Genomic DNA, 288358 nt, shown 5'->3' on the forward strand with positions numbered 1-288358 from the left:
TAGGTTAGCAATACACTGGTAAGCCAAGGCACATGAGACCCTCGGTATGGCTACCCAGCTAGCACAAAAAACCCAATGGGAACATCAAGACCCAAATACATATGGTATAGTACACAGAGGCGACACAAAATACCTCCTTAGCTAAAAAGCTCCTTAAGGAATTACAGAAGTGGTCAACCGACAGAAAAACCACAATGGCATGACATGGCGACTCAAAGATCTAAAATGGACATCTTGTGACTACAGGAATTAGTGCTAAAAACAATATATAAACAAGAATAAGAACATAAGTGCCATGAAAGATACTAGAGCAAATCTCATTGGACACTTAAGGAGAGGGGCAAAACTGGAATAACATAAAAAGCTCACGTGCCCAGGACTGCAATAAAAGAAAGACCCGTGGGTGCAGACTGTTACGAGCACAAATAATACACATCCTCTTCTCCAAGAAATTCCAGGGAAGACAGCAACCCAAGCCTGCGCTGGAAATAAGTGCCTAGTCAATGTCTCTAAGGAACAACTACTGTGACATCCAGATTAGACAGTGAAGGGATGGATTCAAAAATTAACGCCAAGAATTAAATAAAATGCCCAGAGAAGCAGAAGCCTCATGGTTCTGGAGGGTATATTGGAATGCACATAATGCTTTCTGAGATGTGACTTGTCTGATGTTCAGTCCTGTATATTGAAATACAGAGGATCAGATAGTTTACGTTGTATCTCTCATGACTTTGTCACACCCCCCATCAGCTGTTGAGAGACTAAAATGGAACAGACCTCATCAACACCCAAATCCAACTGCAAAACTGGCCAGAAAAAGGCTGATGAACCCTCCTCTCTTTCACAACCACTCATCCAACTTAAAACTTTAGAAACTCCTTCTTTATTCCTGAATTGCCAGGGAAGGAACCCCACTCCTTCCTGAGAGCTCCTGCCCCATGTTTGCACCCTGAACCCCCTGCATCACCTACTCTGTAGGAGATGCTCTTCCAAGCCCTGCACTGCATCCTGTCTTACCCCAGACTCCAGGCTCTACTACAGAGCCACAAAATAAGTTATCCAGGCTAACAAAGCTCCAGTGCCCCTGGATGGAGTTGATTAGTCAGATCTGATGATTACTTATAAGAGAGCTCTGTCCAGACTTGTGAAGGAAAAGGAAATGAGTATTAAAGTTTGTTTCAGAAATGATTAGCTAGCTTTCCTTTGAATGGTGGAAATAGCTCTGAGAAAGTTTGGCAGCATGAAGGTAAGAAGGGGGAATGTTTGGGTTTATTGTTTGTGTATTTTGCCAAGTGAGTTGTAAGACCCTATTTATCCCAGACTGAGAGCTACTCTATAGGAATGTCACAGACGGAGTTTCATGGTTTCAGGTGCCTTTAGTTTTATTCAAACTTTGTAAGGGAACAGGGTGCTGTACCTGGGTTGGGCACAACAGCCTTCCTGTGAGGCAGAGGTTCCTTCAAGTAGTGTTTACAACTACTGTTCTAGCTGTGAGAGTTTGGACCAAAGCCTGGGATTCAGCTTTTATGTCAGATCCATGATTTGGTGGGGACTGTGAAGGGGTTTGTGTCAATATTCTGTGCCAGCTCTCAGGGCTGGGGTTTTACTTGCCAACCCTGGCATAAAAATAAAATGTTAATTGATTATGATGCTTGACAAAATGCTTTTCTGCTGGTGTGTGAAAATCCTTTGATGATGAAGTTGATCAATTCTTGTTTCTCTGCTCTTCCTATTTGTGTGTATGCATGTGCACATCTCTTGTCTTATGCCTAGACTGAAAGCTATGTCAGAAATCATTTGGGGTGGGGGATTGCCTGATTGCTTGCCCAAGGGGAGGCTTTTGGTCTGTGCTGAGCACTCGAAGTGACTAAGATAACATCAGGAATAATACTACTAGTAAGCAGACCTGATTTCCTTGGCTGATTAATCTGAAATCTCCTTAGAGACATCCAGGAAGACAACACACAGCTTTCTCTTGCAGTTGCTGACTGTTGTTTTTTTTTTTTGTCTGCAGGTTTCCAATAAAATGTTTGTCACATTGCCAAGCTGCTCTGTTCCTTTGATATGCAAAGTGCTTTGAAGAGTCAGTCCCTCAATTACTAGTATTCCCAAAGCATGACAACGTAGTAAGGAGGGAAAGGGGATTTTTGTCTTCAGACATCACTCAGTATAAAAAGGAAACACTTGTGTTTGCAGGGTCAGTCTTCTGGTACAAGGTTTTTGAAGTGTTCATGTGAGATTTACTCTTTTGTAGCTATACTAATATCATCACTTTTCACTCCGTTTTGAGAATAATTATAGATAATAATGTGGGTTTTGAGATACTCTGAGAATAGAAAGAACACTGGTAATGATATTCTCAAAGGACTGAGGGAAGGCAATGCAGAACAAGAAGTACTCAATATACATGATGAAATATTTGCCATTCTCTATACATCTCTGCTGCTGATTTAATATCCAACACGCACCAAGATATATATGATAAAGCATCTCTTATAAAATCAGCAGTCTTCAGTTTCATCAAAGACCCTGGGTGTAATTTGGATGAGAAGTTCTCTCCATTGTTAACATTGGGAGAAAGCCAGCATTGTGCTAATGTCTAAATCAATAAATAAATCCTGTCCCACTGGTGATCCAGGGGCAGAACACTGCCTATTGCGCTTCCATCCAGACCAAATCCCCGTCTGGGTCTCGAAGGGAAAGGCTGCTTCCCTCACCGGGTGTGTTCTGGGGAACTTGAGGTGCCAGGGGGGCGAGGTTGGAGACCCCTGGGCAGGGAGGTCCTACGGGGCGGGTGGTGGATGGGGTGAGGCAGGAGAGGACAGGAGGGCCTCTCTGGCCCCAGGCTTGCCCTGCCACTGCCCCTCTTCAGGGACCCCAGCCCACCCAAACCCAACTCGTCCTCGGCTACGCCACGATGGCAGATACAGCCGTGCCTGTGAGATGTGGCGCTTTGAGGGGGGGCTGGTGGGATGCCCTCAGGGGAGAGGTGAGGAGGACACCCCCACATCTCCCTTCCCTCTCACCCGGCCGGGCCACCCCCGTCGCAGCCGCTCCCTGCCCCGCACCAGGACGGGGCAGTGCCGGGGCGGGCCGCCCCCCCCGCGGAACGCGAGGCGCCGCCGCCCGTGTTCCCGGGGCGGGGGCGGAACGGACGGACCGACCCGGAGCGCTGAGCGCGGCGCACACGGCGGCCCGGAACGAGCGTGATGGCGCGCGGCGGCAAGGTGAGGGAGCACCCCGACACCTTTGGGGCACCCCTGTACCCCTCCCGGTGTGGCGGGGACGTGCCACGGGCGGGGAGGGCCGTGACATCGGGTCCCTCAGCCGCCGTTGCCCGCCCGCGGCGCGAGCGCTGCTTCCGCTTTGGCCCTGCGCGGCCGTGGGTGTTTGCGCGACCCCGTGCTCGCTGTGGGGGCGTGGGGGGCTCTGTGTGTGGCCGGAGGGGGGGGGGGAGGTTCGCCCCGGCCCAGCGCGGGGCTTTTGGCTTTCCTGCGTGGGGCGGAGCCGGCCCGGCGCGACTTCGGAATTCGGAGCAAACGGCCCTACAGCCGCAGCTGCGAAACCCATCTCTGAAGCCGAGTAACTCCTCCTGTGCCCGCCTCCGAGTTGCTGCTGGTATAAAGCTGTCTAATTCAAAGGGATTTCAGTATTCCTGGCTCGGGGCAGCCGTGGTTTTGAGCACGGTGCAGGTACCGCAGTAGTAATTGCTACTGCTGTTGCTAAATTAATAGTAGAAATGGTTTTGCCCTGTTAAAAGTGCAGTTTGTCTGGTATGTTTAAGGAATCTTGTTGGTGAAAACAGTGTTAAGGTCTTTTCTGATACAGAGTGGTGTAGTATCTTTTAAACACAGGTTAGTCTGTGCTGCAGGCTGAAGTGCTGCTGTAGCCTTATCTCTCTTAGCTTTATTATCTAGCTTCAGCACTGAGAAGTTAGGGATAAAAGCAGGCTCATTCAGTTTTCACCCTTATCAGTACTTGAGCAAAGCGGATTGGTGTTAGCTCAGGTGTGACAACATTGTCCTATAATCATAGATGCTGAGCATCTTAAAAGTGTTGCTTAGTGTACTGCACCTGAAAGTGGTACTACTGGGTGCTCAGAGGTGAGATGCATAGAGGTTAATAACAGATGAAGAGACATACAGGAGGGTTACCAAAAGAGAGACCTGCCTTCTTCCTGAAGGAGGATTCCACATACCTGAATAGGCATCAGGTTCGGAGTTTGCTGCCTTCTAGGAGAGCATGTTAGCACTTGACACTTGATTTTTTTTCTTAAGTAAAAAGCAGCTCTTCACTCCTGCACTTATTTGGTTTCGTTGTTGTCATCTTGCCAGCTGTGAAGAGCATTTTACCTGTTTTGGACAACAGGATTAATTCAGTTGCCAGCCATTTTGTATCCTGAGGCAGGACAGCAACAAGCTGAGGGTCTGTAGTTGGTGATGCTGGTAGAGTAATTCCTCAGGCTGGCAGGTAAGCAAAAACAAGGTTCTTGTGAGAGCCTAATGCAGCCTCAGTTACAAGCCTCTATTCCACTCTAAGCTTCTGCAGACCCAGCTGACTCAGAGGCATTAATTCCTGGCTCCCAAGCAAGCCACCAGTAAAGGCGGAGTGAAGAACATAGTGCTGAGACTGAATATAACCTGCTGGACATCTTATAGCACCCTGTTGCTCAGCCTTCTTTCTTTCTTCCTTCCTTCCTCTTGTTCTGTCCTGGGAGCATGCAGGGATTTAAACCAGTGCTTGTTAAAATGACAGGGGAGGTACACAATATATTCTGGGAAAATAAGTTTAAGAAAATAGTTTGTGAGCTGCTAATACAGAGCATTAGTCAGCTAATCTAGGCAAGTTCTTATTGATAATAAGAATTATCTATTTGGGTGACAAAAAGAATCATGTTATTTTGGTTGATGTTGGAAAAGGTGCTTGGGATTATTTGCACAGCCATGTGCAAAAGAGTTTAGACCAACACCTTTTCTTTCTGTTCATCCCTTTTGCTTTGCACACGCAGACTTTACACCTCGTGTCACTCGAGAGTTTTCTGGTTTATTGCTCATGTCCTTTTGGCAGCTTCATTTCTTAGAGAAATGGATATATTTTGTATTTTAAAACAAGGTGACTGGCTCCAACCTAGGTAGTACCTAACTTTCCTGTGTTCTGGCAAACAATATTTTTTTTGCAGGCAGTGTAATTAAAGATACTGTCAGACCACCAGGCAAGATTTTGATGTATTTTTAAAGAATCTTGGTTTAATCAGTGACAATAAATTTGAGCTGGCCTTTCGTCACTGTCCTTGGAGATGCAGGGCATAATTTTGATGACTTCCTCTTGTAGCTTCATTCAGCTGGATGGTAAAATTACTCAGGCTAATCAAGGTAAGTATACTCTGTGGAAGAACTTTAGAGGAACTTTGCTAGAGTTGCACAAGAGAAATTACTAGAAGCAATTTTATTCGTATACTAGTTTATAAATCAATTAAAGGGAAGACTCAGACAGTGTTAAATATAGATCAGTTAAAGTGATGATCAGAAATGCAAACACATATGAAAGCTTGTGGGATTTAAGCCCCTGAATTGAAATCAAAATTAATCCTTCTAAGGCATTAAGAGCATAGCTGTGCACTGCAGAGACCTCCAGTAGCATAAACGTTCTGTCTCTCCCTGGAAGCTACAGGAGAACTGTCATTCTTACCATTCTTGCATTAGACCAAAATGTGCTCTCTACAGCTATTCTGAGCAACTCCGAGGGGTGGATGTAGCTGTAGAGTTTGGGGAAAATGTAAATCTCCACCTTGTGTTGTGCAGATACACTGTATTGTGTTGTATTCGTAATTGTCAACCAAAATATCTCTGATTTATTTCCTGCTGTGGGAGACCCCTTAGATCCCTGATATGTTCACAGGATTGTATAGAAATTGCCCCTCTGGACAGATTATTGTGAAACAACATTTTTTGTATTTTCCACTGAGGTGCCTGGAACATGGTAGAAGATGAAATGATTCTCAGTTCAGTGCAGTTGTAATGGTTCTGTCACCCACCATTGTCTTATATTAACAATTACTGTGAAAGAAACGAGTGGTGATATAGTTTGATTTTTAGGATTTGTATGTAACTTTTTGAGTAATAATGCTTATATTGACCCTTTTGCATTCTTATTCATAGAACAGAATCATAGAATGGTTTGGGTTGGAAGGGACCTTCAAGATCATCTAATTTCAACCCCTCTGCCATAGACAAGGACACCTTTCACTAGACCAGGTTGCTCAAAGCCCTGTCCAGCCTGGCCTTGAACACTGCCAGGGAGGGGGCAGCCACAGCTTCTCTGAGCAACCTGTGCCAGTGTCTCACCACCCTCACAGGAAAGAGTTTCTTCTTTATATCTAGCCTAAATCTACCCTTTTTCAGTTTAAAACCATTACCCCTTGTCCTATCACTACACTCCCTAATAAAGAGTCCCTCCCCATCTTTCCTGTAGCTCCCTTTAAGTATTGGAAGGTCTCTGGAAGATCTCCCTGATACCTTCTGTTCTCCAGGCTGAACAACCCCAAATCTCTCGGCCTGTCCTCATACGGGAGGTGCTCCTGATTATCTTTGTAGCCTCCTCTGGACCCGCTCAAGTGGGTCCATGCCCTTCTTATATTGGGGGCCCCAGAGCTGGACACAGCTCTGCGGGTGAGGTCTCACAAGGATGGAGCAGAGTGGGAGAATCCCCTTCCTGGACCTGCTGGCCACACTTCTCTTGATGCAGCCCAGGACACAGTTGGCTTTCTGGGCTGCGAGCGTACATTGCTGGCTCAGCCAATTTTCCATCCACCAAGTCCTTCTCTGCAGGGCTGCTCTCAATCCACTCCTTGCCCAGCCTGTATTTGTGCTTGGGATTGCCCTGACCCACGTGCAGGACCTTGCACTTGGCCTTGTTGAATTTCATGAGGTTTGCACAGGCCCACCTCTCAAGCCTGTCCAGGTCCCTCTGAATGACATCCCTTCCCTCCAGTGTGTTGACCACACCACACAGCTTGGTGTCACTGTCAAGCTTGCTGAGGGTGCACTCAAGCCCCCTGTCCACGTCACCAACAAAGATGTTAAACGGTGCTGGTTGTATGCCAGCCCCTGAGGAACACCACTCGTCACTGTTCTCCACTTGAATATCAAGCCATTGACCGCAACTCTTTGAGTGTGACCATCCAGCCAATTCCTTATCTACTGAGTGGTTCATCCATTGAGTCCATGTCTCTCCATTTTGGAGACAAAGATGTCATGTGGGATGATGTCAAATGCTTTGCACAAGGCCAGGTAGATGATGTCAGTTGCTTTTCCTTTATCTACCAGTGCTGTAACCCTGTCGTAGCAGGCCACCAAATTAGGCATGATTTGCCCAGTGAAGCCATGTTGGCTGTCTGTCACCAATCACCTTATTTTCCATGTGCCCTAGCATAGTTTCCAGGAGGATTCGCTCCATGATCTTGCTGGACACAGAAGTGATACTGACTGGTCTGTAGTTCCCTGGGTGTTCTTTTTTTAAGAATGGGAGTTAAGTTTCCCCTTTTCCAGTCAGCGGGAACTTCCCCAGACTGCCATGGCTTCTCAGATATGATGGATAGTAGCTTAGTCACTTCATCTGCCAGTTCCCTCAGGATCCACAGATCAGGTCCCATGGACTTGTACACCTTCAGGTTCCTTAGATGGTCTCGAACCTGATTTTCTCCTACACTGGTTGGTTCTTCATTCTCCCAGTCCCTGCCTTTGCCTTCTACGACTTGAGCAGTGTGGCTGGAGTACTTGCCGGTGAAGACTGAGGCAAAAAAGTCATTGAGTACCTCAGCCTTTTCCATATGCTGGATAGCCATGTATCCTGTTTCCTTCAAGAGAGTGCCCACATTTTCCCTAGTCTTTGTTTTATCACTGAGGTACTTACAGAAGCTTTTGTTGTTGCTTTTGACGTCCCTGGCCGTCAGTATTCAGTATTGTCTTTCCTTGCTAGGTGGCCATAGTGCTGTGCCTGGATGTAGGCTTTACAATGAGCAGTTCTGCCCCTGGCGAGGAGTCTTCACTTGAACAAGCCAAGAAGATCATGACAAAGTTTGTGCAGCGACAGGTATGTATGACTTTACACAGGATAAAAAACTGTTAGAAAGGGAGAGGAAGCAATAACATTTGTGAAATATATTCCTCATTTACTAATAATTGAAATAAATGAGAAATGAGTAAGAATTAGTCTGGTTTTATGCAGAATTAACAGTGTTCTTCATTTCAGCTGTATTTTTGTGGATGAGATGTGTCATCTGAATTGGTCACTCTTTTTTCAGGGCAGTAGAAACATTTAGGGAAAACGAGTAATTTTCTCTTTCTTGAAAATGTTTCAACATTCTTAAGATTTACCACATCTAAGACTCATTTCAAGGACTGAGTCAGCCAATTTTACTTGTTTCATGCCAGATATCCTCATGTCAATTTGTTAGTTTAATTATTTCTAAATTAGTGAACTCCGTAAGATTACATTTTGGTAAGATAGCACTGAAAAACTAAGAAGAAGTAAATCCGTTGTACTTGACATTGTTTCAAAATTAGTTCATCTTGCTGGAGTCTGCCTAGTATAGTTGTGTATGAATCTACCCGTGTGTTTATTATACCTGTTTTGTCTTTTCTCTATTTCCAGATTTTTGCTGAGAGTAAAGATGAGGTTGCTGTAGTTTTGTTTGGCACTGATGGTACTCAGAATGCCCTCGCCAGTGGGGATCAATACCAAAACATTAGTGTACATAGGTCACTAATGCTACCAGATTTTGATCTGCTGGAAGACATTCAAGATGTGATCAAACCAGGCTCTGAACAAGCAGACTGTATCCTTTCATTGTAGAGCACTTCTTGAACTGATTCAGTTACGCATGAGACAGGAAGTTAGTGTTGTGAAATGGGCTCAGATTTGCCTCTGAAGTTTTAACTATCAGAGTTCAGCTAATTTGTGGTTGTAAATTTGTTCAAAAGCAGATTATCTGCTTTTTGACATTCTTTTAGGCTAGCAGATGGAGTCTTGGCCTTAGGGAATCATTGCTTTTATGAAGTGTTCTGTTAATTAGAGAGAACAAAGATAGCAATAATAAAATTTTTGGCCTCGAATAAGGCATGTGTTTTTAAAAATAGTGTTGCAGGACTTGGTTTATGCTTTTTCATCAACTAAAAAAATATTATTTACAAAGTATGTCAGCAGAAGTACCAGTAGCCAGACAAAGCAGAATAGAGGTTTATTAGATTGATTTCTACAGAAAATATTTCTAACATTGCAAAATGTCACTTGCTGGTTTGAATGTTGTTCGTGTTTGAACGTATACTGCTGTTAGGTGCATAAGGTGAAAAGTTTTAAAAGAAGGTGATCTATATAGTGTCCCTTCCTGTGTTCCATTTACATGCTGTTCAACTTCTGCATTGTGTTCTCTCTTTTTGGCCATAAAATGATTGTTGTGAGCTCTATTCAGACTGTCAGAGCTGTTTGAGGGAAGTGCGCAGCCAGTCAGCTGTATCTTATCAGAAGCAGTCACGTTCCTTCTTTGATGGGTGGGCAGGTTCGTATGCAGTGATAAAAATATGTTCCCAATGAAAATTGTGATGAAGAAGGAACTGTCAAGAGATTGCTAGATGCAGATATTTTGAAGGAAAACGTGCATGAGAAAATGGTATCATGTATTGAAAGTACATGTAAATTTTGTTTGTGGATTCAAAGTAACGTTGTAAATATTATATTGCTCTTTCATTGAACTTGAGCCTCCTCATTGACAGTTAAAAGATTGGGCCCTGAAGCAGTCTTTTTACTGTTTGATCAGATAAATGGGGAAGAGATAAGATCACAGAACACATATATACTTGCATAGTAGTTATTTGAAGAATACTTTTCTCAAAAAATTGTTGGTTTGTTAACTAAAATGCATGCTTGTCAGTGTTTGGGAAGGGGTGAAAACAGAAGATTTTTTCATAGAAAAAACACTTTTGTGACATGATTCATGTTTTAAATGAGTTTTTTCTTAACTTTGCTTAGTTCTGGATGCAGTTATTGTGTGTATGGACTTGCTTCAGAAGGAAACAATGTGAGTATGTAACTCAAAGCCTCTTACAGAATTCTGACCTTGCACTTTGGAGCTGATCTGATTTCTTATCAGTATTACATTTTCAGTATTGTGTAAATATGGAAAATGCTTTTTAAAAAACAAAAAAACAACCAGACAAATAAACAAAAAACCAAACCAAACCAAAAAAAAAACAAACCAAACCAAACCAAAACCCCAAACTGAACAACAGTACAGGAGTCTGTCCTTGAAGAATCTCCAGGAGACATCTAGCTTCTATAGACAATCTAAGAGCTTTCTGGTGCAACTCAGAACTTTGCAGTAAATTGATGAAAATACTAATGCTGTTATACAAGGCACAAAGACTTCACTTAGTGTCATGTGTCTTGTGATCATTTTTAAAAAACATTAATTGAGATGTTAAAATGCATAGAAAAGGGCTGCCAAATTTATGAGGGTGATGGCATGTCTTACAAAGAAAAAAAGAAAACAAAACTAGAGAGGTGAGTTTGTCCAGCCTAGCAAATTAAAGGCTGTTGGAGATAAGATGGTTGTTTGTAAATATGTAGGCTGTGGTAGATAAATGTGCAGAAGAAAAAACACTGTTTAAGCTGAAAGAAAATGTTGGCACAAGTATTACAAAGTTGTCAGTGAATGTACTTTGTCTGGAAAAGTGACTGTTTAACACTCAGTGAACTGATGGTTGAGGAAAAGGAAGATAACCTTACTTCCTCTCAAAACAGCGATTGAGCATCTTGTTAAAAAGATTATATGATCTAACAGTGAATGTAGAAGATGACTTAGTAATACATTTTGTATTTTTATTAATAAAATCTAATTGACTTGGAAAGCTGTGTCAGTTTATCAGTTAAAACTGAGTTATGAGTTAAAATCAGTGTATGTATGCTGGTATAACCTTGAATAACTATGTAGCAACTGCTTTTGTTATCTTGTAAGTTGCTTGTATGCACCAAACCCTTTGAGATGGAGTTTACCTTCAGCTGAGAAAATATTACTGGGCAAAAATACAAGAAAAACACCCTTATGCTTGAATATCCAGATAAAAACTGTATCAGTTTAACTGAATTTTGTTCTGTAGCTGCCAGAACTTTCTGATGTTTATTGTTACTACTTCTTAGCACATTAAGTAGGCTTTAAACTTATCCAATGAATCTACTGAATTAGCTTACTAAAATGGAACCCCCACCAGGCACAGTAATTTAAAATACATTTTCCATTTTCACAAGAACAGACTTAGAGCTGTAAAGGAAGTATCCAGCATAATCAATAAACAACATAACATCTTTCATCTACATTGGTGAAAACTGGCAGAATTTCATTCATTTAGATGTAGTTAGTGATTTATACAGTCACAGGGCTAGTGCCCTCAATTTTAGGGGGTAGGAGTGAGTAGAGGGAATCATATAAAGTTAAAAACTTACCATAAATAATATCACCGATGAGAGAACAACTTCTACCAAGTAGATTTGTTTGCCTTTTTTTTTTTTTTTAAACAAGTATATTACTTTGATAAAGCTTCAATTTTCTAAGGAAAGTATTAGAAAAAGACCTTATAGATAATATTTCTGATATATGTGAATGTTCTTTTTGTATTTTAAGAGGAAAGAAATATGAGAAGAGACACATTGAACTGTTTACAGACCTTAGTAGTCCTGTCAGTGAGGATCAGCTGGAAATTATCATTGCTAACTTGAAGAAAACAGGAATTTCACTTCAGTTTTTGTAAGTATTGAAGTGGCTGTTGTACACTGTGCTATTTTTTTAAAGGGAAATTATTGTTCTTTATAATGATTTTGAAGGAGTTGGTCATCTGTTGGTATATTGTTTCTATAGAGATATACCAGCAGGTAATATGATGGTTATGAGTACTTCTATCAATTACACATGCCATGAAATCCAGTTATGAATCAAGTGTAAATCCTTTTAGGTAAGGGATTCACTGGGAGGAAATAATAAGGTAGCATTGCAGATGTTTATAGCCTGATTCTGATGCCAGTAGAAAAGCAAGTCTGAAGAGAAGAGTTATATTCACAGTGATGTGCTTGGAAGATGGAAGTAGAAAATGGAAGCAGTGTCTTAAGTGTTATGACAGGAATCCCTTGGCTGTCTTGGTATAGGTAGACATTGATCTGAAGAATCAGTGGTGGTGCTGCGATCTGTATTAGTTGTTGCATGTGACGGTAACATAGGAAGCTATAGGCCTTCTAGTAGGAGTTTATTTAAAAGCAAAACTTTGTGTGAATGTTAATGCTTGCTGTTTATAACAGATAATTCCATAGGAGACAGTTAAAGCTGCAGTATTACTTCTGACCATTTTAATATTTACTTTCACTTAGATCCAGCATTCTGTAAGGAGCAATGTTGTGAATTTGATGAATTCATTAAAGCTGTTTGCAGACCCACCTGCAAAATAACAGAGGGGTTAGGTAGGAAGCCTGTGCTTGGGAGAGGCTGAATATAAAAATGTCAGGCTACTCTCTGGTTCTATCTACACAGCAAAAGAAGGTATGCTTGCAACATGCCTTGACACGCCCCTTCTAGCTTACTTGGCTATTGTTGGCACTGGCGGCGGTGGAGACACACCAGCATGGACATGGTACATGCTACCAGCCTGAGTACATCTCTCAGAGACCTGGTGTTTAGCCCCTGGCACCTTATCTCCAAACCTGTAGTTTGCAGTGCAGACTAGCACAGATACTACCACCACATGTTAATGTTGCAGTTTTGTTCTGTGAGATTTCTGATACATCTTTACATTTTCTTTGTGTGTACCGTAGCAAAGGAAAAGCCCCATGGCTAACAGAAGCATTAGGGGAAACGTTGCTGTTACAGCATTAGCTGCAGATTTACACCCTCTCTCCCAGCCACATGAGCAAGTGATGCTTTGAGAAATACATGTACAAATGCAAAGTACTCAGGATAGTGGTTTAAAAGTAATTTCTTGCTAAACCTTGTCCTTTTGTTACGGTTCCATCTGCTTCCATCTCTTACACCCTATTTATTGATTAGGTTGTAACTTGTGGCAGATAACAGGGATTAAAACCAACTGTCAAGTGCCAGACACATGCTGAGCACTGTGTAGCTTTGGGTATTACACAGTTCTCATCCCAGGAGTCTCTAAGCATTGTATAATGAAAGTAATCTAACTTCTATTTATCAGAGGTTTGAAGCTTTTGGGTTTTGTAACAGCTTTAAAATACTGTTTCTCTTTTTGTCAGTGGATGCTGCTTCCTAAAAAGGTAGCAAACACTTTGCTGAAGTTTGATCTTTAATTCTGCTGTATGTGACATTGTTGTGCATATTGTTAACTCTGCTTGTTATATGTTGCTCCACAGATAAGTTTAATGAGGACTAATGAGGTGAAAGTGAGGTAGAGATCTGTAGGCTACTTTTTTTTAAAACATAATACAATGCTAAAATTCTTTGTGGAAATATGGTAAAAGGTATCATGTGGTTCGTTCAAAATTGGATCAGATGAAAGATTTGAAAAATCTGCAGGCGTTGTCTGGGGCACAGAGTAGAGGATCTTACACATCTCTCTTTTCTCTGGTTATTAGACTTAGTTAACTCTGTTGTATTTCGAAGAGCAGCAAAATCATTTTATCTATAACCTCTGGCTAAATTTTAAAATCTGAATCCTGAAGTGCAGGAAAATGTATTATCTTCAGTCAGAAATTCACCTAGTGTTGTAAGCTATTAAAATCTCAAAGAATAACATTTATTCCAGATACACCTAATAGCCCTACTGCAGAGAAAGTCCCGTTTGCTGGCATTTGCAACCAATACAGAATCACAGGCCTGGAATGGCCTTTAACAAGTCATCTAGAGCAATCCTCTACTTCAGACTGGGTCAGCTGTATGTATGTCATTGCTGAGTGGTGTTTGTCTAATCTTTTTATAAAGATTCCCAGTGATGAAGACTCTTCTATCTCCTCAGGCAGTTGGTTTTACAGGTTATGGTTTGAAATGCCTTTATCAGGTTTTTGAATATCTGACCTGACTCCGTGATGTGATTTGAGTGCTGGCTGAATATGAAGAACTGGTTGTTCCCTTCCTCTCTGCCTTTTATATTTAAGACTGTCTTGCCCTCTGACTCCCTTCTCTACAGGGTTTATTGTGTTCAGTCTGTTTTCATAGATCTTGTTCTCTAATCAGCATTGTCTTTATTCCCCAATCCCTTCCTGTATGTGGGCATCCTTATTGACATATGATGTCCAGAACTAGTGCAGCACTCTGGCCAAGAAGTTACCAATGCCAAATAGAACTGAAATACTACTTAATGTGTTTCGCAAGCCGTGTGGCTCTTTATACATCTGACTGCAGCTAGATAGAAATTGTTGATTCTGATACAAATTTTGTTTTATTTTTTATCGGTTATTTTAGTTAAGAAGAAAGTCAAACTAACTGCTTGTGTTCTTAGTCTTCCGTTTCCAGTGGATGTTGATGATGAAGGTGGAGATTCAGGTGCCGGTATACATTCCCATGTGCACAGAAACTCTTTTCCAAGAAAGTGTTTAACTGAGCGACAGAAGGAAGGCATCGATGTGGTGAGGAAACTGATGCATACTTTGGATGAAGATGGAGGGCTGGAAGAAATTTATACTTTCAGGTAAACTTGGCTAAGCCTCTTTATCATACTGTAAATTTACTTTCCGATTTCTTCCCCTTAAGGTGAAATGAATTAATTAATCAGTCACTTGGCTTCCAGTTTCACTGAAGTCACTGGATTTTATAACTTATTATACGCTCAGTCCCTTTCAAACAGCTTCTTTGGGGACATTAGAATAGGTAGAAAAGTTTACAGATTTTGGTGGAAAATGAATTTTCTGTATGTCTATTTAAAGAAAAAAAGTCACGCTTCTTCTATCCTTAGTGTTGGTGGATTTTGGAGGGAATGTTTCTGTAAATGAGATTTCAGAAGCATGTTTTAGAACGAGTTGGAATTTGTGACATGATGCAGGTAGAACATTTGCATTTAACAGTAGCCTTTGTTCCTTGGTCACAGACTACTCACTAGTTTATCAAACTCCCACAAATGTTTTGAGTAATGTTTGTTGAATCCTGCTCTTCAATCACAGACTGCAGTGCCATTGTGCCAAACAATATACTTTTTTTAGCAGCATTCCTAGTGCAAGAATTGAAAGATGGTTTTTCACTTCTTGTTTCCCCAATGAAAGAATGAAAATACGAGTCTCTGAAAAACTGTGGCTAATGATATATCCAAGACTTTTCCATATGGGTGTTATGTCAGTTGGGAAACAAGCGAAATGCAGATATGCGCCTTATGAAAGTCTGATGTTATTGTCTTAGTAGTTCTATTCTACAACTATGAAGTGTGATCTTTTAGACAATGCATTTTTCAGGAAGCTTAGCAGACTATAGCTGTAATGTGATGATGAAGTGTAATTTTTAGATGAGGGTGGTACCTGTAGGATTGCGTGCTGTTACTCATCATTTTATTTGTGGGGTTTCCTTCCCTCACCCTGCCCAACTGATCTGCTTTGCACCTCAGCAGCCAGATAAACTGTTATTTTAACTGCATTAGTGTGGATTAGAGAAGAAACGTATATCCCTGTGTATTTGTTCCATACTAGTCAACAGAGCAGTCTGAGTCTCTAGAAAAAGGCAGGCTTTGTCATTGCATCAAAAGACTGCACAGAAAAGCAGTATCTTTCTGTGCCCGTTTATCCTTTGGGATAATCCATATTCATGAAGCTGCTATGTGGTTTGGCCCCTTCCTTATAGTTTTTTTTTTTTTTTTATTGCAGTCTCTTGCTACTCTATAAGCTGTATTTGTGCCACGCTTTCAGGAGAAATTTAAAAATCATTGGCTAAACAGGCATTTGGCTAATAGATTAAAGCTTTAGTTGTTTAAGTTGTTTAAGAATGTGTGAGGTTTTAGATGCAGTTAAATTGCTTATCATGCTTTAAGAAGTCAGCCTTGCAAATCTGTCATGATAATTTACCAACTCAGATATATTCTCTGCTTTACTGTATTCATTATTCCTGCTGGTAAAAATATTTCAACTCTTGTGAAAACAAATCAGTTGTGCCAGGAAAGTAAGTGAGAAAATTTTGTTTTGGTTTTTTTTTAGGGTTTGATATACTGACTGTCGGACAGGAGGTAATTCTGCTGCCTCTGGGTTTTTCAGGAAGGGTTTAGAGAGCAGAGGAGGAGAGACTTTTTTAAAATACATTGTTGTATTTTGAAAATGTTTAACAAAATTGAAATGTACATTTACTAGGGTTTTATTGGTTGAGTTTTCTTTGAGAACAGGGAACATTTTTCATCTATAAATGTAACAAATTAAAGGATAGAATTAATAAATTGATCTTAAACGTCATTTAACAGTTATTTGATTTTCACATTCGTCCTTGAATGTTTATCTCATTATCATAATTCCAGTGCATGTTCTTCTTTCATTGTGCTTCTGTTAGAATTTAAAAAAACACCCTGCTCATCCTAAGAAACTTGAAAACTAGAATACCAAGTTAAATTATGTACTAATGTTTTTAGGAGTTGATCTTTATTTCTGCCAGACAAGTGCTTTAGTCGAGAGAGAGGTAGATTTTGGGTTTTATCATCATGTGAAAAAGGTGAGGTCAGCTCTATTTTGTCTTTGCTTCATCAGGCAATAAAAAAATTTTCTACGTGCTTTCCCTGCATTGGAATTTTAGAGTAAAATAGCTGATACAGTTTGTATTGGCTGAAAGATGTTCTGGGGTACAAGCCTATTTAATTTCACAGTAATATATTATAAATTACTTTTACTGAAAATTTTTACTTTTTGGACTCTATTGCTTAAAGTTGTGCAATTAAGTTAACACTTTTTAGTATAATATCATTACAGTTCCTTTTTGTGTGTGTGTTATGAACGTGCATATATGCTGTTTAGGTTAGAAATATTCAAAGTAACTTGTTTAACAGAATGCCCTGAAAATAATGAGTTCATTAGTAGTGTATATATAAAAAAAAAAGGTGTCAAAAGTTAATTACCACACAAACAAAATCCTGCTAATTGAAACTGGATTCTTTATTTCTTCACCTCCACTGCAGAAAACATTTTACCACTTAGAGAGCCTTTTCTAATTTGTGTTGTTCAGCTGAATACATGCCCTAATTGGGTGAAATGTAAAATGCTTAATAAGCAATTGTGTAGTTTCCTCACAAGACCTAACATACTGTCTTTAAGCCCTAATGTCACACCGTCACAAAGGCTTGAGATGGGAATAATCTAGTGTACCACCTTTTCTTCTTTTTTCTGACAGTCGTTAATGACAAGATTATTCATACAGTTTATTTTCTGATGCTATATGCAGTTGAAGCTGAAACAATTGGAGTCCTGCAAGTCCTTGAAGAGAGTGTATTGTCTGTAACATTTTATTACAGTTCACCAGAGTTCACTTCTGTTTTCCTCATTCCTTCATTTAGAGAGAGCCTGGAGCGTCTTTCAATGTTTAAGAAAATAGAAAGAAGACCTATGGCTTGGCCCTGCCAGCTCACTATTGGTTCTAATTTGTCTATAAGGATTGTGGCCTACAAATCAGTAAGTTCATGTTTTAGTGTATTTTGTCAGCCAGTTAGGTGCAGCTGCATGTTTCTTCCTTAAAGCTAAGAAAATAAAGGATAAAACAACATCCAAAATAATTATGGTAGAGATTTTATGTGCGTAAAAGCCAGTACATCTAAAACTGTGGTTTCCACAGCAACTCTAACTTCACCATATTGTACACATATGTTACAGAACTGAAATTCACGATGTACAGAAATAGAAGTAATTGCTATCTACTTTGTGACACTTAATGATATTGAAGTTGACGAACCTGATTAAGAATGCTGTGACTGTGTGAATCGTCCCATTTGGCATCAGTGATATGTCTGCAGCTCAATGAGACTTAATATATATTTCTTAAGCCCTAGGCACAAGAGAAATTATCCACATGTGTATGTAAAATGGTGGGTGTAAATGTTTTCCCAGCTATTGTTTCAAATTGCATCTATTGTTATTTCAGACTTGGGGAAAAAAGGTGTATTTTTTCAGCTTGTTTGCTTTATACTGTTTGGCAGAGCTTGTGCACAGTCCATTTCCCTTACAGTTTATATGGATCCTTCACACAGTACTAGGAAGAAGGAAGTGTATTTAAACACAGAAAATGTGCAAAATTCAAGTTATTGAATAATCAATAGGTAACTATATAGTGTGGCAGCATTGGTGGATCTGGTGAGATGGAGATGAGTGGTTTATTTGAACCCAAGACTAAGTCTGGACAATATTGCAAGATTTCAGGAAGGTGTATTATGAAGTTGAAGTATATCTGATTTCTGAGATATAGGCATACTAGCCTTGAAAGAGGTGTCTGCTGCCAGCTCTTTTTTTGCACTTATTAATATTTTTTTTTTAAACTAGGATATTGTACCACACCTGTACAAATATACAGTAAGAGTCCCCTCCCAAAAGTGTTTACACACAAAATAAATTACGCCTGGGAGAGTAAGCAGCATGAACTGAGTGACGAGCCTGAGGTCATACAGCAGTTGGATCAGATGTAGGAGTAGACTTATGGTATCTACCAACATAATCTATTCTGTCTTTTCTATTTTCTGCCCAGTTCTCCATTTTTCTTCTAATTCACTAAGTACAAGAAATAGAAAAGAAGGGATTGTTTGGATTGTTTTTTCTCTGTAGTTGGGAACCATTCACTCCTTGCAGTTATTTATTCCTTCTTTCCTCTCCCAGTCCCATAATGCAGCTGGGATCTTTTTATGCCTTTTGGGGAAGTTGCAGTAATTTTTATCCTGTAGTGTAGTAAGTCTGATGCAAAACGTGGACAAACAAGCTGAATGAGCGTTGAGACTTCTTCTTTCTTTAACATATAACTTAATGCTTTGTAAAAAGCGTTTATGTAGGTGGAGGAAGTAAAATCCATAGCAAGCAACTTACATGTTATCCTGTGACTAAAAGACTTCCACAAATGGCAACCCATGACTTGTATGAATAACCAAGACAAGTATGCAGTCAATATGATACAGTTCAGGTGTTAGGTCTCATACAGATGAAACAGTGTGCTGAGAACACTGGGATAGCAGTCAGAGATGCATATTTGGGGCTGTCATTATTAGTTCCTTATTGGCAAAATAATGCAGCACTTTGTCTAAGAATTTTTTGCATGTTATGGTAAGCATTCTGGATCCCACTGAAATGTTAAATGTTCCTTTGCTTTGAATTCTGATATAAAGGTCACAGAAGAGAAGGTGAAAAAGATTTGGACAATTGTGGATGCTAAAACCCACAGAAAAGATGATGTGCAAAAAGAAACTGTTTACTGCTTGAATGATGATGACGAGACAGAGGTTCAGAAAGATGATACTATTCAAGGTATGACTTCTTTATGTGCACCCTGAAGACAAACTGAAGATAATGGCTTGTACTCTTAAATCACCTAAGTGCCTTTTAGTTTTATAATTTGAAGCCTAGCTGTGATCTTAGAATGTAAGCTCTGTAAACTGATGGAACACAGAGACTGTTATGTGAGGCTATTTGTCTTCACATATTTTAAAAATTCTTACTTTTGCCAGTAATAGGAATAATAATAATACCACCAGGTGGATCTTGGAAGGCACTACAACTTCCTAAACTGTATTATGTGGAGGACCATACCTCAGTTCTGTAATGAGTAGTGCTGCTACCTCTTTTCTGTTTTTAGATCATCAGTTGTACTGATAACATGAACACTTTCATAACACTGCTTTTTTCTAGATAAGCAACTGCTATAGATATTCTACAGTTGGGAAGATGAAACCACTAAAGGAAGGTTAAGTGTTTAAGAGTCTATTAGCTTTACTGTTTAAATTCCATAACAGGTTCAGTCTAATGTAGTGCTATGCAGAATACTTCTTTTATAACCGTCAGCTTCTTTCTGAGTGAATTAAATTCCTTAGAAGACTAAAGACCCCAGAAACAGTATGAAATAGTCTACTTTTAAAAAATGGAGTTAAGCAGATTTGTTTAATTTTTTGCTATTGTGTAGATATATTTTGTTACTAATTTTTTTCTTCTCTTTGTTGTTTCAGTCCCACACAAGTAGGGTAATTGTATTAACTATAAAGAGCAGAACTATTCAGATAACAGTATAGAAAGTGCTGTCAGATGAATAAAATTGAAAAATTAAGATATATACTGTTCTTTTTATTTAATCTCTTTCAATTGTAGTAATGATAAGTGTTTTGTAGCAGTAGCAGATAAAAATGTCCCAACAACAGTGTGAGTTTCTTTAAGTAGGAATGGTAGTTAAAAGCTAGTAGTCTGCTTATGTTTTATAACTTCAAAACTTGTAGTAAAATTTAAAAAAAAAATCCACTTTTTATAGTGAATATATTATGAAGCATTTATGACCATTTCCTGCTGATGTCCTGATTGCCTAAGTTGGTGAGTGGTTGTGGGATACTAGTAAAAAGAAGTGATGAAAAGTTCAATGTGAACAAGAGACACCAAAAATTTCTGTATCAATGATGTGATATTTCTTACACTTAAAAAGCTGCTGATGGCTCATGGACTTTTGTGGACCTTTTGAGGAATGTCATAATTAGACAATACTTTGCATTTGAAGCACCCATACTGAAACTTCTTTCATTCTGCCTGCGTGTTTGCTTTTCAGTTTCCAGGAAAATATCTGCATGTAGATTTTTCATCCAGGGATTCACCTCTTTTCCTTCTGCTTGCTTCAGACCTGAGGATGTCATCCTTAGTCTGTGACAGTATAATAAAGTGATGATGTTACAAGGAGGATATTGGAGCTTGAGGTGGGGGAATAAGCAGTAGGAACAGATAATACCTCTGAAAAACTAACAGCTTCCTATTTTGTCGAGATATCCCTGTAATGTAAGGCATGGGAAGTAAACCACAGAAATACATAGAAAGACCACTTCTGCAATCAAGAGTGGTTTGGTTTTCCATTGTGTGTGAGGGTGTATCTCGCTTCCACTGTTAACACATTATGTTCTCAGAATCACTTCTAGTGTCATTTCCTGTCCGTGATTTGTGGTGTGTGTGTTTTTTGTATTACATTTGCAGGGAGTATTGCAGTCTCTTCAATGAAATCTATTTTGATTTGCTTAAATCTATTCTGTGAGCATAATTTTGTTGGACAAAATGATTGGTTCCCTTATTTTCTTTCCTGCTTTCTACGAGGGTAGCTGTATTATTTAAAACAACGTACAAGGAGTGCAACTGATGTTTGTGAAGTACAAAATGTGTCTATGTGTGTGTGTTTTTTTTGTTAATGGGGAAAGTGATTTGATAAGGATGTGTGGAGTGTAGCTGTGGGGCATGCATGCATTGTTAAAATATTCAGAGAGCTGATTTTGGTGTTAGAATTGTAGGCCCATATGCCTACCAGATGCTCTTCTCTTGTTCTTCAGGGTTTCGCTATGGGAGTGATATAGTTCCTTTTTCCAAGGAAGATGAAGAGCAAATGAAATACAAAACAGAAGCAAAATGTTTCTCTGTTTTGGGATTCAGCAGATCCTCTCAGGTACAGTACTAAACTTCTTCCCACTCAACTTCCTGGGTTGTTCAAGACAATTGATTTAAGTTTGAATTCACTAAAGTTGTGGTGTTGTACTGGGTTCTAGTATTGGGAATGGGGCATCTGCAGTCAGAAGTACAGGGATGACTTATTTGCTGATTCTAGTACACGTAAACAGTATGTAGTCTTGTGAAGGAGAGAAGCCCATAAATGTAGCCCTTAAGTGAAGTCAGAGCCACTGAACTTGGATCTCTGCAAAGTGGAGACAGAGGTAGTGTAGTCTCATTTATTCTCATGAACTTAGTGATGCCAGATCTGCAACAGAAGATGATCTCTCTTCTGTTCAGGTCATGCAGAGGCCTTTCTGGGCTTTGTCCAGCCACAAGTATGTTCTTATTAACAGAAGAAATCTCTCCCTCAATATTAAAGAAAGCCTGAGAACTGCCTGCATTCATTCTCATTTCCATAAGGATTAGTTTGCGAACTGTGACTTTCTTGTTTCTACTATAACAAAAACTAAATGTAGCAAAGACTTCACAGAACTTAGATGAAGATAACATCATTCAGAAACTCTCCATATTTCAATGAGATGCTTGGTGTTTGTTTGCACTTACCTGTACTTGTGATATTAACTTTGCCATTTGTCTTACCTGGAAGTTGTAAGAAACTTACACTGAGCAAGTACCTTAATAAAAGCTATTCAGCACAAGGTGATTTCCTGCAGAAAATCCAAGACTTAAGCATTAGGAAGGCCTTAGGCAAAAGCTTAACAAAACCCTCTTGAAACAGGACACATGAGGATAAAGTACAGAGATGTGAGCATCAGTAATAGCTAGAAATGTTAAGCTGCTTCCACTCTTTCTTCAAGGTATTGCACAGGGTGATTGAAACTTTAGTGCTCTTGGAGTTCACTGCACCCAGTCCTCCCTGACCACTCAAAACTGAAGGGAAATCTTAGGGCAGGGCAGCTCTGCACCTTCTGTTCCAAAGCTCCAAGCCCTCCTGCTCTTTGAAATGTCTCACTGTCTGAATAAAATAGAACCCTTGACGATGGCTGAGGAATCATTACCTTTACCAGGAAGGAAAGATGCTAATGAAATAGGAAGTATCTGCAGGAGCTTACTCCCAAATGAATGTAACTAAACATTTTTACTTTGCAGTACAGGTGGCACAGAGACCCCTGCATATTGCTGGATATGCCCATAGACTACTGCAGCGTGATGGTTCATATTATTAAGTGAGGAGCCAGGAAATTCTGTTGATTTATTGAAATGAGAGGATATCCTAAATGGGAACTGTAACCCAGTTGCTCCCTGAAGACATTCAGAACGTAAAGTTGTTAAATAACACAGGAGTGTGTGGACTGAAAGTGGTTGATCGAGGAGAAGGAGACATATCATGGTTGAGCTTACATGCTGTAAATTGGCCAGGATGGAGAGATATTAGGGACTGCTAAATTCTGTACTAGAAACTGGATCTAACAAGTGAAATGTGTCTGAATGCAGTGTTTCAATAAGACAGTTTCTTGCATCTTTTCATGTATTAGCCTACAGCTGTGTCTTATTGTCTTCGTTTACTTCTGTAAGATGTATTTCACCATGTGTACTGTTTTCTTATGCTGGAGGCTGGCCTCCTATTTTGTCTTGAAGTTTGACTTTTATTGAAAATAGAAACTAAGAGGAAAACAGGTGAGAAGAGTCATGCTCCTTTAAGTGAGCTGTTATTTCACATGGATTTTTTTTTTTTCCACCATTGGGCTCAGATAGTGTGGTAATACCTTCAAATACATAGTTAATAATTAATTGTAGAATATAATTAATTGTAGGAATATTTTGGATTCACATAAATATACTTCAAATAATTAACAAATTGGTTTTATATTTTTTCAGTGCACAAAGTACTTATTGCTTTTGATGATTTTTAGGGTGTGCTTCTCTTGTCTGTGGACTTCATAACAAATAGAAATTACATCTTAAATAAAGTAGTTGCATAGACCTTGGTGGAATAAAATTATTCAGGTCTGATTGCAGGATTAAAATGATACTATGTAGATAATGATAGCACAGTTTTCAACTACAACTGGAATTTTCAAGACCCATGCTTTCCTTATGTTTTGGCTACTGAATTTTATTGTTTGGAATCATAATACTGACCCTATACAAATGTATGTTTTGTATTAAATTGTTTCTTTTAGAAACTTTGGAGAGAAGATAATTTATTAATAACTAGAGAAACGGGAACAGTTCCAAATACATAATTAAAGAAGGAATAGAACTACCTTATATTCTTTTTCTGAGTTATTCACATCCCTCAGGAAAGAAGATCAAAGGCTGCTTAAACTTTGATTTTTAATTTATAAGCAATGCCATGTAAATCAAGAAATAATACTTGAAAATATTACAGAAGGACCTTTTCTTTTTCCTTCAAACAAAAAAAAAAGGTGTAATGATACATACATCTAGTTATTTATACTATACTGAACATAAAATTTCCTGAGCTTTTAAAGACAGAACAGCAAAGAAGAATAGTAGGTAGAATAATCTGAGTTGAAGATTCATGCTGTAATACATTGAACAGATCTGCTCTGGTGCAAGTTGTCACTGACTTCAACATTATGGTAATTTGCTAAATAATGAAATTCCAGGTTAGTTTGGAGACGATGTAATTTTAAGAGATTTTTCTTTAACATGGAAAGGTAATCTTAAACAGTATTCATAGTAGCGTGCAGTCTTTGTGACAGGTTTTCCACTACTGCAGTGTTTCTCTGGGTGTGTCTCACAGCCTCAGTAGCTTCAGTTATTCCAGCAATGCCCCCTGATGAAACTCTTTTTTTGGGGGGGTCAGCCATGCTCATGAATGGCATAAACTCTGCTAACAGAAGTGCTTCTTTGCCAGCACAGCTGTATATACTCCAGGATGCTGTTGAAGTAGCTTTATTAATTAAGGGCGAGACTTTTTTCAGCTCCTTTTTGACATATCTTTGCTAGGCAAATTTAATAGCATAGATGTAGTGTCAGCTAGGTTTAAGTCTTTTGTTAACTACTGTGGCTTTCCACACTGACTTTTGAATTACTGCAGTATTATTCAGGCTGGTAACAGCTGCAAGTACATAGTCTTTCATTCCTGCTCATCAGTAGGTAGGTATGAGAATATCCTGCTGAATATGACTGAATATTCATATTGAATGATAAATGGAGATGTGAAACATATACAGGCCTTTAACTTCTATGCACAGTAATTGAATTTTGTGGTTTCTCACTTGAGTAATATGTTAGTTGTTTCATAATTTAATTGGTCCAGTTGCATTAATGACATTTTCTTTAGATCAGGCTAACTGTTGACCATTTGAATCTGTAGATCCAGAGGCATTACTACATGGGCAACCAGGTTTTGAAGGTCTTTGCAGCAAAAGATGATGAGGTAAGGTGAACTGAAGTTTAATGGTGAACGTGTTTTGCTGTGGAACAGAAAAGAATAGTAGTGGCGCTTGAGATTGTCCTGTCTTTCCATGTTAATAAAACAAATATTCTTAATGCAGCTTACAGAAGTTTTCTATTGTCCATTAAGATGAAAGGAAACTGGATTAGACCCCAAATGAATACTATATCTCATGAAGAATGAAAAACTGGTAAATACTATGTTTGTGCAAGGGCATAGGAAGCATGGAATTGGTGCTTAAGTCTATTCTCATGCAGAGCAACAGTGTGCCTTGTGACTGTTATTTAGAACAGTCATCCAAATGATTTTAAATATTAGAGGTTAAAACCTCACTGTAGTGCTCCTATATGTTCCTTTGAGGGTCTGACTTCCCTCCCTTTCTCTCTCTCGTATTCTCTCTCTCGTAATCCTTCTGAGACCTCTTCATACCAAGTGGAAAAGGTGGGATGTGCTGGATCTAAAGTTCGATGGGCTTTGAATGGATCCACTATCATGATGAGATTTGACCTTTCTGCTTCTTAATTTTATGAGCATAAAAAGTGCTTGTGTTGAAGTTATAGCTGAAATGGGAACTAGTCTTGACTCAATCAGTGCCTTTGAATTCACCATGAAAGATGTATTTCAGCAGACTAATGAGAACTTCCATGACTCTAGACCTTTTTTTTTTTCTTTTTTTTTTTCCCAGAATGCAGCTGTTGCTTTTTCTGCCCTTGTTCATGCATTGGATGAGTTGAAAGTGGTAGCTATAGTGCGTTATGCTTATGATAGAAGATGCAACCCGCAAGTTGGAGTAGCTTTTCCATATATTAAGGATGCATATGAGGTAATTTTTCACTCTTACCTTTCCACAGAGAGTCTCCATATTGATGCTTTACAAATACCAATTAATAAATTATCATATTTGAATTGTATGAATTTACAGTGTTGTGTAATACCAGAAGAAACCAATGTGACTTTCCAGAGTGATTTTAGAAAATAGTACCAAGTCTAAGGACAAGGAGGTAATAAATAATTTTAAGAAAATTCCCTAGAAAAAGTATGTGGAAGATAATGCCATATGTTTTTATGAGTATCCTCTGTATTACAAATTTAAGGAATACTGATTTTTATTTCAGTAACATAGTAATAATCTCATTTTTTTTATCCTGGAAATACCAAAAAAAATGAGGTTTAGAAACAGCATAATCACATAGTTATATAATAAGTTACCACTGCTTGCTTTCTGTGTTACTACCTACTTCTCGGTGTACAATCCAAAGTTGCACTAGATTCACTGATTTTCTTAAGCTGTGGGTTTATCTCCAGGTTGCTTGGTAGTGGACAGTTTGAATTTGATAGTTGACATGTCATTTCAAGCATATCCAACTACACTGTTGTCATTAGGTTTCCAAGTCAACTGGAACTGAGAGGAGGAGCTCACAGCATTTAAAGCTGTTCTTTGAATTCATATGGAGAGTTAGGAAGACAGTAGTATGTTTATTTATCTGAAATGGTTATTTTAAAAAGCAGGAGTAACAAAATGAAGTCTGTTTCTTAGGAAAAAAAAAAAAGTTCTGTACACAGCAGAGTCATATTTGAAATATTTTTTTAAAAATTCTGAGACACCCAGAAGCAACACAGTATGTCAGAATTTTTTCAGCATATGTTTCCACTGATCTTACAAGAAACTATTGAAAGAGCTAAATATGTATGGCATGGCTAAGCAGCAATGAAGGTGAGGGCGGGCACAACAGTCTTCAGCCTCTTGAAGGGTATAAACATAAAGGATGGAAAGGAATTACTTAGATTGGTATGAACTGGAGGAGGTATGTGAATAAAGAAAAGATTAAGCTGAGAATGTTGAAAAAACAAAACCAACTTTTGACTTTGAAATGCAATAAGCTCTGATAAAAGCTCCCAAAACATGGGTTATTTAAAGCTCGTCTAGTTGGAACTCTGCACAAGAAAAAGGGATCGGATGACCTGGGAGGTCTTTATTCTACCAGTAGAAAAATGAGGAGTGTAGCCATTGCTATATTATAAAATAATTCTGTGTTTTATTCTTCTTAAAACTGTGTTGCTCTGTAAATACTTTATTTAAGTATTTTGATACACAGATATTAGATCTTTGGATTGTTCTTATGTTTATATTGCCCTGATCACTTTGAGATGTGTTCACTTTTTTTTCTTCAGGCTCAGTTGTTTCCTTCTTATTTTGTCTTGCTCAGTGTCTCATCTATGTGCAACTACCATACATGGAAGACCTAAGACAGTACATATTTTCATCCCTGAAAAAACATAAAAAATGCATTCCTACAGGTAATATAGTCCTTCTCTGGGTGACTGAACAAAGTAACCTACTTGTCTTCTTTTAAGATACTTTAAAAGAGTTAGAGTATTTGGCTTTCCAACGAAAACATAAACTTTGTAATTATTTTGGCTTAAGAAAAGACCCCCAGCCCTTTGGGAAGACATTATCATGATGTCATCTTGAAGTGAAAAGCTTGTATCAAAACTTTGCCAGTTTAGTTGCAGGCTGAGCAGACTGGAGGTTTGCAGGTAGTCTTTTAAAACTGTCCTGTTAAATCACTTCTGGCTCAAGTTATGGGATTATTTGTCTCACAGGATTTCTGTGATAGAGATCTGAGATTTAGTCCTCCGTATCCTTTGATCTTTGAACTCATTTGTGAGACTACATGGCCAAACCTTGTGGGAGCTAGCATGTGTGATTGGCTAGCTAGAGTTAGAAGAGGACATTGGTTCCGTTTGTACAAAGCTAATCCTGTAGCCAGTTGCAGTTAATATAAGGTACCTGTTAATATAATGTACAAAGGCAAAGTCTCTATTTTCTGTGGTGTGGTGTTTTTTAAAGCATGCACTAGTATGCTTTAAAGCATGCTAGTGTTCAGATTCAGATGGAGGGTATCTTTGGAGAGCCATAGAACATGCAGCCATACATAGCTTGACTCACTGTTCTGAGAATTTTGCACAGCAATGAGCATAGATGAATGTAGTTTAAAATCCACTTCCACTTCTTTAATTTGTTATGAGATCCACTGAATGGGCATCTGCACGTCAGGGTACATAAACCATGCTGAGTTGTTTCTGAAACAATTTCTATTTTCTTGCCTGGAACCAGCAGTTTGAGAACAAATATAAAACCTGTCTTACCAAACCAATAGTTGACTATTGTGAACTGTGTTAATTTGCAATCATAACTTTTAAAATTTATAGTACGCTGCTTAGTTTCTCAAGCCAACTGTTCTCCTTATTTTCTAAGTGGCCTATAAACCTTCTGTTGCAAATGGAAACATCTTGAAAAAGAAGAAAAATGGAAGCAGAAAGGCAGCAATAATTGAGGTCTTGCGGAAAAAAAAAAAAAAGGCTTTATGACTTTACATTGTAGTCCTTAAATAAAGCAGGGGGTTTATTACTGTGTCCATTATCCATATTCTTCATATTCTTTATTGGCACATCTATGTCTGCAGTGTATTCTGTGGCATGTAACGACTTGGTCAAAATCTCACATTGTGAAGTGAATCTTCATTTATAAATTGTTTTGAGAAATGCATCCATCTGCAAGTGTATTTAATTTTTCTTTGTATATAATTGCTGCCTTAGCGGATCAGTTATCTGCTGTTGACTCTCTGATTGATTCTATGAATTTGGTTTGTGAAGATGATGATGGAGGAACTTTTAAGGACCTGTTTAATCCCAGCAAAATCCCAAACCCTCATATTCAGAGGTTATATCAGGTGAGATGAACTGTATGGCATTTTTAAAAAAGCTTCTTTTCTTTTAAGACTTTCTACCTTTCTGCCTTTCTCTGATTCACATTGTGAAAATGGAAATATAAATTATTTTGCATTTAAGTATGGGATAGCCGGTGATTTCTGTGTTATCTCTGGCATAGATTTTATTCTTAAAATTTCCAGTTTTAGGGAAGCAAGGGAAATTGTACCTGTGCTGAAGTGTCTGCAACAGCATCAGTGATAGTCACAGGCACCTAGACTAGAAAAGTTAAAACTTGCTTGGGTATCTCAGCACTGTATTGCAGCAATCATGGTGTGGATGTGGACTCAGTCTTCAGCTTCTGGCTGACTGAAAATCATGAATATCTTTAACTTTTCATTCTGTGTCCCATCAAATCTTGAGCAGAGTCATTTTTCTGTTCATTGTTGCAACTAGCAGTCATTCCAAACCAGATCACTCTGAGGTGAACTTGATCGGTGGCAAATGGTTAACATTGTTGACATTTAAAATATTCCATTTGCATGTCTGAGCTGATGCATTTTATGGGTGAGCAGAACAGTTCACACTTCTTGCAGTTATTGTATCAAGCTGCCTACATTTTGATTTACATTTCTTTCATATCATGAAGATTTTCATTGCAACTGTGAGGATGAGAGACTTAATTATACATTGGAAGTCAAGTGTTCAGAAAAATGACACAGCAAATTCAAAAATAAGGAAAATTACATTGCAGTTTATGCAGCTGCAGAATTGCGTTGTGTACAGAACCATGGAGATATACTGAGTGCGTGACTCCACTGTGAAAACTGATCAAAAATGGTATTATAGCAACCATGTTCATCATATCTCAACAATTCCAAATGATTTTTTTTTCGGTTTAGAAGTAGGAAGAAGATGCTTTTTTAAATTAAGAAAACTTGCCTTAGCTTCCAAAAGCCATGCTACCTCAGTATTGTCAAAAGAACCAAAGGATCTGAAGGTCATGTGTATGTTTCAGGAACGCATGTAAGCCCACTGTCTTCAAATCCTGCTCTGATTGACACCTGAAAAATTCAGTGTTCCCTTCAGATTCTGCCAGTCATATTACAAGACAGTGTGTAACTGAATGCAGGATATATTCAGAAGGCCGTTATTGCTGAGAAAGGGCTTCAAATGGATTGACCTCTGCATGACTCGTATTTTAGGAAGGATTGTAAAGCTTGCGTGTTACAAAACAAACATGGCTTTGCTTGTGAACAAAACACATGGGGGTAGAATTTCCTCTGTTATATTTCTAGATACAATTTTGCATTCTTTTGGTTCAGTGGATGTTGCCTATCAATGCGAGATATTTCTTTAGGTGTGCTATTTGTCTTCTGAAACAGTATGGTGGTGTTGTCCCAGCAGTTGGGTCAGGTGCTGCTAGAAGAGAGTAACTGCATAACTCACCAGTTTCCTTAGAGGGTAATAGGATTTCGTAAGCGTGAGTGCTACTGGTGGAAAAAGTATTTACTGACTGTTACAATGTACTAGATGATATACAGTTCCTGTCCGCAGTGCTTGCTGTTTATAAAGCCCTAAATTACCAGTACTTAAAGTGCTTTCTTTTGGCTATGCACAGCCCCATTTCTTTGTCTTGGTTACAACACTGCTATTAATCTGTATAAGCTGCAGAAAGATTGTTCTCTCCTTTGCTGCAAACATGTTCCAGATTTTCCTCTTAGACCAAGTGGCACTGCTGGTACTTCATGAAATATGAAGAAAAATTATACATCCTCTTTTGAGTGTAGTCAGTAAATTGGTTGGGCCGAACAGGACCTATAAATGGTTTGGAAAAATAACTCTGAAGAAAGGATGAACTCCTTCATTTCCTTGCTCTGTTGTCTCATGAAGTTATTTGGAATGATGAGTGGCAAGAGCCCGAATTTAAACAGAAACATCAAGCTAAATTATATCTCTGGAAGTAGTGGTAGGCATCAGGAAATGACAGAGTGGGTGGAAAGGAGCTGCTAATGCTTGCTGGAGTGGAAGATGAGGAATATCCTATATCCAGAGTTTCAACTTTTAATCCTTGCTTCCAGAAAAGCCTAAGTGAACTTCCATAGCTGTTGTGGTGGCAGACTTTGAGCATCATTTGTTAAGCTGTTCCTCTTAAATATAGGGAATTGAAGCACATAAGACAGTTGGAGAATGCAGTGCATTTTATTTGATAGCCAAATAAACCAATTGCTCAACAGTGATTGTTCTGTACTGGACACAGTGACCTGCAGTATCGCATAGTTCATGGGATCCAGCTGCAGAGTCTGTGTCTAAATACGCTGTAATGGCTCTTGTGAGGCCACGTGTAAGTGACCTTAGAGGACTGAGCTCTTTCATAACTGGTCAGAATGTATGATTATGTACTTTCAAAAAGCAGAGCAGCAGGGGACTGGAGGTTGTTCACAGAAGTCTGTAAGTGCTTTCAGCAACAAGTAATCTTATCTTTGGTTGAATGTAGTGGATCTGTTGGTTAGTCATTTTGAAATCATCTCAAACTAGGTGTAAAGTAAACTCTAAGACACACTGGGATTCAGTTCACACAGGTTTAACCACCCAAAAGCTAGCTAACTAGTGTAAGTTATCTGAGTCTATTCCATGATCTATGTAAAAAGAACCTTGGGAAAGTAACTGATCCTTGTTTCAGTGATCATAAGTACATGATAATTGTGGTTGTGTAGAGTGACTAGGTGACTGTTACAGACTTGATGCTTTTCTTTTAGATAGCTGAATCTGTCTCCCATGTTCTAAAGCTTTAAATACTGTCAAGTTTCTGTAGGATTTTTAGATTTGCTAAAATATGTTCTTACAAAACTGTAAGTATAAGTAGATACTGTGTGGAAGGGAACAAGGCGGAATGCTTTCTTGCAGTAAATTCCTGCCTATTTATGCATTTATGCCATTGTTTATCATGGAATTGATTATGAGAGAAGTCCACTTCATTACCATTTACCAGTATCTTAGTGTGACCCCTGTTCCTGAGATCTGGCTACATTTCTAGTCTGGAAATGTAAGGAATTAGGAAGAGAAAGGAGGAGCTAGTATGTTGCTGACAACATAAATGCATAGAATGGCGAGTCTGGAAGCCAGTGGCAGCGTGGGTTGCCTTCTAGCCAGTGAAGGTAGGAGTGATTCTTGCTGGGCACAGAAGGAAGAGGCAAGAAGGTTAAAAGGGACTGTCTGGGATTAGAAACTTCAGGTTAAGTCTGTTCAACTTCATCTCCATTTAGCATCTGATTTTTGATGCTACCTGCCATCTCAGGTGTCAGGGGTCATCACCCACTCTAAAAACAAGAACAAGTGGAGGCTGTGGCTGCTCAGTCTGCTCAGCTCTTGCAGCTGCACACATAGAGATTTCAGATGCAAAAGCCTGAAAGACATTCACAACAGAGGACTTTGTTTTGGTTTGGTTTTTTGTTGTGTTTTTTTTTTTTTTCTTTGAGAGTTTAATTCAGTTCCCTAATGTTGTTTTAATACTGGGGGTTTTGTATCACAGGAGCCATTACTGCAGCTTCCAGCAACATTTTTATTCTCTTTCAAAATAATTATGCCTTAAATCATTGCAAGTGTTTCCAAATCAGTAGCCTTGTATGACTGCCTCTTTTTGAAAGTATGCTCTAATATGGGTTGGAATCTTAATGGCAGCATGAAAGCACATCAGTATTGATGTGTAGCATATGGTCTATATTTTCTTTATTGGCAACTTTTCAGCACAAATAGAGGATTTTGTTTGCTTTGGTTCTGTTTTTTAAATTAATGTCATGTCTGACAGCCAACAGGGCAGCAAATCCCTGCTGTATTCCTAATTTACTGAGTAGTTACCTTCACACTTGTGTCTAATTCACTTAGTACAATGTGCTTGGAAAAATTATTCTCCTATGTACATCACATGTTTTTATGTATGTGTGTGCATGCACTGGTATCTGTGTATATATATGCATATTTCTACTGCTATTCCACACTTCACAGTATTTGAGATATCTGTTTTGTTTTTAAAATTCTCAATGGAATTTCTGTAGCCTGCCTCATTACCCTCATCTCTCTCACTCTGCTTGTCTCCCTGACTGTGTTCACTGTCTTTTCACTTTGGTGAAAAAGCCTTCTCCTGTGTAGCTTCTACCATCTGTTCCAACTTTGATGTACATCTGTCAGGCCTCTTCATTCCCTCACTCTTTTCAGAGCTAATTTGCAAACATACCTATATTCTGGGCCTCACCTGTGCTCGTTTAACCTCTCTCTTTCTATTTGTTAAACTGGTGAAAATTTCTCTTGTATGCATACTGAGTTTTATTAGCCAAGAAGAAGAAATATTTTCTTTGAGGGACAATAAATTGTGACAATAACTGGAATACGTGGTTGGGGTATATATCTTGTTGCCTGATTTTGGAATGTATAGAAATCTCTCCCATGTGACTGTTTTATAATACAACTGCATCTTAAAGGTAAAATGGAGTTAAAATGCTGAATAGATGCAGATGATTCTTTCATTCCTGGGATTTTCCTAATAATTTTCATAGAACTCATTCCAGTGAGTGTGGGAACACTCATCTGCATAAGTATTCTTGTTTAATATCATTATTAATCTCCTTAAACAGCTGATCATCTAACTTCTAATCCACTTGTGAGCTGGAATATTTGTCAGCAATATGAAGGTAGTTTCTTTAATATGGAAGATATTTTGCATGTACCATATGATGTCAGGCATATAGGCTTCATATTAAAAGCACAGAAACTAAAAGTTTCTCCGCTCAAATTATTTCTTTCAGTGTTTGCAGCATAAGGCTTTTCACCCCAATGAGCCATTGCCACCAATTGAACAGCACCTTTTAGAGATGCTGGAGATGCCCTGTGTGGTGAAAGAAAGGTGTCGGGCTCCTCTTGAAAAAGTAAAAGCACTTTTCCCCCTAAAGGAAGTTGTCAAGAAAAAAGAAGAGAAGACTGCTCAAGACATCTTCAAAGACAAGTAAGTTGGAGATGTATTATGATTTTTTTTGAAACTTTTTTTTACACTTCAAATAGTTTTTGCTGAATGAATCAGGCTCAGAGTCTTTGGAACACAAGGTAATGAGTTACATACTGGAAAAATACTGATGGGTGGAGAATATTGTGGTACCACAGTATGTGTGGGGTATTTTGTGAATAGTGGTGGTCTTACTATTATGGGGCACCAGGAACTAGTCTGTAGCTTCTTAATGTCTGCATTTGTTGTCACAGAACCACAGAATCCATCGGGTTGGAAGGGACCTCAGGAGGTTTCTTGTTCAACCTGCTTCTCAAGGCAGGATCACCTATGAGATCTGAACCAGTAACTCAGGGCTTCATCCAGTCTGGTCTTGAAAACATCCAGGGATGGAGACTGCACATCCTCTCTGGGCAACCTGTTGCATTGCTTACTGTCTCCTGGTCAAACAGTTTGTCCTACTGGTAGTTATAAAATAGTTCAAATAAGAATAAGGGGGGGCAATTTAATTTAGAATAAATGTTGCAGAGCTTTAAATTATCTGTAAAGATGGGTCTTCCTCAGCATGCTCAATCTATGTTGTTCTGTACCTTTCATTTTGAATACCAAATCAAAAGAAAAGCAGCTTCTTTATCTGCTGAGCAATAAATGTGGATGTCTTGAATAATCAAACTGTTATTACATATACTGTGCTTACTTTATTTGTGCTGCATACATAAAAAATAAATGCTTATTTCCTGCTGCATTGGTACTGTCACCCCAGCCAAATCAATTTGCTCAAACAAAATCTGCTTCTTGGAGCTTAATTTATTGAATACCTATAATATAATTAGTGGGTCCCCTGGCATGTTGGAGAGTTCTCAGCTCCTTCTCCCTCCCTCTTATCATTTTTAGCTCAGTCCTTGCAGTACTAGGAATAACATCTTTGAGCCATTTTGAGGCCTTGCATAGCTGAGCTGTCATACATCCTTTACCTTGGGTTGGCTAGAGCCTGCTCAGCATATTATCTTTGGGGAGATATGACATAGGAATTCTCATGTTACTGCTCTGGAATAATGACCATGTTTCTGTATAAAGATGGGGAAACACCTTGCTTTTTATTTTGTTTATTGCTGTGTGTGCCTGTCTTGCCTTGTTGCGTCTGTGAATTCATATTGATTAAATTCTCTTGTCCTTGCTTTGTGCCCCAATTTATGTGTGTGTGTGTATACATACATATATACATACATACATTTATATATGTATTTTAAAAAGTGATAGAACCAGTTTAAACCAAAAAAAAAAAAAAGGGAAAACTTGGGTTCAAAGAAGCTAGTGAGAGAATTTAAGCAAAGTGACCCATTACTGGCAGTTGCTTAAAAACATTGCCCCGAAGGCATCAATTTGACAATCAAGAAGGAAAGCTGTTTTGTTTAAAAGCTGGTTTCCTTTACAGGGACAAAGAAAGCAGCTATAAGATAATTGAGATAGAAATTGAAGTAGGGCTTTAAAATTATTAAAAAAAAATAATCTGTAAGACAGGTAAAAGGATACAGACTCAACTATGCGAAGAAGAATGAATGGTAATAGGATTTAAAAATTTGCAAAAAAAGCTATTGCTGTACTAATGAATGGGAGCAGTAGTATTGTCATTACTACAACAGAAACGTTAACTGTATGGCTTTGTTCTGTTTGGGGATAAGCTGAGCAATACAATTAAATCACTTGATAAAGAGAAGTACATCGCTGCGACAATGACTAAGGAAAGTGTTAAACAACAGATAACATTCAACTTAATAAAAGTATCAGATCTAGACAATTTGCACTAAGGTATTTTGACAAAGTTTGCTAGAAGATCTCTTGACAATTATTTTTGTTTTCTAAAACTCATTTGTGTCTCATATCATCATATTGACCAGATTCATCTCTACTTAATTTTTAAGACGTAATGGGATTAAGGCAGTGTAAGTGTAGGCATGATACCTTAATACCGATTTTAATATTCAGCATTCATTTGCTTCACTTTTGCAAAGCTCTGTATAGTTTAAAAAATCCAGGAAAATAGAAAGCATTTTACTTTTTCCCCCTTAGGTTAGCTTTGGAGAGACTGTTACCTCATCCAGCTCTGCAGTATGTGAGAGGCTTCTATAGAAATGTAGAAGTGGGTGTTTTAAACTAGTCTTGTGTTTTATTAATTTTTCTCAAATTGTAGTTGCACATTTTACAGTTTAAAAATACTTCTAATCAGTGCACTACCAGTAACAGATTCTAAATGTCAGATCCTTGGCTGGTATAAATGGGTATGGATTAATTAGTTTCTGCTGTAGTACACTGGTTAATGACAGCTATAGATTTGGTCCTAGACAGTTAAATGCAGCATCGTCATTTATGTTCCCCTCCTTCCTCCAAACCCAAAGCATTTTGAATCGGTAAAAATAATGCAGGATGAAAAAGATTTGAAGATGTTGTAATTGTTGCAGACACCTTCTAAAAGAGAATTTTCATTGTTCTTTTCACCTTTCATCAAACCGTGTCAATATACAAGAATTTTGATTGAAGTAGAAGTCGTAAACTCACTGGTGTTAGAGAGGTATCGGTTTCTCCATTTTACAGGCAGGCATATTGGCTGTCCAGAGCAATCAAGCAACTTGTTCAAGGTCAGCCAGGAAGTGAGCAGGGTTGAGAATGAAGCAAGGTATCCTATCCTTGTCCTGAAGCATTATCAAAGTCATAATTTCTCCTAGAGTGATAAGTAAGGTTATGTTGGATGACAGGAGTTGCTGAAGAGAAGGGATTTCATTTCAATAGTGACAAAATTAAGTAGAGGACAGATGACACTACTGAAACAAAGTGGGATAGACACCGATTGTAAAGCAGGGGAGGAGTGTGCTATTGAAAGTAAAAAGGAAGACTGTACAAGTTCTTTATAATAATTGATTGCTTCTGTAATGTGCAATTCAGTTTTTAAAATCAGTTCAAACCTTGTGGAATGTGAAGTGGCACCTAGTCCAGGATCTCTGGCTTTGTCCCTACTTCATCAAGTGGTTTCTCCTTTTCACTGCACTAATAGAATTTTTGAAAAAACTTCTTACTTTGTTTTGGAATTCCTTGAGCATAAATATTGCTGTTTAGACTGCTGAGTAACTCAGTCATTCTTAAACTGAAATAGATTCTTCTGTGTCAGTAACCTGTCACATTAAGTGACACAGAACACAGTGTCTGATTTTTTTCCCCTTTTCTGATTACCTGGATTTTCTTCTGTTGCCAAGATGTGGTCTAAGGTTTGACATGTTAGATGTTACAATCAAGTTTCTAGTTTGAATGTACGCCTTGGTGTATGTTACCTGTAAGGACAAAGTGTTACAGTAACCTAAAAACACAATTAGCTTTTTAAAAATAACAAATAGTCTTTTGAAAGTTCTTATGTACTTAATTGGTGTTTGTCTGGCAGGTTTTGACTGCTGTAAGTGGAATTTTATAAAGCTTTCGTGTACTGATGGAGATTAAGAGTCATTAGACTAAAAAGCCACTGTGTAAACAGGTTTGTAGTAGCTATCAAGTCTAAGACAGGAACTAGCAGGTAATTTTTGAAGAGTAAATTAATTTCTTACTTAAATATTAAGTTTTCATTGCCATTTCATATTTAGAATGAATCTGGTGAGAATACCAAATGTCATGTAATATACTGTAAATCAGTAAATCATATACTGTAACTCAATATACAGGTTCCAAATACAGTGGCTGGAGTTATTCTATATCTAGAAAGGTGAAGAAGATTTGTATCAGTAAGTTCACCCCTGAAATAAGTATGAACAGTCTTGCACCTTCAACAAGCAGTGCCTTTGCTTTATGCCAAGATAAAGTTTGATCTCTGTTTCTACTGTCTGTTTTATGCAGCCCACAGGGAAAACTGAGGCATGGTTTAGTGTTAATTTTGGAACAGTTATATAATGAATTTTTGTCCAGTGTTCAGTGTATATTTTATTAATTTACTGACTTCCTAACCAGTAAGCAAGACAGTTTACTTCAAGAGTTTGTACTAATTTTTGTCCTTCTCATTTGCAGCAGTGAAGATGGACCCAGCCCTAAGAAACCAAAAATTGAAGATGAGGAAGGTAGCTTTAGCATCATAAAACTTGCTGAAGGCAATGTCACCTCTGTAAGCATATTTTTACTAATCTGATTATTAAAGGAGGATTAATTTCTCTACGTGTATTATAGTGAATGTACAGAATTCCTAATAAAGGGAGGGTTTCTAGCTGAAACGTGACTGAAATACTGTCTACTTGTAGATTTGAGACTCTCTGCTAGAGATTGTAAAGACAACTTTCTCTGCCCGTAGGCATAAGTTAGCACAAGTTACCATCAGTCTTGGGTATTTTAGGACAAAATTGTCCCCCGGTGTTTACAGCTCTAAAGGACAAACCTGAGGATCTGAAGAAAACAGAATCTTAGAATTAGGGTTCAGTGGTTGAATTTTGTTCCTGCTGTCTTTCATATTGTCAGCGACATAGAAGTTGCCTCTGTATACTTAATCGAATATTTCTAAAATGATATATCTACATTGTGCATTGGTTGGGGTTCTAAATCAAAAATTTGGCTTAATTTTGCTGCTAGGTCTAACTGAATTCCAGATGTGTACATGGGTAGATGAAGCCTGTATCATAACTGTGCACCTTCCTTTATTTGTTTTTTTTTTTTTTTTTTGTATTACAGGGAAAAAAAAGTGATTTAACATTGACATAACATCATTGTTTGCAAATGTAATATCTTTTAAGGTTGTTTTTTAAAATGCATGATTGAGACTTTTAAAAAGATTTAAAATCTAAAAAGATTTAAATATTCTATACTCCTAGCATAAATTTCTGATATTTCCTGAAAAGTGGCATTGCCAGATTTAAAAGAAACACAGAGAGACCAAGCAAGTTTATTGAAAGATCTACAAATTATTTTGACAGCAAAACATAAAAATTTCAAATAAACTTAGGGGAATTTTGATTCCTGAAAGGAAATTTTAAACAATGTAATTTTTTTTCCTAAAGTAACTGTTTCCATTTTTCAGTATTTATTTATATTTGACCTGGTTTTAGCTCCTTTGTAAGGCTTCTGCACTTCTATGCCTGTTTAGAGCTTCAGCTTTAAGATGTCAGACTGGTCCAGAAAGGGTAGATTAATTGAGTGCAAGCTTTTAATTTTGAGCTTCCTGTTGGAGTGGCAAGACAATGATTCCATACCCACGTGCCTGGGAGCTCCCACTCCTCATTAAGCGTCTGTCAAGATTAGTGAGAGGTCTGTGCTACAGAAAGTCTCAAAGCTGAACTAGCAGATAACCTGAATTACTGTGCTTCTGACCTCTAAACCCCAGAGAACATGGTTGACTTATTACAGTGCAGCATAGTATAGTAAGTGTAAGTTCATCTTGCTCGTGCCATAACTAACCATTGCTAGGAGTGCTGCACGTTCACACACATTTTAAGACTTGCATTTTGAGACTGCATGCAGAGAAGCATAGAGCTTCTGTTTTCATACTAAAATAAATAGAAATTTAAAGATTTTTCTTGCCTCGCAGGAGGAGAGGGATGAATATTAGCAGACAATTTTATCATTTTTGGATCTTTTGTAGGTTGGCAGTGTTAACCCAGCAGAAGATTTCCGAATTCTGGTGAGGCAGAAAAATGCTGACTTCAAAAATGGTAAATTACTTTTATCTATCTTAATTATACTTAGTAGCATTTTCAGGGTTCAGTAAATGCAACCCATTTGTCTAAACATAAGTTTCTAGTGCTATGTGAGATGCTTTGGAGTTTACTGCTTAGCATCTAGTGCCACTCAGCAAAGAAAGGTGTTACTTGTAAAACCCACGTCAGAACTTGCCTTCCCCATCTGAACATCTCGAAGACCTGTGGTTAAGAGGGCACTGGGCAGCTACATTGAGGCATCTGAGCAATTCCTCAGGTGTTGCTACCAGATGATCCCTTGGTACTGCCTGCCTGCCTGTCTCATTCAAACTGAGTATCAGCTTCTCATCTGGCTCCATGGGACCTTTCTGGCTTGAAGTGGAGGGCTGTTGCTGTTAATGGTGTGAGAAACCTGTCTTCTGCAGTCTACTTGGTTCTACGAAGAAGTAAGGATATGATGCCTGGTGTTCACATGATCTTCACATGCAAAGATCATCTCTGTTTGCTGAGAGCAAAAGAAAGCACAGGTGAATTTAGGGTGTAAGGAGCGGGTAGTATGTGACTCTCAAAGATGAGAGGAGACTGTGTGCACTGAATATGTTTTCAGCATACAGCAAGACAGGGTTCTGTTCCAGAGGCGTGGAAGAATACAATTCACAGGTTAGCCAGTATCTTTTGTATAACTCTGAAAATGCAATGGAATTGTAATTTGTTTGTATGGTATTTCCCTACTGGAATAGCTATATGGAGATACATGTAAACTAAAGGTATCTTAACACTAATGCACAAGAGGGATGGTGTCCTTTTTACTTTTAAAGGGTGATTTACAGATTGTGGCAAGATAAACCTTATCTGCCAGATAGCCACAAATGTAGCATTTCTTTTCAAAGAAAAAGATTTGCAGAGGTGCTCGGTCTTTCAACAAGGCCTTTTGGACAGTTTGAGGAGGGTGCTGCGTAGTATACTGATTTGTGATACAGTCTGTTAAAGCCTACATAGCTATTTTTCTCCAGAATTTCCAGACCTATAAGCCAGATAGCCAGCTTTTTACATGGATTTTGCACTAGATCCAGAAGAAATTGTTTATTGAAAAAATATTTGGAATTGTATTCTCAAATCTCATGTATATCGAGATGCAATAAAAAAGCATTGTGCAATATATTAGAATACAGAAACTGTGAAACGGTTGACTACTTTGCTACAGTAATTAATTTTATCATGTAGGAAAGCTTTAAGGCAGAAATAAGTATAGTGGTTACTCTTGAAGATGGTTTAACGAAAGAGTGCTTAAATATGTCCACTTGGTAGCTGTGCTGGGGATAACTGCAGTACATGTTTGGATGACTTCTGCAATTTTAAGCAATCTGCTTTTATTTTATGTGTGATCTGCTCTGTAATTATAAGGTGTAGTTAGACAGAATGTAGTGCAATCACCCGTTTAAAGGAGAGGTAGAAGCCACTATAAATAAAAACATGCTCTGCATATTACTTTTTTCTTCTGCATAATCCTTTCTCTGCTTTAGAGCATTTTAGGTAGCTTAATACATAAAACATTACAGACATGTTTTTAATAGCTTGCTGTATTGCATTCTGGTTATGTAAATACTAAATTCTGCCTTAAAACTATTCAGTGGTTTTAAGGGTTTTTTCTTTAGTATAATTTTATGATATTTAAGGATGACACTTTTTTTCCCCCTCTGCTAGAACATGTGAAATGTAAAATGTCTTTGCAAGAAAGGATAATCTGTGGCATTCAGGTAATTTATTGGGAAAAAAAAATACATTTTATGTGTCAGGATGCAGACAGGAGAACTACTAGGTTGCATCCTGTTTTTCTTCTTTCTTGTATAAAAAGAGCATCCAGTGTAGTCTTCCAAACTGTGAATAAAGCCTACATTCTCATTTTAAAACAAAATAGCAATAGAGTCCCTCCAAAGGGAAAAGAAAGACCTTTCAACTGCTTAATTGGGGGTTGGTTTATTTGGTGGGGTTTTTATCATCAAAAATGAGTACCAATGCATCTCATGTAGTGGCTTCACTGGGATTTGGTGAGCAGGGTTTGTGCCGTTCACAGGGAAGCCTTAGTGCAAGTTGGACAGCCCATGTCTGATGCTGTGTCCCACCACAGACCAGAGCGGGAGAAACGATGCATTTGCTGATACTGAGAACTAGGTCACCAACATGCAGATATATCATTTTAGAAAATCTAAGAGTTTCAAATCGGTAAGGTTCTTAGAGATAGGTTTTCTGAGACTGGCAGCTCAATTTCTGAGACAGTAATCAACTTTGATTTTAACTGACATCTGTGTAGTTTATTACAGTAGGCTTACAGCTTATGTGATGAGTTGTGTGTGGTGGTGTCAACTTACTGGTTGATGTTGATTGCTCATGTAACTAGTATTGTGTTTCCCTTCCCGATATCTTTACTTTCTTATTTGCATTCATGGCCAGAGAGATGTCATTTTATGCGTGTCTTTTTTTAGCAGGTTACAGGTGCACAGTCATCACAAAAGAGCAGTCTTCTGATAACAGCTTCTGACATTTTTGTCAATGAATGCAAATAAAATTATTAGTTTACCCGAGTAGAATCCAGTCGCTACTCCCTAGGGTGTACAATGAGTTTCTTCATTGGTGTGGCTGCAAAGAAGTTTCTCAAGTGCAGTGAGTACTTGCTGTATTTTTAATGCCAAAGCAGTAGCCACATGACTACCAGTGCATCCTGTTGGACTATTTACAGGTTTCTATCCATGTTTGCATTTCTGGAGAGCAGAAGGTGTCTGATATGGTGATACAGAAGTTTCTACAGGCTTCTGTAGATGTCTTAGAGGATAGTCCTAATGGGGAGGAAAAAAAGATAATCACACATGCATAGTATTTTCTTTGATTTGTAAGTTTTCTGTGTGAGCATAAAGGCCAGATTTCACTGCATCTTACAGGACTCCTATCTGAGAACATGATGTCTGAAGTCATGGAGTTGAAAGAACTTTTTTTATTTTACTGATTGTCAGCAAAGAGAGAAATCTGCAATGACAGCTGTAAAGTTTATGGACAGAAAAAATGTCCAGAGATAAATTGTACCAAACTCTCATTTTTATATTTATAGCAAGTTTGTTAATATTTTTATTGCTAGGCATTTCTAGAAAAAATAAAGTTAAAAGAATCAGTAATTGCATGTGTAGATTGCAGCAAATATTCTGTTGTGCCTGAGGTGTTACACTTTTGCCATGGCATGTAGATAGCTTCTTAAGTAAAATGTAAAACACAGGTTTTGCACTGGATACTTTGTATGCATAAAAGAACTATGTCATAAGAGTTGTGTATGAGAGATTTGCAGTGGGGATTTATTAGATGGTTGCAACAAGGATGATATTTTGTTGCAAGATTTTCTGTAGAAATGTGTATAGTTAACTACCTTTCTAGACCTAAGATTGTTTGTTTAAAAGTAGTATTTACGTTCGTTTTTTGTTGGCATGTGTCTTTGCAGTTCATCTGCATTCTTATTTTACTGGAATGTTTTTGTGTATGTCGGAGACTATTCATGCTTTACTGATAGGTAGGCCAAATGCAATGACTGGTTTGATGAAAATGATTCAGTCATTAGAAGAGTATTTGCAAACCAAATACTTGAGTATATAAAATCACTTTGAAGTTTTCTGTACGTCTGCTTCACAGAGAAGATGAATCCAGGTTCATCTTTGAAGGGCATAGCGTTCAGGTGAGACACAAAGCTCTGAGTTGCAACAAACAGAATTTAAATTAGATGTATGGGGGAAAAAAATAATAAAAATCACAGTGGTGATTTTTAGTCAAACACAGAAAGAGTGGCCCAGAGACCATGGAGACTCCATCTTTGGAGCTACTTGGAACTCAAGTCTGTGGAGCACTGCACTGCCTGATCCACAGCAACCCTGGTTTGTGTGGAGATTTGGGCCATGTGTCCTTCAGACACCCAGCCTAAGTCATTGTGATCCATAACCACAGGTGATTTAGAGAGACCATTTCAAAATTGAACAGCATCTCATAGGACACTGGAGTAGTTCAACAGCTCTTGATCTTAAAATTCTTATTTCTTGGCTTGAAGGTGAAGGAAGTCCTTAAAAATTAGGACAGTTTTCATTTTAGAATCTCTTTATTCTTTTAAGTTACAAAAAGATGATACTTACAGAGTAGTAGTTTAAAATTAATTATCAGGTGGTTTAACTGATTTGTCAGTGACTCTTACTTTAAGCACTGTCCATGAATACAAATCCCTTCTACCACCACCAGTGGATAAATCAAAAGATTGACAACAGGAGTCTTTTGTCTACAGGAAGAACTATTTTTTAATCTCATTATTTTTTTTAGGGGTGGTGGGGTGGAAATCCCCGAGGAGTTGAACTTGGACTATAATACAGTTTTATCTATTATTATTCTATAATCTGGTTGGCATACGAATCAAGACCAAAGACTGAACTGAACATAAAAATGTAACTACACTTCTGTACTGTAACTATTCAGAGATAAGTGAATATAATTGTTTATGGCATATTTCACAAGAAATAACAGCACTGGTGTAGAGTAGGGAATGTATCTGAATGCCAGTGGAGAAGGGATTAAATTCTGTTAGAACTAAAAGATCTTCTATTCAAGGATTTATTTATTTATTTTGCCTATAGTTCCCCAGTCTCTAATAACAAATCTGGTGATCTAACGTATCAGGGTACAGTAGAATGAAGAAAATTTCTTGGGATGTTCTGCAGAACATGGTGGTTATTAGGAGTGCTGGAATTCCAGTTAATGCGAAATGTGGAAGTTTGTTAGTTCACTTCCTTGAATGTGTGTCTGGGATGAGGGAAGCTGGGATAGAAGAAAAAGAAGTTATTACACAGTAGTGGCCTGAATAGGCTGTCAGTTTGTAACTCTAGGACCTGCTTTTCAAAACCCCAATGCCTGAGATTTGTCTGGAACACATCAGAGTTAATGCTAATATTCCCAGCTTAGTTAAAAAGATATCTTTATGCAGAGCATGTCTTTCTCCAAAACCAGAGAGATCTGTTCTTTTCAGCACCCAGAAACAGACTCACGCTAATGTAAAGGCAGATGACAGGCAGCCAGAAACCAACAAAGCTCTCAGACCTAGAAGTGTAAAGGAACAGAGTCCACTTCAGAGAACTTCCAGTTATAATCCTTATCTACTGTGTCTGGTATTGTCTTTGGCCCCCTGAAGTAATTTGGTAGTCTAATCAGAACACAGGAATTTTATCTATTTTAGATTCATCAATCATTGGCCTGCCATTTAAGGGAGACCCAATGAACAGACCCAACTTCAGCAAGGTGTTTCAAAATATTAGAAGAATCTGACTTAAAATATTGTTGCCATGTAACCTGTTTCCTGCCTATATTACAGTCTTTCAGTGCCTAGTAAAACATTGTAGGGTTTTTTTTGGTTCCTTACAACAAATTTCAAAAGGAGGCAGCTCACAGTCAATAGCAAAAAAAAAGTCTTTTTCTTCTGATGCCTGCCAGTGCAATCAAATGCAAAGGGATTTTAAAAAAATAAAATGCAAAAGAAGTAGAGTGTCTGATAATTTCAGACAGTATGCTGGAATCATTCTGACAATAAAGACTTTTATTGCACCCTCGTAGTGCCTGGGGTTTTAATTTAACACATCAATGAAAAGGCAGCATTTAAAAAAACACAACCACCGCTGAAAACACCAGCAGGACTTGCTTTTATTAGTGCAATTCGTAAGAAATTAGAACATTTAATGAGAAAATCGTTAACCATGAAAAAAAATGGACTGTCTTAACTTGGGGAGCTTAAGTAGTGAGACTTCTATTTAGTTTGTCAGCTACTGGTAAAATAAATAAAAAGAGTGAGCTGATCACCTCTGGAGCAGTAGGCACTTTAGCACACTTTCTTGTGTGATATCTGCTGTTGGACAGAACCATTATCCAGCTCCTTTTCTAGAAACTCTGTAGAGTCAAAAGCTAGTGGAAGAATCTCAAAACGTGTCTTGTTTCCCTCTTTTCAGAGATGCTGTCGTTCGGATTCAGTTCAATTAGGCATTTTATAGAACATAAAAATAATAGCTAGCTCTGTGTATGCTTACAGTGAGCAGCGTGGAATACAGGATCTAAGTGATGTCTGCCTCTTGGTGTGTTTATTTATCCTTGTCTCTTCCATCACTTTGGCAGGTGATTTTCTGTTTCCAGGGCTGCAATACTTGCAGTGACCTCTATGTCCATAACAGCTGAACGTCAGAAGGGCTATAGGTCAGACTAAAGGTTCTGCTAATCCCGTAACCTGTCTTAAACAATACAAGAATAAGACAGGCAGATGCTGTGACTTTTCCAGAATGCTGTCCTTCATTTTCTTTCTCAATGCCAACATCATCTTTAATCTCCCTTGATAGAGTTCCTCTTTAAATAATTATAAGAATTTGTTCAAGCATTTTTTTTTAAGCTGTTAAAACTTCTAGCGTCCCACAGCAGCCTGTGGTAAAGAGGTTAACTGGTTTTGTTCAAAGAGGTACTTTTTTTCGTTTATTCTTAACCAAATTCCTTGCTCTTGTTTTGAGAGAGGCAGTGGACTATACACCCTGTTCATCTTTTTCACAGTGCTTCTGAGTTTGCAGATCACTGTTGTATCCTCCTCACACTTGTTTTTTCCCAGGTTGAGGTTTCTGCCAGAAGGTAAAATCGGACAATTCCTCACCTGGAATTAAACCTGAAGAAAATAAAGTACTAAAATCCATAAAAATTTAGTTGAGTTTGCAGAGCTCTTGGTAACATTTTCACTTGTCACATTTGCAGTGGTTTACAGCTGCCTAAATTTTAGGAGCTCAGCAGTGAGGATGAAACTGGTGTTCCCTTTCTTGTTGGTACAAGTCCCACTGTTTGCTTCTCCTCCTCTCTGTCTGGCATGCACAGTTTATAATACTTATCTCCATAATCATAAACAGCATTGCCCCAATGAAAAAATCATCAAGCTACCAGTACAGAGACAAGATATACTCTAATGCCAAAAACAAGGTAGTCTTTTAACTGCAATCACCCTACAGATGTTGTTTTGACATTATTACACCTTCATTGTAAGTTTAACACTTTTATTGAAATATGCATGCATTTCAAAGGATGTTAAGGAGATACACTTGCGTTGTAGAACATAGCCTCCCTCAGCTTTAGGATCCCAAATGTCCTGGGTTTACTTTCTATCAAACAAGCTAGGCCAGTGCTTTTTTTCTTGGCTTTCAGGGAAACACTTGCCTTGGCCATGCTTGGATTTATTCCTGTATATCTAGCTTTTCCAGAGAGGCTGAAGTAATTGTTAGTAGCTTAGATAACAATTATCAACTTGAATAGCTTGACATGGTATGGATGTGATTAACTCTTTAGATACTTTGGAACAGAAGAAGAGAGATGTAAAGGAAAAATATTGTTTTTGCCTTGAAAGTGTGCATTCTTTGATTTATTTATTTCGCCTTGTCTTTCAGTGAGTCAGCAGTTGATAAACTGCATTGATCAGTTCCTGGAAAATAAAGGTTCACAGTACTACATGAAAGGGATGAATTGTATCAGAGTTTTCAGAGAGGAAGCCATTAAGGTAATGTTAATATGTGAAAACTCTTTCAAATTAAAGACACGATGGGAAACTTGATAATTTATTGCTATAGCAAAAATAATTGATTCGTAGATTAAAATCTGTGTGCTGTTTGAAAGTTTAGAAATACATTTGCATTTTATGTTTCTTTATTTTTTCTGGAATGGGGACTAGCTTCTTTGGTATTAATTGCTGTTGTTTGTTTTCTTTTAAACATAAAACCAGCAGGCCTATGGCCTGATGCTTGTGAAGGAAAAATAAGCAAACCTACAAATTTCTTCTTCAATAAAGCTAGTTGCAAGAAAGTCTTTCTAGCTTTTTGAAAGGCAGTTTTGTGGCTCACCTTTCCTTAGAACTCTTGGTTTTAGTAGAGATAAGAACCAAAATCTGTAGTAACCTTTGTGTTCACCATGTTAGATAACTTCATGAAGAATTAAGTTTGCGGTGCTCTTTAATATTTTTAATATTTCTTGTTTATCACTGTTGTTATTTTTTTCAGCTGTCCAAGGTGCAGTGCTTTAATGATTTTCTACAGGTCCTGAAATCAAAGGTGGAAGATAAAGCCTTAGCTGATTTCTGGGAGATCATGATACAAGGTTGGATGGCATTTAAAAAAAAAAAAAAAAAAAAAAAAAGTATTTCTAGTCATATTACCCATTATGTAAGAGAAAACTCTGGGACACGTAAACTAATCCCAGAGCAGGGTTTTGATATGGTTCACTCCTGCAGCCTGTTTAAAAAAAAAAAAAATCTTTCATGTTGCAACTGTCTTTTTTGCACTAATAGTTTCATATCAGCAATATTCATAATGCCTTGCCAAGTCTTGTTGAAATGGTAAATTGTGGAAGAAGAGAGACAAATTAAATGTTACAGGGTAAGGAGAAGAAGATATGATCTCAGCTGAAATTCAAAATAAGTGGAAAAAACTCTTGCAGCAGAGATATAAAAAGATTCTTCCAAATTAAGCTTCAGAAAAGGCATAGATAGCATTGAAATATGTCACTGATCATTTTGTCTTTAAGCAACCTGAAAGACAGAATATGTGGTAATATGACACCTAGCTATGATTAAACTGGGAGATACAAGGCAGTGCAATTCTAAAAGACATTCAGAGACTACGCAAGTGATAAATAAAGGAACATTTTCACAAATACGAAACATGGTGGACTAAAAAAAACTTTTACGTCATACTCTTGTTTTTAATTGGAACCAGTGCTAAGAAAATCTGTTAAATGCCCAGCTGTATCTCTTAAGGGTGCATGCTATAAAATGCAATTATATGCTTTTCTGTAGCACCTCTCAAAGTGACAAACTCCAGACATTCTGTAATGTCTACTTCATCCAACTTGTTCAAAATACAAGATGAGAATTTGTTTAGCAACCCAAAACAACAGCACAAGACTGAAAGAATATTATATTCAGTAGTATTGTAGGGGACCTTCTCTGAACAAATTTGACCAACCAACTCTGAAAATAGGAAACCTGCATCTTCCAAAGCCATGCTAGAATAATTTTAGTTGGTACAAACCAGAGTTTTTGACAAGCCTGAGTGTATTTTTGAGAAAAAAAAAATTACAGAGATGATACTTTCATACAAAGTAGATTATCTTCTTGTGAGAAGATGATAAAAGCATGGTGCATCATCTATCTAACTGCTCTCACTAGGTAGCTAAAATTGCTTTTCACTTGCTATCAAAAGAAGTAGTCCTGTTTTCCCTGCTTTTTGCCACATGACCCATCCCCTCTTCTCTACCAAATGTGTTATGCACTGGGCCTTGTCATCAGGAATTGCAGTCACCAAAAGAGGATGAATGTGAGTTAATGTGTTAGTGGCTCAGGATCAAGGCAGATCTGTTTGATGGGCTCATTTGTCTCATGAAACTCTGCCATGTAGTTCTACGGGCACATTAAGGTGTCATTACACTTGTGCTGCTGCTGAAACCTTCATGAATTTAGTGTTCTTTGCTCTCACACCTGCAGCTTCTTTATTCAGGCACAAGAATTCATATAGCCAAGTGATGAGGTAGACTTGAAAACTGTTACGGTAAAAAGTAGTTGAGATTTTTTTTTTTTTTTTGGGTGTGCCTGCACAACAAAGGAGCAAAGTGAGGGCAGGATTAGCACTTTGGTAGTCAGACTGTAGGTAATCATAGCATAAGTGTTTGTATGTTAGGAGTTAATTTTTCTAAGGACCTAAGAGCATGCTGTGAATGACTAAAAGTGTAATTTCTGATAGGTTTTCAGCATTTCATCTGTGATCTATGATTTCAGTGTCTCATTAGTTTGATTGTCATAATATTAGCAGTTTCCTAAATGGATACTTCCACAAGCTTATGAATATGCTCATTAATTTATTTTTATATCATGGTTTATATCATAGTTGACTCATTTATGCAAGTCACATTTTCCTTTGAGCAATATTTTTTTATTTTTTGCTGGTGTTGATGACACATTCATAAGCTGAAATTTGGAAGACTTTTTAAATTTCTAATATTAAGTGCATTTTTGGGGAGCCTTCTAATGATATTTTTATATGTGTTATTTTTTTTAGACAGAATTTCTTTGATCACAAAAGATGAAGCAGAGGAAAGTTTGGTGACTAGTGAAGAGGCTGAAGAGGTATCATTTTTTTTTAATGAGCATCTATTTGTACAGAGCCCTTGCTGTGGAACAGAAGATTCTTTCTTATGTGGATAAATCTTTAGGTGAATGAAATAGGATCCACGTGAAGGAAGAAGAGTGTCCTTTTGCCACACAATTGAAATTGCCCCAGTTGAGAGCAAAAATAATTCTCTAGTGTGTACCATGGCATTTTGCTTTAATTGGTCTTTAGAAAGCAGCATGTATTGACATAATTATCTGAAAATACCCTCTACAAACAATAGGAACTTCAGGAACTCAGTCTAGTGGAACAGCAACAGACTATTTATATATGCAAGATCACTGTTTGAAGTCCGCAGAAAGAACTGATCTCATTGTTAGCACAGAAGTTCAGACATCAGCATACTTACTTGTCTAAAGGCACTGTGAGCACTAGCAATATAAAGTTGTTATGGCTGGCTTTCACCATATATGCAATGATACCAGCATTTTCTACTTTCTGCAGCTCTTGCGGATTGATGGACATCATAGATGATGCTGCTATTAATATTGATAATATTTGCAGATATTATTTCTACCAAAATATAACACTTCAGTAACTGCAGTCATGAATGAAGGATGTCACATTTACAAAGGGATGAATTCGAACAAGCAGAATTGTGCTTTGTTTGAAAGAAAGCAGAATTCTGAGAGTTGCTGTCAAAACTTGTATTTGTGTGGAGAGGGTAAGATGGGCATTCTTGTATCAAGCTGCTAGCCATGGTTTTAAATAGTTTAGGAGAAAGAAGGTCCTTGTATTTCAGACCCCTGAAGGTAAACCTGGAGCTAAAAATCACTAAGTACTTTGCAGAGAAGCAGCTTTTCTAAAAGATGTCACATTGATTTTCGCAACTTCCAAGCCTTACGTTAGCAATAACCGGAAGGGGGTAGAAGTAGGTTCTCCATGAGTGAATTAATGAGTGGGTAAAAGGTTGTATTTTAGAAACTGCCTTTTTCATCTGTAACAATTTACGTCAAGGTGAAGAAGGCACAGAAATGTCCTGAAAATGAAAAGCTAACAAACTAAGAGTCCAGAAAGCTAAGCATATGTGCAGAGTACAAATGACCGAATATGCTGCTTTTTCTAGACATGAAGGACCTATTGGCTGTTTTTCATCACACATAATTGTATGGAGCAACTTTTTTCCCTAGTGGTGGTTTTAAAAAGTGCCAGGTTTTTGTTATATATTCCAAATGCTATGAATTTACTTGGAAACTTCCTAAGACAGTATTTTCTTTGATAACTTTACTTTTTAATCTGAAACTACCACTGATGCTCAAAGTGTGCTAATATTGTATGAAATAGCCACTGTCTTGTAATGAAATATCTACTAGCCATGAAGACCTGAGCTCCTGGTGGTTAAAAAGTACTGTGCCTGCATAGGAATGCAGCACAAATTGTAGAGTACCAAGGACTAGATTTACAGCTACCAGGCTAAGCTGGAGCAAAGAATTTCTAGACTGACTTAAAAATTACTTTTCTGTTTAACATCATCCTGAAGTCATCCAGGTGTTGCAATACAGGAAATTGTTTTGTGACTGATGGAAGGTCCTACAACACCCATAACTTTCCTTCAAAACATGGTAATAAGAGAGATTGCATGAAATCAGCTCTGCACCAGAGTTCTCTAACATGGCAATTAACTTTCAGAATAAAAGGGTTGCATGTCTTTGCTAAGTAGGCAATTGGCGATCTTATTCATTAGATGACTACCTCCCCACACACTCTCCAGATCCAGAACCAGAACCCTGATTTACCATTGTCTGTTGAGGGTTCATATGACTTCTCACTTAAGAAACTGGAAGACTGCATCTTCTTGGAGTAAGATTTGCGGAGATAGGAAGTTTTATCTTGAGGTTAGGGAGTTGATCTAAAATGTAGCCCTCCTTGGTCCAGTTAAATCCTGCCACAGGTTTCATGTGTGATACAAAGCCAGCATTTTCCTAGGTCTACAGTAGATTGCAAAAATGGTTCATTTGTTTTCTATACCAAAGGTGATACCCTTCACTGAAGGGTTATATTGGAGCTGTTAAAATATCACACTAGAGTAAGTTGCAAGTTTTTTTCACCTCTGTAATAAATAGGTCACGTGCAAGCATGTAGGTCAAGGAATTGGCTGTCAGTGTGGTCCTGTGTGACACAAAAGCCTTTTCTCTTATGTGCAGATCACTAGCTGATAACAGTTTCAGGACTGTTTTGGATATAAGTTTTCAGGTTTATAGGGTTACTGTTTGAAGGAGAAAGGAAGACTTACAAGGCCACTTATGAGAGAGGTAACATAAACATTTTCTTTTTCTTTTTGGCTGAGCTACCTTATCCATGCATATTTTCCTGGGAAAAACAGTTTTAGGTAGGGTTTTTTCCTGTAATAGTGGAGAGACTCTTTTTAGAATATGAGGATGATAGGTTAAAAGAACAGAAATGTCAAGTACTTTTTCTGGTTGCTTTGGGGAAGATAATGGATTTCAGCACAACTATAATATGTAATTTGCTTTTTCATAAATGTAAAACAGGTCTGGGAAAAAAAAAAACAACTTTGGTTTTTCAGCATTTGATGGAAACTTCAGGTTTCAATTTCTTGCAAACCTTCATCATACATTTATTTAGCTTTTAGCTTTCTTTACCTAATTTAGTGTGGGAAAGCTAATTTTGAAATCTTTGAAAATGTGCTACTTTCAGAAATACCATTTGACTCTTAATTAACTGTGTAAAATGAAATTTGATCTGGCACAAAAAGCCTCTCAGAGCCTACAATATCATTAGCTTTTAGTTTCATAATATGTGCTTTATATTGCTACTAGATTGAGAACTTTTCCAGCAAAAAAGATATACAGACATACAGCATCTTGAAAATCTAATTCCTTCTGGCTCTGTCACCTTCTCGTTTGGTTGTTTGGGTTTTTTTTCAGCTACAAAATCTATGTAAGTTGAGCTCAGCATGTTAAAATATGAGTGTTGTCTGTGGAGTGAGCTTTCTACATTCCTCTTGGATGCTGCTGTATAGGATGTAGGAAAGGTCTGACCTTTGGATAGTGAGATGACTAGGCAGAGGTTGTCTACATCCTCTGTCTTTGAAGTTAACCAAAACCAATGTATTTGCTTTTCATCCTAGTGGATAAGATAACTGGTACGTTCCCAGAAATGGGATGCAGCAGGTAACTTCTTATTGTTTTACCCCTTGTCTAAAGCTGTCATTATTTCTCTAGAGAAGGATTGGAACATTTTCTTTATGTAAAATAATATTTAAGCTTCTTACAGTTCAAGTGTGTTGTCTCAGGGTTTGGTATTGCCCTGATAGGGATCCCATGGCCTTTTACACAACTTCTGTGCCTGTTACAGTTGAAGTCCTCAGATAAACAGTGCCTTGCTTTCAGAAGCTGGATGTTTACACAAAAGAGTTACATAAACTCTAAGCAGGTATTTGTAGCCTGTTTAATGTGGCTTTTTTTCTAGCTAGCTGTTCTCTTGCATCATCTAGAGTTTGTTTCAGAATTAAGGGTGATGGAACTCAAAGTCATGGAATGTAGCTTTTCTTCGTCCTCAGCTTTTGCAGCCATCTTTTTACCCATGGAAGGATTGTTCCCAGTTCTGTATACTTATTCTGGTGCATTTTAAAAAGAAAAAGACAATTTATGATTTAATAGTAAAGATACTGGTAAAGAGACAGTACCTGAAGCTTGTAGATAGCTGGGTACTTTTTAAGTAAGAGTCAAGTATTTGTATTTTTTTTCTTCCATTCTAGCTAGGGTTTTTTTCCACTGTGTTAGGCTAAGAGAAAATATTTTAGAGGTGGTTGTACTCCAGATACTGTCTGTATGTTTGATTGTGATTGTTATAGTAAAAGGAAGTCTTATGAAATTTCCTGTAGTTTAAAATTATTTTGGAGGGTGGAAACCAGAACAGACTTCCTTCATAATTTTTAATTACAGGTGGATTTGTTTTGATATACAAAGGAGACATTCTGTTAATTTAACATTAAGGGTCTGAGTTTTGTCAGTATCATATATTTGTATTTTCAGTTCTTGGCTCCAAAAGAAAAGAAAAATGAAACTCTGCCTCCCACAGATGAAGGTGGTGATGTTGATGATTTGGTGAGTACCGTAAAGACATGATATGGCTTTAGAATTAAACTGTAAATGAAAGGTGCAGTGAGAGAGAGTGACTGCTTCTGAAAGCAGTAGATTAGAGTGCATGACTTAGAAAACACCTAAGGAATCGCGTCAGAAAAGAGCCGCATGGAATAACTTACTTGTTATTGTAGAACATATCCAGGTGTGTCATTTCATGATGGTAAATACTATGTTATGTAGTAACACGGGTGTTTACATAGGTTACATGTGTCCTCTAGTGTGTTTCAAAAGAGCTGGTGATGCTGCATGTTTGATAGCAGATTGTTATAATTTACTATAATAGCATTTAAGAGAGCTTGTAGATCTAGAACAGCTATTCACGTGGGTTGAAAACTGAAAATAATTTTAAAAAATATGTTTGAGTCATCTCAATTAACCTTATCTATATAAGCCTGATGAAATTAAAGGATTTCAAGAGGTTTTTTAATAAATATTTTAGCCATTTTTTTACAGGCTGTCATTACAAATCTGTCTCCAAGGCTTAAGCTGATGATGTAGACGTTTTTAAAGAAGCTTCAAAAGCAGGCAGATTTCTACTTCTGGACTGTACTTTTTAAATCTATAAACAGCACACATGATTATATGGAGATGGGGTTTTAAAGTTTGGTTTTGTACTTTATAGCAGCTTAATATTAAATGCTGTGCAGTGCATTTATGTTACGTGACAAGGATTTCCAAATTTGCTTTGTTTTCTAAGCACTAAACACACATAAGAAATAACTTGAATTCAGTGCTCCTTCTTCTAAATCTGTTTCTTCTTTCTGCAGTTGGACATGATGTGACTGGGCGATGTATGGTGACTATACAAGCAAGTTTTGGAAGACACCTCCCTCTGAGATGGGGCACAAAACAGGATGCTAGTGAGAAGGCAGTATATCCATCTTTATTTTCTCGAATGAGAGCATAAGTCCCAAAGACATTTCCAGTTGGCAAAAATGTCAACTGAGTTTTCAAAACTAGAACAGAAGATTGAAACAATCTGAAGTATTTGTGAAGTAATGCTACCTTTAAGACATCTCTTCTTTTTTTTTTTCTTTAACACACTGAATCTAGCTTATCCTTGATCCTGTTTTCAGCTAAACATTACTAAATTTAATGAGAAACTGCGCTAGCACCTGAAATTCTTGTTATGTTACCTGGAAAGGAAGACAAAAATGTCACAGTGAGGTTACCAGGTAATGCTGAATCTTTAGTGGAGTTAACTCTGTAGCATTATTGTTACAGAAGGGAAAAAGTCTCTATTTTCATGGTTTTTTCCTATTAAAAAATCAGAGGAAAAAACAACCACAAAGGCTTATTGGGAAAAAAATTCTAGTCCAGGGAGTTGCCAAGTAATAGTTTGAAATACACAACAGAATATAAAGCACACAGCAAAGCCAAATGTGCTGATTTTGTCACAATGTACCTAGATCAGTAATTATGGTTGCCTCTGTACTACAGGTTCTCTATCCTGTCAGCTCAGCAGTAGCTCAACAGTCTCTGTCCCTTTCTGTTCTATATTTCCCTGTTTCATATGCTGGGATTTGTGTTTTTCTTAGACTTCTAACCAGTACAGTTACTGTAGATACTCCTGGTGCTAAAGGGATGAACGAATCAGTTATATCCCCATTTCATACACTGCAGATAAGTGCTAATGCAGAGCAGAAGAATCCATGAAAGTTGTACACTGACACCTGTGGTAGAATACTGATAATAGTTAACATTGGTAAGCAAAATGGAGTAGTGTCTACACAGAGCAACCCAAAGTAGTCAAGTACTACTTAGAAATAAATACTCAAATTTGATTACAGATCTAGAGAGACACTAAGGACACCTTCACAGATGCTTGTTTGTTGCAACCAGATTAATTCCTTTAAAAGCTGTTCTTTCATTATTGCAAATGTATAAACATACTGTGCAAAATGTTATTAAGATCAAAAAGAAAAAAGTAATGAGCTGTAGTTAAAAAATGTTTTGGAATATCTGCACTTTATACTGAACAACAGCTCTTGTGTGGGAAACAGCAATTACTTTTTGCCCCTACCTCCTTACACAGCAACCTGCTCTCTCCTCTCTTACATACTGTCTTGACTGAGTTTGTGCAGACTTTGAAAGGGTTTTGCAGATATGGATGGCAGGGAGTAAGTGATCTTTCCAGACCTTTAGAGCATTTGTGTCACCAGAAGATAATTTTCTGAACTGTAAATAAGAAATACTTGATTAGCCCATTATTTCGAATGTCTTTAAAAACCAGTTTATAGATTATAACACTCACTATTTTTGGGGGGTTTTATTTACATTTTATTAATTTGTTTAATTAATAAAATATTTTTAAATTTGCTTTTGTCTTCTTCAGAACCATGTTTGCTAAAATTAGATGATTAATTACCTATGCAGTACCAAAGAGTGACTATGAAAAGCCCCTTTTCTGGGCACACAGTGCAAACATTGAATATCAAAATCCCTTTACAGGAGCCAAATACAATTACTTGTTCTATTCTTTACAAACACTAAACTTCACAACACCCCAATAAAATAATTTTTACAATTTTGCAGAGATGATAAGTCTTTGTCAAGACTAGAGAGGATACAGAATTTCTTTGCAAATCAAAATATGGATTAGGGCTTTCTGTTTCTTTTGAACCAGATAACTATGTTTTTGGAGTATTGCTTCTGTCAAGTAATAAACATTTCATAGATCTTCTTGTTACCTGTACAGCACAATTAGGCTCAATATGAGAATTGAGTTGCTAGTACTGAAGAGGGAAATGGGATTTTATGACTCGTAGTTAAACTGAGTGAAAGTAAATTCTTAGAAGGCAGGCAAAGTCTTTCATTCTGCCCAGCCTTCTGGGTATCAGTCATCAAAAGATTGTGATATGTCTTAGTGAGAGTCTGTCAGATAGCAACCTGATTTTACACTTGTTCTTTGGCAAAGGGCCATCTTTCAGTTTCTTATTAAATGACTGGAAGAGATCTTTCACTTAGTCTAAGCTCACATTTTCAGTTACAAAGTCTGACCTAATTACTGACTATTTACATGGCGGATACTCATTCTGAATTGCGATACTGGCCAGACTTCAGAAGCAATAGAGCAGTTAGCTGTCCACTTCAAAAGCAGACATGTGGGAAACACCATGCAAATTTGTTTTCTTGCAAGCAGCAGAACATTCCTTGTCCTGTACTTCATAGCCAGAGAGATTATTGAAAAAAGAAAATATAATGGCTGTGATTTTGTTACATGCTACTGCTTTATTTTCTTTTTTCCCCTGGAAGAAATGCCTCTCTGGAAAGCTCTTTGGGTGCTAATAATATGGGACAGTAACCTTGGTTAGCCTTGTTTGCCAAAAGATCAAAGCATGTGATTGCCTGTCTGTCTACTGTTCTGATATCTCTTTAACTCATTGGGCAGTATCAGTCAGCTCTGGTGGAGAGACAGTGAATTCAGCTTTATGTTTTAAAAGATTTTTATGAAAGTTGATGCTGGGAAGAGGTAAAAGGAAATGAAGAGTTCAGCCTTTTTCCCTCCTTTGGCTGGCCTGACAGCTGAGAGTACCAGCCAGGAGGCAAATCACCATGTTGCATCAGCAATATCATGTGTTGCCTAGTCTGCAGGTCTTCTTCTATTCCTCAACTAGAAGAGGAGTGTGGACTAGAAAAGATATTTTGCAGCATGGACTTTGGGAGGTGGGAAGTATCTGGAGGTATTATACCAGGAAGTGTAATTAATATGGGAAGGAGCTGGGACCATAGCGTGAAACTGTCCATACTCCACAGAAAGCACAAAATACTGTATTTGGGAGCCACAGAGGAAGAAGAAGGCTCTTCCAGTAGCAATCTACCAGGAATGTGTAAGTAACTATGCTATATTGTTCTGGTAATTAAGTTGGTTGCTCTTTCGCTGAGTAGTGGGATCTGCTGACTCTGTAATACAGTTCTCACGTCTTGCCTCATTCATTTTTGTACTCAGATACCTGATTTGTGCTCTCGGACAGTTGTGAAAATGTCACAGTAGTAGTGGAAGATAACTTCCAAAATGTTGCATAGTTGAAGACTTGTGACTTGTGTGATACTATATTGGCTTGGAATGAATTGTCAGGTCAGCAGTATGGTGTCAGTATGTTTGGAGAGTTCTGGAAGCAAGGCCTCATCTCTGTCCTTACAATGTGGCATAGAAGCATGACACATATCATCAAAGCACTCCTAATGTGAGGAGATCTATTCTGCTGTGCTGCAGTCTCTTTAGCTGACAGGGTAGATTTTCTTCTTGCTAAGTTTCATGATTGTTTTTGGCAGAATTGTCTGTTTGGTGTTGGGGCAGAATCTTTGGAAATAGAAAATGAGGAAGGAAATTCACAGTCATCTGTGTAAGACTGAAGAAGTTATTTAGTCTGTGAATTCTGCAGACAGGTCCCATCTTTATATTCTGCATTTGCACGTTGCTTACCATAGCAGATCCTGCTCTTAGGATGAGGTTGCTGGCCACTACCACAAGTCAGATGATGTAAAGGGAGAAGTTCCATTGTGTTGTCATTTGGGTTGGGGGTAATCTGGAAAGAGGAGTGGTTTGGGCTAGTATTTTATTAAGCTGACAAATACACGGGTAGATATTCCTGTTGTGCTTGTAAGCAATAGGGTTGTTTTAGTTTTGTTCCATCCTCCCAGTGAAATAAGTTAATTTCAGCTGTTGGTTTGTGACACGGGAAAACTCCTTTCCACCAAACTTTCAGCTTTGCTTCTTTTTTCCTTCTGTCTTAATTCTTCTTCTCTTGGTACTAGTACAGCATTGGATGCGTAATGGAGCGCAGTGTGTGGCAGCATTAACAAGAGTAAGTATCGAATGTAGAAAATCTCTTAAGTTCTCATCTCTCTTTTGAGGTGCAGTACAGCAATTATTTAAAAAAGAAAAAAGTTCTTAGCACTAGCAGGGGACTGGAGGCCCACCCAGGCCTGTGTTTCTAAATTCTTTGAGGAACTACTGCATAGAAAAGAACAGCTTTTCTTTGCAAGCCCCACCACTGGAAAGGTGCTAGTAAGTGAAGACAGCATTGACTTCTGCAAGAGGTTACCTGTCTTTCTAAGTGTTGGAGTTTTTGTGTATAGCATTCCTGTGCGCTGTTTTGAAGGCAGCTTTGGGAGAAGCTCTGCACCAGTTTGGATTCTTCTTGTAATTATTGAACCTGAAAATTTCAGAGGAGTAGATTGACACATACTAAGGAAAATAAAGGATACAACAGTAGGTGAAGTTTTCTTCTGTAACAGTGTCATAAACTGATATGAAGAACCGAAATATTAAAAAAGTCAAGGCTGTGATTTTTAACCTCCCTTACCTTGCCCAAAGGATGAAAAACCACACTGAACTTTGAAATTGAAATTTGGCATAGAGATAGAGGTATTCTTTACAAGAAAATTACTTGGAAAACATCAGAACATAGTCCATCTTAGATTCAAGTTTGACCATATTCTTCCATGCATCATGTTTTGATAAGTGCAAAGATTGATGTCCCCCTCTGTCTCTCACCCTCTCCACCTTTACTATTTTGGAACAGTACTTGCATTTATGAAAATAAAAGAACTAAACAAGAACTAGAAAACCTGTCCCTTCCTGTAGTTTTACAGACCAGAAATAATTTTAGTGCATCTGTGAGCTAAGGGACCCTTAAAATAGGCCCTTCACTCATCTGACTTTCTGTCTGCACATACTTACTGTACTTCAGTGATTTAAGTTGGGCAGAAATTAATCTGCTGCCTCTTCCCAATAACTTTGTGAAGCCAGTGTGACTATGATGCAGTGAAATGAATCCTGTTCCTTCTGATGCCTCTTGGTGACCATCAAAGGCACCTCTTTTACCAGCATCCTAATACTCACAGTACTTTTTGCTGTTACAAAATCATGAATTACTTCACAGCACAAAAAATACTTAAATTTGGTCATACATATATTTACTGGTGTACTAATTCTTAGGACCCCTTTGTATGCACCAAATCAGCTGTATGGACTGCTATGAGAGTTTGGGAAGTCTATGATGGAATTGATAGGTTGATTGTAGAAATATATTTAATATTGCTTTCAATGTATCAAACTGAAGGATTGTTTTTCTTCCTTATTTTTACTGAGTTCCAACCCTGCCTCATCCATTCTTCCTAGTTTGATGCACAATAATAGGCAGTAATAACTATCATTTCCTTTTCCTCCAGAAGAGAGTGAATCTTGCAGCTTTCAAGATATTAACAGAAAACAGAAATACCTCCAATGTGGGGTGTAACTAGAAACATTTTCTTTCTGCTGTCTGAGACAACACATAAAGGGAGCACAAGCCCCCGAGGAGACAAACTGTGGTGCATGTGGATCAGACATCATGCTAGGTAAAGTAAGGTAAAATAGCTGTAGTGCCTGACTGCTGGAGTTTTATATGACTTGTATGTATGAGAATTCCTTCTCCAGCCTGCTAATGAGGGTAGTCAAATGACAGATACTCTCTCCCCATGGAGTGAGGTTCATCCACAATGTGAAGAAATGATATATAGCCCCCTGTGCCTTGTTGGCTTTCACAAGAGTTATAGCAGCTGTATCAGAATACTTAGGGACCTTTTGCTCACTAAAAAAGAGGAGGGGGAGAAGCATTTTTTAGTTTGGTCCCAAGCAAGTCAGCATGAAAAGCCCTGATCTGAATGGGTAAGAGAGTCAGCCAACAGCTTTTCTCTGTCCCTTGACTCTGCACAAGGATATAATGTGAATTTCATCTTCTAGCCCTCAGCCTTCCTAAATATCCAGAGTGTCACTTCTCTGCCTACAAAGGATAAAAAAATGGCTCAGCAAAGGTGAGATGAGAACTAATACGACTTTTGTTTAGTGACTTGTGTTGTAGGTTCACCCTTACTCCTTGTGAGCTTTCAGCAGTTACCAGCCATATCAATTCCATGGTTCAATTTGGCCCCAAGGTTGTAGAAGGCTGTATGCTTTCCAGGAAGAGCATAACATAAGCAATATTGATCCACCTTTCACAAACCTGTTCTGGGTAGTGCACAAATTTGTATATCATCTGAATTCCCACCTTTGACTAACATTCTGATCATCTACAATCCAAATTCGCCAATTCACTTCATTTTCTTGTGGAGGAATTTATCAAAGATAATATGAACCAACAGGTACATCCTTTTTTCTCCCTGAGGAAAAGGATTAAAGGAAATAAAGGGGTTTGGGGAGGAAAGTATTTTTGGTGACACGGAAATTGCATATGTTTAATGAACTTGCTTCTGTCTTATGTTCTACCACCTAAAGTACCAGAACTGTCAGTGTGTTCTGTAGCTTATTTAGCCATTGTTTATTTGCTATGGGTTGTGCTTTGCAGACAGTAACATTACCTTTAGAGGCATGCACTTGCTGCAGAAATGTTTTGAAGGGACAGAGATAGGGAAGATTTCCATCTTTAGTATTTGCTAGCAAACAAGGAAAAGTTGAGGACACCTGCACGTACAAGGACCATACGTATCACTGAACTAGTTGGGTTTGCTGCACATTGGTGTAAGGGATCTGTGGCTCTATCCAGAGGGATGATTCAAAACTTTGAGATTTGGTGGTCAGGATTCTTGGGAGATAAAGAAGGTACTCTAGATGAGGTATGTTCTATAACAGGTAGAAGTTCAGTGATGTACTAATACTAAATCAACCTGTAAGTTAAAGAATCAGAGAGGCTTTGTTGCCTATGGCTTCATTAAATTTTTTTCATTGTCTTATTTCATAAGAAAGTAAGAGGTCTAATCATCAGGTTTACTAGTGGAGGACAGCAACTATAGGGTTTTATTCCTAGCTCTGCTGTGGACTTATTTGGGGCCACTTATTCAGTCCCTGCCTCTTGATTATCCTCCCTTTGCAACTGGGGAAAGTTGTTTACTCATGGTGTCTCACAGAGAAGGCAGTTGAAAGACTTTTGAGGAGCTTTGGTTGGATGAGACTTCATAGAGAGAGGGTATGTAAGTGCAAGAGTTTTATGGCAGAAGATTTGGGTGGGGGGAGTAAATGAAGACAGAAAGCAAGTTATCGTGATGCTCCCTGGGACATGAAGAGAACATGATCATTAGTCTTGAGGAGAAGTGAAGCAGGGGGGAATTCCATTAAGTGTCTCACAGCAGCAGGAATACGTGAGAGGCAGACATTAAACAGACAAAGACCTAGGTATTCTGGAGAAATGGACAATCAGTTATTCCACTTAATGACTTTGAAAAGCAAGGAGAGGAAACAGATGAGGTTTCAAAGCTTATTATTGGAAAGAACAGCCTTTATATATCTCTTTCACAATCCAGAAAGAACAAGCTTGTTTACAGAATGAACATTTACTTACTCTTCTCCTGGACACACACACACTGACCTATTTAAAAATGCAAATGGTCACAAACTTCCCTTCAGGCAGCAGTGACAAAATCAATGTAGAAGGAATAGGGCTAGTCCAGCAAGACAATATGTAATTGGGTTGTAACTTGTCCGGGGGAGATTTCTCTGCAGTCCTCAGAAGATGGGAGCAATAGAGGCTTTAGCATTTGAATGATTCACAGCTCAAGGTTTACGCATGAGATTGTGTATAATCCCCATTAACCCAAAGATGATGATGATTCAGATGTAAGAACTGCACTGAGACAGAGGACGTGTGAAAAAGAACAAGCATGAAGAGAGAAAAACATGCAGGAATGACCTTTTCCTACAACAGGTCACTGTAACTTGAAACACAACAAAAGCAATGCATGCCCAAGGGACCACTGGAAATCAAGGGAACCGAGTTGTTGCATATGTGTTACAGAGTGAGTGCATGCTGGAAAGCAGGACCAGCCACAATTTCTCTAATACACCAGACTTTTCATAAGCGGTTGTGCTTTCTGGACTAGACAGCTCCATTCTCTCACATTTATCCAGTTGGTTAATGGTTGTCACTTCTGCTAGCATTGCTGTAGAAGCCTTAAAAGGTGCATCTGACCTGTGTATGGAGTGCAGGTGCAGAGACCCAGGGTGGGGTATCAGGGCTGAGTAATCCTGTAGCTTTGTGCCATGGTGCTGATGACCTGCAGCCGCTAGCATGGTTGTCCTTCCTGCCTGCCTGCGCAGCCATCCACGGGAAGCTGCATTTAGAGCAAGACAACACTAATGTAAAGAAAAAGATTTATCAGTATGATGATGCAAACAGCCTTTGTTCCCTGTGCAGTTGTTTTTTCTGAGTTCAGTAGGATTGAAACTTTTTGGCGACCCAGAGTCAGGATCTCAGTCTCTTCTTCATTTCCTTTGGGAGAGGTTGCCTCTATGGTGGTGATGTCTGTGGACTTATCAATACACGGGTGCACATGACAGATGTTCCCATACAAGCACACTGCTCCATAGCAGCACAGAACAGAAACACTGACATTCCCAAAATTAATTTTTAAAATGTGAAATAGATGGGTTATACCCTTCTCCCTGTCTTTGCATGATGTTGTAATCTGGGGTAAGAAGCAGCGAGTGGTTTATGAGGTGCTGTAGGCTGAGTATATGATTTTTATTTTTCTACTGGTGCCCTGAGATCATTAACAGGCTCATTTTCTGACCAGCTGACTGTTAATACCCTGGGAGGAAATGCATATTTTATATTTACTAACAGAACTTGGAGGTACAGTCTCACCTCAAACTCAACAGGCCGTTGGACACAAAATGTGCTCACGTACTTTGCCTCTTGTGCATGGAACACACAACAAAGCAACCCCTTCAACTGGGTGATACTTCTCTTTGAGATTTTTAAAGGAGAAGCAACGTGTTGAGTGACAATGGCTTTGCTAGTTGGTGTTTGAGCAGCTCCAGGCTTTAGTGTTTTAATGTGAAGAGACAGGGAAATGCAATCACTCTGAACTAGCAGGGGTGGGTTGGGGAGGGAGCTGGCCTGGCTCTGTGTGCTGAGTCTCTAATATTAGTCTTCTCTTTCCACCCTTACCTTCGCCAGGGGTCTGCTGTGTATCTGTTATGGTCAGCACATTAGGTCCCTTGTACAACTGCTGTCACAAAAGCATATGCATTTGCAAATGCAGCCATCCACCAATTGTAATTTGGGATAAGAAGCAATGACTGGTTTATGAACTGCCATAAGCTGAGTGTATGGAGGCTCACGCTGTTACCATCTCCGTTTTGTTGGTCAGCAGGAAGCAAAGCCATGATGGTTTCTGCAGAGGGGACCCCACATAGAAGTACTCTAACTTTCTCTATCTCATTGATAGATCTCACTGTGCCTTCTCAGTGAGTTCTGCTGCCTTTTTCATGTTCAGTGTGCACTGCCTACAAAGCACTTCTGAACGTGGCTACAGGTTTCTGGGTGTCCATCCAGCTTTGCTTACTTACTCTTACTTTTGCCTTTTTGGCTGTTTCCAGCTCCAGTCATATGACTCCTCCCTCCAGCCTGTTTTGCTGCTGTGGTTTGTCTCAGATCTTACCTCCAGCTGAAATCATTGCTGTCTGTTACACTTCCAGATTTGGGAGGCAAAAACATTGCTTGCAGGAACTTGCCATCTAATCCTGACTCCTGGGGGCTGGACTGAGACACCTCAAATCCTCCTGACTTAATGGCTTTTCAAAATTCACCTCTCCAGAAAGGTACTAAGAGGCTTCAAACTACCATCCTTAGGAGTCATATTTGTTTCTCCAGTGCTGTGTGATAGACCTCTTGCCAATTTGTCTTCTTTAATGCTATGATGCTCCATTATAGTTTTTCTTCTTTTTCCTGCTGTACAACTAATCTCTTCTTTCTGGTGCCAGTGTCAACCTGGTGACCTATAATTATCTCTCTCTAAATTTTCTTGTGATCAGTAGTTCCAGAATATCATTCTGGCTGCTAAAATGAGAAGAACCTGCATTATGGTGCTGCTATATGAGCACTTCTGATGTTAAGCATATGTGTTTAATTCATTTCCAGAAATTTCTATGAATGATGAATGAAGGATTCAAGTTTTCCTGTGCTGCTGAATTTCTAGCATGTACAGGTGGGTTTTTTTATCAGTGAGAATCTGATAAAAAGATTCCAGGACTTCATGTGTTTATTAATAACTTAGTGGCACAGAGAGTGCTGTAATAGCTTACTTTCATCCTGAGGTTTTCAAAAGAGCATTAAGCGTTGCTCCTATTTTTCAGCTGAGTGATTTATAATGTAGAGAGGCAATATCCACACAGATGGGTCAGTATTGGTAGAAATATAGATGTTGGCAAGCCAGGATAATTTCTGTGGAGGATTTTGAAGATGTCCCTTTTGGACTGGGACATAGCAGCAAAGGCTGTGCTCTGTCTGCATATTCTGTATGCTTGCTTGAATGTCCCAGGGCTGCATTGCTTTCCTTGCAGAATTAACAAAGAAAGTGTTCTTCACCCGCAGGCCTGAGGGTAGGTGTCCTTAGATGATGTCTGTGAAAATAGGTTAGACCTGAAAAAAATGTAGTGGAGACAGGCTGGTTGTGCTGTTTCCTTACACCCTTCTTATTGTCTGTCCTAGTCAAAAGGCTAAAGCATTCTCTAGCAATATTGGAGTCCAAAATTCAAACCCTTCCTCTACCTGATTCCTCTCGGCTGTTAATCTCGAATCTTAGTCTTTGCTGCTGAAGATGTGCTCTTTTGTATAATGTAATATTCACCAGATGACCAGATGGAAGCTACATCTGTCAGGTGACTATTAAGTACCAACCTAGATCTGCATTTGCTGGGATGTTCTCAGCCTCCTTTGCAGACAACATCTCTAGGCCACCAGCTATTTAAAAAAGACCTGCTTTTCTCTGAGGACAGTCTCTGTCTGACTGCACTGTAAATAAACAAACCCTGCATTTTGCGTTTCAGGAGGGATAGGTAGTAGGAAGGTGGAGAGGGTGGACTGAGAAAAAAAGGACATCATTTTACAGTACAGGAGAGCTAGACTCTCTTCTGGGTTCTGCCACGGATACTCTGCACCTTACATTCCATGCACTCCTGATTTCAAGCATTTTCCTCCCATACCTGATTGTAGAGTGCCCATTTATCTATGCAGTGGATGAGTCCTGTTGAGCAAAGATGGATGTCCTTCCTGGCGGCAGCAGAGGTGGCTGAAGACTGCTGCTGCTGCTTTGTTACAGGACTGCTGCTTTGCTGGAGGCTTGTCCTTCCCACCAGCAGCTCCGTGGTAGAAAGGATGTGGGAGGTGCAACCTAGCTCATTGCTTTGCAAAGCCAGCCAGGCTAGCTCAGTCGCCTCTGCTGGCTGGTTTTGAGGGATGCGTACATTCCCGTCCCATCAACTCAAGCATAAGGCGGGCAGCAGTGTCTTAAACAATAGCTTAACTAGTTCCAAGATACTGGCTGAGTTGGAGCCTTAAGTAGAGAGCTATCTGGGGCTTGGAGTGTGGTGCCTCTAGCTCCATCTGAATCACGGTGGAAGGGTTGCATTTACTTGGTGACAGCTCCTCTTCCAGCTGCTCTTTGGAGCTGAACTCTGCTCCCTGGGCTAAAGCAAGTCATCCAGCTTTGCTGCACTTTTCACTGTACAGTTTGTATGACAAAGGAGTGATTTTTATAGCTCAAATAAGATCAAACATAGATGATCTTTTAATGAAGTGATCTTTGTGCCTGATTGTATTAACATCACAGGGAGGCAAATGTACTTGAGCTGCGAAGAGCCCCCTGCAGCTATAATTAGATGAATAAAGAGGTTCATATTGATCTGTAGATCAGCAAGAGGAAGGAAAGAGCATCACCCATGTAAGCTTTCAAGACCAAAAGCTAGTGCAGGTAGCAGAGAAGCCAGCGTGGGATCTTGATCCTAAAGCAAAAGCTCCAGCCAGCTCAGCTGATGTTGGCTCCACCTACTCTTCAAAAGAGATGGCACTGGTTGGGGTCACTGTGTTGCCTGGAAGCAGCTGTGTCTGTGTAGTGCAGCTAAAACAGCACCTGCACTTGGTCGATGAGGTGAGCACTGAGTGAGGTGGTGGTCTGGTATCCTAAGAAAACTTTATGTGGGACTCTATATTTTGACTCTAAGTTGGCTTGTGCACAACTCAATGGTACAAGCGGACAGCTGGGGATTTGTAAAATCCAGGTGTAGGCACAACCACAGCACTGTCATCCTGGGCAACTGTTACTCCAGCTGTGCCTATCAGGGGAAGGAAGGTGCAGCCTTCAGGTAGGGCTCTAGGCTGCCAAAGATAAGTCATGTCCCTGCTGCAGACTTTTGTGGACTGGATCTGCACACCTGAGCCGGGCAAGTCAAAGCCAGTGGGGAGGTAACGTTGGTGACATGTCTTCCCGTGTGCCATTGGTGTAGGGTCATACGTGGCCCAACAACAAATGTGGTGACAAAAGCCCCAAGGGGTTTTTTAAGGTCCATTTGGATTGTAAAAGACAAGCAATTGGCCCATCTCTGGAAACCTTTCTCTGGGGCCATGGTGTTTAGCAGTGGGCTTTACCAGAAAATGCTTTTCAGTGGTCATTTCTCAGTGGAAAGCTGCAGAAAGGGGCAACTGGAAAACCTTGTTCCCTCGGGGGTGGGAATGATGCAAAAATCCAGAGTTTACCTGCACTGCAGGGTGAGAGAAAAGGTAGAAGAAGCGTGGGAGGCTGAAGAGGAGCTTGACAAGACATGCTACAAGGCAGATTCTGAATGACTCCAAAAATACCCTTACTGTTCCTGGTAGCAGAATATGTCCCTGTGGGTTCAAAATGTGCCTGTGTTGAGACTAGCATTGTCCTGTCATCTCCTGTCAAAATCCAGCCTTCGATAACTCTCCAATCTAATCTTACCAAGCCTAATATGAGCCAAATTTTTCTACCAACTCATCTAGTTGCTGCTATCTAAGCACCTATAGCAGGGATGGCATACCAAATTTTTGTGAAATGCACTCTGAAAGTAAGCATGGCTTGCTGCCTCCCTTGTTAAATATAGGTTCTAACCATGAGAGACAGTTGACATAGCCAGAGAAATTTTTATTTTAAGCACATGCGTTTGTCTGTAGTAACACCTTTAAGTTTTGATTTGCTTTGCAGACACTGCTTGAACTCTAGGCAATCTGGTTTTAATTGGCACCATGTTTCTTGTGACGATCTCACTGCACTTTGGTGGACTGGTAGTAACCTTTTTGCCCTGGTTTTGAGGTTTGTAATGTGTAGTGAAGTGATTTGCTCCAGGTCACATAATTAAAAGCAACACCAGCAGCAGACCTGGTTCCCTGCTCTGACAGTTTAGATCAAAATACTGAGGAAATGGATGGACTTTCCCATGTCCCAAAGCCTTTGAATCAGTGCTGTGGGTAGCTTTCTGGGAAAGTCATGATTAGCCAAAGGACCTAAGAGATGTAAGAGAAGTCAGAACAATCCAGCTGTTGCCTCTGAGGTTAGAAATCCATGACTCTGCACAAACTTTTGCTTGTATGATAGAGAGTGGGAGGAGGGTGAGCAGTTTCCTTTGCCTCAGATCTCTTGTGTAAGATAGAGCAATACTTTCTTCCCCTTCACTGGCCAAGATTGACTGACACTAATGCAAACTCTTAAACTTGTGGAAAGGGCAACTTTTCCTCCACTCTATCAATAGAGAAAGCAAAAGCATCTCACTTTTTTTCAAGGTAGGTTCACTGATCCTTTTTAAAGCATCTTAAGCGGATTGCTGTGTTAGCAGGGGCCAACAAGTGTGTAACGGCCCTTTTCTGTCAGGAAAGATGCAGCAGTTAAAAAGCAAGAGGTACAGAAAGCCCCTATTGCTTTCTGCCCAGGGCATTTCACGGTGCAGCAGCTCCCTGGTGAGCGCTGTAGCCCAGTGTGTAGGGGTTTGCTGTCTCATGCAGCTGCCTGTGATCCTTGCTCCAAAGAGAACAAACATACTCCATTTCAACGAGGCCTGCGCTCCCTTGATTGCTTTTTAAAATGTCTAAAAGAACATTTCCAAAACTGTCAAAGGAACCTAATCATGTATTTACGCTTAATTCTGTAGGAGCTTGCAAGAGGGCTCTAGACACAAGTACTTCAGTGCAAGAGGTTGGTTGTGTGCCTTTTGCTGTCTGCTGCAGCTTGGCTGACAGAGAAGACAATGCGGGAATGTGTCATCAGATTTGGTGTTGTTTCTGCCTGGTGAATTAAAGCATATGAAAACAGATCAGAGATCGTATGTGCTAGCAGGCATGTTTTCTGTGCTGGTATTTAATTGGTGATATTTGTGATTAGGGCTTCTGGGTTCTACTTTTAGTTTTGCTGTGAGTTTTCCCTCTACCTGCAGGGGCAAGTGGTTCAGGTCAATTGAGCAGAGCTTTAAGCAGGACTTTAACTGCAGTTTTGTCCTGGTTTTGGCTGGGACAGAGTTAATTTTTCTTCTTAGTAGCTAGAATAGTGCTGTGGTTTCAATTCAGTATGGGCTTTGGTATGAGAAGAATGTTGATAATACACTGATGTTTTCAGTTATTGCTGAGAGATCTCCAACTCCTCACGTCCGGCCCGTGCGCAGGTGCACAAGAAGCTGGGAGGGAGCACAGCCAGAGTACCAGACCCAAACTGGACAATGAAATTTTCTGTATCATGTAACACCATGCTCAGTATGTAGAGGCAGGTCAGCGGGAAGGGGGGTGGTTCTCTCTTGCTTCTGGGATTGTGGCTTTTCGAAGATCGCCGGCCAGCAACGGGCTGGGTATCAGTCAGTGGGTGGTGAGCAATCGCAGAGTGCATTACCCACTTGTACTTTCTATTATTGTTATTATTGTTTTATTTTATTTCAGTTATTAAACTGTTTTTTATCTCAACCCATGAGTGTCCCTACCTCTACTCCTCCAACTCCCTCCCCCGTGCCCCAGGCAGGGGCGGGTGAGTGAGCAGCCGCCTGGTGTTTGGCTGCCAGCCGGGTTTGAACTGCAACAAGTTTTCAGTGCTGCTCAGCACATGAGCTTGTCTGTCCTTGCTGATACACACTTCACTTTTTTCAGTTTTTGTGCAAGAGGGATGTTGACTCTAGTCCTAGATTTTTCCTCCTTTCAGTGCTCTCTTGCTTGAGAGTAGCTTACTGGTCAGTTCTTGATCCCTTTGGTAGATTCAGTGTATCTTTTACACTTTCTTGGACAGCCACCCTCCCCCTTTCTGTGCTTCAGTAGGGATATTTGGCTCAGAGACCACCTGTGGAAGAGCTGTGGAAATGCAGTGTTAAGTACATGAGATAGAGAGGCATAAGAAAAGTGTAATAATTTTGTTGGAGAAGAAGATATTAAAAGGTGTACCATATACATGGGTGAGAAGAAAATCAGTTCAAGTCAGAGTTGAGCCCGAATCAAAAATATTAGCTTCTAATTCCTTAAAACCTAGATGGTGTTTTTGTCTCTTGAACTGAGTTCTTACCAGCTGAACTGCAGCAAACTCTATGCTCAACTCCAGATGTGTATGAATCCTTTGAAACATCATCTGTGAATGCATATCTCAGACCAAGATCAAAATGCTAGGAGTGATGTGTTGCATTTTGATTTTACTTTTGCTGGGTTACATACCAATACAGTTTCAGTGACTCCAGCAGAGAGATGCTTATTTTGTATATTCATGTGGATAAAATCAGTCCACCTGCATATCCAGATGCCTACATTGATCTGTGTCAGAATAAGGCAGCTACACTGCAATATCTGGTTAGCCAACTCAAGAACTACACAGCATCAGAGATTTTTTTTTTGTCTCCCCCTCTTCCTCCTCTCACAGCTTCTAAAGGTACGAACAAGAGTCTCTCCTGACATGAAGAACTGAGAATGTAATTAACAAGTGTCTAATGTGCCAGTCTAATTAGTACATCTCTTGACTGTGTATGACAATAATGCTGTGTAAGTGAAGGTATTAGCTGGTTTATAAAATAGGAGTTAGAAAAGGCTATGGGGTTTTTTGATTATACTTCTACTACATGCCTGTTTGTGGAGGAACAGAACAGAAGCGTAGTAGATAATTGCTAATTCAGTATGACACTTGTTTTGCAGTGTGGCAGGTTACACCAAGTACTTCTGTAGCACCTGGTCTATACAGTGGATAAAAATAACATTGGGGCTTACCTTGAACCGATAATGGTAAGAAAGAAATTCAAAGCTGAAGTTATACCCACATCCCTGTCTTGCAATGGCCAAATACTGCAGGGAGCTGGAAACCATGGATCTTCTTGCAGTATGCTGTAAGGTTTTAGTGTTGTTTAAAAAAGTTGTTTCTTCTAACCTGATTTTTTGGAGGGAGCTATGGTTTTAACATTATATAAGTCAGTATGTGAAATGGGCTTAAACCTGAAACTGGGACAAAAAAAAATCCCTGGTCTCCAAGAGTGGTTTCTCAGTCCCTTTCCTGAATGTGCAGTCCTTTGGGGCTGGGCAACAGGGAAAGGACTTTTGGAGGGTAAGGTGAGTTAAATGTGTGATGCTTGGAAGGAATAGAAAGCAAAAATACATTAAAAACCCCCAACCCCCCACCCTGTCCTTGTCCCTCTTTTTTTTTGAGTGGTCTTTAGTTGAGTTGCAGGTAGAGTCAGAAATTCTGACCCAAATCTTAGGTTGAATGATGGATTCACTCCACAGTGGATGTGCATGTCTGTACATATCTGTCACACCAACTGATCTGCAGAGATGTGCCGCATTATCTGCTTTCTGAAGATGGCTTAAAAGGCACTGGCAGAACATTAGCCTCCTCTTGCCCTTTGGGCTCGGGGGAGTGCAGTGCTCTGAAGAGATACTTGCATGACTCTGACCTAGCTGGCTTTTTTGAGATGCCTAGGGCACATGTGCATGCTCCTGTACCGCATGATATAGACATACCTTGTGGCAGCTGGAGCTCACCTGAGCAATAACAGCTCCTTGTGTGTTTCAGTTACTCTTCAAAAATTTTAATTCTTGAACATCTGGTCTTTCCTAATTTCTCTTCCATTCTTCTCCTGGGAAATCTAGGTATGTATGTGGCATCTGTCTCTTGCCCTCCTTTGTTGAGAGGGAGACAAAGAGTTATTAGTAACTACAAATGGTCACTTCATCTGCTGGAAAGTGCCTTCCTACCATCGCCCTTTCAGCTCCATTTCTTTCCTCGACTAGTTTCCTCCTCTTCTGTGACTGGAAAAGGGGCCTGTTTACTATACTTGCATGTTAACAGTTCCTTTCCATAGTGAACCCTTTTGCAACACTTGAAGAACCAGCTTTTGTAATTTGAAACAGGAACCCTGTAAGTAAACCCTTTTTGTTGTCCTCTGCTTACATACCCCTGTTTTACCCTTTCATACGTGGTTCTTTTTCAATTACTGAACTAAAGACCCAGCAATAAGCAAGTGCCTTGTACCCAGGATATAATTACCCTCTAACATGATTATAGAGCAATGATCTCTGTATTGACTTCAACATGGCTAAACTCACCGTTTCCTACCCCATTCCATCACAGGAATTTGCAGCCTGCATCACACTCAGCTGAGCCTGCTGCTGCAGAGGATTCTCCTCTTGTCCTCGGGAGCAAGGCAGTGTTCAATGAGAAGAGCTGTCATGCTTCAATGTGCTGATGCCTGCAACTGACTGACAGGCAGTGGGATTGTTGTATTATGGTCATATTAACTAATCACTGCTGATAATTGTTATTAATCATTGTCTTGGATCTGTAGTATGAAGAAGCTTTAGTTCATAAATCGTAACTCTTCGAGGTGAAATGCAAGAGCTGCTTAACAATGTGTAAGTAGGATAAAAATGGAAGAAAAGGCTTTTTTTCCCCATCTCTCTGAAAAAGCAGCATCTTGTAGGTCAAGGTCTCCAAACTACATGTTTGAGCTGCACTGGCTTTGAAGATGGCCTGGTGTCCTCTAGCCATGTTTGCTGCAAAAGAAGGTGGTCTTTTGTGGTGTTCCCTCAAAATCCCATTGTGTCCCAGCTGGGCTTAGTTTGCAAGACTGATGTTCAGTGTAGACAGAGGGCGAAAACTGAAAAGCACTAATTCCTCCCGTCTCTGCTGGATGTGGCCATTTTTCCCTGCAGTACATTGAAAACATTTTTTGCTCTTGAATGGTCATGCACTAGGGCTTTCCCCTTTTGCCTACCTTGGAAAGCGGTTCTGGAGTCTAGGGTTTCTCACAGTAGAAAGCCCTTTGTTCAGCTTCATCTTCTGTTCCTCACACCCTGCCTTTGCTCCTGAACCCCATGGTCTATGTCTGGTTTCTTGGAGCCTTTCCTTGACCTGCCCATAGGGTGATTTGATTTGCCATCACTTGCTGGGCAACTGCTGTTGCTTTTTGTCATTCTTTGAATGATGAACAGGGAAAGCTTTGGAGAAGGCTGGCTCCCCATTGCATTTTCAGAATCCTGCTTTGTCAGGACTGGTTATAAATGGTCCAAGGAGAACAGACATTTTAGAGCAAAAATTTAACCTGTTCATTACAGCTTGGCGAGTCTGGACAAATGACAAAATGGGCCAATGTCTCCTTAGCAATCTCCTCAGCAGTTCATGTCCTTTACTGAGACTGCCTCTTCCTCTGGTCTTGAGAGGAAAGAAAGGCGAGAAAGAAGGAGATTAAACAAGAAGTTAAAATTACTAGGACCCAGCTCCCAGTGTTACATCAAAAGATTAACGCATCATGTTGGGGATGCTTCAGACTCCTTAATCTTCTTTGCTGCCTCTGTTCTGGGGCTGTTTGAAGTGGTGTCTTCTGCCAGTTCAGTCAGTGATGCTGTTGGATTTATTGAGGACTTTGGCAATTAATTGCTTTCAGACCTGAGAAGGGCCTCATTGTTGTCCATCAGGGTTTTAATTAATCAAAGCGGCAGATGGGTAGTATCAGTCTGAAATGCTGGTGTAATTAACTCATTCATTAGCATGTTCTCTTGCTCTGTGACGGTTTATAAAGGACATCTTTAATCTAGCTGCCATCATGCTGTCCCCATAGCAGGAGTTAAATGATTTTCATCAGTCTTTTCCATAACTACCCTGTATCCAGGATACCATTAGGGAAAATGCTAATTTTTTCCAATAAATATGTAGACCCTCCTTGGCTTCAGGCAGGTGAGTAGAGTTTGACCTGCAAAGATGAGTGGGGCTGGTGAGATTAAAGTTGCCTTTGAAAGACTCTGGAATTTCTTTGCAACTCACCCAGTGCCTCCAGAAACATTCTGTCCTTAACTATCTTGTCTCCTGCCAATTCTGTGGCATCTCTCTGTGTCAAGATAGAAATGTGACCAACTGTCACATGTTTCACAGACCAAAACAGCCTTCTTACCTTGGGAAAATAAAAAGAATGCACCTTCTTAGGCTCCCAAAACTGGATGTGGAAATTGCTGCAGGAGGGTTTTGCTTGCAGCTGACCAAGTCCTTGCTGGGGAATAGTGCCACTTTTGGGGGGCATTTCTTGTGTCTTTCTGAATATGCCCTACCAAAGCAGTTTGAGACATGTCTTCCATCATGAGTTAATGCCCAGGAAACACTTCCAGACACTGGAGATGTCTTGGTAATTTGCTAGCATAGCTTTTGATGTGCTTTTGGCCCAGGATGGCTCCATGAGAGTAACCAGCATGGTTCAGAAGTTAACACAGGTCAGGAGCAATAGACAGTTTGGATGTGACCACCCTTTGGCCTTTTTTGCCATGAGGAGTAAACATTTGGACTTGGCTGAGTCTGTACCAACTGGAAACAGCACCAGAGAAAGGTCCTGAGCACACAGCATACTGGGATGGATGTTGCCATAGATACTTATCAAGCATGAAATGAGGAGTTTGAAGTAGAACCAGAAACAAAAGAACAAAGAACTTAAATCTCATATCTCTGAAATATACCTAATATTCCTCCTAAATCTTGATGTGGTGCCTGGGAGGACTCATGACTGCCTCATGACAACAGCTGCCTCATGAACTTTGGAGTGACCTGTACAACTGTTCATATCCGAATGGCTGCTTGCAACCTAGTATTGGTGCTGGCAAGCTGCTTTTGCTTCCAAATGATGTTTCCAGGATAGCCTGAAAGGGATATGAAAGAAGGAACTTTGATCTTTTATGGAAACCTTTTGTCCTGGATGCTCTTCCTTAGACGAAGGGGAGGGAGTGTCCCAGTCTTATCTCAACTGTAGCCCTTTTACATGAGAACAGGGGCAAACTCTCTGTAGCACTGTCCATCCAAGCAGTGAAGCCAGTGCTTCTCCCCAGCACTGAGGCCATCCTAAATAATGAGATCATTCACTTTTAATGTGGTCTTAAGAAGGCAAAGAGTTTACATCTCTGCTGCTTAAACACTCTACTGCTGCCTGCATGGTTGCTTTCAAAACATTTGGTAGGAACACAAACCCCATTAAAATATAGACCAAAATCCTCAGCCAAACCAATACTGTAGCTTTATTAATCAAAAGGTTTAGGAAAAGAACACCTTGGCTTTTCTTAATTAAGATTGTCTTTCTCTGACAGATTAATTACCCAGAATTCATTGCAAATTTCTGGCTCCATGGATGTTATTGATCCAGTCAGGCTGCTAGTTTGTGCTTGCAGGAATCTGTCTGTGATCCTTCTTCTATGGGATTTTGGGGAGGGAGGGAAGGAGAGAGCTGGATGCCAGTTATTAATAGAATTTGGAACAGTTTTTTTTTTCCCCTAGCTGATTAAATCAAAATGCTAGACAGTTGCATAATCTCATGCATCTCAGTAACAGCAGCAAATACCACCACCATGACAAGCCCAGAGAAAACTGTGGAAGAAGTATGGAGACAGATGCCAAAAGCAGCAGTGGATTTTTTATGAAGAGGCAAAGTAATGGGATTCTTTTACACATGTTCAGAGACAGTGTGCTTAGAAATGTACTGTGACTGTTTCACATGCCTCCTGGGCTGTAGTTTTAGTGTAACATGATAGGTTCAAATCAAGCTCGAGACAAGGAACAGAATTGCTGGTCCCATTTGATGATATCCATATGAAGTATAGGGATGATCCCACCATAGCTGCCAGTGATTGTGAGCTCAGGCCCCGTGGCCCACTTGCTAGTGGGGATGGAGTTCTGATGGGAACCCAGTGACATCTGCCCCTGCTCTGCAGAAGAATCGCAAGTCTTGGCTTTCCAGAAGGGGTTACCAAGACAGGCTGCAGGTCAAGTGATGGGAGAGGAGCACTGCTGTTTGGGTAGCTGAGAAAGGCAGTCCAAGGAATGGGTCCTGGGTGTGGAGCTCTCCCTGTAAAACATGTGTGGGATCATGAGTGATTCCCTTTCATAGATCTGTTACTTTGGAAAATATAATGGGCACCAACAGCTTTGGCTTGTTGGGCCCCTGATCTCCTTCAGCCTTCCAAATAGACTCAACACACCCCTGTATGCTGCTGCTTCTTTGCTTTGACTGTCAAGCAAATGCCTTAGTTAAACATTTTCAGGGACAATTTCTAATCCAGGGGCTGTCCTTTAGCATGAAGATATACTTTCCATCAGGCCAGCTTGTTGGCTATGGTAGCTGTACTTGTTCCATTCTGCTTGGGTACTCAGTCTCTCTCTATCTTCCCTTTCCATTTTCTCAGGATTATTTCCCTCTCCTACTGCAGTCTTTAAACAAGAAAACAAACAATTCCCCAAAGCTCTGAAAGATGCTTCTGATACAAGATGTGCTGTAATGATGAGAGCTCTCTGCAGTATCACGAGTCACAAAGGGTGACAGTCGTAGGACTAGCTGCCTTGCTGTTTAGAGAACAGAATTTTTTCCAGGCTTCAATCACAGTCTCGCGGAGTTTGCTGTTTAAAAAATGCTGGTTTTCCCCTTAGAGTTTAGAAATTCAGGCCTGAATTTTCAGGAGGCAACAGTTATCTGAGGGCCCTAAATTTGCCTAAAATGTACTTTTTTAATTTTAGGAAAAGTTGAACAGTATTCTTTTGGGATTCTGCTTTAAAAAAATCCCCTGAATTACTTCATCCTTTTTGCAAACTCAGAACAAAAGTTGAGAACAGGAGACAGGTTGCAAGCAACAGATATAACAAGCTCTAAACCATAAGCACAATAAACTGCAGGGCTAAGATGTTTGGTGGCTGGAGTCTCATACTGACTGTGGATGGTAGGAGAACCTCACAAATCCCTCAGCTTCTTTATCCCTTTTTTAGTAAGATGAGTGAAGAAACCACTGCTTTGGGGACCACATCTTGTATTCAGCCTGGGCAGCCTAACTTACTTTCTCTGATTAATAAAATCAGGGGAAAGATGACTGATTTGACTGCTGGCTACATGCAAAAGTGGGGTGGGTGCTTTTTTCCTAACTTTAGAGATGGGCGTGAATTTAAAAATGAGACATCGGAGCATCTCAAATCATACTAGACAACTGTGTAGGCAGTTTGGTGCTGAATACAATTGGGATGAATAATTCCTAGGAGGTACCTAATTTTCTCTGATGATTACTAAGGCAGCTTGGAATTTGACAAGTGGCCTTTAGATGTATAAAGTTGGGTGAGCTGTAGCTGTAGATGTCTACATTAAATATATACATAGGCAGGTGGAAAAATATGGTCTTAATCAACTCATAGAGGTGGTTACTGGAGATTGAGGACAGATGTAGCTTCCAGGGTCACTCCATGTGCTCTGAACAGAAACAACTCCAGATCTGTCATCTTTTACCACCATGAAACCTTATCTGAATGCAAAGGACAAACACATGGATTGTATGTGGAAGTGGGAACCTAGTGAAATGATTTAGCCTCCCTTTACTCTGCTTATAGCCTTAAAAATGATCATAGTGACTCTGACCTGAGACTGCTCCAAAGTTCAATAAGGCTTTAGTAATGCAATAAAGTTCACAGCACTCACAGACTAGAGACGGCTGTGGGAATTTAAAAAGTGTGTAAAATAAGTGAGTTTATAGATGTCCGTTGTTACCGTTGTTATTTAGTGCACTAAATGACAAGGGCACTCTTTACATTAAGTAATACTTTACATTAAGTAATCAGCCAGCTAAATTCAAAATGAGAGGGAGGCAAATACTATTATTCTTTGGAAGATGTGCAACTCTGTGACTGTGTCTTGTCCAGATGCATGGGGCTACTGTTGGTTATGTTTGGGTATGTTAGGTCTTGTTTACAGGTGTATGAGTAACTGATCTTGGTAATGAACTCACAGTGTTTCAGCTAATCTACCACAACTGCCTGTGAACAGGCTCTTTTCTCCTGCAGATGCAAGGTAAATAACTACTTTTCCACTTTGGCTGATGCCAGTTTATCAGGCAGTAAGACCATGCATATAGTCAGCAGTCATCACAGCATATCTGGTGCACATCCCTGGGCTTGCCTTGCACTAACTTTGTGTGTGCCCGTAGGAATTTGAGTGCCTTCTCACACAGGTTTATATTGATACCTGTAAGCATGAGTAGACATAGGTGTGCAGATTCACTCAAAGTTTGTTGCAGAGATGATGCTTTAAGGTTAATGGCTATTAATTCACTGAGAGATGAGTTTGTTTTGGTGGTGGATGATAGAAATAGTGACTTCTGCAAATCCTGCAGTAAGACTGACTCAGTTGGCTTCGCAGAGATGAACCACTCACTTTCTGATCCTGTGCTTTTGCTTCTGGATTGTAAAACCAGAAGATGTGAGTACGGAGGAGCTGGAAGCATGAAATGCCCCAAGGGCACAGTCCTGATCCTATGTGCCCACTCAAGCCTGAGGAAAAATCCTGCTGATTTCAGTCAAGTTTATGTCAGGCCCTTAGGTGATCTTGTTCAAAATTCATCATGTAGTTGTCTGATAGACATATATTACATTGGGAATTTTATCACTGGGATTGCAGACAGTTATTAACCATCTTCTTCAGGGATTGGCATCCTCTGGCTATTGACTGGACGGCAGTTGTATCACCTCTGGATGGGAGACACTTGTTCACTGTTAGAAATTCTCAAACTGAATAATTATCTCTTTAAGATTCAGGTAATTATATTCCCCATGAAGATACACCTGCATACATTGTAGGTTAGGTTTTGAAATTTTCACCTGTTTCTATACCAAAACAGTTTCATGTTCCCAGTGGTTAAAACCTCTTCCTGCCACCACCTTGCCTGACATGCTTTTTACTCTTAAGCCTGTGATTTTTGCACTTCTGCTGTGAATTTTGCAGCTTGAGCTCAGATCCCAATGTTTTGGCAACACTCCTGCCGTGTGTGAGAGAATCCAGGCTGCAATATCACTCAAACCTCCTTGTTTTACAGACAACCTTCTATCTCTCTAGAGCAACCCAGTGTTTCAGCATCCCCATTCTCCTGAAATCCACTGAGCTGGCAAAGACCACAGTGTGTTATAGCTGCTACAATTCAGCAGAGCCCTGGCTGGCTGGTATAGGAAATTACTGTTGGTCTGAGCAGGTGCAGTGCACATTATGGTTTTAAGAAATGTAGCTGTGTGCACAGAATAAAACAAGCCCTGGGAGGCCTCCTTGAATTAGGAATAATGTGTTTTGGTAAGAATAACTGAGTTACAGGTAAGATGATGTGTGCAGTGATTTGTGTTTGCCTAGCCTGAGTGATGAAGATTTTTGATTATTGGGGATGTATAATCTAACAAGAGGGTTGTTTGTCAGGCTGCAGTCTGTGAAAGACCCAGTTTTGGTCCTGGACTCATAGAGAGACTGGTTGGAGAGGACTCTCTCCAGTCTGCCCAGTGTTTCATGGCTCCTTCCTCATTTCCCTGAGGATCCTCTAGGGCCTGTCTTGTCCTCTTTTCTCCAAGCCATCAGTGTTTTTGCTGCAGTAATCAGTAGTTGCCACCAGCCTCGTCACACCACATCTTCCTTCTCTCTTCCAGTCCTATACCTGATCCCTATCTTCTGCCCCCCAGCCCCTGCTCCCACTGTCATATCCCCTCACCTTGTTTTTTGTCCTCCATTTCTGATTAGCACAGCTGTTTCTTTCCAAGCAGCTCCTTGTCCTGCCTGTTTCCTTTTTTCTATTTGTTCCCTTCCCCTTCTCTGTCTCTCTGTGTATTTCAATAGACTTATTGGAATAGACCTATATTTAATAAAAAAAATTAAAAAGAGAGAGGGAGAAGAAAAGGACTTACCTGGTTTCCAGGGGAAGGATGAGGAACAGACTCTGATTGTCTCTCCAGGGCAGGATCCTCACATGTGCAAGCATGAGAAAGTTCTGTGACCCTTCAGCAGAAGAAGTTTTCAGAGCTTCTTGTGACCTTCTTTCGTGAACTCTGTTTGACTGGTGAAACACTGCCCTTGCTTTCCTTCTGAGACAGGAAGGCTGTGCTGCACTGGGCTTCCAGGCATATCACCTTGGAAAGCGGTGCTCTAGGCATTCAGTGGGCACTACAGAAACAAGGGGCAGCCTCAAATGATGTCCTGGGGTACGGCTTGCTGTTGTGTGTCCAGCGCTCGGGAGAGGAGCTGCGAATCTAGCCTAGCTCTTTAGTAGCCCCTTCCTACCATGGCACTGGTGACTGTTTCCATTGTCCTCACTTTCTCTGTGCATGCTTGCTCTGAGTGTTCCCTGTGTCTTGAAGTTCACACAGAAATTTGTAGAAGATAAATCCCTGAATTAAGGGCTGACTTCAGTATTGCTTAGATGGGAGATGTTCACTGTATTGTCCTTGGTAAGGACCTAGCAGGCCAGAGTGGGTACTCTGAAAATAGCAGCATTTTTCAGTGCTTGCCTGTACTTACCATGGTTGCCGCAAGCTTCTCTCTTGCAGGTAGGCAAGGCGCTATACATGAACCTTACTGATGTCTAGTAAAAGATTTTTACTGTTTAATGCCATATATAAAAGATAAGTCAAAGTGCTAACACATTGTGCTATGTATGCTAAGCCATGGCATTTTGTTCAAATCTTTTACGTGAAGTCTTGACCTCTGATGTGAAGGCAGAAGATGAAAGCTTACTGTATAAGGCCCTGTGTAGATCATGACTAGAAAGAAAGAGATTTTATTGACCAGGAATGGCAGTAAACAAATAAGGAAGGAGGTAAGTTTCACAGTGTGTGTTACAGGTTAACAGAGGAGATGAAAAGATTAGCAGGAGTCATTCATTTGCTTTTTTTATTATGTATTTTTTCATTAGAAAACAACCTTGAACACCCAGGAATAGTTTTCTAATAAATGTAAGCTCATGAAGAGCACTTGGAAGTTTCCATTCTGGGTTCAGGAGAATGACGGGACAGTAACACAGTTGACATGGTCATTCCTCTTAGTCAACCCCTCCCTTGTAGCTGATTGTTTCTGACATTGCAGCCTTCCCTTCCTCATGCTTCCTGCCCTGAACAAAACCAACACCCCCCCTCCCAACCCCACAGACATCTCTGTAGAAGTCTCAAAGACAGTATTTCTGCATGGACACACAATTGACTCATCTCATTCTTCAGTGAACATAGTGATTTCTTCCAGGCCTGACTAAGGACTGTACCAACAGACCTTGGAGATCCATGCAGAGACACCGCTTCCTCTCCTGGGCAGACCCTGTAGTAGTGAAGGATCAGACCGTAGTCCTTGGGAGTGATTTCAAAGGGTTCTCATGTGAGGAGATGCAGAATTAGCTTACTGGGGACTCTGCCTGCTGGAGATAAAGATCCAGGGAAATGTTCTTGACATCCCCTCTAGTCACCTCTCTTCTTACTCTCAGCCTCTCTGGGGCAAAAGTCCTGAAGGGGTTGATGCATAGCTATGGGCTGGTTGTGCTGATAGAATGAGGAAGATTTTCTTCCCAAGCCTGGCCTTCATTGCCTACAGAGGGTTTGTTTATAATGGAGAGCTGATGTGTATGAGCTAAAAACATCAGGGACAAGGCCATTTGGCTTTGCTATTGTATAAACCTGACGAAGATTCTTGCTCCGCTGCCATCAGGGCAGACCCCGCCCAGTTTTACCACCATTGAAAATACAAATGCTTTGTCCTCACCATGTTTTTGGCTTAGGTACATTATCCACTCTAGTTACCCTGAGGCTAAGAAACAAAAGATTCCCCATGCCATTATCCCACAGCTTGATAGCAGTGAAGAAGTTGCTTAAAAGCATTTGCTCTTCTGGATCAAGAAGCTAAACTCCATGTAAAAGAGTTCTGCTGGCCACACCAGTCTAGAGGGATGGGAGGAAGGTTTGTGTGCCTGTTAGCAAGGAGTAGAAGGGCTGTCCACAATCCCATCTCAGAGAGATGGTCTACCATTTAGTAGCAATGAATCACCTCTTTCCAAATGAAAGTGAAGATTATGGAGTAGTGAGTGAAGGGGAAGAGGAATATAATCTCATAAGAACATAGGTACTCAGATCAGCTGTTCAGAGAACATCAATTTTTGTCTCTCTAACTGGGAAAGAAGATCAGGTGGGTTAGGCAGAGGTCTGTTCATCCTTCTTGGAAAAAGGACTAAGCTGAACCTCTGATGTGCAGTAGAAAGACCCTTGGAGAAGTGTGGCAGTCTGGATTTTAAAAGAAAGCTGTCTTGTAATGAAGAGCAAAGAACAGAGTAGCTCTGTCACCAACTTGAACTGTGAAAGGATGAAATAGGTCACTTGCATGGGACACACTGGGCATATGCAATTCTTGTGATTTTTGATATCGACACTTATATATGCTGATAGAGGCTCCCATTGCCCAGCTGTTACTTGCTAACAACCTGGTGACAACAGGTTGTCATCCTGCCATAGAGGAGTGCAACTGGAGGCAAAATGTCTCTGCCTGAGGCTGATTATCCCATCCAGAGGGAAGCTGTGGCCCCCTGTAGAAGGCTACATTTAAGGAAGGCTCCTTGATTATGAGCAGACTCAGTCACTCAGACTTTCTTTGAGCAAGCAGGGAACTGAATGTGATGTCCTAACTCTGGTAAAGCACATCTTGATGCATAATACAACATATAAAGAAGCATCTTCCCTCAGTACCTCTTCTCTAATGTTATTTAATTCCCCAAGTCCTGGGTATCAGAATCCTTTGTTTCTTTTTTTTTTTTTTTTTTTTTCCCCCCCTATGATGCTTGAAAAAAAAAAAGGGGGGGTGTGTTAATAATAGGAAGTAAACAAACTGGGAAAAATACTGTTAATGTGGCTTGGAAAAGAATTGCTTTCTGAGTCCTTGTCCCTGTTCAGAAATCCATCTCATCTCAAACAGTTGTGATGGTAGGTGTTTGTGCTTTTGCATCATTGTGCTTGTCTGAATATGGCTCAGATAAGTTTGAGGGGTCTTCAGTCCATTTCCCACTGCTGGAACTGAGCTTCTGTTTTCCACATACTTCTTCATTAATTAAATGCTATACAATAATAAGCATGAACCAGAGACAGGCCAGAGGTCACATAAAAACTTTTTCCTCTTCTCTTTGTCTTCTCTTTGCTTGAAGTCAAATCATATGTCGTACTTTCCACACAGCAACTCTCTAGATCCTGTCAAGACCTATTCAATACAGTTAAGTATTCTTTTAGGTCTTTTCTTTTTCTTTTCTTTTCTTTTCTTTTATCTTTTTTTTCTCTTTTCTTTTCTTTTCTTTTCTTTTCTTTTCTTTTCTTTTCTTTTCTTTTCTTTTCTTTTCTTTTCTTTTCTTTTCTTTTCTTTTCTTTTCTTTTCTTTTCTTTTCTTTTCTTTTCTTTTCTTTTCTTTTCTTTTCTTTTCTTTTCTTTTCTTTTCTTTTTTCTTTTCTTTTCTTTTCTTTTCTTTTCTTTTCTTTTCTTTTCTTTTCTTTTCTTTTCTTTTCTTTTCTTTTCTTTTCTTTTCTTTTCTTTTCTTTTCTTTTCTTTTCTTTTCTTTTCTTTTCTTTTCTTTTCTTTTCTTTTCTCTTTTCTTTTCTTTTCTTTTCTTTTCTTTTCTTTTCTTTTCTTTTCTTTTCTTTTCTTTTCTTTTCTTTTCTTTTCTTTTCTTTTCTTTTCTTTTCTTTTCTTTTCCTTTTCTTCTTTTCTATTCCTTTTCTTTTCTCCTTTTCTTTTCCTTTTCTTTTCCTTTTCTTTTCCTTTTCTTTTCCTTTTCTTTTCACAGTTAAAAATATACATGTATACATGTACATATATTTTATCTTCCAATTCCAGTTCTGGAAGAGAAAACATTATTCTTTCATCAAAGGAGAAGTTCACCCACTGACCTGGAGGTAATTTGAATAATGAACTAAGATAGTTTTTGATGTTTGTGTAAACAGCACAAAAGTGTCAGATTCTGTTCTCCTTGTATCCAACATGATAGATGTGAGATCAAAGACTGCCTTCAGTAACTGCAGTGTGTCAGACTTGCATTATTGAGGGAAATATTCCTAGAGCCATCAGCTCATTGCTGTCATATGGAAACCAACTGATGCTTTTGTTATATCTCCTTCAACATGGAAGAAGAGATAAAGGTCAATCTAAAAAAGCTCCTACACCTGTTTCTCCTCTTAGGATTCAAATATGTCATTGCCTATCAATGACATTAATTTTCCTGTCTGGATACATGAAGGATGTAGAAGACTGTAAAACTAGTCTGTGAGGAATCCTGTGTCTGTCTGCTCAGGAGATCTTCAGGGCTGGAGTCTAGGGAGGGCAGAGGGGGATGAGGCATCTGTTGGCTCAGGAATGAGAAGTAGCCATCACAGGTGAGGTGATAGTGGAGGGAAGGTTAGGATACTCAGCCAGTAGTCACTAAGGCAATTGCACCACTGATTATTTCCCTCCAAGTGCTTGACTGACATATAGTATCAAGAGGAAGGAATAGGTCTTCTGGCCATGTGTTCTCACAAGGATCTCCTTGTGCAGGAGTCCTGGTTAATGAACTACAGGTTGGAAGTGCTAATGGTGTATCCTCCTCCTACACTGAAGAGTAGCTGTATTTTGCTTAGTCAAAATAATATTTTTTCTCTTAAGGAAAACATAGAGAAGATGCTTGAATGACTGACCACCACACATGGGCAGGGGATGGTCTTCAGAACTGGAAAGTCTTCAGAACTGTCCTCCATCTACAGGCTTTGGCTTTGACATTTTACCACTGTCAAACACAAGAGCTTTGAGAAAGGACCTCACATGCATGAGTAGTATTTTCCTGTCTCCCCAAGTAAAAATATAGTGGACAGCCAACGCCTCTCTTGACTCAAATCCGTGTTGCTGACTTGGTCTTTCCTGGGGATGCCCAACATGGTAGGGTAGACATGGACCTCTTCTGCACTTTGCTTGGGAAACCACAACAAGGAACACACCTGATTTACTTGAAAATCTGTCCATCACTTCTGACATTTGAAATCGGAAACCAAGTGTACATAGGTTCTGCTAACATTATGATTTCTTTTGTGACAACCAATTAACAGCAGGCACTGAGATTGGCAAAGTGAATATATATCAAAGAGGACTGTCTGATGGTTAAGGAGTGTGATTCTTGATACAAACTCTTAATGGTCCCTGTGTTCTCTGATGACCCTTGAGTTAGTGCATGTGCTTGAGCCATTGCAGGCACAGAGTAAGAGGGTCTGAACTTGGCAGTGGGTATTTACCAAGAGACTGGATGGCAAGAATAGAAGAGCTGTGGCAACTGACACAGAGCAAAACATCTCTGAAGAGCATTACCAGAAAGACCTGTCAAAACTGATGGAAAATCAGGGCACTAGCAGAAATCACAAGAATGAGCAGGACCACACACACACAGGACTTCTGATGATGACTGAACACAGTCCTCGACACTGACCACCCCTAAATGGTGTTGGAGGACCACAAAGCCCAGGAACTGAGGGGTCTCCACAGTGATGGGACCTGGAATTTTCTCCACTGGGAGAAACAGCTGCCAAACTTTGCAAGCTTTGTTCGTCAGTGGAAGCTGATCTGACTGCTTTGTAACAAAATACAGAGAACTTCTCTTCAGGAACCCAGCAGACAAGACTAGGGAAAAGATGTGGGGAAGAAGAGATACCTTCTGTAGCCCCATCTCTTCTGTCTGCTAGAGTCCCCCAATACACAATGTATTTTGCATGTCTCAGGAGTGTACTGTCTCCATTTGCACCTTTTAAAGTCCTGCATAGTAGCACAAAAGGGATGGCACAAGGAGATTGTGGGAGACGAGAGAACTGCGCTATGGAAGCAAGAGACCCTCATCAGTATTTCTACCATCAATACTTTGGGGAGGAAAGAAAAAAGGAAATCCAAAACCCCAAACCCCACACTAAATTTGCACTTGTTCTCTCAGGCTGGCAGCCTAGAAGTTCATAAACTCAGAAGTACCTTGTCCTGGAGTAAACTGTTCTGAAAACAGTTTCCAGTGGCTTACCCGAGTTTGCTTTGCTGGTGGCAGCCCTTTGGCTCCATGCTGGCACATGTATGAAGCTTTTTGAACAAGTTTTGACCTTCCTTTAGCCCCTCTGCCCATCAAGCCAGCTAATGACATGCTTCGTATTGCACAGAACACATACAATTGACAAGTTCATAGTGTTGTTTAAATATTAAACAGTCTAGACAGGCTTTTGAGTCTTATGCCGCTATGAAAAGGCTCAGACCATACCCATCTCTGAAATTGGGCTGCAGGATCGTTTGCACAGTAAGACAGACAATAAGACTTGTATACATTGCCATGCAACAGAAGAGACCCCGAACCGCCAGCCCTAAGTGGAAAGTTTATTTCTAAGCACAATATATGGAAAAACCAAACCAACAAACCCCACAGATATAGAAAACGTTGTAGCAAATCCCTGGTCAAGTAGGACTTCATGTCTGTCACTACCCTGCACCTCACAGCCGCTTAAAATGTCATGCAATGGAGGAGAGGGCACTCGGACGACACCCTCCGCTTCGGATCAAGGAGGATCTCCAAGCAGGGGAGGGCCGATGGGACTCCCGCTGAGTGATTCGGACTGTAACCAGCAAAAGGGCAGCGCTGCTCACCCCCACCACACGCCTCGTGACTACCGATGGTAGACTTAGCACTTCAACAGGCTTTACCAACGTGGATTCTCACAACACCCCTGTGAGGTAGGTACGTATTGTTATTCCCCCTTTGCGTGGAGGGGGGGACTGAGCCAAACAGCCCAAGGCTACAGAGTCGGTGGCAGAGCTGGAGTGAGAGTATGCAGAGTCCTGTGTGCTCAGAGTACTAGATCACACCACTCTTTCACGGCAAGTTGTGCTTCTGACCTCATAAACTTTTAGCAACTAGCCAAATTAAATGAATTTGACTTCTCCATATTAAATGAGCGGAGGGCAGGGAGGGAAACAACATCATGTCTGACAGCTGTCCCTTTGTTTATGCTTCCCCCTTCCCAAAACCACCATAATTACTCATCTCTTGGCATGAGGACAGCTTCCAGGACAGGCATGGGGGAAAGAGGCTGCTGTGTTTGCATGTTTTGGCCAGATTTCTTTCTACTTTGGATCAGAAGTGGTTCTATCAGAGACCGTTCATTGCAACACCTTCATTCTGGGGGTAGCTGCTTTTAGAGATGATCAGAATTGACCCTTTCCTCTCCCTCCACCTACCAACATCCCTTCCCTCCCCTTTGCCAAAAGCACTCTTTGGTAGATAGTAAGATTGGTCAGATAAAGGTACAGTGGCCTCAGAAACCATGCTGTTTCACATGAGTCCTCAGTAAGTCAGCTGGGCTGGTGTTTCACCTCCCACATTCTCTGCCAGAGAAGTACTTGTTCTGTTGCATTCTGATATTCAAAGGGACACTGTCAAGTAATCGGGGTGAAAAGTATGACCTTCCTTAAGCTGTTAACCTCCATCTTCAACGTTGCAGAATGGCTGGTGTGTTTGAAGCCGGAGGCTGCAGTTTGACACCTTCTCCAGTCCAGAAACACCTGACCCATGATGGCCTACCTGCCAAAGGAGCTCGTGGCCCACATTTGCCCTGGCTCCAACAGAAGCTGCAGGAGGTGCTGGTGCAACGATGGAGGGCAGCTGGACACCACCATTGTGCAACATTGCTCAGCACTGCTGCTAAACAGATGCAGTTTGGCTGAAGTCTTTAGCTTAATTTTGGGGGGAGCTGGGTTCAGACTTGATTGCTATGGGTTCACTGGTTTGGGAATGCTGAGCTGTTGCTCCTCAATTAGTTAATCTCCATATTCTTAGGGTTCCTGCTCTTACGCTTCTGTTGTAGCTGTTGCACTAGGGAAAACAGCTCAGTCCTGCAGAGCTGGGACATACCTGCCATAGAGTGAGGACAGTCAGCAGGAAATCAGTAACATGGATTTCCTCCTATTGCAGAAGAAAGGTGGGGAGAAGAAGGACCAGGATGGTGAAAGGAATGAGGTGAATGGAGAGAACGATACGTGCCCAAATGGAAAAGGACAAAATCAGTAGGGAAAGAAATTTTATTTTCAAGCTTGTAAGATAATATTACAAACAATGGAGAGTAAAAAAACCCCAAACCCTAAAAACTATTTAAAAAGTACTTGACAGTGTCCCTTTAATATCCACAAATGATTCAGCCATTGTGCATTGAAAGAGAATGTTCCTGAAGAGCAACCAGTACCTTCGAGGATATATCCCAGAGAAGGAGACTTATTAAAAGTGTTATATATTCGATCAGCAACTGTGCTCCCTCTTCAGACTAACTCTCTCTTGAGTGATTGAATGGAATAGACTCTGTAATAAACTAACAGACTGGATGTGAAAGGCTCAGCCTACAAGACTGAGACAGACTGTTGCAAATCGAGCAGCAGGGATACAGACACTGAAAAAAAAGATGTACATCTCTAACGCATGAGTGTCTGAATCAACAAGGAAGCAGAAACCCACTGAGATGGGTCAGCTTCTTGTGATTGGAGTAAAATGGAAGGAAATTAACCTGGAATGTCTGCATGGAAAATGATGTGTGTGAGTGGCAAGATTTGGATGCTGGATTTGGGGTTATGAAGTCATAAATCACACCAGTACTTGTGCTTGAAACACCTGCAGAGCGTTTGTACAAAATTTGCCTTTCATGAATAAAGGTCATGAACTGCCCTCCCCCCTCCCAATTCCACCCTCACAAACCCCTTGTCAGGAACTTTATGGAAAAAACAGGATTTTTGGTGAAATTTGGATAGGCCTGGGTTTTGTTAGATTTTCTTGGTGGGATGATTCAATCTCTCTGTAAATCACTTCAGGTATCCTATGGTAAATTGAACAAGGCTCCAGAGTGACTCATGAAACAAAACAACTCATAGCCCTGGTTAATCACAGTCTGGAAAATAAAACTACTCCAAATATTTCGTTCCCTTCCTTGTTTTTATAAATCTCACACTGTGTGTGTGTGTGTGTGTGTGTGTGTGTGTGTGCGCGCATGCGTGCATGTGTATGCGTGTGTACAGGGGGTGTGTACAGAGCGTTACCTATTCCAGGTAATAAGATTTGTAAGACATGCTAAACCGTCTGTTCCTCTGCTTCCCCAGAACTCTGCCTACTCAGTTTGTAGTCTGTATTGCACTTGTTTTGTTGTTTTTTTTTTCTTTGTGATTTGTGTTGTTGTTGTTTTTTTTTTCTTTTTTTTTCTTTTTTTTTTTTTTTTTTTAAACTGGCTGGAAAACATTAACCTCTTTAGCATGAGTGTGCAGCTCTCCCTCCACCTGCTTTTTTCCTCAGCTGGCCAGGTGCCGCCTCTTATATCTTGTGCAGTTACCGAAAAAGAAAAGGAGAGGAGATAAAAAAAAAAAAAAAAAAAAAAAAAAAAAAAGAGAAACAGAAAAAATAAAAGGAAGGAGAAAGAAAAAGGCACACCATGCTCCTCTGCTTTATGAGTTCTTTGTCTCCTCCGCTTCATGTTAAGGCCTCCTGAATTCCTCGGCTCAGACCGTCGTGACCCTCATGACGAGCTCTCTGTTACTACTAGACTGACTCCTCTGTTCGTGAGGCCTCAGGTGGCTGAGTATATGCAGGATGGTATAAGCACAGTGGTGGTCAGAGAGGGTGCCTGTGGCATGGCCGGCAGCCCGTGCCCCGCTGTCGGCTGGAGCGGAGTTAGTGGCTGTACCACCAGTGGAGGACGAGTGGGTGGTTTGGGAGGAGGGGCGCTGATTTGTCCTGGTCCCTGTTTTTTGTTCCTCCATGTCCTTTGTTTTGTCATAGTTCAGCACTTTCCACTGCTGATTGACCGCCTGCCACCGTTTAAAAATCCGGTAAACCGAGGGCCCTTCGTGTATTATTAGACCTGGAGGGAAGGGGGAAAGAAATAAACATAAAAGAGAAACAAAACTTTAGAAAGAACCATAAACCTACCCCAGCATCCTGCCCCCAGCTAGCTGGTTAACTCAGCTTTCCCTCAGCCAGTGTTTATTCAACGATAAATCATGTATTTTAATTACCGACTGGCAGAGCACTGGTGCTCCTGCTCTGCTGGATCCCTTTCCCCCTGAATTAAAAGGATTACAGCTTTACCTCAGCAATCAATAAACAGATTGTAAATGCAGCAGAGTGAGTGATGCTCTTACAACAAAACGGTATCTGTTTACCAATAAACGCCCGAGGTTTATCTATCACTGGACTAGTTTTGCATGCTGCATAGGCATGATTCACCGAGCTAACGGCTGTGTTTGGAGGGGGTGTAGCTGGGTCTGACGTGCCGGTGACGTCTGCTGCACCAGCGTCATGTGTGTGCACAGCCCGAGTCTCCCCCCACACACACAGCAGCAGAGCAGACACGCACATGGAGGCCAGAGGCAGCAACTGAGCAAAAAAAAGGATCCGTCTATACCTGTAAGTGGTTTGTCATCCTAGGCAAAGTTTTGCTCATCTGCAGAGCAGGTACTTCATCATACATCATCGCTCCCTTCCGAGGGGGAAAACAACATGCTTGAAAGAAAGGGCAGATGAACTCACACTGTGTGTGCACTGAGTACGCATGTAATGCATATGTCCTGCTACTCATCTTTATGTACCAGAGCTCATGTCCAGGGGATGGCACTGGATTGTAGGGTACCTGACTTCTAATGGTCTCCGCATTTGAAAGAGAGTGAACAGCTCAGGCCCTTCCACCCAGTGGTTAGGTCACCTCCCAGCAGTCTCTGTCATCCTCCCCACCCTTGCAAGAGGATTGAAAGATTAAATAATGTTAGAAGTTGTTTAGACAATTACAGTACTTGAGTATTAAGCTCTGTTATTATTAACGCTGCCAGGCTTTGGCTAGACCTTTTGAAATCCCTAGGTCCAGCAGTGACTGCAACACTGTGCTGTTCTCCACTGAGGCTGGAGGAAGCTGCAGCATCTCATGTAGACTGACTTAGCTGACACACTGTAATATCATTAACAAGCTTTGCTAGAGAATGGGATTTATGCAGAATGAGGGGGATCTGAGTCTCCTTGTTTTGCAGCAATCTGGCTGTTAGGATGTCCCGTGTAACTGAAGCCAGCTCAGCAGGTAGGACTGAGTGAGTTACCACGTGGATAGCTTCATCATTCTTAATAATGATGGCTTCACTGTTCTTGGTCAAGATCAAGACTATCAAAAACACTTCCAGGAGGAGCAGCTCTCTTGCCTGCCTGTTACAAGCATATAAATACAAGAACAAAGAATAAAAGACCCACAAGAAATAAGAAGCAAAATCATGCCTAAACAAGGAAGTTGCCTCGATCAGCAGTGTGTGGAGAGATGATTGTCATCACACAATAAAGTGGTTTGTGGCTATCCCTGATGAATCAAATGCTACAGCTCTACCCTCCACCCACCTTTTCCAGACTGTTCTTGTTTCTGATGGCAGATGATTACTGGAGTAAACCTGTGCTATACCAAAACCCAAAATATCTGAAGGTCATCCTACCCTTAGGGCTGATCTCTCCATTATTCACTGATGGGATACAGCTACCTAGTTTCTTAGAGTCCGCATCTGATTTTACAGAGTTTAAACCCTAGCTTCAGTAGAGACTGAATTTATAGCCTCTCTGGTTTGAAGTATAAATAGAAGCCCTGCTGACTTGATCACAGATTAGCTTCAGGGGGACTCTCACACTCATTGTAATGGGGTGCTGAGTCTGCTTACTTAGAAGTAATTACACTGGGTAGTTTAAGTATGCAGATCTGGCTATTTTGGGACAGGGAATGGCGTTGGGCACTACAGTATGAGAGAGATCTTCCCTCTGGTTCCTGTAGACCACTGAGATCGCACAGCTGTAATCCTGTAGTGATTCCAGTCTTTCATAACTGAACACCATGATGTCATAATAGAAAAAATGTGGGGTTTCCTCCCTACTTGAAACATGGTTGAGAATTCTCACATCTTCTGATCAAAGCATCAACCGTAAAAAGCAGGACTTACGGAAAACCTGCAGATCCAGCCAAGGAGAAAGAGCTTAGAAGCAGGCCTGAAGTGGACCAGCCCATGACAAGGGACATTAGACATATATTTAAACGAGCTGCCTGATTTTTAATGAATGAAATTCCACTCTGATCAATTACAGAGCCAATGTTTCTCTGAGATCACTTTAAACCTTGGATAAAAGAGCCAAAATCGAATGTTTTCTCCTTGGCTGTAGAACATTCTCCACAGAATCAAATCCATTCTCCAAAGTATTAAACACTGAGCCAGGATTGTAAATCTATTCTTAATTACCTTATCACAAATATTTAATGTGCAGCCTGATTCAAGAGGGCTGTTTATAAAATTCTTGTTTGTTTGCCTTCTAATTATAAATGTTTATGATCTTATGCAATTAACTGTGTGATGCTGATGGATGGGTTGCTGAGTCAACTGAGCACCTGTTTTCTTAGATAATTTTGGTTTCCAAATATTTATAAAAGTACAAAATAACTTGTTTCCATCTGTATTTACTGGGCTCTAAATTACTTATCGATTTCCCAGTGTCAAGCTCAGGAAGCTGTAAAATTAAAAAGGAACCAAATGGAGGGGTGGGCAGGGAGGCGGAAGTAACAATGATTCATTTTCAAGAGTAAATGCCAAGAGTAAGCAAGAGTCCATGAGTTTATATCAAGCTGCAGGACGCTTAATGCTCCTATCAAAACAGATTTTGTCTGTCTGAGATAAACTAGGATTGAAACTCCTATGTTCAGCTGTGTGCATCCCTTTCCAGAAGCGCCCCTCCCTCAAGGATCATTCTTGTTTACAGAGGTGAAACTTTCCAATTAAAGGCCAGACTTAAGTGGGAAATCCTTCAGGAAGAATTGTATTCAACTAGAAGTGTCCATCTAGAAGCAATTATTCCATAAGCCAAATCCTGTGTATGTGGGGAAGATAGCAGGTTGGTGTGAACTTCTCTCTTTGTGTACTTCTCTCTTTTCAATGCAGAAACGTCTATATGAGAATTTGAGATGGATTCTGGTAGTGGCCTGATCCTTTTCCACTCCTCCCAAGTTTATCTTGCCCTCTTCTGCTTCAAAAAATCTGTTCTCAGTGGACCCTATGTGAAAACCAACCTCTTCAGAAGGAAAATCTCTGTGAGTTTCACGCATAACGTGTTGGTACAGATTGTTGCCTGGCCCATGAAATCCCTTGTTTGTGGTGTCAGTAAATGAAACTCCTATGGAATGTGGGCACTGAAGATGTGCTGTTGTCACTCCCATCTTCTCATGTAGAGACCTAGATGGACCAGCAGCAGAAGAAATTGCTTCAGCTGAAAATTGTTGAATGCTGGAAGTAGTATTCAGCACAGCTATAACATACGCTTGTCTTGTTCTTATTTCACTCATATCTGTTTGTGGCCATTGATGGAAACAGGGGAGCTGGATAGATGGAGCCTTCGCCATTCTTATATTCTATGACATTTCTACTTGCACTGGCTTGTGCCATGAAAAGATTTGCCACATGGCTCTGGAGATGGAGACAGCCCATATTATGTGATGGGCTTGTTAACCCGGCAGCAAAGTCTACCAAAAAGATTTCTAATGCTTCTGCTTGTATTGCCACTTCGATGTGGCTGTGCTGTTCCCAGGACAAGACATAGTATCTCTGAGCTAGCACGGTAGGCCTAACTTGGTGCAGTGCTCCAAATAACTACATGCCGAATCTGGAACAATGTGTACAGGAAACCATATTGATCTCCTTTCACTGTGTTCACTCTCTCCATATATTAGCCTTTTTTGCTCTTTCTCTTTTGGCTTTATTATTATTGAGTCCATGCAGAAGGTCAGATCATGGTCAGGCCCGTGGAGCTCTGCAGAGTCCAAGCAGGAGGGACTAGTGATTGTCCAGGGTGCAGGGATTACTTCCCAGAGCTGACAAGCTACTTTGTACTTCACAACACAGGCAAACCTTGGCAATAGGTTATGCCAAAACTGTACACATTGCTTATACTGGTATCTTATGCTTCCTTTCATTTATTACGCAGGGGGGAGTACTCAGCACCTAACCACTGCTCTTATGTAAAAGTAAGTGACTCAGCCCCAAAGAGCACAGAGCCTGGCTCCAGGCTGCATTTAAAGCAACAGGTAAGCAACATCAGGTTGGCTAGGCAAGGGTGGTGTCAGTGCAGTTGCATACCCAATCAGTGCATGCCCACAGCATCTGGGAGAGCAAGCTGACAACTGCTAACTCTGAAGAAAGACTTACCTCTTCCATATACCACCCACCCTCACTCTCATCTTCATCCCAGCGAAAGAATAACTGGACTATTTCTTTTCCAGATGATCGAGATGCAGTCTGAAACAGAGCTAGCACTGATGAAAGCAGTTTGATTTCCATGTTCTACTGATTGCCACATCTGACCCTGAGCTTCTGGAGTCTTAAAATGCAAGCATTAGAAAGGGGACCATGACCAAGGGTGAGGATCATGGCCCAGAGCTAAGGTTCATGTCACTGTAGGATTTCTCTGAGCCTTGCAATACCTGCCCACACCACATCATGATCCACATGGGCAGTCTCTGTGCAAGGACATGCTCTTGGTGCTAGGAGTGGACACATATGGGCTGTGTGCAGGTGGCCCTTCATCTCTTGGGATTAATAGGGACAGAGGTGCATTGCCGTTAGTGGGCCTGTGGCAGGACTGGTCCAGAGAGAGGTTCTCAGCCCAATGGCGAGAGAACATGGGCAAAACCCAGATGCAACAAGGACAACTGTGCAATGGGAAAGGGGGGGATCAGTTGGTGTACTACCATCCTGTGAAATTAATCTGAGTGGTTGTGAGTCTCCAATTTAAGGCAACTTTGGAGCAGCAGTTTCCCAGAAATAACAAGCAGTCACCTTCTGCACACTGTCAGCCTCTGCCACCAAGTGATCTTTTCACCAGGACTTTCAGCCTCTAATTAACCTTCCACTTATTCCAACACTTGCCGTGCATTTTCTCTAAAGAGACAGGAAAATTCTTGGGGCAGGAACTGTTTCTCCTGTTTGCCAGTAAAGAAAACACCAAAACAAGGCTTCTACTGACAGTAAGTGGTACATCACCCCTGCACTGACACTCATATTATCTATAGGAGGAAAAGTCACAATTCATTCTAGCCAGTTACTCTGTCCTGCTTCTCATAAAGCCCCTGTCCTGCCACCTGAGCTGTCACCTCTTGTTTCCACCCTCAGCAGCGATTTCACCCTTTGCTTTCCTTTCCAAATGCAGTTTCACCTCAGCCAGACAGCTGCCATGCCTTAGCCTGATTCTGTTGCTTTCATTCGTGGGTGTCAGGAGAAGATTACAGCATCTGTGATCAAAGCTTAATGTTTGCATCCACAGCAGTGGTGGTTCAGGCCAAGGTAAACCAATCCTGCTGGGAGATGATAACACTTTCATTGCTGGGCTTTCTCTCTATTGACATCACTGCATACACAAACCCTTCCTTCCCTTTATGTGAATTCTTTAATCTTTAGTGGCAATCTCAGATTCCCCCACTTTTGTTTCCAAAGCTCCAGCAGTTCCAAAGCCCTCATTTATCTCTTTGCCTTAATCTCATCCTATAAACTCCATCCTTAGCTGCCTTTTGTCTTAACCTAAGAGCAGAAAAGTGGCTGCATTGGCTCAGACAAGGGGTCTGTCTCTTATAGCATCCTGCCTCCAATAGCACAAGGAAGGGTGTAAAAACATAGCCAGGAGAGTGATGTTTTCCTAATGGGGTCTGTACACTACAGGGACCATGCATAGCCACAGATGGGCTCTTTTGTCTCATTTATGTTCCTGAACCATAAGATTCCAATGTAATACAGTAAAGTGTACTGACTTTTGCTCTGCACTATGTATTTACTCATTAGGCTGCCCTGCCCCTTCCCAAATTCTCATAGTCCCCATGAGATTACTCCACTCCAAAAAATACTTTAGAAATAACCATAAATCTCTGCCTCACCCCAGCTTCTCAAGTATTTCACAGTATGTGGGAGATGAGTCACCGAGCTCCCACTGGATCCTTCCAATCCATACTGCTTTTCAGTGCAATCCTCAGTACTTTATTCATCATTCATGATGCAAGATAGTCTTTGGTGATAAACCAGAAAAAGAGAGCCAGAGGGACCTTTTCTGGGAAATACAGGCTGGGAAAGGGGCACCTAGTATCTGGCATCCCTCAACATTGTGGTAGGGTATCAGCTAAATATGACAAATTCTTTGAACAACCTAGCATCTTAAAATCCCCCAGTGGCTGGGACTCAAGGCTGCCGAGCTGTGCTCTGCAGGCAATGGGGAAGAGGGTGAACCAAGGAGTGGGGAGAGGTAGATTCATAATTGGAAGTAACGTCATGGCACCAGTGGGACTCTGCACTTGGGCTGATTTAGGAGGAGAGATGTGAACATCGGAGTTGACCAGGTGGGGAACCAGGTAATGCCCTCCCTCTCCTCACTACTGTTCATCGTCTCCAGAACCTCTTCATTTTGTTCCCCTTTCTACAAGTGAACTCCCCAGGAGGGTGCAGTCCCCAGAGCAGAGAGGTGCACTTTCAGCACTTTACACCCCACCTTCCTTTTGATACCCTGATGAAATAAATTGATATGTCACAGAATCACTGTCTTCAGCACTGTGACTGCCTGGTCCAGCTTGTGTTTGGGATTCTGATTTTTCCTTCCTGAGGGTAGCATTTTGCACTTCTCTTTATTCAATTCCATCTTGTTGATTTCTCCAATTTGCCAAGATAATTTCAAATGCTGATCTGATCCTCCAGAGTGTTTGCAGCCTTTCCAAGCTTGGTGTCATCTGTGGATTTTATAACAGCACTTCCTATTCCATTATCTAAGCCATTAATAAAAATATTGAAGAGAGCAGAGTCCAAAACAGTCCTACATGAAACATATTTCCAGTTTACAGTACACTACTGACAACTACTGAGAAAGCAGCTTTTTGATTGGCTGTACACCTGCATTATTGTTATTTAATCTAGACCATATTTCTTTGGTTTGGTTAGGAGAATCTTAAGGCAAAGCACCTCAGGCATTGCCCAAATCATGCCATATCAAACCGACTGCTTCCTCCTAAACCTCTAGGACAATTACCATCCCAAATTAGGTATGGTTATACTCTCATGCTCATCAGTTGGTTAGTTAAAAAATTATTCTAATATCTTTCTATGAAGCAGCTAAGCTGATTTGCCCTTCGTTTCCTTGATCCTCAGTTCCTACCTTCTTTAGTGATAGAGATTATATTTATAGCTAGGTACTCTGCTTGCATTTCCCCATCTGCCTGGCAGCTCCTGCATACTGCCCAAGTTCTTGATGAAATGTTTATGGGTTAGAGACTGCTCCTGCAGCTTCCTCTGAAGTTCATTAGGACATGATGACAAGGACAGAGCTAACTCATCTGAATATTTTTGAGTTTGTTCTGATTCTGCCCTGGGCTCCTTTCTCCTCATTAAAATTATTTTAGTTAAGTTTTGAAGACTGAAACAAAGGCAACATTTAACTCTTTGGTCTTTTTTTCTATGAAATATTATTTGAGCTCTTAGACTTGCCTTGTTCTTCTTACTTCACATATGCTTATGGACCCATTTCTTGTTGCCTTTTTTATCTGTGGATGGTCATCCTGGGTTTCAGCTCTGATGGCTCCCCATCCCTGTGTGATTTCTACAGACTTTTCATTATTTGCAAGGCTCTTCTTTCTGCCTTTTGTGTGATTGCAGCTTCTGATTTTGGGTCCTCAAAGAGCTCCTGATGTATCCTCAGAGCTCTCTTCCCACGCTTCTGAGCTTTCCCCTGCACAAGCACAGTTTGCTGTTGTGCCTTTAGTATCATCCCTTTTGGCAGCCACGAGCTGTTCGTGGCTCTTTTATCCTTCAGATTCCCTTCCCAAGAGACTCCCTGCTCTGGTCCCCTGAGGCTGCTGCCACTGCTTTTCTGGAGTCCATTATCCTCACAGCATACTTCAGCTCAGGAATGCTTTCATCACACAGTCACTTTTCATACAAACTACTGCTACACACAGAGTTTCAGGGATTCTTTACTTTTCGGATGAAATCAAATAGGGAGTATAGACTCCTTCATAACTGTTACCTCTGCTTTTCAAAATATAAATTTTGTCCCCAAAATCTTTCAAGATCTTAGTGGACAGTCTATCTTGCATACAGGAGAAGTCCAGGTAATGGATAGCATGGGACATCTGGTGCTGTCCTTTAGACATTTCTGATATCTGCAAGACACTGGACCAGTGAGCAGGATGTCTCCAGCCCACAAGACATCTAGCAAAGGTCTCTGAATAATGCTGGAACTGTACAAGGAGGGTGTGCAAGATGAGAAATGTCCAGCACTGAATGATATATTGCATAAACTGAAAATATATTCCTGATGATTAGAGCTTGAGTGAATGCTTAGCATATAGAAAAAATAATTAGCTGATTATAATCAGGCATTTTCTTATCAATCATTCTCCATGCACATTTTTTAATATCTAAAGAACTGATTAAATATGTTCAAAGCTGGGCTGTGTTTTGGCTTGGCAGAACTGAGGCAGCTTCATGGCTGGACCCTAACATTGTGGAGCCTATGGGTCTGGGGAAGACAAACCACTCCTTCTCCTGCCCATCACCCTTTAAGTGCATTTGCTGTAATGGGGCTCCATTGGCAGGTGGCTTTCCCACCAATGTGTATGCCATGCTTGGCTTTCCTTTGGCCACAAGGGACACGACTCCAGCAAAACTGAAACTGAGCCTCTCAGGGGTGAGACCTCCACGGCCTGGGCAGAGCCCCCACCAGAGCACACAGAAAAGGTGCTCCTGGCTGTCTTGGGGAGGTATTTTATGGAGGTATGGACTCTTCCATTTTGGGTCATTAACACCACAAACAGGCTGGCCCCCAAACCTTCAACTGCTGACTAACAGGCAAACCTTGTGCTTATTACAGCTTATCTCCTCTCATGCAAGCTGAGGTTCAAGGACAGCTCTGCCTCAAAGCTTCCTCAGCCCCAGGTAGGCCAGGACCCCCCACAAAGGCAGCAAGAGCCCTTCTCCTTCTCTGCCTCCTCCGCTCCATCTGACAGAGCAAAGAGAGCGGCAGGTCCCATCTGGGTGGGTGGTTACTCTACACCCCAAGCTCTCTGCAGCCATTAGCACCCGCCCCCAGACTCAGCAGGAATCCAGCCGAGTGGGAGATGGATCCAGCGTGTCGCCATCCCAGAGGGTCCCCACAGTTGTTGTTCCATCAGGTGAGCGATCGTGGCAGACCTTGCCCCCTGCCATGCTGGGGCTGAGCATGGGGAGCTGGGGAAAGGAGGCAGCTCTTTTATTACTGATGGGAGTGCTTGGTGTGACAGCCAGCATCATCCCTCCTCCAGGCAGCACTGTGATTTTGCAGGATGCTGCTGATCTATACAGCAAGAGACAATAACCAGGTCGTGACACTGCAGCACGTCATGAGTTTGTGTAATACAAGCATGTGTCTGTGATCCCTGTGTGCACAGGGTGCTGTGGGTTCCTCTGAGAAGCAGGAGCAGTCCATCCCACATGCATGGCATTTGTAGTTGGGGAAGGAGGACCGCTTTATGCAGTGGGATAAATTGAGAGGACAGGTAGGACTGCCTGTCATTGGGTTTGGGGAGCTGGTGGGAGCTGGGGGCAGTATGTTGTAGGAGCTCTGGGAGAGCTTTTATGGCTTCCAGGTAGATGCCAGTTTCTCTGCAAGGTGCTGATTTCATCCCAGGGCAGCCATCCTCATTCATGTCCTCTGCCCACCCTCATGAAGGCCCTAAATGAGGAAAGACTGGCAAAATTAAGGAGCTGATAGGTGTCCAAGGGACAGGAAATTCCTTCTCATTCAGCACTCCCAGATGGTTTGTTTACAATGGGAAAACAGCATCAGCTGTCTGCAGGGTGCCATCTGTGGCAGAGGAGCTGGGCTGGCCCCGGGAACTGCACACAGCAACATCATCACTCTGGAAATTCCACAGTATTTTCAGCTGTAAGCATAGGAGCTATCAACCACCACAACTTTCTCATACCCTGCCCAGACTGGCATTTTTACACCCTGCCTCAAAACAGGGACAACAAAAAAAAACAAACAAACAAAAAAAAAACAAAACAAAACAAAACAAAAAAAAAAAAACCAAAACAAAAACCCCCACAAGAAATAATATCAAAAATAGGTAAAATAAACCCCAGAATAATACTCGCTCAGGCAATAGATAAACCACAAACAAAAGCACTCCTGTAAACTCAGTTGGCTGTGGACAGCTACAGCAAAATGGATGTTGTACCCTTAAGGGCTCTTGTAGTCCTGTGGTATTTAATTCACAGTGCACGATAAAGTAGAGGATTAAAGGGCAGTCTCTAGCTATGCAGGCAGCAATAAATGAGACTCTTCATGGAAAAAGCAAATAAATAAAGACTGGAGCTCCACTGGCAGAACAGCCTTCCTTCTGAATCATACACCTCCAGCATCATTCCCCACTTGTGAGTCTACCCTTAACTGTACCAGTATAGGAGGGATAGGGCTTGGAGGCATTGCCCATATACTCCCTTGCTCTCTTAAAGTTTCCCCTCCTTACTTTGTAGCTAGGTTTATATAGACCCTCTTGGTGCCTTTTTTCCCCCAAATTTAAAATGGAGATGAGAACAACACCCCAACTGACTGGGAGGACTTTGTGCATGGGAGGTGAAAGTCACTGGTTGTGTGCATGACAGTTACTCTTAGCTCTTTAAAAGAAGGGATTAGAAAAACATTTAAAAGTGGATTGAACAGATCACTGGCATACCCTGGTCTCTGGGTCTCTGTTTCCAGACATTCCTTGACAAATGTCCATGGAGGTGGATACTTCTCCATGGACTCCGGGAGGAGAGAAAAATCACATGGCTTCCATTTCATTACGTTTGCACCACAGCAGTCAGTCTTCCAGGTCTGGGTCCTGAACCTTTCTATCCTATAGTTAATGGTACTTTGACCAAAGAGCTGCCTGTGCAGTCATGATGCACCCTCAGCCATTCCTGAGACATTTCTTTAAAGGCAAAGCTGGGCAATAGTACTGTTTGTGTAGGGCTTGGAAATATGGCTTCACACTTGCTTGGAGTGAGACTAGAAAAAGTCATGCTGTCCACCAGGATGGAAGAATACATGTATATTTTCAGACAGGTGAGAATGTTTCATTTGGACTTGAATTTTTTTTCAATGTTTTATTCCAGTTCTGACACTGAATTTAAAATACTCAGCATGAGCAGTCATCTCTAAATGCTAAATCAAAATGCTTTGTTCAATAATGATCAAAACATGACATTTGCTTCTTGAAGGTAGAACTAGTGGCACCCTCTCTGCTTTTATTAGCAAATGAAATTCTGTAAGAAAAAATGGATATAGTTTCAGTTTTTAATTTTCTAAGGTATGTGGGTTCTGTCTGAGCCCAATCCCTCCAGACTGCTCCAGCCACCCAAGCGCTCTTTCACTAACAGGAATAGGGACCAGTTAGGAGAGACAGAAAGGCCAGTACAGATCACCCTTAACAGAGCATCTCTCGGGGTAATGTAGGGCATACAGACTAAACTAATGGACCTGGAAGTGCCTCTGAAGTTACAGGTCTGTGTGTATGTTGCAATTGCTTCTACCCTCTTGTTGGAGTGAGATGTGGGCATCTTTCCTCTCCACCCTGCAGGAAAGGCAGCCCAAGGACATGAGGCAGAAAGTGCTCATGGTGCTCTTTGGCCAGCCTTTTCTTGGGATAAATGTATCCCTAGGACACACCACAGTGCAGACTGTGTTTGGCTGCTGTGTCCTCCACAGCCATGACAAAATCCTTCATTGCAGACTCCAGGATTTCTGTGAGATTTCCTGGAGCCATCCACCTTGGGTGCTGCAGTCTTCCCTCTCCACTCCCCCACAGTGTCCCTGCAGGTGACACCCCACCTTCTCCCCTGCCTGTCTTCACCTCTCACACAGGGGCACTATTCAAAACTAAGGAAGGCAGTAGGAGCCAAGAGGACAAGGATCTATCATTTCTGATCCGTCAGTAGCTAGGATCCCTGGCAGGGCAAAAATTTTGCCTTCCTGCTCTGTGTATACGAGGTTCTTCCACCAGAGCTGAAGACCTTTAGAGGCTGCTATACCCAGCTAAGTGAATGCTGATGCAGGCTGAAAGGGGCAGGTAAGAGTTCATATGCACTTACGGGATCCATCGATGCTGAGCTGACAAGAATGAAAGTACTGAAATGAACTAAGAGTGGCTAAGTCTGCAGCAAAGTTCTGGGTAAGAGCTGAGCCTTGTAGGACAGAGAGAGGTCTGTGGTGGGGCCATGGCTGAGCAGAGTGAATTGTCCCACCTGGCATAGTAAATGCCCGTGTCTTTGGCTCTTCAGGCTTCTCTGCATTCAGAAGGTAGTGATGACTGCCCACTGCACACTGTCCCTTCCTGAGTGTCACTGCTGTGGGTTTGTATGCTGGCTGGACCTCTTCCAAGAAGGTAAAGTGCTGGCCGGACTACTGGGCACAGAATCTTTGGCATTATTTAATCTTACTGAACAACTTCTGCTGAACACTGCATGGTTGTATGGATATTGTGGGCCAAGGTCTGCCATAGGGCAGAGGGACTCAGGCTGTGGCTGCCATTGGTGAGTCCTGGTTCAGGAAGAAAAAAACCTTCCTGTTTCAGGAAGTAACTTCCAGGTAGAATGAGTTAGCAAAGCCAAGACCCGTTCCCATCACTGAGGGAAACCTGCACTGCTTAACCTGAGATCACCCATGAGTCTGTTTGCAGTGTTCTTGCTTATAGACTGTTGTATCTGAGTCTGAAAGATGGCTCTGTTGGTAGGTAGCCATCCCTCTAGGAGAACCAATCAGTCACTACTTTAAGAAGCAATCCCAGAACTGGATTAATGTGGCTTCATGTTAATCTCTTTTTACCTCTGCCTCTGTCTCCCTACAGAGGACGCACCAAAAGCAAACTCGTCCACCCTGCACGGGGGATGACTCCCTTGTGGTCTCATCTTTGACTGTGGAGTTGGCTTCTCTTGCCTCTGCCACAACAGCATGCCATGGACCACAGCCTCCCACCTCCAGGAGTAACATGTCTTTGGGTATGAAGGCTGTAGCAGGAGGAGTGACAGGACAGAAGGCAGTTGGAAAAACACAGACTAGCACAGAACTGAGGACTTTTTCCAGCCTTTACTAGACAGTACAATTTATGCAGCTGGTGCGGGAGGTCCTACAACTGCCTCTGAGGGAATTCCCTGCTGTGGTATAGAAGCTGTGACAGGCAGGCGAGTGCTTCTGCCTCTTCCCATGGATGGGAATTTAACCCAGGGACACCAAGCACTTGATTCCAACATGGGGATTAGTGACAGAGAAGCATCATTCTGATTACAACATATCACCCTTGAAATCAGAAGATGCAGTTCACAAGGTAAAAGGATTTCTTTTCCCCCTCAGAAAATGTTAATTATGTTGCCCTCGTTAAATGCTAAACACATCGATCCACTGGAGCAGAGAGCACCATATGGTTATTCACGACAAAATACCTCTCCAGAGCCCTGTTGCAACAGTGGGAAACTGCGTGGAGATGGATATGGTGAAGGATTGTGGAGTTGAAAGGACATGTGTGGAAGGCCAGGTGCTGCTTTGTCTGTGCTGGAAGCCAAGCTCCTTCCTTGCAAAGAGAGAGGGGGTTCAGAGCCAGGTCCAAACCCCGTGGCTCTTTGCTCAGCAGCGACGTGCTCGTTCTGCAGAGAGCTGCTGGAACTGCACTGGAGTTCAGTAGGCGCATTGAGCCTCTGCAGAAATGCCCGCTGGTGAAAGCAGCACACGTGCACGCACGCCGGCTGGCCCACTCTGCTCTTTTATTGAATAATCAATGCAGCATTAGATAAAAATAGGTCCCATCTTTCAGGAACGGAGGGGTGGCATGTCTCAGCTTTGCCAGGCATCCACGGTTCCTGGATAGGGGCCAAGCAGTCAGTCGGCAGATCAGCTGTGCAATGTCGCTTCTCCTGCTGCTGGAGCAGGTACAGGGCCCTCAATGACTGCTGTCGAGGGGTGGTCCCTGCCCAGCTGGATCAAGAGCCCACAGTGCATCTTGTGGGGACTGTTCCTGTCTCCACACCCCTCTTTACAGCTGATAGTGACTTGCTCAGTGATTTTTTTTGAGCATACACATTGTGGCTGAATGTTTGTAAAACAGGATTCACATTGCAAAAAACTCAAATTGGCTGCCTGACTGTATCCCAGCTGCCTGCTCTGATGATAGGGCCTGGGTCTGGTCACTCCAGTTAGCTCCTGGTAGCTCCAGTTTGCAGGCAAACTTGGCAAGAAGTGCATGAACAGCATGGCAAGCAATGGATTAAGCTGAAAGGCATGGAAGACTTCTCCACTCTCATGGGTCTCTTCCAGGTATGTGAAAGACATACACATTTGCTGTCTGGGTTGGTCTTGGGTTTCCCCTCCAAAGACATTGGCTGAACTTCTCTGCCTTGTGCTCTGCCTCTAGGGTGTTATCAAGCCAATGCCTGGGCTTGGTACTTCACAGAAACTAATTCCCTACTGCTGTAGCAATTCTTCCTGCTTTGTAACTTGGGGGTGGGGACTATGCAGACCTGAATGAAAACACCTCTTTTGCTTTTAAGAGTTGGATCAATACAGATGAAGACCAAGACCCTGAAGACAGCTTACTTTCTCAGTTTCTCTCTATTTTATTGGGACTTTGACTCCTAAATACTTTGAATGCTGAGAGCCCAAGTGACCTGGCTAGAAAACACCCTGAGGCTATCTCAGCCTGGCATTTCCTCTAGGAAGGAAAGTTCTTTTAAAATGAAACCACATTAGTCTTGGCAGGAAGCTTGAATTGTGACTGTCTCAAGGAAGATCCATTAATTACTGTTCCCATTGCACTATGAAAGATCAAATGCTGTGGATCAGTTTTAATTGGTTATTGATTTCTTATGTTATTACCTACGGTTGTGCTGAGATGCCGTCAGATGTACTGGATGCTTTTGATTATTCTTGCTGGCAGCTGGGATTAAAAACAGCGGGCACACACTTCCTGATCTGTAATGGATTGCCATGGTGTGCCAACAAAAATCGTTGGCAGGATGAATGGTCCTGCTTTGCCTGTCTCTTGTGCTATTGAGCTGCAGTGCAGTTACTGTTGTGAAGGCAAATTCCCTCAGGGACTGGCTGCCAAGGAAAGCGAGGAAAAGACTTCAAAGAGCATGAGGATTTAGTGCTTGCGAAAGTGCACTGCTGTCAGCACGGAGGCAGGGTGAGTCAGGGAGCAAGGACTGGGTGGGCATGGACAAAGCAACAGTCCCCACTAGAGAGTGATCCAAGGAGAGGCAGATCAGATTGCTTTTTCATTGCTGCCACACTACAGGGATACTCCTGTGTTAGCACTAGCAGGACCGCACATGCAAACCGTAACAGTGGCAGCCCTGTGCATACTGGCTGATAATGGCCTTCCTAGACATGCTTCCCCCTTGGAGCCGATCGGGTGATGTCGGAGCCTGGACTGACATGCTCTCATTAGCTGGCAGAGCTCCTCATTGTTTAACAGGAAATGGTTTCCTGTCCTCCTGACCCCAAATGATACCTTAATCTACAAAAGCTGACTTTCCCTAATTGCACCTTGACAGAGAGAGAGGCAAACCCCTCCTTCTTCCTCCAAGGACTGTCATTTAATTAACAGGCAGGTATCTCTCAGGATTTACAGCCCAGCTCTAAGCTGCTACTCTCTCTACTCAGTAACTCAGGCCTATGAAGGCTCATTCCATTTATCTCAGCATTTCGATAACTACATTTCTGCTAATCCCTCTCTACACCTCCTTTCTGAATTTAACTCTGATGGAGCCATGGAGAGAGCAGTTAATCAAATGAGCAGGCCTCACCTCACTTTTCATTCACTGCCTGGTTGCTGATCTCAAATGTCTGTGTTGTAGATGGCTTCATAGCAGAGTGATACCTATGCTGGCACCATTACAAGTTTCTAGTTTAATCCAACTCTCATATCTATCCTACAGACATGACCAGAGATAACACACATGAAAGAAAAAGAGATCAGAATCAAAGACGTTGGGGCTGGCTGGATATCAAGAAGCATTTAGTCTGTTCCTCTTTCACAATCTGGGATCATCTCTCCACAACCTGTTCCTGACATATGTTTTCTAACAGGTTCTTAAAAAAAATCCAGTATTGGAGACTCCCACAAATCCCAAGCAATCCTTTCCAGTGCTTCCTACCCTCCTGTTAGATGTCTGAGAGCAAGGGGAAGAACAATGTTGAAAATCCATCTTGCACACTTTGCCCAGATGGACATAGCTTCTGGTACTTGGGGCCATACCATCTGTCCTGCTGGTCATGAGAAGCAGATTCATTTTACTTTGGTTGTGATTTCGTTTCCATCGTGGGTGAAAGGGTAGAAAACAGTGTCTGTCCCTTACAACTGTTTTTGTGGAGCATGCTAGGATCTAGCAAAGTCCAAAGAAAACTAGTGTATTCCTGAATGTCAGTGGCTAAGGGTCAAACCCGAGACCCCCGGATTTTGATGCATGGATCAATAGTCTCCGAGTTAACAGCTGTATTTTGAGAGCTCAGCTTGGAGATGATCTGACTATTTCAGATCAAGTACAGCTCAGGTGGAGATAACCAACAGCTAAATGATCTGTGCTTAGGGAGCTATACATGCAAGTGAGCACTTGTGCCCACACCTTTGACTCCACATTGGAAGGACCACTGCTGCCACGGGATTACCCATGCAAATTCCCACAGATATCTCTGTCTTAGCAAATTTCTACCTAAATCCCTTAATGACTTGGTAGGGAGGAGATCACACAAAACAGCTGGGCAGTTGCTGACTAGGTGGGTATTTCACATCTGACAATAATCAGGATCTCTGCAGATGTGGCATCTTCTCCAGCTTTGAGACTCTACAGTGCCAGAGGAAGTGTCCTGCTGATCACTTCCAGTGACAGGGTGTGTAAACTGGCCTCCTGGACAAATGTCACTGGCTACTCAATGGATGTGAGACATCCAAGGACAACTGAAGTGGGAACTGGCTTCAGTACATCTGCTCTTTAGTAAATACCTTGTCTTTCAAACCTCTGCTCCTCTCCAGTGAAAGCAAAACTTGGGGTCAAACTGGGGGAACGAACAATTGGAATTCATACAATTAGTGTAGGACCTAGAATATAACATTCTGCTAGCTAAGGCTGACAAGCCTGTTACCAAACAATGCCCAGACAATGTGTGAGTTACATTAGCTGAAGAAAACAGGTGTGGTAGAACCGAATGCACTTAATGTCCTGCTCTTTCACCATCGTCAAGCATTTTTTAGTTCCTAAATCTTTCCTACCCACTCACAGGCTATAAAGCAAAAGGGGAAAGGGGCTGGACTGCAGAGGAGGAGACACTGAAATGCAGAGACAGCACCCTGGTATTTCAAGAACTTTTGTCACTGCAATTATCCATGAGAGGTTTTATCCTGAACTTGCAGAAATGAAACTAAAGCCCAGAGAGGAGTAACAAGAGGCTTTAGGCCATGTTGGCAGTCAGGAGCAGACTTCTGAATCTCCAGAGCCAGCTTTGTCTGGCTGTGATCAAAGACCCTGTGCAAGGCTGCAAGGTTTGGGAGAAGGATAGAGGGAGAATAGCTGTTCCACAGTGAGGAACTCATTGTGAGTCTTCTAGGGAGCTGGCATCGCTGCATCCATCACAGTCAAGCAAAGCTATAATGAATGAGGAATTAAATTCAGTTAGGGAGTTCATTTTGATTAGCCCTTTCTGCTGGCCTGAGCTGGCCTGGCCTCTCCATGGGACAGATCAGCCTTTTGGCTAGTGCTAGTGCAGCCTCCTGAAATCAGCAGGGCTGGAGAGAAGTCACTCAGAGAGACCTGACCACATCGACAGCCAGGGAGTCACAGCTCCCCATGAAGACTTCATTTATCACTGGGTTCAACATGGGCAGAGAAAGAAGAGGAGGAGGAGGGGAGGAGAGTGAACACCAGATCTCAGCTAGCACTGCTCAGTTCCCTTCCCCTCCACTGCAGACCCAGGAGCAGCAGCAGCAAATTTCAAAGGGTACTGATGCACAATACAAGCAAGTTTTGCACTAGAGCGTGGCAGGGGCAGAGGGCTGGCTGCATGCACATATGAGCTTTCCTAGGGCAATGTATACAAAAGCTCACATGGTACAGAACATCATCTCTCCTGGTTGAGCAAGGGTGGGCTGCCTGGCAGCACAGGCTGACATTCTGCAGACAGAACAAGTAGAGCCATCTCTGGGTAGTCTCTGAGGTGCCGGGCAAGAGAAGCCACATACAGACATGTTAACTCACTGCATCTGTAATGCTTCACACTTGATTTTGAATTTGTGGGAAAGCCAGCATGCCTGACCCACCAGAACTGCCAGCTGTGCAGGGAGGACTGTGAGACAAGGGGCTGCCCCAAACCATGACTCTGAAATGTTCCTGGGAATGGGATAGCTGCTTGCTGTTTGGCTGGAAAAAATCAAAGTTCCTACCTTAGGACATTAAGCTTAATGGTGACATCAGTGGAGATGCAAAGGGCCTTTTTTTCCCCTCAGAGAAGGTGGAAAAGAGGAATAGAGCTTTAAAAAAATTAATAAGAAATAAACAAAGAACCTCGAATCTGAATCTGTATGCCCAGTTCCTCTTTAGATTATGGCTGCTGTGGTTTGTTCTCCACTGTGTGGGAGGATTTAGCTCCCTATTGACAGATGAGCTAATCAGTTCTCCTCAGCTCTTGAAGCTTTATCAAAGCCAGTTAATCATGTTACTGACGTCTGCCCAGGCCAGGGCTCTCCACTTCTGTTCTCTGACAACGAGGTGACACAAACACACATAGGGATGATTTTTTTCCACTCTCAACTCTACCAGCAAGAAGATGTCACCAGTGGCTATTGTACCAACATGTGGGTGCTTTTCCAATTCTTTTTCACACCCTTTGCCACCCTTTGCTCCTGAAGAGATGTTGGAGTTCCATCAGCATCTCATGAAGGAGCAGGATGATGTCTACAGGCCAAGCTCACAGTTAATTGTCAGCACAGTGGTGGCAACAATGAGAGGAATTGGCCTGGGTTTTGTCAGGCCCAAGTCCTGTGCTGGAAGGATGCTGAAGCCAAGAGCCATTTGAACCTGGATACCAAGGTGATACCTGGGTACCAGGCCCAGACCTCTGTCCCTGCTGCTGGGTTTTACTTTTGTATCCCAATTTCACAGACTGCTACTCTGTGATATAGTCTGTCCTGCTCCTCCTGAGGGCTGAACTGGGAGCTGTGCTCCTTCCCTCTGGAGACACTCTACCCACACAAATACATACCCACCAAGCCAAGAGGACTGCCTTGTCCCACCGAGTTTCTGGGAGGCTCCTTCCGCCTTTATAGGAATGAGGGAAGGACCCAGATGTGAAGAGCTCTCTTGAACCCTCATTGTTTCCTGGCAGTATCACTTGAACTGATGTTATATGGTGGTCTGTGCTTGGGTGGACACTGCTCAGGAGTGCGTTTGGAACTGGCTGGTGTTCACTGGACTGTTTCGGTAACCACTGCTCTTTCAGCAGCCTGGCTGGTGAGTGCCTCTGCCCGTAGGTATTGCCAGCTACGTCCCCCCATCCTGCAGACCTGCACTGGGACTACAGCTCAAGCTCTCAGGGAGTCCCTTCTGCAGTCAGGCTTCCAGAATCTGCTTTGCTGTCTGGGCTTGCTCAGTGTGGGACAGCTTCGTCCTCAGAGCTGCTCTGTACCAGCATTCTGATAAGGACCCCAGGCCAGGCCATGACCTGGGCTGGTTGGGACCTGCAGCTCCAGGGTGGGCCAGAGAAGGGTCAACCACCCCTGCCTGGCAGAGAGACTAGGCTGGAGAGACAAGGAGTTACATATGGAGAGATCCTGATGTACCCAACCATGGGGCAGTCCCTAAATGAGCTGTTCCAGAAAGGAAGGAGTTTCTCAAAAGCCTTACACTCCCCAGGCTTACACTCCTCTTCTTGCTCTGAAGAGAAATTTGTTTCTCTCTGGGGTTGCTGCAGGTTCCTCTGCCAGCCCAGCCAAGGAGACACCCTAGGGCTGCCCAGATGACTGTAAAAAAGGTGCCATGAAATCAAACAGGAGGAAAAGCCAAGGAGGCTCAATCCGAGCCGAGCTGTACCAGTCAGCTCTCCATGCCACCTCCCACTCCTTTCTGTGGGTAAGTGGGTGGGCAACCTCGGCCGTGCTGTGAGATATGATCACCCACCTATACAGACAATGTCCATGAAGCCATACATTCCATAGCAGATCTGGAAGAGCAGGTCCTGGCGCTGCCATTTGGCTGAAGGACTGAAGGTCGACCAGATGAGCCACGAGATACTGGCGATGAGGAAGAGGGAACCCAGGATGGCCGCTGCTATCTGAACCTTCTCAATGACTGTCAGAGAGATGGCCTGCCACTGCAAGGGGAGGCAATGGGGAGAGGAGAGGGTACAAGGGGGAAGGAGGAAGGAAAAAGAGAAGAGATTAGTTACTTGGGGCACACTGCTGTTTTACATCATTGTGGCAGTTTTGGAGATCTCAAAGAGCACCTATGAGCATATCCATTTTTATCTGGTCCCCATCTGGGGGTGGAGCATGGTGGTTGTTCAGCAGTGCATGGCCCCATATTTTCTGACAGCACTGTTGTAGAGGCAATGGGGAGGAATCCTGCATGTCACCAGGAAAGCACAGAAACCCAAGGGAGGCAGGATTGACTGGGGGCAAGACACCAAAACTAACATCCCCAGGACAGTAGGTCTATGATGACCATCACAAACCAGGACATTCAGTTGCTACCTCAAATAGAGGTCAGGCAGCATCCTTGGCCAGGGCATCCTATTACCATGAGAAGAAATGTCTCAGAGAGCCAAGCTTTCCTTCAAAGGCCTCCTATGAGCTGGCTCTGCGCCACTTTGTGAGATCTGACAAGATCATAGCACTAGGTAGGATCTCACAGCAGCAATGCACATCCCACAAAACTTGTTACAAACAACACAAGTTGTTGTGGTCAGGACACCCTGCCTTTAGGTGATGACACATTCAGGCTGTGTTCCAAGGTAAACGTCAATGCTTCTTCCTCAGAAGAAGAAAAAAATAGATATAACTCCCCCAAATCCATTCACTATGTCAAATAGCTTTGTATAAGCTATAGTATAAATATCCTAAGCCTGGACTCCTTCCTGTCATCCAGCATAAACCCCCCCCACTCAGATTTACACTGCTGAGAGAACAGCCCCGTAAAAACCAAGAACAGAAATTGCTTTCTTTAACAAGCCTTGGGACATGATTCGTAGCCCCTCCTGCAAATCAGAAATCAAATGTGTAAACAGGCTGGGGACAGACAGTCTCTCCTGGCATCAAAGTATATAGGCCACCTTTAGCTGTGAGATACATGACCTTGAAATCTCAGTGGGACTGGCAAAAGGATAAATAAAGGTGGACTTCAACCTCCTGCAGGTATAGAGGATTCAGAGGAACTGAAAATCTTTAGTCTGAATTCAGCCCAAATTCAGTGTTCCTGGGAAGTGGCATCTCTGGTAAGCCCTCAGCACCCTGTGTGTTTGTCAAACATATCCTAGGACAGCAGGGTCGCTCATCAAGCCTTGTACCGTCCTTTTGCAGGACAAGAAAGGAGTTCAGTTGTTGGGTCCCTCTTTAATCCCCAGGCCAGCCAGGAGTTAGCAGTCTTTTGGGGGAGGTAGAGAGGACTTTGAATCCTGATCAAAGGGCAAGACGGACAACAGGTGTCTTGTGCTGGTATATGGCTGTGTGGCATTTCTACCAATCCAATGACCAAATCCATGAAGCAAATGCACTCCCCTGCTAAGGGCTGCCTTTGGAGAGGAACAAATGAGAGCTTCAGCCTGAGGCTGAGGCCTGTGGGTTGCAACTGGAAGGAGATTGCCTGGCTTGGCTCAGTGGTGAGCTGAAGTGTTTGCCTCTGCCAGACTTGCTCCTCGGCTTACATCCTGAACGGTCAGACAGTCCTCAAATCGTATGTCAGGGATGCACAGTGTCAGTGAGGTGGGTGGTGCCAGCTTATTTCATTAGAGTAGATGGCCATAAAGGTGCTGAGCAGAGAGACAGCTTGTTCCCTGCTGAAGCAAGAGTGGGCTCAGCTAACCCCAGTCCCCTTCCTGCCATCCTCTCCAGCCACTGGCCCAGCCAAAGGCAAACACCAAGCACTGAGGACAGTCAGTGAGCCCGTTCCCCACCCTGCCATAGCCCAGCCTGCTCCACACCTCCACCAAATCTAGCTACACAAGTGCCCCGTGTGTGTCATGAAGAAGTTGAGATAGTGAACAGCCCTTCTCCTAGTTTTGGAAGCTTGGTGGTGCCAGCTGCAATGGGTCAAGAGTAGCTCCAGGGGTGTGGGAGTCCACAGGAGATGCTCAGTTGTGCAACTCCTCTCTTGACACATGACAGAGCAAAGGCCACCCAGCACTCATTGCCTCCAAATTTGGGTTCTGAGGGCGCAATCAACAGATATGCTGTCTTCCCATCAGCTCTTCAGCTTACTTCTCAACAGTGCCATAAGTGGATGCTGGACAAATCTGCAACTGGTGCCATCAGCTCAGAGCTCCAGGACTGGAGGCATGTGACGGGGAGGGGGTTTGGGTACATGCATGGGCTTGCATTTCCACCCCTGCAGCTTTCACCAGCCCTCATCTCCTCTTCCACTAACTCTGGCAAATGCCAAGGGGATGGGAGTGCAGGGAGCCTGGTGCTGTGTGTGAAGGTTTTACTGCAGGTCCCTCACGCTGACCCGTGTGCGCCTCTGCCAGCCAAATCATTCTGCATCATTTCTCTCTCTCGAGGAGGTAATGGACTGGCTCCTCACCATCTGTCTGGCACACTGCAAGGCCTGTGGTGGCAACAGGTCCTTCCAAGGTAGCAATTAAATACAGAAAAAAGAAGGAGCTGTTTTCTACTGCTAGCAGCCGCATACAACTAGAACTACTGCTTTGCAGAGACAGGGAGGCTTGGGTGTAGTACTAAATATAATGTCAAAGGGGATGGGGCTCAGAGCACAGAGAAGTTACACCTGAGTGCAAACTTCAAACCCTGCTCCCTTCAGTTGGGAACAGAGAGGCTGAAACACAGGCAGGGACGCTGCCTGACGCAGCTCAGCCGGCAGCAGCTGCCGGGAAGTTCACTGTGGCGATAATGAAGAGGCTGGAGTCCGTCAGCTGTGCCAGGGGGTAGGAGACTCTCCCCCAGCATGTGGCACTAAGTGACAGTGACACACGCAGCAGCAGTCCTGACTCTGTTCAGGAGGTGGCACTGGGGTGTGATTACCCTCTAGCAAGGAGGTAAATGGGTCAGAGCTGAACACTGGGGAAAATAACCAGCTTGCAGAAGAATTTAATATTTTCCAGAAGAAAAAAAAAAAAAAAAAGTAAGTAATAAGTGTTGTATTTCCTCTCTGGCAACCCTGAGAACTGCAATTTAGCATCCCACATCTAGCCTGAGCCACAATAACTGGAGTCATTATTTTTCATCTTTTAATTCCATTTTGCTACACATCTTAGGATATGGGGTTTACACAGAGAGAAGAAAAGGGGTGAGACAGGGGATAAAGCATGTTTCTCAGTGAGAGCACAGACAGAAGGGCCCAAGAGCTGTTCAGAAGTGGAACGTGCTGGTGAACTTTAGCTGCAGGACCTGGGCCTGATGTGTTCCTGCACTGGTGGCCTCAGGAGCCCACCTCAATCACAGCACTGGGCCTTTCAGAATTCATAACAGCCCGTAGAAAATAACCCGTTTTCCTAACCCCTCTCTACCATCATTATGGCCAGAAGACCAATAATTTGGTAGGTGACCGTGCTGTCCTTGGGTCACTGCTAGAGCTGCAAAGAAAGGTCTCAGCAATGCTGCAGAGTGCCTTTACCAGCACATTTGAAACCCGCAAAGCTCTTTGTCTGAATGCCTGGCTGCAGACACAGCCCCCTCCCTCTAAATCTGCAACTCAAACTTTCAAGCTCTAGCAAGGTCACAGTGTCAAGAAATCCCACCTTGTGGGGAGAGACCTAAAACCGAGCCCTTCTTTCCTCAGTTGATAATGACTGTTGAGTCCCAGGTAGCTGTGGAGCTGTACTGAAGTGCACCTTTAACAACCGGCAGCTCACCCAGGTTGTCAATCAGGAATGTGACCTTTAGGCAGGTAGAAAGCTCTACAGATGCTCTGCTAGCGCTGAACAGGGCAGAACTAAGGACTTGGTGGTACCAGAAAGCTTTAAAGGCTCCTGCAGGATAACAGAAGGAGCTTTGTGAGCTCTGGGCTTACAATGGCTTCAGAGCATGCCCAAGCACCTCTCTGCATGGCTTGCCACCCACACTAGAAAAAGGGCTCTGTCCCTCCAGACCATTCCGAAGAAATGTCCTCATTCACTCAAGAGCTGTCTGTCTGTCCTCTGCAACCATCCCCTTTGGCTGAGTGCTTTGGCACATCACCCAGATCTGCGTGTGCAAAACACCACCCTCTCTTGGACTGATTTTCCCCATTTTCCCCAAATTTCAAAGCTCTGTGACCCAGATGCCTCAGAAAGGGTTTCTTAGAGCCCAGGTCTGACATTTGCAATGACCTTATCCAGGGGCCAAGCTGGGACCAGTGCCTGCCAGTCACGTTACTGTTGTTCACTTGCACTGTTTCACAATTGACATGTTGTACTTGGGACAAACCTATTTCCCTGTTTGCTCCAGCGCTTCTGCTCAGAAGTTTGTGAGTGAAAACTCCCTCTGCTAATGTACCACAGATTAATAATGTCATTACTATAGTATTTAAGGCCTGATCCATATCTCCCTTTCTTTGGCACCAGCAGTCTCAAAAGGTTCCCGAGCATCAGCATGAGCAGATCCAAAGCAGATATTTGCTTGCAGAAGATATCTATGTCTTACTGCAGCAGCTTGCAAAGAAGACTTGCTTGCTGGAAAAGCCTTCCTACACTCCTCTGAGAGCTCCCCCATGCCTGCCTCAGGCAGTTCACTTTATTTTTATTGCTATATCTGACACGTCCCCTTAGTACATATCATTAACATCCTGAGCTATGCTAGTCAGCAATTTAATTTTCAAACCCAGGATCACACACAAGTGGAGGTTTTTCCTAGAAGGTTGGAGTGGACCATTCCCAGCATTGCTTAGGTTTGTCTCTCCTCTCACTGCTGTCAATTATCTTTTGGAGGATGGATTTTCTTTTTACAAATTCATTAAGCGAAGTTATGCCACTGCTGTGATACTGTGATACACTGCTGTACATCTGCAGATGTTGTGGATTATTCAGATACTGAGAAGGCAGCCGGGAGGAAGGAGGACCCACTAGGGCCGTGCAGTGGAAACGTGCAGTGATGAAACTCTCTCTCCTCCATGTGCCAGAGCATCTGGTAAGACTCAGGCTACAGTACTGGTATCCTAGAAAGCCCCTGTTATAAGGCACAGGCCACAAAAACTCTTGCTGTGATTGCACACGTTGCTTGCAGGCTGCAGGCTTCAGCTGGAGCTCAGCAGGGGCCAGCCAAAGCTCATACTCAACACAAGTGATTCAGCAAGTCAGGACAATCAGGAGACACCAGTGAACTTTCCTCAAGCTTTTTAGCTCAGGAGCTCAGGCTGAAGTTCAAACACCCTGGGACCTTGGCCACTTCTTTTGCAGATGTGGAGGTCCTGATGAAGAGGCCATATAAACACTCATCAGATCTTAACAAAGAATCACCACAGTCAGAATAGAGCCAGAGGTGAACTAGAACTGGATTCCAACCCCGGCACTGGATAACTGAGGATCTTTGAAGCTGAAACAACCCACAATACAGGAAGAGTCAGAGATAGCAACTGTAAAGCAGAGTTGAACTCCCTGAAACTGCAGTTGTAGGTATGGGAAGGTTGGTTCAAACAGATTTTGTGTTTTCTAAAATCAGAGCATCAGAGTGGATGTGGCTTGGGAGCAGCTACAAAGGAGCTGTATAGATGAAACACACTGCAAAGTCCCATCACAGCAGATAGCTACTACACTGTGTATCAGTACCAGGGTGCTTTCAGTACTATCATGTGATTCTAAACCCCTGTGTCTTCAGCACCTTTTTAAAATCATGGGCTTTGCCCAAATATTGCAATGGAGTGGAGCATTTAAAGCCTCCATGCCCATGACTCCTGTCTTGGTGACTGGCAGATTGGAGATCAGGAGAATGGGTGGACAGATGGAAGGATGGATGGACAGACAAAAGCTCTGGATCTTCTGGTTGCTCACAGCTGGTGGATATTTTTGCTTATTTGTTGCCTGACTGCTGCTTGGCAGGACACCTGCCATGTTGTCCAACAACTTTAATCCCCCAGTCTCAGCGGGTTTGCAGTGTTGCTGCTTTAAGACTTTTGCTCTTAAACGCTTGCAAACCAGGGATGGGGGGGTGGTTAATTTATAGAGATTCATTCTGCCAAAATACCAGACTAAAGGCCTCTCTCTGGTATGAGACATCATAACAGCCTGGAGGCTGGAAGGAGTCTGTGTTAATTATGCATGAACCATGTTCCCCCGGCTGTAACTTCTCTGCCCACGCCACAAGTCTCCACACACATCTGTCCCACGCCATGCTCCTAGGCACTCCAAAAAATGTGCAGCAGATGTCAAAATGGGCAGAGAAACATGCAGATCCCAGGGAACATGTGGGTGTCTGGTGTGCTGCTCTGCTCAGACCAACTGGACACGCTTCAAGGAGCCCCAGGCCTGCTGACTGCCTGGTTTTGGCTTTCGAGAGGACTGTCACATGAGACGACACAGGGGATAAGTAGGCGATGTTGCTGGTTAAAATCTAGCCAGGCCTAAAGCATCACCCAAATAGTTTTCATTTGACAAGGAGGTGAGGTTTGTATGGTCCTTGTCTGTATTACGGTTGGTCTGAAATAAACAGACAACCATGACTTCCTACAGAATTTGCCCTCCAAAACCTGTGCTTGAGAAATTCAGAGCTTTCTAGTCAGAATAAAGCTGAGCAGTAGTTCCAGCAGACCCTGAGAAGAAAGGCCATGGACTATTGCTTTACTTAAAGACCTGCTTGTATGTCCAAGTAGCCTCTGTTACTGACATGTGGGTTGAAGACCGAGCAGAAAGGATGCTCTTCCCACCTGCGCATGCTGTGATACGTTGTTATGGCACATAGTGTCAGGGCATCATAGCCCCTGGGTCCTCTCTGCCTCCTTTTCCCAGCATCAGAGGATGGTGAAAGCCACTGAGGAACAAAATATGAGTGGTGATGGGTTACAGGGGCTCAAGTCCTTGTGAGAAGTCCAGGCCTCGTGCATCAGCCACTTCCCATGGGATTGGGATTTCATATACTACTGCTAGTGTAGCATCTGCTTCCCAGAAGTGCCTTCGTTCTGGCACCAGACAGGACGCCTGGGCATGCAGCTGTAACTCCATACACGCTGCATTTATTTCAGACCAAGTGGCTTTTCACTCCAGTTGCTTCTTCCCACCCTCCAAATCTCCCAGTGCTTCTGCAAGAAGTGCTGTGAAGTCTAAGCCAGCAATGTGAAGCCTCGGAGCCCAGGGTCTGCACGGTCCTCTGGGACCCTCGCTCCCAGAGCTGAGCTCTCTAACTCAGTTGCTCCTGCCACTCAGTTTCTGTGTTCATGGCAAAGGGAAGCAGGTCAGGCCGCTTTCTAACAGGGAAGCCCAGAAAGAGCAATGCTTTGTACAGGCTTTTGAAATGTGTGTGTGGGAGGGGAGCTTGCCTGTGACTAGCTCCAACAAATTTTAGCCAAGTGAGGAGCAGGAGGAAAGTCACTGACCCATTGTCCTGAGCCACATGAAGGTGTAGAGCATTTGAAGGTCATTCACTAAAGACAGTGCTGGCTACACACATGCTTGCAAATCTGCACCCACAAACCTCCGATGCTGCTCAACATCGCATCCCCAATCTGAGACACAGGAAGTGCTAGGGCACTCATGGACCAGCTTTCCAGAAATAAACAAATGCTGCTTTGTCCACATCTCCCCTCCTGTGTGTCAATCTGTTCTGAGTTAAGAGAGCCAAGAAATTAAAACACCCTGGGTCTGGAGCTTGGGATGAAACTACTGATCTCTCTAGCCCATGGCACATGGAAAATTGAATCAGAAGCTGTAGGGACTTGCAGAGAGCAGGCAGTCTTTTTCTATTCCCCCCCCAAAAATTTTACCACGATGCTACACTAATTTCATTACTTCATTTAAGCCAGGAGTCCTAAAGGGCTGTCCCTGTTTCCTCACTGTGATTAGTGACCTCAGGCCTGGAAAAAGACAGGCAGAAACTGCAGTTTGGAGGAGAGAGCAGGAGTTTGCATTCCTCCCTACCCCTGTACAACTGGGCACCATCACTAGCAAAGTCCTTGACTCCTGTCAGAGAGCAGAGCGACCAGCAGAGAGCCGAAGTCCTCCACTGGGTGCTGGACAGATCAACAGCATTACAGACATTGCCCCAGACTCTAAACCACTGCATGCTGCTGTAATGTCTCTTCAGTCCAGATGATGCTAATTAAGCAGTAGTGCCTGGATGTAATGTGCTTCCTTATGTCCGAGGCACTAATGGTGCTCAGCAAAGTCATGCAGCAATTAATCCATCTTCAGGTGTTGCCCCCCGCAATAAATCAATAGCTATTAAGGATAATTTATCCCATTGTTAACAGTCACAATTTTGTCCATTCTGAATCTTGATTTTAAATTACCAGTCTGTAGTGGGGCTTATGAAACCACAGTGCTTTTGAACTTGGAAGAGAAAGAAGGTGGGCCCTCTGATGCCTTTCACAGCCACTTACGTCAAGATATGCTTTATCTGTAGTGTGCACATCTGCAAATATCCACAGGATCAGGCTTGGAGAGACCAGTGCATCAGAGCTAACACCCTGTGTGCCACACCAGGATGTATTTGATCATGGGGGAGAAGTGAAAAGGGTGGCAGGATCAGATAGAAGAGCTGTAAGAGCTCTCCATCTGCCGCCTCCATCCTTCATGCCAACTCAGAGGAGGCTCAGCAGGAGGAGATTAGGGTTAATGGCACAGCTATGCACACGTGAAGCCTCGAGATACTGCTCTACCACAGACTGTGTGCTCTGTGTAGCAAATCCCATAACTGCTCTGCCCTCATCTGCCCCTGGGGACAGCGCCATACCTGCGGTCTCATATGAACATGTTTGAAAGGCTGTGAGGTGTTACAGCACTATTGTGGTCACACTGGCATTTTCACAGGAGGCCAAGTTAATGTGGGAATTGTCAAAGGACAGAAAGAGCAGACTCCTGAGGGATGTTCCCAGTAACGCTGAGCAGAACATGGGGGCCTCTTTGGACCAGCCCCTGACAGCCCTTTCTAAGCATCTCAGACATATGATTTACTGTGCACAGGGAAGGAAAACCCACACGGGTAAAATCCACTTGCTCCCAGAAACTAAAATAGAAAAGAGAATAGACTTTGAAATGTCTCTAGTACCTTTACCTGCAGAGGGTTCTTTGTGCTTATGGCAATGACGTGATACTTGTAGTAACACAGCTCACAGCTCCAGCATCCTCTCTCACTAATCCATTTGATCAGACATGGCTGGTGTGTGCACTTCACCGATCCGTCGCATCGACACGGGCTCAGCAACTCACCCTGAAAAAGAGAAGCAGCGTCAGCCAGGTTCCCCTCCCCTCTTCCCACAGGCATGGCACAAGATGGTAAGGCATGGCAGAAGCTCCATCATCCACCCATTTGCTCTTTGTTCATTTTTACCTGGTTTGGCTTTTGTAATCATGCTGCCTCCATCTGTTTTCCCTCTAATAATCCTTGTCTGATGTGAACAGAGATGCAACAGTCTCAGATACTTGGGTCCTACTTTTTTTTTTTTTTTTTTTTTTTTTTTGGTGGAAAGAGACAGCTGGGTAGATAAGAGATGCCTAATATCACCACTGAAGGGAAAACTAGATGAGCACTAGATGACCAGATGCCACTGTTTCACAGCTCAGGTTTCTGCCTCTCTGCTACTCATTTTAGAAGGTGAGGTTGGCAGTGGGGACAGCTGTGACCTCTGCTGCAGGCTGGTGTCCCGCTCAGCCCCGGGTGGCTTCCTCGAGCCCAGCCGGGCAGGAGGGGGAGCACAGACATGGCAGACCTTGGCTTTTCTGCGCGGGCTAGCTGGTGCCAGCCGTGGAGGTGCCGCTCCTCCCCAGGAGCTGGACGGAGCCCAGCGCCACGTGGTGCCTCCCAGGCCTTGCCAGGCAGTGGGCGTCTGCAGCGCCAGACACGGGACTCTCCTTCCCAGTGCTCCTGGACTGGGAGGGACAAACCTGACTATGGGTGGCAGGTGTGTGCTTTGGGCCCAGGTCTTTGTGCACCCACAGCCCAGCAGGGAAAAGGCCTTCAAATTACACCCCCGCCTCTACTTCCCCCAGTCTGTCCTGAAAGTGGGTCGTATCGAGGCATAGCTTGTAGGGCTGGCTATTTCCATCCTAGAAGCAAGCATGATGGAGAGCAAGCTGTGTCCTGGCTTGTGACACACAGACATTCATGAGTGGTGGCTGAAACACTGCACCTCCTTGCTCGCTCCCTTGTTTCTGGTGTAGCTTTAAACAGGGTATCCAGGAAAACCCAATATTATTGTGATCTGTCTACTATCATCCTGTTCACAATGAGACTAAATTCCTCTCTGCACGCACAAGCCCAGGAGCTCGTTTTACAATCATTTGCCATCACTTATTTAGGGAAGAACAGAACCATTATATTTTACTCCCCACCTCTTAGCGTTTAAAAGCCACGGTATAGACCCCAATAGTGTATTTAGCTGTGCTCCAAGACTTAAAAGCTTTTAAAAGCAGAATAAGAATATCTATGGGATGGGGAAGGCTGGCATCATACTTTCAGTGTTGGGGAGAGGATATTTCCTCTTACACCCCTAGATCAGCCCCATTATTGACAGTGACAGAGCACCAGGATAACAGACCATGGCACCTGAGGATGCTGGACACAATAAAAGACACCCATCCCAGCTGCCTTGGGTTAGAAAACTAGATCCTGTTCTTGCTAACCCTGATGGGAAACTGTCTTAGCTTTCGGGTTACCACATCAGGTCTCAGAACCTGAGGAACTGAGCACCACTCTGAGCAAGAGTAGTACTTTTTTTTATGAAGCCTAATGTAAGCTTGTTAATCTTTTCATTTGGTTCAGCTAGGTGACCTAAAAATGTCATCTTCCATGAAATTTTAGCAAAACTCTAAATAACTGTTTACATTACAAAACCAGGCTCAGGTCTGCCTGTCACTGGTTTTCACTGCACACTGGAGGGGATGCAAAGGGAGGGGGAACAAGGAGGGTTGTAGGATTCCTGAACCTTTTTCACCTGGAAAAGTGCGACAGGACAAGCCAGAAGAAGGGAAGTAGGGAATGATTAAATGGGAGGAAGGTGTGTAGGGGAAGGAGCACTGACATCTGGCATTAGAACTCCCTGTGTGAGGTGCAGTCTGAGGAGCTCAGGTTTGGCTGTGCGTGTTTGTGCCCCTCACTGGGACTGGGGTGGGAAAGTGCAAGTGTGACAAGGAACGTGCATGAGTACGTACTGCCGGAGAGGATGCAAAAGGGGAGGGATCAGGGCTGAGCACAGCTCCTCCACTCCTCTGCTTGCTAAACCTCTTCCACACCACGAGCTAGCCTGGTACAAGGACCAGGCTCTGTGCCTCTGCTCTACCCTCCTCATCTCAGTCCCTGGTGCTTTATTTTCTCAACAGCTTCACCCCTCAGCACACAAATGTGACCCCAGCACCAAACAGGTAATGCAGAAAACTCCCAACTCTACAGCATCCCAGCCTTTCCACCTCTCTACACACCAGGGTGTCCTGCAGGGCTCAAAATGGCAAGTGAGGGACCTGGGTTTTGTGTAACGAGCAGCTGGAGGCACCGGTGATGAGGGATCAGAAATGGGGCAGAACAGAGCAGGAACTAAGAGCAACAACCTCCAGGCAAAGGCAGAGGAGAAAAGCTGTAGCTGCAGCCTGGACTCAAGTTGGCTTCTTGGGCTCTGTAATAAACGAGTCTATGAAATGTGAGCTTGTCTCTTCAGAGCCAAGAGATGTTCATAGACATCCTACACCACTGTGGGGACCCAGTTCTCCTTCCCTAATTGTGACTCTCTACCCCAGACTGTCCTGCCAGCTCCTGAAAGAGCTCATGGCTTAACTGTGGAGATGAATCCCCCAGTTCCTTGATTTTTGCAAATCCAGCAAAAACCTGATTTATCACATTTTCTCCAGCCATGTGAAATATTATATCCTTGCGTGTGGCGCACAGCTATTTTTGCATACTGTGAAGCCCAATTCTGTCCACAGCAGGCATTCGTAAAACAGTGCCACATGCACACACGCGCATATGCACTCCTGTACCGGCAGAAAAATAAACACCAGGGGCATATTAAAGGAATAAATCCTTTGTACAGCAAAGGGGAAGGACACTCATAGCTAGCTGTACAGCAGGCTCAGGAACAGTCCACTGGCTGTGATACACATGAAGGATTTGCTGCGCAGAGACTTTTGTTAAAAGCTACACGCACACAAAAGAAAGCCCAAAATGAGGTGCTGATCACAGCAATTAAAGATAGAAATTAAATACCCAAGCTGAATTCTATAGGTTTGTAGAAGATGTCTCTGTACAACATATTCCCCATTCAAACAACAACGTTCTCACCAATTCCCTTTGGGGACGGCTCTCTAAAGGCCCTTTAAAGGGTCTACCTCCCAACACTTATTTTTGCAATTTGCTTGTATGGAGTTACATCCCATCACTCTTTATCAGCCTAAGCATTTCTGCTTTGTCAGCAGCTAGGGGAGAAATGCTCCCTGGCTGCAAGCTTCATCTTCAACTTGCTTTGTACCATCTTGTTCCCCTGAAACAACCAAGTGGCCTTTGGACATAGGGCACCTGCCTTTTTTTTTGGTGTAATCCAAGACTATATTAGGATTCAGGTCAAAGGTGGAAAACCATAGTTAACAAAAAGGAAAGGGTGCTCCAGCTTCAGCCATAACCCTCTCAACATATGGATGAAATACTCTTCACTATATATTACTTTTCCCTACTTCTGGAAAGAATAATATATTAAGCGATTATATATAATATTCTTCCCTATATCTGGCTGTGATGAGAGCTCGTCTCTAGGAGCAGGAAGGGCAAGGCCAGGCTGATCTGGCTTTACCCTGAGGAAGATGATACTGCTGGAGATGAACTGGGAACGTGGGTCTGTTCCAGCTCTGTCCTATCTTTATGAACCACCAATCTGTGCCCATTGCAGTACGTCAAAGTGGGTAATGATTATCTGGGCCCTGCTATTTTAAGCCTACTGGGAGGAGTTCTGAGAAAGGATGGAAAAAAAATATTGCCAGTGTGTGCTTCTGATGCTCAGTATATTTAGGGAGAAAATAACAATGTCAGGAGCAGCATCACCCCTGTTGCATGCTGGTGTCAGTGTTTCACCCGGCTGTTTTATCTGCCATTTAGCAGTGCTGGGAGGCCATCCACACACTGCTACCAAAGCTGCAGCTGCTCACCCACCAGTAGGCAGTCATGGGATATGTTTTCCAGGCCTGTTCTTTCAACTATAAATTAAGCATAGCAAATTTGCCCGCCAGGTCTCCTTTGAACACGGCAGAGCTAGGGATGATGGTGTCATTGGGCCAGGACATGGTCTTCTGGGCTCTCCCAGCTCCAGTTGTGCTGACCTACGTCTGCTGCCTGGGCTGCTCCTGAGCACCAGCTCAGCAGGAAAGAGCCACGTTAGCAACATCCTGCTACCACAATTATTAAAGCAAACATTTTGAAAACCTGTGCAGCAAATTGGGATGGCTGATGGTGATCTTAACACTTGCAGTTTATCCTCAACTGTGTGTTTTCCCTGCTCAGGAGTACAAAGTAGTTTTCAGTCATCAGCATCACCCACAGGACCAGTGCCCTGGAAGCAGAGCGCGGCAGTGAGATGAAGCTGAAAGAATCGTTCACATCACAAGGGCTACCATCTCTCTCTGGGTATGCACACACAGGTGCCACGGCTCATGGGAGTAGCTGCACGCATGGATATGACTGCTAGCATTTATCTGAGTTTGTCTTGTTTGGAAAAGGAAACCAGGAATATTTAATTTCAGGTCTTCAGTTGAGTCTCCTAAATACACTTAAATCTTCACATTGAATTTAAATGCAATAGGAAGTTTTATTATGGCAAATAAATGCCAAATTATTTCTATATTAGGTACATAATTACAGAGGAATTAAGTCCAATGGCAAAGAGAAACCCATTGTTACAGAGCTGGTAAACTTCAATAAACATGTACTAATGATCACTCTGTCTTCACACACAGTTAAAAGAACTGCCCCTCCCTCCTTTTAAACTAAACACACACATTACTATCAGCACCTCAAACGCTTCCCGTGAGTACCCTCCTGCATGCAAGCACTCTGACAGCCAACAACAGATAACAGGGGACATGAACTAAGTATCTATGAATGTATATATATGTATATTGCGTGAAATTCTCCAGCATTGAGGGAGATTGATGGAGAGTGTGGACCCAGAGAGGAGTGGGCTTATGTCTCCTTTAGTGTTGGGACAGCACAGGACACAGTTATGTATGAGGCTCTGTGGTGGGGTGGCATCTCCCCAGGCACCCCAGCAGAGCTGTGTGCTGACCCCAGTCTCTGCCACAGCAGCAATATGCTGAGAGACTTTCCTTGGGAGGAGATCCCTCAACTAGGCAGTTCCCTAACACCTGGGGAACCTAAAGAAAAATCTCTGTGTGTGATGACAAAAAGAAATGACCCAGAGTCCTTGCAGTTCCCTTCCCACCCCCAGGTGCCACCACTGCTGCCATGCCACCTTCATGTCCAGGGCTGGCTCATTCCACAGCTCCCCTGCAAGACCAGGCATCCCTGTAGCATGCAGAGTCAATGCTGTCCCATGCCAGGCAAGATCCTTGTGCCCTGGGGTGCAATGAGTACCCCCCTCCCTCCCCCTCAGCTCCAGCAACAAGAGAAAAGGCAGCCCCATAAAGGACTGGAGAAAAACTCAGCTCTGAACAATTATTTCTGTTGCTCAGACATGGCTTTAAGCCTGTGGCTGTCTGGCTGAAGTTTCTGGTGTGGGATCTTGGCATGGCAGCTCCCTGGAGCAGGACTACATCTCTTCAGGGCTCTGGCATGGTAGAGGTGTGGGTCCCTCTCTGGGGCTCCTCATCCCCATGGCAGTATGAGTGAGCAGCCACAGCTGGGCACAGCAGCCTGAGTGCTCTGAGATGGGTGCGGGGCCACAGCCAGGGGGGCACAGTTCTGCTTTTTTGTGGTTTTCTGCAATTTTCGATGGGTATTAGCTGTTCTGGCAGCCCTGCAAATGGGGCACTTATCTCCGACAGGGCGATGACTAATCTATCAACAAAACACAGGCATCCCTCTGCCTACAGGCTGGGTGCGAGCAGAAAGGCAGTTCAGCTTTAATGAACCCAGCAAAACCACCACGCACCCCTCCGGGACCATCAGGCATATTTTGGCAATGTCTGGAAATGTGGGTGGTGGTCAGGAGTGGGATATGTCTCACACAGTTCTCAGCTGAGACCCAATGTTTGTTCCAGAGCAAGTCCTGTCTGAAAAGCCGTCACGTCTGCAGAGCTCCGGATCCTCCGAAAACAGCACAAATTGCCTTTCCGCCCACAGAGGCTGCTGTGGTGGCACCTGCGAGGAGCGCTGAGCCTGCCACGCTGCTCAGCCTTTTTCTGCACCTCTCTGATGAAAATATGAAAGGCGGCAGCCACAGCTGCGGGGAGGGCAGGGTGGGACCTGCTCCCCAGCCTCCTTCAGCAGGAAAACTCATCCCACTGCTACCACAAGCAACGTGACTTTCCGGTTGAGCCACTGCTGCCCACAGCTTTCAGATTTACCGTGGCCAAGGGGAATTTTAAGTGATTTCTGGTCCTTCCTGTCTCCAGTGTTTTGTGCATCATGGCTGCTGGGACAGGCGGATAGATGGACAGACAGTGCCAGGGATGGCAGCTCAGAATTTGGGAGTGGGATGGAGAAGGGGGAAGAAAGGGAGACTTTCGTTTTTCTGAGCCTTACCAATCCCCATGGGGACTCTTTGTTGCTGCAGAGCTAAGGGACTATCACCCCATCTGGCCTGCTCACCAGGGCATCAGCAAAGCTTGTCCATGTTTTAAGCCAAAAGATGTATTTTCAGTTAAAGTGGATGACTCAGGAGTCTCAGCTGTGTTGGACTCAGACAGCAGGTACAACCTCTGTGCCCCCATGCCCAAAAACAGTACAGGGATTTGGGGGAGAGGTGTCTGGCCAGTCCTCATCCCAGGGCTGTGCTCTGGTCAGTAGAGCACAGGAAAGCCCCAAAAGGGCCCTAAGCTGCACCACAGCGTTGGGTGCCCTCTATACCAAATCGTCCTGCTCTTGCTCTGCTGCCTGAGTGGGATGTTCAAAAGCAAGATCCCCACAGTGCTGCCCGTGTGGCCCCGTGGGATTCCCACTGCTTATTAACAGGGATGGGTGCCACTGCTAAAAAGCCTGAGGGCAATCTCTGTACTCCATCTTTCCCACGGGGTAAGCAATGGTGCAATGGACTCAGCCGGGATGGGTGTCCTCTGCACCCAGATCAGCTCTCAGCCATGTCAAGGAGCAAATAAAAAGGATGGCTTTCCCGCCCCCCCCTTTAATTACTAAAACCTTAAAGAGCTCTGCAGGGCAGGAGGAGGGCAGGTGAGAGACGAATGAAGACAAGGAATAAAAACTCAGGAAGAAAAGAAAGGAGAAGCAGGAAGAGGCTTGAGAAATCCTCAGTGCAGAAAGCCCGGTGCATTATAGAGCAGCGGCTCTGCCTCCCTCGGACAGGAGCCTTCACTGTGGTGACTCATCCTTGGAGCAGTCTGAACCAGTGGCTCCACCACACATCTCTGCCCTCACTCCTTCACTGATTTCCAGGGGTAGGTGATTGAACGCAGCTCCACAGTTTAATGTGAGCTGTCAGGGAGCTGGGGCACATTTGTGCAATGCCCTGGAAACAGAAAGGCAAAGCAGGAATGTTGCAGAGTTTAATGTGAAATATTTGGATGTGGCCCTACCCCTTTCCATTTTTTAAAAAAAAAAAAAAAGGAAAGAAAGCTTAATCTAGGCTATTTCAATATTTAGTTGACACTAAGTTGCCCATGCATTTGCCCACAGGCAGGCACAATCCACCAGCTCTGGGTGCATCCCTGCCACTACTGGTAAAGGCCAAAGGTAGCTCGTACAGGTAGGACCAGGTGTCTCATGGCTTAACATCCATTTCCTTTAAGGGAAAGTACTTTCAAGGAGCGGAAAGCATACATTTTTGGGAGAAACAAGGAATCATAGAGTATTTTTTGTGCAATGGGCTATGGAGGATTTTAACACTTGGTTTCAGGCCAGTGAAAGGTAAAGGGCAGAGAGCCCTGTGATGTATGTCCCACTCAGCTATGAAAGGGTGACAGCATGCAAAGGGGTTCTGGGGGCTGGTGGTCACCTGGGACAGACACTGCTGGGGAAGTGAGAGAGGAGAACAGTCCCTAAGGGTCCTTTAATCGAGAGGGAAGATGCTGAGCTCCATTTCTGTGTGAGGGTCTTGCCAACAGACAGGCGCTTCTGGGCAGAGAGTTCTCTGAACAGGAATCCTGACCCACCAGTTGTCCTCAGAGCAAGTAAGACAGCAAGCACAGGGACCTGCAAGCACTCCTGCCATGCTGTTGCTGCCACCACTGAACCCAAGAAGAAGAAGCTGGGACTGATCCTGCCCTGTGCCCAGCAGACTGGACCATTCTGCATTGTGCAATACAGCAGAAGGGTTCTACCGACTTCAGAGAGGGGAAAACACGGACCCTGACTTTCTGCAGGTGTTTTTCGCCAGCAGTTCATGCCAGCAGTGTCCCTGGCTTCGTTTCTCAGCAAAATGGAAGAGCCACCATCCCGTTTCCCTGGCACAGGGAGGCAGACACCGGGCTGTCCCAGCTGCGCACAGATGTGTTCGCAGAGCCCAGCGGCAGCCCACCCACACCACTGAAGCCCTTGCTCCGGCAGCTATCGCACAGGCTCTTGGCCAGTCTCAGCTGTGCCACCAAAATATGAGTGGAAAAGGTTTGTGAAAACCCGTTGCCTAAAATAGGGAATAACAAAGGATTTTCAGGAATTACCTATCAATAGCCCAAGGAGCAGGGAGCTTACAATATATAGATCACATTGGGATTTATTTGCTTTTCTCTCTACAGAAGGATTTCCATGAGAAAAATAACTTTACTTAGGTGTTCTAGAGCCCACTTCATCCTAATGTCATTGAACATGTTTTTGATTAGCTGATTTAAGTAATTCTTACTAAATGTTGCTCAGTTGCAAGGAATCAAAAGGCAAGCATCTCAAATATCACCTGCTGTGCCTCATCAGGTGTGATAATAGCACCGATTAAGTGAAGAGCCTTCAGTGAATAGAAATCACAGAGCTGCACATGTGAAATCAAGATACTTGAATATCCCTGAGCACTTGGGTGTTAGAGCAAGTTCATCTCCAGACTTGTCTTGAATACAGAGTGGACCTGTCTCAGCATCCCAGAGAAGTGTCCTAGTCTAGCTCTTGGGCTTTCACCCAAAGCATTGAGGCTGTAAAATTCTGGAGATTTGCTGTAGACCACATCCATTTTGTGAGCTAGAACAATCTAGTCTCTTCTGAAAGAGAAATCCACTGTTGTTTCATTTTGGTTCCTCTTAATTAAAAAAGTATTTCAGACAGTACTTAGATTTAGTCTGTGTGAGATAAAAGAGTGAGCTAAATTTTGCTTGCTAGGATGCTGAGGTAAATCTGAGGTGACTCCATGAAGCCAAACAGCTCTTCAGCACAAATCAAATGCCCTTAAGTCATGGCTTGTTGTAATAAGTTTTCAACCAATTAAAAAGGTTTTCCCTTTTTTTTATTTATTCTAAATATACTGCTTCATTTTCATGGAAAAAAAAAAAAAAAAAGAACGCAAATATTCCTCATTATCTCTAATCCTTAGGGTCCTTCACCTTTCTACTTCTTCAGATCTCATCAGATCCATCAATGTGTATTTTAAAAGTTCAAAGTATAAAGTTAATGCTTTCATCATGCAAGTACCATATAATACAATTCTTAACAGAGATGTGCTCGTAATTCAGCAAATTGAACTTTGCAACTACTTCCCTGAGAAGCTGTTCATAAAGGCACTCAGCTAATGGCCATTTCAGAAAACATTATGCCATCAGCTGCTGAGGAGCAGCCATGGAAAATCCACAGAAATGGATGCTGGTTTGAGTCTCCAGATGATAGATCCCACTTTTAAAGACTGAAACAAACAGAGCAAGAGACTTTTTTTCTTTCTTTTTTTTTTTTTTCCCCAAGAAAGCTGAAGACCTGAGAAAATCTTTATTCTGTAATATTTGTCTCATCTTTCTGCTTTCTTCATGAATGAGAAAATGGCCAGGTGCTGTTGGCAGCTTTACAGCAGTGAGATGCTCCTTCCAAAAGTGCAGCAACTGCTCAAGAGCTGCTTTGTGTCAATACCATCAGCTCATCAACGGAGGGGAGTGGAAAATGATGGTACTGCAGGATTTGGGGGTTCCTGTTTGCCATAAAACCCTCAAGTCACCGCCAGCCAGGACTGAAGGCAGCGGGGTGTGGAACCGGGGGAGATGTGTGCACGTTCAGTAAGTGAAAGTCAATAATAAAGTCCAGCCAGAAGCACAGAGCACACCACCAGTAGTCAAAGGCAGCGCTGCTCAGCTGGGAGTGGAGATGGGGATTTGGGAGGGGGGGCCTCCCCCACAGGTCTGGATGGGGATGGTTATGCAGGAGCTTTTCCTACTCCACCTGGGCCGGTCAGGACCAGCAGCTTGGAGGTGGAAATCCTCCCAAGCCACGTCTGTCTCCAAAGCTGTTTGTGTCTCCTGCCTTGGGGGGTAGTGCTGGGACGGGGGCAGTGGCTGGCCTGGGGTGCAGCCGAGGTGAAGGCTGCCACCGGGGCCAAGGGCAGCCTGGCGCAGAGTTGAAAGCAGAAGTGGTGGAGGTGCAGTGAAGTGGGAGACAGCACATCACACACAGAGCTGCCGCAGAGGCTGGGGAGCTGCGATATAAAATAATGAGCACAGTTTGTTTACTTTTAGCTTCGGTAGCGCTGCGGGACTGAGCTGTTTCATTAAGACGTGGCCTGATCCGCTTTTCCTTTCTGCCTCCCGGACTCAAGGAGAAGAATACGCAATTACAAAGTTCACTCATGTAGAGCCCTTCAATTACTGGATAACTCTGTTACGGCTTTTCCAAACATTACGAGACCCATGCAGTAGGACATGACATCTGAAGTAAGTCATTTTTCATCTGCTGATTAGCAGAAATTAAAATGGATCTCAGAACATCCCAATTTATGTGAAATCAAGTTCCTTATTACTACAGACTGTCTTAGTGGGAAAGGCATTTCTTTTTAACATCTCAGGCAACCCTGCAAACAGAGATGCTGAACAAAAATATACGAAGGAGGCAGCAGAGGGGAGAATAGAGGCTCTCAGGGACCACGGATGGTGGAGCTCCAGAGCCTGGCCTTCCAATCCTGCCATAAGGTCACTTAAATGTTTGGCAGAAAGACAAATGCTTGCTGGCACAAACACGCACTGGAGGCAGAGGCACCTCCTTTGGAAATGATGCAGTTACAGAGTGAGGCTGAACTGCCTTTACTGGCAATGAGCTAAAACCCAGACATAAATATAAAGTGTTTCTTCAGCAGGTATGTGCTGAGCCGACGGGTAGAGCGGCAGCAGAGCAGCTGCCTGCAGGATGCACTCGTGCAGCGATGATGGATGCTGCTCAGGAACTCCAACAGGCCAGACCAACCACCGCTGGTAACACCTCTCCAGTGGTGCCTGGGGAAGGACCCACGGGGCTGGGGCGGGAGGTGTCTGCAGGGCTGGCAGCTCCGGGTCACGCCTGGGGGAGTCAGGGGGCTGCGAATTAGATGGGAGACCCTATGGCAGCGTGGAGCAGCTGGAGCAAGTGATGGGAGAAGGAAGGGAACAAAAGCATGGAGTCTCAAACCACTTGGCCATGGTAAGAGTGGTCATGTTGCCCGTTCACTTGCTTTCTACCTTCAAGGTATCCTGGGTGCTGGAGAAGTAGGTGAATTCCCCTGGGGAAAGGCTGGGATTTGGAGGCAGGCTCTTGCCAACTCTCAGCACCCCCACTGTGGGAGCATGGTCCAGAGCTCATAAACCCATAGGCCCATTTAGTTGAAGTGCAGCAAAAATAAACGATGGGAAAGGAGAACAAGCAGCTTAATCCTCAAATCCCTTTGCCTTGCATGACAACTTTTGAGCTGAGAGCAGCTCAAGAGGATAGAGCTGAAGGTACTGGCGGTACTGGCTGAGCTGTCCCTGGGGGAAGCTGCACAACATTAACTGATTTTTCAATGCTGCCCTGCCCAAAGGCCTCCTGTATAAGAAGCTGCAGGAATCCATGTGTTTCAGTCTTTGCCTGCATATACCTCCTGGTGAAAAGCCTTGTGTTTTCCTACCCCAGCTGAGGAATCCAGCTTTCCCTTTCAAAGGCAGAGTATACAACAGAGGAGAAAACATAGAAATAAATGTAAGAATGGCCGTAAAATCAGGAAAGTGGGTTACAGAGGCCATTTTCCATCTTTTCTTTTGGTCTTCCTTTTGCACAAGACCAATATCGGGTTTATTGTGTGTGTAAGAATGAAATACACACAGAGACACATGTATATATAAACAGTTCCAGGGCTCTGAGGTTTCGGCACTGCCAGTGTAAAGATATTAAGCATTACATAGGGCTGATTTATTATCTGACTCTGAAATAACCTTTTGAAGATATACTGATTGGCAATTTGCATATTAACAAATACACCAACACTGAGTCAATGTCGGATGTTATGCACGGCTATGTTCCACTCCAGAGGTGGCTGAATTTCAAACAATGGCCAAATAATTTGTACCCTTCAGCATGAAAGATGCCCTATTCAAATATGAATTATTACCCTCTCTGTTGTTGGTCTTTATTGTGCTTTGTCAAATTACTTCTCCTCTTCTGTCCCCGTGGAATTTGCTGTATCAGATACAGAACCTGTTTCTGCCATGTGAGGTTCCTCCTACCACACCTGATTAGGTTATTTAACTCAGTGAACTACGTCTACTCAGACCGGGCTGTGATAGGTCTTCCAGCATCCTTCTTTAGCTAGGGGGTAGGCTGACTTCCTCTGAAACAACACATGTCCTCCATAACAACTTACAGTTCCCTTAGCAAGTTGTGTCTCCACTCAGGAAGGGTCAAGTGTCTGTTCCTGGCTGGGTTTTACTTTTGTCTTGGTAACGAAGCTAAAAGCACAAGTAATGAAACTGGTGCTCGACCCGCTTTTGGGAATGAAAAATTGGTGTGCGCTGACTGTGGGCTTCAGTCACCTGAGCTGCACAGAGACACTGCTCCACCAGTCTCTCCAGTGGTGGAGATTTTATTGTCACTCTAATCTGCAGTCATCTTTTAGGATGGGATTGTCCTTTACATCCACCCAGCTACTCTGCTCTACTCCCTGGTGCACCAGCTAGGAGCAACATGGAAATGTGATGCTTGGCCAGCCCGCTTCCCAGACAATGACCTGCTGTCTTCTGGCAGGACTACTTACTCCTTCACTACTGCTCATGCTGCAAGCAGCTGGGATACAAAAGGGTCACCAGCTGGGCCATCAGAGAGAAAGGAAGAAAGAGGAATGCTGTTCTCATTGCTTTGCCCTGGGTGTCATGGATGCAAAGTGGCCAGGGCTGGAAGACCCAAGAGCCGAGATCTTTTAGCGTGACACTCCTTGGCTTTGATATGCCAGGAAGATTTTAAGAGGTTTTTGAAAGTTCCTGTGTTTTTATCTTGCCTTTTCAGAGCCGGGGTTAGTAGAGAGATAGGCACAGAAATGATCACTATTCACAGAAGTGTATTACCTGGAAAAAGTCCCACTAATTGTTGAGATTTGTGTTCAGGGCAGGGTAGTGTGTAATCAGCTACTCATCTGCTCTTTGGTGCCAAATGCTGAGAAGTGTCTGCAGAGCCAAAAGCATTCAGGCAAGACTAAAGAAACTCATTACCCAGCCATCACCCTTCACAGCGATGCTCCAGGAATGGGAAATATCTGCAGCAGCCCCGGGTGCTCCTCGTGGGCTGCAGTGCACCAGGAAGCACAGCCACCCGAGGTCGGCATGGGCAGAGCGGGTCCCAGCCCTGGCCCTCCCTCCTGCAGCTCCACTGACAACATGCTGTTGGGTTTGGGGAAATCTTCATGTTGGGATCCTTGCTCTGTGTATCAGAGTAATGACTCTTATCCACCACACACGGCCAACTGGAGACTTCATTTATCTGCATTTGTCAAGGGCTTTAAGATCTTGAATAAACAAGTCTGTTGAAGAGCAAATGATTAAACGTGGCTGGCCACCCATCTGCATGGACACCGGTCTTCACTGAGGTGCCTTTGCTGCTCTGGCAGTTGGAGAGTGTCCCAGCCTTGAGCCCTGAGGCAGCCCACGTCTGCTCTGGAGGAAGGTCCCATCCCTTGTGGCAGCCCTGGCCACCCACAGGGATGTTTAAGTGGAAGGTGTCCTTCAGAGCCTCCTGCCAGCATTATGTGAAAGCCAACTGAGCCTTTGAGGGAAAGGAAATTATTCTACTACTGCACATCCACCTAGTCAGGGGACTTCTCTTATTTAATACGCTTACACACAAATCATCAGTCTGACTTCTGTGTTGTTGCTGAAATGAATGGGCAGTGGGAGATGAAATTTTTAAACTTCATTTCCAGAATAAGCACCTCCAGCTACCAAGCAAGTCTGTGAAGTCCTGGTGTTCAGCGAGGTCCCTGGATCCAGGGATGGCAGAGCAGGGTCAAGGTGCCTTGGCAGAGACACAACACCTGCATCCATGGCTCCTGCCCAAACTGCGTCTGCCTTCATCTTTTGTATCCATGCATTTCCACAAGCAGTAAATTCACTTGGAGATTTTTTTTTTGAGGGGCAGTGAGCAAGAAATTAAACTGTTGGTGCCTGCTGGCAAGGGTATTTGCAGTCATCCGAGAAGTTGAAGGACTCCTGGCAGCCCCAGGGCCTGGTGAGTGGAAATGCTCCTTCTGCATCCTCCAGATCCTCTGCTCCTTGTGCTTTGCCACCATCTCTTTGCCAGCAGCCAGGGAAAATGAGCAGGATCTCGGGGGGGGACCTGCATCCTGGGCTTCACTGTCCAGGTTCACCAGCAGTTTTGCCCTCCTGCTGCTGGGAGCAGAGCAACAGTTTTTGAATTTTTAATTTAATTTATTTTCTTTAATTTCTTTGGAGATGTCAGAGATTAAAGTCTGCCTGGTAACAGCACTGATGAATGTGAGCACACAGGGGGCAGGTCTTGAAACATGCTCTGCTGCACTGCCACATGTTTCAGGGCTGTCTGTATTACAGAGAGCAGGGTGCCCAGCTCACTCCTGACCAGCTTGTTCTGTGGTTAAATTCAATGCTTAATAGGAAAAAAAATAATAATCCAACCCTGTGACTATTAGATCTGCCCATCATTACAGAGGGGAGCTCACCTCCCCCCCTTAGCTGATTAGATTTCAAGGAAACAGGGACACTAGCTGAGTGAGAGTTTCCCCAAGGTGAGCCAGAAATATGGGCATGTTTGTCGCCACAGGAATGATTTTATTCGCACAGCCTGCAGGTAACGCGGGCACGCGAAGGCAACGCGCAGCGCTCGGGCTGGAGCACGGGAAAGGGGAGGCAGAGGGGAAGCGGTCACCTCGCCATAATGTGATGAAAGGGAGCGAGGCGTGAAACTGCAAAGGAAACAGAGACGCGGAGAGCTGCGGTGCGAGGAGTAAACACCGGCTGGCAGCGTGCGCCGAGCCCTGCCCGCGGTCGATAGCGGCACGGGCTGTGCAGAAACAGCGAGGCAGCAACCCGGGGAGATTTGTTATTTGGTTTTCCCTATGAGGCAGGGATAAACCGCTGCCAGGACTGAACGTGTTAAAGACACGCTGCCCCGAGACTGCCAGCAGATCCAGTCCTGCCTTGACCTGGGTGATGTTTTGCCTCCGCCAGGCCTTGGGGTCTCAGGCAGGGCGACCTCAGGGCTGACTACCTGCTCATTGCCCTGGGGTACAAGCCCTTCAGAGCAGGGTTTTGCACTGTCCTCAGCTTTGTACAGACGCTTGCACATTGTTCTCCAAAAGCAAACCCAGTATTTTCCCCACACTAACTATGAAAAAAACTCAGATACGCAAAGGCAGTCACTCAAACCTGACTGACTGACTCTGCCATAACCTTTCCTTTCTGCTCTTTACATGACCTCTCTACACACACTGATTTCTCCTTTTTCATCCCAGACTGTCAGGAGCAGATGGCAATAGATAGCTGCTTATGCTATGTCATGTCCACCTGCACTGTCCTATTGAGAGAAACATCATACAGTACAGCCATGGAGGATGATGGGGACAGTATTTGGGGATAGACACAGGGAGCAAGGACCTACAAGGGAAACGCCATTATTCATCATGGGTATGGGCATACCCAGACTTTTTGCACATTGATATTCAGTTATGGAGATTGTCACACGTAGAAAAGCCTCCCTGTTCCCACCAGGCAGCAGGAGTATGATCCTAAAGTGCCCTGGAACATGAAACAGTCCTATTACAGCCTTTCTTTTTAAGTATTAAGTTAAAATTAAAAGTACCCTGGCTAAAATAGAAAACATTTCCAGGAACCCAACTTCCTAAAATACAATCCAGAGAGAATCTGAGGCTTGTCCAGCTCAAACCTCCTCACCAGGGACCACACAGCATATCTACAGCCTTACATGTCTCCAAAAGGCATCCCAGGACTTCTGCTGCCCAACCCTTCTCTTTAACTTGGTTATTAAAGACACTTGTGGAAAGCCATTAGGCTTATCTCCACAGTCCTGTGCCTTGTTAGCAGACACACCTGAGCATCCCATGTACACCCTTTAAGAGCAGAAAGCCAGGCTGGTTTAGGGTTTGGATAAGACAGCAGGGTCTCTTCTTGAGGAGTCTCAGGCAATGCGCCTAGGAACACTTCTAGGGTCCCCAGGAGTTGAGCCTCCCTATCTGAATTGCTTTTCCGAGCAGTTGTAAGAAGGTACTTTTTAAGCTTTTATGAAAGCAGAGATGTGGCTGGGCACAGGTTTATTATGGGCCGTAGACACATCTGGGAAGTTTTTTCTGGCTCTCTGGTGTTGCTGCTGGTATTTGGGTGGCTGTGTGCTTGGCCAGCTCTGCTGATTCAGCTGATAAACCAGCCTGGGAAAAACTGAAGCCTTTGGAGGGGTCAGGGAAGGGATAGATATGTAGAATGGAAGCTGCCCTTGGAAGCAGGGTGGAAAGGGGCTGTGCTCCCTTTTAGGTAGTAATGTTATGACCTCCATTTGGCTTCAGTGGGTTGTGAGATTTTGCTCTGAGTCATGTATGGTCTCCCTGTTAGAGTGATGATGTTAATCTGCACCTCCCTCCTAGGAGGGTTACCTCACTGGTCTTGTGGTCCCATAGAGAGAAGGTACCATCAATTTTTCTCTGTCTTCCCTTCCCCTGGCTCCTCTGCTTGTCTCTGGGCATAAAGAGCCTGCATGTTCTCTGTGATCTCATTCCCAGGCATGAATTTTAAGTGTTTACTAACAAAATACAAAATAACTTTATTTCTAAATCACAGCTTTTGTCACTGGGAAAAGTCACCTGACAGCCTGTGGTGATGGAAGATACCTCACTCCACCATCTCATCAATGAATTTGTGGCCCCCCTCCCCCTTCACCCTTGAGCTGGGCAGCCCCAGGAGTTACTCTGGAGCCCTTGAGGACAGATTTGTTGGTCCTGGTCCACAATGCAGCCAGGTGCAAATGGAAACATGACCTCTGAACTGATCTGACAGGGATTCCTCCTGCACCCGCCTTTGCTCTGCATGTTTCTTGGGTACAAAATGTCTCAAGAGCAGATTAATGGCTGAATGTGAGCTGGCATGAGCTTTTTAACCTGGTGCTAAACACATTTTATCTTTAAGCTTCCGTGATTCAGAAGCCGTTAATTTCTCCGGTCCCTAGAGGAGACTTTCTGCTCTGCAAAGTGCAGGACTAGAAAATGGAACTGCCATAGATGGTAGGTTATGTCTAACCTACCTCGCTCTTGCTGTGTTTTAGGCTTCAGACTTGTCCCCTCTCCCATGAACCTGAATAGAGACACCCAGTCAATGGGGCGGGAATATTTTTTTGCCAGAGGGCTGATCCAGCTCTGATTTATTTTTTTTTTTTTTCTTCCCTTATCCTCAAGAGTTTGAGATGATCTTGGTGCTAATAATTGGTTTTCTGTTCGTGAACCACTGTTTCAGGTCTAAGGCCCCAAATAACGGGGTTGTTCACCCCTGGTTTTTGCTGGTGCTCAGCATCTTTCCCTCTCTGTATTTGCAGCTTGCAGTCTTTCTCTCACCTCCCTAAATCCCTGCTGTCCACTGGCACCAATTTCTGTGCAACCAGATTAATCCAGAGCCTCTGTTTCTGGCCGGTAATTGTCACAGGTTTTCCTGTGGGTCAGGCCAGTTTTTCATCTGTATCAGCTCAGCTGATAAAAACCATTACTGCTCTCTGCAAACCTTGCTGGGAACTACAGACTGCATGGACTCCCTGCCCTACCCTCAGCCTCACAGAAACACGCTGTTGCAACCCAGCAGCCTTTCAGGTAGGTATTCCCTTTTCTGTGATTTTGCTGTAATTTTGTACTGTTGTGAGGCAGTCACTGGCAGTGCTGACACCGCTACCTGCACTACTGTGAACCTGCGATGAACCATTGCTTAGTTCTGACCTGTCATCTCAGGCTCTCTGCAAATGCAGGAAGCAGTCTTTGGGGCCACTGCACTCTATCTTTAATGAACTTTTTGGCAAGTGTGATAGGGTAAGATACTATGAAACTGAAGACTGAGAACAATTCTGAAATCTGTAGCCCAAAGATTCTCACTTCCTCCACTAATTCTGTGTTTTCTCTTACACTTTAAGAAAACTACATTAGCTTGTATTATCTGAGACAAGCACTGCCAGCAGCAGGCTGGAGATGCTGTTGAGTTCTTTGGGATGCTTTTCCTCAGGGCAAAGAGGTTGTGTTTGTTTTTTTTGTTTTTTTTTTTTTGTCTCCTGAATGGCTCGTTAGATCCTATTTAGGTGGAAACAGTCATTATTTCACTTGGGAGATACTCAGAGCTGTCTGCCAGGCAAGTGCTATCTACCTGGAACGATTTTGGAGGATGCTCCTCCACAATTCAACAGTAATTGTAACAAGATCATTCAGGTGTATTAGCAAATGGGGAGCTTTGCTGAGTGGTAATATTAAATGAGTGATAAGCTGTTTACCAATTTGAGATTTACTTGTTCCCTCACTATGTGTGTGAGTTTGGAGCTGGTTGTTTTGGGTGATAGTGGCTCATTTGAGGATTGTTTGTCCTGATTCAGACTCACAAAATCTGGGGGGGTGGGTAGCACAGGAGAATACCCATGCTAGAAGTCAGCAAAAAAACTGGAGAGGGACAAATAGCCCCACTGTGCATATGGCCTGCTGAAAGCTGCAAGATCAGAGAGGCAGAGTGATTTTTTTGGTAAAGTTCAAGGAGAAGCAATGGGAGAAAGTGAATGAAAATCCCCCACAGGACAAGAGTCCACCTTAGCCTGGTTGATGCCTTCCTGGGCTGGGAGGGGTCTTCCCCTTGCATTGACTCTGTTCTAGCCTTGTTTCTGCCGTTCTGGATGCCTTTTCTGAATTGCTTCTGTATCAGGAATAACATACCTTTATCCTTGTAGCCAGGGAAAAAAAGCCTAAAAGCATTCAAGAGAGGATCTTCCAAAAAGAGCACCACTGGGTTTGACTTCAGAGGAAGGAGTTTCTTTGGTGCAGAGGTTTTTGTTGCCTTGTGTTGTAGCTTAACAGTGTCTCCTTAGACCAAGGACTGTGAGCCTCCAGCCTGACCATGGGAAGCAGATCTGAGCTATGGGGAGAGGCCCTTGGGCTGGTGGCAAGCCACACGTCTTCCCTTGTTAAATGAAGTAAATGCCTTTACGTTAAGAAATTGGAGCCTGCTTTGAAGAGGCAGGTACAGGAGTGAAGAGATCGCTTCAACAGCCACTTTCAGCCTCCTATTATTGCATGTCATATACACTTGTTTGCAAATGTGCTCTGCTCCATTATAAAATCAGTTCAATTTAGTGCCCCAACTCCCTCTGGAAAGCTCCTCCAAAACCTCCCTACTCGGTCACTTAGAAACTTGCTTATGATTTTCACTCTAAATTCATTCCAGCTCTATCTATATTAAATATACCTGCTGCAAAATAATTTTGGGGGCTTGATCAGCTCTCCCTCCCTAGAGTCCTCGCTTTCTTGCATGTTTACAGGGACAAATCAGATCCCCTGTCAGTTGTTTCTTTTTCCTGGACTCCTGAGCCTGTGAGACCACCACACTGTGGTTATGTGTGCAGCCTGCTTCTGCGCTGCTTCTGGGTTGAAAGCCTTCCCTTTAACCATGGATGGTCTGTTCCTCATGCTATGCAAGCCCAGCCCTTCCTGTAGCAAGACACAGAAGTACCAATATTGCACCAGAGCTGCTGGGGAGACTTTTCCTCAGTGTTGAAGGATCACATTTGACTTTTTCAGCCCAGAAGCACCCTGGTTATTAAAAATCACAATGTTCAATGACATCACCAAGGTCTTTCTCTATTACAGATGCACAGATACCAGGCTTCCTCAAGGAGCTCAGTTACCTTCTCTCTGTTCTTAATTTTTCTAGGGGTGGAGATGTCAGACACATGAAAACATTATACCCTTCTGCTGTGTGCAGAACTTCACAGCAGCAAGTGTAGGAATATTATTTGTATCAGATGGTGTATATTTGAGCCCTGTGAGACCAGTCTATTGGAGGTGGAAGCCTCACAAGTTTATCAGATTTCTAATATTTGTGCGTTAGGGACTGAGATTTTTACAAAAGGATGCCGCAGTTTTGGCATTGCTCCACATCAGATCAGCTCCATACCTGCCCAAGTCTTGCCTGGGACTAAGCTCTGTGTTGCTCCCTTGCATCCTGCCTGCTTCAGAAGCAGGGCAAGGATCTGAGATACTGCTGAAGCCAAAGGCTCTTTAAATGACAGAACCCCCCTGGCTACATAAAAGCCAAAAAATACAGAGGAAAAGTACGAAGGGGTACAGCAGAAAAAGCCCAGATGAGCTGAAGATTTCTTTCAGCAAAGCAGAAGCCCTTGGTGCCCTTCTTGTCTGCGTTTCCCTCTGAGACCTGGGGAGCAGCAAGCGCTTTCATGCAGTGATGCTCTGAGCTGGGAGGGGGAGGATTGTCCCATCAGCAGCAGCGCTGGGAGAACTTCCACTTCTCTTTAATGACAGAATTCCTTTGTTTCCTGCTCATCAGTTCAAATGCTGCATTGTCCAAACAATTAATTACAAAAGGGAATTAAACAAACGGCTCCTTTCGTTTTCCACAATAACTGTTTTATTCCTGGGAAACCTTTTTTCCTGCACTGTAATTTAATGGGCAAAAGACAAATGTACTGATTAACTGTTTCTAAATTTACTCGGTGCGAGAAGGGAGCTTAACCTTGCAATGATGGGATTTCAATGGCTGGTACTTCTGAGAGGCAGGTCAGGATATAAGGCCAAATAAGGACCCATCCTGGGGAAACCCGCTGCCCTATTCCTCTACGCCTCTCCAGCTGTTCCTGCATGCGGGGCAGAGCGCTGAACTGGAGGCAGAGGTTCAGACCTCTAAAATACACTTGGTGCCATTCAGTACGAGGCAGCCCTCCCAGGTGTGCTCAGGCTGGCTGTGGCCATGGCAGTGGCATACCACAACCTCAGGTTCACAGGATGCACAAAAGAAGTCCTGCATGTGTTTTCTGCTGTGACCTTTTGAGGGCTACGGTTAGTTTCAGACTTCCACCTGTGAAGGAAGGTTGCAGGCACAGATCTTGGAGTGCTTTCTGAACCCCTTGGGTGTATCACCCCTCAGGAGCACATCAGCAGTGATGCTCAACTACTGGTGCTGGAAAAGCACCAATGTGGTGAACTTGTTTCCCAGCACTTTTATTCCTCTGTTTTTATAGAGAGGAAGGATACAATCCCCAAGCCGATGTTTGAAGTCCCCCATGGTTTGGGTGAATTTGGCCTTTGGGTTTCAGGGCCCGTGAATGTGGCTGGCAGCTAGTTTGATGGCTGGCTAACTGTGCTTATTCTGTTGTGAGATATCGTCCATGTCATAACAGGGGAAAAGCCTGAGTCGTGGTGGTGCCCAATTCAGCTGTGGTGCCTGGGTGGGATGAATCACCTGGTCAGCTTCACAGACCAGAGGGACAAAATCCAATGAGCTGCCACTAAAACCAGTCCATTCAGGCCTGCAGCCAACATCCCACATGTCCTGAATCTTTTGGGACATATGGCAGAAAGAGAGAAAAAAAAAAAAATCCTAGATCTTTAACACAATACACAGAATTTTTTATGCTTTTTCTTATCCATTGCTGTCATGGCTTGTGAGAGTATGAAGGCACTCTAGGGATGCAGGCGAAGATTTAAGATATAATCCCTTCAATTTCAGACATTTTAAAAAATATGAATGCACCACAAGAAGAACTGCCTCTCCCAGGTCGAAGAGATGTTGGTAGTATATGAAAGGGAAGGTCAGAAAGGACAAAAGAAGCCTCAATCCTGCTCTCCAGCAAATTCAACAGCAAAATTCTTATTGACTTTGCTGAAATTGGGACCTTGAAGAAAGTGTCTCCTGCTGAAACACTCTGAAGATATTTTAAAACCAGATTAATAAATAATTGGACCATCTGCATCAGAGTCTGTAAGTGGAGTGACACATGGAGGGTGTCTGTAAATGGAACAGCTTCAAATATGCAGAGTAAAATACACAGTGGAATGGATTTATTTTTTTTCCATAATAGACATAATTATTGTCAATTTGGGTCTCTATTCCAAGCACAATGAGAGGCACTGCCTGAGAGATGGGCTGATTTCTCCTAAGAACTGAACAGACAAATAGTAAAAGATTGCTCCTGCCCTACAGGGGTGACCATCATATTAGTAAGACAGACCAGGGTCAGGAGCAGTACCAAGGAAATGGTCTGCCTGAGGCCATGCAGCAGATCAGCTTCCCATTTCCTAGAGTCCAGCTGGGCTCCTTTGCTTTTTGACAGAAGACAATATTGCCTCTAAAGCCACCACTGTCTATTGAAACTCCTCCCATCACCCCTGGGAACTGTCTGCCATGGACCAGACAACTATGTTTTAATTAGTATTCCTCTTGGGGTTACAACAGTGGTTGGGGTTAGCGTTTCACACCAGCAGTCTTCATAAGAACAGTGTCAGACCAAAAGTTCATTGAAAGAGGACACTTATGGACTGCTGAGTTTAATAACTCTTAATCCCGTTTTCAGGTGTTTTATTCTTTTTCCTCCTGCAACACCCTGAGGAAATGAGCTGCCCAGCTGTTGTCTGATAACTGGGCACCCTTTCATTCCTGGATTGGAAGAAGCAGTCATTAATTAATTGTTCCCTGTTCCTGTCCTCTATTCCATTCTGGATTTTATAGATTTCTACCCTACAATTCCCACCATCATTCCTTTGCCAAACTAAGGTAAGTTAGTTATTTAGATTTTTCCTATCTAGAAACATAGCAAAGGAAGGTGGTGTATTTTTGGAAAAAAAAAAAAAAATAATCAGTGTTTCATTTGCTTAACATAGCAGCAACATCATCCTATTTTAAAATCTGAAATTGAGAGGAACATTGAGAAAGGCACCAACAGCAAGAGAAACACTTTGATTGAGAGACACTGAGGGTGGGTTTTATCTCATCTAATGTGCAGTGCTTCCATGCAGACATCTCCATTTGAGGTTGACTCCCTGGGGTCCTGGTTTAGGGGCTACTCGATGCAGGTGAAAGATGGCAGGGTTTGTTTGGCTTATTTTGGGTGAGATGATGCCTGCCCTACAGCTCACGGTCTCTTGTGGAGGCTGGGGCAGATATGGACACCTGTTTTTTGATGTGGTAACACCAATGTCAAATAAGACGCTCAGGCTGGGAGCCATAGCAGTAGCCATTAACCAGTCATGACTGACAAGTTGGTCTTGACACTTCCCTGCTATACCATACCTATTATTACTCAGTGGGGATAGTGCTTGGTTTCTAGGCATTTCTGGAGGTATATGGGGTGCAGTGTGCTCACCTTCCCCTGCACATCTGGAAATTTCCCTTCTCTGATCTCAGTGGCAGAAATTCTGTCTCAAGAAATCTGAGATGTGATATTTTTAGGCTTTTTCCTGCACAATCAAGCTGACTGGAATTTAAAATTTTTATAAATGCAAAAATATTTTTGATCAGTTGACATCTCATTTACACTAATTGTCTTTGAATATAACTTGCTTTTATAGGGATTACTTTCCTCATTTTTAAAATGTAGTTGAAATTACATTATATAAAGAGAGAGGGGGAGACAGACTTTCTGTTTCAGTTGACTTAAATATATCTTTACTGTGAATAATGACCTTTATATTTTTGGGAGAAAAAAGAAGAAAATCATCTAAATCTCACTTCAGTTCTTTTGGAGTTCTCATGAGCAAAAGAAAACAGCATCATTAGCATGAAACAGATGTTAAATATATTAAATACATGCCAAAGGCCCAGAAAAGGGTCCTTACTCATGGTAGCAATGGGGTCTATCTCCAGTGATAAAACTATAGAGGAGTAGAGCATCCTCTTGAAAAAAGGGAAGGTCCCACCTGGATGGTAGAACAGATACTGCTGCCAGGAACATCCAGCCCCTAACTTTAGACACCTGCCAAGGGGAATCCAAAGAGAGGGATAATGCCAAGATTATACCCATGGATGGACAACTGCAGGGGTGCCAGGAGAGATGAACCACACAAAACCTGCAGCAGCTCTCTCCAGGTACTGCTCTGTGACCAAGGCAGTCACAAGTCTGTGACTGAGGACCTCACCCAACCAGGCAGTTATAGATGATAGGAACCAAAAAATGTGGGAGAGGATGAAGAAGTGAAAATAGAAGGTGTTGCCGTGTGGATCACACCATTTCACTTTCCTCTGCTCTCCCTAATGTGATTGTGAGTGTCCAAGGAAATTCATCAACAGAGATGAACCAAAGGGGTCATTTTGGCCAGAAGGCACTTGACATACATCCTCCTGCACCCTCAGGATAACCCATGTTCCCTGCTCTCATCTGAGGCGGTCCAGGGCCAGTCCCTGACAGCATCAGCAGGTGCCTGACCGCATCTCTACACTCAGCCCCACCAGCTCTCACCAGGTAAGAGCTCAAGTGGAGTCTCCAGTCAGAACCTGATGTGATGGCAAGGCAACATTTGTGAAACCCATAGTTGCCTTTTATGCTCCATGGTTTTACACTCTTAACCCTGAAGGGTAAGAACTTGGTTTTCATAAGCAGATTTCACCCCAAACTACCTGACCATCCCCTTTTGAAACTCCTGACTGTGGGTTGGGGCAAGGTTGCCACCACAGCCTCTGTGGGAGATCTGGGACAGGGAGCATGGACAGCAGCTCTGGCTTGCCACTGCTGACAGGTCTGGTAATGGTTTAATCCTTGTGCAATGCCTCCTCTCTGCGTCCAGGCATTCAATGAATGTAAAGCAGAAATAAAAGAAGTGCCTCATTAAAATCTGGTCACAGAGCTGAAGATAACACCCCTGTCTTTGTCAGATATGGAGTCACACGAGCCCCAGCAAGGAAGGGAAATGATAGATGGAGTAAAATGTACCTCCTGTCCCTCAGAAACCCCCTACTCCTTTGCAGTCCCATCAGTGGCTGCCGTCAGCACGTAACGTCTCCAGCAGTAATGAATGACTGACAGCACTGCAGGAATCCCTGCTGGAGAGCTGTCAGTCAGGGGCTCCCGAGAGGAAACGCAGGAGGAACCTGATTGAAGAAATAACCCCTGATGCAGATCTCAGGTGACTCCCCTCCCCACCCTTATCAGCAGATCCAGATGCACCCCTGAGGGCTGATGTTTCTGAGTAGTGCAAACCTGGCCACGGCTCCTTGTGTCCCTGCTCAGCAGACACCTCCACACTTTTGGGTTTAGCACTCTTAACTCCTGGCTGAAGGTTTGTTCCCTTGCTCCCAGCCAGTCCTTGAGCATGGCCCATGCTGGAGAGCCACCTACTATTTGCTTCCCTTTCACCAAAACACTCAACTCCCACAATAGCTCCCTGACTCTGTCACAGCCCCACTAACACCTTGGTATCTCACACCTTCAAAACTGCCCCATCCAGGGTTCAGAACAAGAAACAAGGTTCAGCTCTTCTCCTGACAGGACCTCCCCATGTGGGCATTCACTGACCAGGATTTAGACCAGTGAGCTAGAAAGGAAAAACACTTATTTTTCCCGATTCCAGTCCCCTGAGCTCACAGATGCTGTGAATGCTCTGGGTTTTCAAACCCCTGGAGAAGGGAGGCAGTACTTAATTTTCTACTCTGAAGAAAGCGAAAGGACATAATAGAAATCTAGATCTTGGAAAAAAAAGTTTGAAAAGCATCTGAAAAGGCCTTGTCCACCAAGATTTAACACCAAAAAAAAAAAAACAAAACAAAAAACAAAAAACAAACTTTTAAAGGCACTGAGCTCTGAGCTCTAGAGACAGGCCTGGGGTAGTGTCATTAGAAAAAGTGGAAGGTTGGAGCTGATCCAAACCGAAGTGGCCCAATAGCTGCTGCTGAGTTCACATCTGAAATTAAATCTGTTTGAATCTTGGGCTTCAGCCCGTTGTAGGAATGGGACCTGAAAGCAAAGGTCGGACCCGCAGCAAACACCTCCCCGGTGGCAGCTGCAGGGGTTTGGATCAGCAGGGGGGCTGCAGGCAGGTGCAGACATCCCCAGGCTGGTGTCTGGCAGCGGGGTCACAGCTGGCCACAGATGTTGGCCCAGCACTGCCCTTGGGATGTCTCCTCCTGCACTGCTGTGTGTGCGAGGTGTGAGGACGCCTTCCCCCACGTCACAGCTGGGGACAGGGATGGAGAGGTGATGCCCCCACTGTCAGATGGGGCTACCTTTGGGGGTACAACCTAGTTGTCTACAAGCTGCTCCAGACACACCATCCCATGTTCCCACAATGAGCAGTTGCTTTCAAACCACCCTTGTAGTGGTGCTGACTCAAACCTGAGGAGCCCTGAGCCCCCAAAAATCTGGGTACTAAGGATGTACACCTCTCAGCACTGCCCCATGGGGGGCCAGGCAGGGGGGGCCAGGCAGGAGGGGTCAGGAGAGCAAATGACACAAATTGTTCCTTCTTCCCCAAATTTGCACACTGTAGCAACTGTTTCAGGTTGGTGAGTGATTCACCAAGATCCCACAGGAGGTCTATGACAAAATTGCTTTCTACCTCCATTTCCTCTTTAAATGAGAATCCTAAATGATTTCTTATTTCTCCTGAGCAACCCACAGATTTTGGTACAGGCCAAGCAATAGATTTTCAGACAATTCGAGAGAAGAATAAATGTTAACATAGGACAATAATCTCCAAAACTGACCATTGCAGAGCTAGAAGCAAGGAAAATAATTTAAAATCAATTTCTTTGTGTGCCATAAACTGGATTCAGTTTGTGATAATGAGACCAGGATGCAGAGGATGCAAATGAGATCATTAGTCCTCACATGAAGCAGGGGTTGTACAATGCTCCGGACGCTGGAGCTGAAATGTTGCAGACAACTAGCCAAGGGTTGGCTTTCCACCTTGGCAGGTTTTCATTAGCCCCAGTGTCAGCTGGACAACTTGACAAGTCAGTCACAGCAGCACTCGCAGTCACAAAACAGCTCACAAAAGTGCCTAGATACAAGTGCTTTAGACTGCAGCATTTCTTTGGTTGATTGGTAAAAAGGGAACATGTACTTGGTGGAAAATATGGTATACTGTAACTGTAAATACTATGTGAATTATTAATTTGCTGTTTACTAACTTCAATATTTTTCTATTCAATTATTCGCTATAGATAGAGCAAAGGGCTGCTCTGATTTTTAAATAATACACAAATTTTTTTTTGTACATATTTACAGGAAGAAGTTTTGCACATCTTTTTGCTTGAATAGATTTTGAATTATTTGTTGCATGTTTTATTAAAGCACCTGTTCAATAATTAAGGAGGGTATATAATTATATGTAAGGCTACTGAATGATTTGTATTGCAGTATTTATTAACACCATATTGAAAATATAACTCTTCTCATATGAGTTGTTTCTCAGCATTACTTCACAGCATTTTACAGAGAAGGGGAGTCACTCTCTCCAATTTACTGCTGGGGAAACTGAGGCATGGGAAGGGAAGATGCCTCAAGAGACTAAATATGGACCTAAGAGTCAAAGCCAGGACTCAAGACCCAGTACAGAGCTCCAGCCATCAAGCACTGCAGCTTCCTGGCATATTTTGCAATCCCCTATAGTATCCCCAGCCACACACAACTTCTGTGAACAAAGCAGTAATCTCCCCGGCAAAATGAGTGTGGATAACTACAATCCTTATTGCTCTTGCTGGCATTCAGTAGGCAGTTATTGACCTCAGCATTTAAAGAGACAAGTCCCAGATCCTCTGTGCAGATGACATTTAAACACAAATGGCCTTAAAAGTTATCTGGGAAAACTCGCTGATTCAGGAAAAGGAGTGTTTCATGTTTAGGCTGAACCCAATTGCACACACTGTGATGTAATTTACTGTTCATAACACACAATTCATTTAAGGTCTTGCAAGCTGTGAAACATTTAAATAAGCAAGAGGGTGATTCTGAACGCTGTTACCGAAACATGGTGAAAAAACCTTCAGCTAAAGGGACAGGGAGTTTGGAGTTCTGTTCCTTGCCGGCCATCAGAAAACTAGCCGAAAAGCGAGTGGGTTTCTGCCTAAATGCAGGAATCTCAGCCCAGCTTTTCACTTATTTATTAAATATTTGCAGCAGTGGCCCCCAGATACGAAGTAGGGCTGGACAGGGATATAAATCTAGCTGAAAAAAATGTAAACCTGTAACAACTGATCTTATCCAAGGCAACATTTGTTCCTAACTCTTGCTTTTCATTAAACACAGACCCAGGTCCTCCGCTGAGAGCTATGAATCAGGTTTCCATCAGCACCTTGTAAACATGACATAAGAGGTATGGGTTGAAATGGTGCAGGAGCAACAACTGCGCAGAGCTAGGAGGAATCTCAGCTGTGGGCTGAGATTTTATAGACCAACCTGGCAGGAAGGTGGGCACATCATGAGCTGGAGGAGGTTTGCTTTCCAGCTTTCCTTGACAATAGGGAATTAACTTCCCATGCTGATCTGTTCACTTTTTTTTTTTTTTTTTTTTTTTTTTTCTGTGAAGCCTTCCTATTGCATGAGCTTTGTTCCGTCCTTGCTGTGAATTTCAGGGTCAACACATACAAAAATCTCTCCTAAAAAAGATTTGAGTAAATCTAGCCCACCCTCTGCCCTTTGCATCCCCCAAATATTGCAGTGCTTTTGTGCAGATCTTTACATAGAGATCCTGGTAACTGCTGATTAGTGTCAGGTGAAGGACACATTTTTTTCCACCTGTCTACAGTGGGTCTCTCCTACAGAAATTAAAGGAAATGGATTTTGGCCACCTCCTCTGCCAATGGGACCTGATGCCCCGCAGTGACAATCTCAGCTTTCTTTGTGGTGGCAGTTTCTGGCCCTGTTGCATCCAGACTTTCTTATGGATGATCCACTTCCTAAAGCACTGCTGGGTTCATTTCATAGCCCTATTCCTAGGAATGTATTTCCAAGTGGTTTGTGACTCGACTAGCTAAGAGGACCCCTAGTTTGGGAACTACTGATCCATAAGTCACAGCTCTGGTGTACTGGACAATGTAGAGAGTGGCTTGACCGTATTTTCAACTGGAGACCTGGTGATGCCAAGGCTGATCTTTATGGAGAACCTAATTCTGGCTTCTTTCCTGGAAAAGTGAGACTTTTTTGGACTATACCTATGTGGTAGTGAGGGAAAAGTTATGGGAAGCTCCACTTCCCATAACAGGGACAAAGAAAAGTGGCAGATCCCACTTGAATGTGCTTGCTCCCACAATGCTGATGTTGGAGCTGGTCTAAATCACTGTGATGCTGTGGAGCATGGGGGCTTGATTCAGTCAGCTCAGCTGAATCCAAAACTGCCACCACATGACAGCACCACAAAACCCGCCCCAGGACTGAAAATTAACAGGTAAAATTCAGCTTCTGTTGTTACTGGTGTGAAATGAAGCTTGTAGAAACAGTGGTCAGATAACCCCTCTCAGAATTCTTAGTTTATTCAGCCAGCTGAGACTTCCCACAACAGCCAAGCTGGGGACAACGCACCATTGCTCAGGATGCGCCATTTACCCAGGTGATGATGCAGAGCTTGGGTCTCCTGCTGCCTGCTGGGAAGCAGCTGAGCCCACAGCCATGGGAGTGTAGGACCCAGTTTTGAGTGCCAGCCACATGCAAGGGCCCAAGAGTTCATGCTGCAGCCAACCTCAGAGAGGTCCCCAACATAGAAACCCTCCAGAAATCCATTCCTGATTGGCACTGATCTCCCTGTGCTAGGAAACCCAAAATTTACATGCTTCAGATGAAACAAAGCGGCAGAGTCCAATTACTGATACCTCTTGGCTCGTGATTATGATGTTGCTAATTAACCACCCTCAGCATACCCCAAAGACCTTCCCTTTGAGACGTGGACCATAGAGCCACCATGCCTTGTGGACAGGGCAGTGACAGAGGCAGACACGTCTGGGGCACTGGTCCTAGCCCTGCACAAGGAGCCCTTTCAATTCACCACACTGCCCATGTAGAGCTCCTTGCACATCACTCAATCTTATTCCACCAGATGCATAAACTGTAGAGAAACCAGCAGAGCACGTATCTCTGCTGAGACACAGTGATCAAAATGCGGTTTCTCATCTCCTGTCTGATCTCCTCCTCCCTCCTCCTCCTCAAGAAGCTCAGCAAAGCCATGATTATCACTGTTTGGGGGCAATACAGCTGTGGTTACTAGGACATAACTTGGATCTCTGCAGCCCTGATAGTGATGATGATGTCTGTTTTGGATGTGGTTTCCATTCCCCCACCTGGGACCACTCAGGTTTCCTCTATGAGCCTATATAACAACTCCTCGCCCAAGCACTGCTGCTTACTTCTTCCCCATCCCAAAGAGATGCTGTGATGTGCTGGATAAGACACTCTGACTCGCAAAGCTGTGCCTTCCCCGTCAGCTGGGAGAACTTATAATTACAATTCCCATTATTGTAAATTGTGTATGCAGTCCTGTAAAACATGACACTTTAATCCTATTAATTGCTGTGTTTCAAATTCTTGCCAGAGATTAACCCTACCATCCCCCACCCTCAAACACCTAACACCCAAAAAAGAAATTATTCAGTCAAATCTGTAGTGCAACATCGCAGCCACAAGAGCCCAGGCTGCTGCACCCAGGTTCAGGGCTCCCGAAGAGCTGTCCCAAGGCATGGTTCACACAGGATTATAGGGCCCTTGTCCCAGCTGCTGGCAAGCTCTGCAATTCCTGCAGGACTAGTACTATCAAGGCTCTGACAAAACCCAGGCTCATGGATGCCAGCTGCTTCTTCCCCTCCCCAGTCCTGCTCAGCCTCACCCTTTCCCAGAGAGTGTTTGAGCTAAATTAATTCAACCCCTGAGCTTAGACCCCTTTCTGGTCCCTAATGCTGAGCTCTGAATCGTGGTTGACTCTCACTCCAGACCCTGCAGGCTGCCAGGAAGAAGTGTACTAGCCAGGAAAATGGGGGTTCATCATTCCTAAAATGATGCCCAAAATTACCTAAAACTTCTCTGTGTGCAGTTTGCAGGCATAGGTGGGTTAGTTCCTATCTATCTCTTGCCCAAATTTCAGCTTGCTTCATAGGAAGAAGTCCCTGTCTTTCAGCTCACCTGTTTCACGAGCACTTCCATTGTCTGGCCCTGTTTGAACTGTTTGTGTCTTTGGTGACAGTCACCTTCTTCTTCCCTCCCACCACAAGCCCCATCAGCAGCAGGAACCTGAGTCTTTTCCTTGCGAACTGCTTTGGAGCCCTTTAAGTGGAAAATAATGTAGGAGCTGCAAAAGATCTACACGTAGCAAAGATTGAGGGGGTTTTAAATACTAATAATTTTTCTGTCTGGAGCGTAAGGACCCCAAAGGGTTTTGCAAAAGATGGTCAGGCTCTGATCATGTTGTGATGTGGGAAGACAAAGAAACCATATTCAATCAGAGATGGAAGCAAAGGAAGATGGTGAGGGGCCAGGAAGAGGACAGGGGTCCTGTTCGCCTTTGTCTTCTACACGAGACATCTCACTAGGCTCACAGGGGAGGAAAGGTAACACCATGACCTCAGGCCCCCTTTAAGTGAGTTGTTCTCCACCCTAACAAGAAAGAGCAGAATGAAGCACACAAAAGCACGACATGGAGATCTTCCCCAGAGCCAGGCACTAGCACAAGAGCCCCAAGAGCTGCATCTGACTCTTTTCTAATCCCTCATCAAGTGGACTTTCATCATACTCATAATTAGGGATAATAATTTAAAGAGATAGTTGAATACCCAAATCTGCTAATCATTTAGTGGAGCCTCTTTCCTTTAATCTCTCTTCGGTTCACTAATACATAAAAATGTAGTCAGGCACCCACTGCCCTCATTAGAGGAAAGCTTTACCCTCCTCCTCTTGGCCTTGTAGGCATGCCGGGGATGAACAGAGGGCACAAAGGCAGCCCTCTGACCACTTGAGACATGCAGGAACTTTGAAAACCATCAGCCTGGGCTTGTTTCAAGACTGATGTCACAACAGAGGCCGGTTGTCATGGTAACAGGTTATCAGTTATCAAAAACCATCCACAAAAAAGATATCACAAGGAGAAATGGTAACTGGGGTGGGGGGAGGATGGACACATGGCAGGGAAGGGGAAGCCAAAGGGTGGCTTTGCCCCTGGATGAGGGGGAAGGCAGGGGGAGATCTGTCCTCCACATAGAAGAGGCTGCAAAAATCCACTACTCTCCTTTGGCTCCTGTGCAGATGCCAACAGGCAGCAGATCAAGATGGGCTTTGAGCACAGGAGATAGGAGATGCAGACATGCAGGCTCCTGATTTCCTCTGCCATGGAGGTTGGTGACAAGGTTCCCATAGTGCCTCTTCCCTCGCAAGCCTGGTGAACTTCATAGGGGAGAAAAACCAACTAATGCCAAAGGAAGAGATGTGAGGCAACGAAGAGCCTCGAATCCTCTTGTCCAAATAGTGCTGAGCCCCCCATTTGGAGGGACATCAAAGCCTGCAGTGTGGTGGTTGGGAACCGGGGCTGTGGGGAGGATGAAGGCCCCTGCATAGGGGCAACTCTGACTTCTCCAAGCCTCCTGCTCCACCTGACCGGATGAACAACCTCCCCTTTCCTATAATTTCTGCTGGCACAGTGGGACACCCCGCTTTTCCTGTGACAACACTTGGTTTTCCACCAACGTGGTGTTTCTGCACGTCTCCTCCAGCCCTTTTGTTAGAGCCCTGGCCACTGTCCTCCCATGGTGGGCAGGGGGAACCCCACTGTTGGGACCAGCAATACCAGTGCCAGCATCAGTGCAGCTAATGCACTTGCTGGGCTAGGAGCAATCACAAGTGGGAAGCCATTGTTAATTAATCAGATACGCCATGTAAAAGTGTTAATCACAATCAATATATTAGATAGGGATGATGAAGATGCTGTGCAATCTCTGTCAGATAGCAAATACACCCACATGTCCCAGCACAGCCACACACAGTCCTCAGCATGCCGATGCTCTTTGCCTGATCCTCTCAGGTTGGTGACAGCATTGAGCTCTCTTTTCATTAGCTTCTGGGATCCTGCTGTTCTCTCCCCTGCCTGCTCCTGGGTCCACCCCTCCAGTTTGCTTCCCTCCCTCTTCCCTGTGCCCTGCCTGTATTCCTTGTTTTTCTCTGGTGATGTAATTTGGAGAGCTACTCTGAGAGGCACCTGTCTCATCCACGCACGCCTCCATCTCCAGGGCTGGTGAAGGCTTTGGAAAAGGCTGGGATTGAGACCTTGATGTGCTGTTGTGTAGGTGGGCAATGAGGGTTGTGTTGCTCCTCTTGGAGGCCCTCTGCTCCACCAGAAAAGCACATTAACCTTTGCCAGAGCTGAGTGACTGTAGAGACTGCCTAAAAATGCAACACGCTCATACCGTTCATCTCAATTGCTCTTCCCATGTTTTCCTGAGGAGCAAACTCCATCTTCTCCTTGTGTCCCTCATTCCAGGAGCAATAATTTTGTGCTGGAAAGACATCTGCACTTAGGTAAAGGGTCCTTCCAGAAAAAACACTACTCCCTTCCCACACACACAGCCACAACCCCCCTGCACAAGCTGGAAGGGTATATGCATTTTCCCTGGCAGCTGCCATCGCAGAAGTAAGAGGCATCTTTGAGATAACAAGACTTCATTTCAAACAGGAACAGTTTTCATGGCAGGCACAGTGAATAAATGTAAGACATCTATTCTTGCTTCAAGTCAGTCTCTCCCTAACGCACATGGAAAAGAAACCCCAGACATACCAAAAACTTTGACAGAGATAATGACTAGCCCAGAATATCATGCCTTAAAAAAACTCCAAAAAAACAAACAAAACAAACCAAACAAACAAACAAAACAAAAAACAAACTTAAAAAACCCCTAAATGCATTCCATTAAAAGCAGAGGAGAGGGTATGAAAAATGCTTTTGGAGGCTAAATAATAATTAAAAAAAATAAATAAATAAACCCCATCAAATTGGCAGAAAATCCTAGTGAGTCATTTAATGCTCTCTGTGCAGCCAGCAAGAGCTGGGTAATTTATGCCTCTCCACAGTGCAGTCTCTGGGCAGGTCGCTCAGCGAGGGTGTGTTCAAACGTGCTGTGTTTTCGTCTGTGAAGAGCTAAAGGCTTTTTCCCAGGCCCAGTCAGAATGGAAGGGAGGTTTTTTACCTGCACTGGGGCCAGGATGAAGCAGGTTGGGAACGTTTTTTTGATGCTGAACAAAGCATCCTGTGCAGCAAGTCTGCCATGACCCGCGAATGCAGTGCCAGCAGGACAGGAGCAGGGCTGGGGAGTCCCAGCAGGAGCTGGGAGTCTTATGCAAAGGGTGTCAATAGGACCAGGAGAAAGGATGTTACAGGAGAACATTGAATGACACACATTTGAAGAGTCCGTGTGATCTCCTACCACACGTGAAGGCTGAAGGAATAACTGCATACAAAGTTTGCTTTGGGGCTGATGAAGGCCACCTTGAGTGAGGGAGAAATGCAAAGCAGCCACTCTGGGATGGACCAGAGAGCATGGCCATAGTCCCCCTTGCTCAGCTTCCCTCCCGCCACCTTTATTGGACCCTGATTTGTGGGGCTGTGAGGTTCCTAGAGATAATTCTAGGTGGAGGGGTCTGCTACATTGTGTGGGGTAATAGGAGACTGCTTCCCAGAGAGACTAGCCACCCCAATGACTATCTCAGCGTGTACTTTCCACGTTTTCATGAGATCTCAGGAAAGCTGAAGCTACCCATATAAAGCAGACCTTGCAAGTTCTCAGTGGAAAAATACAGTCTCTGTCAGTCCTTTGAACACCAGCTGGAACGTCTGCTGCCCCTTGGTCAGGCCCAGCAAGGGAGCCTGATTCCCAGATGCACTTCCTGGGAGCGTGTGAGTTTTTTCCTAGCAGAGAACATTAGGCATGTTCGTAACTTCAGTTGCTGTAGAGATTGCACAGCCTCACACAGATGGATGAGGTACAACAGGACAGTCACTAGAGGCTACCTCTGAAGAGCCTGCACTAGCTACAGGTAATTAGCTACAACTAATGCCAAACCCAGCTGTCTGCTGGTCAGTAGATGTTGTCCTCAGATAGCCATGTCTTGACAGATCACCAGTTGGACAGTGAGTGTAAGTTTAAATACTGACCTGAATAATTTGCATCTTATCTCTCTTCTCTCTACAAAGCCATGAGAGCTGAGACAAAGCTGAAATAAGGTCTTGGTGTCTGTGCTTGCTCTGCCCTTGTTTATGAGAGCGGTAGCTGGATAAGAACAAATCTCCTCTCTGTGCCTCCTGACAGCAGACCTGGCTACTTAGGTGGGATGCAGAGTGTGTGTGGAGATCTAGACCTTTCCTAAATTTAATATTCTGTGTTCAAAGGAGGCTTTACTCTGATTAAGATCCAGGATAAAACATTTCTTTAACTAGATACAGATTACACAGATGAACTGTCTGATTTATAGCTCTAGTTTTTGATCAGGGAGAAGAAACCAGAGATGATGAAATAGTCATAAGTTCAAAGTTATTTTTATTTTTGCTAGTGGATGAGTCTCAAATGACTAAAACAAACAAATCCAGCTGGGATTAACCAGCTGTATGTACAGAATTGTATACTTAATGTTGGAGTCTCAAATCCTCCTCTCCCAGTTAAAACTTCATGTCACATTCTTCTTACCTGTTGCCACTTTATTTATCATTTTTGGCAAATGGATGCTGAGTGCGTGAAGAACAGTAGGATTACAGACTCTGGGACAAAAAATGGTGGGTGATTCATGCAAGACTTGTGTGAACTGACTGTTGTTATAGGGGACACTTTGAACTTGGGTAGATCAAGTTGCATGACTCCAAGGAAAGCTTCAATCCCAAATAAAGGACTTGGGCTCCTCTTACAAGCAATTTTCCTCTTCTTGTTATTCCTATTGAGAGACTGTTTCTGAATTTCTCTCCTTTGAGAACCAGTGCCGACCACTAATGTACATCGCTCTTTCACATTGCGGTCTCCCACCTTCAGCAGAGCTAGAACAGCCCAGCATTTCTCCTTCAGACTTTGCTTTCTTAGACTAAGCACATGGCTGTGGTCTTCCTCTCATCTTACCGGGTCTCCATGCTTGTGGTCATCCTAGGAACCCTCCTCTGCCCAGGCCTCCCCAGGAGGGCTTGCCAATGTCATGGTCATGATTTTCCTGCCTCTGCAGGAAATGGCTGGCCTGCTAGGTCCAGCATTGCCCTTTCCAGGTGCAACACTGGAAGTCCAGGCTGTTATTCCCTGTAGCCCTAGTCCATTTCATGTCATTTCTATTACCCAGAGTTATCCAAAGCTGAGAGACTCATTCTCCTCTCCACGGTCGATGCCTCTGAACCTCATGTCATCAGCAGATTTCATTAGTGCATTCCTGTAATAGCCCACCAAGCCACTCTGTCCTTCAATCAGGCTTTCCCTGCCCCTTGGGAAACCTGATAAGCAAAATCCACCATGCCAGCAGCCATGGTTAGGGATGTGCTAGTAGTACAGGGACTGCAGTTCCGGTGCTTGTTTTGGAAGTGTCCAGAGATGGAGAAAGCTGGAGAGATTGCAACTCTCTCTCTGTTATACATAATTTTGTTTTCTTTTCATCTTTTCTTAACTTTTATTTTTACACCTTGTTTTTTCCCAACCTTCTCATGTTCTTTGCTTTTGAGGCACAAAAAGGAACATGAATCCATATATGTATATGACTGCTGCATGGAAAAGGATCTTAGCATAGGAGATTTCTTCAGTGCTGAACAGCCTCTCCTGTAGTCTTAGTGGGTTTAGTGTCCACAGATCCCCTGAGGCTTGAAGTTATCACCCATTACCTTGAGTACATGTTTTGTGGAAGCCCAGGGGAACACATAGGGACATTTTAACCACCACAGTGGCACTGACTTCTAAGGATCAGCACTCTGAGCCACTCTTCTGTCCCAGACAGCTAATAATCTCCTTGCCTACTAAGAAATTTAGTCAGAGTTAAGAAACTTGTTTGACTGACTGTGGTAAACGCATTTAGTTGGGATTTGTAACCAAACAGGCAGGCAGCTCTTTAAACTCTTTCTTAGCATTCATAAGGATTAATTATTTTTAGTCTGAACATTGTAACTGAGTGTATCTGCTACTAAGGACCTTTCACTTCTGCTGTACTAACAGGACAGAAAGGGAACTGGGTCCCCATTATGCACATAGTATTTGCACAACTCCACAATTAACATGTATCCTTGTATCTGCTAAGATTCATGCACTAGGCATGAAATCCTGCAACCACTTCTCTATCACATGGTATGACACACCAGAGGCATTTCCTGGGCTGCCACCCAACCATTACTGTATCACCTCCTGCAAAAGCAGATTTTACCTTTGGAAAAGTCTGGTTGCTCTGGGAAGTCCACTGCCACCTGAAGGCATCAAATTTACTGCTCAACATACAGCTCACCTACTTGACACAAGGAGAGGAGATGTAGGTAACTGGAAATGTGGAATATTAGGTCCCAAAGCAGGGAGGCAGTAGACTACCACTAAAAGTAGTCATTTACCCTCAATGCCACTAGTGTTGCCAGGCCTACCACAATTTAATATCTCTAAGGAGGGATCTAGACAGACTGCAGGAGCAGTGATTTTCCCAGCCTGGCGAGTGGGCCAGACACTTGTTTAGATGCCCTTTAGCCAGGACACTGTTGTTTGGATGCCTTTTCCAAAAGCATCATGAGAACTTTTACGCCTGCCAGTGGGAACAGGCACTGCCATTCTGACTGAAAGCAAGCTTCCTGAGATAAACACAAGCTCTAACATCACACTGGGGACCAAAAGCAGGTGGGAGATATCTCTTTCACTCAGTAACACTGCTCCAGGCAGTCTGTTGGGTCTGGACTGGAAGGGTCCCCAAGCAGCAGGTAGTCCGTGGTGACACTGGGATCACTTCCAACAATTACTCTTCGTTCTACTCCCCCTGAAGCTTGGAGCTGTTTTCTGCTTAGCCTTCTCTCTCACTAAATCTTTCTGTGTTGTCTTTAGGCCTCCTGAGACTTGAGGACTCTTCAGTCCTTGGCACAGTTTGGTCTTCTGGACATCCATTTCCTGACTCTTCACAAACCAGAGAGAAGAGGATGGGAAAATCTGTGGGGACCTGACACAAAACAATCTGAGTGCATTAAACCAAATCAGCTAGTAAGGGATTCACGTTTCACAGACAACATCACAAACAGCATGCAAAGATACGGGATTGGACATCTTTCAGTCCCCAGCTCAGAGGCCTATCCCACCCACGGCTCCTGGGTGGCAGCAATGACAGCATGTTTTCAGACTGCCAGGATGAGAAACTGTGCATTTACACTGAGGGAGGAACATGTAATCTAGGAGTGTGGCTTGGCCAGAAATCCAGAGGCAGAGATCCTCCTCAAGACTTGGCATGTCTGGTCAGGCAAGACATGTCCTAGCTTTGGAGCAGTTCTGTTATTCGGGACCTTGGTGCCAGTGTTAGCAAGGTAGGAGCTCATGAAAGTAGTGATGGGAACAGTTACACGATGCTGCTCAAACTTACAAACTTCCAATAAGTTTCAAGCTGAGCTTTGGATCAATTCTTATTCCTTCCAGATTGCTTCACTCATCCCTCCTGGGTACTCTTGATCAAATCACAAAAATGCTGAGCAGATTCTTACAACATACTTTCTAATAAGCCCTTTAGGAAAGCAGAGTTGACAGCATCTTACAGTTTTTTCTTGTTCCTTCTTTTTTAAAACTAGCTCCACAGCCTCTGCCAAATGCAAGTATGCCAAGTATGATAGGGCTGTGGATGGCACCATTCCTTTGTGTCAATCCTCTTCATGCAAGATAAGCAGACAGGACATATGGGCCTATCCTTAACAAAGTATACACAAGAAATAAACAGGAGATTTCTGCAAATTAATAAACTTCCAAGTACAAGATTAACCCAAGGACTGCCAGATGCAGAGAGGAGCCGCTACAAGTTGGGAAAGTTAAGACATGTTCTTTTACTTCCAATACTTGTAAATACATCCTGGAAGGGAATATGGTGGAAATAAAAGGTCTCCAAGCCCATACTGCACTGTACTTCATCTCCATGGACCAGAGTGTGGCAAATCAGCACCTCAGACAGAGTGTGTTTATCCTCTCAAACACAGCCTGCATCTTAGCCTCATGTCTCGAGGTTAGTCTGGTCATCTGAACTGTCTCCCCACAACCCTCCTATGATTTCAGAGGTGAAAACCAGAACTGTGAGTCCATGTTTGGGAAAACCTGCCTCTGGTGAGTGTAAAGAGAAGCTTAATCTGATTAGCTTAAAGAAGAGAAGGTGAAGACATGACATGACTGCAATCTGTTAAGTACTACCACCGGGAGAAGGCTTTTAACAGTGGAGGGCTTTTTAATCTAGTAGACTGGCAGGATGAGATCCAGTGGATGGAAGATGAAGGTGGGCAGATACAGTTTAGAAATAAAGTGCATTTTTTTTGAAACGGTGAAAGAAATTAGCCATTAAAGTACCTATGGAGAAATGCACTAGGTCCCCCAGCTCCTGAAGTTGTAAAGAAAACCTGGTTATGTTTGAAATTATAGGTGTCACTGAGTCTGAAATGAGGGGAACCTGCTAGAATTTCACACCACAGAGAAACAAGGATAGCTGGTTTATAAAAGACCCACTTAAAAAAATCCATGAATTTACCTTTGCTTCCTAAAGGCTTCTGAATGTCTGTTTAATAGCTGTTGTCTTCCAGCCCTGAGTTGTGCATCATGTGGTTACACACATTCTCCACAGGAGAATGTTAATCAGGCTCTTAACCACCACTTGCACATACTCCTCCTCTCCTGTGTCAGTTTTCAAGGGCCCTATGGTAACTGTGACCTCTGCTCCACACCTGTATGTGACCAGAATACCCTGCCTCCTCTTGCAGCCAAGCCCATGCTCTCTTCTTGCACACCCTTTGGGCACAGACATTCCCTGCCTCTCTCATGGATCCATTTAGAGGCTGCAAATATGTCTCAACCCAGCCAGAACATCTGGCTCCCAGTTTGGAATGTGTTTCTCCGCATTCTACTGCTGGCTGGGGCGTGAGGAGGATCTCTGTGCTGCTCAGGCTCACGCCAAGTCCCAGATACCTCTCCAGTCCCCACCTGGAAGCAGTTGTTCTGGCCAAGCCAATTCACACTCTGAATAACTGAAAAAGTTCCCGCAAGAAAAATGGTCTTGCTGGCATCCATCTGGTGACCAAAGGGCCACACGGCGCTGTTCAGAGAATCAAGGACTTTCTTTCCTAGTTACCACAGTCATGGCAATGACATGTCCCATGGGCTTTTTACATTCTCATTGGCACACCTAGCACTTGCCAGAGACCTTCTTGTCTAAACCCTTTGAGACACTTTGGCTGTCTGGCTCCAAAGCCCTTCCCCAGAGCACAATGTGCTTGTGCACTAATGTGGGCAGAAACGAGTGCACTAGTTCCTGCCTCACCCCAATTTTCCCAGTGACCACCAATGCTCTGTCCAGTTCCCTGGCTTGAACTCTGGGAAATCCACAAGATCTTAGCATGAAGGCATTCAAACCAATGCTCAGTCACACCTGAAGTATCAACTTTGGGCACTGCTGAATTTAATTCTTCCCTCTCTCCTGCAGTCAGGGCTACCCCACCTCTGCTCTGCCATTGCTGCCATCTCTATAGTGTCGCATCTCCCCCCGTCGTGACTTCCCTCATCTCATTAGGTATCACGGAGTCTCACCAGGTTTTGCTCTTCCCCTTTTCAGCTTGATTTGCAATGGGAATGAGGCTTATGAGACCATGTTGCTGGTAACATGTGGGTCTGTGTATACCACCCAATAACTCATTTTTAAGTCATTGGTCACTTTCAGCCAAACTTGGCAAGGACTAGAGGGCTCCAAGAAAATAAATTTGCTTATATTTCTTGAAAATAGGGAGATGCATAGACGAGATAAACCTTACTAAAAACCATCAATGTAGAAAAATCAATGGACTGTTATATTCTTTATTAGACTCTAGAGTGGAGTATCCACACAAGATGGAGAGCACACAAAGAGAAGTGACAGAAGTGCCCTGGTATCCTGGAAATTGCTTCAGTTCACATGATTAGGCACCAGAGAATTTGACTACAAGGCACAGAGAAAAGCAGTCTTGATCAGCTGTGATCCACCCTTTCCTTCAAGACTTCCATTGAAGAACCAGGGTCTTTTCCTCCTGGAAAACATGGAGCAAGGACCAGGGTGACAGCACTGAAGACAGTGCTGGTGGAGGATCCTCCTATCTTGAAGGCTTCTAACAAGAAGGAAGAGCACATTTTCCAGGCTCCTCTGGAGTTCCCTCTCTGGCTGCAAAGCATCTGTCACCCCAGGCGACTGAGTGCTGTGCTGAGGTGAGTGGTGACTGGGTGGTGAGCTGAGAAGGCAGAGACTTCACCAAAGACTGGGAGTTTTCCATCCATAGGGATCCTGCAGGTGTTTGGAGGTTTTACTATATGAGGAAAGTCTAGAGCAGAGGGAAATCCAGGGACTGGGAATTCCTGCCTTGTGCAAAGCCACCCCAGTGGGACAGCACTTGCAGGGCAGAACTGGAGAGCTGAGCAATAGGTCCAACAAGAGCTAATACAGCCACTGGGACTTACAAGTCATCCCAGTGAGGTCATTCCTCTAACACTAGATCAGGTGTGACTGTACCATGCCCCCAGCCTGTCTGGGATGCGGAGAGCACAGAGTGCTCCAAGACACGCGGTTCCCACTGCGTGTAAACATGCTCTGTACAGCTTGGGCAGACACTGGGGTCCTGTTCCTTTGTAATGACCTGGCATTATGTGTGGCTGTGACAGGGCTTCTGGCCATACACTGGCCCTGCTGGAGACCAATCCTTGGACTCCTCCTTGGTTTTATCTGGATGCTCAGTAATTCCCTTCTCTTGGCTGCTCTTGGTGTCATGCTTTCCAGTTCTGCCCCAGGGGTTTTCAGCCACACTTGGGTTTAATTTGTGCAAAGCTGGAGCATGCCAACCAGAAAAGCAGGGCCAAAGACTCTGCAGGTGACATCCTCAGAGGAGGAGATGAAACTAAGCAAGTGTGAGGGCAAGAAAACACAAGCACTGGGCATTGCCACATAAACCCCATTTCTCCTGCCTCCTGCCCTCAGCACAACAGCTTGCCCCCAGACTCCAACACCAATGCTCCCATCTTGTGCTTGAGCAGCCCCAGCTTGGATACTGCAATGCCCTCACGACCCTATCCTTCAGACAAACTCTCCCCCAGGGACCATCAGATCTGCTTGCGCTGATGCTGACACCTATTAACAGAGTGGCTGGGGCACTGCCGGGATATAAATACATCGGGGGCCGCATTGGCAGCCAAAGCTGCTGTGTGGGAGGGGTTGGTGTGCGAGGCTGCATCGATGTGCATTTTGCTGGCACACACAAACCCGCTCTGCCCATGCAGAGAGCAGCTGAGCTCTGGGCCTGCTGTGTGAACCAGAAACTATCCAGCTGCCTTCAGCTCTGTTGAAAACCTGTATTTCCTCCTACTGAAGACTGCTGCTATCTCCAGTTACAGACAGAGCCTTTGTCTCAGCCTGCAGAGACTGTAGCTATACCTAGGAGAGGCACTGGTGTACGACCCTGTATGTGGAGCCAACAGAAACAAACTCAGAGTCACTGCAGCAGCGAGAAAGTGGCACTGCTTGATCCCCAGGGCCTTTGAACTCCATTGTCAATCTCCTCTTTGCACCCTCCTGTTCAGAGAAAGAGCATCAAAGGGTGGCGATTGCTACGTAGGCAAAGGAGGAGGCACGGCGGGTAAGCAGGGAGCGCTGAGGCTCCCAGCAGCAGCGGGAGGAACTGGAGAGGGGTGTGCTGGGTAGATAAACAGGAATGACTTTCAAAGAGAAACTGGCAGGGTATTGTGCATGATTTTCCAGTTCTTCCTACCTACCCAGTCTCCCTGTTCACTCAGTGACACTTACAGCAGCCTCCTGGAAACACATTTTTGCACCAAGTGCTGCTTTCATGTTTTCTGGGGCTTCCACAGCTGCAGTGGGAATAGCTGGGGAGAGCCACAACTGCTTCAGGTTGCTGGGACCGTGCTCAGTGCCCCAGGCAGGAGGACTGGGGATAGGGGAGAGGGAGCTCTCTTTTAGCTTTCCTGATGAAACTCCAGCTGGCTTTATTTCACCTTACATTGTTGCTTTGAAATGCCAGGCTGCACACATGAATTTGCTACTGTGGGGCTACTCCTCCAGAATAGGTTGGTACATAAATGCATTTATTTTAATGAGAAAACAAGCAGTATGGAAGGATTTGTTCTGAAAACCAGGGAGATACAGAAGCTTGTCAAAGGCAGAAGGCACGAGGATGACACGAATGAGTGCTAGCTATCTCCAGTTGACACTGGGTTAGGGACCCATGTGCTGGGCTATGCCTGCTTTTTCAGGCCAGGACCAGGGTCTTCAGGGTGGAACAGTCCAGCTGGGCCCAAGCTATGGTTCTTTAAGATACCTCAGTGTAACCAGTTGCAGAAGAACCAGTGCCATCAAAACCAGGCATAAATGCACTTGTGGGCATCCACGCTTATTTGAAGATAAGTTTGAATAAAGCTCCAGAACACAATGAAGAGTAACTTAATGCCAAGGAGATTATGATCTATTGGACAATGAGGCTCATTAAAGGGAAGGACTGGCAAGCTAGAGAGAGTGAAAAAGTGCATTTCCACAAGCTGAACTTCCTAAAAAGACCCATCTCTAAAGGCAGCAGGTTCTCCTTCGACAGCCCTTATAGGCTGGGATGTTAAGTAGAGGATGAGGGTGAGTCATTATAATCTTTTTTTCCCCTTAATAGATAAGGAAACTGAGGCATAGGCGGCCAATTAAATGGAGATAATCAGTGCATTTCTGAGAGCTAATGTGGAGACACCCAAACTTCTCTTCTAGGCCATAAACATCTGTAGTTAATGACAAAATGTTAATTACTGGCAATCAGCTAATGAGGGTAAAAGCTGAACTAATTTTCTGCTGCCTGAAATGCTACTCTAGACCATGTTTTGCCCATCAGCTGAACTGCTATTTAAAAAGAGGATGAAAAGGAAAAGAAAAAAAAAAAAAAGGCATTTTGGCACCTCATTTTGCCTCCCATGCCAGACCAGATTAGTGTGGGGGGAAATTCTCTGGTGCAGACAAGTCCTAGTTCATTTTCCCTTGTCAGGCAGTGAATCAGCTATGAGCTGAATACTGGGCTCAGGAGCCCTGCTGCCCAGCTCTGTCTCCCACTGAGATCAGCTCAAATGACTTTATCCAAGGGTGGAAATACTGGTTCTTCCTTATGTTCAGTAGAGCCTCTGGGCAACTTTACTTTCCACAGAGGGACAGCGACAATGTGCTGCCCCTCTTTTTGCCATCTAGGGGCTCAGCTCTGCTCAGCTATGGCATGGAGCAAGTCTAAATCACCCCCTTCTTGCATTTTGAAGTGGCAGCTGCAGATGATGCTCCTGGAGCAGTAAACCAGCACGTATTGCTGCTGTGCATGAGTAACCAGCAGCCATTCTGGAGGAGGCTGTGCATTACCACTGGGCAGAATGATTCATCTGTATGTCACGGACGTGGTGGCAATAGACCTGTAACAAAAGGCAGAGCCATGGTGTAATTTGTCATTATGGTGACTATCAGCCTTGGACTGATCAGCCTGGGTGGTCACATCTCTGACGCATGCAATGAAACCCTTACCCTTCCATGGCACCAAGGTGAGAAAGACACCAAGTTGGAGACACTGAGGACCTGGCCCTAGTTGGGACCCTGAATCAGTATACTGTACAAAGTGGTTTGGGGGTTATGGAGATGTTTAATAAAGTGTTCCACAGTGAGCCAGGGGGTTGGAGATTAGCTGTTAGTGTTGCATACGGCACAGGATAACCAACTTTGACTGGCATCGTGTTTTACCCTGCCCTGGCACAGCAGGTTTACGGTAGTTCCATGCTCTGGGACCAGAAATGCCAGGCTGAATCTCATGCAGGATGAGCAGCTACGTGTCCCTTACCCTCCAACTCAGTTGCCAGGGGCAGCTACTTCTGAAAATTTCTACCTCTAAAATTCACTCTTAAATCTGGTATCTCAGATCAGTCCCAAGCCCTCACTCACAGCCCGCATCCCAGGAATTTGTCTGTGGTCCCTTTCCTACGATCACATCAAACCAGATTTCTCATGCAGCACATCCTGGCTGCTCTCCTGTGAGTCCTTCTCTCCCCCCTCGGGGAGCCCAGGTTGGCACCTGAGAGGCTGCTGCGCTCGCCCGCCGCACACCTCCAACCCAGCGGGTGCCTTCAGGCACCAATGCCAACAGGTGAAGAAAACCCCTCATGATTAAGCCAATACCCAGATGTTTGATAAAGCTCAATGCTTTGTAGACTCACTTCCTCACCGCTGCAACACTGACTGTCAATCAACTTCGACTGCTGGTACAATTGATTCCATCTCCCTTTGCAGCCCAGTTCACTGCGTGCAGGGAGAGCTATCACATTTCATGCTCTAAAGGACTTAACACCCCTCTACACACATATACATCCACACACTAGCAGGGTGGCTTGCAGGGTGATTTGAAACAGACTGGAGGAATGGGAAATAAATGGGTCTTCTCAAAGACGAGGCCACCCTAAATCAGATTTAGGGGGTGAGAGGACAAAGCAAACACAGGCTGCTCCTGTGCAGCACGACACTCATAAGCCTCTTACCCAGGTCAGGGCTGCATCCACTCCACAGCCCGTGTGGGTGAGGGTTCCTTGAGCTCTGCATTTTCTCACTCAGGCCATTTGTAACTTGTTTTCCAAGCCAGCAGCTGCTGCAGTGTCCTGGTAGTCCTTTCCCAGACTAAAAGGTACCTGCCTTGCAAAGTGGCCAGGTGGAGATGTGGCTGGGGGGCCTTGAAGCAGAGGACAGCAAATACGTTTAGTATTTAGCTCCATGGCAAACATCCCTTGCCTTGGCACTAAGGCTGGGGGTCCAATTGAATACCCAGAGCCACGGTGGGAGAGTTACATCCCGCCATGTGGCATTTCCAGGGACGGCTGTGCTGGTTCTGAGCCTGGGGAGCTACGGTGAGCCCAGGGATGGGTCTGCCACCAGCAGGTCCCTGCAGCTGGCTTGGCTGCTCAGTACAAGATTTCTGCCTCATCTGCAGGGGACTCAATGGCTTTGGGGAGGCAGCACAGAATGAGTGGTAGAAAATGCATTTAATAAAAACGTGGAGCTGTTTTCCATGTGCTTTCATCCAAGTCTATCCAGGTGCCGTGCTATCTTTAATATGTTAATCATTCCAGTACCTAGCAGAACTGGCTACTCTCATTTGAACTTTATATATGAGGATAATGAGGAACAAGCAGAGCAAAGGAAGCATCTGGAAACTGCAGGGAGATGGGATGTACCAGGGACACTGGTTCTCCAGAATCCAAACCTGCCCTACTAAGCAACTCCAGAAGCTGGGAAATGCCCCTTTACAACGGGATCTCCATGTAGCTACTGACATTTTGGAAGCCAAGCTGGTGAGGACATTGGGAGGCAGATCAGAGGGGCAGGACCAGGGGCTGGGCAGCCCGTGCTGGGGCTGGGCATGGGATGGAGAGCAGGGCAAGGGGGTGGTGGAGCTGCCTGTCAGGGTGTCCCGCTTCTGTCTGCTTTGAGTCCCCACTCAAAGCCTGGCCAGCCCACCACCCAGGGTGCCCAGAGATGTGATGGTCAGACATCAACCATGCACTGCAGAGGGAGAGCCCTGGCCAGGGCCAGGCAAGTAGCAGGCAGCTAGGAAGGAAGAGGGAAAATAATCTTAGATGGGAAAAAAAAAAAAAAAAAACACATTTTGGGCCACAGCAGAGATGGTTACACCACAAGCGAAAACTGCAAGTGTTTTCTTCCGGCCCATGCAGAGCTCAGCAGTAGGGTGGGTGATGGGTTTCTCTGCACCCAACACTCCCTTGCAGGTAGCTTAAAGAGGGGGGCTGGTTTGGTGGGACTGGAAACCAGCTCTACCCTGTCATCAAACCACAATTCCTCTCCATCTTCTGCAAGACTCCCTCAGCCAGCTCCAAAGCTCCCCAAATTCGGCATATTTCCCAGCAATGCCACTGCCCTCTGGGTTGATGCCATGGAAAAATATTTCTGCACTACTGCTGCCAACAGCTCCCCAGGTGACTGTAGTGAGAAAATCCTACAGATCACTTTAGCTTATGATATTCAGGCTACATTTTACAAGCACGCTCTCTCTGGTTCAGCTCAGCGAGAGCAAATGAGCTGTGTGACTGGTGTGCAGGGGTTGCTGCACCTCTCGCTTCTCCTGCATTAGCACAACATGGTTGGTGCAACTGATGCTGCAAGATCAAGTCGATAACTACTATTGTTATTATCTTTATTAATCAATAATAATATTCTTATTTCCTCTTGTGGGGCTGCCCAGCACATCCCTTCTTATTTATCCTCTGTCTTATTTATGTCCCGAGCTTGCAATTAGATCTGGGTGAGTGGCTGCCGGCACTGACCCAGCTGCCAAAACCCAGCCACGCTCTAGCAGACAAGTCCCTTTCAGGGTAGGGATGATTTGACCGACTTCAATCAGCCTGCCCATGAGAAGGGAGCTTCATGGAGCCAGGGCCAAAGCTGTCAGCTCCTCTAGGCAGCTCTGTCTGAGCTGAAAGGGCTGTAGGGACCTAATGTCTCTCCAGGGAGATGCAGACATCTGATGCAGCTGTAAAAATATATAAAATGAGGCAAGGTTAATAGCAGCAATCTTGAGGGGGGAAAGTGTGTGTGTGTGTGTGTGTGTGTGTGTGTGTGTGTGTGTGTGTAAGGGCCATGTAATTGTCGATGCCTTTACCTTGATAGTGTCCCTGGGGAGAAGGGACAGCACGGTGTCTCTGTTGCCCAGGCAGGAGCTGGTGTGTGGGCAGAGACTTGCTGGAGGACACACAGGAGATCTCCAGCGGAGCAGGGATTTGCACCACAGGCTTCCAAGTGCCAGGTGAGAGGTTTCATCTCAGCATCATCCTTCCTTCCCTTAACCAGCCTGTATGCCACTGCCTGGTTTTGCATTCATCCTCTCTCTAATGAAGCCTGTTGGTCCTACCCTGCCTGGCAATACCCCTTCAAAAACCACAGCAAATTCCTTAGCTAAGCCACATTTTAGCAACAAGAAGTGACCTTGTCACAAGAAAGCTCTTGTTCTCAGAGAGAACAAAACTTGTTCTTCCTAATTGCTCCGGGCAGTGCGCTCTGCCGTAATGAAGGTGGGAGCACGGTGGCAGGGGAAGGCAGTGCTACTCCTTTGCAGTGAGCCCCTAAATCCATCCTTTGGTGCTAAAAGCGCAATGCGAGGCCAGGCTCTCTCCTTCAAGTCACTCGTGCTGTGGAGAGCAGCGCTTGCTTTGAGCCAAAATCCGCCTTGCACATATACCCAGCTCTGAGCACTGCGAGGAGGCTTGTCTCGCTTTATTTTTAATTCTATGAAGAGCCTAAAATACATCACGAGTAAGAATTTAAATCGTGGAAAGGTTTTTTTCATAGGCCCTTTGGACTCTTTGTTTCATGCGCCCAGTGGGCTTTGCAATAGTTGATTTTGCCTCCCAGCTCCTGGGAGGGAAGGATGGAGGGACAGAGGGAGGTGTTACTATTTGCAGTTTGCTGAACAGGGCAGCGAGGTGGATGGCTGAGAAATTAAGTCTGTGGCCTGACCGTGCTTCTCAAAAGCATTAACACACTTTCTTCCTTCTCACCCGCTGGCACAGTGACATTTCACACTTCTGCTCGGGTCTGGCTCTCTGGAGACCTTGTAGCCATTCCCTAATGCCTCTCCTTTCACAGCAGCTTGAGTAAGAGTCAAAGCCACCGTCAGGAAAATGGCTCCTCTGCAAACCAGCGGTCTGGTACTAAACCCCATGCGGAGGCCAGGAAAGCTGCCCCTGTCCAGGGACAGGCAGGCTGGTGCGGCACCTAATCCAAACTCAGATAGTATAGGAGAATGTGAGGGAAATTTTAAAAGAGGAAATTAATAGCAATTTAAAGGAATATGAATCTACTATTTCATGCTTTTGGAGTCTCGAGGCCTGGCTTTGGTTAAACAAAGGACTTTGTGGACACAAACCCAAATGGGTCTCAAGCAGCCTGGATTTGTGGGCAGGCTAGAAATCAGTCAAGATTTCCTGGCTATCCCCAGCACAGGGATGCTCAGGGTCTGTCCCCAGCAAAATCAGGTGGGAAAGAAACTCCCTGCCTGCTGGTGCTGTGTTTGCTCAGGAGATACAGGGTTGCCTGTGACAGCCAGACCTGGCTGGGAGAGCCCATGCTGCCTTCCAGAGCTGTCCGCCTTGCCTGGCTCCTTTGCTGGGGCAGGCTGCATTTGACATTGCTTTCTCCCTTGGCAGAACAGGACCAGATTTAAAACCTTTCACCTGCTCCCTGGAGGGAGAAAACAAGCAGCATTTCAAAGCATGCTTCAGGTGGTCACACTCAAGCCTTTTGGTAGCTGAACCTTACTGACAGAAACCAGCAGTCACGGGCTAACAGGGAAGGTATTTTCCCTTGAAAGCAGGTGCTGCACTGAGACATGGATTTTCTTTCTTTGAACGTCACGGATGAACTCCATTAAGCAGTGACTGAGCAGGTGGGACTGAAAACAAACAGCAAATTAAGCACGCCCACTCTATGGGGAGAGGTTTTACCTGCCTTCTCCTCCCACACTTATGCCAGGGAGGAAGGTGAAGAGAGGCAACTGGAAGGACCACTGGTCTGGGAGAGCTACAGGGAGGGGGGGAGGATGTGCAGGTGGTAGGGATGTCCCAGAGGGGAAAAAGCCCTGTGTGAGGACAGTCACGAGTGTGATGAGTTGGTAGTACTGAGCTTGGAAGGGCTCTGGGAATTAGGGATGTAAGAGAGGTGCTGCTAAGTGTGGCTCTGAGTGACAGTCACTGAGGATGGGGTACTGGGATGCCCCAGCAGGATGGGCTGGGGAATAATACTAAAAGTAAAGGGCTTGATGGCCTGGGAAGCAGGTGTCTGATGTTATACTGGAGGAAACTGGGGTAACCTGAAGTAAACGAGGTTGGTCAAAGTGCTTCTCATTCCTAGCTGCTTCTCACTCCTTGCTCCCTGATGGAGAAAGGGCAGCAGCAGTGCTGGGGTGGGCATGGGCACACAGTTTGTACAGGTGCTCCATGGTCCCATAAGCAAGACAGACTTGGAAGAAATATCTCTGCTGGGAGGGAGGGGCTCGGGAGAGAGAGGCACCAAACCCAGCCTCACGCTCACCAGAGTGTGAGTTCACCATGATGCTAAGCCAACCTTGGAATGTGGCTTTGTCACCAGTCCCACGCTGCTGCTACCCCCAAGGAGGACAGAAGGGACCTTCTATTCAGGCCAGAGCACCAGGTCTGAGGGAAAGAGGACGGAAAAGGTAGGAGACCCATGCTTGGATATAAGGAGAAAAGTGAGTAGTGGAGAACCAGCTGGGGGCCACGGGGTGAAGAGAAGCAGGATGGGAGATTGGGGATTATGCAGGGGATAGGGCAGGGGCCATGTTAGAAGTACAGGTAAGGCAGGTGGTAGGTATAAAGCAGGTCTGTACAGCCCTTTCTAGCTCCACTTTTCAATGGGTCTATAATATTTTGATCTTAAAAGTACAGCAGGTGAAGCACATCAGTAGCAACCCCTGCTGACACAAGTAGGAAGCCGGGTGCAGGCACTCTCTGGGCACCAGCAATGCACCGACTGCTGCTGCCAGTTCAAGAGGCTGGGCTTTGCTGTGCTCATTAGAGCAGGCTCTCATGCTGGGCCAGCTCAGCCATTTAAAGGTCAATAAGACAGAAGTTGGGACACCACTGAGTCGGCTGCAAGCACATTCACATCTGAAGGCAGGCAAGTGGGTGGGTGAGCATCTCTGCATATGTAAAAATCTCCCTCGCCAACACCCATCTCCAGAATGAGAAGTCTAAATCCTATGAGCAGTGACATTGCAACCACTTCTTAGTCTGCTTACTCTGAGGTTTTCGTAGGGTCAGAGAATTTAGGTTGGGAAAGGTCTCTGGATTTCTTTAGTCCAACCTTCTGCTCAAACCAGGGCTAGCTTCAAGATTGATCAGGGCTTCATTTAGCTGAATCTTGAAGACCTCTAAGGACTGAGATCCTACCATATCTCTGGCCCCTTGACTCAGGTATGTACTGCTCTCACTGTGCAAGTTTGTTTCTGTATATCCAGTGAGCATTTCCCTTGGTGAAACTTGTGCCATTGCCTCGTGTCCTTTGCTGTGCCCCCCTGGCTCTGTGGTTTCTATAATCTGACTTTAAGTAGCAGAAGGCATCAGATTTCCCCTTTTATCTTTTTTTTTTTTTTGCCAGACTGAAAAGTCCAACTCCTTCCTTCCACCTCCCCTCACACATGTTCTTCTGACCCCTCACCGTTTTAGCAACCCTCACTGGACTAGCCTGGATCATCAATCTCTCTTTTGTACTGGAGGTTATTTGGGCGCTAAGAAAGAAATTTCTGAAACTGCAGCCACCTCATACAGCCCTGGTATAGCCCTTCTTCACAGTTTGGCCAGAAGACATCACATCCCTGATCTGGGAACAACTTCAGAGTCACTTGGGAAAAACTGCAATGTATATGAGAACAAAAATGGCATGTCTCCATGCCTAAAAGTGCCACTGGTTTTCTTTTTTCTTTTACAGAGGCAAAAGGGACTCCCTCCTGGGATAGACATTCCAACATTGGGTCAGGCAGGGAGCTTGTTTTCTTGAAGAGCTGAGCCCAAAGTTTTCTTTATCTCACAGGCTGAATTTAGAATAATCCCCCTGAATTTGCTGTGGTGTCTTCAAATGCCTTATATTTCTTTGTTGCTGGAAGGAAGTTGCTAAATTCTTGGCATCGGGATGCAATTCCATGCACAGTTTATGCCTAAATCTGTGCTGCCGTCTCCTCCTTTCCTTCCCTTTGCCCTCCTGAGTGTGCTGCCCTGCCCCTTCACTGGTGCTGTGTTGGTGACTGGGTGGTCAAGTCAGAGGACTGATCCAACTGAAAGCTAATCAAAATTTTTAAAAAGGTGATTCTTGCTGGATCGAGTCCCTGGCTGCATGGTCACTGGTGCTACAGGTGGAAAGGGTGGAAATGCAGAGCTGAGGTTGCTGCTCACTGTAACTGCATGGGCTTAGATCAGCTCAGCTTGCTCATGAACACACACCACCAAGAGACTGGGAAGTCATCCTTATGCTAGCAAAGGTCTGTAGATTAGACTTTGTCTTCTTTCAGTGACACCCACGTTCTCTCCTTCAACTTCAGTAACACCTTTTTTTTTTCCCTTTGGGAACGTCCCTGATATTTCTGGCTCAATTGCTGAGCAGGGAGACACTGTGCTGGGAGGACACAGTTTCTGATCTGACTTTAGCCTGACTTTGCTCACCGTGGACATTTTGCCTTCCAGCATTGCATGTCTTGTTCCATGCAGCCTTTCCCCAGCGCAACTCGTCTGTGACAGCCCAGTCCAGCCATCCCCACTCCTTATCCAGCCCAGCCCTGTCACCTCTCTGAAGGCCCCAGCAACGTGTCAGTCTTCATTAACAGAGAAGTGTGGGGTTTTGCTGATATAATTTCCCAAGTAGCCTGGATGAATACACAGTCCCAGTGGAGCGAAGGCGCTCCAGGACTCCCCTCAGTGTTGTGACCTGGAGGCCTTGTGCTGGCATCCCTGACCTCAGCTGGGGAAAGGGCTCCCTGAGGTCTGTCCTCCCGAGGGTTTTCTCTCAGGACAGATGCACCGAAATATCTATCTCCATCATATGATCTGGCCCAGCTCGTTCTTCAGAGGGGATCTCTGATGAAGAAGTTTCAAGGAGATCTAAATCTTCTTTACTATAAATATCTGGACATGTCAGTGTCAGAGGGAGATGCATTCCTCTTAATACTTCCCAACAGTATTAACTAGACAAATCAGGAAGAAATTAATTAAGCAAAAGAAAAACCACGTTGAATACCTCGGAAAATGTCCTGACACTGAATGTCCTTATGATAGTCTCTTAGGGACTTGAGGGAGGCCGTGATACTCCTGGCATTTGAAAACAAGTGTGGAAAAGCAACAGAGAAAGCAATGGGAACAATATGTTGGTGCTGGAAGGTATGAACTAGAAAGGAAACATCAAGCTTTCAATATCTGTGACACTGCTGGAGGAAGGATAGATTCAGCCAGCTCAGATTTTGAAAAATGCCAATAATGTAAATTCCTTAAATACAAGTCAAGCCTATGAATAAGATAAATCTCTTAGTCACTTTGCCAGTGATATCCTTCTAATCTCATCCTTTCTCAACAATGCATCTCAGAGAGTGAAACACTTTGCATAAATGGGTTTGCTGCTCAGAGCAATCATTCGTGCCTCCCACTCTGACCCCAGGATTAGAGAAGTCCCCCGGATTAAGGATGTTGCTATTTTGAGTCCAGGGTGAACCATCTAAGCAAGAGCTCAAGGGAACTTTCAAGCAATTGCAAGAGAGAGAAAAAGAGGAGAGGCTAACAGGAGGCCACCACCATCTTAGGGAAGAGCGTGTCCCACAGTGGTGTTGAACTGTACTTAAAGTGCTTTACAAACTGAAATGATCCAATAACAAGGAATTATCAACATATGCATGGGAAGGTAACAGTAATGCAAAGGCCAACCATGTCAACTTTTTCTTAAAAAATAAAAATATCATCAAACTGACAGTGTCATTTTCAGAGATGCTGAGTGCCTTGTTCCCCAGCAGACACCTCTGTGCTGAATAGTCCTAGCATCTTGAAATTCAGAGCCAAGGTCTGCTGAGCTGTCCCTCCCAAAACAGAGATTGGAAACAACCTGCTCGAGGCTAAAAAGTGAGCTGGCAACCAGAGACAGATTCCCTGAGCTCCAATACCCAATAAGCATAGTGAAGCCATTTACAGCCAAAAGAGGAGAGCCTCAACACCAGCTCAGATTTCAGACAGACTTCAGGTTGCCTTATGGAGATGAAAAAATCATTCTGGATGCCAAAAAGAGGAAGACCATGCCTGTTCATCCAAATTACACCTAAGACCACGAACAACCATTTGTCTTTTGCTTACTGTTCCCTTGTGGCACATACACACGAGAACTGTTCTCAGTACTACTTAGGTAGCATATACTGTACTAAAGTATGTAATCCCTTAAAATACAAGAGCTTTCCTTATAATCCATGCTCATGTAAACCCCAACAAGTATTTCATACATTCTTATCACACCAACAGAAAATAGTTTTAATGTCTCTGACAGACACGTGAATTTTCAGAAGTGCCTGTCACACATTTACTATATCAGTCCCCAAGAATTTCTCCTTCCCACTATTTTTCTGTGGACACCCTCTTTGCCGATGGTCTCCCCTCCCCATGGAAGAATTTCCATCAGCAATTCCAACTGGATAATAGAAAAGGGAAAATAGTGACTCCTTGGAAGCCAGAGGAGTTTGGCTGTTAGCAGCATCAGACTGGACTTTCAGTGTTTTTCCGGGAGAATGGTGTCCTCATGTGCAGATTCTGCCTAGGTTTGCCGAACAGCTTCTCTGGGCTTCAGTAAATTAAAATACAGTACGCCTTGCACAACTTTCGAACTCTATTTCTGTAAAAGATATGTGAGGCTGCAGGCTGTCCATCACATTCTGCATGTCCCCTGTGCCAAGACTGTAGTTTCCTATTTGACTAAATCATCCATTTTAATTAATGTAAGACAACTATTATTGGTTTTTAGTGAGTCACTCTTCTCTCGGTAATTAGTAGTTGTCAGTTCAACTCAGACCAGTGCTGGTGTAACCCAGTGACTTTAAGGCTGTGTTTAAAATCTCTTTTCTCCCACACAGCAACTCATCATAAACAATATTGCTTTTCCCGCCTTGTCCACTGGAATTGTGTTGCACTGTGATTATCTTGAAAACTCCCAGCCAGGAGCACTTGCTGTCTGAGCACAGAAGGCGCTGCCCGACAGGACAAGAACTTGGCCAAGAAAAGGCAGCTCACCTCCTTGACCCCATTTCATTGCTATATGCTTCAAATCCTGGCTGCATCTGTCTCGCTATAAAAATGTCAGACTGTCTCTAACACTTATTTTTACTCACCACTTCAACGTGGCCTTACTTGGCAACTTCTCCCATCTGTTTATTACTCTTCAATGTTGTGTGTGCATTTCTGAATTGCTGCTTACTTATAATAATGCGAACACTCAGCATTTGCAGAGCACCTAGCACTGAAGTAGTTTAGGTGTTTTATAGTCGAGCAAGGATCCCTTACAGCTTGCCTAGGAGGAAGTGAAGATTTCTAGGCCTGCTTTATGGCAGCATGAAAGGGCCCTACTATCACTACAGGTGAATCTAGGTCCAGACAGACTATTTCTATATGTAGCAGCTACATGCACACTGGTGATCTGTGTTCCCATATAATCAATGGAGGTCTAGTCAATGTTGACAGCAGAGCACCAGGAGTGAGTCAGCTAAGAAAATGTAGGTGTCTAGCTCTCCAGCTCCACTGACTCGATTGACTAGGGGCACGATTACCTACCTTGAGATGTTTTCCACTAAGAAATCATTGTGTGGGCATGAGTCAAGCTCTGATTTTTCACTGCCTAGACACGCAGGCCAGACAGATACCTACACTGTGACACTCGCACTGAGGTGTCTGCAGTCCAGAGCTGTGTCCCACCTTGGTGATATGCCCAGGATCATGGTTTGTTTACAAAGCTCAGAGGAGAGGCTGAGATCCTTGGGTTGCTGCTCATCCTTCTTCATCCACTTGAACTGGAAGAGGAACCTCCTCTAGTCTGTCACCATAGGGAAACTACTCTAAATGTGTCCTCTTAGAGCCAGTGAGCAACCCTCCACCTGGGTTGGGACCGGTTTGTAACCCAGTGATTGAGTCTAAAACCTGGGGTTTGTTAATACTGTTCTCCAGGGTAACTCTCATCTGAGAGGACTATGTTTGCTTCTCAGGTCCCCACACGCTTCAGTCTATTTCTCTAGCAGAAACCCTGGCTCCACAGAAAGCAGTGGTGCCCCTCTCCAGGCACCCATGGAGGCAGACCATGTGTTTTTCTTCCATATCACAGTGTGCTGCTTGCCTAGAGATCTTCTAATGTGGGTTAAACACTGCTCTGACTGGGAAGTTTTCTTTACCACTTGTATTGTCCAGCAAGGACTCACTACTGTTTCACAGTCACAGCCCTGACATCGCAGTCTCACAAAGTGCTCAAGCCTAAACCAAGCCTAGATTCTGAAACATCCTCATATCTTCAGTCTTTCCAAGTCAGCCTGCTTTCATGACCTGGGGAACCTCACAGCTGACCAGCCAGATGCAAAGATATTTTTCAGCGAGTGGACACGGAGCACTGGTACGGGGACTGAAAAAAACAAAAGGCACACAGGCCCAACCTGTGGGCCACTGTGATTCATCCCAGTCATGATACACTGCAAATCACCACGCTGCACTGGACATGCCATGCACACGCTGCTGGGAGAAACAGCCGAAGTGCTGATCTATAAGTACAAATACACCATTAACAGCAAACAGTAGTCCCCTTCCAAAGGACTGCTTTCTGCACAGAAAGTCCCTGGCTGGGGGAGCTCTTGGTTGGTGCTGTGTCTCCAACCCCGAGGTGAGCTCAGCAGAGGCCCCCAGGAACATGCCTTGCAGCAGCCTGAAACTCTGCTCCATCTGCTCAACAGCCCAGACGGGCACCTTGGCCCCAAGCTGCCCTCTGCAGCAAAAGCTGACCTGCAAGTGACCACTTAATCTCCTTCTCTATCTCATTTGGCTCAGCCACGTGGCATCTGCCTCCCACCGCACTGCCGCAAATACACGCACAGCCAATCTCTGCCTAATAGCGAGTGCTGGGATCAGCGCACGCTGCGGCAGTGCATGACGGCTGGCTGCTGCGTGGAAATCACGTCAATCCTCCAAAGACAGAGGGGTCAGGGAGTCTGTTAGTGGGAACCCAGGTCCCTGACCTCCATGGTCCTCTGACCACCTCAGGAAAGCCCCAGAGGGTGTGCGGCCCAGGAGTGCAGAAACGTACTGAAGATACCTACCTCTGACGCTGCTGTGCACATTTCAGGAGAGAAGAAAAACAGCTCAAGGCAATGTAGAAACAGCAATTTAAAAGAAAGAAGATTAAAGACAGACACGTGAGTGCGGCTGTGTCCCAGCAGTTATGCCATATGCATTTATAGGTAGATAAATACGTGGTAAAAATCCCTCCCTCCCGCCTGACAGGATATAAATCACGGGAAGGGCTGTTATTCATCCTGTGGCCCATCCATTACATCTGAAGCTGTGTCAGAGGGTTACCAAACAGTGTCGACTAGGAGGACTCGTGGGTTTTATCTCACCCCTGAGAACGAAATACCACAGGGCACTCTCAGAAAGGGGACTCAGGCAGTGCATATTTGACCCAGACATGGTTAAGGCAGTCCAAATGGCAGGGATCTGGATGGTTTTCCTGATCTCCATGCGTTTGTACAGCCTTTTTTTGACTCATCAGTATCTCCAGCATACAAATAGCTAAGTGCCTTAGGGGCATTTACCTAGGGGTAGAGACCTTGGCCAGTACTGATGGCTTGGAAGTGCATGAAAATGCAAAACAGTTGTCAGTAGAAGTGAGTTTTGAACTCCAGGTTGTTTCATTTCCAGCTGAGCTAATTTTCTCTTATTTTACAGGATACAGAGAGAACATACTCTCTTGTGCCTAAGCACCACTCCTTCTCTCTGCAGTACAACAGAACAAATAGCCTAATCAGGCCAAAATGCAGAGCATGATGAAAAACTGGGAACATTCAGGGTGTAGTTAGAGGATGTGAAAACCTCCCTTGTAGCCTAGGAGGCCTGGTATTGCAGCTCTGATCACAGCGCTTAGGGGCTGAGGATTATCTGGTGAGAAAAGACAGAGAGAGTTACATTCCCCTGTTGAAGAGACATCACCTAGAGAGGGATGAAGTTATAAATCATCCGGAAGCAGATACACAAGTAGGGAAATGCAGAACTGGGAGTGATGCAAAGCAAAGAGCAGATGAACGTCATTGGGCTCTTTTCGTAGCCGTGGGATCACCTGCAGGAATGAATGAGTGAGGCTCCATCAGGTGCAACACAACCCTGTGCTGATCAGAGAAGCAGAGCATGTGTTTTCCAGCTTCTTCTCTCCCAAGATCATCCCCCTGCACTTTTGTTTCATCAGAGAAACCCAATCTCAGTGGCCTCCTCACACCTATTAAAGGCAAAAGTAGCTGGATCCAAACCAAACAGAAAACAGAGCCATGCTATGGTAGCGAACCTCCTGCCAGCTTCAGAGGAGATTGCAACATTTGCCCCATATGTTTCTGATCCTCCTAAATGCAGCTTGGTTACATGCACACACACATTTGTGCGCCTTACGTTTGCAAATAATCTCTGATGTGTAGCCTTTTGGACTGCTCTATAGAAATACATAAGCCTGTAGCTGTCTCTGTATCCCCCTTGGCTTACCATGACAATAACAACTTCTGAAGAGTCTCAGCGGCTTAGTTCGCTTTCCCACTGACAGAGACACTTTGTCTGCCTCTGATCAAAGTTCCTCCTCTTGTTAAATTGCACAGATTTTTCATATTCTCCCCACTGTTCATGCTCACTTAACCGGTCTACAATAGATCCCCCAATCAGCTGGCTCTCCACTCCAGCTGGGTTTGCTACAGCGATCGAGTGACACATAGAGTTCCACAGGCCTGGGGAAGAGACGCTGCCACCAGCCAACTACCAAAGATGCTGGTTCAGGCTTTCAGGCTATCCTAGGAAGCTCTACATCAACCTCTTCCATGCCCGTGATGCCTGAAGGGCAAACACCATCATTTGGCTGGGTGTGACTGCCCTGTTGTGAAGAGCCCTTGAAAGAAGCCAACTGAAATAATAGATCCTGGACTGTGATCAGTGGAGAAGACTCTAAAACTTTCACTATGCGGTTCCTTGGTTTTCCTAAATGTATAGTTTTCTGAAATACTCTAGTACCGCATTCAAACTTGGTAGGCTCAGCTTCTGCTGGCAGATGGATTTTTTCTTGCTTTTTTTTAAACAGAATGGAGAACAAATGGAGAACAAATACAACAGATAAAACATGAGTTCTCACAGAAATGGAACCATACAAAGTGTAAGTTCCCCCTGAATTGTACATGGGAGTAAGGTGGCTTTTTTAATGTCTAGTAGGGGTGGACCTCTTATGACCGTTCCTCTCTGTGGCATCACAAACACAATGTGTAGGTACGCCCCACCTGACCACATATTTTCATGCAACTCATAAGAGCTTAAGAGTTCTGCAGCCTTTATTTATCAAAGGTGGCTGAATTTGGCAAAGAAGTTCAAATGTCACTGAGTGTATCTCATGGACTTTTAAACAGAACTTACACGGACAACTGCTGTTGCTTAGGAAAGTAAGCTAGAAAGAGAGAAAATAATATTTTTTATTTTTATTAAAATACATCTTGGGACAGGTTTTGAACAGCTTTCCAGACAAATTAATTGAAGGCAGAAAGCAAAAATAGCCTGTAGAAGGAAGAATAACTGTGAGCTTCCAGAAACCAGCAATTGTAACAATGCTTTTGTTTGTTATAAATAGACCCATGGCTGTTTTGGTAATCATTAGACAACATATAATACATTTCTGGTATATTGCATATTTTTAAAGATTCCTAGTTTCTCAAAATCTGCTTTTGCAAAGTTGAAAACCTTAGCTACAGATATCTTTTTGCTTATCCTTCTGTTCAATTTAAACAGAAACAGTTCTTGTTCAATCAAGCTTTTCTACAACCAGTAGTTCTCTAAGACTCAGATTTGAAATAGTATCACCTCTTGGAGTTTTAGTGATTATTGGATCAAGAATTGTCTTGGCTATGACAAACAGAAATATCTGTGCCTTTGCTATTATTAGCTATGTTTGTTCTCATTCTTCAATCTATGGCTGGGCAGCTATCTTCCCTTGGTATTTATTTGACTACCATTACAAAAATCTCAGTCCCTGTCCAAATCCACCCTGGGGAGTTAGAGCAAGCAGACATTTAATCCTATCTTTTGCACAGCTCCTCCTAAAATGACGGTAAAGGCTAAGGGGAGATCTTATTGTTATCTTCAGCCACCTCATGGAAAGACACATCAAAGACAGCCAGACTCTTCTCAGAGGTGCATGTTTATAAGACAAGAGGCAACAGACACAATTTGAAACACAAGAAATTATGATTAGAAGTTGAAAAAAAATAAAAATCACCATGAGGGAGATCAAATATTGGACCAGGGTCCAGAGAGGTGAGTGGAATAACAATCCATGGAGATATCCAGCTCTCAGCTGCCCAAGGCCCAGAGCAACTTGATCTGGTTGGATCTGCTTGAGTAGGGGGGTGGACAAGATGACCTCCGGGGTCCCTGCATCCTGAATTATTCTGGGGTTGTGTTATTTTGTTTGACCTGAGACACAACATTCAGAATTGTCACCTTCACCTTACATTTGTATCACATGCCTGAGCACACCTCCAAAGAGATGAAGCTCTTGTCTGACAACACCAAGAAAAAGGTGAGAGAAGAACTCCCTTGAATAGCTGCAGGATGGAAAGGCCATGGGCTTTCCTGCAGATTTTCACAGGTCTGCAAGAAGGGCAAGAAATAAAACTGTAAGGACTGGGAAAGAGATTAACAATGGCAACTGGGCCAGGTCATAGCAGTTTAGCAAGCTGGATTTTATGTAGAAGTCCTCACTGCAGGCTATGGGGGCTGTAGAAATGTTTTTCTTAGAAATGATGAAGCCATCCTTTCTATGAAGAAAATTTTCCAAATGTGGGTTAAATGTAGGTGACAACACTTCTGCTCTCATATGTCAGAGGAGGCTATGAACTCGTTTTTCCTAACTAGCTGAATCCCATGTGTGTTTTCCCAGGCTGAAAGTTTCTTGCTTTTAATCTGATGCAGAATAAAACTTTCTTCAAACACAGAACTTTTTCCATGAGGGAAATCTTCTCTGCCAGCCAGCCTGCCCAAGAGTTTCTGAAGCTGGTTGCTAAAGATGCACACAGTACAGTATCCTTTCTGTGACAGAGAAGACAAAAGTTCATATGCAAAGACAGTTTCAGTTCTCTGTTTCCCCAGATCTTCTCCTTGGGCACTGCAACAATTTTCCATTGTTGAAGATTTAAAAATCAGGATGGGATATTTTTTCTTCAGTTCTTGCACAGCTATTAACCTTCAAGCAGGAATTTCATCGAGGGAACTTATTTCACTTCTATTATAGAGAGGTTCAGACTAGACTAGCCCAATAACCCCCTCTGGCCCTAGATGTTGTAAGAATTCACCTCTCTTCAATGTTAAAGAAATAGTGGGCTTTTTATATCCTAAAATGTGAACTCTTTAGGGCAAGAAAAGCCTTTGCTTCACTTCCTGGTGCAATGCTTGACATACTGACATCCTCTAAAGGTTACCACAGTATTAAAATGAAGAATAGTCTAGAGGCCAGAAGCACCCATAACTTTATTTCTTCCTCTTATGCAAACCCTCTCTTTAATTACTTAACTACTATTTCTCTCAGATGTAGTATTTTATTATTACCTACTTCTCTTGAATGCTCATCTGATCCGTCTTAATGTTCTTTTAATATCACTTGGAATGGGATAATAATCTGCTTGTACTTCTCTGGCACCTTTAATCCTGACAGATCCTAGTGCACTTAACAAGGAGAAAAGGAAAAGGAAAGTGCTTCGTTCATCAGACAGGGCAAGGTCATGCAGGATATCAGACAGGCTGAGAAGACCTGACACAACTGAGAGTGCTGGGGTGTTTGGAGTGGCAGGTTAAGCCCGTGGCCCTGTACTTGCAGAAAGTGCAAACCATCCTTTGAGCTTTAGTTCACCACCTGCATGAAATTGCCAGGGTAGGTGCTGATGCGATGTGGGTGAAGTGTCAGCAGGATTTCTATGTGCCAATGCTGTACGTTATGTCTTCATCAGATCCATCCACAGGGCTTTCTTGACTCTCCTAAAGACTGGGAATTGGAGTAAAAAACTGTACAGGATCTATCTGGGTAAGGACAGGGAACACCAATGGGAAGGGAGATGCACATGGAAGTTCTCAGGGAAACCACTTCCATCAAAATACTAGCTAAAGAAGTGTTCTTCACAACTTGGGTTTGACTCAACTGAATCAGGGCAATGCCTGCGCTGGGAAGGTGGACAAGAAGGGATCACAGAAATGAAGGCAAGAAATGAGGATCTGAGAAAGTGTCCGTGCAACCCAAAAGAAATGAAACAAAGACCTGGGCACAACATGAACACACAGCTGGGAAGTCCGATGAGGAAGCTCAAGCTGAGGGTAAGGATAATGCCCCAAGTGACAGTGCTAGCACAAGAGGAAGGCAGAAAAAAGATAGACATGGAGGAAAATGTTGGACACAAGAAATCTGAGCTGATGCCAGAGCATTCCATAGCAGACGTCTGGGAGGCAGAAGGAGATCTGGGGTTGGACTGAAGCAAATCAAGCCTGCAGAGCCAGTCTTAAGGGCTGACATAATGGAGGAAGTGGATGAGCTGGAGAAAGATGGGAAGGACAAGGAGAAAGGAGCTTTGTGGGACCCCATTAGGGGACTGTGGAAGAAATATGAGACACCTCATCAACAATAAAGTGATTGGAGAAGCAGGAGAGAAATGGGTGGTGGGGGCAACACTTCTGGCAGGACTGGCTGGGGGCCTGCATCTGTCAGGAAAGGTCATATTCAGCCTTTCTGAGTGGTTTTAACTGGGGGCAGAAAGCAGACAACTGAACTGAAGTAACAAGAACCCATTCTCTCCTCCTCGTGGCTGTAAGTGAGCAGTGACAGGGCTGGACCCAGCCACAAGCCTTATCTCTGGAAGCCAAGGGATCCTCAGAGAAAAGCACAGCTTCTCCTCTGGCCTTTTCCTCCCAATTCTACTCAGGAGTCAAGGCAGAATAGCTCAAGTCATAAATGACACAGAAGATTCAACAGAGTTAATGCTTACTACATCTGCAGGCCCACCTGAAAGGGGCTGCTGTTGCAGAGGAAAGGACTGGGGGAAAAAGGATGCAATTCAGTAGGGCCAAGTACAGCTCCTCCACCAAGGCAGTGCACAGAGCAAGGATGGAGGAGGACTGGCCAGGGAGTAGTTCTGAAGGACATGGAGATTATATGGAGTTGAGTAGCAATCAATAATCTTCTGCTGTTCCATAAATAAATAAAAAAATAAATAAAGAGGGCAAACATCACCCTGGAATGGATGGCATCTGTTATCTGTTAAGTAGGATTTAAAGCCTTTCTGCACTGCTCAGCACTGACAAAGACTCAGCTGGAGAATTGTTTCCAACTTTAGACTGTGCATTTAAAGCAAAACATGGGCCATTTGGTGAACATCCAGAGGATAGTACCAAGGATGATTAAAGGTCTAGAAAACATGTCATAAGAGCAAAGGTAGAATTGGGATTGTTGGGCCTAGAGAAGAATAGGGAGTGTCATAGCTTCAGTTTTTTCTTGATCTTGTAAAGTCCTCAGGGGATGAATTTTCACTATATTTACATGCAACTACTGGACAGTACCTTCAACTACTTACTGCCTGGAAAAAATGAAATAGGAAAAATAATCTGCTGTGCTCCTAATGGGCAGGGCAAGAAAAAATGGGCTGCAGCAGGAAAGAGGGAGTCTCCAACCGTGATCAGCCTTAAGAACTGGTTAGATCAACCTCTGTCAGGATTTTGGATGGGTGGACTAATCGATCTCTTGAGATCTGGGCATTGCCCAGTGCTTGGGCAAGATCAGTGTGTGGATTAAGTAACAGAAGCTAAACCCACATAGTACCAGAGGTTACATAGGTAGTCACAGGGAAGGGCTTCACAGAGTCTGCAGCTACAGGGCTGTTTGCATCCAGTGAGGGCAAACACCTCCAAGTGCTCAGTGCACTACAAACTTTAAAGGTCCTTCTTATATGGATCTCTTAGCTAATGGCACATGCTTTTTGCATGGAAAAGGGGACCTCATGGTCTTACCTGAAATGTAAACACACTGTCAATCAAACAACCCTTGGTAAACTTCTGCTAAGAGTGACATGGCACAATGGGACACCACAAAGATAGCAGCCATCTTTGGACTCCCAAACTGGTGGAATATCAAGTTCATTTTCTCTCTCCTGTTCTGCAAAATTATTTTATAAGTGGACCTGCCAGTCTAAAATGTCTGTGACTCTCTGGTAAGAAGTATGGCAGACAGCCCTCCAACCATAGTGAAGGTTCCCTGCAAAGTTCTTCTGTAGAAGAGACAAAACTTCCTCAGGAATCTGCTCAAGCTTGAATTACCACATCCTCCACAGAATTTACATAGCTTTCCCCAAGCACAGCCTGGTTTCTCCAACAAATGCAAGGAAATGATAAAACAACATGTAAAACATATTTTTGCTTACCATTCTCCCCTTCTGTACCATCATTTCCCTCACTCCCACCCAGGGAGGCAGGTTAAACTTGTTTGACTGTTGTGAGTGATGCCACCAGTGTTCAAGGTGCAGAGGGTGCTTGGATAAGATGGTGGGTGCATAGGCCATAGGAGAACCTGTGCAGAGTAGAGCCAGACAGGATGGGTGGGACCAAGGTCTGATGTGTCAATTGACTTGGGCCAAGAAGAGAAGAAGGAAGAGGAGGTGAGAGAAAACTATCAAAGAGTAAAGAAGAAATGACAGAACAGAAGAAAAGATGTGTGAGGATTTCAGGATCTGAGCCCTATCACTGAAACCAATCTGCCCACCAAATTTTGACTTATCTCATCACTTTTCACAGAGGGACATGAGGACAGTCCATTTATTACCTACACAGTTTTCCAGGTCTTGTTGGTTTTTTCCTCACCAGAAGAAAGTCATCACTCATCACTCTCCACCGCCAACAATGTAATCTGTTCTATTGTAACCAGTGATAAATCAGAAAAGGATAAAAGGTCAGTTGTGAAAAGATGGGGGAAGCTAAGAAAGTCTTCAGCATCAAGTAATTCATTTTAGGCAAGTAACCCTGACTAACAAAGGAAAAGGAGAAAGATTAAAAAGTTAACAAGCTATTCTGTATTATTTGAGTCTCGTTTCCCATGGAAACCATATCATGTTGTGGGGTTTTTTTGTCTGAGATACACGTTCCTGTTAAAGCTTTTGCTCTAGCTGAAGCTCTGTTTCTACGTTTCCTCTTCTTCGTCCAGCTCATTTTCACAAAACTTTCAGGAATTTAATGCCTTTCAGGTCTCCATTCTGCCAAATCTGTCCAAAATTGGACAATCGGTTTAGAGGAGGGCTGATGAGCATAAACTCTAACATCTAGCACCATCAGATGGCTTTATTCCTTTAGCAATCAGCTAATAAAAGGGATGGGGTGGCCACAGATATGGACCAATAATGACTACAGTCTATCTTATTATCTTACTCCAGGCCTATGAGTGATGAAAACATGTGCAGCAGACATAGGACACACAACAACCCAAATTTTTGGCGCAACCACATTTCTGACTTCTGGACTGGACCAACCTTGAATGGAAAAATACCAATGTGAGTAAAAGGCTGCCACAGAGGAGGCTCTTGCTGGGAATGAATTTTTGCTTGAAAGACAACATGAATGCAATTCAGTTTTGTATGAACGGAGCCCTTCCAGAAGCAAGTGTTGCCTTTGTGGAAATAGCAGTGACTACAGATGCAAACAATGGAGCTACACGCTTTTGCATTGCTTGTTCTGCCACTAACTGACATCAGCCACTGTTAATCATGGCCTGAAATGTATATTTAAGAAACAGTGACACAAACACAGACAAGTTCCTTCATGAAGCCTTTTATATGAGGAGAAGTGAAAGAAAAGAAAAACTGCTCCTCGGGCTAGCTAGTGGCACTGAAACAAATGGGTCAGGCATCAGAGTTTCAGCAGGCACAAAAGGTGAAAACCCTGTCTCCTGGAGCAATTAAAAGTCAATGGGATTAGTGGCCTTCACTATTATTTATAGAAACCCCGCTGTGTGCACAACATTATTGAAATACAGGGGTCAAGTCCCTGCTACTGGATGCCTACCGTTTTGCTGTTTAAGTTAATGGGAACTTTGCCAATCAACTCTGTGGCAACAGAGTCTAAATCTAAAATAGATGACAACCTAGGCTCCACTCAGTTGATGGCTCAAGCAATGCTTTTGCTGAAGCCAAAAATGTTCTGTCTGCACAGTATAGATTTGATCCTGGGACAGATGAAACAGTAGAGTTAGCTATAGAGGTGTTAAGACTCAAAGATGAGAAGACAGAGGGGTGGACTGAATGTCACAGGAAGCACCTTCCCTTCCTTTCTGTCATAAATTACAATATACAGATTGAAATATAAAGGGCTGCATCCTGGCACCTCTTAATCTTCAGGTTTGTCAGGACTGGCTGTTTTCCAGTTAATGATTCTCCTTCTAACACCAAGTAAATTAATCCTGTAGGAACACACCTATGAAAAGGACATGGATAGGAAGCCTGCACTGTCTTTATGTGACTCAACATGTTTGAAAACACTGTCCTGATGGTCTAGCTGGTTTGGACAGACACCACCAAACACCAGCATCCCCCTTCACGAGTTTCCATGGCTTTGGACATGCTAGTGATGCTGGCTGCAGAGTTGCTTCTTCTTCCACTCATTCATTATCATGCTTGTGCCCTGAATTCTGCCACAGGCTACCTCTTTTCCTCTTTGTCTCACTCTAGAAAAGACGTACCTGCTTCTGCTCTATTTTATGACACTGTAAATCAGAAATTAAGCATCCCAGAGACTTCCTCCACTCCTCTGTGCTGCTGAGTGACCAATCTCTAGAGTAGCGATATTTCCTGGTTTAGTTCATGCCTTCTCTACAGACACTACCAGGCAGGAAGCTAATGATGGCTTTTGTCTGTTTCTGTATTTGTAACAGAAATGGAATTGAGATTTGGACTTGTTATTTCAAGCAACTCATGCTAACGACCAGCCATTAGATGGTACTAACCATTCACTGATCCTTCATAGGGCCCCCAAGAATGGTGTGTTAATCCAGACGGAGTAATTTAGGGCCTCCTTAGCTCTAGAGAGGTCCTGAGCATGGCAGGTGCCTGCATGATGAAGACAGTATATTACACGTGCATGAAATCCAGACATGCATCTGGAGAGGCAGGTCTCACTGGCCATGCACAATGGGATGGTGAGCTGCGGGGCTCTGCTCCTCTTCAATGTCACCCTGATCTTTAGATTAACTTCAGACCTGAAGCATGAATTTTACTTTCAGAAGTGTTACCATTAATTGTGATGACTCTAGAAATCCTTAACAACCACATGGCTTTACAGTCCTTTATTAAACTTACTCAAGCTTTTTGTCCTGATACTGTCCTGCAACAAGGAGCTCCGCAGCCTTATGATATATCACATGGAAATGCATGTCCTAATATCCATTGTAAATTGTCTTCCCTTCCAATTTCCTTGAAGGTCTTCATGTTCTCATATTAATGAGTTGGTGTCCTTAAATTCTGGAGGAGACTTTAGTGGGAAGAATAGTCTATTTCCAAACATTCCTATCGAATATCAAGCTAAATCCAGGCTAGCAGCCTGCAGGCAAAAGAGTCCACAGTCTGTTCTCTCTGATCCTTCTTGGCCAACCGATCCTATCTGCACTGACTTTTCAAATCTCCATCTTTACAGTATTTTTCCCCAGAACAGAGAAATAAAGAAATGCAGACAGAAGCTTACAGGTAAGAAAATATGTACGCACGATCTAACTGACAATCTAACAAGCAATACTTGGGACACATCGATTTCCAAATAATCTCAGTTTTATTTAAGAATGCTTTTCTATTTATTTTCAGCACAGCTAGCACCAACCCTGAGCTCTTAAACCCCATTGTACTGTTAACTCCTTGTGACATGGACGAACAGTTTATCTGCCGATGTGAAAGGACTTTTCACCCATGTCTTTTCCTGCTACTCTCCATGACTTGCTTTCAGCTTGGATCCGTACCAAGCGCTGTGAAACATTTGTGAGAGCGGAGCTCATCTTAGTTTCTATCTCTTTGCAGAACATTGTCAGAGATACAGGAAAGCAGACAAAATTCTGAAAACACTGAGCATTAACCAAAACAGAAGAAAATACTCAAGCATCTTTCTTTCTCCCTTTCTCCCCAGAGCTTTGCCATTCAATCCAGGGTCTCAGAATTGGCTGACACAATGGTGCAGGATGCTCACGCAGTGAAACCTTTGAGAATGCTGAGCATGCCCCCGAAAGGTGATGCTATTATCAAGCTCAGAGTTCAGCCCATCAGCTTTCACGATGTTAAGACCTCATTTTCAATAAAAGCAGTTGCCTCTTTCAACTGTCAGACCTGAGAAGAGCTTGCTCCTCATGCCCTCAAAATGGGAGCCCAGATGCTGTGATCACCTGGACATAAGATCCACTTTTTCTCATCTGCATCCCTGGTCTCTCTCGAGTATCATGCAAGGATCAGCACAGTTTCACAATGAGCTTTACTCCTTCCTACAGTCCTCAGTATATTTTTAAATGAAAGAATCATCTTACCCATAAGAGCCACAAACAAACATGAGGAACTTAAGATATAAGCAATTCAGTAGCCTGAAGTATCATGCATGTTGGGCAATCATAAATTTAAACTGAAAATCCCTACCGACTTTTGCTTTGCATTAGATATTAAATAAAACCTACTTGCGAAGCAGGATTAGTAACAAACCTTTTTGGTTGTTGTATTTTTCTGTTTTTTTGAAATCAAAACAGGATTAAAACATCTTTTGGAGACTCGCTGTCATTTCATCTGGGTAAATAAGCTTAGAGCGTCTAACAGTCAATTTATAATGAAGGCTTTTGTTCTTGGTACTGCGATGCAGCCCTGCAAATTTGCCCACAGCTGCAGCAGTTTCAGATGTTTTTGACAGGTAAATAAAACACTGTTTATATCTGTCATTGTTATTAATCTGCAGAGTAAAGAACTAGCAATTATATTTTGTTTCCAAGTGGATAAATTTTCATTATGATCTTGGCAGGGATGGTATAGAACAATGTGCATCTATGACTTTTACGGTTGTGAGAGTCCAAAACATGAAGGGTCTTTGCTCAGCTGTGAGTTGGAAAATGAATGGGAAATGAAGGCTAAACCAGTAATAATGACCATAATAAAAAAGAACAAGGAATTTGGGATTTAGACCCGTTGGAGTTTTATTGACGTAAAGGCCAGATAAACCAAACTGCAGGTCTTGACATCTGCTGCACTGATTCAGCTCTCAGTTATTCTGAACTGTACTTCTAGGAAGCTATGTCAGGGTTTGGCTGTGCTTTAAAACCCCACAATTTGGGCCTCCATAATGACTTGTGCTTCCCAGCTGCTGCAGGGCAAAGGATTTCAGATACTCCTCCAGCCATGTTAAGTGGGGAAAAAATTATTTGTGGAATAAGGTACTGCTCAAGGATGAGTGGCAGAATCCAGCTGTAAGTGTCTTACTATATTGCTCAGAAACTGTGAGAAGCAAGAAAGAGAAATCCTGGTGAAACTCAATTAGATGCCAGTCACGTCTGCTCAGCTTCTCACTCAGGTAGGCTGGCAGATGGTCAGCAAATAGTCTCACTTTTACAATGCAACCTACACAGGTTTTCAGTGTGAAAATTAGTATCCAATTATTTTTGAGCATTAATGTTCTCCAAGGAAGCAAGTTACCTCTATTTTAATTCTGCTTAGGCTCTATTTGCTCAGACACGTAAGCCAATCATGCAGGCACTACGTCTCGTGTACACAGGCAGAATGGCAAGCCAGGGAAGAGTACTAGAAATGTGGAATAATGCAAATTCCCTGGGAGTGAGTTGCATGGCTTCCAACTTTTAGAAGAGATGGGGAGACAGTCAAGTGAGGAAAGCATACAGCATCTCCAAAAAAGAGTGATTTCCCCCATCCCCATCTAAAAGCCTATGGTGAAAATTGTGTCTCACAGATATCAGGCAGCAGCGTACTAGAGAAGCCTACAGTCCATTGAGCACCGAGTTCTGATCTATGAGACCCTTGGTATGACACATCCTGCAGGGCTGTGGATATTTGGATGAGTTGGTGGCAGGCCCTGCTTCTCCTAAAGAATGGGAGCCCATTCCCCACCTCCCTGCCCCCATCACCACCATCCTTGGACCAACAGAAGGGAAGGCATGATCACTGCATTACAGATGTGGGCAGCCCTGGGACAGGCAGGACATGTGCCAGAGCACGGCCACTCTCACATGAGCACTGGCTTTCCTTAAGCAGAGCGCATAAGCCCATGGAGGGGAAACAAGACATGGAGCAAAACCTGTTTTGCTCAAGATTTCAACATATCATTTTACGTGCCAGAATCTGTGCCTAAAATGGAAATGGGTATCAGCCAAGTCGAACCTCGTAACCCTTTCTCGTGCAAGGATCCCTTATTATCACAGTAACAGGACTATCCCGAGTAATAAATGTTATCTGCATATCTGGGTGTGATCCCACAAGCAGAGGTCTGCAGCCTTCCCTGCCGCCTGCAGCTGTGCACATTAGGTACAAACGTTGCTGTGTATATCACTGTAAGGAAGTCGCCAGCCTGAAACTGCTTTTAGTTGTAATTAAATAAGGAGAATAATCCCCCAGGGTGGCACCTTATGTTCTAGTGAGGTTGTATTTGTTTCATTCTATGTTCTAGTGAGGTTGTATTTGTTTCATTCTCCTGTGTGATGAAGGGAAACTTCACTGGCCCAATCTCAGTTGTACCAAAGCGCATCTCAAGGCTGCAGATTCAGCAGGTACAATTGTAGCCAGGGTTTCTCCTCCTCCAGCTAGTGCAACTGGGAGCATGGGAGCAGTGGCAAACCTGCAGAGCTCCTACCAGCTGTCCCCCGGGGAACCACCGATGAGGTGGGGCTGCCTCCTGCCACGTGTTTATACAGACCGAAGTCGTATTTTTCAAAGCGAGCAGCACCATCAAACACATCCCTTGCATCACTTCTGCGATCACCGCAACCGGGTGGGTACCCACGAGGCAACGAAAAGCCCCCGTCGCTGAGACGCGCTCCGCTCCGTGCAGGAGCCGGCGAGTCCCTGCCGTGCCACGGCTTCACGGCTCCGAGGCCGGGCATGGGCGCCCGGGGCAAGGCTGCGGGGCAGCGGGGAGGAGCGGAGCGGACTCCCACCCCGCCTTTCCGCCGAGGCGCAAAATCCCGGAGCCCAGTGCCTGCGCAGAGGGCAGAGCCCCTCCGGGTTTTGGAGTCCCGCTCCGGGCAGCGGGGAGGCAGACCCCCCCCGGGCGCAGCAGGCCCCAGCTCCCGCCGGTTGGAGCGTGGCTACCACCGGGCCAGCCGGGCTCCCGTCGCCCCCCCCCCCCCTCCCGCGGGCTCACCTGCTCGGGCCCCTGGAAGCAGATCCTGCAGAGCGGGGTGCGGATGCCGCTGTCGACGCTGCTGCCCAGCGAGTAGCGGTCCTCGGCCTTGCCCTTGCCGAAGTCATCCGAGGAGGCGCTGCTGGGCAGGGAGGCGGGCGGCTCCCCGGCGGGGCTGCCCCACTCCTCGGCGGCCGGGCTGCCCGCTCCGCCGCCGCCGCCGCCGCCGCCGCCGCCTCCCGCCGCCGCCCGCCAGCCGGCCCCGCGCCCCCCGGGCGGCGCGGCCCCCGCCGGGCCGCCCCCCGCCGCCTCTGCGCCGCCGGGCATGGGGAGCGGCGGCGGCGGGGAGGGCGGCGGCGGCGGCGCGGGGGGTCTCCGCAGGAGGAAGACCTTCAGGTCATTGAAGAGCATGCGGCAGCGGCACTTGAGGAGGCCTTGGTTTCGCAACATCTGTCTCGGACGGAGGAGCCCGCAGCAGCAGTAGCAGAAGATGACCGCGCCGGGTGGTATTAACATGTGCCTTTCCTTGGCAGGCGGGGACGGGGTGGGAAAGAAAAGGGCAGGAGCCGGGCGCCCCGCGGCCGGGGGGGCTCCGCTGCGGCCTCAGTGCCTGGGGGGGAGGCTGCGCTGGCCGGCGGGGAAAGGACAAAAGCAGAGCCAGAGGGCTAGGAGGTGAAGGCTCCGGCAGCCCGCTGAAATCCGGCGAGGATGACAATTTAAAAAAAAAAAAAAAAAAAAAAAACAACACCAAAAAAAAAAAAAAAAAAGAAAAAAGAAAAAAACGACTCTGCGCTCCTGGGGGATTCTTAACCCCCCTCCGCAAGTTTGTTTAGAAATCAGCGGGAGGAGGAAATCTCCCACGCCCAAGGGTCCGGGGGCGCGGGCGGCGGGCTCGAGAGAAAGCCCCTGATCGGCTTTCACAACTCCTAAGCCTGTAAAAAAGAAGGGTCCACGTCTCTGGTGGGTGTGGGGATGAGGGAGAATATGGTTCTCTCGACAGTATTTGGCATCTCAAGTAATTTTCCTTTTTCTTCTATTTTTTAATAATTTTTTTTTTTTTCAGTTAAAAAATAAAACCCGATCACACAAGACCCGGTGTGCACCCCCAGACAAAATAGCAGCCGGTCTGGCTATCAAAATGCAAAATTGGTAGCTGTTGTTATTATCAAAATTGCCTCTTTGACAAAAAAGACCTTCACATTGTTTGTGGGAAAACACCCTACGTTTCCAACACTGTACTCCCAGGTGGCTTCAGATTTTAGCGTTGCCTTTAAAATATTTCATTGTATATATTAAAAGTCCTGAAAGAAATAATTATCATTCAATGAGCTTAATCCCAGGTGTACTGAGATAAATATATTTTATATATATAATATATATATAATATATCATATATATTTTATATATATATTTATATATTCTGACCTTCTCTATTCCAGCAGCTGTCTGGACCACACCAAAAAAATCAGAGCGAAATTGGTGAGGGAAGGCGGCTGTATTATTCCCTAAACTGTTACCATCCTGGACCAAAAAAACCCCGTCGAAATTGGATCTATTCTTCGCATGTAATTGACCGGGGAAACGTGGATCTTACATGGTCACGTTTCCTTTCCTTCTTTCACAAAACAGGAACGTCATCAAACGCACTGGCAGCTTGTACAGACCATTGTGGATGGCGAGGCGGCCAGGGCTCTATCAGCAATTGCAGGGACCTCCTTTTGATGCATTGGACGAGGCTCCTTCTTTCTCTCCACAACCGTCCCCACCTTCATTTTCCTCCCCTTCTGTCCTCCTCCTCCTCTGACTGTTGTTCTCTCTCACAGGCATTGACATTCAACCATCGCAAGTCTGTCGCACTCTCGCTGGCAGGAAAAAAAAAAAAAAAAATCGTAGCAGATAATTCTCTTCTTCCTGCTAAAAGGCTCGGATGGAGCACAATGCGCCAGACACACGGGGCAGCATGGTTTATTCTTCATGCGGCTCCTACCGCTTTGGCAACATCGAGCTGGTGTGTGCCTGTGTGCCTTTCTCCCTCAGCAGCAGCCTCCTCTCCTCTCTCCCATCCGGCTTGCCGTGATGATGTTGCTGTTGCTATCTCCCTTGGATGCAATGGGGAAGGCAGATTGTTTGCAGTGCAAGCGGGGATTTGCAGGAAGGGAGGGGTGTAACGTGGCCGCGCTCTCCTCCCTCCCCCAGCTTTAAAAAAAAAAAAAAAAAAAAAAAAAAGGAAGCCAAAAAAAAAAAAAAAAGAAGCAAAAAGGCGGGGGGGAGGTGGGGGGAGGTGGGGGGGGAAATCAAAGGGAGAAATGGGGCCCTCCCCGAGCTTTGATGCCCCGGGCTGCCGGCTGCCTGCAAGAGCCCACGCCGGGGAGGCAGGGAGGCGGGGCGGGGAAGGGGCTGGGCGGCCGCTGCGGCTTCAGCACCACGAGCCGCGGACAGCTCCGCCAGGCGCGGGCGGGGCGCGGCGGCTCCGCGCCGCTCCGCGCTGCGCTGCGCCGCGCTGCGCGCCCCCGGGCACGGCGCCCCCCCACCCCCACCCCAGCGCAGCCCCGCGCAGCCCCGCGCAGCCCCAGCGCAGCCCCAGCGCAGCCCCGCGCAGCCCCGCGCAGCCCCGAGCAGCCCCAGCGCAGCCCCGCGCAGCCCCAGCGCAGCCCCAGCGCAGCCTCAGCGCAGCCCCGCGCAGCCCCGCGCAGCCCCGCGCAGCCCCAGCGCAGCCCCAGCGCAGCCCCGCGCAGCCCCAGCGCAGCCCCAGCGCAGCCCCGCGCAGCCCCAGCGCAGCCCCCGCGCAGCCCCAGCGCAGCCCCGCTCAGCCCCAGCGCAGCCCCAGCGCAGCCCCAGCGCAGCCCCGCGCAGCCCCAGCGCAGCCCCAGCGCAGCCCCAGCGCAGCCCCGCTCAGCCCCAGCGCAGCCCCAGCGCAGCCCCAGCGCAGCCCCGCGCAGCCCCAGCGCAGCCCCAGCGCAGCCCCGCCGAGCGCGGGCGCGGCAGGAGGCGGCCCCGCCGCCGCGGGGGAGCGGGCGGGCAGCGGGGCTCCGCACCCGGCCGACGGCGAGCCCGCTGCGCTCCGCCGTGCTGCCGGGCCGGTTGGCACCTCCCGCCCGCCCGCCGCTGCGGGGACCTGCGAAATAAGGAAACTTTCCGGGGCGGGTGGCAGCGATCGAGTGTTTGGCGATTCCTCAGGCAACGGTGCCTGCTTTACAGGTTCCCATCAGGAAACCGAAGCCCCACTAACAAACTTTTCCCTAGCAGATTAATTAGTTGCAGAGGATTTCCTGGTTTAATAGCTATGATAATCAATATTTTTTTCATTTCACTCCAGCAGCGTTTGCTCACTGATAGATTTGTTTAGTTTCAGTAGCATATATTTCAGTAGAAATATGGGTTCCTTGTAGCCCAATGAAGGGTAAATATGACTGAACACTATTGCTTAATTAGAGATTTGCTGAAAGTAACCAATGGCACTCGAAGCTGATAGTTTTTACTCTCTTCAGCCAATCTGAAATTTTTAAGTAGCTGCTGCCGGAGTCCATTATTTTTCCTCTGCAAACATCAGCAGAGGTGGCTTTCTCCACATTGTCCCGCTATGTGTGTCCATTCAGCCCCACCCAGCCTCCAAATACAAGAGGAAAATTAACTCTCCACTGGGACTTTTTCTTTGCTGTCCCAGCTGGAACAGCTGACAGAGGTGCTGGGTTTGATGTGAACTAAAAGTATGAATGACAAAGATGATCTGAAGGCTTCTAGTCTAATGCAATCCGGCTAATGTCAGTGCAGTGTCTCAGCTCAAGGACCAGTGAACACCCACCATCTGGTGATGTGGACACACCTTTTGGTGACATAGAGCTGGGCCTGGGTCCGACATCATGTCAATGCCATTGAAATTTCAGGCTCCTTAACTTGGTTTCTTCATAGGGTTTCCTCAAATTCCTGCTTCAGTCGAATACAGCATGCACCAACGCCCAGGCTGGGTCCTCTAGCCAGTCTTCTGCATGAGGTCTTCACTGGTAGCAACCCAGGAGTTACAGCTGACAGACAATCCAATGTCACTCAAAAGTTGTGCCGGGCCCCAGACAACAATTTGAAATTGTCTCCCTTAGAATAAGACGTGACATGCATAAACCACTGTGCCACGATCAGCAGAGGAATCTGTGTTGTTACCTAATTAAAAAGGGAGCAAAACTGATTATTCGCTACAGGAAAATGAAACCAGCACATGCAATTAATTTCCAGCAAATAAATTACACATCGGGATGCTCTGAAGCTAAAACATTCATCACTGGAGCCTGCCATTTCTTAGGAAAGCTGGGCAGATTTGCCAGTGTGGCTCTCCACAACATATTTAAGGCTTCTCAGAATTTCACGTGTCTAATGGGGTCATTAGAGAAATAATAACGGAAAGAGCATTTTAGGGACTTCCTGAGCATGAGACAGGCTGGCTAGAGGCTGAGTCTCTGTGCCCATGCTCCAGGATGGCTTCCCACCCCCACTGCTTTTTATTGCTCTCATCTTCTTGTCTTGATGTCGCCAACATTTTTAGAATGGATCCATCAATAACAGAATTGGAGAAAAATATATTGTTGGCATCTTTTGCTTGTGTAAAGCATCTTTCATCCTTCCCTCCTGCCCATGCCTGGTTTCACAGAAAGGATATGCTCGGGCTAGAGAAGATCTTTGTATTACACTCTGGGTTCTAATGTACAGGCTGTGTGCCCAGAGAGTTGAATGGCTGATAAATGTGACAAAATAAATAAAACAAATAATAAATTGGAGGTGCTCCATAGGCTTTCCAGAGGTGAGTGGGTACTATTATTCCTCTTTTGGTAAATGGGACAGCAGCCAATGTTTTCACACTTGGATGCTGCATTCAGGTCCCTTGGTATGGACCAAGGTACCTTGCTTAAAATGCTCACACTAGAATGAGCTTGCACAAGACACTTTGGTGAGATCCCAGCAAGAACAGGGGGGCTCTCAGGAGGCCAGTGCAGACTTCCTAGTTTTGTTCTGCAGGAAGCAATGTGCAGCAAATGATGGGCAACACCTCCTTTTGAAGAAGGGCCCGTCTCTGGGAGTTCTGATGCTGTGTCTCATGAGCCTGCTAATAGTCATGAGGCTAATATAGGGAGGAAACATATGGGAGGCATCAGCTCTGGCACATACTACCCCCCCCTGCCCTCCTCAGGTACAGAAAGAGGAAGAAAAAACCATCAGGTGAGAGTGGAGAACTGGTTTGTCTTGATTGGTTACATCTGAGCTACTGACTAGGAAATCAGGAGAGTTGCCCAGGCATCTCAGCACAGACCTGCATGCCCTGTTTGTTATAGATCCTGCATCAGGATGGATTCAGGTGTCAGGCTGCAGGTTGGTCTCACGGCAGATATTTTAACTCTGGTCTTCTAGAGAAGAGTGTGGGCCCACTGGTCCTTAGCTACCACCTCAACAAGGAGGAAGAAACTATTGCTGTTTATGTGCCTCCTCTTCACCTCTCTGCACAAGCCATCACTCAGTGCAGAGTGGGTGGAGGAAGGAAAAGAGAGGATGGCCAGAGCTGCAGTGATACTTGATCTGCCTGTGTGGAAGTCTGGTATAAGTCATACCATAATTTTTTTTTTTTTTTTTTTTTAATTTTGTTAGGTCATAGATTTTAAAAATGGCAGAGATAGTGAGAGGGCAAATGTAAGCAGGAAAGCTCTGCGTGGACTGCAGCCGAACAGTTTGAACACAGCGTATCGGTCATTGTGCATGAGTATGTGAGAGACAGATAATATAAATGCTGATGTGGAGAGCCAGGACCAGAGAGCTAGAAAACTGCCAGATAAACATCCCTTTGTGTTTTCCATCTCTCAGGAAGTAAACAGTCACCTAAGCCCATTTTCATGCCCACCTACTCGGTCAATAGCTGCACTGAGCCTCCTGCTCTACTTACAGTTCCTTAATGCTGCAGAGGAGCTTTGATTGCCATGGCATGGGCCCTATCCCTCTGGCAAACCATTACTTAAAACCAACCCATCGAAGGTTCCTACTGATCTCTCAGTGATGGGGAGCTGGTCATCAGCTGAGTACCCTCTGATTACTTGTCACAGCCAGACTTCCTGGTTCTTCTTCCTGGATGGAGATATTAAATAAATCTCAAGTGATGTAATTACCATAACTCAGTTGATAAAGCTTGTGGGCAGACACAGCCGGGGGCTGGAGGGAGCTCTGTCACATTTTCTTTGGTCTTTCTTTCTGGGCAGTTGCAAATGTACTGATGCAAAGGCGGCTGCTGCTGGGAAGCTGGGCTCAGCAGGTGGGGGTTATGCATCCTCCAAGCATCCAGAAATAATTCATGTATTGATTGGAATGATCTTCTCAAAGGAGATCAGAAATAATCTCTAGAGCACTATCCCTTGGTATATCTGCTGCCTTGGGCTGGAGCAAAAAGCACGGTACTCTGCACACCGGGAGTCTCTGCACTATTGCTTTCTCCCCAAGCAGGGACTAAACTTCCACTGGCTCTCTTCCTGAGAGGATCATGGTCTGCCTCTGAGTTGATACAGAGCAAATTTTTCTAATTCCATGTCATCTTGTTCTCTGCTGAGGGAAAAGAAGGAATTGTTCTTTCTCAAAAAATCAGGCATGTCCCACCACAGGACCCCAAGCAAAGAAGTACAACTGCACATCTCTTACCTTGGGTTTAGGAGGAAATCCAGGTCTTTGTTTTATTGAGCTTTCTCTACAAGCAGTCTTGAGGCCAGTCAATGTGCAGGAGTATGTGAAAGAGGATACAATTGCTGAGGAGGACAGCCCCCACCTTTCCTCCTTTAGGATTTGGATTTCAAATTCAAACTTGCAAAGCCACAGCACTTCTCTTCAGGACCAGACAACCTCAGACATAGAGCTTTCCTGGTGACGAGTCCTACACTAACTCCTACAAAAGGAATTCCTTGTCCCCTTGGGTGACTAGTCAGAACTGTGACTTGAATAGAGCAGCTGCAATAGATGGTGCATTTCAGGATATCTTCAGAAGGCATTTAGCCAAACGCTGAGTGGTTTTAACTATCTAGGAATGTAGTAATTGTCATGAAATCCCAAATCTAAAAGGACCTGGAATTTAGACGTTAAAAAAAAAAATAAGAGAGACAGTATATAATCACAGGTCCCTTGAATATTTCCACTACTCTCCCGAGTCGAATCAAATTTATTTCAAGTCTCTAATTGCATTCTCAGATGTATGTCATTTTAGCGACATGCAACAGTGCTAGAACTAGTTCTCACTTGTCTGACATGGGATTTAGAGAGAAAACAATGTTGTTAAACAAGCCCATTGGGGACTGATCCTGAAAGATATGCTGTGCTTTCCAAATCAAGGTGAACTGAGAGGATCTAGCATGTCATCAGACATTTGCTTAGGTACCAGGATTCATGACCAGACACAGTAACATTGAGGATATTCCCCTTAGGTTCATCATGATTATACTGTGGCACAACATTGCTGTACAGCTTAAGAAAACAGGAGTAACTTTGTATGGGAAGACTGAATGTCAATTCTCAGGAGGACATATTCATGGCACAAAGGGGTCATGTGTGGTGACACCATGCCAGGACATTCAGGAGATGAACCCTGTGAATCCTGTGCTGAGAGCTCTCTTGCGGAGCGATACTACATTTCGGTATAATAAACATCTTGAACCTTTGAGACTGTTTCCCAAAATTCTTACGAATCCGTATTTTAGGATTTAGCATCTTAGGCTGCCCAGATAACTTCCTCAGCTACAGCAGCTTGTTTCTAGATCAGCAAGGAAATATACACACGCTGCATATACACAATGCAGGCAGTGAAGTCACTTACAAGCCAGATAATCTTCTTAGTTTCATCAGTAGTAGATGATTTTACATGTTGGCAGAGGCCAAGGTCCAGACATGAGAAGACCATTTTAGGTGTCTCCTAAGTGACACTCATTGTATATAGTGGGTCTTGAGAAGGGAGGGGACACTGGAGATCAGAGGAAGGCACACAGTGAAGAACACTGTAGGAGGACATCCCAGTTTCTCCCTGTGCTGAAGAAGCACCCACCACATGCACAACCTCCACATAATTTTCAGAGTCACTAGGTTTCCAGATCTGCCTGAAAATGCCAGGTACAAAACACTGGACTAACCCGCAGCCTGTTAAGAAACTGTGCTGACTCTCTCTCTCACCCTGAATATGCTCTAATGCACATAAGAAATACAGAAAAGCTCACAAATGTTGCTAATAAGTGCACAAAGATTTCACTGGCAGGTATCACTCTCCTTAGTGACTTCTACCCACACCTTTGCACAAAAAACAAGCGCTTGTCAATGGACAAGTGCAGTGTCTGCCCATGAAAGAATGGAGGGCTCCATCAGGAAGAGATAAGACAGAGATAAGAGGGCAAGTGCGGATTTAAAGACAGGGCTGTCAGGGATGGAGTGCTGCTGGTGATGAAAGCAGAGAGAAATGGAAGACTAGTGAGTCAGAAAAGTTAATGGATTTACACCAGTGGAAACAGGAGTTAATTTTTGACTGTTGCACTTCTGAGGGTCTCCCAGTAGTACATCAAAATGGAAACCTTGTTCTGAAAGGGAGATCGTGGCCTTGCATGTGGCCCAGACACAGCGTTTGACAGGGAACTTGAGCATTGCATGGACACATTCTCCCAGGGCCTCAGGAGCATGTGAAGTGAGAGACTGTTACATCCAAGTAATGGCCTAGATCTACTGCTTCCTAACGGACTTTATGTTAATTAAAGGGAGATTTCAAAACCATACCCTTTTTTTTTTTTTTTTCTCCAAGATAATTAATTGATTTAGAAGTTTATGTAGTTAAAGGGGTTTGTAATTACATTCTGTGGCATGGGGGGAAGCATTTTAGAGATGGATGCTGCCAGGTGCTGAACACCTTCGCAAAGGTGCCGAGCACCTGGGTTTCCCAGTTGGCTGAACCCTCACTGCTGAAATCCCCTCTGGTCCTTGGGGTCATGCAGCTCTTAATGACTTGGTCCCACTGAAATGAAGTATACAGTCTCACAGTCCCCAAAAGGATACCCTCAAAAGCACTTCTTCTGAGACAGTGTCTGCATGTAGGCAGCAATTCCCTGCTGTTGAAGGGGCTTTTCCTTCCTAAGAGTCTTTAGCTCTCACTGGTGATGGTTTTTTAACCCTCAGGTCAGATGCAGGTGACTGTGGTGATGGGCTGGCTCTAATACCAGCCTTTTCCATCTTAAGACTAATGTGGCTTCTCTGGATCTTCCTCCCAGACAAACGCTCGCTCTCATTCAAGAAGAGCAGGAAAACACAATCCATTAACTCCAGGAACCACCTCCCTCCCTATTCTTTCCTCCCATCCCTATCTTCCTGACCTGCCCTGTAAGAGCATGAATATACTCCTGGCCCTGAAAGCACTGAAGCTAGGTGGAAAGAGCTACAAGCCCTTTGATCTGCATTGGGAAACTGAGGCACAGGCAGGAGAATTCCCTCATTTGAGTCAGCAGTGAAGCGCTACATGGGGTTCTATTTTAACTCATAGCAAGATTCTCTTCTGAGAGCAATTTGCACATCCTTGTGTGATGTGCAAATAAGCACATACACAATATATATCTGTTTTTCTTCCCTCTCTTTACGACTGAATAATCACACAATCTTTGTTCCATGGAAGCTTGAATGCTGCTGTTTATTGCCCCCTGGAAACAGGATGACAACAGCCCACGGCTCCTCCACAGCAACTCGCAAAGGTCTCCTGAGCAGAGAATTATGCCCGTCGGAGGCAATAAACAGCAGGAATGATAGAGTGACTAAGCACCAAAGATCCTGTATTTGTGTAGAAACTAGCAATGAGAAGGAGGAAAGGATGCCCTGGAGGATAGCTAGTGCCTTAGGAAAAAAGCTTCCAGCATGTTCTAAAAAGGAAGGTCTACACGCATAAGACACAGGCAAAATTTGATCCTCATCCCACCATTGAACCTGCCTGTGGTCCTGGGTAAGGCTCCCATGCCAGGCATGGAGGCCAGGAGATCTGGAAGCATGGTACCCCAGTTCCTCCCCACCTACCCCTGGAGAAGCAGGGATGGGCATTCAGGCTGGCCGTGGCCCCATGGGAGGAGCCGGTGGCCACTGTTTCCCCTGCTCCCAACCATCACCCTACCCCAGCACAGTGTCCATGTTGTGGGTCTTTGCCCAGGCTCCCTGCACAGGAGGCTACATGGGGCGAGGTTGGCTTAGCCCAGTTCAGGACCAGCTTTTGCCACCTGTTGGGCATGGTATTGAGGTAGCCATGGTAACTCTGGGAATAAGCCTGGCTCTGATGAGACCCAGAGGAAGACCACAAGCTGGCAGGACTGCAGGAATGACTGTGCTTATGTACATTAGGATGATAAGGAGCTGCTGCTGACATATCCTAAATGGAGCCCATGCTGGAGTCCTGGTCATGCAGGCAAAAGGCAGAGCAGGCAAACCAACAATCTCTTTGTTGGGATGCTGCTTTTTCAGTTACATGGTGGCACTACACAGAGGGGAAGAGTTTCCTCTGGACACACCAGCTTATTGGAAAACTGGAAAATCACAGGAGAATTAGCCCAGAGTACCCTGAGATATATCCTCCTCCTGCTCTCCCTGATGTGGTTTGGGTGTGCGGTATCAGGAGAGGTTGCAGAGGAAGACGGTGTCTCTTCTGTCTGAAGTCATCATGTGTTGAGACTCTGCTGCTAAGTTCACCCCTGTCTGGCTCTGATGCCCTTTGGGGACCCCACATTTAGGCAGATAAGGAAGAAAAACATGAGGGATCTCAGCACAGGAAACTGCCCACTCAGTTTCTTTTCTCTGAGGCAGAGCTGTTCCTGCAGTGGCATTGGCAATATGCGCTCCCACGAAATTGCTGTCCCAACGAAATCCTGATGTACACAGGAAAAAAAGTTAATCTCCTTTTGTTCTCTACCCCGACCACCCCCTTTCTACATTTTTCTTTTTGATTCATTTTTATGCTAAGTGGTATAAATTTTCCGGGTCAGTGCTAAGTCCTTTGGTTGTGTGATCTTTACATACCAGCAGATATACACAGAGATGAGAGGAGACCAAGTGCAAACCAATTCATCCTACTGACACTTTTATTTATCTGTTTGCTTTCCCCATCTGCCACTGCTCAACGCCCTCTGTATGTGTCTGTGTATATGTGTGTGTCAGAGAGATGGGGAAAGAGGATGGGATACTGGTCGAGCCATTGAAGATCTCTCTACTTGCAGCTGTAGGTCTCCCCTTTCCTTCCTTCTACCCTGCTACCCATCCCTCCTGTGGTAATCTCACATTGCCTTCAGCCCTTTGTTCATGTTCTGCTTTGTGGCAAAAAAAAAAAAAAAAAAAAAAAGAAGAGAGACTAATGTATCAAATAAAAATAATGCAGGGGGTCTTAGTGCTGACACAAGATGCCAGGGTGACAGTCAGGAAGCTGGAGTCAGCTGCCAAGCCCAGACTCAACACTGGTGGCAAAGCTGCCCTGCTGCCGGGTGCATCGAGGGCTCCCAAGAGAAAAGCACCAGTGTCTGCAGCTTGAGCTGAACTCTGTGTCTGAAAGCAGAGACAGATGCACAACGGCTGTGGATCAGGCAGAGAGGGGGACTCTTTACGCACACCATTAATGTTTCATGGTCCTGAGGTCCAGCAACCACACTGGGAGGAGAGACGGAAGTTTGTTCTTCCAGGTTTGCATTTAATCATGCCTTTCCCACTGAATGTGTGAGCCAAGACTAATCATGGCACACAGCAGAGATCTTTGCTTACTAGGCCTGGGTCAAGACCCTGATTTTTTCATTTAGTCTGTATGAGCTGAAACAGTTTCTACTCTACTCTGACTCGAGATGGTTCTGAGCCATCAACTACAGGCAAAGCAAGGTCCAGTGGCTTTTAAGTCTCTCACCTACTAAATCATTTGGATAATCCCCATCTAGAGTATTTAAGTTTTCCAACAATCCCGTTTTCTCTTCTAGGAACTAAGCCTCAAGAACTCATGACCCACCAGGTATTTGCAAAGTGGCATGCATTCAAAATGTGCTTTTTTTATAGCAGTGGTGTTATCACATAGTGAGCTTGTTCCTGGAATGAACATTGCTTCTGAGTTGTCAATACTTTAATCTGATTTATACAAGCTGTGTTTTCTCTTTCTCTCTCTCTTCCCTCAAATAAGTACTAATAAGTTCTCAACCTGGATGAATCCCAGGTAGTGGGATCAGTACCTGGCCATATATCAGCTTTGTTGCTGAAATCGAGGATGAAGCAGGGACAACTGAAAATGTTTCTCCCGTTTGTTTTTAATTCTGCTTGTAAATATCTGGTGTCTGTCTGAAGTATGACTGCCTTGTGGGAATACATTTCATTTCTTATATTACTGTGCACCAATTAAGTAATTAATGAAAGTCTGGAAAATCTATAAAAAAAGTTGGTTGCATCCTCAGGGATCATTAATACCGCATGGTGTCATGACCATGAATAAAATCTGACAGCATGTGCAAGTTCAGAGGGAACTACCTGTTCTGCTGTTAAGAGATCAAGTTCAGGTGCTGCATCAAATGATTTTCAAGACCGGGTCTTTAACTTGTCTGTGGACTGGAAAATATTTACAGGGCATACGGGGGTTAGTCTTTGTCCTCCAGGACTCAGTTGTCGCTTTACAACCATATGATGTATTAGACATCACTAGACATGAATGTCACTGCTTTTAGCCTAAAATTCTGTCAGCATGATATTGTGCTATGATGCAGTCACAGTCAGCATCTTGATTCGATTTGTACATTGCTCCACAATTCACTCCAGGAGGGCTTAGGGTCCAATTCTGCAAACAGCTCTGCCAGTGAGAAAAGTCATCCCCACCACTGCTTACAGACCTGAGCCCTTCACAGCCATCAAGCAGCGTTCTCAGAGCATGGGGCAGCACCACCCATCCTGGCAAAATTGTATGGAAATGGTGGCCATTTCCAAACTTTACTTGACCTCAGATGCAGTGCTTGATTTCTGTGTGTTACAGTGATTCCAGACGGACAACAGGGAAAGAAACAAGGGACTTGCTGAAAACCCAGCTGCAGCTTCTGAGCTTGGATTTTCCAGGTCAATACATTTAAAAATTTTTTCCACCAATAAAGAGAAGGGGAAAACCTCACCCTTCCACACTCAGTCTTAAATATAGCTCCTGCGATAGTTAAAAAAAGGAATTTGTTGCCTGTTAAGAGAGGAGACCCATTCCCAACCCATACATCTGAACTGTCTTTGGATTCAAGGCTGCCCCATAGCAATGAGCAGAGCTCAAGACCATCCCTCTAGATGGTGTTAGTGAGGGTCTAAATAGTAAAGGTGGGTTTTGTAGCATGGATATCTGTTTTCTAGAACCTGGATCAAGAATCATAAACTCATTTCACATATATCAGTGAACAGCTGTCAGAGAGCAACAATTTTCAGCCCTCATCAACCTAAACTAAATGCAGGCCAAGAAGTTACTGGCAGAAGACTCCCAATTCATCAACAACTTCTGAAGCATTTCTTTCCTCAATAAAGGCAGCATAATCTCAGATTAATACATTCAATCATGAATCCAGAAAATTACTCTATTAGCAAATATATATTTGCATATGCACAAATACATGTATAAACTCAACATGCATACTGTCTGTGTATGTGTGCACCCTCATATGACAAGAGATCCAATCAGACACTTTCCTCCCTTTCTAATACAAGAGTTGTGGAGCAACCACTGAATCTGATAGAAAATGTCAAATAGACCACCAATAACTGTAGTTACCACATAGGATCAGCAAGTTAAATATATTGGATCAAGATATTACCCAAGATCAAACTGTGCATTTTATAGTAGACAGCTATGTGATAATCCCATGATCTATCACCTAAAACATGGATCTGCTCCCTGGTACAGACAAAAGAGAGGACTCAGTGGACAACCATGATGAATAGGATGAGTAGTTCCTTTATTCTTGTACAGTGAAGCTAAATCTCATAATCTTTTATTATAACTTACTCTTGTGTTTCGTAATCCTTTTTACTGGACAGAATATTACAAACAACATTAGTTTCTCAAGTCTCTGAAGGTACAACTGGGCTTAGACAAACTTTTGCAGCCCTCTAACCATGACATGAGTGAACTTTCTGTGGATTCCTCATGAACCTTTCTCATGGTGAGGCAAGACCTTTCCTCATGATGTTACACAAAACTGATTTCCTAGATCAAATGTGAGTTTGTAATTGAATTTGGACACATTCAACTACATGATGAACACTAAACTTGCTGCTTGTTGTACAATGTATAACATCTGTATTTAGTTATAGCCCCACTGGGGAAAGGACAACTCTTTATTCAGCTGTAAAGAACCCTGCGTGCCTACCTTGCACTACCAGTCCCTTGAGCTATTCATGCCAATTCCTTCTCCCCCACTACCCTATATTACGCCTTTTAAAGCCAGAAGTGACTGTAAATCTTTCTAAATGCCAGAGGACTATTTTGCTAAAACATTATCCATCTTAACATCGTGTCAGATTTCTGAATGAGAATGACTTCTTCAGTGGGAACAGGCCTATAACTTATACTGCTTCTCATTTCCTGAAGCACTGGAATTGTGCTGCTCCCTAATGTTATTTTATTAAGATGCGATTTGTCATCATATTGCTGAAAACAAGATAAAATGCAGGCTAATTAAATTCCTTATTTAACTTGATGAGCATCTGCTTTCCGTAGTCACATTCTTTTAAACAGAACCTTTGTAGCTGTTTCTCAGGATCTGGCTATGACAGTTTTTACTGTGATCAAAATGGGGAAATACTCCCCCTAAATAAAGGCATGTGCATTCCCACTGCCTGTGACCCTTGTTATTTATAATGAGCACCGCCCAGGCAGACTGCAGCAGTGCCTTGCAAGCACGCTGCCCTGACACTTCAAGAGCATTTCCTGTTGTGGAATAATTGCTATCCCAAGGATCCCAGTGGAAGTCACTGAGACAAGCTGGTAGCAAAGTACTGCAGCTGACTGCAAGAGTTTTCTAGATCAGGCTGCTACACAACATATAACAAAGAAACCACCTTGTGACTCCCCCCTTCTGTAGCAGATGAGACTCCCAACATAAAGGAAAATCATCTCTATTGAAGGAGGAGGCTTAACAAGCTTAAACCCACACTTCAAGTTAAGCGTGTGCTTAAGTGCGCTGTTTGCCAAGGCCAGATTCTGGCTCACTTTCCATGCACTGCATTCATGGGGGCTTCTAAGATGAGAGCAACCTTCCTGCATCATTGGTTGAGTAAAAACTGAGGCAGAAGAGAGTCCTGTGCTGAGTCCATGTTCCTAATTAAAGAACTCACTGTAAGCTCAGGGCTTTTAGGAAAGTCTTGGATGTGCCACATCCTTGGGTCTGTCTCTTGGAAACCCCCCTGGCATCAGAACTTGCATCCCACAGAAGTCCAGAGTTGCTCCGCCAACTCTTCTTGTTCTGGAGTATGCTTTTGCTTTGAGATCCTCCAAGGAGAGATGCTGCTTCTGTGCAAGGGCAAAGGTCCATTAATATTACATCGGTGGTTAATTATTTAACACCAGTGACCTCTGATGCTCCTGCTTAAAGGATCTGCCCGTATCTCTGGGTCTCTCATACACCAGGAAGAGAAAGGACAGAGAACTGTGGTTTAACAAACAGGATCTCAGAAGTTGGCTTCACATCAATACTAAGGCCATAGGTTTAGTTGCTTATTCTGAGCTTGAAAACTAGGACAGTAATTTAAGCTCCAGAGTAGAACAGAGAATGCAACTTTGGTTTGTTTACCCTGGTTTCCAAAGGAAATAAAGCTTACGCAGTTAAATTCTCTTTGTGTGCACACAAGCCTTTCCTTCTAGCTTTGCACCTTTCTGCCAGTTCAACCATGCTTCACCAAGATAAAGTTCTGTTCAGCATCTGGACAGAAAATAACCCAGTTGTGTAGAGCAGAGAGGTGTGCTCTGCTCTGATCTTAAGCACATTTTAAGATATTGGAGAGTCTACATTACTAGTGCCCTCACCCCAGCTGGATCCCAGCTCACTTTGTGTTAAATGCTGGTGACACACAAGCTTTGGAAACACTGTTTGCATCTCAATGTAGGATGTGGGGATTTTTTTCTCTTTAAAATCTTTGTTCTGGGTGCCAGTGAACTGGCCCCCACACCTGGGCTGCATTGCATAAAAGATCAAGAGTGAACTCAGCTCTGCAGCAGCCCTGTGAGCGTGGCAGCGGCCTGGCAGCAAAGCGGAGGCCATGTGCTGTGCAGACCATTGCTCTGGACTGGAGTTATGGAGAGGAATACAGCCAAGAAGGACAGAAGGCAGAAAAGAGACCCTGCAATCTGTTGGAGGGGTTATACTATAAACAAGAACAGGAAGGCTTCAGCATGCCAGGGAAGAACAAGCTGTGTAGATAAAAGAGGCTGCTTCAAAAGAGTGGAGGGAAACTAATTTTCCTTGCACTGCGTGGCCAAAGAGCAGGGAAAAAGAAGTGGTCTTCACTGAGCTGGCAGTCAGAGGAGGGGAGCAATGTTCTCATACTAGAAAAGCACACAGAACAGACTCTGCAGGTCCTCTTTCATCAGAATTTCAAGGGCAGCTGGATTCAACAAACTCCAAATTTTGTCTTTGGTGCTACAAAGATGCTCAGAGAAAGGGCCTGATTCAGAGTCAACTTGCTGTAGTAGCTAGGCTGTCAAATGGGCCAGCAAGCCATGGTCCTTGATGTGCCTTGATGGTAGAGGGAAAGTGGAGGGGATCAACAGCTGTCTAAGAAAATAAATACAGGGAGAACTGGTAGAGGGGGGATGCAGGGTCAGCATCCCACAAACCCAAGCAAGCACACCCTGGCCATCCAAGCCCAGGGCTCTGGTTCCCCATTAGGAAGCTTAGACCCTGCTGAGGACCCCAAACCAGAGCAGAGGAAGCACAGCCACAGAGGCTACAGAAGACAGGTGCTGTAACAAGTACTCAGGTCAGACCTTAGCAGCCCACAAGAAAGGGTTTCTCCAACCAGAAGAAGCTCTGTCAGTCCAAGGGCCTTTCTCTGAATCTCCTGCCCCAAGACCTTCTCTGAAGAGCTGACCTACATGTCCCCAGTCCAGCCACTTGACTGGTTTTAGCTGGGAAAGAACTGATAAGGCTTATGAGCATGGGATGAATTTATTTTAGAAGAAGGTGCAACTACAAGTTCTCCACAGCTCATCATCGATTGGCACATTTGGGCATTAGTAGTGGTGTCTCTGAACTCAGTGTGGGCTACTAAAACCCTTCGAGAAGCTGGAGCATCTAAGGGCTGTTAGCCTGGCCTGACTTCCAGTTGTCTGCTGGATGGCCTTGCTACACACAGCAGCTCTGCATGCAACGCAGCCCAAGCAGAGAGTGCAGGCTGGCCACACTTCCAGGATGAAAGCAGCCAGCTCTGTCCATGTGGAGAACCACCAACACGTGCAGCCAAGGAGGTGGAGTGGGGCAAATACACTCAATATGACAGCAGTAGGACCTTTTAAGTGCAGTTTAAAACCCCTCAGAGAACAAGTCATGAGATTCCAGGATATCTCTGGGGTCTTGGGTCACTTGTATTTTGGATATTAACTGCTGCTTATACAAGATGTACAATGCAGGTAGTTCTGTCCTTGTTTGGGAGCCAGCAGCTAGGACCAGCCAGCTGGGAGGATGTTTAGTACACGATCCAAGTGCTAGAAAGATCCTGGTAACTTAGAACACCATTTTTTTAAGTCTTTTCACTGATGGGATTGTTTCTTCGGAAGTGGGTGAACCATTTCCTCTGCAGTAGATCTGGGGTGTGCTAACCCTCTCCATCCTCCCAGGATTTTCGTACTGCATCTCTGCTCCCTGTCCCAGTATGTGGAGGGTGAGTCCAAGCCACTGCTGGAAGCATGTTCTGACTGAAGGGACACCTGGAGTGCTACCAGCAAACTGCTCACAAATGGCCTCTCATTTTGTAGGTCTGTTCCCTGCATGGCTGGGCTGTTCCTTGTGCCTTGCTGAAGTTGTGCCATATGGAGCAAATGCTTCAACGTCTGTCCGTGTGTCTGCCTGACCGTGCAGCCCAAAAGCTCTCTGCAAATAATGCTCTAATCTCATAATTTTCACAAGTTGGGGACCGGCCCTGATAAGGGCTTTTCTCCACTTTTCCCAACCTTGTTTTTTTGTTGTTGTTGTTGTTTATGGGTTTGTTTTGTTTGTTTGTTTGGGGTTTTTTTGTGTTTTTTTTTTTTTTTTTTTTTTTTTTTTTCCCCAGATCTCCCAAAGTATAAGGAGCCATGACCAGAGACCTCCTGGAATTGGATACTTGCTAGGTGGGAGAAGGTGGCTGGAAACAGTTGCAGGTGTTATGATCTGCATGTTCTCTCTCCCATATGTGACACTGGGATCTGGTTTAGCTTCGGGCAGTTAAAAGTGTGATTAGAAGGCGAAAAAAAAGGTCTCTCATTCACTCTCTTCTCTCTCTGCTGTGTAGCCAGCTGGAGCCTGATGGCTTGCAGGGGAAAAAAGGGCAATGGCAGATGATCTGAATGGAGACCACAGGGCTGAACATCCTTTCCTAGCAAACCCACTCTGCAGTGAGGGGACCAGGAATCTGGAAAAAGCTTTCACTTTTACTCTTTTTCTTAAGAGAAGCTGGACCTGGGCCTCTTCTCAGCCCTGTGGTTTTCTTTAAAAGTACCATATTTTGTGAGCACCTGTGTGCACATGGCATGCTCACATCTGTGTGTGTGCGATCCCCAGGTAACAGCACTCCCAGGGTTGTGCTGTGTGTCGAGTTGCATCTTGTTCTTGCTGCCTGGCTTGTTTTTCTTGGGCTGATGAGCTCCTGACTAATGGCAGTCACTGCTGCTTAATCAGGAAGCAATTTAAGGATAACCTTTTCTAATTAACCAGCAGAGAAAAGAATGAATAAACTGTGAAACAGCCAGCTGGCTTCAGAATCCCCAGCCAAAGGGTCTGTCAGGTGGGAGAAAATAGCATCTAGGGACAGGGATGGTGGCTTCAGACCTGCCACTGGGAAGGGTAGTGAAAGTCAGAGATGGGAAGGGGCTATGGTTCTCCCCAGGGCCTTTTCTTTGCTTTCTCCCCAGGTATCGCTCTGATCACACACATGGAGATCATGACTGTCCAGGAAGGGCAGCTTGATGTGTATAATCAAGCCTCATGTACAGTTAAAACCCTGGGAGACACTTTTATTCAGAACTTTGATGCAAATATGAGTAATTACCTTATTATGAAGGTGTTCACAGAATTATAGAACAGCTCAGGTTGGAAGGGACCTCAAAAGATCATTTGGTCCAATCTTTTGTGGGAAAGGGAACCTAGATGAGATTATCTAGCACCCTGTCCAATTGCACCTTGAAAACCTCCAGTGATGGGGACCTCACCATGCCCCTGGGGAGGTTGTTCCAGTGATTGATTGTTTTCAATGTAAAAAATTTCTTTCTTCTATCAAGATGTAACTTCTTCCAGTGCAAATTGTTGAACAGCATGGAGTCAAATATTGAACTCTGAGGGACCCAACTTGTGACAGGCTGCCAGCCTGAGTAAAACCCATTGATCATCACCTTCTGCAGGCAGCCTGCAAGCCAATTTCCTATCCATCTTACAGACTACCCCACCAGTCTGTATCTGGCCAGTTCATCCAGGCAGAGGCTGTGGGAAACAGGGTTGAACGCTTTGCTGAAGTCCAAATAAACAACATTCACTGCTCTCTCCATGTAGACAGAAAATGTTATTTTATTGTAGAAGGTGATCAGGTTAGCCTGGCATGATTTACCTTTGCTAAATCCATGTTGGCTTTTCCCAATCACCTACCTCATTTGGTTTGTGATAGTTCCTGGGAAGACTCGCTCTACTACTTTCCCAGGGACTGGAGTAAGACTAATGGACCTGTAGTTTCCTGGGTCCCCTTTTGGGTGCTTCTTGTAGGGACATTTGCCCTCTTTCAGTTGCCAGGGACATCCCCTCATCTCCACCACTTTTCAGAGATTGCAGACAGCGGCCTTGCACCAATGTCAGCCACTGCTCTTAACACCCGGGGGTGGATTCTGTCCTCACTGCTGACAACGGCGTTTGCACCCTTTCTCATGCATTACCTCAATTTTTTATTCCTCACTCATAGTCACCCATTTAACAGCCACACACCTTGGCGCGTCAGGCTGTCCTGGTTTTGGCTGGGACAGAGTTAATTTTTCTTCTTAGTAGCTAGAATAGTGCTGTGTTTTGGATTCAGTGTGGCATTTGGTATAAGAATGCTGATAATACACTTATGTTTTCAGTTGTTGCTAAGATATCAAGGACTCTCCAACTCCCCATGTCCTGCCTGTGCGCAGATGCACAAGAAGCTGGGAGCGTGGCCAGACTACCAGACCCAAACCGGCCAATGAAATATTCCACACCGTGTAACGCCATGCTCAGTATATAGTGGAGGGGTGGCCAGAAAGGAGCTGTCTCGCTTCTGGGATTGCAATTGCGGGATCTTGGCATTTCAGGATTGCTGGCTGGGTATCAGTTGGCGGGGTGGTGAGCAGTCGCACTGCGCATTACTGTTTGTACTTTCTATTATTGTTATTATTACAATTATTAGACTGTTTTTATCTCAACCTACGAGCCCCGCTTTTACCCCTCCAATTCCTTTCCCCATCCTCCGGGCCAGGGGAGGGCGAGCGAGCGGCTGTGTGATGTTCCGGTGACAGACGGTTTAAACCACAGCGCAGGGCCCACACACCACAGGCAATCGGCGAGGGAGGCCTGCCCCAGCCGTGCAGCGCTGAGTGCTGTCTGGAGCAACGCCAGACAAGGGTCCCCGACAGAGCCGAACCCCGTCGAGAGGGCGGCGGCGGTGGCCTCCAACCCCCCGACTCCCACGGCGACACCGCGCAGCACCCAGCGCCCCTAAGATGGCGCCATGAGAGGAAGACTACATTTCCCAGTGTGCCGAGCACCCTGCGCGCCGCTATTTAGTTCCCGGCAGGCTGGGCGCTGCCGGCGGCTTGGTGTCGCCAGGCGGTAGAGCGGGGGCTGCTGGGAGTTGTAGTTTATATGCCTGCGCGCCCTCCGGCGGCGAACCGGGCCTCTGCCGGCCGGTGGGTGCGCGGGCCTGTGGCGGGGTTAAAGCGGCAGAGCCCCGGGAGGGTTGTACCGGGGGCTCTGGGTGGCGGGGAAAGACCGAGGCCTGCGGCGTGGCGCGGTGGTGCTGGGTCGCGGTAAGGCGGTGGGTAGTCCGTGAGGACGGCGGGGGACCCCCAGCCTGCGGGGTGAGGGCCGGGACCGCGGTGGCGTTGGGGCCAGGCGAGCCTGGAGCCTGGGAGAGGAGCGGAGCAAGGAGCAAGCCTCATTTCGTACGGGGTGGTGAGGAAAGTAAGTCTCTTGAGTGCCGGAGGAGGTGGGCAGCCCCTGGGGGATGAGGCAGGGAGTGGATGTAGTGAGACCAGCTCATGGGAGATGTGGGACCCAAGTCCTTGTTTTTAGCAGAAAGTCCGTGACCTGCGAGTGGGCCTTTCTCAAGGCAGGAGCTGATTCTGCCCTTTGGGGTTCAGTATGTATCTGCTACATTTAGTGAGATGCTCAAGAACTGGAAGGTGATCAGGAAAGGTGGGGTGTTGTCCCTCCCATCTTTGCTGTTAGGTACCAGAAATATGAAAAACTGCCACACGAGACTGTGCAGAGATGTATTGCTTTACCTCCATTTACCTTTGCAGGGCTGGCTCTGCAGTGCAGGGTGTCCCTGTGCTTGGCTATTCTATCAGCTCTGCTGGGGTTTGCACAGAAGAGTGCTTAGAACTGTGGTAGAATAGGGGTTTTCTCCAATTTTCCATATGTTTTACCTGTGTAGCACTGGCATGCAAAGTCCTAGCGGTGGTTGTCAGCATCTGCTTGCTGATAATGGCTCAGCATTGGTTTGACAGCTTTGCTGTACTGCTGGGTTTTTGTGTAGGATCAGTTGCAGTAATAGTCACCAATAATAATGAGTTATCAATACAATAAGCATTTTGGGGGGGGAACAGAGTTGAAACCTTTTGTCACTTTTTGCTGTTTTGTTTTGGGGGTTTTTTGTGTCTTTTTTTTTTTTTTTTTTTGTAGACTGGCCTCCATTCCTCTGAAGAAGCAGGTGCCTCTGTGACTAATTCCTGATGCAGTTTTGATTGAGATTTATTGTTTGAATTGTGGAAAATGTCATCAGGCCTTACAGAGGAACAAAAGAGAAGAATTGAAGAGAACCGCCAGAAGGCTTTGGCTAGGAGAGCAGAGAGACTAGCAGCCCAGAGAGGTGGGCAGTTGGGGATCAGTGGACCTCAGGTGAAAGAACAGAGTCCAGGGAATCGGGGAAACTTGCAGGAAGAATACAATCATGCCAGGTTCATTAGCCAGCACCAACAGAATCCAAACAGTCATGCAGAGCAAAAGAACTATCTTCAGAAAGATTATAGTCATTCTACTGCAAACCAACAGATGGCTGGCTCACATGGAGAGCAACAAAAGAATTGTTCAGAGGACTCAGAGCAAGCAACTGGCATTAAGCAGTTCCCTGCAACGATCCCAAATTCTCTGAGTTATTCCCATAAACATTACATGGATGCTGGTGGTCAGGAACATGGACAACAAGCTTTAATTAATCTTGGTACATTCCAGCAGCCCAAATGCTACTCAGCTTTCGAAAACCCTGCAGAACCATCTCATTCTAGATTAATTGATAATGGGCACCCTGACGGTAGTAAAGATTTAGAGAGTCAGAACAAATCTGCCATAAAATATGTCTCACCACCAAGCAGCACCACCCCGAGTGATTCAGAAATGCTGATAAACAGAAGCAGACCAACTGAAAGAGAAGGGGGAGATTGTGCCTCTCAAGCCAGTGATAGGATGCAGAAGTTGACCAGTTCTGTTGGTGCAAGCTCTACCTTTGAAGCTGCCTCTTGCAAGAACGCAAATAGTGTTACAAAAGGAAAATGCGTTAAATATGGGGAAGGCCGATTCCAGGTCAAAATAGGGTATAATGCTGAACTCGTTGCTCTGTTTAAGAAGATACCAAGCAAAAGCTATGGTAAGATTTGATTGCTGTTATCTCTGGTTTACGTTGAATTGAAGTTTCAGCATCTGCTAGAACTGCAGATGCTATATGCTCTTAGCAGTGCAGCTATTGCTGGGGTGAATATGTGGGATTAATGGGGGATTGGAAAAGTAAAGACAGCTGAAATTGGAAAGAAATGCTGGGCATAAATAGATTCAGCTTAGATTTAGCCAAGGAATCAGAAACTCTCCTTTATGAGCAGTGCTCTAAGAATTTTAGTGACAGCAGCTGGTCAGTCTTTTGGGAGTGAACTGGTGTGAGAAAATGGGTCACGTAGGAGTAGTTCAGAGTTGATGAGCTGATTATGTTAACTGGGTTAGTGAGAGCAATGGAGTCTCCACCTTTTGGCTTGCTTCTGATCTTTTCTCCCTGCCTTTATTTGTTATATTCTACCTTTGTTTCCCCATGTGTTGCTGTTCCCTGTGAATGGCTGCTGCATTCTTGTCTTAGTATTGATATGTCCTATGGCTTTTTTGGTGTCATGTAGCTGTAAATTTGGGCATACTGTTTTTCAGATGTGTGTCAGAAAGTTTGCAAGAGTAGACTGAATTCTCTCTTACCTTGCATGAACATTTCACAACACCAATTTTTTCTACCCCAAATGATTCATATTCTGCCCTATTTTAGATCCTGTTACGAAAAAATGGAATTTCAGCCTGGAAGATTATAGCAGTTTCAGTAAGTAAATGGGTTGTTGAATGATAAAGAATCCAAATCTTGACCCCCTTTCCCTGCTTTCCATAATAATTAGCTTTGTTATTATCTGGAGTAGTAAAAATAGTGCTATTCAAACATAATGCCCATTTTTTAGGAATCTAGATCATAACATTTTTCTGACACTTTGTAGTTGATTAGAAATAACTTATTTTTTCATGTAATCTAAATACCAAGCATAGGTTTAACTTTTTCTGCCATTGCTGAATTTTTCAGCAACCGACCAGCCTGATCATAGGAAAAATATCTGCTGTGCAGGTACTTCATAAGAACCTGTATTGAGAACTGATGGTGTCTCACTGATTAATGCTTAATTTCTTGTTCTGGTCATGTGTTTTCTTTTTAAAGAGCTCTTCAGCTCTTTTTTTTTCCTTACATTTTTCCTGTTAATTTTGGGTGTCAGAAGAGGAAAAGGGGTGATTCTCTAGGGCTTTGAGTGAGACTGAAAATGGATTTGCCTTTTTTTGGCATAACAAGGATGGTTTTATCTTTTTTTCTTCTCCTGTCATTTTGTTCTGGAAAGATTGAGATATGATAGAGGTAAACACTTCAGGTAAGCTTTTCAGAAGCACATTGTATTGAAGTGAGTGATAAATCACTATTGATTTCAGTGGGAACAGAATGAGGCCTGTGTTGAGCACTTTGAAAAACCCACAGTTGAGTGCTGGTATTTTAGCTTCCCATGTGGGTTGCCACACATTTATAATTTAAATGCAGCTGGTTTGCTTGAAGTGTATCAAGTACAGATGAGAGCAGAGTCTGCACCAAGGAGCTTGCAAAAGAAGAGGGTGGTTTATAGAAATCAGACTTTTTTCCTAAAGCTATCAAATATGAGTTCTCTGTGGAAAGTTCCTGTTGACAGGTGAAGACAATAGGTGATCGACACTGGGCAATAATATCAGGGGAAAAAATACCCTGAGAAAGGGAACTGACTTAAAAGGGCCTTGGTTTGAAGTTTTGTAAGTATAAAAACAATTATTTTAAAACTTCCCACTGTTACTTTTCTTCTGAATAATGTTGTCCAGTATTACATTTCTTTCTTTGCACTATAATTTCAATGTGCAGTCAATCCTAGAAACAGATGGTAAATAAAATAAGTTTTGTTTTTTTTTTTTTCCAATTTCTTTTAGTATTGCTTGTACAGGTGACATCTAACTATGCCATGCTAAAACAGTAGCATCCAAAATCTTTTGCTTGGTACATTGGGAAGAGAATGTCTAAATTGGTGGTTTCCTAGTTCTCTACTTTAAAGTTACTTTCCCTTGATGCTCTTAAACTTTTTATTTGGAGTAGAAATCTCAAATGCTTGGGTTTATTCCAGAAGTCACTTTTTTAAAATAAAGTTGGATGAAATCCAAATGGTTTATGTATTAACTGGTTAGGAAGAAAGAGTCTGAATATCTCTGTTTCTTTCTCTGTTTTCTTCCCTTTTCAAATCTTAACAACTGAACTTAAATTCTGTACATTTTTGTTGTATATCAGTAAGCTGGATTATTTAGAAAAGGCAGAGTGGATTGTGATGTGCAACCCAGTGTTCAAACGACTGTATTTATGCTAAGCAGCTACTGGGTAGGGGAGGTTGCCTCTCTCTACAAATACGTGGAAGCAGAATGTGTGTAGTGATAACCTGCTCTTGAGTCTAATAAACTGTGGGGATGTTCATGAATCTTTGTGTCACTGTAATACCTATGAGTTGGGGTCTTGGGGATGAACTTCATTATTTTGGTGCTGTAAAAATACAAGAAAAAATTGTTCCTTAACCATCACAGTTCAGCTATAATAATAAAGACAGCATAAGGATGTAGATTGACAGAGAGGCATAGGAAAAAGTGGAACGTTTATTAGTGTGAATAGCAGTGGTCTCAGGCTGACAGCTGTAAAATGTTGTGTCCCTTCTCTCCCCATGCCCTGGCACTGTGACTGAGGTGGTTGCTAGTGATCAGTAAGATAGGAGTGCAGATAGCTGGGGGGGAAGTACAAGTCAATCTGTAAGACACAGTAGAATAAAGGATTATTTGACTTAAATTGTAACAGAGGAGATAGAGGGGTTTGGGCTAGATTCCTTACTGATACCCTTCCTCCAGTATTGTGAATATACAGCATTCTGCCTAGATGAGATTGTGTATCAGGCATTGACACGAGGAAGGAGGCAGATATTTTTAGACCTTTCTCCTTTGTTGTTTGGAGAAGCACATTCCCATCTCTGCAAGCACATACTATTGATCACCGTGCCCCTGTCCCTGCAACTAGTGAGCCCTGTTTTTGCTGGCAGAGAGGGAGCCTAATGCAGTGGCAATGCTGGACAGGCCCTTGTTCACCTACTGTTACATGTTCCCTCTGCCCCTGCTGTGTTCTCTGTGGAAAATTCTTCCAACCTGCTCCTCTAGTCCAACAATCTATTCTTTGTCCCTGTGAGTGAAAACAGAGAATCATTATTCCTTTTAAAGCGGAAGGTGCATGGTTGGTTTGTCATCCTCTTGTCCCTTTTCTTCCCAAAGGATCCGGTGCATCTTTAGTTTATCTGTGTTCTCTGTTATTAATTCTTTTCTCTGTGTCTCATGTTTTTCTCCCTAGTGGAAGCAGCAAATCAACTTTCATCAGTAGTTCTGGTACCACTGGATGAAGAAAATACAGTTGGCTTGGCATCAGGCTCTCATTTTGTTGGTAGTGGGGTTGATGTGAAATCCCTCTTGAAGATGTGTAAGAACTGGAAGAAACCCTCAGCGCTTGTCAAAGGGAAGTGTGTGCTGATTTCTCGCTTGCGGTTTGAGGTTGATATTGGGTATTCTTTGGAAGTGATTGAAGTGTTCAAACAGATGCATTCCAGAAATTATGGTGAGTATCTGGTTGTTTCTGCTTTATTCTAACAATGTTGCTGGGGCTGCTCTTGGGAGTGCTGTGAGTGCTTTAGAAGAGAGAGATTATGAGAGTACATCCCTCTGAAAGGGCATGAGAGGATGTGCTTTGGTGAAGATTTTGAAAGCTGCTCTGGTTCTAGTGTAGTGCAGTGTGTGTCTTGCACTTTACTCTTCTGGGCCTGTTAGCCAAGGTGGTATTTGAGGACTCAACGTGATTACGTTTACTGTTGAGGTGGGATGTGCTGATAATTTGCCAGCGGTATAGAGGTGATGCATAAATTCTTGTCTTTATTATCAGATGCAATTGGACATTCTCATATTTCTCCTGCTTTATGGTGGTGTATAATGGCTGCAACTGCCTGAGCAGATTGAGTTTACCAGCAGCTTTACTGATGTTTTTGAGACAAGTGGAAATGTAGAGCAGCACTTTTTATGTTTGCATTCAAATTTCCATGGTAAATATCTTTTTTTTCCACTTGTAATGTGGGAAATGAAGCACAGAGTGATGAGGTGACTTATGCAGGGTCACATCAGGTCAGTGACAGCATGGGGAGCTAATCCTGGAGCTCTTGTTCTTTGGCCAGGGCCCCACCTGGCTCACTGTATCTTCAGCTGACTCTGAATTCTCTCTGCCTTCCCAGAAAGCTGTAGGCAGGTGCTACCCGGGGACAAACCTGCCAGACAAGTCTGGCATTCATGTTACATTTTGGGTATTAATGAATTGATGAATTTCCTCTGTATTGTCCTGAGCACAGTCTGTAGGGTACAGAGGTACAATTGAAAGCAGCTGTGTTACTGACTGAAGTCAGAGTTTGCTGGTTATCAAATAGGAACCTCTATGCACATTCTTCATTCCTTCTTGCAGTGAAGAGCAAGTGGTTGCCAAAATCCTTGGGCAGGTTGGTTCATTACAGTGGTTCTTTAGGGGAGCTGACCTTGGTTTGCCTTGATGATACCACCACTTCTAGATGTGTGCTCATACTTCGAAGTCTTCTTCAAACTGTTTGCTTAACATGAAAGCAAACAGAGGAGAATTGATTGCTGAACAAGGTAGGAATTCTTTTAAACTGGTTCTGAAAGGCAGAGGATATGGATGGATAGCCAGGTTCTTGTGGACAGAGAATGCAGTCTTTTAAGAAGGACTTATCACAGTGTTTATTGTAACTATTGCAGATATGAACACCAAAAAGTGGAATTTCCTGCTGGAGGACTATCCCAAACTGAGTAAGTAGCTTTGTTTTCCTGGGTCGGGCTATTTTCTGGGGTGACAAATGGAATCTAACTTCATTTCTTGGTCTAAGCCTTTTCACTCTGGGGAGGTAGGTTGTTAATGAACCATGAAGCAGGTGTCTTCCTGTTTTGTCAGACATTTGTCAGACATTTATGCTGTTTGCCCAGACTCAAAACTTCTATAAATGTATGTTATTCATAGCAGTCCTTTAGGGGCCCATCAGGAAGGTGGCTCTGTTTTTTCAGATTTGGCACTGAATTTCTGTGCCATTTCTTAGAGCTCATGGATGCATTTACTTTCAAAAAGTAATTTTTATAGCTTATAACATACAGCAGCTTTGCTTGAACTAAGGACTTGCAGAAGAATGGACGCCTCTGTTCCCACTTAACAAATTTGAAGAGGTCGGCATGGTCACTGCCAAGATTTCCCATCCTTACAGAAATTCTGTCTTACTGACTCTCTAGCTGAGCACCCCTTATCTTCAGTGCCAGCCTGCCTTACTCTCTTTTTGTGTGTATATCAATTCATAAACTAGCACAGCCACTCCTTGCTTAGAAAACAAACATGTATCAGGCTGTTTTACTTCCAGTTCTTTAAGCAGTATACAGTGTTGTGCTATTTCATTTCATACTCAGCAGATTTTGTTTTTCAGATCAGAGCACTAGATTTAAGTCAACTGGTGATTTCTGTAACAACTTGTTCATCCACAGTTACAGTCTGGGTGCTGTCTAGCTGATTTTGTTAAACCTCATATGTAAACTGCTGGTAATAATGTCTTTGCAGGCAGCACACAACTGTTAAGTTTTTAATTGATGTACAAGGCAGATTAGAATCCAGGTTGCTTCCAGAGCTGACTTGATTTTGAGGCAGACAAAGAGCTGCTTGTTTCACTTGCAGAAATATGTGGATCTGAAGCAGAGACGTTCTTCTTGAAACAATTTCATACTCTACTAAAATGCTTTGGTGCTGGTTGATGGATGTTTAAAAGAAAGCTTAGCAAAAAAAAAAAATCTTTTTAAGAGAGCATCATATTTCCCCTTGCAAGTGGAATCTAGGCACAAAATGTTGCTACAATATTAATTTCTTGTTATGTGTTGACCGGTAGACTCCTGCCTTTGTGCATCTGTGTAATGCTGATGAAACTTTGTCTCACTGAACTGAAATGTAGAACTGTGGTTGGTTGTGTGTTGGGTTTTTTGTTTGTTTGTTTTAAAAAAATGGATGCCACTTTGCAGAATAATCCAGTCTCAGCAGCATGCTTCTAGCACATTGCCTTCTTAGTTTTTTTTTTATATTTAGTTAGGTTTATAGAGTGCTATGAGATGAATACCATTACGCAAATCCTAAGTATTATAATGATTATTTATCATCCCAGTCGGCTTGCTTTGTTTGCCTTGGTACTTGTGTGAGGATATGTGGCTGTGGAATTTGATTGGGGTAAGCTTCAGAAATATAAGCAGCAAGGTGCTTTACACACATCCTTAGAAAGTGTGACTGAGCTGAAATGCTGTTGCTCAGAGTAGTTTCTTCTACACTGTGAGCTCTTGCTTCCACAGGATACCAAAGCATGTTTAATAATTGAGTATTTGCATGCTCCTGTGATGCATGTCTTAATAACATTTGTAGTAGTTGTAGGGCTGAAAGCTATGTGGTAGGGCATTGTAGGAATGCCAGATCTTGAAAACAAGTTAGTGTGTCTTGGTGGAGACTATTATGAAACTCCAGGACTGGGACGTTGACAGGCCCTGATTTCAGTGAGAGCTGATGATCTCTCACAATTTGCTCACAGCGCCTTTTGTACGTGCAAAGGGCCTGATCCTGTAGCATGTGCTGGACACTGAGCAAACACATTATCTCCCAGTCTGTCACACTCTTGATGATGCTGGCTGGTAGTTGTATACATTGCATGAAGTATTCAGCATCCCACAGATTTGAGGAAAGCAAAATAACTTCCATAAATCTTCTTACAGGGTGTAATTTATGAGGGCATTTGAGGCTTCTAGCACGTGCCTTTTTGAGGAACAGCATTTGCTTTGTGCCATTTGTTTACCTATGTCAAAATAAAAAAAAAAAAAAAAAAGAATTTTAAAAGGCTGGTTGCATATTTTCCAGCAGAGATATCTGTTAGCTGGGAACTATTTGTAGAGGTTAATGTCTCTCTGCCTAGTTGCTCAGTCATCTTTATATAAAGGTCACTTCAGTAAAAAATGTCTGTTGGATGAATCATGCTGGTGGCAGATATATCTTAATCACTCTCCCAGCTCATGTACAGAACAATAGCAACAGAATTATCAGTGAGCAAATTGTAGCAATTATGCTAACACATAGCTCAGTCTGTGAGTGTAATAACAAGCTTGTGCTGTACTTTGGGTGGAGAGAGTTCCTGCTATTGAAGAAGTATAAATTAAACTGGAGAGTTTAAAAAGTTTGGTCATTGCCCAACTACAAATGGAAATCTTTTCATATGTATATTTCTTGGAATTGCTTTCCCCCTTCATATGGCAGGGGTCCATCCTGCTGCTTTCTTCTTGGAAAGAACTGAAATAAAAATACATAACTGAATTCTGAAGGTGCATTTACTGCTGGTATAGTGAGTTCTTATTTCAGTTACTTTTCAAACAGTTGCTTTGTCTTCCTGACTTCATATACAAACCAACCACTAAATTAAAAAACAAGTTGCTTACTGCAATAAAGGATCTGTGCACATGCATTTGTGTTCCTGGTGTGGGGGTGTCTTGATTTTCAGTCAGTGGTCAAAGATTGATAATTAAACATGTTTTCCTGGTCCCAGCTCACTGCATGTTTTAAACTGGTATTTGTTTTCATAGAAATTCATTGTTGAATTAAAAGGAAATACTTTTATCTTTCTGGGGTGGGATAGAGAGGTTTCTTGGAGAGGTCTGAAGTACGGTTGTCTAGGAGGAGAATTGCCCTGATGCTTTGCTTGTTGTGATGCATGGATTGAAAAGATGAAGGCCATGAGGTCTTTGCATAATGGAGGCTGAGGATCCCATTAGTCTGACTAGGAAGGTTTTATGCTGCAGATAAAGCTGAGAGGCTCCATGAATGAAACAACAGTAGTGATGAGAGACTCAAGTGGGTGTCTGTGGGCTTGTTCTGGCCTGCAAGCTACTTCTGTCCAGGAGAACAGCAGTGGACACCAGCTGAGCAGGGAGTTTCTGTTGCTACCATGTCCCTGGAGGGTGGCTGTCAGAGTGCTGCTGATGGTGGTACAAGAGCACTTCCTCTGAGTCCTGAGGTGCTTCCTGTTTTCGTATCTAAGTGTGGTAAACAAGGGGTGATAAAGTGGAGACAGAGCCAACCCTGTGTGAATTTGGGGAACAGGAGGAGAAGAGGTGAAGATGTATGATATGCGTCAGGTAACTGTGTGTCATGTCACTCTGATCACTTGGGGATGGTGAAGACCTCAGAGGAGCTTAATGCAGAATCCCAAGGTAAAGATAAAGATGCCCCTGCCTTCAAGGCTTCAGGAGCTCTTTTGTTTAAATCCATACTTTTATTTCTGACTAAAGTGTGCCCTAAGCTGCCCTCTGTGTGAATAATCCAGCTCCAGATGTATTAGTAGCAATCATCTCTGAATGATGACATTAGACTTTCAGTTTTTTTATAACCAAGTGTAAATACAAGGGGAGATGTGATTCATCATGTGGTGCTGAAATAGACTTCAGGGAAGAGGCCAGGCCAACACCTGGGCATGATGCAGTGCTTTCTTGAGATGTTTCAGGATAGGAAGTAATATTGTTGATGAGTTTGAGGGTTGTGCCCTGACATCCATAATTTAAGTTGTGTGTATGTTACCCCTTCTGATAATAAACTGCTCTGTTCTTTGCAGTGCAAGTGTTACAGAGCCTTGTGTCAGTAGAAGTGGAACCACTGCCTGAGGCAGTAATACAAACCTTTGCTGCTCAAATACAGACATCTACACCACAGACAGATATTCCTGATGCTGACCTTTCAGTTGTGGACTCCAAAATTGTGACGAGCCTCATGCCCTTTCAGCGGGAAGGTGTGAAGTATGTCTTTTTTGCATGCTATTAAGACTATTCTAGTCCTTGCCTAGAATTCTGTACCTTATATTGGTGCCCAGGCTTCATTCTATTCCATGAAGGGTTCCGCATTTCTCTAGAGTCTTGTGCTGTTGCACTCTGGCACTTGGGGCTCTTGGTCGTTTGGTATTGTTTGTTTTGAGGGTGTGTGTGTTTGTGGACTTTTTTTATTTTTTTCTTTGTGTGACACATCTGTTTCTAGCTAGAAATCTTCATCATGAGTCAGGAGGAAAGTAGTCTCATAAAATTGATCAAATGATACATCTGATCATCCTTTTGTGATTCACTATATGCCTGTCAAATGATTTTTTTATTTTGTAAGGTCATCGTTCCCTCTGCCCCCCCCGTGCCTCTCTTTTGTTGTTGTTTTTTAAATATTAGCTCTACATGGGAAAGTGCCAGGAAGTGGGACCCAGGTCCTGAAAGTTTTAAAATGGCTAATTGTATGTACAGATAAACTTTTAAATGGCCCTGTCCCCATCATATATGGTCATTAGTTGTTGACTTCAAGATGCAATCCAGTAAAGTCTGTGCTTACTGGTGTTAAAGTGTCATTGTTATTAGTAATATTTTCTTAAGTCAGCCAGGATGAACTCTGGGACAGAATGTGAGTAATATCACGGAAATAATGTGCTTTAAATAATTGTAAGGTCATGAGACTACTCCTCATATGAAATCAAAGTCTCTAAGGACTGGGCTGAACCAGGAGCTTCCAAGCTTTGAGAGACTTGTGGGAGTTGCTCACTTGTGTTAAGACTAAGGGAGAAGATCCAGGTTTACTGAAGAACCCAGATCACTTCCAGGTGATCCATGTTGTAGGCCTGGTGATGAGTTGTGCTTATCCTGGCTGCCAGGACAGATGGTAACCCATTTCTTGACTCTTACTTATTTCTCCTATCTTTTCCCCAGTTTCGCAGTTTTAAGAAATGGACGTTTACTTCTTGCGGATGACATGGGCTTGGGCAAGACCATCCAGGCAATTTGCATTGCTGCGTATTACCGAAAGGAATGGCCCTTGCTGGTGGTGACTCCTTCTTCCATGAGATTTACATGGGCAGAGGTACTGTGAGCTTGTATTTCGTACAAGTTAAATTTTTAAAAAACGTATAACTGTATGGTACATGCCTGTTTTCTTTGGCCAGTTTTCTTTTTGTGGTCCAGCTGATTTGTTGGAAAGAGAGATCTAGAGAAAATACCTCCTCTGACCCTTTGTTACATTTGTTCCTGCAAGTCAGCTGGCTCTAAGGGGGCGTTTGCTCATCAGTGTCAGAGACAATAGTTGCATTCAAGCCAACTGTCTGTTGTATTCAAGTCCTTTATAGCAGTGTTTGCCAATCTCTTGGCTGGAATAAAAGCCCAGGTGCTGGGATTCTTCACTCTGTTCAGGAGGTTCCATTATCGTCATCCTTAAGCGTCTGTCATAATACATCTTTTGTCCTGTCCACTGTATGCTGCTGACTCCTTTGAGTCCTTTATTAATGTTCATCAGAAGCCCAAGAAGGCTTGTACAGTTGGGAAATGTATCTCGAAACAAATCACTGTCATGGCTTGTACACTAAGGCTGTTGGGTTGCCATAGGCTAGTGAAATGTTCACTGTGGGAGAAAAAGGTGAGCCAGAGATTTTAGGTCAGTAATTTCATGCCTGAGCAGGAGAGGATGGGAGTTTAACTTTCACTGAAATGTTGCATAGATGAGAAGTATATTGATTGGGATTTGCTGGATTTGTGCTGTAATCAGGTTGTTAGAGCATCTTGGCGTGCGTTTTCATGTCCAGTAGTGCAACAAAATGTTGGGTGACAAGAAAATTGTTTGCTGAGCAAGGGAGTGATACTCATCATGTTTGATACTTCAAAGGCTTGTAGACCTATTGGTAAACACCTAACCTGAATCCATGGCTTCTGTGGGATACCTACTGGGAACAATTTGGGGCCTGGTTTCCTGAAGTAGTGGGTACCTGCAGCTAAACTCCTACATCCTGCTTCAAGAGATTTAATCAATATTTTTTTTCTTTGAGTGCTTGATTTCCTCTTCCTTCCTCTACTCCTGACTCCCCGGAAGGTGGTGTGGGAGAGGTTTTGTTAGGACATTTACTTTAGAATGATCTGTGTTGCTTTCTGGGTATGCGAAGGATGCAGATCTAAGAAAAATGTGTTGCAGAAAGTAGAAAAAAGTGGAATTTATAATGGTCTGTACTCAGTTAATTATTCTACAGATGTGTTTTACTGTAATGGTAGAAGCTTTTGTGATGTCTCTGGAGCTGAACTGCCAGAAATTGTCTTCATCTCAGAGTTGTCAGCGTGTTATTTTGTCTTTCTGGGCTCAGGCCACTGAGTGCCTTTATATTCAAGGTGCTATAGGAAGCCAGCAGGAAGATGCAAGGTACTCTTGAGTGAGAAGTACTGCAGCCATGTGCATTTAGAGTTCAGCATTGAAACTTAAATAATTAATGGCCAGGACAGTTTCAAAGCACTTCTTATGGTAAAAAGTCAACATCAAGTGAGAAATATAGGATCACGTTGACACTGTAAATTAGTCACAGGCCCTTTACAAAGGAAGAGGGCAGGACACCTAGGAACTTCCATATACTTTCCCATTGCTGCCACTTTTGTCTAAGTTTTGGTTTAGTGTCAGCCACATATTTTTTGGTTGGGTTCTAACCTTGCCTGCATGTTGGCCCATTTTGGTTGTGGTGCTTACCATAAGTGGTGGAGGGTGGTTGATTGTTAGTTTCTAACATACTGAGAAATATGAGAAGGTCACATTTAACTCCTCTGGCTACTGTATCTGGTTGCTGAACAGGAGAGGGGAACAACGTTTGGGGGATTTCCACAAGTGAACGGCCTAAAGACAGATGCCATTTCTCATCACCACTTGAATACATTTTTGTAGGGACCAGATCCTGAATGCTAAAGCCCCATCCAGTTCTCTGCAGAGCATCAGCAGAACTCAAATGTTGCAGAGAGGTTGGTGTCATTGGAGACACAATTACAAGGGAAATGATGGGTGCTCAGTAGCTAACAGATGGATTTGGGGGAGGATATCTTGCTCTGGTGTGTGGAGCATTTCAAGAGGTTGGTTTGAATGACTATCACCACATGTAATTCAGCTGCTGTCATAGAGCAGCTGCTGTGTTGTCAACTTGATCTTTTAATTTTGTTTGATTTGGGGTGGGTTTTTTGTAGACTTTAAGAAGGAGAGGTAGTAGAAGAGTTTTTGTTGATCTGGATGAGTTGTACTTCATCCTCACCATGGAGTAAATACTGCTATAGTGAGAGATATTTACTGCTTAGAAGTCTGTATTTCAGAGCCTGAGTCTTCCTGTTGAGTGGGAACGCTAAATGTCATTGTCAGTAGTGGTCACTGCATTCTCTGGCGCTGAGCATAGTAGGTAACTTTGTCAGGAGGTTATGCACATTTCTATTACAGATCAGATTTTTTTTTTTCTTCCACTAAGAAGCAAGGATAGAGCATGTTTGAGCTTTCCTAGTTATGGAAGGTAGATTTGGCTGTATAGCCTAAGTTCTGTTCTTGTTCTTCCCATTACTAGGGTTGTTGCCTTGGCGAGGCTGCTTTCCCTTCCTGTGCTCCCAGGTGATGTCTAATGGTGGATGGGGTGGCTTCATGTTCTAAGCATTCATGAGGATGCTCTGTGAAGTGCTTTGGGGTCCTGACAGAGGACATAAGCACCAGAATGCAATTAATTGCTTTCTTCTTCCTCCAGGCATTTCACAGGTGGCTTCCATCCTTGAGTCCAGGTAGCACCAATGTCATAGTGAGTGGCAAAGACAACCTAACTGCAAGCTTGATCAACATCGTCAGCTTTGACCTCCTCAGCAAAATGGACAAGAAACATAAGAGCACGTTCCAAGTAGTCATTATTGTAAGTAGTACACCAAAATTTTGAAGTTAATTGTATGTTGCAAATGGGGTAACCTTTGTGTTGTACAGCAGAGAAGTGTGAAGTGGGCCTTATTTAGGACTGCAACTGTCTTGTAATTGTGGCTGTGACCCCAGCTGTCTTCATGAGTAGAAGCAGGAGGTTTCTGTGAATCCTTTTGAGTTAACTAATAGAGTTTAATTCCTTTTTGATTCCTGAGGCTGTGTTTTCTTTTTTACTGGTTATGGTGCTGTTCTGATTTCATTGTGGATGGGTATGTCCTCAGCTGGAGAGGAAGGTGTTTAATGTGGTGTGTCAATACAATAGTCTTGGAATTGTATCTTTTTTAAGGGGATTGGACTTCAGGGTGATGTTAGTGTTTATCCAGTAAACCGGGTAACATCTCAACAGCAAAAATGTGGGTAAAGCATTGAAAAAATCTCCCTTTGCTTGTGTTTTACTGACAATATGCATTAAGCTTTCTTTGATCACTTTTATGTATCACTTCTTAATTGCTTTGAAATCTATTTTTTTAACCTTTTACAGTGCCATGGTAAAAGGCATTTTTCTAAATTTCAGTCACTAAAAATTCAAAACATCTAATGTTTCAAATCCAGCTTGGATCAATAGAGACCAAAAGTATATATGTAGCTTACTATGAGTGTTTGATGTTCTCAGTCTAGTTTTTAGCACACATATGCACCTGTCCCTAAGATCATGACAACTGGAACATAATTCTTTTGTTTCTTAGCATCAGATGGGAATGTGGGATTAGATGGAGTTCTTTGGAGACCAAACTACTCATGGGTGAATTGATTGATTTTTTTTTTTTTTTTCTTTTTTTTTTTTGTTATTGATATTTTTTTTTCCCTTGCCCACTCTGAGAAGACTTTCTGTCAGGGTGGAAATGCAGATTGTCACTTTTGTATACCGGTGCTTGTTGTAAAGGGACTTGGGATCTAGGACTACTGCTCTGAAACCTTTTACCAGCCCTGAGCTGGCAGATGTTCTTTCTGTGTGTTTATATGTTCAAATTTGGACCTTTTATATGTTTTTACGGATAAGAGTAATCCTACTGAGTGCTAAGCTTCCCTGCTTTTTCTTCCGATCTTTTGATGTCTGGAAACATTAACGTAGCTTATTTGTTAATCGTGAGGGAGAATGCAGTGCCTGAAGGCTAAGCAGTTGTATTGTCTTTGCATGCATGGTTGCTTGTTCATCCACACGTAGAAAGATGAGAATGTACCCTTGGAGGGCACCGATGACTTTTTGTGTCTAAGTTCTGCCTTGCTACAGCAGTAGAAATGAAGCCTGTCTGGGGGTGATGTCTCAAGCACGAGGCTGTTTTCCACCTGGTGAGCCCTATCAGCAGAACAGTTAGATCCTAATTAGATTTCTTTTTTTCCTTATTGATTTCATTAACCCCTTATTTAGAGAAGTGGCACTGTATAGGCCTTCTATGTTGCTGCATTTAAAGGACACATAGGGACAAATAAGTATTGGTGGTGGAAATAGAAACTCCTTCCCTCTCCAGGCCCCTCTGCTCACTTGTTTGTGGTCGTTTGAGATTCATGGCCTTAAAGTTTGATTTCTGTTCCATTTGCTTGCAGCTGTGGGTTTGAATGTAGGAATCCTGCTACTCTCCAAGGTGTCTTTTCATTTAGAATTTGATGTGACTATCCTAGTGCTTGAAATATCCTCTGGGATGACAGGCTTGTAATATTAGATAGCTGAGAATACTGGGAATTTGTTCTGTAGCCTGCAGTTGGATTATGGATCAGAACTGTCTTTATTTTCATGCTTGTTTTGTTTCAGGATGAATCTCATTTCCTAAAGAACATAAAAACTGCACGATGCCAAGCTGCCATGCCTCTACTTAAGGTGCGTATGCTGAGTGCCAAACCTCTAGCAGCTAAGGTCAGGCTCCCAAAGCAGTGTTGTTCCATTTACCAGGTTCAGGAGCCAGGAGCTGAATTCTGTTGATGGACAAGTAGAAATCCAGGTAGCATTGTAGATCCGAGAGCAAAATTTGTCTCTGGCATAGCCACTTGTTTCTATACAAATGTTAGATGGTAAGAACTAACAAAAGAACTTCAGAATCTTCCTTGATCTAATTGTGGTACTGCCACTGATGACTTTTATGGTGATGGGAAAAAGGGAATGCCAAAACGTACTGAATATATTCAGGGAGAGTAGAAATAATAGAGTAGTGTCAACGTAGCTTGCTTAATTAAAATAATCATTATCAGTTACTACTTGGCACACAAATCACAGCTGTATATCAAAATGACATTACTTAGGTCTCTTCCTTGGCTTTGGTTTTGGGCTCTACTCTGTTACTGCAAGCTTCCAATGTATTTGTGTGGCTGGTGTTCAGGAGTACTCCTGCTGGTTAAACATGCAGAACTAGTAGGAAATGGCAGAACATGAGGTTAGCAAGACAAGTGGACAACAGAAGGGAGGCAATATTCAATTATGTGATAACAGGAGAAATGGAAATTTTAATGTCTGCCTGTTGTCCCGGGCTCAAGGAATTATACTCTTCCTGGTAGTCTCTAAGCAGATTAAAGTTACAAGTAGTTTCCGGACACTGCAGAATCTGTACATTAGAACAGGGTAAATGCAGTTCCCTTCATCAGTTATCAGCCAGTGTGTATAAAGAGAAGACTCAATATGTGATGCCTTTATAGCAACCAACTTTTATATGCAGGGTTCTTAATGGCAAACCGAAGGTGGCTGTCCTTGAATAACTTAATTGTTCTCTTTAAAGGCCGGACTCTTGTTTTCTCTTGGCTTTCAAATGACTTCAGATTCTTAATATTTGAAAACTAAGTAGGAGGTCCAAGTTCATGAGCAGTTTGAAGTACAATAATTAGGGTGTACATCTGAAAATGGTGGAAAACAACAAATTCACCTTGTTGCAAAATGCTCAATAAGCAGTCTCTTCCTTTCCTACTTATAGCTTTGTAAGTATCAGCTTGTCAAAGTTACTTGCAGTCTACAAGATATGAGAGTGAAAGATGGTAGCTGTTAGGCAAAGGTTAATTGCCTGTATGCATTTACCGAGAATTTAGTTTTATGTTGTCACATCACTAGTCTTAGAGATTTGAGAACGGGTGCTTCTGAAACTTAATTTCAGTCTTCTGAAAGCATTAAGAGTTTCATGTTCACATCATGTGTTATCTCACCTGCAAACAGCATACAGTACCAGATGTTTCATATTAGATGTAAAGTTTGTGTTAGGTAAATTTTATTCTCCTGCTTGCTGACTATAACTTCTGAAGTATTTGCTGTAATAGCCACTCTTCTGCCCTCCTTGCTTTCCAGCACAGGCATTTTGCTCTAAAACTATCCACTTTGGCAGCTTTGTCTTCAACTACTAGCAAGTGATGCTGTGTTCATTTCTGGTACATCATAGCAATGCTTTCATATTTGAAAGAACTGCCAAAACAGGAGGAGTTTTCGTCACTTGACTACTGGATTTAACAACTGTACTGTGTGATCTTTATAGTAAATAGTCAATGGGGTAAAAACGGGAGTATTTTCATTATTATACATGATACTTCGAGATTATTGAATAAGAGGCATTGATAAACATGCTGCTGAGGATAATAGTCTTGCTCTTGCCTTCTTTGTATTAAAATGATTAGAGCAGTACTGGGTTCGTAGAAGAGACCAAAAAGAGGTGTATCCATAGGTAACCCTGGGGTAGGTACGTGGCTTTTAGCACCTCAGTCCCTACCTTAAAGGTCACAGTATGAAGCCATACCAGTGCTGTGACCAGAGCATCTGGAGCCTACTCATGCCATGTCTACCTATTAAGCATTGCCACTTCTAGCTGTTGGTAACTTTACGCTACTTTAATCTTTCTGAAACTGCCATAGTTGCTTATATTTCCTACGAGGTTCTCAACATCCTGAAGCATGAAAGCTTAGCCTTGAACTGACTTTTGGAGACATAAAGGAAAAAAACCACCTAGGAAATGTGATCCTTGGTCCTTGCATACTCCAAAGATTTATGAGTCCATAATGACACTGGACAGATCTAAGTTAAAATGCTTGAGCCTGAAATGTTTCACTTCCATCTGTTCTTAATTAATTCTTTTTATCTTGGCAGAATCTGCTCCTGTGACTTCTCTATTTGAATAAGTAAAATATAAAAATTTTTGCAAGTGTTTAGACAGAACTGCACAATAATCAGATTAAATCAATACATTCATAATAAAGATGATTTACCTTGGATATTAATTTGGAATCTGACTTGTTAGACAGCCAAGGTGAATCTCCACCTCTGCAGTATTTAACCCATGGTTACAGCATTTAAAGCCTCATTTTAGTTTTAATATCTGACGTTGACTGGTTTTCAAAATGAAATGGTATTTTTAGCCACTCAGTAATAATTCATCTTTTCCTGCTCTCTTGTATATATTGCGGAGCAAGTGTGGTGTGGAATTGTCAAGCAGAACCATGTATTAAACATGTGGCCTAAGCTAGCCAGTTGGGAACTTCTAGACATTTTTTTAATATTCAACAAATCCACAAACTGCATGTGTGCACAGTATTCGGTGTGTGTAATATTCAGTATCTTTTGTAACATACTTTGTTGCTACTCTGACAGAGATTTAGTAAAGTTTTGCTTGGGACAGTGGGAAGTGTAACTGGAAAGACTTTTCAGTGCGCTTTTATAATGGCTGGATGTATGCAATGACCATGTTAGCTACCTGGTAGCTTGCCCCAGGTTGTCATTAGTTTAGAGTAAGTATACAGATATGTTGTGCCCAATTTATTATTGAACAAAACTATGAAAGGAACTTACAATTACACAAACAGTAAGGTAGGGTGAGCTGAAATAGCAACAGCAAAATGTTTAGGCCAGGTTTCTTATTCCCTTCAAGTTCCCAGTGGATGTGCAAACTCATGGGTGCACAGACTTGTCCGTGGGGGAGAATGCTTCGTCTGCCTGCATGGAACCAGGTGTCAGAGTTTACATAGACTGTGTGCATCCCTGCAAAATTTTGGAAGCGAAGGGGTTAAAGGCTGTAGTAGAAAACAGTCCTTTGATTTTTTGGCATCCTGCTCTCAAGCTCAGCCAGTTTTTGCACTAGCCAGTCTGTGCCAGCAGCTGCATGAGATCTGTCCCCAGCTTCAGCCTCTCGTGGTACTCAAGAGGGCTAGAAGTTCTGTGTTCAAAGTGGTCCTTTTGTCTTGTTTCCACACACATCATAGTGAGAGTAGTCTCATACCGTTGGGCTTGTAGTCACCAACAGGCCTAGTCAGGCCTGACTTGTCCCTGCCCCTATCCAGAGCTGTAGCAATCAGTTGTAGGACCTATTTGTCACTTTGCTGTTTTCTTTAGTCTCATAATTGAGACTAAGTTCTCCTGGGTGTACTGACAATGCTGGTTGTTCCCTCCACCTCTGCCCTGCATCAGCCTCCCTCAGAGGCAGAAAGCATCATGGTGTTAAGCCTTTTGTAGGCATTTTGGTTTTACCTTCCAGGATTAGACTGGCTCAGAGACATGAACATAGGAGAGGGAGTATACATGCTACCAGTACCCATAAAACAGCAAAGCCCCGGGGGTGTAGATGAAGAAACAACAACAAAATATAAGTTTTTCACTGATCTGTGGTGGGATCTCTTGGGGTCTGGAGTGAAAAGGATTCTACATCCTTCAACCAGCCAAAGTGCTTCGTGGTCTTTGTTATTCTGTAATTGCATGGAGTACTGCAAGGCAGTGGAAACTGGGGAAGGTCCCAATGGAACATGGATGAGTTGTTTTGAAGCACAACAGTAAGTTTGTAGTGAAGAACTGGATTAGAAACTGAGAATTAAGAAGTAGTATCTAATCAAAGATTCCAGTGGCATAAAATAGTCTTATTCCTGTTGTGCTCCTTATGGGCTTTGCTCCACAACATTTGGGTAATATTACTAATGTGATTTTTTTTCCTATTGAGCTGCTGTTCAGGTTAATGGCATGATGCACATCCTGGTGTTTTCAGGGTTAAAGGTCTTTGTTTCTATTATGGAAGTTCAAATACATTGTGTGGCTGGAATCTAATATACTTTGTGCTTGTTTTCATAAAAAGATGCTTAAAAATAATGGAGGGAAATAGGTCAACGCTGAAGGTAGAAGGTGAGAAGGGAACACAAAAAACTCCCTTTCCAGTGGGTAATACATAGTGGTTGTTATTGGGCATCACAAATCCATATGGATTGGGTAAATAAGCCTTTGCTTGTCACCTGCTGAAAGAGGAACTTCATCTTGAAATTGGAGAAGCTGTGGCTGCGTCTTTAGGTCCACTCTTACCTTCCAATTTCCCTTCTTGAAACAGAGAGGTAGTGTAATTTGCTTCAGTCATAGCTGATAGTCACCATTTGACACATATTCTCTGTCTAAATGTCACTTAAGAATAGGGAAAGGTATTTTTATTTTTTTAGAATAACCAATGTAGGATCATCTTATGAAATGCGGATTCCTGTCAATTTTACCCAAGTACAGAAACAGATGCAACTCTTTCCCTTTATCAAATCTTCTATTTTATCAGGTGATCATCTCTATTATGTCCACTCTCGGATTTTTCATTTCACAGGATAAAGTATTCTTATGCTAAGCAGTTCAAAATGACAGAGTAAGCAAAAACTGGGGAAACAAGTGATTGTACAGGCAGAACCAGCCACACTTTTTAAAAAAGTGCGTCAGTCTCTTAGCATATGGCCGAGCTCATGCTGTGAAATTCATTTAACACAGAGATAGTCATTGTATGTTAATGAGGCTCTTTGCATGTTCAATTATTTCTTTGTGGCATAAATCCCCTTCTCACCTATTCCCCTTCAAATCAGTTAGGTGCTGGGTTTTGACCTCTGTAGTAAGTGCCATTTCATAAATTACTCTGACTTTCAAAAGTGACTTTTGTAAATGTTGTCACAGCTGTGGAGTTAATTCTTGCTGGTGTATTGTGTGTGCAAGTATAATGCTGCAAAGCCACAGTGGTCTTACGTTACTTAGTAAATGAGAACTACAGACCAGCTCTCCACTAGTCAAGGAAGTCAGTGTTAGATCTCCCTTAAGCAATCTCATAAGAAAGTAGCTCTAAGAACAGTCACAAGGACATGTGAGAGAGGAGTGCTTCTGGGGAAGATTAAACTTCCTGCTTAAATGCTGATGAGTAGCAAATGTTAGTTCACTTGTGTGGAAATACATACCAATTGATTACAGATCTGGTTTTGCTAGAAAGTCTCTGCAATCTTATTTTCTGTGCTGTTGTTCCATATTATTCTTACAGACCTTGGAAGAAGGGGGGTAAGCTCTCACTCTTGACAGCACAGAAGGTTCAGCAGGAAACAAGAATTAAGCAGTGATCAGCAGAGACTTCTCTGCAGGAGCAAATCTTTACTGGCACCTATTCAAAATGAGTTGCCACTAGAAAAAGAAATGTGAATCAAAGCCATTTCTTTCATCCAGAATTTAAGTAAGCCTTCAACACTCAAACTTGTCTTCCTAGGATTTTTTTCTTCTCTTTCTTTCGTGGGCTCCTTCTGTCATGGATTTTAAAACTGAAAGGCACCCTTGGGGTAATGAGTTAGACCACCTATGTTACACAGAATTTTTTGGAATTAATTTCTTCAAGTTTTTCACAGCTTTTGTAGAGATAGTGTCTTCTGGGTTTTTTGTTGGTTTGGGGTTTTTTGTTGTTTCTTACCTCTCGATTTGTTTACAGTGATTAATTATAGAAGATATATCACAGCCCTTGGTAAGTGCTTGCAGTGGTTAGATACCCTGTAAGTTCAGAAATAAGTTGCACACAGCAAAGCAGCAGATGGATAAGTTCAGAATTTGTATAACCTGTAACTTGATCGTTCCCTCTTGATACCTGTTTAGGGATTGGGGAAGGAGCTTGACTAATTATTTTAACTACTGGGGAATTAGTGTTCCAACCTTGTCTCATGTAACACCTGGGGAACCCCTCCCAAAGAGGAGGAGCCTTGAGAATGGCATAAAACCTTTCAACACAGTTGTTTTTATGTTGCACATAGTATGTCCCTGGTCTGTTCTGAGTGAACTTTTCTTGCTTTAGCTTGATCCAGAGTTACTTGAAATGTCTATAATTGCATGACCTCCTTGTTGTCTTTTTCCTAGCAGTGGCCTTCTGTTAGTCCAGGAGGAAAAAGTTTAATTTGGAGGTTTTTTGCATGTATGGGCCTGGCTTGTCTTGCATTTCAGCATATTTTTCAGGGTTGTGTTAGTTTAATCCTCAAAGACCTCTGCAGGACATCAGGTATTGTCTAGGTTCTGCTCAGTTGTCCTCCACTGTTACCTTAATTTTAAAAACTGACCTAATTTCTGCTTTATCACTTTGTTTCCTCATGGGATCCGATAACTTTGGTCTCTGTGACTCCTCCCTCTTTTGAGTAACATAGGCACCTCTGTCTTGTGTGAACTAACTCTCATCTTCTGACATATCCAAAGGTTTGACTTCACCTCTTATTTAGTTCAATAAATATCTTGCTTTTTTGAAATGTTTACGGGAATTGTCTGATCCTGGTGGTGATCACATTTCCTTCTGTTCTGTTTAATAGGGATAGAGGGAGAAGGTAAGTCCCACCTTGATTACAACCTATATATAAATATCTGATAGAGCCCTGAAATTAATTTCCGGTAGCTGATCTGTGAAGTCTTTTTCTACCAGATTTGGTTGGCAAGTGGATGAATCAGCTGAATAGATTTGGGTGACTGGTAGATCTCAGTGAAATGATAAAAGAATTTAATTTTCTTTTTCATTTAAATGTGAATGAGCTGTTGGTACAGATGTCACTCAAGAATCCTTGTTATTTTAATGAACCTGCATTAAACCATGCAGGAAAATACAAGGCATGTGTAATTTAACTACTATATGTGAATTCACAGCAGTAGAAATCCATAGCTCTCATCTAATAACAGAATTAGACAATAATGGAGGTATGAGGGTAGAATTGCATCTTGGAGGCCTTTATGTATATAGTGTAATTTTTTTCTGCACTTCCTGGGAGCACCTGCTTTAGATACAGGTTTCCCACTCCCTTCCTGTCTCCCCTACAGCACATGTTTTACAATCTTCTTACATGATTCGTATTTATTAACTCATGTTCTAGTATTCAGGCAGCTGTGCCTAGACTCACCATGGCTCTTAGATAGGCCATCTTATGGTCTTGGTTCATGCAGCTTCACCTTTCTCTCCTTGATAATAGAATTTAGGAAAAAAAAAAAAAGATCCTACTTCTCTGGATCTCTTCTGCTTTTGTAAGGAAGATAGTCTGTTTATGGCTTGCTGTGGCAGGTTTATTACAGGAGAATTTATCTTGGAGGTGAGGAAGTACCTGAGATGGTGTGTCATCTTCCTGTGACATCTGATGCAAATTGAAATGTCTAGTGGGTTAATGCCAGTTCAGAAAGTACTGTCATAAAAATAGATGTCCCCATTCCTTGCAGCATGTGGATGATGATTAAGAAACAATATGGCTTGTCCTGCTTCCTAGAAGTTTTAAGCACTGTCCTTGTGTGTCTTCAGGCAGTGAAGGCTGAAAGTATCCATGGAAGGTGAAGCCCTTGTCCATTTAGGGTGCTTGCACAATGGCTCTGAGACTTTCTTTCAGGACTGGGGATGACTTCTTAGTAGGTTCTGCTTAAATTGTAAGCTCTATGATAACAATGTTCTATTTTGCTTTTTCAGGCTGCCAGGAGAGTGATCTTGCTTTCGGGAACTCCTGCCATGTCACGGCCCTCAGAGCTCTACACACAGATTGCAGCTGTCCAGCCAGCCTTCTTCCCACAGTTCCACTCCTTTGGGTTACGCTATTGTGATGCCAGGAAGGTACTTCAGTGGGGCAAGTGGCAGACTGGGACTCTGCAAACAGCATTTTATTTTATTTTCAAAGGGTGGAGGCTTTTTCTTTCTTATGCCTGATGTTACCTCTTTTTTGAGAAAGTCTCACTGCAGAGTACCACTTCAAAAGCTTTCAACCTGAGAAGTTCTAGGTGCTGCAGTGGTGGGCCTGAGACATAGATGCAGTAATGCTTCTTGTCAAAATCTGCCCTGAAAGCCACGGAAGTAACAAGCTTTTTTTTTTAAAAAAAAAGGTCATAACTGGGAAAAGGAGCATATTCTAGTAAGAACTTGCCCCCACAGTGTTTTAAGTGGGCAGAGTAACTATTGGGACCTTTAAGCAGCTGCAGGTTTGGGCTAATTGATTAGAAAAAAAACACAAACCCAAAATCAGTTTCTAGTCTGCTTTAGTGACTGTTTAACAAATTAAGGCCTCTCTTGCTTGGGATTTTGGACTTTATACCTCTGGGTAAGTAAAAAATTAAGATTTATAGTCTGTCTTTATATTCTACTAATTCTTTGTATTCTTCTAATTCAGAAAATAGATGTGATCCTCAGCATATCTTGAAAATAAATTAACTTTTTTATCTCAGCCAGCCTGCTCAGCAGTGGTTTCAGCAGAGTCACTGACTCCAACCACCGCAAGGTTTTGGCTTTGCAGGAAGCCAGCATTTGCAGCCATGATGGCAGTCTTGCTCTCAATGTACAGGCAACTCAGCTGTGCATGGATTTGCCATCTCTAGGGCTGCTGTGTATGTTGGAACACACAGTGCTAGGAGAAGAGCTCTTGCAGCTGCCTGTTGTAAAATGAGGCTCTAGGATCTTCTGTGCTGGTTTCATAGAAACAAAAAGGGGGAGCAAAGTTAAAGTTCCATAGAGTTCTGATTTGGGACAAGAGCAGTCTAATCCTGCTTGCCCTCCAGGACAAGCATGTAGCAGTTAGCATGTGGCACAGAATGACTTGGCAGTGTGAGCATGGACCTGTAGTACGGGAACTGGTTCACTCTGCTTTGCTCTCGAGAAATCCATTTCACTTCTTGCGCCTCCTTTTCTGTAAGACCGGGCAATAATTTTCAGCAGAGTGGTTGGAAACACCAAATGACCATTTCAATGCTCAAATATTTACAGAACTGAACATCATCAGTGTATGCCATAAAAAACAGTTACAGCTATTTGTAGGGCTTTTGTTTTCTTTTCACTGTTTGGGGTAGCTAACATATGCCAGGTTTCCATCAGGAGGATTCATATTTCCGTCTCATATAAAGTTCTCACATCTCCTTTTTCCTACATCTGCATGCCCACTTCTACTTTCATAGCTAGTATAGTGCTGTTCCATGTATGTCCGAACGTGAAAGCTAGATGAGCAGTTCATTGGCTTTCATACTCATATGCTGATGTCCTTGATTAAAGTAAGTCTGTTAGCATGCAGAATCACAGGTACAGAGCTTGAGTTCTGGAAGGTGGCAGCATTCATGTTAGCAGAGCACTACTTCCCTGGCAGAGGATAAGCTTGTTGTTTCTTCATCCATAGTAGGACTCATACAGAGGGAGAGGGCCACGTCTTCTGCTGAGCTTCATTATCTTTGTCAAAAGATTCCTGTCTGAGTAGTGCCCAGAATGCTTTCTAGAGGGAAATGGAGATGCAGTTTAAGCTTGTTGGTTTTCTGCAGTGAAAAGGAAAGTTGAATTGCAACATGTGATTCTAAATAGGTTTGGAGTTTCAGAAACCCTTTGAGGGTAAAGTTCTGCATGACTAGCTGTTGCTCCAGTTATGCGGCATATGGATCTTGGGTAAGATGTTGAATTGGATAAAGGAAATAAAATTGTTTTACACAATCCAGGTTGTAACAGTATATTTGGTGTAAATGAGTTTTCAACCTACAATGAAACTCAGCATGGCTATCACAGTCTGTATCAGCTTCCCTTCAAAACCTCTGCAGGGTTTCTGGTACAATTTTGTTTCTCTGTTTGACCTGCCTCTGCTAGACAGTTGAACATTACTGGTCTTCTCAGTGCTCGCTTGGGACGTTTTACTGCAGTTAATGTCAGTAAATGATAGAGTGAACTTAAAAAGAATTTGGTTATTCAGGGAAGAAGTGGGACTGCTGGAAATAAGATGTGGATACTATTAGAGAAAAAAATGGGACTGCTGAATATTGGGTTGCCATAGATCCACTCAGCAATGAGTAAATTAAAAGGTGTTTTGATGATGGTAGTTGTTCCCTCATGACTGTAGTATGTCCCTCATGTTCCTTTTTGCAGCTCTAACCTGAGATTGTGTTAGGAGTTACCATCTCTCTGAAGAACTGTTGTGGTACTTTTGCTGTCATTACTTAAATAGGTTCTTCTTTCTGTCCTGAAAGTGGCAGCATTATGAGAGAGGATGGAATTGCACAGAACCAGAGAAGTTTTTCAAGGCTTTTGGAGATCTGTCAGGATGAAAGGTGCTATATAAAAATGTTTTGGTATTGATAATAAATCTGATTGAATGATAAGATTCAAGAAAATTTGACAAACCTGAACCATTCAATTTAAAACTAAAACCTGACTAGTTTCTGTTTGAAGAGAATAGATTTTATGACAGAAAATTGCAAATATCTGGCAGATGTGATTAGAAAAGATATAAAATAAAAGTTTATCATTTTGTAATTCAACCTCCCAGCATTTGTACTCTTAAAAATGCAGCAAATGAAATGTCACCTGCTTATTTACAAGATATCTCAAGTCTGTTTCCCAAAATACATGCTGTGAATTTATTTTTCAAACTGGGTGATGTTGGCAAATATTAAATAATCTCTATCGGAGCACATGCTCTGAATTTGTAAGAGTTTGGCAGCTTCTTCTAACACTGTAATAAGTTTACTGACTCATGTAAGATGCTGTAACACTTTGGTAAGAAAATCACAGTTGGAAGCAATTGTTCTGGAATGTTATGGATCAAAGCCTGATGTGTATTTTGACAAAATAAATGTCCCTCTTCTTTCTCTCCCTTCTTTTCCACAATAGTATATACTAAACTATATTTTAATAATTAAAAAAATATTAATCTTTTTTATCACTAGCTAGGTGCAGCACAGAACTAGCGTGTTTCCTTGTTTGCAAACTGTTCCAGCAACAGTCACCATAAAAGAAATATAGTAATCTGAACATACTGTAGAGATTCCGCCTTTATATGCTTTTTAATATGACAGTAGATAGTATATAGGCTTTGTTTGTGCCTTGTTCTTTCAGTTATGGTGATGTTACTCTTCTGAAATGAGTTGTGCTACATGTACACAAAACATGTGTATTGCTTGTTGTGAAAGTGGGAAGTGCAAAAACATGGACTGCCTGAGGAGAGTGTCCGGGCCCTGCAGCAGGGCTCTTGCTCAGCAGCCTGGTCAGTGTTGGTCCCTGCTACTTACCAATGTGCTGAGTGGTGTGGGCAGGGGTCTTATGAGGCTGGGTGCAGCACCAGGTGGGTCCTCCCTGGTTCTGTACATCTGCTCCGCTGGGTCCAAAGAGCCTGAAGCCATGCAGAAGGGGGCCACAAAGACTGGGGCTCAACACTGTCAGCTTTCATGCAGCAAGCATAAAGCTAATAAACCCAGCTAGACTTGAGCCAGCTTTTCATGGACCTCAGGGATATATCTGCATTGTACTTCTGGTTTCGGGGAAGCAGAGCAGTAATACACATGTTGGCTTTTTGAGGGCTTGGCTTAGATCCAGGTGGGCTTATTACCTCTAGCTGTATACCACTGTGCTGTTGTCAAAGCCAGAGTTTTAACTCTACAGGATCCAAACTGGCTTTGCGTCTAGGGCTTGAATTGTTTCTTGCTTTAATGAACCAACTATAGATAATCAGATGGTACCATAATTATGTAGGAACAGATTAAGTCAAATGAGTTTTAATGGTGGCCATAAGTGCCAGGCTCTGAAGTCAGTTAATGGTTCACATCAGTACAATGTGGCAGCAGAACTGCAGATTGTCCTGTTTTGTCTCAACCTGAAGGTTGAATTCCAAGTGAATGTTCACTTCCAGATATCAGAAAGTCCTTAATTGCCTATAAGCTGTTTGGTTCTTCCTTTTTCTTTCTCATAGCATGTTCTCATTCCTGTTTCATCAAAGCACCATCCCTTAGTACAGTCAGTAACGTGGCTAACCTCATGGCTGGTCTGATTTATTTTTTGTCTCATGCATTTTACAGGAGGATGGAGGTGCAGTGAATACTTCAGAGCTTTTTCCTATTTTGCTTCCATTTCTATGTTGCAGCAGGTTTCTCTTGAGGAAAGCAAATAAAAGATATATAGATATTTAAGGTTAAATCTATTTTAGCAATTAATACAGTGCAATGAGAGTGGAGCAGCAGATCAAAGGGGGTGGTGCTGAGGCTTCTCACATCTCCATTATGTGCATTTTAGGAGGGTGTATATATACATAAGTAGGGGGTTACTTTGGGTTGGTTTTCTGAGACCAGAGGTTGTATTTTTGGCTTTTTTTTTGGTGACAGTGCCAGTAAGATTTGGAATTAGAGCTGCGAGGATGATTTCCCTTCCCCTTTGCCTTGGTTTTCAGTATTACTGTAGCTGTATTTCATATACTTTTTTGTGAAACTTCATCAGAGAGGTATCTCTTTATCCTTTACTTCAGTGTAAAAACATTATTGGTCTCCTCTCTAAAAGAAAGTTGCTTAAAGATGTTTCTTGGAGAATGTACTGATTTTGATTCCACTGTTTGTCAGCTCAGTTTTTCTTTCTCAGGCAGACTGTGGGGTTTACTAGTAGAAGTGGTGAGCTGAGATTAATTGAACAGATACATATTTTCTGCACACAGGATCTTGGAGTATAGGGCAGGTTCAGAGGCGAGTGCTTCAAGGAGAAGTAAATGAAGGGTTCGTTCAGAGGAGCTTTGAAGTGATGATGCTTTGAAGAGACAATGCTTGGAGTGATGTATTTTGGGCCACAATTTATTTATGGTTTGCTTGAGTCAGAGCCAAACATGGTAATGGCAGAAACACTATGTCAGGAAGCAGATCAAGAGACAGGTCACAGTGGAAAACAGGCAATTTTGACCTAGCATTTACTAGGCATGTCACTCAAGTGTAGCATCTCTGTGAAGGCATTTGGATTAAGGATGTTTTTCCTCATGCTGCTAGAAAAGATTTTTGTGTATGTCTCTGCTTAAAACTGAGATAAATGTGTGTGCCTGGAACTGCAGCAAGTTCTGTCGGCCTGCCCAAAGCTGCAGGTGGAGAGCAGAAACAGCTTGCTGTGTGAGGTTGAATACCAGGGCACAGTGCTGTGGTAGGGATCCCTACCCTTCTGCACAGTCTTCTTCCCTGCACTTCCCTGAGCACTTGTAGATGGGAAAAAGGGAAGTTTATAAGTAACCTTCTCATGTTGGATGGATTTGTTTGTAGACTTCCATCTTACTGCCATGCTTGTCAAATCTCTCTTCCTACTGACCATTAAGTTCTTGCTTTGCCCTGATTCCCTGGATGTTTATTCTATTCTTAGATTGCTTACAGACCAGTCTTGGTAAGTTTGACACTGATAACTGCTTTGATGTTTCCCAGATGCCATGGGGTTGGGACTACTCTGGATCATCCAATTTAACTGAACTGAAAATTTTGCTGGAAGAGGTCATCATGATCCGACGTCTGAAATCAGATGTGCTTTCCCAGCTTCCAGCAAAGCAACGCAAAATGGTTGTAGTGGCTCCTGAAGCCATTAGTGCAAAGACCAAAGCTGTCTTGGCAGCTGAAGCAAAGAAGATGGCCAAAGGATATGGAGGTGTAAGTCAAACTATTTTCATCATGAGCCATTGGTATTTCAGATACCTTTATTTAAAAACATCAGTGGAAAAACAGTATTGTGAGTTCCAAGGAAGGTCAGAGCCACATCTCAGATGAAGGCACAGTGGACAGCCATTGAAGGCGCCACTTTAAATGAATATACAACAGAATCAGAACAGCTCAGCTCTTTTCCCCTTTTGATTTATGTGATCTGCTTTGCCCCTTTGTGTGAAATACCATTTTCTCTCTCTTTTTTTCCCCTCTCTGTTTAGTCCTTTCTAATTGTCTTTTTGTGCCTCCTGCTTCTTTACTTACTCTTCTGTCTTGTCTTGTAATCCCATTCACCCTACAAACACAGCCTTGTTGAAGCTGTGTTGTGAACACAGCAGTAGCCAAAAATGTGAAGAGTGTATTCTTGGGGTTTTTTTGTTTTTCTTGCATGGATAGCAAATGCATATTCCAGACTCCTAGGTTGCTAATACAGTTCTGTAAGAACTTAAGAGCTTTTCCTTGCCATTTTAGTTGTGAAATGCTTTCTCAACTAAAACTATGTTTGTGATATGCTTGTCATCCAACTTGTAGGAGTTGAGTAGGAAGTAGGAAGGGAGGTGTCAGAAATAGGAGTGTGTGAGTATCTGCCATACCCAGTGGCAAGTAGGAGACCCCCCCCTCCAGTCCCCTTTTGTTTTGCGTTTGTAGGCTGATTTTTTTTTCCTAGCAAAGTGTTTATTGGCAGCAGCAGACATCCCAGATCTGTAAGCAAGAAGGAGAAAAGGCATTTCTGAGACTTGCATTTGTTTATCTTTCTCTCTGCAGAAACAACAGGAGAAAGAAGCTCTTCTCCTCTTCTACAGCAGAACGGCAGAAGCTAAAATCCACTCAGTCGTGTAAGCTGCATGTCACTGCTTCATTCTTGCCTAGTAAAATGGTTTTTTTTCCACTGAGAAGAGGAAAATGGTGCCTTAGAGATAAGTGTGGGGACATGAAGCATAGCCTCAAGCCAGCTTAGAAAAAAATTGATTTTAATTACAATGCACTAAACATTTCTTCTCGGAGTTCCTAGGCTGAATGAGGATTCTGATTTCATTGCAGATATGGATTTAAACTGTCATTTGAACCATCTAAAATTACTTGGTGTTTGGGGCTTAGATCAAGTTCCCTGGTCCGGACCTTATTTCAGTTTAAGCAGAGGGGGAGTAATGAAACTAAAAGCATCAACAGAATTTGAGAAAACAAATATTGCAGTCCTACTGCATCAGGAACCCTGAGCCAAAAAGCTTTTGGGATGGATTGAGCTTTAGTTTGTAGCATGCTCTAAGGATGCCACAGCCTCTACTGACGTTCTTGGCTCTTCCACAGAGCCCACATGGGACCTCAGTAGCAAAAGTTTTCTATAATAGGTGTGCTTTTAACTCTCTCTTCCTAGGAATAGCTTCCTTCTGTGACTTTCCATGCCCTTTCAGCCTTAGCCTTTCTGCTGGAACCGCAAAAGAGTTGCTTTAGGTCATATAGCATGACTTTTTAATAAGGAGTATGCTAATAACATGAAAACAGTTTACTTCTCTGCAGCTCTGAATGTAAGGACCAGCTGATGTGCACCGTGTGATTTCAGAGTCTCAGACCTTGCTGCAGAATTTGCCTGTTCGGCACAGAACTGCCCTTCAGAGTCCCAGCGCTCATTTCTGTAGAAGAGCTTCTTCCTTTTATGTTAGTGAACAGTTAGACTTTCTTCCTTTTATTTCAGTCGCAAGTGTGAACTGAATGCAAACCCATGAAGTGCTGTTTATTTGACTCTCTGGTAGGAACTAGTCCATTTCTTTTCCTGGGTTCAGTAGCATTTAAAATACCACTTACTATAAGCTGCTAATGTACAGTAACATCTAGCTAATGGTACTGTCCTATGATTATCAGCACCTCCCATGTCTTACTCTTCATGACAGTGTCTTCCATTGCTTCTGTTCAAATGACTAGCCAGTTGTTAAATGGAATATGGGAATAAGGGAATGAAATATAAAATAATTGTGATGTGTTGGCACCTGCCTGCATGCTACACTGAATGTTCGCTTTGATATTTGTTTTAAAATCCAGCAATCCCACTTCTCTCCGAGATTTCTTTGTTAAATTCCTTTGTCACAAAATTGGGATCTGAATGTCACGAACCCCGGGAGCTGTCTGCAAAGCACTGATACGTCTTAATACAGCACTGGAAATCCTGCTTGGTGTTTTCTGACAGTTGCTGCTGACCTAAGCTGTGTTGTATGTAGTGAAGAACTTGGTATTCCTGGTTTTCGCAACAACTTTGCTATTCCAGAGAAAATATGACATTTTTATCATCTGTTCTGATGGCTGTTGCTATACTTAGTTACAAATTTTAGGCTTATAGGTGTTCTTCAGACTCCAGTTGACCTGATTGTAGCACAAGTCACTACATAAAAATGAGTTATGTAGCTCTGCTATTGGTCGATGCAAAAGCCAGATGTTTTCATTCAATTAACACTGTTTAAGTGCGTTTCAAAGGAGTCTTGTTACCTTTCATTGCATATGGATTATTCCTAGAAATAGCTGCTATATTTAGATTGTTAAGCTGTAGTAAATTGACAGTGTGAACCCTTGCAGGAAAAGCTACTTTTAGGATGTTCCAATCCATGCATTTTGAGACTTCTTCTAAAAGTCCTAAGTAAATATAGAAAGGATAATTATATACAGATTATTTCAGCATATTGTGACTGTGCAAAAGTACAGAAGAATGAGTGAGGTCATTAAATACATACATATGACTTCCCTTTGATTGGTCTGGGATGTCATGTTTCAAGTATCATATAACAAATTGATTTGCAGTGATACCCAAGTAAAAATGTAGGCAGCTGTCCAAGTGCAGTAAAGAAAAATGAGTGGATTTTCCTGCAATGTCTTTTTTGAACCTGTAGGAGACGTGACTTGCTACTAGTGTTTTACAGCAACCTTTTTATACTAGCCTATTTCCTAGTTTCTATGTATAGATAAGCAGTATCTTTAAAATTTGTTGTGAGCAAAGCCCAGATTCTTTCAGCATATAATCTTATACAGTTTGGGGTTTTTTTCCCCTCTTTCATGTAGAGAATACATCCTGGAGTTACTGGAGAGTGGGAATGATAAATTCTTGGTCTTTGCTCATCACAAGATAGTGCTGGATGCAATAGTTGCGAAGCTGGAAAATAAAGTAAGTGACTGAGTCATCTTAACTTTATCACTATACCAGTTTCAAAGCTGTTTAAGAGCTCCCCAGAGTTATGGCTGGTCAGAAAGTTTATGGCAGTTCATGGCAGAGATAATTTTTACTTGCTGTACTCTTGAATGCTCTCCACTAAGGGAGCTGAGCTGTCAGGGTGAATGCCTTGCAGGATGCACTTTGTATTAGCTGAATGGCTTTTGTTGTATTTAATGTTCTTTAATCTCCATCGTGTGCCCTTACAGCTTGTGAATTCAGAGGAGTGTTACCATGTGTGGCCATTTCTTTGTCCTCCAGGTTGTCATCAGAGGGGGAGAATGTAACAATGCAAGTCCAGCTATGGCTGCCTGCCTTTATCTTTGTGGTGCTCTTACATTTTTGAACTTGGATACTGTAGGGAGGCTTGATAGACCTGCCAATCATCTCTACGACTTCAAAAGTTTTTGGTTAATTACTCATGCGAGACATCCATGGATGCTCCTAAAGAGTTCTGGGTCATGCTGGGGCAGTATGAAGGATGGTTTAAGTTAATATTCCAAACTATAAACCACAGTGGCGGTGTTGACTTTGCTGCCTCTGTGGCAACATCCTCCAGGAGAGCAAGGAGGTTGGACACTGAAGAGGTATGGTCCTGCATCACTCATGTTTGTCATGCCTTTCCTCAGCCTACCACAGAGCAACTGATGTGTAGGATCCCATCTCCTCCCATCACAAATAGAGGAAGACTTAAGGAGGCTGGGGAGGTTAAGTAGCTGTAACATCAGCACAGAGACAGTGTTCAGCTTCAGATCAAGCCAGGTGCCTTTTCACTGTACTTGAGTTGCCAGCTTGTTGCTGTCCTTGCTCTTGCTCAGGACTATTAGGAGAGCAGTGGACTTACGAACAAGTCACGCATTGTGAGCAGAGGGGAGGTACATTATGTGCTGAATTACAGTGCCTCTGACTTAAAGATGAAAGGTTTTAAAAATACAGCTGTTGCCTTTTTACTTTCCTGGTTCTACCACAGAGAAGGGAAACAGAATCCACTTATATGGAAGAAGGATACAGGAAAGGGGACACGGCCTCTAAAAATACCATCTTCTGCCTTTTCACAGCATGTTGAATACATTCGCATTGATGGCTCCACACCTTCAGCTGAGCGGCACGCTCTGTGCCAGAAGTTCCAGTACTCAGAGAAGCAGGTTGTGGCTGTCCTGTCCCTCACTGCTGCAAACATGGGGCTGACACTGTCTGCTGCGGACTTGGTGGTGTTTGCAGAGCTCTTCTGGAACCCAGGGGTATGTATTCTGGAGAGGACAAGGGCTGGATGCTCCCTGGAGAGCAGAAATATTGGTGCTTAGGAGGAGATGTAATGGGCAGGGGTCTTTCTCTGGGGTTTTTCTTTCTTTCTCTGATGGCTACTTGTCTGCGCACCCCCAGGTGCCTGGGCTTGAACCAGTGGGGCTGGTTACACAGCTTGCTGGCTGGAGAAGATGGCATGAAAGAGAAACATGTTCCTGTTTCTTAAGTTGACAGAGCTCTCAACCACTTGTCCAGCCAAGACTTGAAAGGGTCCATCGTCAGTGCTGACCCTCTACTTCTGAAAAATGCTCAGTGTCTTTTGGGAACTTGGTACACCAGATTACTTCTTGGCTTAGTCTGTGAGGATGCAGATGTTAACAGGACCCAGATGAGAAATAGTCACTAAGCACAAGAAACAAGATCTCTCTTCTCTGGTCCTTATGATATTTCATAGATGTTGCCATTCTCACTTTTTCTCTGTTTTTATTTAAAGGTTTTGATTCAAGCAGAAGATCGGGCACATCGAATTGGACAGACCAGTTCCGTTAATGTTCACTACGTGGTGGCTAAAGGCACAGCAGATGACTACTTATGGTAGGAAGTGAGAAAGACACATTGGTTCTCCTGCCACCCGTTTTCACTGTTTGTCACATAGGTGATGTAAGGTGCTTAATGCTAGTGCTGATTTCCACAGCCTGTGAGGGGCGGAGCAGTAACTACCAATCAGGGCTGCTGTGAGCTGGTGACATGGCCTGGCCACAGTGGACGTAAGTTAAGTGGATGACAAGCAGGAGGAGTAAAAGTAGTTATCTGACAAAGAAAGGGCTTTTGAGAGAAATTCTGGGAGAGTTGGTGCATCTAAAACCTTCACAGCCTCTGTATAAGGAGAAGGAATTGTCTTAGATACAGCCCAGAACATTAGTGTGCTGGGGTACTGTAAAGTGCTGAGTACTTTCAAGAAAAGTCAGTAGGCACTGGAATGGTTCATTGTATTGTGGATCGAGTCTGAGGAGCAATCTGTCTGCTGAGTGCTTGGACAGGGAGCTGTGGAGGAGGACTGCACTGTTGCTTTCTTCTTGCTCTTCAGTGAGCCCTTTGGATAGATAAAAATGTGCTACTCTGGAGAGTTGTGGTCTGAGCCTTTTTGGCTGCAGCGAGAGCTATCGGTGGACACTGGTCCTTAGTGCTGGTGAGTAACATCCTGGGGAAGGGGAGGATCTGAGGAATCCTTAGTGCTGCAAGAGAACTGACCTGTGAATGATGAGAAGAAATTATCCACCAGCTGGTTCATTTAAAGTCCAAAATGACATCTTTATTACCTTGTTTAAAGGAACAAATGAACTAAGTGAACTTGTACAGTTCCCAGAATATCATGATGGCAAATAATTATAACCCTACAATGCAGGGATCTGGAAACTGATGCATCACCCACATTTCATGGAAACTTAATGATAGTAATTCTGCCTTTATTTGTGAAATGCTGTCCATGCGGTCATTAATGATTAATGGGAATGAAATATGTCTCTTCAAAGAAGGACAGTGTCATCCTTTTTAAAGGCGAGAAAAAGAACAAGACAACAAGGCTTTTTAGTAAATGCGTTAATTGTGCTGTGGCCTTTGCTTCTTTCAAAGTGTCTAGTTTGCAGGTGCTGTTGGGACCTCTCAGACTCTTTGGCCAGTGGTGGATTCTTCCTGCCGCAGTACATCAGGAGATACCCTAGAAAGGCTGATGTGTCTTTTGGGGGAGCTTACAGTTACTTCCCTTGGAAACTGAACACACAGGCTGTTGGGACTCCCTTGAGCTGCATCTTCTTGTTCTGACTTCATACTGTTGGTGTTGTCTCAGTCAACTAGCCTCCCTATTGGATGTGTGTGTTTTCCAGATATTTATGGCTTGAAATACTCTTCTTGTTACTTAATTAAATTGGGTTGTGTGGTGGGTTGATCCTGGCTGGACACTACGTGCCCACCAAAGCTGCTCTGTCACTCCTCCTCAATTGGACAGGGGAGAGAAAAATACAACAAAAGGCTCGTGGGTTGAGATAAGGACAGGGAGAGATCACTCACCAATTACCCCCATAAGCAAACGAGGCTTGACTTGGGGAAATCAGTTTAATTTATTATCAATCAAATCAAGAGTAGGATAATGAGAAATACAAACAAATTCGAAAAACACTATCCCTCCACCCCTCCCTTCTTTCCAGGTACAACTTTACTCCTTATTTTCTCCACCTTCTCTCTTGCTGTTCTGCAGGAGGACAGGGAATGGGGTTGTGGTCAGTTAATCCCATGTCTCTGCTGCTCCTTCCTCCTCAGGGGGAAGACTCCTCACACACTTCCCCTGCTCCAGTGTGGGTTCTCTCCCTCAGGAGACAGTCCTTCATGAACTGCTCTAGTGTGGGTCCCCCATGGGATCACAAGTCCTGCCAGCAAACCTCCGCCATGGGCTCCTCTCTCCATGGGGTGACAGGTCCTGCCAGGACCCTGCTCCAGTGTGGGTCCCCCATGGGGTCCCAGCCTCCTTCAGGCATATCCGCCTGCTCCTGTGTCCTCCACAGGCTGCAGATGGAGATCTGCTCCACCATGGACCTCCCTGGGCTTCAGAGGCACAGCCTGCCTCACCGTGGTCTTCACCAGGGGCTGTGAATGCAGGAGAATCTCTGCTCTGGTGCCTGGAGCACCTCCTCCCACTCCTTGACTGACCTGGGTGTCTGCAGAGTTGTTTCACAGATTCTCACTCCTCTCTCTGGCTGCAGTTGCTCTTGTGCAGCTTTTTTTCACTCCCCCCGCCCCCCCTTCTTAAACATGTTATCCCCAAGGTGTTACCACTGTTGCTGATGGTCTTGGCTTTGGCCGGGGTGGGTCCATCTTGGAGCTGTCTGGCATTGGCTCTGCTGGACACAGGGGAACCTTCTAAAAGCTTCTCACAGAAGCCACCCCACTAGCAAAGCCTTGCCAGGCAAACCCAATAAAGATTGATATTTATCTAAATTGTATTGAGTGATATCCCAAGACAGCATACAGTTATAAACAAGAGCAGGACAGGTTAAGGAACTAACAAACTTTGGTTGAAAAGCCATCTTTATATCGCTGTTATATCTTTTTTTTCATCTACACATAGTAAATGGCAAAGTGTCCTTTCATGGTATTCTCTTCCTTTCAGTAATATCTGCTTACCTCTCCTAGGCCAATGATTGAAGAGAAAATCAAGGTGCTGGGGGAAGCTGGTCTTTCAGAAACCAATTTCTCCAAAACAGCTGAATCCACTAATTACTGCCCTAAGGTAATTGACCTGAAAGAGTATCAGTGGTCCCTGGGAAGGGCTGAATGGGCTTTGGCTTGTGTACATCTAGATTGGCAGGTGACTGGCAGGCTGACTTTACATCTGTTCTGCCTTTAATGCCACAGACCAGATTCTCCCAACTCCTCCCAGGATCCATGTCTTGACTTGGACTCTCCACAGAGGTCCCAAATGTGCTGTGTTCAAGGAGATGTGATAGCCTCCATAGCATATATATGTCTGAGATACATGTGTATATATCTGTACGTATGATATATCTATCATACAATATATACACACATAGGCACTGTCCCATGGGGAGTCCCCTCTGTTGCTCACTTGTTTTTTATATGACAACATGTGTGCAGATTCTGTCTGTTCAAATTTTTCAGCCAGACCCAAAGCAGAAGACCATCTATGACCTTTTCCAGAGGACCTTCTCTGAGAGCAGGGATGACGCTGATGAAGCTTTGCTTTTGGAGGCAGCTGATGCTTGCTGCGAATTTGACTCTGGCAGTGCCTTGCAAGATACGGGAGGAGATACACGTTCAGTGAGTCCCCCCAAAAAGCGGCGTATTGAGGAGTTTTTTAAAGTGTAATGGTGACAGCAAAAGAGATGGTGGCTAAGATATTTTTTTATTAAAAAAGAGAAAACAAAAGCAATCAAGTATTATATTTTTTGAGTTTTCAGAAATAAAAGACTTAAGTTTTTTGTATCTAGTGCATTTCATCTCAAAGGATGAGAAGGCAAACTGACAGTGTGACAGATGAGCAGCGCACACCTGGCAGCCTGCATGTTTTGCAGTCCTGGTTTGGCTAAAGACTGAATGGCCACGGGCAGGTAGCATGCTGCTTTATTTCAGCATGTCATCTTCCACAGCTCTTGTGTTTAGAAAGCAGGTAATGGTTGTCTGTCCACAAGGCAGGACTGTTGTGAAAACTAACTTCTCGGCAACTGTAGAGTGCTTTTAACAATCAGTCTTCCATCTCCAAGACTATTAGTTTGTAGGAATCACTTCACTGGCAAAATTTGTCCCTTGCTTGTCGCAGACTGGCTCTGGTATTCAGTTTGGCAGTTAGGATAAAAGATCCAGACAGATCTTGATGTTTTATAGAAGTGGGGAGAGGAAAGAGAGCCCCAGATTTTTGTTTGTGCAGAGCAGTCAGTACCTTGAAACTAAATAGTATAACTTAGTAGTCTTCCAGGAGGTGTGTATTGCCTGTTAGGCACGTGTCTGTCTGAGCACACTGATCTCTGGCCTCTGCTAAATCTCAGTACCTGCTCCATGACACATGCCTCTTGTGTCTGTAGAGGGTGAAGCTTGTGCTGACTGCCAGGGATTAAGCTTGGCTGTTCAGGAAGGGGGATGATGTGTGTGTGTGTGTGTTCTTCAAGACACAAGACTGATTTCCACAGATGAGTGAGGAGAAGGAGACATGTGCAGACTTTTGCTCTTGTTTTGTAAGAAACTGGTCCTGGACTGAGCTTTTTAAATAAAAAGTTGTTTTAAGTCATGGTTCCCAAGCTTTTGGTACTTTTTCTATTTTAGAATTTCATCTCCCATTTGGACCCTAAGCTTGAGAAATATGCAATGCAATGGAAATATTAGTCTTTTTTGAAGTATTTACAATGGCTGAAAGATAGGTCTTTTGGGGGATACTTCCTTTTGTGCTTTCTAGAACCTCATCAAAGGGAAACTTCCATGATACTTTGCTTATAGATGAATCAACAGCTAATTCCATAAGAGGTTTGGGCTGCTTCCCTAGGACCTGTTGTTTGCTCCCATTACAGCTCTGTGCAGGTTACACTGAGAATGCCAAAAGCAGCACTGTTGCTTGATACGGTGATTAAAATGCCTATTTTTGACTTGTGGTAGTCTGTGTCATGGTCTCAGCACCGTGAACTGGGAGACCTGGACTCCCAGCCTTGGTGCCACCTGAGCAAACCTGCTCTTTGGTCCCTTCTGGTCTTAGTACTCAAAAATACTTACGTTAAGCAAACGTGACCAGGGAGTACAGGAGAAGATACCATTTCAGGGGTGCCAGTTAGCTGTGTTTTATAGCCATAATCTATAGAGTAGAGTGGGGGAAAAGCAAACTGAAGGCTTACATTTATCTTCTGGAGGTAGGAGCTAACATGCTGTGCAGGCAGCGTGCTTGGCTGTGTGCAGATACTAGACACTGATGAAAAGATCTCTCTTGCATGGTCGAGGAGGAAAAAGTTTGTGCTACAAGATCAGCCTGATAATAGCTGGGATATTTTTTCCTGCATGGAAGGGTTTGATTATCCCATTTTCAGCAAGTGTCGTCATGGAAATGCCCTACAGGCTGTGTATGCAGTTGTGCTGGGTGGAGACTCGCTTTTCATTCCTGGCTGCAGAGGTGCTTTGGTGTGTGTGCAAGTGAAGAGGAGGGGGACTGAGGATCGTGTGACTGGCCAACCGGAGGAAATGCTTTATCTCTGGATTTGAGACCAAGAGCTAAACATCATTTCTCTTGCTCCAACAACTGGCCAGGAGTTTTGGACATTTTTAAATGTCTGTCATCTTGAACACAGAGTACTTAATCTGTTTCTAGGACATGTGATCTTTCTGCTTGCTGAGAGGGTTGTTCTGAGTAAGGGATGAGATATGTTGCTGTCCGCCTACTGAAAAAAAACATGGAAGACATTATTTGTATACTCATATTTGTCATCTCCTATAGGAGTAATTCTCTAACTCCTTGTAAAGCTACAGCTATGTCAAAACCGTATTTTTCTGAAATCTGCTGAAAGTACTGTTGGAGAATTCTGCTTCTCAAACTCAATTTATCTGATCCATATATTGATAAATCCCAGCCCTGTTAGAGGAATGCTAGATGTACTCTTTGTTAGGACTCCTAAAATCTCAGCTAGTTTGCTGCAGTTACAGAGGCTCTTCAAATAACACTTGAGGTTCACTTTATCCTTACTAGATGAAAAAGGGGAAAAGAATCTTGCAGGAAAGTGCTTTTAGTCATTACATCAAGGGACTGGAAAGACTGTGCAGGCCTTAGCCCAATTATACTATCAGTCCGTCATGAATGTGATGAGGAGGTGGCTGGGAAGCTGCCAGCCTGCTCAGGCAGGATCTCCAAGGCTTGCTGATGAGAATTTGTACAAGGCAGTGTGCAGGTTGCCCACGAGACCCACAGGCAGTGCTCTTGGAGTATTACACCTGTCCATTGAAGATGGTATAGCTGTAACTTTTTAGCATTATCTAAAGCCTAGTAAAGGGAAGGTCCCATCTTACATATCTTGGAGCATCTTACTGGATGCCTACTTGTACACCTGTGTGTGTGCTCTCCCCCATGTTAGAGAAAGGCATGTTTTCAGGAAAGATGCCAGACCAAAAGTAAGAGGTAAAAATACCTGAACAGTAAAATGGAGCAGTTCAAATTACATCTGCAGCACAAGGAAGCTGGCCAGCCTGGAGCATGTGGAAGAGTCCAAGGTGGGGACTGCCAAGGCAAGGCTTCTGGAGCTTGCTGGCCTGTCTGCATCCATCCATCTTCTCAGTCACTTGAAAAGGCATTCTTATTTTGGCAGTGCTGGGAAGGGCTGTCATCTGAGTTGGGTTTGGTTGCTGGCAGAGCTGTCTGTAATACTGGTAGATGAAGAGCATGACCATGCTCTGTACTGTCACAGCAAACTTTAGCTCTGCACATGCAGACTGGAGAATAGCAGTAGATCCTCTGTCCTGGATGTGTTGGCTGACAATTTTTATTATTATTTTTAACCAAATAGTCACAAAGCAGCCAAAAGAACTTTTTTTTTTATTATTTGTTTATTACGCTGGTATCAAAGCTGTATTCTGTGAGTCATCCTTATGATGAGAATCTGAAAAGGGCAAATATACCCTAGGAATATATTAAATGAAATTTTGACTCAACAGAGGGAGATATAAATACTGTTGCCTAAAGCCCTGCTGAGTCCTCATGTGGAACAGGGCTCTGGCCCACCTGCTCCCAGGAGGGACATGCTCAGGTGGGAGGAACACTTGCAGGGACAACTGGGGAACAGGGTGCCTGGCAGGACAGAGGGAATTAAAAAGGTGAGTGTTCAAACCGTCAGAGCAAGAGCCGAGCAGGCATGTAGCATCATTCCACGAGCACCTCTGAAAGGACAGACCCCAGCCAGGGAAATGCCAACATAGCAGCAGGGTATTCTCTAGTTGTTAATTCCTTATTAAATAGACTGTAAATGAAGAGGAGAGCTGTCATGGGTTGAGTCTCTGGGGTGCCTATGGGGCTGTTACAGGAGGAAAAGCACCTGCAAAAAGTGCATAAGGGTGTTTTCTCCTGGTGGGAGGGGGTGAGCTGCAGCTGGCTCTGTGCACGGAAAATCTTCCTGGCTAACCAGGCCACATTCCTTAATGGAGGTTAAGGGGTTGTTAATTCTGTTACAAAAATTGCCCCTCAGCAGCGTTGGTAGGTGTTTTGCTCACCCAGGCTGGGTGCGGGTGCCCTGGACGTCACAGCTGGCTGTCTCATCACTGGATGACCCCAAGAAATTGGGCAGATGCTGTGGTGGCACTTGATTGGGTTATCTTGAAGCCTCTGGGCTTAAGACTGGTATGTCTTAAGTTTAGAATTCATCCTCTTTTTTTTTTTTTTTTTAATACATCTATATATAACCATTTATTTATTTATTTATTTACCCCTTCTGGAACTCTAGTGTGGTTTGCTGTTCCTTTTTTTTAATTCCGACATCCACCTACTACTAATTCTCTTTAAAAATGAGGTGAGTGAACATAACTGCTCCATCACCTTTCCTGGCGTGACCTCCTTGGGTGGAAATCCAGGAATCTTGAGCTCTTGCCCTACATCTCCAGTCAGCACTGCTGGGGTTGATGTACCGCTTGGGTTTCACGCCGATACATGGCGCTTTGTGAGCTTTTTTTTCCACCCCCAAGCCGCCCCAGCGTTCCGCTCCGTGCGCTTTAGGCGTTAGACCCTCCTGTTGTCACGGGATAAATATACGGAATATGCAGCGCGACCATAGAGCGGCGGACCGCCACGGCGCAGAGAGAGACGCGCTCCGCGTCCCATCCGCTCACTTCCGGCGGCGGCGGCGGCTGCTCCCGCGCCTGCGCAGTGGGCGGTTCCTCTCTCAGCGCCGGCGCGGGGCGACAAGATGGTGAGCGGGGCCGGGGCGCCGCGGCCCATCCGCCGCCATCGCCGAGCCGGGGCCGCGGGGGTAGCGTCCAGCCCGGGAGGGGCAGGGCGCGCAGCGGGAGGGCCCACGGGCCGGGGCTCTGCGTGGGCTGTGCCCCCCCCTCCGCAGCAGGCGGGGTGCGCGGCCTGCGGGAGATGGCCGGCGTGAGGGGAACGGCGGGGGGGCTCTGAGGGACCCCCCAGGCGTACCGGGAGGGAAGGGGGTAGTGGGGGCTGCGGCGTTCCGTGCCAGAGCGGGCTGGCCCGGCGAGCCCCCAAGGGGCTTGGGTCACGCGTGGCCGGTGCCCCCGCAGAGGGTTCGGGTGCTGAGCGCCCTGCTGGGGTGTCTGGGGCGGGCGGGGAGGCGGCCATCGCCGTGAAGTCGGAGCGTGTTCCGCTTGGCCCCCCCGACAGGCCAAGCGCACCAAGAAGGTTGGGATCGTGGGGAAATACGGGACCCGTTACGGGGCGTCCCTGAGGAAGATGGTGAAGAAGATTGAAATTAGCCAGCACGCCAAGTATACCTGCTCCTTCTGTGGCAAGGTGAGACACCTCCTCCCCTAAAAAGGGTCTTTAAAAATAGCTTTGTTACTGACGCTAGAAGTGCAGCTTGATGCTTTGGTAATTTATCTGCTGAAGGGAACTCGGTTAGTTTTGAGACGCTGATGAGCTTATTGTGAGCTTTAGGCTACTGTCAGAATCCCTGATAAAACAGAGTTAGTTGATATTTCATGTGCGTGTTTAGTACTAATTACATGAAGACAAACATAAATTATATTTCATTACACAAAATAGCGAGGAATGTTGCTGTACTATGTTTTAGGTATCTAATAAATAAAAAGACCTGACAGAGTTAAAACAACATGCTTGTTATCCTGATAAATAAGGCATGACTTGAGGTGTTTTTTTTTCCTTCAGTAATTTTACAGCTTACCTGGAAGAAGAAGAGAGCTTGCTTTTCTCACTTAAAACTTTTGATTGCAGTTGCTTACTCCTATATTTGTGTGCTGTGTAACTCTGAACGGGGAGGAATTTCTGATAAGTAATCTTATCTGCTCATGTGCATAACCAAAATTCACTCTTAAATCTGGTTTTTGACAGGCCCATCAGCTTGTTCTTTGACAAGATAGTTTTAACTGGTATCTGTAAAGTAGGTATCTTTAAGTGGCTGGAAATCTAAAAAGATTTCTGTTGGGGTTTTTTTGTATTTAGCATCTTTCACGTGAAGTGAGGATGTTGGTAACCCCATTTGCAGAACTCTTTAAATCCAGGATAGGTCTAGGCAAACCCTTTGTCATCTTTGCAAGGTGATGGAGACTTTCCCGGAGGAAAGGAGTTCTAGTGCCCACCACTCACTCTTTGGCTGATGTTTAAAGGGGTCTGGTTAGAGCAATCTGGAGATGTCTGGAGAGCACTAATACCAGTAGTGTTACATCGGTCATCAAACCAGGTGAGAATATCAGTTATTATGACCAGTGTAACTCCTTACTATTTTTCTCTTTCAAAAGGAGATGAATTCTTGATTATGCACTTAGAAATGACTCACTTCATATCTTAAATGAAAAAGTGTTTCAGAAGGACTTTACCTGTTCTGAAGAATCTGAATAAAAACATTCCCTGATCCTTGCCTGTCTTCACTAGGCTTATAGGTAGCGCTGGGGTGTGATGCTGAAGCCCTTGCCTGAAGTTTGTTGTTCGGCTTTTTCAGCTAATGGAGAGTGCATTTTTTTTTTTTTCCCCCTTTTTATTTTTTTATTGCAGACCAAAATGAAGAGGAAGGCTGTGGGTATCTGGCACTGTGGGTCCTGCATGAAGACAGTTGCTGGTGGTGCCTGGACTTACAAGTAAGGAAGTGAAGAAGCTCCTATCAGCATTTATTCTCACATAGCTGCAGCATAATATAGCTTTTTTTTTTTTTTTTTTTTTTTTTTAATCTACTAACCATTAAGTATGTCTGTCTTGAGTTAGTGATATGTGGTTGGTTTTTGCCTTCATTGTTAAAATTTGATTGGAATTGATCAAATTGGATTTGATTGCTATTCTTTACAGTATCTGTTGTGCAGCTACTGTGAATATTGCGGTTTATCCATCATATTACTGCTGCTGGTTTTGGTGGGTCCCTGCAAAATTTCTTTTATCTCTCTGGGATTTATCAAAGCAGTTGTTTTATTCTTCAAAAATTTGAGCTCTGTATCTTTTACCGAACTTTTAAGGAAAGAAACATGTGCAAATGCTGAAACATAATTTAATTTGTCTCTTTTGTTCCTTGGCTGTAGTGCCACTTCTTACTGGAGAAGTGAAGTACAGTTGTTGCTTGTAAGAGGTATTGTGCTTGGGCCAGTTTTTTGTGATGTTGGAAGAAAAGAATCAGAGAGAATGGTGGTTCACCCAGCCATTTCAGGGTGGAGCTGTCTGTGTGGATGTCACCTGACAGATGTTCCTTTGACCCATTCTAAAAAGAGCTTCAGTAGTTTCTAATAAATTATTTGTTGGACCTAGGGATTATTTTTCCTTCCTTGATTCTTTTGACTATATAAAAATCTCAGTTGTGTAAGAGAACTCTTTTCTTTCAAAGCCTAAGCAGCCTTTTTGTGTGGTTACTACCCCCGCCTCTTCAGTTCAGAGACACAGATACAATAGGCAAAACCAGGTTTACACCAATAAAAATTATTTCCATGTTTTGTTTTTGTTTTAAAAGCACTGAATCGTTATAGTCCTTATTGTGATGGTGCCCTTGCTTACTCCTTTATTCTCCTTCCTTCCCAGTTCTAGTAGGAGACACTGTTGCCCCACGCGTAACAGTCGCTGGGAGTGTGAGCCCACGCACCTGTGTGTGTAGTCGATGCACGACTGGATAATTGGGTTGAGATGTAGCTTGTGAAGTTGCGTGTGCCTCTGTAGACAAAGGCCTACGCTTTGTTGTCATGAAAATCAAAGTGGAATTAGTCCCCTGTTGACAATGCAATCAGACGATAACTATTTGAAATGATTAGTGCTTTCTCAAAAAGTAACACTGGCATGGGTTGTTCTACTGTCATGTGCAATGACTGTTTCTTCTTGCAGTACCACCTCTGCAGTGACAGTCAAATCTGCCATCAGAAGACTGAAGGAATTGAAAGACCAGTAGAAGCTACTTCCTGTTGTCCTTGTGAAACATCGTTTTTTTTCCCCTACTGTCAGGATTGGACCTTTTAACAATAAAGAGGTGATAACAGAGAATCATATTCGTCTTTCTGCATAAAGTCCTGTTTGTCTTGTTGTATGTGGCGGGTTGACCCTGGCTGGATGCCAGATGCCCCCCAAAGCCACTCTATCACTTCCCCCATCGGCTGGACAGGGGAGAGAAAATACAATGAAAGGCTCATGGGTTGAGATAAGGACAGGGAGAGATCACTCACCAATTACCATCACAGGCAAAACAGACTTGACATGGGGAAATTAATTTAATTTGTTGCCAATCAAATCACAGTAGGATAATGAGAAATAAAGTAATAAAAACACCTTCCCCCAACCTCTCCCTTGTTCCCAGGCACAACTTTACTCCTTATTTTCTTTACCTCCTCTGCTCCCAGTGGTGCAGGAGGATGAGGAATGGGGGTTATGGTCAGTTCATCACATGTTGTCTCTGCTGCTCCTTCCTCCTCAGGGGGAAGACTCCTCAGACTCTTCCCCTGCCCCAGTGCGGGTTCTCTCCCTCAGGAGCCTGTTCTCCATGAACTTCTCCATCGTGAGTCCTTCCCACCGGCTACAGTTGTTCATGAACTGCTCCAGTGTGGGTCCCCCACGGGATCACAAATCCCAAACCTCCAGCATGGGCTCCTCTCTCCATGGGGTGACAGGTCCTGCCAGGACCCTGCTCCAGTGTGGGTCCCCCATGGGGTCCCAGCCTCCTTCAGGCATCCGCCTGCTCCTGTGTCCTCCACAGGCTGCAGATGGAGATCTGCTCCACCATGGACCTCCCTGGGCTTCAGAGGCACAGCCTGCCTCACCGTGGTCTTCACCAGGGGCTGTGAGTGCAGGAGAATCTCTGCTCTGGTGCCTGGAGCACCTCCTCCCACTCCTTGACTGACCTGGGTGTCTGCAGAGTTGTTTCTCACAGATTCTCACTCCTCTCTGGCTGCAGTTGCTCTTGTGCAGTTCATTTTTTTGCTCCTGCCCTTCTTAAACATGTTATCCCCAAGGTGCTACCACTGTTGCTGATGGTCTCGGCTTTGGCCAGGGGTGGGTCCACGTTGGAGCTGTCTGGCATTGGCTCTGCTGGACACAGGGGAACCTTCCAACAGCTTCTCACAGAAGCCACTCCCTGCAGCCTCCCTGCTATCAAAACCTTGCCACGCAAACCCAATGCACCGTACTGTATTTATAGGTATATGTATGGAGACATTAGAAGTGCTATCCAGTAGTTGAGTGGCTCTTGTTACTAGTGAAGCCATTAAAAACCACTTATTTTCCAGTTAATTGCATGCTTTGTTACTTGAATGCACTGGGCTGAACCTGAGGAAGGCTTAAATAGCTTGAAGAAGCCCACCTCATCTTGATATGTCCGTTATGTCTGTGCCTTTGAGGAATACCGTTGAGCTGCATGAGTGGAGGAATGGACAGATGCAAGGAGGGAGAAGAGAACATGGAAAACATCACTTTGCCTCTGCCCGTTTGCCTTTGAGGAGGGCTCAGGGGAGTAGGGCCAAGATGGAGAGAAAAAGAGCATCGTGACTGGTTCGGGGCAGAGATTGGAATGCTTAAAGAGCAGCTGTCATCCTCACGCTGGCTAATGCCGCAAACGCTCCAGTGCCAGCTACAGACATGGCAGGCTACAGCCCGTAGTGTGTTCTGCTCTCTGCAGATCTCGAGGTCAGTCCTGGCCACTCCCTATGGCTCCCGAGCTCTGATAGCAGCCTCCCAGGTCTGTATGTTTAACTTGCCTAATCTGAACTGAGTTGCAACAATAAATTTTCATGTTGAGCCAATTCCTGGGACATTCAGTCTTAGAGGGAAAGCTGCTGTTTAAGTTAATAATTGCCTCCTTTTAGACTGTCAAGCTTAAGATGCTGCAACATTTTTATGGTCTGTTTTCCAAGTGAGTTTCGATTTGGTTTGAGGTTTGGTTTTGTCTGGGTGTTTTGGTGACTGCAGTACCTCTCCTGTCCTTAACAATGCAGGTCAGAAAACAAGTCTTGGTAATTACCTTGATAGCTGCTGGAGGAAAAATAGTAAGCAGGTAGCATAGCAGTTGCTTGCTCTTGCTCCAACTTAAGCTTTAAATGGATTTGGATGGTGATGAGCTATGACAATAATGTCTTTAGAGAGCTTGACATCTTCGAAAAATAGATTCGAAACTGGACCTAAGTAGGAATCTTTTCCCGAGCTGCAAAAAGTCTGTGGCTCAGAAGTTTGACTGCAGTGTCCCTAAAGTTGTTTCCTAAACTTTTTTTTTTTTTTTAATTCAGTGTTCTAAACTTCCCTTACTGAAGTAAATTCATGTATTCAGGTACCCAGTGTTTTTCACACCACCCCATGTATCCCTCATATCACCTCCCAACAGTGATGAGGGTCATTCCCTGGGACTCAGACAATCTGCTTTCTGGGAGAAAGATCACTACACATTTTGCCACTGACACACTTTATTCTGCCTGCAGTGCAGGGTGAAAGAATTGTGTGACTGACTTGACGTGGAGGTGGCAGTGGGTGACTCTCCTTAGAAGCAACGGCTCATTTTTATATGTGTAGGTGACCACCATCGTGGCCTTCTGCACATGTGTCCTCTGTTATATCAGGGCTACAGAGGAAACCTGTGGGTTCAAGAAACTCAGCTCAACTCTGTCTCATTTTTCTGCTACTTTTCTTACACAGCATGCCCACACCAGCTCTCTCTAGGTACTTGTCAGACCTCCCAGCTTAGTCCTGGGCACTGCTGTTGCTGGTTCTGGTTTGTGCTACCCAGATTTCTTGAGATGCCGTCTCCAAGCTGCCTTGTACTTCCTTTTCAGTTAAGGTATTTCTGCTCCCTTGGGATGCCTTCTGTACTGGTGTGTGGATAGTTGGAACAGCTCAAGGAGCCATCTTTTCTCATGCTGGCTGCTGCTTCCACTGAAGATAGGGTGAATGGTGTGTGAGGTTGGCTTATGCTACTGTGAGGGTATCTCTGCTGCCTGAAAACCAGCTGCTGACCTGCCTCAGTTTATTAAGGGGCACTGCCCCTGACTTTGGCTTGCCTTCCTATGTAAGTTTATGAAATGCTGTGATTCAGGAGCTGCTTTGCAGGTAACTGAGCCATCCTTCACAGAAATCTTGGTGAGAAGGATGGGTTGGGGAGCTGGTATAGACTCAGTGTCCAGAAACAGCTCTGCGTCCTGCTTGGACCTTCAGGAAAAGGGGTGAAGCTGATGGGGGTGCTGCTCCAGTTGCCAGCTCATATGGAGAAGAGTGAGCTCTGGAGGTATTGGCCACACATCTGTGCATCACCTTGGGAGAGCAATTTCGAGCAATGACACTTAAACTGCATCAAAATAAAGACATCTTCCATTGTGCTAAAGGCGTCTTCCTGTAAGCCCTTTCATTGGGAAATTGTGATAAAACCACTGATTATGTTGCTTGCTACTTTATTATGTGAAAGCCTTTGTTGGTAAAACACTCTGTGCTTGTGGGGAGGTTCCTCTGGTGATGTGGCCATACAGCTCTGCCTCTAGAAGGAGTTCTGAGAGACTTGGGTTGTTCTGTGGAGGTCCGTGTTTCTACAAGGAGGCACCATGCAGGCAGTTGAGGCAGGGGAGGCCTCACAGCTTGGGAGGAGCATCCCAGCTTCCTGGGTGGTGGGCTTGAGGATGGGAAGGGGAAATGCTGTTTTCACTGAAGCTGCAGAACAGGTCCAAAACTCCAGCACCACCTACATGAGGTGTTCCTACTGGAGCAAAACTTCACAGGGACCTGCAGTGATACAGGGGCCGTGCCTGTGGCTCATCGGCCACAGGAAAGTCACTGCTATGGCTCAGGGATCCGCCAAAGTACTGCTCAGTCCTTGGAACAGCTGCAGGTGTCCGCTGGTTAAACGTGTCCTTCTCTCTTCTGGACTTCTTGAGCCACTAAAACCAGATGTAAGCGGCAAGCTGAGGAGTGTGCTCCTGGCAAATTTGGATATACCTGCTGTCTCGAAGGCTTGTAGCCGGCTGTGGCAGCTGCTGCGTGGAGGTGTGTGTTACCGGCTCTCGCTGCCTTTACAAGCAGGATAGTGTTGTTCTGCATATTGCCTTTTATTCTTGAGTCAGTGTGCTTGGGTCACACTTCCACGTCTCTCTCCCCTCCTGCTTCTGGGTGCTGAGATAGGGCTCTGCACACCTCTGTGCTTTCTTCATTAGTGCAGAGGTCATAATTAAAGTACAGGTTTCTGATTAAAGACCACTCAACTGCTGTGAAGTAGCCATTCATTAACAGGTGCAGAGGGCACGTTTTGTTATGTTGATATCCCAGGGTGATTGCACAGGTATCTTATCTAAGGTGAGTTCTATTCCTGCTGAGGAAGTTATTAATTACATTTGGGTTCACTATTTTCAGAGGGTGGAAGCTGGACAGAAAGAGGGTGGAAACAGGAAGAGAAGATAAGGATGTGAGATGATTTTAATTGTGGTCCTGCCTGCATCCCTGCATGGGTTATGCCTGTAGAGCTCCTGGGCTTGTTGTTATCCCCCCAAAACCCCCCGTGGTACCCTGGTCTGCTCCCGAGCAGAGGCATTTTGCGGTGGTGAACCTTCAGGGCTGCCAATTCTGCACGTTTCCCCAAAGTGAGGGCAGGGAGGAAGGTGGAGAGGGCAGGAAAGAGGAAGGATGCTGTGGCCAGAGCACTGTCAGCTGGCAATGCTGCGAGCGGCCAGCGGGCGACACTGCCGCTCTGCTCCTCGGCGGTGCAAGGCTGCTGCTTGGCTCCATCTCCTCAGCTTCCCTCCCCATCCAGGACAAGGGCTCTGCTCACCTGTAAACCTACTATAGCTTCTTAGCTCAGCGTTTCATGCTTACTCTCTAAAATAGACCATGGCAGTGATTTTTAGACTGAAACGGGTCTGTGCCAAAGGAGATGGAGAGGTAGAAATACGAGTGGGGGGGTTGGATATGGGGTTTTTGTGGCTGCTTGTTATGTCTAACAAAACTGAATTTGTGTTGTTGCGCTGCCCAAACCATGTATATTTGTTGTATTAACAACTATGTGATTTGGCCAGGTGATCCTCAAAATTTGTTGTTTCCTCTGGGAATCTAGGGTGAAAACAGGAATTCTTAGCAATTTTACTTACTGCTTTCAATATACTTGTTGTTGAGCCTTAGTTAGGAACTTGGACAGAGTTGTCTTTAGATGCTGCAGAAGCAGGGAGAAAAGTGCTGGCATCTGTCTTGGAGGGTGTGAGCTTACAGCAGCATCTGACCCATCTGGATTGCTACAGTTATGGGAATTGGAGGAGGGTTTGATGGGAACGGAGAATTTGAATCTGAACATTGTGTAGATGTGGCCGAACACACTGATTGATCTTCATTGCTTTTGAAGAGCAGGTGAGAAAGCAGGTGCTTTCTCAGAGCAATCTGTCAATCCCATGGGATTTTATTTTTCCAGGATCAAGGGTATAACCCGAGGGGATGGTGGCTGTAATCAAAGTGGCATTTCAGGTGCCCAAAGGTGTCTCAGGAGCCCAAAGGAACTTGGAAACCAAAAACTGAAAGAGCTCAGGGCAACTATCCTCATTCTGATTTCTTTGTTAAGCAAGTACCTGTTTCCAAAAGAAAATAATTTCTTTGGCTTTACCCCATTTGTGCTTCCTTCTCCCTCCTGCTCACTGACAGCCTGTTTGGTCTGTAGGGGATCATGATACTAAGCACTGGGGTCACCATTTGTGTATGTGTTATGCCACATAAAGACTGTTGGGGTTTAGGGCTTGTGGGAATGAGAAACCTCAGCCCCAGGTACTGGTTGTCCCTTCTGTGCATCCTGACTTAAAGGCGGTGTGAACTCAGCCCATGTGCAGGTACTGCCTTTTGGCTTTCTGTCTTAGGGATTTGACTGTACCGTAGCCTGATGGTTATAAGTGATGGGCACGGTGTTTTTAAGGAGCATATCCCAGTGTGATTTCTAACTTCCTTGAACAGCAAATGTTTTGACCTTACTGAATGGTCAGCTGCCTTCAACCTTGTGCACAATCAAGGGCTGCCCATTGCCTTCCTGAGCTCCTTTTTGCCTTTTCCTCCATGCTGCATCCCAGGGAGATTCCCACCGGCACAGAAACAACAGTGACCGATGCAGGTGAGTCACCTTCCTGGGGCAGATATACCCTCTCCTAGGACAGTTTTCTAGGTCTCTCCCTAGAAAGAAAAGAGCTTTAGTGATGAAGTTTATTGTTGGCTTTGCAGCTCAGAATGTCAGACAATGAGAGAATCAGCCGGAGTTGGGGTGTGATGTGAGCACCACTTCAATGAGCTGCAAGTCACCATCTGATTTCACATATTGTCCTCACTTCCACCTGCTGCTCATCTCACCTGGATGTTCATCAGCTCCAAGTGGGGAAACAAAGCATCACTGAGCTGGTGATTCAGCTCCCATGAAAGAAGTGGGCAGGCCCTCTTTGCTTCCCAGCTGTGCAGTGTGGATCACAGATTTTCTTAGAGAAATGATTCCTTAAAGGATGCTACCAAGTAATACACATGAGACTGTATATTTCCAGGGGCTCAGGGTGACAGAGAAACTGGCACCAGTGCTGTAGAAGTGGGCAGTTGCCATCAGTAACACATCCTTCCTCCAAGTACTCAATCCTCAGCGGATGTCTTTTGAGGCATGGAGTGTGGCGGAGTTGTGGATATGCCTCAGGTGCCCTTATTAGATGCCTGGATGCATTTTGAAAATGGCTGCTTAGAAAATGTCTAATTGCTATTCCACATATTCAAAATGTTGGGGATTTTTTTTTTTTGTTTTGTTTTGTTTTCTTTTTTTCTCTTGACAAGGCTTTGGCATGCCTTGGATTGCTAAATATACTTTCCTCTTGCAAATTCTTGGCAGGAATCTGTGTAAGGAATCATGCCAAGCAGTCTCTTCAAATGTTAACAAGCTCATCGGCGTGGCTTTCCCAGTGCAGGGTTTGTGCTCCTTTTTTTTTTTTTTTCCACCTCCCTTCCCAAAAAACCCCAACCCTTCTCCTTTCTGTACACTGTTGCTCTAAGCATATGAACTATGGCAGCTCTGCAAGAAATTATTTTTCTAACCAGAGCTGAGAAAGGTGCTTATTTGGTGTTCAACAGTTTGGTGTCACTGCCCTGCTCAGCCTCCTGGGGTTCCTGTTGAGTTGGAAGTATAGATTTTAGGGGTGCTTCTGGAAAACATAATCTGTTTCCTCTCCTTCCTTGCCCTGTCTTGCTTTTTCCTCTGTTTTTAGCAAGTTGGACTGTATCCTTGCATAGCAATCGTAGATTTGATGTCTTTCTTTCAGTAGCCTATTAGCAAGTGAATGAGGCTGTCGTGCTCCCCTTTTGTTAACTGTCCAGTGCTTATACTGGTGTAGAAGTAGCCCTGGAGCCAGTGCCTCCAGCCAGGCAGGGACCATAGATGCACAGATTAGCGCTTCAGGCCTGGGCTGCTTTTCTCCCTCTGCCTCAGGCAAAGGGCAGTGATGCTCTGGCATCTGAGACTGTCAAAGCAAAGAAAGATGGGGAGAAGCCAGCGCAGCATCACTGAAACCCCAGTGTCTCCCTAAAAGAAACCTTCTCCTAGCACTCTGGCATCCATCAATATGTCAGGCTACAAACCTCCCTTGAGCTTTACCAGAGACAATCTTGCATAAGCATTTGGAGAGCCAAAGGGCCAGCTTTCCCTCGACCTTTGCCCACCTCTTGTTTCTTCTCTTGTCCTCTCTTACTCACCTCCCGACCCAAAGCATCAGCAGTGTCGCTGTGGGAAAGTGACTGAGCTTCCCTGTGCACAGCCCACAGGGCTGCACGTCTGGGGATTTGCTGGCAGCACGCCTCCACCTGATTTCTCAGGAGGCAAAACAAGTTGCAGATGCCCTCACCAGCTCTGCTGTGGTGTGCATGGTCACGGCTGCCCCTTGCCCCTGTGGCAGCAAAGGGAGAGCTGGCCCAGGTTTCTTATTTTTATACAATTACAAGCAAAATATTGCACCAGCTGGGGCTTTGGGCTGCGCTTTTAAAATGTGAATTCCATAAAAGATTCCCTGGGCTTTGACTCTCAGGTATTCTCCTTGCTTTCAGTCATCTGATGGACACACCTTGGGAGCAAGCGTATGTGTTTGGGTTGGGATGTTAGATTCCACCCCCCCTGCGCTCCGAATCCTACCTGTTCTTCATGGAAAGAGCTCATCAGGGTGACACAGGGAAGCTGCTGCAGAGGAAACTGAGTTGTGGGGCCACAGAGCCTGCGATCATCCCATTACAGCCCAGGATGAACAGTGGGCTGGAAAGCGAAGGGCAGACTTCGGCACAGAAGAGGCCATACTTGAGACAATTGGAAGGGTAGGCCAGGTCAAATGATGATTCCCCACTTTTCCAGCAAGGTGCTCCTTGTTCACACTCTCTCTGCTCAGAGTATTGTGACTTTGGCTTTCTTCTGTGAAATGGGCCCATTAACCTGGAGAGTGGACAACTGCCCCTCCTGGATCTGGTAGATAATCTGGTTAATGATGACTGCTTTTTTGCATTTTATCCACCAAAATGGAATATTTTCAGCTTTGATTCAGTGGGCTTTTCTGAAGGGACCTCTGTCTGCACCAGGGAATATTTATTTATAACTCATGAGTTTGGTTTCAGGAATTTGCTCTGTGACCCCTCTCTATTTCTTTGATTAAATCTCATCTTGTAAGAGGAACATTTTATTCTGCAGCCCCTGTCCACCCTGAGACAAATGTCTTGCAAGTCGTTGCTTTGCTTTCCCCTTCAGGCAGTTTTGGAACAGCTCCAGTTCTTTGAAAGGGTGGAGAGGAGGACTCAATTCCTCCAAATAAATATTATTGCATGGGAGATGCTAAGTGGTGGATGAAGAGGACACTTGCCTTTATCACTGAATATAGTTCTTCCAAGTCACCACCTACTACTGGATCTTGCCTTTGAAGGGAGGAGTTTTGACTATCAAAATTGTCTCCAATATCCCAACTGTGAAGCCAAACTGATTGCTTGAAAATAGCATCTTGGTCTCTCTCAATCATGTCTGTTCCCATTCAAGCTGTTGGATTTGAGATTGTTTTTACGGTAATGGACTGGATTTGAGATTACAAGGCAAATCTGTAAAGGAAACATTTAAAACCCCTTGAATGCAGAGTAAACCTAAATCATGAAAAGAAAGAAGGGGGAAAAAATTAACAATTTAGGCATTAAACAACTAATTTTTAACCTTAGTCAGATGAATATGTATTCTTTGTGCATGAAGAGTAAGAAAGAAATAAATATAACTTCCTGTAGCAAGCAGAGGTATTTATTTCAAAGTAGGCCCACCTCTGACAAAAATGGTGTGTACGCTGTGATAGTTCTTATGGACCTCAGATGAAGATTATGTGGTACCTATCAAAATGAAGGAGAAAACAAAGGAAAAGATTGAAGTTGATAAACAGGCAGACAGGTATAAAAGCCTAAATAAAAATTGGTTTGTGATCTGAGTCCATCAGCAGCCTCGCCATTGCCAAGAGCTTTGGTCTGGATTATTAATACTGAATCAGTACTTAGTAGCTTAAGACAGTGATGGTTTTTACAACATGGACCTTAAGCACTGGTAACTCATTTCACATTGTTCACTTGGCGAATCCAAGGCATTAGACATGGCAGTAGAGCTGCCAGTTGGCATTACTTCTTTTGTTTCCGAAGGGTCGAGATCAGCAATCGGAGTGATTGTATTTGGGGATCATGCTGCTTCATTTGGCCAATGTACTGTCCACCCCTTTCCCACTACTTCCCTTCCTTTTTGGTGTGTTTCACCTTATATGCACCCTCATGGATGATGTGAGGTCCTTGAGGCAAGAAGTATCTTCTTGTTTCACCCATCTGTGGAGAGATGAGCGCATAGGACCCCACATGCTGCCTTTTACCTCTGTTGTCCATTTGTAGGATGAAGATCACCTAAACCTCTGAGGACACGTTTCAGGAGCATTCACTGCCATCACTGAAGGAAGATGGTACCTTTATCAAAGGGAGAACTTGACACCACTTGCAGAAAAAGGGGTTTCATGGAAATGAGAGTGACTCTGGCTTGTGGTCTTGCTCTAAATCAGCTACAGTTTAAACATTCAGAAGCCAAAAAAGATGAAAGACTCCTGGTCAACCTCTCTGCTCCCTTGGAAAAAAAAAAAAAGTACAAAGGCTTGATAAATATTTTGCATTAATAAATTCCATTTGTCTTATAAAACAAAGTTTGCCAACTACCAAAGCAGGGAAAATATTTTACATAACTCTGAGTGCAACGTCTAAAAGGTTGCTATGAGCCTGGTTTGAACAACTCTTTCCACAACCCACGTTGTGAAGGAATGCTATGCTTCACACAGGCTAGGACCAAGCTTGCTGCATGTCTGTGTAGTGGGTTGACCCTGACCAGATGCCCACCAAAGCTGCTCTATCACTCCTCCTCCTCAATTGGACAGGGGAGAGAAAAATATAACAAAAGGCTCATGGGTTGAGATAAGGACAGGGAGAGATCACTCACCAATTACCATCACAGGCAAAACAGACTTGACGTGGGGAAATTAATTTAATTTGTTGCCAATCAAATCACAGTAGGATAATGAGAAATAAAGTAATAAAAACACCTTCCCCCAACCTCTCCCTTGTTCCCAGGCACAACTTTACTCCTTATTTTCTTTACCTCCTCTGCTCCCAGTGGTGCAGGAGGATGAGGAATGGGGGTTATGGTCAGTTCATCGCATGTTGTCTCTGCTGCTCCTCCCTCCTCAGGGGGAAGACTCCTCAGACTCTTCCCCTGCCCCAGTGCGGGTTCTCTCCCTCAGGAGCCTGTTCTCCATGAACTTCTCCATCGTGAGTCCTTCCCACCGGCTACAGTTGTTCATGAACTGCTCCAGTGTGGGTCCCTTCCACGGGGTGCTGTCTCTCAGGAACAGACTGCTCCAGTGTGGGTCCCCCACGGGGCCACAAGTCCTAACAGCAAACCTGCTCCAGCGTGGGCTCCTCTCTGCATGGGATCACAGGTCCTGGCAGGAGCCTGCTCTGGCGTGGGGTCCTCTGTGGGCTGCAGATGGAGATCTGCTCCACCATGGACCTCCCTGGGCTTCAGAGGCACAGCCTGCCTCACCGTGGTCTTCACCAGAGGATGTAGGAGAATCTGCTCTGGTGCCTGAATCACCTCCTCCCCCTCTTTCCTCTCTGATCTGGGTGTCTGCAGAGTTGTTTCTCTCAAAGATTCTCACTCCTCTCTGGCTGCAGTTGCTCTTGTGCATCTTATTTTCCGCCCCCCCTCTTCTTAAACATGTTGTCCCAAGCCACTACCACCATCGCTGATGGGCTCGGCCAGGGGTGGGTCCATCTTGGAGCTGTCTGGCATTGGCTCTGTTGGACAGAGGAGGAACCTTCTAACAGCTTCTCACAGAAGCCACCCCCTGTTGCCTCCCGGCTACCAAAACCTTGCCACGCAAACCCAATACAGTCTGTGTCCTTCTCTGCTGGCTGGTTGGTTTTATTGCAGTGGAAGTGGCAGGCTGGCTGCGTTCTGGTTTGTGGAGTCCAGCAGGTAAGTAGGCCACGAAAAAAGAGATGAAGGCATGAATGTGGCCCAAAAGCTGTTTGTGAACCCAAACCGATATCCCTCACTGTGCTGTGGGGACATTGCTATAAAAGGCAGGAAAAGCACAGCTGTCTACTATTATTGTTTTGTTATTAATTTTGAAGGGCGATCATGATTAACCAGGGGTGCAGATTCCCCAGGGATGTTTCTTGCTCTTGACTATTGACACATTCTGATTCTCAGGGCAGGGATCAAGCACTGACTGTTCCTGCTGACCCTGACAGGGTCTGTGTAATGGTTTGCATCATCCCGCTCTCGTTTTGCATCAGGCTGCAGAGTGGCAGCCATCAGCCACAGCACCTAGGGGAGCTGCAGAAGGTTTTTCTTGCCGCTTGCAAGCCTGCACCCTTGATCTTGGTTAGCACTTCCTGGCATACAGAAATATGAATTGTTATGGATGGTAGAGGGAGGGGACATCTAAACCTGCGATGAGTAGGGCGCAGCTGAGGTCTGCCTTCAAATGGCAGTCCCATGATCACTTAGGATTTGGCACTTGGAGCACTCCAAGCCAAGCATGCTCTTTCAGCTTTGTAAGATGCGTATCATCACAGCTGACCAACATGCCTCCACCTTTCCCATCAGGCCTCTGACAGTCTTCTCCTTAGGTTATCAGCTTGGCTTGCAGGAGTTGGAATTGTTTCTCTGCTCAGTTTAAGTCCATCTCCTGGTAACCTTTGTCTACCGCCTTGATGATGAGCTGGCTGCAGCTTTTTACATGCTTTCACTTCTCCTTGAGCCTCCCTTTGCCTTGGGCCATCTGTACCATCTGATCTCTTGGAGGGGAGGAGGTGACCAAAGGCTCCCACGTCTCTGTCAGTACCAAGCCAGGCAATTCTGTGAGTTAAAGCATGCAGAAAATGAGGGATGCAGCAGTTCTGGGTGCAAAAGCACAGCCTGGAGCTCGGCTCCTACAAGCATCGAAGACTCCCAGCCCCGCTGCCCAGGATATGCATGCCAGGAAGATATGCCATGGCCAGAGCCACATGGGAATTGGCCGTTCCCTCTTGGGTAAGCATCTGAAACAGTTGACTAAGGATTTATCCTGAATTGGGGTGAAAATTTATTTGTGAATCCCAAACAATGTCTCTCACAGAGCTGTGGGAATATTGCTATAAAAGGCACGAAAGGCCCAGCTGTCTATGATTATTGTTTTGTTGTTAATTTTTAACAATGAGGGTAATTACCCACTGGAACAGATCCCCCCAGGATGCTTGTTGGTCTCGAGTATTTAAAATATGAGGTTCTCTGAGCAGAGACGTGTCTAGGGCAAAGTGTATGTACAGCACCGAAAATCGCAGCGCCTTCAGCCACAGCTTGTGCAAACCTACTTTCAGTTGTGCTGCAGCAGTCTGGGAGGATGCGTGTGGCCAGACACGCTGTCTCAGCAGAGGGGTGTCAGCTCCCACTGGGGTTGCAGTAAGTCCTAGGGAAACCTGGAGAGCAGGGTAGCCCTCAGCACCTGAAGTCTTTCTCATTTTCATTAGATTGGTATTCTACAGCAGAATGTCTTCAGTCAGACTATTTATAGCCAGCCCCTAGCTAAGAACAATTAGTATTTGTTTTAACAGTGACAGAAGCTCTTAGGAAAGAGTTTCAACAGCTAGAGTATCAGCCCTTGGTCACCAAGGGTAGGATTTTTTTTGTTTTTTCCCTCCCCTTTCTCCCTCAATAGACTGTGCAAGTGCCTTCTCTTTTAGGAATCTGTTCTGGAGCAAATGGAGACTTACCACTAAATTATATCTCTGGGCAGAAAAGCAATGCCAAGTCAGTCTGTTGATTTTGTAATGGTTGGGCACAGCCCCCCTTGCCCTGCGTGCAGTCATGCACAGACTCCTTGGCATCTAATTAATAATTTGCAGTTAAGCAGTGGCTACTTCCTTGCATCATTTCAACACAGTTGCCAAGTGGAAAATTGAAAAGCAAGAGAGAGCCAAAGAAACGACGACGACAACAACAACAACAACAAAGGTTTAAAGTTCTAGGAAATTTCACTATGTGAGGTCAAAATTCCTTGCGTGTTCAGGGGCTGGGCTGTTGGCTGACAGGCGCTTCTAGTTAATATGGCAAGGCCTTTTCTTCTCAGAGTCCTGTTCTCCTAAATCTCCTGTTTGACTGTAGTTTCTCAGCCCCAAAATGCGTGTGTGTTTGGGAAGTGGGCAGACATGGGGGGAATGTGGGACTAGAGCAGGCTGAAGAGAAGTCGAGTGAGGGTTTTTCTTGTGGTTGGGAAGATGAAAAACATTCTGGGGGATGTGGACAGGCAAGGAAGAATGGTGAAGCAGAGCTCTCAGGACAGGACTGGGAAGAGGATGGGGTAATACAGCTAAGGGTTTTGTGGAGCAAAGCATACCCAAGAGTGTGCTTACAGCCAAGGGAGACCTGATCCTAACTTTTCTGGATCTTGAGGAACACATCTTTCCATGAGCTTCCCTTCCTAGTCAGCGGGTCAGCAGCTGGACTGTGTTTCGCCTGTTCATAGTACAAAAGGGTTTTCCTCTGGGTGGAGGGTTTTTTAGCATGGCCTTGTTAGAAAACAATAACAGTAATGTCTCGTGAGTTAGGTTTTCCACTCTTTTATGCTGCTAGCCCTGGGGAAGAGCTGGGGCATGCAACATTGTTGGCACAGCAAGAAGTACCACAGCTATCAACAGCTGAACTGAGCACTTGGGGTTTTTATGCATCTTCCATGCTTGAGGCTGTTGGAGACGTGATGAGAAGAGGCCCCAAGGGAAGGCTGGTGTTCAGAGCCCCTGATGAGCTGTTTCTGCTTTGCCTGCCTTTCTTCTGTCTTCTCTCCATGAAGGAAGCCTGTGGAGGCATGTGCTTCTAGCTCTTCCCATTTACAGCCACATTAGTCTTCATGAGATTGGCAGCTCCAGGATCTGTGTGGCTGGAGACTAGTAATTGTCTGTGGGAGGCAGGCATGAAAGATCATTAGTCTCAAAAACATGACCTATGAGGAAAGACTGAAGGATCTGAAGAAGGAAAGGCTTTCTGAAAGCATTTTTTTAAATATACAAAAGGTTTTTCTGCAAGGTGGTTCTCTGTATCCATTGCAGACCTGACAAGAAGTAATGGTTGAAACTGCAGCGAGATACAGGTTAGGTGTTGGTTGGACAACATCTGGCTAAGTAGGTCTGGATGGCCTTACTTTGAGTTGGGGTTGGAGCAGAGACCTCCAGAGGTCCTTTCCAGCTACAAAATTCTACAGTTCTGTGATAGGAACAACTTTCCCACAATAAGGATAGCCACATACTGATGAAGTGACGTGGTAGCAATGAGGTCATCAGTGGAAGCTACAGGTTGGAGATTAGGCAAACAATTTCAGAATTGGCTCAGGGAGAGCTGACACTGGAGGATTGAAAGCAGACTGTGTTCCTGATGTCCTTTCTGGCTCCGGCTTTAAAAACCAGCAGGTCCTACCTTTCAAGCACTGACAATCACTGTGCATCCTCCATTTCTATTTGGAGGAGCTTGAGGCTTACAGATACCTGGCATGAGAAAAGACAGGGGAACCTGGGAGGCTGAATGGTTTCATCAAGAGAAATGCTGTTTCGCCCATGTTCACACTCCTGGGTTGGGGGTTTTCTAGAGCGGGAAAGCACCAGTGGTGTGGATGATTCATGGCCTGTTTCTAAAAGACCCAAAAACGCTGGGTTGAATCACTGAGCAAACATGGGCAGAGCTGCAAACAATACCCAGAAGTCTTGGCCTCCTTCTTCTGTTCCCATTTCATGATTTTATTACTAAATCTAATCCTGGGGCTTGCAGTCCTTTCCAGGGAGGTATGTTTAACAGCATGCATGTATCATCAACTAGATCTCTTCCTCTTTGCCCTGAGCCTTTGTACACGAAGCAATGATGGGGGGGCTTGTAGCTTCTTGCAGTTTCTTGCTTCTGTGGGATTCCCGTGGGCTGAGTGTGACTGAATGGCTGCAGTCCTGTGGATGAGAAATGCCTCACACCCTGCTGGCATCAAAAAAGGATTACTGTTCCTCTGCTTAATGCATTTGTTTAATGCCCATTCCATGAGGCTGTTTCTCAGGCTGTTTTCCTTGCAGGATATGTCTTTGTGTGTGCAATTAGCTAAGAGACATTAGTTTAATGATTTGTGCGTGTCTGAGTTAGGCCTGGCCCCATCTCGGATTGTTGCCTTTTTCCTCACCTTTCTCCTGTCTGGAGACTTTTAATTCTCTGAAGCACAAACTGCTCTGTCATGCTCATCCCGGGGGTTGGATGCAGACAGTGTTTCTTGCTGGTCCCCAGCCAAAGAAACCCTGCTATCACACATAATTACCGCCTTGACTCATCAGGGCTTTTATTGCCCCTTCTCTCCCCCTGCCCCCCCCCCTCCATTTTTTTTTTCTTTATAAGTTTGATTTGCTCTTTCGAAGCTATTGTTTCCAGCCCTGTATTCCCAGTGGCTTCAGAGGACTGCAGTGTATTCATGCAAGAATTACTAGGGCGGGCTCTGTGGTCTGTTTTGTGCAAGAGTTCAGACTGAGTGATCATTTTGGTCTCTTCTGGCTGGTTTCTGAGTTGATGGGTTAGGCAGAGGGAGAGAACTATCTGGCCAGCAAGCTGCATTGTTCAGGAGCCTGGTGCTGAAGCAGAGAGCCCTTCCCTGAAATGTAGGTCATCAGTTCATTTTGATGAACTGCTCGTCTTGGTCGTCTCAAGTGGTCCACAGCAGCTGGCTGAGTAGTGGCTCAGATGAGATAAAGGGGACATTGATCATCCAGTCTCCTGAATAGTCCTAGTGCTAGAAGTTTTCAGGACTGCAAGAGCAGATCTCACAAGGAAATAGCCACCCGTTGTTCTTAGCTATCAGTGATGGAGAAGCCATCAGAGCTGTTGGTGAGTTGTGCCAAAGGGCAATTTCTTTTGCCAAGCTTATTTCTAGGCTGAATTTGGCCAGGTTTGCTGCTATACCATGAATTACATTATGGTGTAGTCTGTCAGGCTGAAAAGCTCCTGTCTATCCATTCTCTTCTCCATGTGCATAATTATTGCCTCAACCAAGTCACCCTGGGGTTGTGTCATTGACAGGCTGAATGGTTCATGTCACACTTTCAGATTTGAAGTTACATCTCTGAACCTGTCCTCCCCCTCCATCTTTTGCTCTCAGCCATTTTCTTTCCCATATACTTTAGCCCCAGCTCCACAACTCAACCCAACAAATGTGCCTGCAGAGGGCACTGGTAAAAGGCTCCTTTCTCCATTCCTGGCTGGACTGAAGCTTGTTCTGGCTCAGCTGGCTGGCTTCTCCTCTAGGCACAAATGGACGAAGTTTCCAGAGCCACCAGTGTGGATCTGTTTGCAGTGATCAGACCTGCACAACATTTATGGGAAGAAAAGCAAGCAGATCTGTGTATCTTGTGGGCTTGTTGATAGGTAAAAAGCATGGTCAGATAGTTCTTTTGAATCAGACATTGTCTGTCTAATGCAACCTCTGGTCCTTTCCTTCGATGTTGGGGCAGGAAGGGAGCTGTACATTCTGGATAGCAATAAGTAACTTTATCTGCATCTCTGTCCTTGTGAAGGGTTTCATTGGATCCTCAGAAGTGTCAGTATCCTTTCCAGTCCATCCATCCTTCCTTGCTCTCCTACCTACAGGTAAGGTCCTTGAAGTCATCACCTGCTACTCATACTCAGGAGAGGCCTGTACTCAATCTCTTGAAGGGAGCTGAAGTAAAAAAGGGGTGTTTGAGTGGACCATGGTGAAGACTTTCTTCAAGGATTTATCTTTGTGAAGGATGTGTCTGCCATGGAGTCAGCTGTTTTGGTGAAAGTGGTTTGAGATCCTGCCTGGAGCAACAGGAAAGTAAGTGACAAGTTCATATCTTTCATTGCTTTTCCTCATCAATTTGCACTTCTATAGTAGATTTGGCAAGGCATCAGCTTCAGACTTAGCACCAGGAGGAAGGAACATTCCGTATTAATTTACCTTATCCCTGCTTTAAAAACTCCAAGATCTATCAGTTTATTGTAATCCTGGAAAGCACTGTGACATCTCTCTTATTGCTGAATACATTGTTCCTATTAAAAAGTGTTGCTCAGGATGATTTTTGACATAGATGGATATAAATCAAATGTATTCCTTTCACTGATGAAATTAATGAGCAGAAGGCACGGGGAAATTGTTACGCTGTTGAATACTGCAAATTAGGGCCTTCCAGAACAACAACAAATCCCTGTCTATAATGAAAAGAGCAAAGGCGTGTCAATCTTGTTTAGTTACCTGGTTATAGGATGCAGGTTCTTTTGCTGACAGTTTCAGAAAGAATGTGACAGGGTAAGAATGTAAGAATACCAGATCCAGTAGCTCTCATTGAAGCAAAGCCATATGAACTATCTCATCAGACATGCTTCTGATTTTCTTACAGAAACTGTTTTTCTACAATGAAAGCCAGTCCTTTTTGTCAAACTGAGCACTTCAACAGGGCACATCTCTTTATGAGGACTTTTTCCTGGATTTTTCATGGGAAACTGACCAAAAACCTCTGAGGTTATTTTCTTTTAAAATAAATTTATGGGTCTTTGCTGAAAACCTCAGAGGTTTTGTTTCTTCATCCTAAACCTGAGAAACGTGTTAAAAAGAGGTCAAGGATAATGACATTTTATAGCAGGGAAAAACAACATTTTAACAACTATTCTTCCTGACCATCTTGGCTAATTGTTCGTTAAACCACTGTTAAAAGCCTTAGAGATGAACAAAACCTCCATGCTTAGGTGGCACCAAAGCCAGTTGCCTGGAAGGTCCCTCTCAGACATCCTGGTGATGGTGCCACAACCTTCCCAGTCCAAGCTGACCAGCCTGACTCATTTAGTTGTCAACTCTCATGACACAAGCCTTGGAGTTTTGGCCCCAGTGGGTTTCATTTGCACAGAGGTGAGAAACCCCAGGCTGCACATGCGCTCCAGTTTTTCTGCACCTCCAAGGAAAAGGGGGTGAGGACGGCTATCCTTGGAGGTGGGCAGTGAAGCCCCCAGGAGTGTATGGAGCAGGGACTGGACTCTGGTCCTCATCTGCTCTGTGTATCTTTCTACCGCAGAAGGCATTGAAAGTCACCACCATGCCCACTTCTCAAGGCTTGGTTTTTGTTGAGCACATGGGCTGGGTTTGCTATCACTAGCTTTGCTTGCAGGTTCTCCCTGACCCCTGGGCCAAACTATTTCCAGAAAGAAAAATCCAGAAAAGTCCCATGAATATGACCCTTAGGTCTTTCCCCTTTTAGACCTTGAAGACAAAGCTCCATTTGGGCCTGTGGCCATCCTTAAATAATTAGAGTTGTGTCAAAAGCTGGGTTTATCCCTTCATTTATTGGAAAAACAGTCTGATCTCACTGCCTCCTAGGTCTTGCAATAAAGCTTCACAAATGTTGGATGTGACTGGCTGAGTCAGCGTTGTGCCTGGCCTCACTGCTGCCATGATGTTATCAGTGAAGAAATGAGAACGTTAGATGCACACAAATGTGCCTGTGCACAGGTAACTCCTGCTCCCACAAACACCACAGGCCAGGTCACCCTGACGGGTTTTCTCTGTTGGGCTCAGAGGGATGGAAAGGGTAAAAGGGGTACCCGGGCTTCAGAAAACCAGGGAAGGAGGCCAGCCATCCCATGCACAGGCCTCCGGGGCTTTAACCTCCAGACCACAGTGCTCAGCTCCTTCTGAAAAAGGACAAAGCTGTTCAGCAAAACTGTGGAACTGGGAGGCTTGCGGGCTGAAATGAGTCCAAAAGACATATTAACAGGCATGAGAGGCCTGTGATGAAATAGCTAAGGTATTAATGCAGCCAGAGGCTGGTAATGAATACAAGAAATGCCCACGTTTACCCAAGAGGTCCCAAAGGTCTCTTGGCCAGAACATTGTGATCCTTAAAGGAATCTTAAGAAAGTTAAACCACAGGGTTAGGGCTCCAGGAACAAAATCTAGGCTAGTGTGGTCTCTCAGCTGCTCTAACATTTTGGCTGATGAGACCCTATTTAGGAGCTTTGTGCTTTTTAAAGAGCATGGATATTATCCTCTTGGGCTTGTCACCCAGATCCCTGTCAGATTAGGGTGCCTCCTTGCCCCTATGGATGGCATGAGTCTCCCACTGTGCCTGGTGGCTGTGAGGCAGGTAACAAAACTTAATTCTAATTTTTCAGATGAGTGTCTGTCACCTGGTGGAAGGGGAAATCCTGAACGCTCAGGTATTAATTGGTGATGTACAAAATGCTCTTCTGGTACTTGACTGTTTCCATCTCTCAGCTGCTGGAGGAAACCTATGAGGTGCAGAGCATGGGCCAGTGCAGACTAAACTGCTATCATCACAATTTGACCTTTGCTTCTTCTTCTTATTGGCTTGTCCCATTACTTCTTTAATGCATGGAGGTCCTGGAGATGGTCCATCAGTGCTGAGCAGAGCTGGGCTGCAAGAAGATGGGATCTGAAGGCTGATGAGAGCAGACAGTTGTTGGGTGACTGAGCATCCCTGGTGCTGGATACGATGCAAACACCATGGCAATTAGGAAACCATAGCGGGTTTGATAGATTTTCCTCTAAAGTTAATTCCAAACCATTTCCTATCTGATCTGGTTTTTGGAGGGGCTGAACCATTTTTAAGAGTCATTCACTGCAGAGATGCACCGTTTTGACCTATACAAAGGAGACAGTCCCACCACTGCTGTGGGAAGGCCCTGCCTGTCCCCAAGGCTGTACCCACACTGCTTGTCTCTCTCTATCCCTGTGAATTTGTTATTCTTCTGTATGAACATTTTCCCATTCAGGATGTCCCAATGAGGAAGGGATGGTGAGTGGAGTTCTTGTCGTACAGTACTGGGCCCCTTGGCATAAAAACACCACAACGCTGTTGTTATTTTGTGCACCTGATGTGATAGTCTTTACATCCATCCTTTGCTTCGACCATTTACAAAGCCTGATTTTAGTCCAAAACAAGCTTCCTTGAAATAAAATAGTCATTTTCCAGTCTTCCTGTAGAAGCCAAAAGTATTTGAAGTTGGACTGGACTGGCCTAAACACAGGGTGGGGAGGGAGTCAGTAGGTTGGGGACATTTTAATAATGAAAAGAAGTATGTGAAAGGAAGGATTAAACATGGTGTTTTATGTGTATTTATTGAGTCAATTTATAAGGTGCCTTTTGCAAAATATCTTGAGCACTGCATGAAAAACCACAAAGCAAAATATTTGAAAAATTTGGACATGAAGCCAGCGTGTCCCAGTGTAGAGCCAGGCAGCGGAGGAGAACCTGGCACTGGGAGCAGCTCTCTATTCAGCAGGCACCAGCAAAAGGAGATCTGTGTCTGTAGGGCAAGGTGAGCTATCAAGGGAAGAATCTGTTCCCTGTGGGCCAGCCAGCCACTGGTGGGTCTCCGTGGGCAGCGTGGCGGACAGGGTGGCTCAGCCCATCAGATCTCTGAGCGGAGAGTCCTGGGGCAAAGGACCTCGTAGGAGATGGGGTGACCCTTGCTGATCTGGGAGGCCTGAAGGTGACCCATCGTAAGCCCAGCTGGTGAACACATAGTCCCCAGGTGCAGGGCTGCCTGGATGGGGAGCACACTGGGGAGTGCAACCACTGCTCCTCCTGTATTGCACAATTGCCGGCACTGCTGCCCCTGGACTGGTTTCAGGGGGAGGCGAATTAGCAGCCCATTACAGTAATTTCACCTGGCCACAGCGAGAGCAGAGCACAGATGTTTGTGGCACAGTCTCTGTTACGGGATTTTCTTGCTCGCTGTTGAAGGTCAGCGTGAGTGTTGACTCTGGCACACTGCTGCGCTGACGGCGTGTTCCCGTGACATGTCCAAAGCTTCTCCCTCCAGCTGCAGGGCTCTGCTCAGCCCTGCCAAGGGGCTGCCAAGTGCTGCCCTAGCGTGACTGCCTCCCCAAACCCTTTGGGAAGTGCACAGGAGAGGTGAGGTGAGGAACACTATCAAGAAAGTGGTTAACAAGAGTGCTTTGAAGTCACAGATAGCTGGGTAAGCTCTTGAATGGTGGACTGCTTTCGGACAGGCATGTGAAAAATATTCTGTTGAGGATTTAGCTGAATTAAAGAGCAGATGAAGACTTCAGGACAAAATTTCAGCACCTTTATTATGCACCTTCCTCAATTGTTTTTAGGGCAAGGAACTGAAAATGGGTAAAGCAGAAAAACGTCCGTGCTGATTGCTTTGAGTCATACAAGATACATTTTTTAACATCTGTAATTCCCTGATGCAGTATTTTTCCTGAAAATTGTTTACTATAATAAAAATGAAGGAACACCATGCTCAGGAGGCAGTGATTAATTTGCTGTACACAAGGACATTTCTTCAGGGGAGGAAGCATACCTACAAGAGGAGGCTTCATTGGAAGAAATACTGCCCACCAAAATGCTGAACTGAACATATTTGAAGATATAACTTTGCCTTACAAATCTAACTTGTGCAGTACCTGCTGTGGCTCAGTCTAGGGGAGATGACTGAGATTAACAAAATGTTGTGAGCGGGGTGGGCTTCATCACTTCCTTCCCTACAGTCAACCACTTGCCTCTCTTCCAATAAGGAGAAGAGTAAAACACTTAAAAACCCAAGAAAACCAGCTCATAGAACTACATCTGTTGGCAGTGAGGCCCAAGATAGGACTTCAGCATGGTTTTAGCTCTTGATTTTGTTAACTTACTGGAGCTCAATCCACAAAGTAGCCCTTTGGTTGGTTGGGACAATTACTACAAATAATAAGGCTCTGGGCAATCTCTGTTGGGAAAAGGGTTTTGGATAGGTGTCTGCTGAGAGTGATCCAGGGTCTTTTGGGTTGGCTTCCCAGTGGGATGAAGCCACGATGAAGAGTCAGAGGTGGCCTAAATGTGATCCATTTTACTGATGTATGATCTGCTTGTCCACCTGTCTATCTGTCTGTCCCAGTCTTGGAAGAGAGGTAATAACAAGAATTGTGAAGACCAAACCTTTCATTGGGATCCTGAATGAGAAGCATGGGCTGATGCACCCACATCTTGGTGTGAGAAAGGCAGTATCACCCAGCTGTCACGTGGTTTTCAGGTATGATTTGGAACTCTCCTTGCATTGAGGACTTTACCAGCTAGGAGCAGAACTGATTTACAGGCTGATATTTTTCAGAAATATATGTGTGCCCAAAGTAGAGAGGTACTTGTGTAGAAGATGTCAGCATAGGGGCTGATACTTGGCACTGCTGCAAAGCATTGCCGGAGGAGCTGGTTTGCATGCGGGAGGATTTGACCTTGAACTTTCTCCTGCAGTTCAAGCCAACATCTTCTACCCCCTAGGCCTGAAAAATGTTCCTCCCTCTTGTTTTAAAAATACATTTGTTATGTCTAATGTTTCTGGCCAGAGCAATGGTACAGACTTTTACCCCCAGAGCTATGCGGGTCAGGGGTGGGGGGGTGATATGATTTGTGAGTGGCTTTAGCTAGGCTCACTGAAGTCCTCAGTGCAGTTACAACAGCAGAGCTGTTCTTTTCTGGAGACAGTTTGTTGCTGTCCCAGGGGCTGGTGGCTTTATTGTCCCAGTGTGAAGTACAGCCCTGCTAGGCTTTCTGGGTTCACGTGAGGCTGTGGCAGCCACAAGCTAGCTGTGATATCCAGGCTGCCAGTTCAAGAGTGGGTTTGAAAGCAGATACGCAGAGCTCTGACCTGCTCATGTTCAAAGGACCTGCCGAAGGGCTCAGGCTCTGGGTGTCTGTCTGGGACTGAAGCCGTGTCTCTGATCACTCAGAGCACGTGAACCAAGTCTCAGATCTCAGCTGCAGGGCTCCAGGCCTCACGTGGGTCACGGGTTCGTCTGCGAGTAACGTGGCTAGCAGACGAGTCCCATTTTGGGGACAAACTCAGGTAGAGTAGTCACACCCCCTGTGATCCCAGGAGTTAGGTACAGAACAGGGCACGGACAGAAGCAGTGACGGAGCAGGTTTGTCTGCCCGTGCTCTCAGAGCTGGGCTCAGAGGTTGCAGCCAGACTGCCTGGTCCCCAGCCAGAGCATCCCAGCACCCAGGCCCAGCTGCAGGCTGGTTCTCCTCGGGATCGTGCACACAACCTCCTCCAGCCTGGCTGCCGGGTTTTGCGGGGGAGAGCAGAGGCCGCTGCCATGCTGCCAGGTGCCGGGGGTGAGTCACGGAGCACAGCCCCCCTCTCCTCAAGTCAGTCTAGACACAGGGGAAGTCCAGCTGCCTGCAAACACCCCATCCCATCAGCTTCCCGGCCAAGCTGCGCTGTCCTGGCTGGCTCGGGTAATTTGGAAAGACTCCAGTGGAAGATTTGGCAGGCTGATTTCTCACAGCTCTTCCCAGTTCAGACCAATGTGGTGAACTGGTTTACCGAGTACTTCATAGTGTTCACTGTGCTTTTGCCCTTCTTTGAGTAATGACTGTGTTTATTGGAAAAATGGCAACGTGCACGCGGTGAGGTTGCCATCATGCTGGGGTAGGAGCATCTACTTCCTTCTGCAGGAGAAAAGTGGGTGTAGAGGGTAACTGTGGTGATTCTGCAAGCAGCAGTGTTGGGTATAGGAAGCTGCATGTTTGGGTCCTATCTCTGCCACACCAGGGTGGGTTTTCCAGTGAATTCCCAGCAGTGGGGGATCTGCAAGGTGTCCTGAGAAAGACTGTACTTCTCTTGGAGGATGCAGGCGAAAGCGTGGATATCACAGCACCATGTGGATCACACTGAGCTTGCTATCAAGCCTCTCCAGGTGCTTATCACTACTGTTAATTTTTTTGATGCGAATAGTTTGTCTAGAGAACTGACTTTTTCCCACAGACCATGATTTGAACCTCGTGGGAGCTCATGTGCAGGCTGCTGGTGGTGTGTGTATACAGGAATCCTGGCTGGCTCCCATGCAGCTCCTTGCCCTGACCTGCCCCATTAAATTAAGAGATGTAGAAGCTATTTCCTAGGATATCTTTTGTGTTTATACTCTGCTGGGTTGGGCTGGCCCACAAAAGCCATTGGCCTCGGGATTGCTTCTGCAGTGGCTGGAGGAGTCCGAAAGCTGGATGTCTTCTCATAGTGCCAGTCATGCCCCCATCTTCTCTTTGTGGGGTAGGGCAGTCCTGCTTGGACCAAAGAATGGCAGTACCCTCCAGACACCCACTTCTTGCTCTTCTAGGCACGTTAATGCAGCACTAGAAAGCAGTGTTAATATCCTTCAGGAAGACAGATACCCAAACCTTGAGACCCTGAGCTAGAAAAAGCTTGTTCCATTGAGACATTGGGCAATTCAGAGAGATAGGAGTGGCAAGAGGAAGATGTTTCTTTTTTTGGTTTTGGTTTTTTTTTTTGTTTTGTTTTGTTTTGTTTTATTTTGTTTTGTTTTGTTTTGTTTGCTGGTTTGTTTTTTGGGTTTGTTTTTTTTTTTTTTTTTTTTTAACTCACCTTCCATCACTTTCTGTATCCACTGCAGTTTCTAGCTCTGCCATACCTTGTGTGCAGCTCTTCCCTACTCCCTCCCCGCGTGGTTCCCAGTGCGGGAAGCCCTGCAGGAATGCAGCACTGGACAGTAAAAGAGCTGGCTTTAACCCCAGCTCTCCGGGTATGGGGCCGGGCTCGCTGAGCTGCTGGCACCCGGCAGAGGGCAAGCGAGCCGAGAGCTCCATCCCGGCCCTGCAAAGCCTCCTGCGCAGCTCACGTCAGGCCCAGAGCAGCAAATCCAGCAAATGCCGCAGAAAAGATCCTTTGGAATTGTTTTCGGCTCTCAGCAGACAAGATCACTTTATCCATCTCCTTTTTTTTCCCCCTCTTCACCTGGGGGCATCTTGCCATTTCTCCTGGCTACTAGCACCATACTTTATTCTTTGCTACACTGGTGTCCTGATTGGTACTGGCATGATCTTATATTCAAAGTATTTAGCTATTTTTCAGCCTCACTAATGTGGTTGGATACAAGGAGTATTTTTTTGTATGTTTTTTTGTTTCCTGTGTCTGTTTCCTGCTGTTTTGGAAGATATCTTCCTCTTTTTTTTTTTGATCCACTTTGGAGCACAAGCTTGAAAGCTGATTCCCTGGAAGCGCTGCTGTTTCCTCAGCCTGCCTGCTATAAGCAAGGAACAATTTTGCCCAAGGTGTGCACAAACATTGCTCAAATTGTGCCTGCTGTTCTTTTACAACTATAGTGCATCCATACATGCACGTTTTTACCTGTTACTGTTCCAGCTGGCAGGTATACAATCCCACATGCTGCAGGAGACAATTTTACGAACCAAGTCCCCTTCTTTCTGGGGATGTGCACAGTTAACCCTTAGACCTGACTGAGGTTTAAGATTTAGGATTTAACAATCTAATTAAAAAAACCCAACCAACCAACAAAAAAAAAAAAAACAAAAAAAAAGAACCAAAACCAAAACAAGTTTGAAGTAAAGCAGATATTTCTGTCTGTTTTTTGAGGGGGGGATGCTCCCTCTTTGTTCTCAGGACAAATTAATGTGTGTGAATCATCAAAGTGATTTAAAGTGTGGTTCAACTTTCAAAAGACACTGCGGAAAAACAGCACCAGTTGTGCATTTGCTTCCTTTAAAGGGTCAGAATTGGGCTTTACTTGCTGTAGGCTTGGAGAGTTTAAAATGCTGTAGGAAATCACATATTCATTTGCCTTTGAATGCCTGTAGTGCACAGGCTCCTGGTTCTGTTAAGCTTTTCTGAAAAATCCCAGAAATGAAGGTAAGTAGGCTTTACACCAGCTCACAGCTGCTCTGGTAGGTAAAAAAGTGAGTAACTGGTTTATTGCCTAAGATAAGGGCTGTGTCTTCTCTTGACTGCTCCCCACACCCCCCTGCAGCCACACCAGCAGCACCCACGGGGACAGAGTGACCCATGGGAGAGGTGGATGCTGGAGAAGGATGGATCAAGCACAGACCAAGAAAGCAGATTAGCAGGCTCTGGCTGGGTGGTTATCCCAAACACCAGGGTGTTGCATAGGGTTTCTGGTGGTAGATTTGGAGCCTTTATTTTAGAGCTGGTGGGTGAGGGAGAAGAACCTGTGTTTGCAGAAGGCTTGTTGGAAAACAGCTCTCTTTGGTGGAATGGGTTTCATCTGGAATCTGTGAGAGACAATAAACAGGAAGTCCCTCAATGACATTTTTATAGAGCTGCTTTGCAGAGTGGGGCTGTGCTTAATATCCAAATTTAGTTTATTTGAGTGGGAGCATCCTTGGCTTTAATGTCCGCTTGCCTTCAAAGCAACGTGATCGAGCTTGGCTCATGCAACTCTGATGTCCAGGCAAAGCCGTGATCTGGATCCCTCCTTTTATCTTCGTAAAAGCCCTCTGCCCTTTCGTTGGGCTACGCTGGTACTCATGCTTTGAGATCCTAGCTGTAGTGTTTTTGTGAAGGGTTAATTAGCAAGCTGTATTCTGCAGCGGAGATGACTTCATTTCAAGGTTTAAGTAGCTTTGTATATCAGGCCAGTAAAATATTCTTGGAAATAGACACAGAGCTATAAACCTAAAATCATGCTCTACTGCTGAGTGAGACACCAGAATCTTTAATAAAAGGTCTGGTTAATGACCAGCATGTGATAGCAAGCAATGAGGAGAGGCTGCGGGCTGGGTTTGTTCAACGTGGAGAAGAGAGTGCAAGAGGTAATTGCTGTATCTGACTCTCCAAAGGGAGGGTTCAGAGAGGATGGAGCAGGTCTCCTCTCAGAGGGACACCATGAAAAGACAAAAAACAACAGGGACAAGTTGCTGCAAGAGAAGTTCTGTCTTGGTGAAAATAAGTTCATAGGGAGAGTGGTTTAGCCCACAGAGGCTGTGGGATCTCCATTCCTGGAGATATTCAAAACTTGACCAGAACAGACCCCAAGCAACCTTTTCCAGCTCTGAAGGAGACCTCTGGAGGTGTCTAGCTGAACCCTCTGCTTTGCATGGCATCTGTTCGCTTGTGGTGGGGAGCTCCAGGAGGTACTGGCTTATGAGATCACCAGGGGATCTTTTCTTTAGGTGGAAGGAATATACAGCTTTGGGCAGTGGAGGCCCACCCTTGTAACTTTTGTCATGCATTTTCTTTGGCAGGGTGTCCAAGTCAGCAAGGAAGGGGAGGCTCCAGAGGAGCAAGCCAGAAATGAGGGGTGATGCTTGGGCAGAAGGTCATGGAAGAGGTTCTTGCTTGTGGGCTGCATGTCACTGCTTGCGTTCAGAGGCTGGTACATATGAACATACTGAAGAAATGGAAAGATTCGCTGTCATGGGAGTGTCCTGGAAGGGGAAACCCACCTGCCAGGCTGCCTGGCTGTCTCAGCAGGGCTGCAACAGTGCAGGAGGGCTCATCATGTTTCCCTGGAGTGAGATCATCCAGATCACCCCCTCCCATACCTGCCTTGACAGGTAGTATTCATTAAAGCATATGATTAAATATTCTGAGTTGAGGCTCTGTGTTTTTCTGCCGGCTTTTTGGTTAAATTGGTCAAACAGTCGTGATGCTCACCAGAGATATTCATCTGTAGCTGCCAGCAGAAAAGGACACTTTTATACAAGGCTGCTTCCTCAGTCTTTTTCCTGTGCTGTTGTTGAGGAGGGCAAGGGGTTTTGGCTGGAGGCAGAAAGGCAGAGTTGATGTTGCCCCAAGATGCTCTACAGGTGGTCTCTGCCTGTACCACTGAGCAGAGACAGAGGTGGGACAAAGCTTGTCTGAGGCCAGGGGAGCTGTGGGATGAGGACCTGTTTCTGCAAGATGCTCTGTCCACTCAGCTCTTGCCTCCGTTTCCCTCTGCCTTGACCACACCTCCAGAAATGAGTCAGACCCAAGAGAAGTGCAGACACAGGGCCAGGGAAATGGGACTGGGGAAAATCTTGTTTTAGAAGTTGGTAGGGGGTCAAAGGCAGCACAGCCCTCTGTGCTCCCTAGTCCTGGAGCAGCCCCTGTTCCTCAACAGCCAGGAGACTGCAGGGGCCTGGGGTTTCCTTTGTGTTAGAGGTAAATATCAGTGCACCTTCAAATACTTCTCTTGCCTTAGGAGAGCTCTGTGCTCTGGGTTAAGATCTGAATGATCTGTCTTGTCCCCAGCCAACACAGGGCTGTTCCCTTGTATTTTTTCCAGTACTTGTTTTATTTGTCCCAGGAGATGAATGAAGTTAATTCCTCAAGGAGGCTTTGACATAGGCAGTTAGAGACCAGCAGCTGGAGTCTTTTCTTGATACGTAGTCACATCACACTTTCCTTTCCTTCATCCTGTTCCATCCAAGAACTTTCTGTGGGCTCGTGTAAGCAATCCCTGCTCCTTCTGGGGCTGCAGCCCCTTTCCACTCCATTCCTGCATGCAGTGTTGTTACTCAAAGCAGTATCCCAGCGTGGTGCCTAGGAAAGAGCTGTTTTCTCTCCTGTGAGTAGGTTCTCTAAAGCTGTTATTACTTTTCCAACAGCAAATACAAAGCAAGTGGAAATGTTGGCTGATGCTGCTGATAAAATTCTTAAGCATCTATGTGTGCTTTGAAATGCTTTCATCCTGCTGCCCTGCTCAAGGGGTACCAGACACCGAGGGAAAGCCTGTTGGTGTAAATGTCAAAGGGATCTTTGGGTTCTCATATTTGTCAGGGGTATCCTGCCCGTTTCCTATTCCATGGGGAACAGGAAATGTGTTGTGGGGATGGGAGGCTGTTTCAGCCCTCTCCAATGAGCTGTACTCTCTAGCATCTGGACTCAGTGAAACAAATAGATTTTGAATCTAGCTTTTACCTGGGGATCTAAATCCCCATGGAAACCAGGGAGCACATTGGAAGACTCAGTAGGTGTAAGCAATGCGGTGGATCTTATGCCCAGGTCCGTGAGTTTGTGGGAACACTCTTACCACTGAAGGGAAATCAGGGTTGAGTGACCTGGAGAGGGAAGGTCTCTGAGGCCAGAGGAGCAGGTCCTCAGGTAAGAAGCTAGGGCTGTTAGCCACCAAACCCAGACAATGTTAATCCCTGTTCCCTATAGGCTAGGGCTGGGATTTTGTGACGGCTGAAAAGGTGCTGAAGTTTTAGGGTCTTTGCAAAGAGGTCACCTTCTGCTGATATCCTGAGGACTGGAAATGGGAAACTGTAATAGAGAAGCTGTGGGTAGTACCAGGTCCTTTAGCTACTCAAAGCCCACTTCAAACAGAGATTTTTTTTAAAGTAG

At 44.0% G+C, this 288358-nt stretch overlaps 4 protein-coding genes across 11 annotated transcripts; 3 read left to right on the plus strand and 1 right to left on the minus strand.

Moving 5' to 3' along the window:
* Positions 1–3145: 3145 nt before the first annotated feature.
* Positions 3146–56076, plus strand: XRCC5 (X-ray repair cross complementing 5). The gene is made up of 21 exons (XM_033003916.2): positions 3146–3227; positions 7978–8091; positions 8653–8836; positions 10027–10075; positions 11675–11797; positions 14496–14684; positions 17508–17622; positions 19314–19452; positions 21495–21607; positions 24959–25021; positions 25725–25862; positions 27247–27337; positions 28640–28773; positions 33553–33749; positions 37791–37884; positions 39349–39418; positions 46879–46988; positions 47485–47581; positions 49537–49604; positions 53646–53717; positions 54524–56076. Exons 1-21 carry the CDS (start codon positions 3210–3212, stop codon positions 54536–54538), a joined length of 2193 nt encoding a protein of 730 aa, XP_032859807.1. The 5' UTR covers positions 3146–3209; the 3' UTR covers positions 54539–56076.
* A 27490-nt stretch (positions 56077–83566) lies between these two features.
* On the minus strand, positions 83567–193269 carry MARCHF4 (membrane associated ring-CH-type finger 4). The gene is made up of 5 exons (XM_042784144.1): positions 192505–193269; positions 191101–192380; positions 119276–119431; positions 110046–110238; positions 83567–89692 (listed from the first exon to the last, which is right to left on the minus strand). The coding sequence occupies exons 2-5, from the start codon at positions 191593–191595 to the stop codon at positions 89331–89333; spliced, it is 1206 nt and encodes a 401-aa protein (XP_042640078.1). The 5' UTR covers positions 191596–192380; positions 192505–193269; the 3' UTR covers positions 83567–89330.
* Positions 193270–212142: 18873 nt separating this feature from the next.
* On the plus strand, positions 212143–251835 carry SMARCAL1 (SWI/SNF related, matrix associated, actin dependent regulator of chromatin, subfamily a like 1). Of its 8 annotated transcripts, none has more exons than XM_033003912.2 (17): positions 212143–212185; positions 213183–214143; positions 214798–214848; positions 217459–217719; positions 218916–218966; positions 222827–223007; positions 223950–224100; positions 226763–226921; positions 228734–228799; positions 236625–236765; positions 242333–242551; positions 243368–243438; positions 245648–245750; positions 246854–247036; positions 247534–247634; positions 250227–250323; positions 250713–251835. In XM_033003912.2, exons 2-17 carry the CDS (start codon positions 213273–213275, stop codon positions 250917–250919), a joined length of 2913 nt encoding a protein of 970 aa, XP_032859803.2. In that variant the 5' UTR covers positions 212143–212185; positions 213183–213272; the 3' UTR covers positions 250920–251835. The 8 variants fall into 8 exon arrangements, 6 of the variants coding, with proteins under 6 accessions (XP_032859803.2, XP_032859801.2, XP_032859800.2 ...); XM_033003910.2 differs by having other exon boundaries at positions 212183–212305; XR_006164511.1 differs by lacking the exons at positions 212143–212185; positions 250713–251835 and adding exons at positions 212192–212459; positions 248128–248229 and having other exon boundaries at positions 250227–250245.
* A 3536-nt stretch (positions 251836–255371) lies between these two features.
* RPL37A (ribosomal protein L37a) lies at positions 255372–258711 on the plus strand. The gene is made up of 4 exons (XM_042783784.1): positions 255372–255475; positions 255907–256035; positions 257254–257336; positions 258556–258711. Exons 1-4 carry the CDS (start codon positions 255473–255475, stop codon positions 258617–258619), a joined length of 279 nt encoding a protein of 92 aa, XP_042639718.1. The 5' UTR covers positions 255372–255472; the 3' UTR covers positions 258620–258711.
* The last annotated feature ends 29647 nt before the right edge of the window (positions 258712–288358 follow it).

This window comes from Tyto alba, unplaced genomic scaffold, assembly GCF_018691265.1.
Source record: "Tyto alba isolate M040663 unplaced genomic scaffold, T.alba_DEE_v4.0 Super-Scaffold_7, whole genome shotgun sequence".
Taxonomy (NCBI): Eukaryota; Metazoa; Chordata; class Aves; order Strigiformes; family Tytonidae; genus Tyto; species Tyto alba.

What these genes read in the sequence shown, in the direction of transcription:
- SMARCAL1 (XM_033003912.2), top strand. Translation starts at nt 213,273, where the DNA reads ATGTCATCAGGCCTTACAGAGGAACAAAAGAGAAGAATTGAAGAGAAC. An exon ending in TGAGATTTACATGGGCAGAG is followed by an intron (nt 224,101 to 226,762) that starts GTACTGTGAGCT and finishes TTCTTCCTCCAG; the next exon opens with GCATTTCACAGGTGGCTTCC. An exon ending in TTGCGAAGCTGGAAAATAAA is followed by an intron (nt 245,751 to 246,853) that starts GTAAGTGACTGA and finishes GCCTTTTCACAG; the next exon opens with CATGTTGAATACATTCGCAT.
- MARCHF4 (XM_042784144.1), bottom strand. Translation starts at nt 191,595, where the DNA reads ATGTTAATACCACCCGGCGCGGTCATCTTCTGCTACTGCTGCTGCGGG. An exon ending in GCTTCCAGGGGCCCGAGCAG is followed by an intron (nt 119,432 to 191,100) that starts GTGAGCCCGCGG and finishes TCTCTTTTTCAG; the next exon opens with GGTGAGTTGCTGAGCCCGTG. An exon ending in CATGGACATTGTCTGTATAG is followed by an intron (nt 89,693 to 110,045) that starts GTGGGTGATCAT and finishes CCTTCCCTCCAG; the next exon opens with GTCTAATAATACACGAAGGG.
- RPL37A (XM_042783784.1), top strand. An exon ending in CCTGCTCCTTCTGTGGCAAG is followed by an intron (nt 256,036 to 257,253) that starts GTGAGACACCTC and finishes TTTTTATTGCAG; the next exon opens with ACCAAAATGAAGAGGAAGGC. An exon ending in GGTGGTGCCTGGACTTACAA is followed by an intron (nt 257,337 to 258,555) that starts GTAAGGAAGTGA and finishes TTCTTCTTGCAG; the next exon opens with TACCACCTCTGCAGTGACAG.
- XRCC5 (XM_033003916.2), top strand. An exon ending in GGAATTTCACTTCAGTTTTT is followed by an intron (nt 11,798 to 14,495) that starts GTAAGTATTGAA and finishes TTGTGTTCTTAG; the next exon opens with TCTTCCGTTTCCAGTGGATG. An exon ending in GAAGAAATTTATACTTTCAG is followed by an intron (nt 14,685 to 17,507) that starts GTAAACTTGGCT and finishes TCCTTCATTTAG; the next exon opens with AGAGAGCCTGGAGCGTCTTT.